The 288358-nt window shown below is 28.1% G+C and overlaps 1 protein-coding gene across 1 annotated transcript; it reads right to left on the minus strand.

Moving 5' to 3' along the window:
* Positions 1-3856: 3856 nt before the first annotated feature.
* LOC136177316 (general transcription factor II-I repeat domain-containing protein 2-like) lies at positions 3857-9270 on the minus strand. Its single transcript, XM_065949990.1, has 2 exons — positions 7408-9270; positions 3857-4031 (listed from the first exon to the last, which is right to left on the minus strand). Exons 1-2 carry the CDS (start codon positions 9036-9038, stop codon positions 3857-3859), a joined length of 1806 nt encoding a protein of 601 aa, XP_065806062.1. The 5' UTR covers positions 9039-9270.
* Positions 9271-288358: the final 279088 nt, after the last annotated feature.

A 288358-nucleotide genomic window follows, 5' to 3' on the forward strand; every position in this document is an offset into this window, starting at 1 on the left:
TGTGTGTGTGTCTTGTGTGTGTCTCTGTTTGTGCATGTGTCTGTTTGTGTGTGTGTCTGTGTGCGTCTGTCTGTGTGTGTGTGTGTTGTGCCTCTGCATGTGTGTGCGCGTGTGTGTGTCTGTGTGTCTCTGTGTGTGTGTCTCTGTGTTTGTGTGTGTGTGTGTTGTGTGTTGTGTGTCTGTTTGTGTCTGTGTTTGTGTGTGTGTGTCTCCGTGTGCGTCTGTGTTGTGTGTGTGTGTTTCTGTGTGCGTCTGAGTTGTGTGTGTGTGTTTCTGTGTGCGTCTGTGTGTGTGTGTCTCTTTGTTTGTGTGTGTGTGTGTGTGTGTTGTGCCTGTGCATGTGTGTGTGTTGTGTGTCTATTTGTGTTGTGTTTGTGCGTGTGTCTCTTTGTGTGTGTGTCTGTTTGGGTGTGTGTGTGTTGTGCCTGTGTGTGTGTGTTTGTTGTATGTGTGTGTTTCTGTGTTTGTTGTATGTATGTGTGTCTGTGTGTGTGTGTGTGTGTGTGTGTGTGTGTGTGTTGTGTTTCTGTTTGTGTTGTGTTTGTGCGTGTGTCTGTGTGTTGTGTGTGTGTTGTGCCTCTACATGTGTGTGTTGTGTTTGTGTGTGTGTGTTTGTTGTGTGTGTCTGTGTTTGTTGTGTGTGTATTTGTTGTGTGTGTGTGTGTGTGTGTGTTGTGCCTCTGCATGTTTGTGTTGTGTTTGTGTGTGTGTGTTTGTGTGTGTGTGTGTGTGTGTGTGTGTTGTGCCTGTGTGTGTCTCTGTGTGTGTTGTGCTTGTGCATGTGTGTCTGTGTGTTGTGTGTCTGTCTGTGTGTGTGTGTGTTGTGCCTGTGCATGTGTGTCTGTGTGTGTGTGTTTTGTGTCTGTCTGTGTGTGTGTTTTGTGTCTGTCTGTGTGTGTGTGTTGTGTGTCTGTGTTTGTTGTGTGTGTGTATTTGTTGTGTGTTTTGTGTGTGTTTGCGTGTCTGTGTTTGTTGTGTGTTGTCCTTGCACGTGTGTGTGTGTTTGTGTGTGTCTGTGATTGTTGTGTGTGTGTGTCTGTGTATGTGTGTCTGTCTGTCTGTGTTTGTTGTGTGTGACTGTTGTGTGTGTGTGTGTGTGTGTGTGTGTGTGTGTGTCTCTGTGCGTCTGTGACACAGACACCCACAGACACACACGCACACACAGACACAATCAGACACACACAAACAGACAGACAGACAGACACACACACACACAAACAGAAACAAACACAAGCGAATCACAAACGAACACACACACAAACAGACACACACACACATGCAGAGGCACAACACAGACACACACACACACACACACACACACAGGCACAACACACACCCAACACGCACACAACAAACACAGACACACACACACGCAGACACACAACACACGCAGACACACAACACATACAGAGACAAACACAGACACACACACATGCACAAGGACAACACACACGCAAACACACAACACACACACATGCACAGAGACAAACACAGAGACACACACACAGGCACAACACACACACACAAGAAACACAGACACACACGCGCACAACAAACACAACAAACTCAGACACGCGCGCTCACACACACACAGACGCACACACACGCAACACACACACACATTCACAGAGACACACACATGCACAGGCACAACACACAAACACAGAGACACACAACACACACAAAGACAGACACACACAAAGACGCGCACACACACACAGACACAGACACACACACATGCACATATACATTCAACAACCAATCTCATATGATTGGACCGTGTTATTGTAACCGCTATCGGCATCAAAGTAATTTTTCTAACAATTTATAATCCTTCCTAAAATGTAAGGAAGACTAGCAGAAGATTTTAACAGCCTCTATGGTTCTGCAAGAAGATGTTTAAATTGTTCTTCTTTCTGTCTTCAAGGAATTCAGTGCCCAAAGGAAACAGCAGTCCAGACTCTGATTCCAGCTCCGGTGAGGTTCTGCACACAAATTGGCTGTCTGATTATATGAGAATGTTTAACATTAGTTTAATTTATCAGGCTGGCCCATGTGATGACAGTTTAAAATAATCTTCAATAGTGGCAGGAACACTTTTGTCTTAAAACATAAATTCATAAAGCTGATCATATTATTGAATTCATCATGTCTTATTATATATTTTGTGTTTCCTCATAAATAGTTCTCCTGTCATAAAAACAAACTTTAGAAGCCGAAGTTTAGCAGAACCTGAGGACAGATCTGATTTCAGGTCTGAGGCATAAACATCACAGTAAAATTCATTATACTTTACATTTAACTCTGTGATTGTTTTTCTCTATTACAGAAGATGCTCTCAGATTCAGATCCATCAGCAACCCCTGACAACATGGAGGACTCGTCCCCTGAGCGTTTCCTGTCCTCTCTCGATGGTCTTCTCTTCAGTTATTAACTCTTGAAAACAGCAGCACAAAATGCCAGACTGTTTGACAAGTCTGTGATTGAATAAATGGAAATGGAATCTCATACATATCTTGCTATGCTTATTGACTTTAAATGTTTAATATTAAATAAGTTTGAAGGCCATTTATCTCAGACAAGACCAGCTGAGCTCGTCTGTTAGCTTTGCTGTTGTCTTAGCTGTTGTTGGTCAAGAAGAAATGAATGTCAGTTCAAGGCCTTTTCAAATGTGAACTATAAACTTAACTGCTAAATTATTTTACTGTGACCAACACGTTGTTGTACTCCAGTTAATCAGAAACAGTCATGTCAGATTTTTTAAAATTTTATTTAAAAATTTTATGAAAAGAAATCTTCAATAAACAACCCCTGGCTTAACCATGTGGAAAATAAGTAAGGGAGACCATCAGGTTGAATTGCTGGAACATAGGAGAAAGTATAAAAAATAATATAACAAAGAAATCCCAACAAAAATCAAATAAAGTATAGAGATCCTGGATGATTGTTTGACTGTTGAAATATGATGGGAAAGCAAATCCAACACAACCCTCCAGCATCTGGCCTTTCAAACACAGGGCAACATCATGTTAAGAAAAATAAATTAAATATTGACCTGGATCTCTGTGTTTTATCTGAGGATGACTATGGTAGCCTTCTCACTGTTCACTGTCACAAAGCACCAGACTCTGTCCACCTTCTTCAGACGTCGATCAGCTCCTCTGGGTGATGGCAGAGAGGACGCTTCATCTGGGAGAGCTGCTGGTGTAAGGTCATTTCTACCACAGTGGATGAGCAGGGCATCTGGCACAGGTGAAAAAAGGAGGAGGTTCCTTCAAACTATGTGACCCCAGCCTGACCTCTGTAACAGGTGTGCAGACGAAGGTTGAAATTAGTCATTTTTAGGTTCTGTTGACTGTAAAATGGCTGTATGACTGTATGACTTTTTATTTTTAGAAGACTGTATTGTTAACAATAGCGTGTTTTGACAATCCTCTTATGAAACTCAGACCAGCTGCTTTTATCTCTTCTTTGCCTAATTGAAGATACAAAAAACAATTGATTTACTGTTCATTTAATATATTAGAAAAGCAGACATGAATCACATTGCAGACTATCAGTTTCTAACAATACAACATATCTTACCACCTGTAGCCTACGGTCTGTGGTGCTAACCTACCTTAAATATAGCTTAAATATAGAACGATTTCGGCAAAAACAGAGGACCCAGCAGCCCACGTATTTTCAGTAATGATCAAAATAGAGGGATTTTTTAAAACACTGTGTTTAAATATTAGACTTTGAATACGGTGGTTTGTTATACTTACACATTTCTTCATCGTAGACCGGCAGAGCGCTTTCGGCGTAGCTGAGCTGCGTAAGTCATCAGGGCAGTATGTTAAGTGGGCGGGGTGTGTTACCAGGGCTCCTGCCCCCGGATCCTACTGCGCAGACTCTGGCTCCAAATGACGTCAAAATTGCAAGATGGAAGCGCCCCTAAGCGGCGTATTTTGGCTTCAAGAACGTTGAGTGGGAACAGCTGCAGTGTGCGCCCACTGCCCCCGAGCAGCCGGGAGGCAGTGGCTGGGTTACTGTCCGAGGAAAGCATAGTCGAAAATCGAAGCACACGGTTCCCCACCAACCACTTCACATTTGATGATGAATCATCAGGATGATTTCCACTTTTAGAAAAAATGACTGTGAACCTGAGAGCTTAACACCTTGCAACTACTAACCTTTGTGTTACACTAAGCATCCCCTGGGGACAAAGTTTGACCTCTTACCTCACAGGAGCTTTAAGAAAACAATTGCTGCAGAAAATAACCATCAACAAAGTCAACCAACCAAACATCACAAACAAATCAAGGCATCACAACCAAATCAAGACACCACAAATAATCAAGACACCACAAATAATCAAAACATCACAACCAAATCAAGACACAATAACTACATCAAGACATCACAACCAAATAAAGACATCACAACCAAATCAAAACATCACAACCAAATCAAGACAACACAACCAAATCAAGACACCACAACCAAATCAAGACACCATAACCAGATCAAGACAACACAACCAAATCAAGACACCACAACTAAATCATAACACCATAACTAGATCATCTGTAGAAAAGACTGCAGATGGCAAAACCTTACGCAGGCATCAAAATCAATTGTACACCCACTGGCTTTAGTCTGATGAGCATTTAGCGTCTGATCAACATTGCCTTGCCTCCAAAGATAATAGCCCCCTTTGGATTCTCCATTCATGTAATCTATTCTAAGAAAAATTACAACATATAACCAAACTCACAACTTTTTTGTTTAAAAATACATTTAGCTATGTTCTATTGTCTGTGGCTGGATTGCCTGTAGATGGTAATGCCTTTTCCTTGCATTTTGATGTATTGGCTGCATGTGGTTATTGTGTCAGTATTGTCTACTTTTTATTGCCTTGCCTTTATTTTGCTGTATTTGATTGTGTTGAATGCATTTCTACAGTTCTACAATTTATATAGCAAACACTTTTATCCAAAGCAACGTACATCAGAGAGTAAGTAAAACAAAAGCGAGGATCTAGAGAGGAGGAAAACAATGTCAGTAAGTGCAAATGAACAGCTTTAAGTCAGATCAGACACTAATGCTGACAGGCAGTGCACAGAGGCAAAGCACAACATTGACAGCAGTTCTTGGGAGCTCAATCAGTATAGAAACTATCTTATAAGTCATCATTATCAAACAAAAAACATTGTCATTACCATCATCATCAATAATAATTAGGTTATGTTGTCTTTGGTTGTAGTGTCTTGATTTGGTTGTGGTGTCTTGATTCGGTTGTAGTGTCTTGATTTGGTTGTGGTGTCTTGATTTGGTTATGTTGTCTTGATTTGGTTGTGTTGTCTTTGGTTGTGGTGTCTTGATTTGGTTGTGTTGTCTTGATTTGGTTCTGTTGTGTTGTCTTGATTTGGTTATGTTGTCTTGATTTGGTTGTGTTGTCTTTGGTTGTGGTGTCTTGATTTGGTTGTGTTGTCTTAATTTGGTTATGTTGTCTTGATTCGGTTGTGTTGTCTTTGGTTGTGTTGTCTTGATTTGGTTATGTTGTCTTGATTTGGTTGTGGTGTCTTGATTTAGTTATGTTGTCTTGATTTGGTTGTGTTGTCTTTGGTTATGGTGTCTTGATTTGGTTGTGGTGTCTTGATTTAGTTATGGTGTCTTGATTTGGTTATGTTGTGTTGATTTGGTTGTGTTGTCTTGATTTGGTTGTGTTGTCTTTGGTTATGGTGTCTTGATTTGGTTGTGGTGTCTTGATTTGGTTATGTTGTGTTGATTTGGTTATGTTGTCTTGATTTGGTTGTGTTGTGTTTGGTTATGGTGTCTTGATTTAGTTATGGTGTCTTGATTTGGTTATGTTGTCTTGATTTGGTTGTGTTGTCTTGATTTGGTTGTGTTGTCTTTGGTTATGGTGTCTTGATTTGGTTGTGGTGTCTTGATTTGGTTATGTTGTCTTGATTTGGTTATGTTGTCTTGATTTGGTTGTGTTGTCTTTGGTTGTGTCGTCTTTGGTTATGGTGTCTTGATTTGGTTGTGGTGTCTTGATTTAGTTATGGTGTCTTGATTTGGTTATGTTGTCTTGATTTGGTTATGTTGTCTTGATTTGGTTGTGTTGTCTTTGGTTGTGGTGTCTTGATTTAGTTATGTTGTCTTGATTTGGTTATGTTGTCTTGATTTGGTTATGTTGTCTTGATTTGGTTGTGTTGTCTTTGGTTGTGGTGTCTTGATTTAGTTATGTTGTCTTGATTTGGTTATGTTGTCTTGATTTGGTTATGTTGTCTTCGGTTGTGGTGTCTTGATTTGGTTGTGGTGTCTTAATTTAGTTGTGGTGTCTTGATTTGTTTATGTTGTCCTTATTTGGTTATGTTATCTTTGTTTGGTTGGTTGACTTTGTTGATGGCTATTTTCTGCAGCAGTTGTTTCTTCAAGCTCCTGGGAGGATTGTTTTGGTTCGTTATGGAGCTCACTTAAACTTATACTGATACCGTGAAATGGTTTACAAAAGCAAACAAGACCTTAAGATATAATATATTTTCTTCTGTGAAGGTATTCTTATTCGTTACTGCTTTCAGCGGGTTGGTGTCATTTTCTACAGCCAAGATTCAGAGTTAGGGATATATTTGACGGTTCAAACATTTAGTTGTGTTTACTGATTTTTCATCAGTAAACACAACTTACACAAGTACAGGACAAGATCAGCGAAGAGATAAGAGGTCAAACTTTGTCTCCAGGGGATGCTTAGTGTGACACAAAGATTTTTAGTTGTACGGTGTTAAGCTCTCAGGTTCACAGCCATATTGTCTTAAGTGGAAATCATCCTTTGTAATTAGCATTTAAAACTCAAATGTCATTATATATAATGAGGTAAAAGAAGTGTATAAATACGTTTTTTATAAATATGTTTGCATGATTGTTACCCTAATTTACCTTACACACATTTACGCCATCATAAGAATTGTTTTGTATCCCAGCTCCATTGGTCGCCTGATAAATCATTCAACAAAAATAGCTATTGTAGTTTTTTTTTAACACTTTATCATACTTAGGGTATTATAAAAACGATCCCTTCATCCAGTGTATCCTCTACAGCAGGGGTGTCCAAAGTTTTTTTAGTGAGGGCCAAATACAAAAAAATTTATTTGGGGCCGGGCCACACACTAGAGGTGACATATTAACACATGAATACTGTGTGTATTTCTAACTCACTTATAATCTGAAGAACATTGCACTCAGTGGGAGCAGTGATGCTGTCCTTTGGATTGAAGGATGGCTGACATGTCTGGAGTAAGTTTGGTGGTTGAGACACGAAGGACTTCACAGAGATGGCTATCAGTCATTCTGGTTCTCAGTCTGCTTTTGTTATGATTTAACAGAGAAAATGTTTGTTCACATATGTATGTTGAGCCGAACAGGCTCATCATTCTTTTTGCGTGGCGTCTCATCAGAGGAAACTTGGCATTATCCAAACTCTGATAGAAGTCAGGGAGGGAGAGAAGCTGATGTTGACTCTTCAGAGAATCATCACATTGCATTTCAATCAGTTCTAACTGCAGACTCTCTTCCACTTCTTCTGCATCCACCAGAAAGGGGGTCGAGAACAGCTTGATTTCTCTTTCAATGACAGAAAAATCTTGGAAACGCTGGTTGAATTCTGTCAGGAGAGATGTAATCACAGACACATATTTCTCCTTTTTAGCAGAAAGGTCGGCCTTTGGAATAGCAGACTTGATTTCAGACAGCGCAGGGAAGTGTGCAGCATTAAAGCTTCGTAGTTGTGTCTCAAACAGACGGAGCTTTACACAGAAGGCTTTCATGTGCGCATACAGGTGAGGCACCAGCTGTTCTTTGCCTTGTAGGTTCTTGTTCAGTGTATTCAGATGATGAGTAAGATCAACTAAAAAAGCCAGGTCTGACAGCCACAGAGGGTCACTCAGTTCATGAAGAGGTCGGCCCTTTTCTTTCAAAAACTGGTTGATTTCTGATCTCAGCGAGTAAAACCGCTGCAGCACAGAGCCACGGCTGAGCCAGCGCACATCAGAGTGGTAGAGTACATCCCCGTATTCCGCATCCACGTCAGATAGGAAAGCTTGAAATTCTCTGTGGTACAGTCCTCTAGCGCGAATTATGTTGACAGTTTTCACAACAGTGTTCATCACATCGCCCAGCTGGACAGTCTTGGCACACAGTGCTTCTTGGTGGATTATACAGTGCATCCTAACAGCCTCACCTCCGCTCTCTTTTACCTTGGCGCACACCATCGATGCCATTCCTTTGCGCTCGCCGGTCATGGCCGGAGCTCCATCCGTTGTTACTCCACAGAGCTTTTCCCATTTAAGCCCCATCTTTTCAACGGCCTCCGACACAGCTTCAAAAATGTCTTTACCCGTCGTTGTGCCTTTTAGGCTCATCATATCAAGCAGCGCCTCCGTACAGGAAAAATTATCATCCACTCCCCGCAAAAAAATTAACAGCTGCGCGATGTCTGTGGCATCTGTGCTCTCATCGCATGCTATCGAGTAAAAATCAAAAGCACAAGCTTTGTCTTTCAGCTGAAGTTTCAAGTTAGCTGACAAGTCCTCGATTCTCCGCACCACTGTATTTCTGGACAAGCTCACGTTTTTGAAATCCTGCACTTTTTCCGGGCACATTATTTCTGTGACTTTGATGAGGCACTGCTTTATGAAATCGCCGTCTGAGAACGGTTTGCCGTGCTGGGCAAAAAGTTTAGCCACTTCATAGCTTGCTGTTGTGGCGTTTTCCTGTATTTTGTTTGTACGAAAAAAAAACTGTTGTTGAGCTTGCAGGCTAGCTGCCATTTGCTTGACTTTCTGTGTTCGTTCGGCACCGGTGTACGATGTGTAGCTCTGATGTTTGGTCTCATAGTGCCGATGGACATTATACTCTTTCATCACAGCAACATCTTCCTTGCAAATCAAACAGACACACTTCCCGTTGACTTCTTTGAAGAAATATTCATTTTCCCACCGTGTTTGAAATCTCCTACACTCACTAGCTATTTTGCGCTTCTTCGGTGCTGCCATTTCTGGTGACTACTTTCGCGGTATAAGTTTTTCTTTGCTTAATTTTGTTTAGTGGAGAAGCACCGTTTCTGTGGCTGGCTCCATCTAGTGTTGAAACTGAGAAGTGCAACAGAGTTGAGCTCAAGCTTCTTGTACGGGCCATATTCAATTATATTTTCAGAATTTGCTGCGGGCCAATAAAAACTGGACCGCGGGCCGCAGTTGGCCCGCGGGCCGTAGTTTGGACACCCCTGCTCTACAGTAACTGGGTTCTTCTTAAAAGCAGGAGATATGGTGACTACACACCATCTTTATATGACTGAAATACATAAAAAAAAACTACAACAGGCTGTATAGCCGATATACAAATAGACTATATGAAGTATATTTAATTTCTAAGAATTTAAGATTATATATATCAATACTGTTTTTTAGTTCATTAATATTTCACAACTGATGTCAAGACAATGCTTTAAAATTTTTAGAATGAAATAGAAACAATGTCATAGGTGACAATATTGTTGAAAGCAGCGGGTTGACTCTGAGTGTCATCATATAAATCATATGTAAGATAGAAAATATGAGACAAAATGTTTTAGGAAAAACTATAAAATGTTTAATTGTATATATATATTACAGAAAACAATTATATTGTGTCTTGTTGTTAAGTCCTAATCTATTGTTTGTGGCCACCTCCTCCCACATACACATCCATAGGGCCCCATTGTACCAGGTCGCCCTGAAATCCTGGCTGCACTAGTTTCCTGTTAGGAGCTGGTGACAGCATAGGGTCAAGTGAAAAGTCAAATAACTTGCTTTTATGTTGAGATAACAGTCTAAAGAAGATACAAATGACATGTTTTAATGTTTGGTGTCCTTACTTAAAAAATGACAGACTTTGATATACATACCTTTTGAATTTTTGTTTCAATTTTCAATTTCCGCCTAAACTACGTGTGTTTAAGTGTGAAAAATTCAAAAAATGGTATTGATAAAAACTTTGCATAATTGTAACTAATAACTATCTGTGAACATCCTGTCCAAATTTGGTGAAATTCTGATTCCGATTCCCAGAGATACATATGATAAGGCTAGAGCTAATTTGACCTATTTTCGTTTTTTGGTAAGATGCATAAAACATCCAAAAAAAATAATTTTGCAGTAAAATATTTTTATACAACAATCCGTTTCATAAACTAGACATGTTCAAGTTATGAAAAAATATGGTCGTGCTTTGTTCTACCTCGGGTAGGGGTATCTCGAAAACTAAAGCCTTTTTTGGGGGTTTGTTCCTCTACTATTAATGTGGAGTCAGTGTGTACTTTTGCTAAGACGATGTCGGACTCCATAGTGTTCTCTGGACCCCTCCCAAATCAGACCAGTGATGACATGTATAGCCACATGTCATCACTCAACTGCTGGCTGTCGAGGTGGTGTCCAGCACACGATGTGGGCTTCATAGATAACTGGCAGTCTTTTTGGGGAAAACCTGGTCTGCTAGCTAGAGACGGCATCCATCCCACTTTGGACGGTGCAGCTCTATTATCTAGAAACATAGCAGAGGTTATTAGTCCAAAACCTTGACAACAAAACAGAGTTCAGACCAGGAGGGAGAGCTGCAGTCTTACACGCTTCTCTGCACCTCCCTTAGATCTGTCTCCCAATCACTATAGCTGTAATTCTGAATCGAACTGTAGTTATACTATAGGTACTGTGTCTGTCCCCCGGCCCAGACCCGTTTTTATAAGTCATCCAAATGGCGTAAATCGTCAAAATCTCATCAGAATCAAGACTACGAATACGATTTTGCTAAAAAATCAGAAGATTCACTGCGGACTTTTGAACATTAGGTTCTTAGCATCCAAATCTCTTTTAATGAATGATCTGATGTCAGATTAGCATATTGATTTACTTTTTTTGACTGAAACCTGGCTGTGTCAAGATGAATATGTTAGTTTCAATGAATCCACTCCTCCCAGTCATTTTTGTACTCATATACCTCGAGACACCGGACGAGGTGATGGAGTAGCAGCTATTTTTAATTCTGGACTTCCAGTTAACCCTCGACCAAAGCTGAATTTTTCTTCTTTTGAAAGCTTTGTTCTTAGTCTTTCACATCCAGTCTCAAGAACCTTTCAGCCAGTTCTAGTTGTTGTAGTTTACCGTCCTCCTGGCCCATATTCTGAGTTTCTATCTGAATTTGCAGAATTTTTATCAGATTTAGTCCTTAGCAGTGATAGAATAATTGTTTTAGGTGACTTTAATATCCATGTGGATGTTGATAATGATAGCCTGAGCACAGCTTTCATGTCACTATTAGACTCTATTGGTTTCACCCAGGGTGTAAACGAACCTACTCATCGTTTCAACCACACCCTGGATCTTGTTTTAGCTTATGGCATTGAAATCCATAACCTTACAGTTTTCCTAGAAAATCCTCTTCTATCAGACCATTTTTTTTTATTACATTCGACTTTGTCCTACCAGAATTATCTCTGCTTGGAAGAGGTGTGCTCTCTAGAAGTTTGTCGGATAGTGCTGTGGCTAGATTTAAGGAAGCTATTTCAGCTGATTTTGATTCAGTACCGTGTTTCAACCCAGTTGGAAACTTTTATGATAGCTTTAGTCCCTCTCAGCTAGATCAGTTTGTTGATAGTGCAGTGGATTGCTGAGAGTTACTCTGGATTTGATTGCTCCCCTGAAACAGAAGGTTGTCAAGCCTTCCAAGAGAGTGGCTCCATGGTTCAACTCAGAAACCCGTACTCTAAAACAATCGCCGCGGAATTTTGAAAGAATATGGCGCTCGACCAAACGGTAGAATCTCATTTTTTCTGGCAAGATAGTCATAGAAGATATATGAAGGCTCTACGTCACGCCTACTACTCCTCTCTAATCGAGGAAAACAAAGGCAATCCTCGATAGAGAGAGTCATGGCTCCATTGAGCCTTGTAATCCTCTAGCCCTCAGCAGTAATGACTTCCTGAGCTTTTTCAACAGCAAATTTCTAGACATCAGAGACAAAATTGGTAACCTCCTGCCCTTACCTGGTGCGGATACGTCTGATACGGCAGAGACAGTTCCAGGACCAGATATTAGTCTTGACTGTTTTTCTCCAATCGACCAGAGCTAAATTCCATTTTTTCTGCGTCGAAACCGTCAACCTGTATTTTGGACCCAATCCCAACCAAGCTGTTTAAGGAAGTTTTTCCCTTAGTTAGCAACTCTATATTAGTTATGATCAATTCGTCTTTACTGGCAGGCTATGTACCCCAGGCATTTAAAGTAGCGGTAATCAAACCTCTACTTAAAAAGCCTACTCTGGATTCAGAAACTCTGGCTAACTACAGGCCTATATCCAACCTTCCTTTTTTCTCGAAGATCCTGGAGAAGGTGGTAGCTAAACAGCTGTGTGACTTTCTCCATGACAACAGTTTATTTGAGGAGTTTCAGTCAGGATTTAGAGTCCACCATAGCACTGAGACTGCACTAGTTAGAGTTACAAACGATCTACTTCTAGCTTCAGACAGGGGACTTCTGTCTGTGCTCGTCTTGTTAGATCTTAGTGCTGCCTTTGACACCACATCACTCCTGTCTTGGCTTCTCTGCACTGGCTCCCCATACAGTCTAGAATAGAATTCAAGATCCTTCTTCTCACCAACAAAGCTCTAAATGGCCAGGCACCATCTTATCTTAAGGAACTACTAGTGCCGTACTGTCCCTCAAGAGCTCTGCGGTCCCGGAGTGCAGGCCTGCTGGTGGTACCTACAGTCTCTAAGTGTACTATGGGGGGTAAAGCCTTCAGTTATCGGGCTCCTCTCCTGTGGAACCGCCTTCCAGCCGGGGTCCAGGAGGCAGACACAGTCTGTATTTTAAGAATAGACTTAAAACTTTCCTTTTTGATAAATCTTATAGTTAGTGCTGGTATAGACCAGCTCTTAGTTATGCTGCTATATGCTTAGACTGCCGGGGGAACTGGCACCTTGAGCTCCTCTCTCTCTCTCTCTCTCTCTCTCTCTGTCTCTGTGCATATACAGTACATCATATTACTGCATGTATCTATCTGTAAATATCAGTTACTAACCGCCTACTTTCCTGAGAGCTCTTGAGCTCTCTTAGGCTCCTCAAGATCATTGGTTGATGGCCTGCCAGATGGACGGTCTGCCTCCCTCCACCCCCTTGCCCCCTATCCCTCTTCCTGCATCTTATCCCATCTCTCCCCCTATCCCTTTCCAACCCCGGTGCAGTCTAGGCCTGTGAAGGCTGTTTCGTCATGAGCAGGGGATCCGGCCGAAGATTTCTGCCTTTTAATAAGGCAGTTTTTTCTTACCACTGTAACTTTTGCTGCTTTGCTAAAGTGCTCATGATGGATAGGGCTGATAGGTCTTTGTAATATAGCAATAAGTAAGGTCTTTTACCTGCTTTTTGTAACATAACAATGAGTAAGGTCTTTTTACCTGCTCTTTTGTAATGTTAACAGACAAAGAGTAAGGTATTTTACCTGCTTTTTGTAAAGTGTCTTGAGATAACACTTGTTATGAGTTGACGCTACACAAATAAATTGAATTGAATTGAACACACACACACACACATCCACAGAGACACACACAATACACACACACAGACGCACACACACACACACACACACAGACACACACAGATGCACAAGGACAACACACACACACACACAGGCACAATACAGCTCATAGAGACACAGACACAGTACAGCTCATAGAGACACAGTACAGCTCATAGAGCCACAAACACAGTACAGCTCATAGAGACACAGTACAGCTCATAGAGCCACAAACACAGTACAGCTCATAGAGACACAAACACAGTACGGCTCATACAGCCACAGACACAGTACAGCTCATAGAGACACAGTACAGCTCAAAGAGCCACAGACACAGTACAGCTCATAGAGCCCGAGGCACAGTACAGCTGATAGAGACACAGACACAGTACAGCTCATAGAGACACAGTACAGCTCATAGACCCTCAGGCACAGTACAGCTCATAGAGCCTCAGGCACAGCTCATAGAGACACAGACACAGTACAGCTCATAGAGACACAGACACAGCTCATAGAGACACAGACACAGTTCAGCTCATAGAGACACAGTACAGCTCATACAGCCACAAACACAGTACAGCTCATAGAGACACAGTACAGCTCATAGAGCCTCAGGCACAGTACAGCTCATCGAGACACAGACACAGTACAGCTCATAGAGACACAGTACAGCTCATAGGGCCACAAACACAGTACAGCTCATGGAGACACAGTACAGCTCATAGAGACACAGTACAGCTCATAGAGCCACAAACACAGTACAGCTCATGGAGACACAGTACAGCTCATAGAGCCACAAACACAGTACAGCTCATAGAGACACAGTACAGCTCATAGGGCCACAAACACAGTACAGCTCATGGAGACACAGTACAGCTCATAGAGACACAGTACAGCTCATAGAGCCACAAACACAGTACAGCTCATAGAGACACAGTACAGCTCATAGAGCCACAAACACAGTACAGCTCATGGAGACACAGTACAGCTCATAGAGCCACAAACACAGTACAGCTCATAGAGACACAGTACAGCTCATAGGGCCACAAACACAGTACAGCTCATGGAGACACAGTACAGCTCATAGAGACACAGTACAGCTCATAGAGCCACAAACACAGTACAGCTCATGGAGACACAGTACAGCTCATAGAGCCACAAACACAGTACAGCTCATAGAGACACAGTACAGCTGATAGAGCCTCAGGCACAGTACAGCTGATAGAGACACAGTACAGCTCATAGAGCCTCAGGCACAGTACAGCTCATGGAGACACAGACACAGTACAGGTCATAGAGACACAGTACAGCTCATAGAGCCTCAGGCACAGTACAGCTCATAGAGACACAAACACAGTATGGCTCATAGAGACACAGTACAGCTCATAGAGACACAGACACAGTACAGCTCATAGTATGGAAGTATGTTTATTTAAAAATTCTGAATACCCTTACCCTAACCCTTACACTTGGAAACCACTTCCGTCTGCCATAATTCGGCCACTCTGAACACGCAGGACTTGTCCCCAAGTCTCTACGACCTTGGGTTCCCAAGATGTGACCAAAACAAAGTCCGACCGATCAAGTTTGAGCACTTACCGATGTCATAGAGACTCGACAGTGGTACAAATGGATAGGCCGTGTCTAACCCCCTAACCCTAACCCTACCCTTTTCTTTGTGTCTGTGTTGTTGTGTTTTTGTCTCTTTGTGTCTTTGTGTTGTTGTTGTTGTGTATCTGTGTTGTTGTTGTCTTTGTGTTTTTGTGTCGTTGTTGTCTTTGTGTCTCTGTGTCGTTGCGTTGTTTTGTTGTGTCTTTGTGTTGTTGTGTCTTTGTGTTGTTTTGTTGTTGTGTCTTTGTGTCTTTGTGTCATTGTGTTGTTTTGTCTTTGTTGTGTATCTGTTTCATTTTGTTGTGTCGTTGTGTTGTTTCTTTTTGTCTGTGTCATTGTGTTGTTGTCTCTTTGTCTTTATGTTGTTGTGTCTTTGTGTTGTTGTTGTTGTGTATCTGTGTTGTTGTTGTCTTTGTGTTTTTGTGTCGTTGTTGTCTTTGTGTCTCTGTGTCGTTGCGTTGTTTTGTTGTGTCTTTGTGTTTTTGGTCTCTGTGTCTTTGTGTTGTTGTGTCTTTGTGTCGTTGTGTCATTGTGTTGTTTTGTCTTTGTTGTGTATCTGTTTCATTTTGTTGTGTCGTTGTGTTGTTTCTTTTTGTCTGTGTCATTGTGTTGTTGTCTCTTTGTCTTTATGTTGTTGTGTATCTGTATTGTGTTGTTGTGTCTTTGTTGTTGTTGTGTCTTTGTTGTTGTTGTGTATCTGTGTTGTGTTGTTTTGTCTTTGTTGTTGTTGTGTCTCTGTTTTGTTGTGTCCTTGTGTCTGTGTCGTTGTGTTGTTTTCTTGTGTCTTTGTGTCGTTGTGTATCTGTGTTGTGTTGTTGTGTCTTTGTGTCTCTGTGTCTTTATGTTGTTGTGTTATTGTGTCATTGTATCGTTGTGTATCTGTGTTGTTGTGTTATTGTGTCTTTGTGTCTCTGTGTCGTTGTGTTGTGTTGTTTTGTTGTGTCTTTGTGTTGATGTGTCTTTGTTTCTGTGTTGTTGTGTCTTTGTGACTTTCTGTCCTTCAGTTTTTGTGTCTTTGTGTTGTTGTGTCTTTGTGTCTCTGTGTTAATGTGTCTTTATGTCGTTGTGTTGTTGTGTCTTTGTGTCATTGTGTATCTGTGTTGTTGTGTTGTTGTGTCTTTTTGTCGTTGTGTTTTTTTGTTGTGTCTTTGTGTCTCTGTGTCATTGTGTCCTTGTGTTGATGTCTCTTTGTTTCTTTGTGTTGTGTCTTTGTTCTTGTTGTGTAACTGTGTTGTGTTGTTGTGTCTTTGTGTCTCTGTGTTGATGTGTCTTCGTGTCGTTGTGTTGTTGTGTCTTTGTGTCTTTGTGTCTTTGTGTCTTTGTGTCTTTGTTCTTGTTGTGTAACTGTGTTGTGTTGTTGTGTCCTTGTGTTGGTGTGTCTTTGTTTCTTTGTGTTGTTGTGTCTTTGTGTTGTTGTGTCTTTGTGTCTTTGTGTCTTTGTGTCTTTGTGTCTTGTTGTGTCTTTGTTCTTGTTGTGTAACTGTGTTGTGTAACTGTGTTGTGTAACTGTGTTGTTGTGTCTTTGTTTCTCTGTGTCTTTGTGTCGTTTTGTTGTGTCTTTTTGTCTTTGTGTTGTTGTGTCTTTGTCTTTTTGTTGTTGTGTCTTTGTGTCGTTGTGTTTTGTCTTTCTGTCTTTGTGTCATTGTGTTGTTTTGTCTTTGTTGTATATCTGTGTCGTTTTGTTGTGTCGTTGTGTTGTTTCTTTGTGTCTGTGTCATTGTGTTGTTGTCTCTTTGTCTTGTTGTGTTGTTGTGTCTTTGTTGTTGTTGTGTATCTGTGTTGTGTTATTTTGTCTTTGTTGTTGTTGTGTCTCTATTTTGTTGTGTCTTTGTGTCTGTGTCGTTGTGTTGTTTTCTTGTGTCTTGGTGTTGTTGTGTATCTGTGTTGTGTTGTTGTCTCTTTGTGTCTTTGTGTCTTTATGTTGTTGTGTTATTGTGTCATTGTGTCATTGTGTCTTTGTGTTGTTGTGTCTTTGTGTCATTGTGTCATTGTGTCATTGTGTCATTGTGTCCTTGTGTTGATGTGTCGTTGTTTCTTTGTGTTGTGTCTTTGTGTCTTTGTGTCTTTGTGTCTTGTTGTGTCTTTGTGTCTTGTTGTGTCTTTGTTCTTGTTGTGTAACTGTGTTGTGTTGTTGTGTCTTTGTGTCTCTGTGTCTCTGTGTTGTTGTGTCTTTTTGTCTCTGTGTTGATGTGTCTTTGTGTCGTTGTGTTGTTGTGTCTTTGTGTCTTTGTGTCTTGTTGTTTCTTTGTTCTTGTTGTGTAACTGTGTTGTGTTGTTGTGTGTTTGTGTCTCTGTGTCTCTGTGTTGTTGTGTCTTTTTGTCTCTGTGTTGTTGTGTCTTTGTGTCTTTTTGTTGTGTCGTTGTGCCTTTTTGTTGTTGTGTCTTTGTGTCGTTGTGTTGTGTCTTTGTGTTGTTGTGTCTTTGTGTCGATGTGTTGTTTTGTTGTGTCTTTGTGTCTTTGTTTCTTTGTGTTGTTGTGCCTATGTTGTTGTGTCTTTTGTGTCCTTGTGTCACTGTGTCGATGTGTTGTTTTGTTGTGTCTTTGTGTCTTTTGTGTCCTTGTGTCTCTGTGTCGATGTGTTGTTTTGTTGTGTCTTTGTGTTGTTGTGTATCTGTGTTGTGTTGTTGTGTCTTTGTGTCTCTGTGTCTTTATGTTGTTGTGTTATTGTGTCATTGTGTCGTTGTGTATCTGTGTTGTTGTGTTATTGTGTCTTTGTGTCTCTGTGTCATTGTGTTGTTTTGTTGTGTCTTTGTGTTGATGTGTCTTTGTTTCTGTGTTGTTGTGTCTTTGTGACTTTCTATCCTTCAGTTTTTGTGTCTTTGTGTTGTTGTGTCTTTGTGTCTCTGTGTTAATGTGTCTTTATGTCGTTGTGTTGTTGTGTCTTTGTGTCGTTGTGTATCTGTGGTATTGTGTTGTTGTGTCTTTTTGTCGTTGTGTTTTTTTGTTGTGTCTTTGTGTCTTTGTGTTGTTGTGTCATTGTGTCCTTGTGTTGATGTGTCTTTGTTTCTTTGTGTTGTGTCTTTGTGTCTTTGTGTCTTGTTGTGTCTTTGTTCTTGTTGTGTAACTGTGTTGTGTTGTTGTGTCTTTGTGTCTCTGTGTCTCTGTGTTGTTGTGTCTTTTTGTCTCTGTGTTGATGTGTCTTTGTGTCGTTGTGTTGTTGTGTCTTTGTGTCTTTGTGTCTTTGTGTCTTGTTGTTTCTTTGTTCTTGTTGTGTAACTGTGTTGTGTTGTTGTGTGTTTGTGTCTCTGTGTCTCTGTGTTGTTGTGTCTTTGTGTCTTTTTGTTGTGTCGTTGTGTCTTTTTGTTGTTGTGTCTTTGTGTCGATGTGTTGTTTTGTTGTGTCTTTGTGTCTTTGTTTCTTTGTGTTGTTGTGACTGTGTTGTTGTGTCTTTTGTGTCCTTGTGTCACTGTGTCGATGTGTTGTTTTGTTGTGTCTTTGTGTCTTTTGTGTCCTTGTGTCTCTGTGTCGATGTGTTGTTTTGTTGTGTCTTTGTGTTGTTGTGACTGTGTTGTTGTGTCTTTTGTGTCTCTGTGTCAATGTGTTGTCTTCTTGTGTCTTTGTGTCGTTGTGTTGTTGTTGTTGTTGTGTATCTGTGTCTCTGTGTCTTTATGTTGTTGTGTTATTGTGTCTTTTTGTCGTTGTGTCGTGTATCTGTGTTGTTGTGTTATTTTGTCTTTGTGTCTCTGTGTTGTTGTGTCATTGTGTTGTTTTGTTGTGTCTTTGTGTTGATGTGTCTTTGTGTTGTTGTGTCTTTGTGTCTTTCTGTCCTTGAGTTTTTGTGTTGCTGTGTCTTTGTGTCTGTGTTGTTGTGTATTTGTGTTAATGTGTCTTTGTGTCGTTGTGTTTTTTTTTGTGTCTCTGTGTTGTTGTGTCTTTGTGTTGTGTGTTTGTGTCGTGTTGTTTTCTTGTGTCTTTGTGTCCTTGTGTTGATGTGTCTTTGTTTCTTTGTGTTGTTGTGAGTTTGTGTCGTTGTGTCTTTGTTCTTGTTGTGTAACTGTGTTGTGTCTTTGTGTCCTTGTGTTTATGTGTCTTTGTTTCTTTGTGTTGCTGTGTCTTTGTGTCGTTGTGTCTTTGTTTCTCTGTGTCGTTGTGTCGTTTTCTTGTGTCTTTTTGTCTTTGTGTTGTTGTCTCTGTGTCTTTTTGTCTTTGTGTTGTTGTGACACTGTTGTTGTGTCTTTGTGTCATCGTTTTGTTTTGTTGTGTCTTTGTGTCTCTTTGTCGTTGTGTTGTTTTGTTGTGTCTTAGTGTTCTTGTTTCTTTGTGTCTTTGTGTTGTTGTGTCTTGGTGTCTTTGTGTTGTTGTGTCTTGGTGTTGTTGTTCCTTTGTGTTTCTTGTGTTGTGGTGTCTTGGTGTCTCTGTGTTGTTTTGTTGTGTATTTGTTGTGGTTGTGTATCTGTGTTGTGTCGTTGTGTTGTGTCTTTGTGTCTGTTGTTGTGTCTTTGTGTCTTGGTGTTGTTGTGTCATTGTGTCTTTGTGTCTGTGTTGTTGTGTCTTTGTGTCTCTGTGTCGTTGTTTTGTTGTGTCATTGTGTCTGTGACTCTGTGTTGTTGTGTCGTTTTTGTCTTTGTGTCTCTGTGTTGTTGTGTCTTTGTGTCATTGTGTCGTTGTGTTGTTGTGTCTTTGTGTTGTTGTGTCTGTGTTGTTGTCTCTGTGTCTTTTTGTCTTTGTGTTGTTGTGACTCTGTGTTGTTGTGTCTTTGTGTCATTGTTTTGTTGTGTCTTTGTGTCTCTTTGTCGTTGTGTTGTTTTGTTGTGTCTTTGTGTTCTTGTTTCTTTGTGTCTTTGTGTTGTTGTGTCTTGGTGTCTTTGTGTTGTTGTGTCTTGGTGTTGTTGTTTCTTTGTGTTTCTTGTGTTGTGGTGTCTTTGTGTGGTTTTGTTGTGTCTTTGTCTCGTTGTATCTTTGTTTCTTTGTGTCATTGTGTTGTTGTGTCTTTGTGTTGTTGTGACTCTGTGTTGTTGGGTCTTTTGTGTCTTTGTCTGTGTTGTTGTCTCTTTGTGTTGTTGTGTCTTTCTGTCTCTGTGTTGTTTTGTTGTGTATTTGTTGTGGTTGTGTATCTGTGTTGTGTTGTTGTGTCTTTGTTGTTGTTGTGTGTCTGTGTTGTGTTGTGTCTTTGTGTCTGTTGTTGTGTCTTTGTGTCTTGGTTTTGTTGTGTCATTGTGTCTTTGTGACTCTGTGTTGTTGTGTCTTTGTGTCTTTGTGTTGTTGTGTCTTGGTGTTGTTGTTCCTTTGTGTTTCTTGTGTTGTGGTGTCTTGGTGTCTCTGTGTTGTTTTGTTGTGTATTTGTTGTGGTTGTGTATCTGTGTTGTGTCGTTGTGTTGTGCCTTTGTGTCTGTTGTTGTGTCTTTGTGTCTTGGTGTTGTTGTGTCATTGTGACTCTGTGTTGTTGTGTCTTTGTGTCTCTGTATCGTTGTTTTGTTGTGTCATTGTGTCTGTGACTCTGTGTTGTTGTGTCGTTTATATGTCTTTGTGTCTCTGTGTTGTTGTGTCTTTGTGTCATTGTGTTGTTGTGTTGTTGTGTCTTTGTGTTGTTGTCTCTGTGTCTTTTTGTCTTTGTGTTGTTGTGACTCTGTGTTGTTGTGTCTTTGTGTCATTGTCATTGTTTTGTTGTGTCTTTGTGTCTCTTTGTCGTTGTGTTGTTTTGTTGTGTCTTAGTGTTCTTGTTTCTTTGTGTCTTTGTGTTGTTGTGTCTTGGTGTCTTTGTGTTGTTGTGTCTTGGTGTTGTTGTTTCTTTGTGTTTCTTGTGTTGTGGTGTCTTTGTGTGGTTTTGTTGTGTCTTTGTGTCGTTGTGTCTGTGTCTTTTTGTCTTTGTGTTGTTGTGACTCTGTGTTGTTGTGTCTTTGTGTCATTGTTTTGTTTTGTTGTGTCTTTGTGTCTCTTTGTCGTTGTGTTGTTTTGTTGTGTCTTAGTGTTCTTGTTTCTTTGTGTCTTTGTGTTGTTGTGTCTTTGTGTCTTTGTGTTGTTGTGTCTTGGTGTTGTTGTTTCTTTGTGTTTCTTGTGTTGTGGTGTCTTTGTGTGGTTTTGTTGTGTCTTTGTGTCGTTGTGTCTTTGTTTCTTTGTGTCGTTGTGTTGTTGTGTCTTTGTGTTGTTGTGACTCTGTGTTGTTGGGTCTTTTGTGTCTTTGTGTCTTTGTCTGTGTTGTTGTCTCTTTGTGTTGTTGTGTCTTTCTGTCTCTGTGTTGTTTTGTTGTGGTTGTGTATCTGTGTTGTGTTGTTGTGTCTTTGTTGTTGTTGTGTATCTGTGTTGTGTCGTTGTGTTGTGTCTTTGTGTCTGTTGTTGTGTCTTTGTGTCTTGGTTTTGTTGTGTCATTGTGTCTTTGTGACTCTGTGTTGTTGTGTCTTTGTGTTGTTGTTTTGTTGTGTCATTGTGTCTTTGTGTCTGTGTTGTTGTGTCTTTGTGTTGTTGTGTCTTTGTGTCTCTGTGTCGTTGTTTTGTTGTGTCATTGTGTCTGTGACTGTGTGTTGTTGTGTCGTTTATGTCTTCGTGTCTCTGTGTTGTTGTGTCTTTGTGTTGCTGTGTCGTTGTGTTGTTGTGTCTTTGTGTTGTTGTGTCTGTGTTGTTGTCTCTGTGTCTTTTTGTCTTTGTGTTGTTGTGACACTGTGTTGTTGTGTCTTTGTGTCATCGTTTTGTTTTGTTGTGTCTTAGTGTTCTTGTTTCTTTGTGTCTTTGTGTTGTTGTGTCTTGGTGTCTTTGTGTTGTTGTGTCTTGGTGTTGTTGTTCCTTTGTGTTTCTTGTGTTGTGGTGTCTTGGTGTCTCTGTGTTGTTTTGTTGTGTATTTGTTGTGGTTGTGTATCTGTGTTGTGTCGTTATGTTGTGTCTTTGTGTCTGTTGTTGTGTCTTTGTGTCTTGGTGTTGTTGTGTCATTGTGTCTTTGTGACTCTGTGTTGTTGTGTCTTTGTGTCTTTGTGTCTCTGTATCGTTGTTTTGTTGTGTCATTGTGTCTGTGACTCTGTGTTGTTGTGTCGTTTATGTCTTTGTGTCTCTGTGTTGTTGTGTCTTTGTGTCATTGTGTCGTTGTGTTGTTGTGTCTTTGTGTTGTTGTCTCTGTGTCTTTTTGTCTTTGTGTTGTTGTGACTCTGTGTTGTTGTGTCTTTGTGTCATTGTTTTGTTTTGTTGTGTCTTTGTGTCTATTTGTCGTTGTGTTGTTTTGTTGTGTCTTAGTGTTCTTGTTTCTTTGTGTCTTTGTGTTGTTGTGTCTTGGTGTCTTTGTGTTGTTGTGTCTTGGTGTTGTTGTTTCTTTGTGTTTCTTGTGTTGTGGTGTCTTTGTGTGGTTTTGTTGTGTCTTTGTGTCGTTGTGTCTTTGTGAATTTGTGTTGTTGTCACTTTGTGTTGTTGTGTCTTTGTTTCTTTGTTTCTTTGTGTCGTTGTGTTGTTGTGTCTTTGTGTTGATGTGACTCTGTGTTGTTGGGTCTTTTGTGTCTTTGTGTCTTTGTCTGTGTTGTTGTCTCTTTGTGTTGTTGTGTCTTTGTGTCTCTGTGTTGTTTTGTTGTGTATTTGTTGTGGTTGTGTCTCTGTGTTGTTTTGTTGTGTATTTGTTGTGGTTGTGTATCTGTGTTGTGTTGTTGTGTCTTTGTTGTTGTTGTGTATCTGTGTTGTGTCGTTGTGTTGTGTCTTTGTGTCTGTTGTTGTGTCTTTGTGTCTTGGTGTTGTTGTGTCATTGTGTCTTTGTGTCTGTGTTGTTGTGTCTTTGTGTCTGTGACTCTGTGTTGTTGTGTCGTTTATGTCTTTGTGTCTCTGTGTTGTTGTGTCTTTGTGTCATTGTGTCTTTGTGTCTGTGTTGTTGTGTCTTTGTGTTGTTGTGTCTTTGTGTCTCTGTGTCGTTGTTTTGTTGTGTCATTGTGTCTGTGACTCTGTGTTGTTGTGTCATTTACGTCTTTGTGTCTTTGTGTTGTTGTGTCTTTGTATCATTGTGTCTTTGTGTTGTTGTCTGTGTCTTTTTGTCTTTGTGTTGTTGTGACTCTGTGTCTTTGTGTCGTTTTGTTGTGTCTTTGTGTCTTAGTGTTGTTGTTTCTTTGTGTCTTTGTGTTGTTGTGTCTTTTTGTTGTTGTTTCTTGTGTTGTTGTGTCTTTGTGTGGTTTTGTTGTGTCTTTGTGTCTTTGTGAATTTGTGTTGTTGTGTCTTTGTGTCTTTGTTTCTTTGTGTCGTTGGGTTGTTGTGTCTTTGTGTTGTTGTGACTCTGTGTTGTTGAGTCTTTTGTGTCTTTGTCTGTGTTGTTGTCTCTTTGTGTTGTTGTGTCTCTGTGTTGTTGTGTTGTTGTGTCTCTGTGTCGTTGTTTTGTTGTGTCTTTGTTGTGGTTGTGTATCTGTGTTGTGTTGTGTCTTCGTGTTGTTGTGTCTCTGTGACGTTGTGTTGTTTTGTTGTGTCGTTGTGTTGTGTCATTGTGTCGTCGTGTTGTTGGTGTGTATCTGTGTTGTGTTGTTGTGTCGTTGTGTCTTTGTGACTCTGAGTTGTTGTGTCTTTTGTGTCGTTGTGTCTTTGTGTCTTTGTGTTGTTGTGACTCTGAGTTGTTGTGTCTTTGTGTCTCTGTGTCATTGTGTCTTTGTGTCTTTATGTCGATGTGTTGTTGTGACTCTGAGTTGTGTCTTTTGTATCTTTGTGTTGTTGTGTCTTTGTGTCTCTGTGTCTTTGTGTCTTTGTGTCTCTGTGTCGTTGTGTTGTTTTGTTGTGTCATTGTGTCTTTGTGTTGTGACTCTGAGTTGTTGTGTCTTTTGTGTCTTTGTGTTGTGTTGTTGTGTCTGTGTTGTCTCTTTGTGTCTCTGTGTCTTTGTGTCTCTGTGTCTCTGTGTCTCTGTGTCTCTGAGTCTTTGTGTCTCTGAGTCTTTGTGTCTCTGTGTCTTTGTTGTGTAACTGTGTTGTGTTGTTGTGTCTTTGTGTTGTTGTGTCTTTGTGTTGTTTTGTTGTGTTTCTGTGTTGTTGTGTCTCTGTGTCGTTGTGTCGTTGTGTTGTTTTGTTGTGTCTTTGTGTTGTTGTGTCTTTGTGTTGTTTTATTGTGTCATTGTGTCGTTGTGTCTGTGTGTCTCTGTGTTGTTGTGTCTTTGTGTCATTGTGTCGTTGTGTTGTTGTGTCGTCGTGTCTTTGTGTCCTTGTGTCTTTGTGTCCTTGTGTCCTTGTGTTGTTTTGTTGTGTCCTTGTGTCATTGTGTTTTTGCCTCTTTGTGTCTTTGTGCCTGTGTCGTTGTGTTGTTGTGTCTTTGTGTCGATGTGTCTTTGTGTCTCTGTGTCATTGTGTTGTTTTGTCATTGTGTTGTTGTGTCTTTGTGTCCTTGTGTTGTGTCTTTGTGTCTCTGTCGTTGTGTTGTTGTGTCTTTGTGTCTTTGTCTCTTTGTGTCTCTGTGTCGTTGTGTTGTGTTGTTGTGTGTTAGTGTCGCTGTGTTTTTGTCTCTGTGTTGATGTGCCTTTGTGTCGTTTTGTTGTGTCTTTGTCTCTTTGTCTCTGAGTCTGTGTCGTTGTGCTGTATCTCTGTGTCTTTGTATCTGTCTTGATGTGTCTTTGTGTCTCTGTGTCGTTGTGTTGTGTTGTTTTGTTGTGTCTTTGTGTTGTTGTGTCTTTGTTGTTGGTGTGTATCTGTGTTGTTGTGTCTCTGTGTCATGTTGTTTTGCTGTGTTGTTGTGACTCTGTGTTGTTGTGTCTTTTGTGTCTTTGTGTTGTTGTGTTGTGCCTTTGTCGTTGTGTCTTTGTTGTTGTCTCTTTGTGTCTTTGTGTCTTTGTGTTGTTGTGACTCTGAGTTGTTGTGTCTTTCGTGTCTTTGTGTTGTTGTGTCTCTGTGTCATTGTGTCTTTGTGTCTTTATGTCGATGTGTTGTTGTGACTCTGAGTTGTGTCTTTTGTATCTTTGTGTTGTTGTGTCTTTGTGTCTCTGTGTCGTTGTGTTGTTTTGTTGTGTCATTGTGTCTTTGTGTTGTGACTCTGAGTTGTTGTGTCTTTTGTGTCTTTGTGTTGTGTTGTTGTGTCTGTGTTGTCTCTTTGTGTCTCTGTGTCTTTGTGTCTCTGTGTCTCTGAGTCTTTGTGTCTCTGAGTCTTTGTGTCCTTGTGTCTTTGTGTCCTTGTGTTGTTTTGTTGTGTCCTTGTGTCATTGTGTTTTTGCCTCTTTGTGTCTTTGTGCCTGTGTCCTTGTGTTGTGTCTTTGTGTTGTTGTGTCTTTGTGTCGATGTGTCTTTGTGTCTCTGTGTCATTGTGTTGTTTTGTCATTGTGTTGTTGTGTCTTTGTGTCCTTGTGTTGTGTCTTTGTGTCTCTGTCGTTGTGTTGTTGTGTCTTTGTGTCTTTGTGTCTTTGTGTTGTTGTGTCTTTGTCTCTTTGTGTCTCTGTGTCGTTGTGTTGTGTTGTTGTGTGTTAGTGTCGCTGTGTTTTTGTCTCTGTGTCTTTGTGTCTCTGTGTTGATGTGCCTTTGTGTCGTTTTGTTGTGTCTTTGTCTCTTTGTCTCTGAGTCTGTGTCGTTGTGCTGTATCTCTGTGTCTTTGTATCTGTCTTGATGTGTCTTTGTGTCTCTGTGTCGTTGTGTTGTGTTGTTTTGTTGTGTCTTTGTGTTGTTGTGTCTTTGTTGTTGGTGTGTATCTGTGTTGTTGTGTCTCTGTGTCATGTTGTTTTGCTGTGTTGTTGTGACTCTGTGTTGTTGTGTCTTTTGTGTCTTTGTGTTGTTGTGTTGTGCCTTTGTCGTTGTGTCTTTGCTGTTGTCTCTTTGTGTCTTTGTGTTGTTGTGTCTTTGTCTCTGTGTCGTCGTGCTGTTTTGTTGTGTCTTTGTGTCTCTGTGTCTTTGTGTTGTTGTGTATCTGTGTTGTGTCGTTGTGTTGTTTTGTTGTATCTTTGTGTTGTTGTCTTTGTGTTGTTGTGTCTTTGTGTCGTTGTCTCTGTGTCTGTGTTGTTGTGTCTTTGTGTCTCTGCGTTGTTGTGTCTTTGTGTCTCTGTGTTGTGTTGTTGTGTCTCTGTGTATCTGTGTTGTGTTGTTGTGTCTTTGTGTCTCTGTGTTGTGTTGATGTGTCTCTGTGTTGTTTTGTTGTGTCTTTGTTGTTGTTGTGTATCTGTGTTGTGTTGTTGTGTCTTTGTGTCTTTTGTGTCGTTGTGTTGTTTTGTTGTGTCTTTGTGTCTCTGTGTCGTTGTATTGTTTTGTTGTGTCTTTGTGCCTCTGTGTCTTTGTGTTGTTGTGTCTTTGTGTCATTGTGTCTTTGTGTTGTTGTTGTTGTGTATCTGTGTTGTGTTGTCGTGTCTTTTTGTCTCTGTGTCTTTGTGTCTTTGTGTATCTGTGTTGTGTTGTTGTGTTGTTGTTGTTGTGTCTTTGTGTTGTTGTGTATGTGTGTTGTGTTGTTGTGTCTTTGTGTGACACTGAGCTCAAAATTGACATTAAACATGTTTTTGAGACATAAAGTGACAACATTTTGTAACTCAAAGTGTTGTTTCAAAGTCAAAAAAATGTTAGTAGGAGTAAATCAGACAAAATCTGTTGAAACAGCTGTTCTGGTAAAACATGAGCACAGTTACATGAAATAACATCAAAATCAACATTCCCTGAGCAACACAACGCTATTAACAGCGTTAGTAATTAAATTAAGCGTATCTTGTGAAGCTGAGCTCAAAATTGACATAAAACATGTTTTTGAGACATAAAGTGATACTTACAGTGAATACCTGTCGTAGCGTTCCCAACTCCTGAACAGTGATAGTTATTGACCTGAATTTTTGTGTTAGTGTTTCAGACCTACCTGCAGTGAATCCGGCGGGTCTAGGAGGAGGTGTAAGTGTTTTGGTGAAATGGTTAGGTTTAGTAGAAAGGTCAGGCTTATGAAGAAAGGTAAGTATGGGGACAGAAAGGTAAGTATGGGGACTCTTTGGTTTTGTCTCTTGGATCCTTGGGATTCTCCAGAATAGCTCTACCCAGTAGTGCTTACTCCTGTGGTAAGGCAGGAGTAAGCACTACTAGGTAGAGCTATTCTGGAGAATCCCAAGGATCCAGGAGGCACTCAAGCCCTCATGCCACGTCAAGGCAGAGTCCATGTGAGGGTTTTTTCTTTGTTTTTTTAGGGTTAGGGTTCGGTAGGGTTACCTAACCACAAAAGTTGTGCCGTCTTTAGGGTAAGGGAAAGGGGGTAATAACCTGACTTGAGCGATCGCTCAAGTGGTTCAAGTTGAATAACTCTTGATAGGAAGGTGGTACAGACTTGGAACCAAGATGGAACCTCCCATAAAGGGGCACGGCCTATCCAACGGTACCACTCTCGAGAGTTTATGATGTCGGGAAGTGCTTGAACCTGATTGGTCGGACATCATCTTGGCCATATCTTTTGACCGGAAGGTCCTATAGACTCCAGGAGACCACCAGCGTGTTCAGCGTGGGCGAATTATGTCAGACAGAGGTGGTTTTGGAGTCTGTAGGACCTGTAGTCTGTAGGTCTGTTGGTTCCGGAGTTATAGGCAGAAACGTCTGCCCATGTGTAATGATAGTAAGTGAAAATTGACTGTGTTTTTTGAAAAAAGTGCCCCCAGAAAGTGCCTAGGAGCACGTTTCAGGCCATTTTGACTCGATTGGTACCAAAGCCGGAGTCCACTTTTTGTCAACATGACTAAGTGAAAAAAATTTGAAAATTGACGAAGTGTTTTGTTCCAAAAGTGTCCCCAGAAAGGGTCTCTCCCCACGTTTCAGGCCATTTGGAGTGGACTGGACTCGTCCCCGGAAGAGCAGGAGGGGACTTGCAACACGGGGGACTTGCAAGACACCCTGTGACTGGTTAGGTTTAGTAAAAGGGTGTGGAAGAGGTTAGAATAGTGTACTAAGCCAAGTATTCTAACCTCTCCCACACCCTGAACCTAAACCTAACCAGTCGGGGTGTGTTGCAAGTGTGAGCAAGTACACTCCTAAGCCTAACCGTTATAGGCGGAAACGTCCGCCCATGTGAAATAATAGTAAGTGAAAATTGATTGATTGATTGAAAGTGTCTTTTGAAAAAAAGACACTTTCAAAAAGGGTAAGGGGTTAGGAAAGGGGGTTTTAACCAAGATGAGTGCCCCACTCACATTTGAAACATTTTTCATTAAAATTTTTAGGAATTTTTTAACGTTTTTGAAGAGGAAAATTTTTCATGAAAATTTTCAACTTTTTGGAATCTACAGTTTTTTCAGTAAAATTTTCACGAATTTTTCAACTTTTTTGAAGTCTAAATTTTTTCATGAAAATTTTAAACTTTTTTGAAGACGACATTTTTTTCATTAAAACTTTACAGTTTTTGAAGCCAACATTTTTTCATGAATATTTTTGAAGAAATCTTTCAACTTTTTTGAATTCAACACTTTTTCAAGAAATCTTTCAACTTTTGAAGCCAAATTTTTTTCATCAAAATTTTCAACTTTTTTGAAGCCAAAATTTTCGTCTTTTTCAAACCCTAATTTTTTTAATTGAAATTTACACAAATTTTTTTAACTTTTTTGAAGCTGACAAGTTTTCATGAAATTTTTTAACTTTTTGAAGCCAAACATTTTTCATAAAACTTTCCACAAAATCTTCAACTTTTGAAGCCCAAATTTTTTTGTGAAAATTTTCAACTTTATTGAAGCCGAAAATGTTTCATGAAAATTTTCAACTTCTGAAGCCGAAATTTTTCATGAACATTTTATACTTTTTAGAAGCTGAAAATTTTTCATGAAAATGTTCTACTTTTTAGAAGCCGAAAAGTTTTCATTAAAATTTTCATGACATTTTCTACTTTTTTGAAGCCGCACATTTTTCATGAATTTTTTTTACTTTTTTAAAGCCGAAATTCTGTCATGAACATTTTCAACTTTTTTGAAGCCGAAATCTTTTCATGAAAATTTTCAAATTTTTCATGAAAATTGCTTCAAAGCTTCAAAGAAGTTTAAAATTTCGTAAAATTTTTAACTTTTTTGAAGCCGAATATTTTCAAGAAATGTTTAACTTTTTTGAAGCCGCACATTTTCACAAAATTTTAAATTATTTTTAACTTGAAATTTTTTCAAGAAAATTTTCAACTTTTTTGAAGACGAAAATGTTTCATTAAAATATTCAACTTTTTTGAAGTCGAAATTTTTTCATGAAACTTTTGATGAAATCTTTCAACTTTTGAAGCCAACATTTTTTCATTAAAATTTTCAACTTTTTTGAAGCCAAAATTTTCGCCTTTTTAAAAGCCGAATTTTTTTTATTGAAATTTACACAAATTTTTTTAATTTTTTTGAAGCTGATAAGTTTTCATGAAATGTTTCAACTTTTTTAAAGCCAAACATTTTTCATAAAAATTTCCACAAAATCTTCAACTTTTGAAGCCGAAATTTTTTCATGAAGTTTTCAACTTTTGAAGCCGAAGTTTTTCATGAAAATTTTCTACTTTTTAGAAGCCGAAAAATTTTCATTAAAATTTTCATGACATTTTCAACTTTTATGAAGCCGTAAATTTTTCATGAATTTTTTTTACTTTTTAAAGCCGAAATCCTGTCATGAGCATTTTCAACTTTTTTGAAGCCGAAATAGTTTCATAAAAAAATTTGTAGCAAAATTTTTTGGCTTCAAAAAAGTTAAAAATTTTACAAAATTTTCAACTTTTTTGAAGCCGCACATTTTTCACGAAATTTTAAACTATTTTTAAGCCGAAATTTTTTCATGAAAGTTTTCAACTTTTTTGAAGCCGAAATACTTCATGAAAAAGTTTGACTTTTTTGAAGACAAAATTTATTCAGAATCATTTTACACTTTTTTAAAACTGACATTTTTTCATGGGGTTAGGGTTAGGTCAATACCTGTTCTAACTAAATTTTCTAACTCAAAGAAACGTAAAAAAGTAAAGTAAAAAATACCGTTACAATGAGTGATTCAGACAAAATTAGAAGAAAAAAAAAAAAGTTTGACTTTTTTAAAGCCGAAAACTTTTCATGAAATTTTTAAACTTTTTTTGAAGCCGAAAAACTTTATGAAAATATTTGACTTTTTTAAAGCCGAAATCCTGTCATGAAAATTTTCAACTTTTTTGAAGCCTAAATTTTTTCATGAAAATTTTCAACTTTTTTAAAGCTGAAATCCTGTCATGAAAATTTTGAACTTTTTTGAATCCGAATTCCTGTCATGAAAATTATCTACTTTTTTACAGCCAAAATCCTGTCATGAAAATTTTACAATTTTTTCAAGCCAAAATCCTGTATTAAAAATTGTCAACTTTTTTGAATTAAAATACTTCATGCAAGTTTTTAACTTTTTTAAAGCAAAAATCTTGTCATGAAAATTTTCAACTTTTTTGAAGCCTAAATATTTTTATGACAATTTTCAACTTTTTTGAATCCGAAAAACTCCTTGAAGATTTTTGACTTTTTTAAAGCCGAAATCCTGTCATGAAAATTTTCAACTTTTTTGAAGCCGAAATCCTTGATGAAAATTTTCAACTTTTTTGAAGCCGAAGTCCTTCAAGAAAATATTGAACCTTTTTGAATCCGACATACTTCATTAACATTTTCAACTTTTTTGAAGCCGAAATACTTCATGAAAATGTTCGACTTTTTTGAAGCCGATATCTTTTTTATCGAAAATTTTCAGCTTTCCTGAAGCCAAAATCTTTATACAAAAATGTTTCTAATTTTTTGAAGCCGAAATAATTCACGACAATTTTCAACTTTTTTGAAGCCGAAATCTTTTTTAATGAAAATTTTAAGCTTTCTTGAAGCCGGAAATACTTGATGAAAATTTTCAACTTTTTTAAAGCCAAAATCCTGTATTAAAAATTGTCAACTTTTTTGAATTAAAATACTTCATGCAAGTTTTTAACTTTTTTAAAGCAAAAATCTTTTCATGAAAATATTCGACTATTTTAAAGCCGAAATCCTGTCATGAAAATTTTCAATTTCTTTGAAGCCGAAATCTTTTCATGAAAATTTTCAAATTTTTTGAAGCTGAAATCTTTTCATGAAAATTTTCTAATTTTTAAAAAGCCTAAAATTGTGAACTTTTTTGAATCTGAAAGCTTTTCATGAAAATTTTCAAGTTTTTGAAGCAGAAATACTTCATGAAAATTTTCAACTTTTTTGAAGCTGAAATCTTTTCATGAAAATTTTCAACTTTTTTGAAGCTGAAATCTTTTCATGAAAATTTTAAACTTTTTTGAAGCATAAATCTTTTCATCAAAATTTTAAACTTTTTTGAAGCCGATATCGTTTCCTGAAAATTTTCAACTTTTTTGAAGCCGAAATCTTTTCATGAAAATTTTCAACTTTTTTGAAGCTGAAATCTTTTCATGTAAATTTTCAACTTTTTTGAAGCCGAAATACTTCATGAAAGTTTTCAACTTTTTAAAGCCGAAATACTTCATAAAGATTTTCAAATTTTTTTAAAGCTGAAATTTTCAACTTTTTTGAAGCTGAAATACTTCATGACAGTTTTAAACATTTTTGAAGCCGAAATACTTCATGAAAATTTTCAACTTTTTTAAAGGCGAAAATTGTCAACTGTTTTGAAGCTGAAATCTTTTCATTAAAATTTTCAAATCTTTTGAAGCCGAAATCTTTTCATCGAAATTTTCAAATTTTTTGAAGCAGAAATACTTCATGAACATTTTCAACTTTTTAAAAAGCCTGAAATTTTCAACTTTTTTAAAGCCAAAATACTTCATGAAAATTTTCAACTTTCTTGAAGCAGAAATCTTTTCATGAAAATCTTCAACTTTTTTAAAGCAGAAATCTTTTCATGAAAATCTTCAACTTTTTTAAAGCCGAAATACTTCATGAAAATTTTCAACTTTTTTGAAGCAGAAATCTTTTCATGAAGATCTTCGACTTTTTTGAAGCCGAAATACTTCATGAAAGTTTTCAACATTTTTGAAGCCGAAATACTTAATGAAAATTTTTACCTTTTTTAAAGCCAAAATCCTGTCATGAAAATGTTCAACTTTTTTGAAGCCGAAATCTTTTCATGAAAATCTTCGACTTTTGTGAAGCCGAAATACTTAATGAAAATTTTCAACTTTTTTAAGGCCAAAATCTTGTCTTGAAAATTTTCAACTTTTTTGAAGCAGAAATCTTTTCATGAAAATTTTCAACTTTTTTGAAGCCGAAATACTTTATGAAAATTTTCAACTTTTTTGAAGCCGAAATACTTGATGAAAATTTTCGACTTTTTTGAAGCCGAAATCTTTTCATGAAAATTTTCAACTTTTTTGAAGCAGAAATCTTTTCATGAAAATTTTCAACTTTTTTTGAAGCAGAAATCTTTTCATGAAAATTTTCAACTTTTTTGAAACCGAAATACTTCATGAAAGTTTTCAACCTTTTTGAAGCAGAAATCTTTTCATGAAAATTTTCAACTTTTTTTGAAGCAGAAATCTTTTCATGAAAATGTTCAACTTTTTTGAAGCCGAAATCTTTTCATGAAAATTTTCAACTTTTTTGAAGCCGAAATACTTCATGAAAGTTTTCAACCTTTTTGAAGCAGAAATCTTTTCATGAAAATTTTCAACTTTTTTTGAAGCAGAAATCTTTTCATGAAAATGTTCAACTTTTTTGAAGCCGAAATACTTCATGAAAGTTTTCAACCTTTTTGAAGCAGAAATCTTTTCATGAAAATTTTCAACTTTTTTGAAACCGAAATACTTCATGAAAGTTTTCAACCTTTTTGAAGCCGAAATCTTTTCATGAAAATTTTCAACTTTTTTGAAGCCGAAATACTTCATGAAAGTTTTCAACCTTTTTGAAGCAGAAATCTTTTCATGAAAATTTTCAACTTTTTTTGTAGCAGAAATCTTTTCATGAAAATGTTCAACTTTTTTGAAGCCGAAATACTTCATGAAAGTTTTCAACCTTTTTGAAGCAGAAATCTTTTCATGAAAATTTTCAACTTTTTTTGAAGCAGAAATCTTTTCATGAAAATGTTCAACTTTTTTGAAGCCGAAAAACTTCATAAAAATTTTCAACTTTTTTAAAGGCGAAAATGTTCAACTTTTTTGAAGCTGAAATCTTTTCATGAAAATTTTCAACTTTTTTGAAGCCGAAATACTTCATAATTTTTTTTATCTTTTTTTAAAGCCAAAATCCTGTCATGAAAATTTTCAACTTTTTTGAAGCAGAAATCTTTTCATGAAAATCTTCGACTTTTTTGAAGCCGAAATACTTCATGAAAGTTTTCAACTTTTTTGATGCCGAAATAGTTCATGAAAATTTTCAACTTTTTTGAAGCCGAAATCTTTTCATGGAAATTTTCAATTTTTTTGAAGCAGAAATCTTTTCATGAAAATCTTCGACTTTATTGTAGCTGAAAGACTTTATTAAAATTTGTAACTTTTGTAAAGCCAAAATCCTGTCATGAAAATTTTCAACTTTTTTGAAGCAGAAATCTCTTCATGAAAGTTTTCAACTTTTTTGATGCCGAAATACTTCATGAAAATGTGCAACTTTTTTGAAGCAGAAATCTTTTTATGAAAATGTTCAACTTTTTTGAAGCCGAAATACTTCATGAAAATCTTCGACTTTTTTGAAGCCGAAATACTTCATGAATGTTTTCAACCTTTTTGAAGCCGAAATACTTCATAAATTTTTTTACCTTTTTCAAAGCCAAAATCCTGTCATGAAAATTTTCAACTTTTTTGAAGCAGAAATCTTTTCATGTAAATCTTCAACTTTTTTGAAGCAGAAATCTTTTCATGAAAATCTTCAACTTTTTTAAAGCCTAAAGTTTTCAACTTTAATAAAGCTGAAATCATTTAATGAAAATTTTCAACTTTTTTGAAGCCGAAATGTTTTCATGAAAACTTTCAACTTTTTAAAATCCGAAATCTTTTCATGAAAATTTTCAACTTTTTTGAAGCCGAAATACTTCATGAAAATCTTCGACTTTTGTAAAGCAGAAAAACGTCATGAAAGTTTTCAACTTTTTTGAAGCCGAAATACTTCATGAAAGTTTTCAACCTTTTTGAAGCCGAAATACTTCATGAAAATTTTTACCTTTTTTAAAGCCAAAATCCTGTCATGAAAATGTTCAACTTTTTTGAAGTCGAAATTGTCTCATGAAAATTTTCAACTTTTTGAAGCCGAAATCTTTTTATGAAAATTTTCAACTTTTTTGAAGCAGAAATCTTGTCATGAAAATCTTAGAATTTTTTGAAGTCAAAAAACTTCATGAAAATTTTCAACTTTTTTGAAGCCTAAATCTTTTCATGAAAATTTTTAACTTTTTTGAAGCTGAAATCTTTTCATGAAAATGTTCAACTTTTTTGAAGCCGAAATCTTTTCATTTAAATTTTCAACTTTTTTGAAGCCGAAATCTTTTCATGAAAATGTTCAACTTTTTTGAAGCCGAAATACTTCATGAAAGTTTTCAACTTTTTTGAAGCCGAAATACTTCATGAAAATCTTCAACTTTTTTGAAGCCGAAATCTTTTCATGTAAATTTTCAACTTTTTTGAAGCCGAAATACTTCATGAAAATGTTTACCTCTTTTAAAGCCAAAATCCTGTCATGAAAATTTTACACTTTTTTGAAGCAGAAATCTTTTCATGAAAATCTTTAACTTTTTTGAAGCAGAAATCTTTTCATGAATATCTTCGACTATTTTGAAGCCGAAATACTTCATGAAAGTTTTCAATTTTTTTTTCATGCCGAAATAGTTCATGAAAATTTTCAACTTTTTTGAAGCCGAAATCTTTTTATCGAAATTTTCAACTTTTTTGAATCAGAAATCTTTTCATGAAAATCTTCGACTTTTTTGAAGCCGAAATACTTGATGAAATTTTTTTACTTTTTTGAAGCCTAAATCTTTTCTTGAAAATTTTCAACTTTTTTGAAGCAGAAATCTTTTCATGAAAATCTTCGACTTTTTTGAAGCCGAAATACTTCATGAAAGTTTTCAACCTTTTTGAAGCCGAAATACTTCATGAAAATTTTTACCTTTTTTAAAGCCAAAATCCTGTCATGAAAATGTTCAACTTTTTTGAAGCCGAAATTGTCTCATGAAAATTTTCAACTTTTTGAAGCCGAAATTTTTTTATGAAAATTTTCAACTTTTTTGAAGCAGAAATCTTGTCATGAAAATCTTAGAATTTTTTGAAGTCAAAAAACTTCATGAAAATTTTCAACTTTTTTGAAGCCTAAATCTTTTCATGAAAATTTTTAACTTTTTTGAAGCTGAAATCTTTTCATGAAAATTTTCAACTTTTTTGAAGCCGAAATCTTTTCATTTAAATTTTCAACTTTTTTGAAGCCGAAATCTTTTCATGAAAATGTTCAACTTTTTTGAAGCCGAAATACTTCATGAAAGTTTTCAACTTTTTTGAAGCCGAAATACTTCATGAAAATCTTCGACTTTTTTGAAGCCGAAATCTTTTCATGTAAATTTTCAACTTTTTTGAAGCCGAAATACTTCATGAAAATGTTTACCTCTTTTAAAGCCAAAATCCTGTCATGAAAATTTTACACTTTTTTGAAGCAGAAATCTTTTCATGAAAATCTTTAACTTTTTTGAAGCAGAAATCTTTTCATGAATATCTTCGACTATTTTGAAGCCGAAATACTTGATTAAAATTTTCAACTTTTTTGAAGCCGAAATCTTTTTATTTAAATTTTCAACTTTTTTTTATCCGAAATACTTAATGAAAATCTTCGACTTTTTTGAAGCTGAAATCTTTTCATGTAAATTTTCAACTTTTTTGAAGCCGAAATGTTTTCATGAAAAATTTCAACTTTTTAAAATCCGAAATCTTTTCATGAAAATCTTTAACTTTTTTGAAGCAGAAATCTTTTCATGAATATCTTCGACTATTTTGAAGCCGAAATACTTGATTAAAATTTTCAACTTTTTTGAAGCCGAAATCTTTTTATTTAAATTTTCAACTTTTTTGAAGCCGAAATACTTCATGAAAGTTTTCAACCTTTTTGAAACCGAAATCTTTTTATGAAAATTTTCAACTTTTTTGAAGCAGAAATCTTGTCATGAAAATCTTAGAATTTTTTGAAGTCAAAAAACTTCATGACAATTTTCTACTTTTTTGAAGCCTAAATCTTTTCATGAAAATTTTTAACTTTTTTGAAGCTGAAATCTTTTCATGAAAATGTTCAACTTTTTTGAAGCCGAAATCTTTTCATTTAAATTTTCAACTTTTTTGAAGCCGAAATCTTTTCATGAAAATGTTCAACTTTTTTGAAGCCGAAATACTTCATGAAAGTTTTCAACTTTTTTGAAGCCGAAATACTTCATGAAAATCTTCAACTTTTTTGAAGCCGAAATCTTTTCATGTAAATTTTCAACTTTTTTGAAGCCGAAATACTTCATGAAAATGTTTACCTCTTTTAAAGCCAAAATCCTGTCATGAAAATTTTACACTTTTTTGAAGCAGAAATCTTTTCATGAAAATCTTTAACTTTTTTGAAGCAGAAATCTTTTCATGAATATCTTCGACTATTTTGAAGCCGAAATACTTGATTAAAATTTTCAACTTTTTTGAAGCCGAAATCTTTTTATTTAAATTTTCAACTTTTTTTTATCCGAAATACTTAATGAAAATCTTCGACTTTTTTGAAGCTGAAATCTTTTCATGTAAATTTTCAACTTTTTTGAAGCCGAAATGTTTTCATGAAAAATTTCAACTTTTTAAAATCCGAAATCTTTTCATGAAAATCTTTAACTTTTTTGAAGCAGAAATCTTTTCATGAATATCTTCGACTATTTTGAAGCCGAAATACTTGATTAAAATTTTCAACTTTTTTGAAGCCGAAATCTTTTTATTTAAATTTTCAACTTTTTTTTATCCGAAATACTTAATGAAAATCTTCGACTTTTTTGAAGCTGAAATCTTTTCATGTAAATTTTCAACTTTTTTGAAGCAGAAATCTTTTCATGAAAATCTTCGACTTTTGTAAAGCAGAACAACGTTATGAAAGTTTTCAACTTTTTTGAAGCCGAAATACTTCATGAAAGTTTTCAACCTTTTTGAAACCGAAATCTTTTTATGAAAATTTTCAACTTTTTTGAAGCAGAAATCTTGTCATGAAAATCTTAGAATTTTTTGAAGTCAAAAAACTTCATGAAAATTTTCAACTTTTTTGAAGCCTAAATCTTTTCATGAAAATTTTTAACTTTTTTGAAGCTGAAATCTTTTCATGAAAATGTTCAACTTTTTTGAAGCCGAAATCTTTTCATTTAAATTTTCAACTTTTTTGAAGCCGAAATCTTTTCATGAAAATGTTCAACTTTTTTGAAGCCGAAATACTTCATGAAAGTTTTCAACTTTTTTGAAGCCGAAATACTTCATGAAAATCTTCAACTTTTTTGAAGCCGAAATCTTTTCATGTAAATTTTCAACTTTTTTGAAGCCGAAATACTTCATGAAAATGTTTACCTCTTTTAAAGCCAAAATCCTGTCATGAAAATTTTACACTTTTTTGAAGCAGAAATCTTTTCATGAAAATCTTTAACTTTTTTGAAGCAGAAATCTTTTCATGAATATCTTCGACTATTTTGAAGCCGAAATACTTCATGAAAGTTTTCAATTTTTTTTTCATGCCGAAATAGTTCATGAAAATTTTCAACTTTTTTGAAGCCGAAATCTTTTTATCGAAATTTTCAACTTTTTTGAATCAGAAATCTTTTCATGAAAATCTTCGACTTTTTTGAAGCCGAAATACTTGATGAAATTTTTTTACTTTTTTGAAGCCTAAATCTTTTCTTGAAAATTTTCAACTTTTTTGAAGCAGAAATCTTTTCATGAAAATCTTCGACTTTTTTGAAGCCGAAATACTTCATGAAAGTTTTCAACCTTTTTGAAGCCGAAATACTTCATGAAAATTTTTACCTTTTTTAAAGCCAAAATCCTGTCATGAAAATGTTCAACTTTTTTGAAGCCGAAATTGTCTCATGAAAATTTTCAACTTTTTGAAGCCGAAATTTTTTTATGAAAATTTTCAACTTTTTTGAAGCAGAAATCTTGTCATGAAAATCTTAGAATTTTTTGAAGTCAAAAAACTTCATGAAAATTTTCAACTTTTTTGAAGCCTAAATCTTTTCATGAAAATTTTTAACTTTTTTGAAGCTGAAATCTTTTCATTTAAATTTTCAACTTTTTTGAAGCCGAAATCTTTTCATGAAAATGTTCAACTTTTTTGAAGCCGAAATACTTCATGAAAGTTTTCAACTTTTTTGAAGCCGAAATACTTCATGAAAATCTTCGACTTTTTTGAAGCCGAAATCTTTTCATGTAAATTTTCAACTTTTTTGAAGCCGAAATACTTCATGAAAATGTTTACCTCTTTTAAAGCCAAAATCCTGTCATGAAAATTTTACACTTTTTTGAAGCAGAAATCTTTTCATGAAAATCTTTAACTTTTTTGAAGCAGAAATCTTTTCATGAATATCTTCGACTATTTTGAAGCCGAAATACTTGATTAAAATTTTCAACTTTTTTGAAGCCGAAATCTTTTTATTTAAATTTTCAACTTTTTTTTATCCGAAATACTTAATGAAAATCTTCGACTTTTTTGAAGCTGAAATCTTTTCATGTAAATTTTCAACTTTTTTGAAGCCGAAATGTTTTCATGAAAAATTTCAACTTTTTAAAATCCGAAATCTTTTCATGAAAATCTTTAACTTTTTTGAAGCAGAAATCTTTTCATGAATATCTTCGACTATTTTGAAGCCGAAATACTTGATTAAAATTTTCAACTTTTTTGAAGCCGAAATCTTTTTATTTAAATTTTCAACTTTTTTTTATCCGAAATACTTAATGAAAATCTTCGACTTTTTTGAAGCTGAAATCTTTTCATGAAAATTTTCAACTTTTTTGAAGCAGAAATCTTTTCATGAAAATCTTCGACTTTTGTAAAGCAGAACAACGTTATGAAAGTTTTCAACTTTTTTGAAGCCGAAATACTTCATGAAAGTTTTCAACCTTTTTGAAACCGAAATACTTCATGAAAATTTTTACCTTTTTTAAAGCCAAAATCCTGTCATGAAAATGTTCAACTTTTTTGAAGCTGAAATCTTTTCATGAAAATCTTCGACTTTTGAAAAGCAGAAAAATGTTATGAAAGTTTTCCACTTTTTTGAAGCCGAAATCTCTTCATGAAAATGTTTACCTTTTTTAAAGCCAGAATCCTGTCATGTAAATTTTACACTTTTTTTATGCAGAAATCTTTTCATGAAAATCTTCAACTTTTTTGAAGCAGAAATATTTTCATGAAAGTCTTCGACTTTTTTGAAGCCAAAATACTTCATGAAAGTTTTCAACTTTTTTGATGCAGAAATACTTCATGAAAATTTTCAACTTTTTAAAAAGCCTGAAATTTTCAACTTTTTTGAAGCCGAAATACTTCATGAAAGTTTTCAACTTTTTTGATGCCAAAATACTTCATGAAAATTTTCAACTTTTTGAAGCCGAAATTTTTTATTGAAAGTTTTCAATTTTTTGAAGCAGAAATCTTATCATGAAAATCTTAGACTTTTTTGAAGTCGAAATCTTTTCATGAAAATTTTCAACTTTTTTGAATCAGAAATCTTTTCATGAAAATCTTCAACTTTTTTGAAGCTGAAATACTTCATGAAAATGTTCAACTTTTTGAAGCTGAAATTTTTTTATGAAAATTTTCAACTTTTTTGAAGCCGAAATCTTTTAATTTAAATTTTCAACTTTTTTGATGCCAAATTCTTTTCATGAAAATTTTCAACTTTTTTGATGCAGAAATCTTTTCATGAAAATTTTCAACTTTTTTGAAGTCGAAATACTTCATGAAAATGTTTACCTCTTTTAAAGCCAAAATCCTGTCATGAAAATTTTACACTTTTTTGAAGCAGAAATCTTTTCATGAAAATTTTCAACTTTTTTGAAGCCGAAATCTTTTCATGTAAATTTTCAACTTTTTTGAATCCGAAATACTTCATGAAAATTTTTGACTTTCTTGAGAAGAAATCTTTTCATGTAAATTTTCAACTTTTTTGAAGCCGAAATACTTCATGAAAATTTTCAACTTTTTTGAAGCCGAAAGCTTTTCATGAAAATTTTCAACATTTTTGAAGCAGAAATCTTTTCATGAAAATCTTTAACTTTTTTGAAGCCGAAATACTTCGTGAAAGTTTTCAACTTTTTTGATACCGAAATCTTTTCATGAAAATCTTCGACTTTTTTGAAGGCGAAATCTTTTCATGTAAATGTTTAACTTTTTTCAATCCGAAATTCTTCATGAACATTTTCGACTTTTTTGAAGCCGAAATCTTTTCATGAAAATTTTCAACTTTTTTGAAGCAGAAATACTTCATGAAAATCTTCGACTTTTGTAAAGCAGAAAAACGTCATGAAAGTTTTCAACTTTTTTGAAGCTGAAATCTTTATATGTAAATTTTCAACTTTATTCAAACTGATATTCTACATTTTCTAACTCAATGTGTCGTTTCAAAGTAAAAATACTGTTAGATGGAGTGATTCAGACAAAATTAGATGAAACAGCTGTACTGGTAACAAATGAGCGCAGTTACATGAAATGACATAAAAATCAACATTCCCTGAGCCAGACAACGCTATTAACAGCTTTAGTGATCAAATTGAGCGTATCTTGCGAAGCTGAGCTCGAAAGTGACATGAAACATGTTTTTGAGACATAAAGTGACACTTACTGTTCAGACTACATTTTCTAACTCAAAGTGTCGTTTCAAAGTCAAAATACTGTTAGAAGGAGTGATCAGACAAAATTAGATGAAACAGCTGTACTGGTAACAAACAACGCTATTAACAGCTTTAGTGATCAAATTGAGCGTATCTTGCGAAGCTGAGCTCGAAAGTGACATGAAACATGTTTTTGAGACATAAAGTGACGCTTTACTGTTCAGACTACATTTTCTAACTCAGAGTGTCGTTTCAAAGTAAAAATACTGTTAGAAGGAGTGATTCAGACAAAATTAGATGAAACAGCTGTACTGGTAACAAATGAGCGCAGTTACATGAAATGACATAAAAATCAACATTCCCTGAGCCAGACAACGCTATTAACAGCTTTAGTGATCAACTTGAGCGTATCTTGCGAAGCTGAGCTCGAAAGTGACATGAAACATGTTTTTGAGACATAAAGTGACACTTACTGTTCAAAACATGTTTCATGTCAATTTCGAGCACAACTTGGCAAGATACGCTCAATTTGATCACTAAAGCTGTTAATATCGTTGTTTGTTACCAGTACAGCTGTTTCATCTAATTTTGTCTGAATCACTCCTTCTAACAGTATTTTTACTTTGAAACGACACTTTGAGTTAGAAAATGTAGTCTAAACAGTAAGTGTCACTTTATGTCTCAAAAACATGTTTCATGTCACTTTCGAGCTCAGCGTCGCAAGATTTCAGCTTCAAAGAAGTTGAAAACATTCGCTTTTAAAAAAGTTGAAAATTTACATGAAAAGATTTCGGCTTTAAAAGATTTGAAGATTTTCATGAAGTATTTCGGCTTCAAAAAAGTTGAAAATTTTCATGAAAAGATTTCGGCTTCAAAAAAGTTGAAAATTTTCATGAAAAGATTTAGGCTTCAAAACAGTTGAAAATTTTCATGACAGTATTTTGGCTTTAAAAAAGTTAAAAATTTTCATAAAGTATTTCGGCTTCAAAAAGGTTGAAAACTTTCATGAACTATTTCGGCTTCAAAAAAGTCGAAGATTTTCATGAAAAGATTTCTGCTTCAAAAAAGTTGAACATTTTCATGACAGGATTATGGCTTCAAAAAAGTTGAAAATTTTCATGAAAAGATTTCGGCTTCAAAAAAGTCGACGATTTTCATGAAAAGATTTAGGCTTCAAAAAAGTTGAAAATTTTCATGAAGTATTTCGGCTTCAAAAAAGTCAACGATTTTCATGAAAAGATTTCTGCTTCAAAAAAGTTGAAAATTTTCATGAAGTTTTTCGGCTCCAAAAAAGTTGAAAACTTTCATGAAGTTTTTCGGCTCCAAAAAAGTTGAAAATTTTCATGAAAATATTTAGGCTTCAAAAAAGTTGAAAATTTTCATGAAATATTTCAGCTTCAAAAAAGTCTAAGATTTTCATGAAGTCTTTTGGCTTCAAAAAAGTTGAAAATTTACATGAAAAGATTTCGGCTTCAAAAGATTTGAAGATTTTCATGAAGTATTTCGGCTTCAAAAAAGTTGAAAATTTTCATTAAGTATTTCGGCTTCAAAAAAGTTGAAAATTTTCATGAAAAGATTTCAGCTTCAAAAAAGTTGAAAATTTTCATGAACTATTTCTGCTTCAAAAAAGTTGAAAATTTTCATGAAAAGATTTAGGCTTCAAAAAAGTTGAAAATTTTCATGAAGTATTTAGGCTTCAAAAAAGTCGAAGATTTTCATGAAGTCTTTAGGCTTCAAAAAAGTTGAAAATTTTCATGAAAAGATTTCGGCTTCAAAAAAGTTCAAAATTTTCATGAAAAGATTTCAGCTTCAAAAAAGTTGAAAATTTTCATGAAAAGATTTAGGCTTCAAAAAAGTTGAAAATTTTCATGAAAAGATTTCAGCTTCAAAAAAGTTGAAAATTTTCATGAAAAGATTTCGGCTTCAAAAAGTTGAAAATTTTCAAGAAAAGATTTCGGCTTCAAAAAAGTTCAAAATTTTCATGAACTATTTCTGCTTTAAAAAAGTTGAAAATTTTCATGAAAAGATTTTGGCTTCAAAAAAGTTCAAAATTTTCATGAACTATTTCTGCTTCAAAAAAGTTTTAAATTTTCATGAAAAGATTTCTGCTTCAATAAAGTTGAACATTTTCATGAAAAGATTTCGGCTTCAAAAAGTTGAAAATTTTCATGAAAAGATTTCGGCTTCAAAAGATTTGAAGATTTTCATGAAGTATTTCTGCTTCAAAAAAGTTGAAAACTTTCATGAAGTTTTTCTGCTTCAAAAAAGTTGAAAATTTTCATGAAAAGATTTCGGCTTCAAAAAAGTTGAAAATTTTCATGAAAAGATTTCGGCTTCAAAACAGTTCAAAATTTTCATGAACTATTTCTACTTCGAAAAAGTTGAAAATTTTCATGAAAAGATTTCGGCTTCAAAAAAGTTGAAGATTTTCATGAAAAGATTTCAGCTTCAAAAAAGTTGAAAATTTTCATGAAAAGATTTCGGCTTCAAAAAGTTGAAAATTTTCAAGAAAAGATTTCGGCTTCAAAAAAGTTCAAAATTTTCATGAACTATTTCTGCTTTAAAAAAGTTGAAAATTTTCATGAAAAGATTTTGGCTTCAAAAAAGTTCAAAATTTTCATGAACTATTTCTGCTTCAAAAAAGTTTTAAATTTTCATGAAAAGATTTCTGCTTCAATAAAGTTGAACATTTTCATGAAAAGATTTCGGCTTCAAAAAGTTGAAAATTTTCATGAAAAGATTTCGGCTTCAAAAGATTTGAAGATTTTCATGAAGTATTTCGGCTTCAAAAAAGTTGAAAACTTTCATGAAGTTTTTCTGCTTCAAAAAAGTTGAAAATTTTCATGAAAAGATTTCGGCTTCAAAAAAGTTGAAAATTTTCATGAAAAGATTTCGGCTTCAAAACAGTTCAAAATTTTTCATGAACTATTTCTACTTCGAAAAAGTTGAAAATTTTCATGAAAAGATTTAGGCTTCAAAAAAGTTGAAAATTTTCATGAAAAGATTTCAGCTTCAAAAAAGTTGAAAATTTTCATGAACTATTTCTGCTTCAAAAAAGTTTTAAATTTTCATGAAAAGATTTCTGCTTCAATAAAGTTGAACATTTTCATGAAAAGATTTCGGCTTCAAAAAAGTTGAAAATTTTCATGAAAAGATTTCGGCTTCAAAACAGTTCAAAATTTTCATGAACTATTTCTACTTCGAAAAAGTTGAAAATTTTCATGAAAAGATTTCGGCTTCAAAAAAGTTGAAAATTTTCATGAAAAGATTTCTGCTTCAAAAAAGTTGAAAATTTTCATGAAAAGATTTCAGCTTCAAAAAAGTTGAAAATTTTCATGAAAAGATTTCGGCTTCAAAAGATTTGAAGATTTTCATGAAGTATTTCGGCTTCAAAAAAATTGAAAACTTTCATGAAGTTTTTCGGCTTCAAAAAAGTTGAAAATTTTCATGAAAAGATTTCTGCTTCAAAAAAGTTGAAAATTTTCATGAAAAGATTTCTGCTTCAAAAAAGTTGAAAATTTTCATGAAAAGATTTAGGCTTCAAAAAATTGAAAGTTTTCATAAAGTATTTAGGCTTCAAAAAAGTCGAAGATTTTCATGAAGTCTTTAGGCTTCAAAAAAGTTGAAAATTTACATGAAAAGATTTCGGCTTTAAAACATTTGAAGATTTTCATGAAGTATTTCGGCTTCAAAAAAGTTGAAAATTTTCATGAAAAGATTTCTGCTTCAAAAAAGTTCAAAATTTTCATGAACTATTTCTGCTTTAAAAAAGTTGAAAATTTTCATGAAAAGATTTCGGCTTCAAAAAAGTTCAAAATTTTCATGAACTATTTCTGCTTCAAAAAAGTTTTAAATTTTCATGAAAAGATTTCTGCTTCAATAAAGTTGAACATTTTCATGAAAAGATTTCGGCTTCAAAAAGTTGAAAATTTTCATGAAAAGATTTCGGCTTCAAAAGATTTGAAGATTTTCATGAAAAGATTTCGGCTTCAAAAAAGTTGAAAACTTTCATGAAGTTTTTCTGCTTCAAAAAAGTTGAAAATTTTCATGAAAAGATTTCGGCTTCAAAAAAGTTGAAAATTTTCATGAAAAGATTTCGGCTTCAACACAGTTCAAAATTTTCATGAACTATTTCTACTTCGAAAAAGTTGAAAATTTTCATGAAAAGATTTAGGCTTCAAAAAAGTTGAAGATTTTCATGAAGTATTTCGGCTTCAAAAAAGTTGAAAACTTTCATGAAAAGATTTCGGCTTCAAAAAAGTTCAAAATTTTCATTAAAAGATTTCAGCTTCAAAAAAGTTGAAAATTTTCATGAAAAGATTTAGGCTTCAAAAAAGTTGAAAATTTTCATGAAAAGATTTAGGCTTCAAAAAATTGAAAATTTTCATAAAGTATTTAGGCTTCAAAAAAGTCGAAGATTTTCATGAAGTCTTTAGGCTTCAAAAAAGTTGAAAATTTACATGAAAAGATTTCGGCTTTAAAACATTTGAAGATTTTCATGAAGTATTTCGGCTTCAAAAAGTTGAAAATTTTCAAGAAAAGATTTCGGCTTCAAAAAAGTTCAAAATTTTCATGAACTATTTCTGCTTTAAAAAAGTTGAAAATTTTCATGAAAAGATTTTGGCTTCAAAAAAGTTCAAAATTTTCATGAACTATTTCTGCTTCAAAAAAGTTTTAAATTTTCATGAAAAGATTTCTGCTTCAATAAAGTTGAACATTTTCATGAAAAGATTTCGGCTTCAAAAAGTTGAAAATTTTCATGAAAAGATTTCGGCTTCAAAAGATTTGAAGATTTTCATGAAGTATTTCGGCTTCAAAAAAGTTGAAAACTTTCATGAAGTTTTTCTGCTTCAAAAAAGTTGAAAATTTTCATGAAAAGATTTCGGCTTCAAAAAAGTTGAAAATTTTCATGAAAAGATTTCGGCTTCAAAACAGTTCAAAATTTTTCATGAACTATTTCTACTTCGAAAAAGTTGAAAATTTTCATGAAAAGATTTAGGCTTCAAAAAAGTTGAAAATTTTCATGAAAAGATTTCAGCTTCAAAAAAGTTGAAAATTTTCATGAACTATTTCTGCTTCAAAAAAGTTTTAAATTTTCATGAAAAGATTTCTGCTTCAATAAAGTTGAACATTTTCATGAAAAGATTTCGGCTTCAAAAAAGTTGAAAATTTTCATGAAAAGATTTCGGCTTCAAAACAGTTCAAAATTTTCATGAACTATTTCTACTTCGAAAAAGTTGAAAATTTTCATGAAAAGATTTCGGCTTCAAAAAAGTTGAAAATTTTCATGAAAAGATTTCTGCTTCAAAAAAGTTGAAAATTTTCATGAAAAGATTTCAGCTTCAAAAAAGTTGAAAATTTTCATGAAAAGATTTCGGCTTCAAAAGATTTGAAGATTTTCATGAAGTATTTCGGCTTCAAAAAAATTGAAAACTTTCATGAAGTTTTTCGGCTTCAAAAAAGTTGAAAATTTTCATGAAAAGATTTCTGCTTCAAAAAAGTTGAAAATTTTCATGAAAAGATTTCTGCTTCAAAAAAGTTGAAAATTTTCATGAAAAGATTTAGGCTTCAAAAAATTGAAAGTTTTCATAAAGTATTTAGGCTTCAAAAAAGTCGAAGATTTTCATGAAGTCTTTAGGCTTCAAAAAAGTTGAAAATTTACATGAAAAGATTTCGGCTTTAAAACATTTGAAGATTTTCATGAAGTATTTCGGCTTCAAAAAAGTTGAAAATTTTCATGAAAAGATTTCTGCTTCAAAAAAGTTCAAAATTTTCATGAACTATTTCTGCTTTAAAAAAGTTGAAAATTTTCATGAAAAGATTTCGGCTTCAAAAAAGTTCAAAATTTTCATGAACTATTTCTGCTTCAAAAAAGTTTTAAATTTTCATGAAAAGATTTCTGCTTCAATAAAGTTGAACATTTTCATGAAAAGATTTCGGCTTCAAAAAGTTGAAAATTTTCATGAAAAGATTTCGGCTTCAAAAGATTTGAAGATTTTCATGAAAAGATTTCGGCTTCAAAAAAGTTGAAAACTTTCATGAAGTTTTTCTGCTTCAAAAAAGTTGAAAATTTTCATGAAAAGATTTCGGCTTCAAAAAAGTTGAAAATTTTCATGAAAAGATTTCGGCTTCAACACAGTTCAAAATTTTCATGAACTATTTCTACTTCGAAAAAGTTGAAAATTTTCATGAAAAGATTTAGGCTTCAAAAAAGTTGAAGATTTTCATGAAGTATTTCGGCTTCAAAAAAGTTGAAAACTTTCATGAAAAGATTTCGGCTTCAAAAAAGTTCAAAATTTTCATTAAAAGATTTCAGCTTCAAAAAAGTTGAAAATTTTCATGAAAAGATTTAGGCTTCAAAAAAGTTGAAAATTTTCATGAAAAGATTTAGGCTTCAAAAAATTGAAAATTTTCATAAAGTATTTAGGCTTCAAAAAAGTCGAAGATTTTCATGAAGTCTTTAGGCTTCAAAAAAGTTGAAAATTTACATGAAAAGATTTCGGCTTTAAAACATTTGAAGATTTTCATGAAGTATTTCGGCTTCAAAAAAGTTGAAAATTTTCATGAAAAGATTTCTGCTTCAAAAAAGTTCAAAATTTTCATGAACTATTTCTGCTTTAAAAAAGTTGAAAATTTTCATGAAAAGATTTCGGCTTCAAAAAAGTTCAAAATTTTCATGAACTATTTCTGCTTCAAAAAAGTTGAAAATTTTCATGAAAAGATTTCTGCTTCAATAAAGTTGAACATTTTCATGAAAAGATTTCGGCTTCAAAAAGTTGAAAATTTTCATGAAAAGATTTCGGCTTCAAAAGATTTGAAGATTTTCATGAAAAGATTTCGGCTTCAAAAAAGTTGAAAACTTTCATGAAGTTTTTCTGCTTCAAAAAAGTTGAAAATTTTCATGAAAAGATTTCGGCTTCAAAAAAGTTGAAAATTTTCATGAAAAGATTTCGGCTTCAACACAGTTCAAAATTTTCATGAACTATTTCTACTTCGAAAAAGTTGAAAATTTTCATGAAAAGATTTAGGCTTCAAAAAAGTTGAAAATTTTCATGAAAAGATTTCAGCTTCAAAAAAGTTGAAAATTTTCATGAAAAGATTTAGGCTTCAAAAAAGTTGAAAGTTTTCATGAAGTATTTAGGATTCAAAAAAGTTGAAAATTTTCATGAAGTCTTTAGGCTTCAAAAAAGTTGAAAATTTACATGAAAAGATTTCGGCTTTAAAAGATTTGAAGATTTTCATGAAGTATTTCGGCTTCAAAAAAGTTGAAAACTTTCATGAAAAGATTTCGGCTTCAAAAAAGTTCAAAATTTTCATTAAAAGATTTCAGCTTCAAAAAAGTTGAAAATTTTCATGAAAAGATTTAGGCTTCAAAAAAGTTGAAAATTTTCATGAAAAGATTTCAGCTTCAAAAAAGTTGAAAATTTTCATGAAAAGATTTCGGCTTCAAAAAAGTTCAAAATTTTAATGAACTATTTCTGCTTCAAAAAAGTTTTAAATTTTCATGAAAAGATTTATGCTTCAATAAAGTTGAAAATTTTCATGAAAAGATTTCGGCTTCAAAAAGTTGAAAATTTTCAAGAAAAGATTTCAGCTTCAAAAAAGTTCAAAATTTTCATGAACTATTTCTGCTTCAAAAAAGTTTTAAATTTTCATGAAAAGATTTCTGCTTCAATAAAGTTGAACATTTTCATGAAAAGATTTCGGCTTCAAAAAAGTTGAAAATTTTCATGAACTATTTCTGCTTCAAAAAAGTTTTAAATTTTCATGAAAAGATTTCTGCTTCAATAAAGTTGAACATTTTCATGAAAAGATTTCGGCTTCAAAAAGTTGAAAATTTTCAAGAAAAGATTTCGGCTTCAAAAAAGTTCAAAATTTTCATGAACTATTTCTGCTTTAAAAAAGTTTAACATTTTCATGAAAAGATTTCGGCTTCAAAAAAGTTCAAAATTTTCATGAAAAGATTTCGGCTTCAAAAGATTTGAAGATTTTCATGAAGTATTTCGGCTTCAAAAAAGTTGAAAACTTTCATGAAGTTTTTCTACTTCGAAAAAGTTGAAAATTTTCATGAAAAGATTTAGGCTTCAAAAAAGTTGAAAATTTTCATGAAAAGATTTCATCTTCAAAAAAGTTGAAAATTTTCATGAACTATTTCTGCTTCAAAAAAGTTTTAAATTTTCATGAAAAGATTTCTGCTTCAATAAAGTTGAACATTTTCATGAAAAGATTTCGGCTTCAAAAAGTTGAAAATTTTCATGAAAAGATTTCGGCTTCAAAAAAGTTGAAAATTTTCATGAACTATTTCTACTTCGAAAAAGTTGAAAATTTTCATGAAAAGATTTCGGCTTCAAAAAAGTTGAAGATTTTCATGAAGTCTTTAGGCTTCAAAAAAGTTGAAAACTTTCATGAAGTTTTTCGGCTTCAAAAAAGTTGAAAATTTTCATGAAAAGATTTCTGCTTCAAAAAAGTTGAAAATTTTCATGAAAAGATTTCAGCTTCAAAAAAGTTGAAAATTTTCATGAAAAGATTTCGGCTTCAAAAGATTTGAAGATTTTCATGAAGTATTTCAGCTTCAAAAAAGTTGAAAATTTTCATGAAAAGATTTAGGCTTCAAAAAAGTTGAAAGTTTTCATGAAGTATTTAGGCTTCAAAAAAGTCGAAGATTTTCATGAAGTCTTTAGGCTTCAAAAAAGTTGAAAATTTACATGAAAAGATTTAGGCTTCAAAACAGTTGAAAATTTTCATGACAGTATTTTGGCTTTAAAAAAGTTAAAAATTTTCATAAAGTATTTCGGCTTCAAAAAGGTTGAAAACTTTCATGAACTATTTCGGCTTCAAAAAAGTCGAAGATTTTCATGAAAAGATTTCTGCTTCAAAAAAGTTGAACATTTTCATGACAGGATTATGGCTTCAAAAAAGTTGAAAATTTTCATGAAAAGATTTCGGCTTCAAAAAAGTCGACGATTTTCATGAAAAGATTTAGGCTTCAAAAAAGTTGAAAATTTTCATGAAGTATTTCGGCTTCAAAAAAGTCAACGATTTTCATGAAAAGATTTCTGCTTCAAAAAAGTTGAAAATTTTCATGAAAAGATTTCGGCTTCAAAAGATTTGAAGATTTTCATGAAGTATTTCGGCTTCAAAAAAGTTGAAAACTTTCATGAAGTTTTTCGGCTCCAAAAAAGTTGAAAATTTTCATGAAAATATTTAGGCTTCAAAAAAGTTGAAAATTTTCATGAAGTATTTCAGCTTCAAAAAAGTCTAAGATTTTCATGAAGTCTTTTGGCTTCAAAAAAGTTGAAAATTTACATGAAAAGATTTCGGCTTCAAAAAAGTTGAAAATTTTCATGAAGTATTTCGGCTTCAAAAAAGTTGAAAACTTTCATGAAGTTTTTCGGCTTTAAAAAAGTCGAAAATTTTCATGAAAAGATTTCTGCTTCAAAAAAGTTGAACATTTTCATGAAAAGATTTCGGCTTCAAAAAAGTTGAAAATTTTCATGAACTATTTCTGCTTCAAAATAGTTGAACATTTTCATGAAAAGATTTTGGCTTCAAAAAAGTTGAAAATTTTCATGAACTATTTCTGCTTCAAAAAAGTTGAAAATTTTCATGAAAAGATTTTGGCTTCAAAAAAGTTGAAGATTTTCATGAAAAGATTTCGGCTTCAAAAAATTTCAAAATTTTTATGAACTATTTCTACTTCATAAAAGTTGAAAATTTTCATGAAAAGATTTCTGCTTCAAAAAAGTTGAAAATTTTCATGAACTATTTCTGCTTCAAAAAAGTTGAAAATTTTCATGAAAAGATTTCGGCTTCAAAAGATTTGAAGATTTTCATGAAGTATTTCGGCTTCAAAAAAGTTGAAAACTTTCATGAAGTTTGTCGGCTTCAAAAAAGTCGAAGATTTTCATGAAAAGATTTCTGCTTCAAAAAAGTTGAAAATTTTCATGAAAAGATTTCGGCATCAAAAAAGTTGAAAATTTTCATGAACTATTTCTGCTTCAAAATAGTTGAACATTTTCATGAAAAGATTTTGGCTTCAAAAAAGTTGAAAATTTTCATGAAGTATTTCAGCTTCAAAAAAGTTAAAAAAAACTTTCATGAAGTATTTCGGCTTCAAAAAAGTCTATGATTTTCATGAAAAGATTTCTGCTTCAAAAAAGTTGAAAATTTTCATGAAAAGATTTCGGCTTCAAAAGATTTGAAAATTTTCATGAAGTATTTCGGCTTCAAAAAAGTTGAAAATTTACATGAAAAGATTTAGGCTTCAAAAAAGTTGAAAATTTTCATTAAGTATTTCGGCTTCAAAAAAGTTGAAAATTTTCATGAAAAGATTTCAGCTTCAAAAAAGTTGAAAATTTTCATGAACTATTTCTGCTTCAAAAAAGTTGAAAGTTTTCATGAAAAGATTTAGGCTTCAAAAAAGTTGAAAGTTTTCATGAAGTATTTAGGCTTCAAAAAAGTCGAAGATTTTCATGAAGTCTTTAGGCTTCAAAAAAGTTGAAAATTTACATGAAAAGATTTCGGCTTTAAAAGATTTGAAGATTTTCATGAAGTATTTCGGCTTCAAAAAAGTTGAAAATTTTCATGAAAAGATTTCGGCTTCAAAAAAGTTCAAAATTTTCATGAAAAGATTTCAGCTTCAAAAAAGTTGAAAATTTTCATGAAAAGATTTAGGCTTCAAAAAAGTTGAAAATTTTCATGAAAAGATTTCAGCTTCAAAAAAGTTGAAAATTTTCATGAAAAGATTTCGGCTTCAAAAAGTTGAAAATTTTCAAGAAAAGATTTCGGCTTCAAAAAAGTTCAAAATTTTCATGAACTATTTCTGCTTTAAAAAAGTTGAAAATTTTCATGAAAAGATTTAGGCTTCAAAAAAGTTGAAAATTTTCATGAAAAGATTTCTGCTTCAATAAAGTTGAACATTTTCATGAAAAGATTTCGGCTTCAAAAAGTTGAAAATTTTCATGAAAAGATTTCGGCTTCAAAAGATTTGAAGATTTTCATGAAGTATTTCGGCTTCAAAAAAGTTGAAAACTTTCATGAAGTTTATCTGCTTCAAAAAAGTTGAAAATTTTCATGAAAAGATTTCGGCTTCAAAAAAGTTGAAAATTTTCATGAAAAGATTTCGGCTTCAAAACAGTTCAAAATTTTTCATGAACTATTTCTACTTCGAAAAAGTTGAAAATTTTCATGAAAAGATTTAGGCTTCAAAAAAGTTGAAAATTTTCATGAAAAGATTTCAGCTTCAAAAAAGTTGAAAATTTTCATGAACTATTTCTGCTTCAAAAAAGTTTTAAATTTTCATGAAAAGATTTCTGCTTCAATAAAGTTGAACATTTTCATGAAAAGATTTCGGCTTCAAAAAGTTGAAAATTTTCATGAAAAGATTTCGGCTTCAAAAGATTTGAAGATTTTCATGAAGTATTTCGGCTTCAAAAAAGTTGAAAACTTTCATGAAGTTTTTCTGCTTCAAAAAAGTTGAAAATTTTCATGAAAAGATTTCGGCTTCAAAAAAGTTGAAAATTTTCATGAAAAGATTTCGGCTTCAAAACAGTTCAAAATTTTCATGAACTATTTCTACTTCGAAAAAGTTGAAAATTTTCATGAAAAGATTTCGGCTTCAAAAAAGTTGAAGATTTTCATGAAAAGATTTAGGCTTCAAAAAGTTGAAAATTTTCAAGAAAAGATTTCGGCTTCAAAAAAGTTCAAAATTTTCATGAACTATTTCTGCTTTAAAAAAGTTGAAAATTTTCATGAAAAGATTTTGGCTTCAAAAAAGTTCAAAATTTTCATGAACTATTTCTGCTTCAAAAAAGTTTTAAATTTTCATGAAAAGATTTCTGCTTCAATAAAGTTGAACATTTTCATGAAAAGATTTCGGCTTCAAAAAGTTGAAAATTTTCATGAAAAGATTTCGGCTTCAAAAGATTTGAAGATTTTCATGAAGTATTTCGGCTTCAAAAAAGTTGAAAACTTTCATGAAGTTTTTCTGCTTCAAAAAAGTTGAAAATTTTCATGAAAAGATTTCGGCTTCAAAAAAGTTGGAAATTTTCATGAAAAGATTTCGGCTTCAAAACAGTTCAAAATTTTTCATGAACTATTTCTACTTCGAAAAAGTTTTAAATTTTCATGAAAAGATTTCTGCTTGAATAAAGTTGAACATTTTCATGAAAAGATTTCGGCTTCAAAAAAGTTGAAAATTTTCATGAAAAGATTTCGGCTTCAAAACAGTTCAAAATTTTCATGAACTATTTCTACTTCGAAAAAGTTGAAAATTTTCATGAAAAGATTTCGGCTTCAAAAAAGTTGAAGATTTTCATGAAGTCTTTAGGCTTCAAAAAAGTTGAAAACTTTCATGAAGTTTTTCGGCTTCAAAAAAGTTGAAAATTTTCATGAAAAGATTTCTGCTTCAAAAAAGTTGAAAATTTTCATGAAAAGATTTCAGCTTCAAAAAAGTTCAAAATTTTCATGAAAAGATTTCGGCTTCAAAAGATTTGAAGATTTTCATGAAGTATTTCGGCTTCAAAAAAATTGAAAACTTTCATGAAGTTTTTCGGCTTCAAAAAAGTTGAAAATTTTCATGAAAAGATTTCTGCTTCAAAAAAGTTGAAAATTTTCATGAAAAGATTTCTGCTTCAAAAAAGTTGAAAATTTTCATGAAAAGATTTAGGCTTCAAAAAATTGAAAGTTTTCATAAAGTATTTAGGCTTCAAAAAAGTCGAAGATTTTCATGAAGTCTTTAGGCTTCAAAAAAGTTGAAAATTTACATGAAAAGATTTCGGCTTTAAAACATTTGAAGATTTTCATGAAGTATTTCGGCTTCAAAAAAGTTGAAAATTTTCATGAAAAGATTTAGGCTTCAAAAAAGTTCAAAATTTTCATGAACTATTTCTGCTTTAAAAAAGTTGAAAATTTTCATGAAAAGATTTCGGCTTCAAAAAAGTTCAAAATTTTCATGAACTATTTCTGCTTCAAAAAAGTTTTAAATTTTCATGAAAAGATTTCTGCTTCAATAAAGTTGAACATTTTCATGAAAAGATTTCGGCTTCAAAAAGTTGAAAATTTTCATGAAAAGATTTCGGCTTCAAAAGATTTGAAGATTTTCATGAAAAGATTTCGGCTTCAAAAAAGTTGAAAACTTTCATGAAGTTTTTCTGCTTCAAAAAAGTTGAAAATTTTCATGAAAAGATTTCGGCTTCAAAAAAGTTGAAAATTTTCATGAAAAGATTTCGGCTTCAACACAGTTCAAAATTTTCATGAACTATTTCTACTTCGAAAAAGTTGAAAATTTTCATGAAAAGATTTGGGCTTCAAAAAAGTTGAAGATTTTCATGAAAAGATTTCAGCTTCAAAAAAGTTGAAAATTTTCATGAAAAGATTTAGGCTTCAAAAAAGTTGAAAGTTTTCATGAAGTATTTAGGCTTCAAAAAAGTTGAAAATTTTCATGAAGTCTTTAGGCTTCAAAAAAGTTGAAAATTTACATGAAAAGATTTCGGCTTTAAAAGATTTGAAGATTTTCATGAAGTATTTCGGCTTCAAAAAAGTTGAAAATTTTCATGAAAAGATTTCGGCTTCAAAAAAGTTCAAAATTTTCATTAAAAGATTTCAGCTTCAAAAAAGTTGAAAATTTTCATGAAAAGATTTAGGCTTCAAAAAAGTTGAAAATTTTCATGAAAAGATTTCAGCTTCAAAAAAGTTGAAAATTTTCATGAAAAGATTTCGGCTTCAAAAAAGTTCAAAATTTTCATGAACTATTTCTGCTTCAAAAAAGTTTTAAATTTTCATGAAAAGATTTCTGCTTCAATAAAGTTGAACATTTTCATGAAAAGATTTCGGCTTCAAAAAGTTGAAAATTTTCAAGAAAAGATTTCGGCTTCAAAAAAGTTCAAAATTTTCATGAACTATTTCTGCTTCAAAAAAGTTTTAAATTTTCATGAAAAGATTTCTGCTTCAATAAAGTTGAACATTTTCATGAAAAGATTTCGGCTTCAAAAAAGTTCAAAATTTTCATGAACTATTTCTGCTTCAAAAAAGTTTTAAATTTTCATGAAAAGATTTCTGCTTCAATAAAGTTGAACATTTTCATGAAAAGATTTCGGCTTCAAAAAAGTTCAAAATTTTCATGAACTATTTCTGCTTCAAAAAAGTTTTAAATTTTCATGAAAAGATTTCTGCTTCAATAAAGTTGAACATTTTCATGAAAAGATTTCGGCTTCAAAAAGTTGAAAATTTTCAAGAAAAGATTTCGGCTTCAAAAAAGTTCAAAATTTTCATGAACTATTTCTGCTTTAAAAAAGTTTAACATTTTCATGAAAAGATTTCGGCTTCAAAAAAGTTCAAAATTTTCATGAAAAGATTTCGGCTTCAAGACATTTGAAGATTTTCATGAAGTATTTCGGCTTCAAAAAAGTTGAAAACTTTCATGAAGTTTTTCTACTTCGAAAAAGTTGAAAATTTTCATGAAAAGATTTAGGCTTCAAAAAAGTTGAAAATTTTCATGAAAAGATTTCAGCTTCAAAAAAGTTGAAAATTTTCATGAACTATTTCTGCTTCAAAAAAGTTTTAAATTTTCATGAAAAGATTTCTGCTTCAATAAAGTTGAACATTTTCATGAAAAGATTTCGGCTTCAAAAAGTTGAAAATTTTCATGAAAAGATTTCGGCTTCAAAAGATTTGAAGATTTTCATGAAGTATTTCGGCTTCAAAAAAGTTGAAAACTTTCATGAAGTTTTTCTGCTTCAAAAAAGTTGAAAATTTTCATGAAAAGATTTCGGCTTCAAAACAGTTCAAAATTTTCATGAACTATTTCTACTTCGAAAAAGTTGAAGATTTTCATGAAGTCTTTAGGCTTCAAAAAAGTTGAAAACTTTCATGAAGTTTTTCGGCTTCAAAAAAGTTGAAAATTTTCATGAAAAGATTTCTGCTTCAAAAAAGTTGAAAATTTTCATGAAAAGATTTCAGCTTCAAAAAAGTTGAAAATTTTCATGAAAAGATTTCGGCTTCAAAAGATTTGAAGATTTTCATGAAGTATTTCGGCTTCAAAAAAGTTGAAAACTTTCATGAAGTTTTTCGGCTTCAAAAAAGTTGAAAATTTTCATGAAAAGATTTCTGCTTCAAAAAAGTTGAAAATTTTCATGAAAAGATTTCAGCTTCAAAAAAGTTGAAAATTTTCATGAAAAGATTTCGGCTTCAAAAGATTTGAAGATTTTCATGAAGTATTTCAGCTTCAAAAAAGTTGAAAATTTTCATGAAAAGATTTAGGCTTCAAAAAAGTTGAAAGTTTTCATGAAGTATTTAGGCTTCAAAAAAGTCGAAGATTTTCATGAAGTCTTTAGGCTTCAAAAAAGTTCAAAATTTACATGAAAAGATTTCGGCTTTAAAAGATTTGAAGATTTTCATGAACTATTTCGGCTTCAAAAAAGTCGAAGATTTTCATGAAAAGATTTCTGCTTCAAAAAAGTTGAACATTTTCATGAAAAGATTTCGGCTTCAAAAAAGTCGACGATTTTCATGAAAAGATTTAGGCTTCAAAAAAGTTGAACATTTTCATGAAGTATTTCGGCTTCAAAAAAGTTTAAAATTTTCATGAAAAGATTTCTGCTTCAAAAAAGTTCAAAATTTTCATGAACTATTTCTGCTTTAAAAAAGTTTAACATTTTCATGAAAAGATTTCGGCTTCAAAAAAGTTCAAAATTTTCATGAAAAGATTTCGGCTTCAAAAGATTTGAAGATTTTCATGAAGTATTTCGGCTTCAAAAAAGTTGAAAACTTTCATGAAGTTTTTCTACTTCGAAAAAGTTGAAAATTTTCATGAAAAGATTTAGGCTTCAAAGAAGTTGAAAATTTTCATGAAAAGATTTCAGCTTCAAAAAAGTTGAAAATTTACATGAAAAGATTTCAGCTTCAAAAAAGTTGAAAATTTTCATGAAAAGATTTCTGCTTCAAAAAAGTTCAAAATTTTCATGAACTATTTCTGCTTTAAAAAAGTTTAAAATTTTCATGAAAAGATTTCGGCTTCAAAAAAGTTCAAAATTTTCATGAACTATTTCTGCTTTAAAAAAGTTTAACATTTTCATGAAAAGATTTCGGCTTCAAAAAAGTTCAAAATTTTCATGAAAAGATTTCGGCTTCAAAAGATTTGAAGATTTTCATGAAGTATTTCGGCTTCAAAAAAGTTGAAAACTTTCATGAAGTTTTTCTACTTCGAAAAAGTTGAAAATTTTCATGAAAAGATTTAGGCTTCAAAAAAGTTGAAAATTTTCATGAAAAGATTTCAGCTTCAAAAAAGTTGAAAATTTTCATGAAGTATTTCAGCTTCAAAAAAGTTTTAAATTTTCATGAAAAGATTTCTGCTTCAATAAAGTTGAACATTTTCATGAAAAGATTTCGGCTTCAAAAAGTTGAAAATTTTCATGAAGTCTTTAGGCTTCAAAAAAGTTCAAAATTTACATGAAAAGATTTCGGCTTTAAAAGATTTGAAGATTTTCATGAAGTATTTCGGCTTCAAAAAAGTTGAAAATTTTCATGAAAAGATTTCGGCTTCAAAAAAGTTGAAAATTTTCATGAAAAGATTTAGGCTTCAAAACAGTTGAAAATTTTCATGACAGTATTTTGGCTTTAAAAAAGTTAAAAATTTTCATAAAGTATTTCGGCTTCAAAAAGGTTGAAAACTTTCATGAACTATTTCGGCTTCAAAAAAGTCGAAGATTTTCATGAAAAGATTTCTGCTTCAAAAAAGTTGAACATTTTCATGACAGGATTATGGCTTCAAAAAAGTTGAAAATTTTCATGAAAAGATTTCGGCTTCAAAAAAGTCGACGATTTTCATGAAAAGATTTAGGCTTCAAAAAAGTTGAAAATTTTCATGAAGTATTTCGGCTTCAAAAAAGTCAACGATTTTCATGAAAAGATTTCTGCTTCAAAAAAGTTTAAATTTTTCATGAAAAGATTTCGGCTTCAAAAAAGTTGAAAATTTACATGAAAAAAATTCGGCTTCAAAAAAGTTGAAAATTTTCATGAACTATTTCGGCATCAAAAAAGTTGAAAATTTTCATGAAAAGATTTCGGCATCAAAAAAGTTGAAAATTTTCATGAAAAGATTTAGGTTTCAAAAAAGTTGAAAATTTTCATGAAAAGATTTAGGCTTCAAAACAGTTGAAAATTTTCATGACAGTATTTTGGCTTTACAAAAGTTAAAAATTTTCATAAAGTTTTTCGGCTTCAAAAAAGTTTAAAATTTTCATGAAAAGATTTCGGCTTCAAAAAAGTTGAAAATTTTCATGAAAAGATTTCGGCTTCAAAAGATTTGAAGATTTTCATGAAGTATTTCGGCTTCAAAAAAGTTGAAAACTTTCATGAAGTTTTTCGGCTTCAAAAAAGTTGAAAATTTTCATGAAAAGATTTCTGCTTCAAAAAAGTTGAAAATTTTCATGAAAAGATTTAGGCTTCAAAAAAGTTGAAAGTTTTCATGAAGTATTTAGGCTTCAAAAAAGTCGAAGATTTTCATGAAGTCTTTAGGCTTCAAAAAAGTTGAAAATTTACATGAAAAGATTTCGGCTTTAAAAGATTTGAAGATTTTCATGAAGTATTTCGGCTTCAAAAAAGTTGAAAATTTTCATGAAAAGATTTCGGCTTCAAAAAAGTTGAAAATTTTCATGAAAAGATTTAGGCTTCAAAACAGTTGAAAATTTTCATGACAGTATTTTGGCTTTAAAAAAGTTAAAAATTTTCATAAAGTATTTCGGCTTCAAAAAGGTTGAAAACTTTCATGAACTATTTCGGCTTCAAAAAAGTCGAAGATTTTCATGAAAAGATTTCTGCTTCAAAAAAGTTGAACATTTTCATGACAGGATTATGGCTTCAAAAAAGTTGAAAATTTTCATGAAAAGATTTCGGCTTCAAAAAAGTCGACGATTTTCATGAAAAGATTTAGGCTTCAAAAAAGTTGAAAATTTTCATGAAGTATTTCGGCTTCAAAAAAGTCAACGATTTTCATGAAAAGATTTCTGCTTCAAAAAAGTTGAAAATTTTCATGAAAAGATTTCGGCTTCAAAAAAGTTGAAAATTTTCATGAAAAGATTTCGGCTTCAAAAGATTTGAAGATTTTCATGAAGTATTTCGGCTTCAAAAAAGTTGAACATTTTCATGAAAAGATTTCTGCTTCAAAAAAGTTGAAAATTTTCATGAAAAGATTTCTGCTTCAAAAAAGTTGAAAATTTTCATGAAAAGATTTAGGCTTCAAAAAAGTTGAAAGTTTTCATGAAGTATTTAGGCTTCAAAAAAGTCGAAGATTTTCATGAAGTCTTTAGGCTTCAAAAAAGTTGAAAATTTACATGAAAAGATTTCGGCTTTAAAAGATTTGAAGATTTTCATGAAGTATTTCGGCTTCAAAAAAGTTGAAAATTTTCATGAAAAGATTTCGGCTTCAAAAAAGTTGAAAATTTTCATGAAAAGATTTAGGCTTCAAAACAGTTGAAAATTTTCATGACAGTATTTTGGCTTTAAAAAAGTTAAAAATTTTCATAAAGTATTTCGGCTTCAAAAAGGTTGAAAACTTTCATGAACTATTTCGGCTTCAAAAAAGTCGAAGATTTTCATGAAAAGATTTCTGCTTCAAAAAAGTTGAACATTTTCATGACAGGATTATGGCTTCAAAAAAGTTGAAAATTTTCATGAAAAGATTTCGGCTTCAAAAAAGTCGACGATTTTCATGAAAAGATTTAGGCTTCAAAAAAGTTGAAAATTTTCATGAAGTATTTCGGCTTCAAAAAAGTCAACGATTTTCATGAAAAGATTTCTGCTTCAAAAAAGTTGAAAATTTTCATGAAAAGATTTCGGCTTCAAAAAAGTTGAAAATTTTCATGAAAAGATTTCGGCTTCAAAAGATTTGAAGATTTTCATGAAGTATTTCGGCTTCAAAAAAGTTGAACATTTTCATGAAAAGATTTCTGCTTCAAAAAAGTTGAAAATTTTCATGAAAAGATTTCTGCTTCAAAAAAGTTCAAAATTTTCATGAACTATTTCTGCTTTAAAAAAGTTTAAAATTTTCATGAAAAGATTTCGGCTTCAAAAAAGTTCAAAATTTTCATGAACTATTTCTGCTTTAAAAAAGTTTAACATTTTCATGAAAAGATTTCGGCTTCAAAAAAGTTCAAAATTTTCATGAAAAGATTTCGGCTTCAAAAGATTTGAAGATTTTCATGAAGTATTTCGGCTTCAAAAAAGTTGAAAATTTTCATGAACTATTTCTGCTTCAAAAAAGTTGAAAATTTTCATGAAAAGATTTAGGCTTCAAAACAGTTGAAAATTTTCATGAAAAGATTTAGGCTTCAAAACAGTTGAAAATTTTCATGACAGTATTTTGGCTTTACAAAAGTTAAAAATTTTCATGAAGTTTTTCAGGTTCAAAAAAGTTTAAAATTTTCATGAAAAGATTTCTGCTTCAAAAAAGTTGAAAATTTTCATGAAAAGATTTCTGCTTCAAAAAAGTTGAAAATTTTCATGAAAAGATTTCGGCTTCAAAAGATTTGAAGATTTTCATGAAGTATTTCGGCTTCAAAAAAGTTGAAAATTTTCATGAAAAGATTTCTGCTTCAAAAAAGTTGAAAATTTTCATGAAAAGATTTAGGCTTCAAAAAAGTTGAAAGTTTTCATGAAGTATTTCGGCTTCAAAAAAGTCGAAGATTTTCATGAAGTATTTCGGCTTAAAAAAAGTTGAAAATTTTCATGAAAAGATTTCGGCTTCAAAAAAGTTGAAAATTTTCATGAAAAGATTTAGGCTTCAAAACAGTTGAAAATTTTCATGACAGTATTTTGGCTTTAAAAAAGTTAAAAATTTTCATAAAGTATTTCGGCTTCAAAAAGGTTGAAAACTTTCATGAACTATTTCGGCTTCAAAAAAGTCGAAGATTTTCATGAAAAGATTTCTGCTTCAAAAAAGTTGAACATTTTCATGACAGGATTATGGCTTCAAAAAAGTTGAACATTTTCATGAAAAGATTTCGGCTTCAAAAAAGTCGACGATTTTCATGAAAAGATTTAGGCTTCAAAAAAGTTGAAAATTTTCATGAAGTATTTCGGCTTCAAAAAAGTCAACGATTTTCATGAAAAGATTTCTGCTTCAAAAAAGTTCAAAATTTTCATGAACTATTTCTGCTTTAAAAAAGTTGAAAATTTTCATGAAAAGATTTCGGCTTCAAAAAAGTTCAAAATTTTCATGAACTATTTCTGCTTTAAAAAAGTTTAACATTTTCATGAAAAGATTTCGGCTTCAAAAAAGTTCAAAATTTTCATGAAAAGATTTCGGCTTCAAAAGATTTGAAGATTTTCATGAAGTATTTCGGCTTCAAAAAAGTTGAAAATTTTCATGAACTATTTCTGCTTCAAAAAAGTTTTAAATTTTCATGAAAAGATTTCTGCTTCAATAAAGTTGAACATTTTCATGAAAAGATTTCGGCTTCAAAAAGTTGAAAATTTTCATGAAAAGATTTCGGCTTCAAAAGATTTGAAGATTTTCATGAAGTATTTCGGCTTCAAAAAAGTTGAAAACTTTCATGAAGTTTTTCTGCTTCAAAAAAGTTGAAAATTTTCATGAAAAGATTTCGGCTTCAAAAACGTTGAAAATTTTCATGAAAAGATTTCGGCTTCAAAAAAGTTGAAAATTTTCATGAAGTATTTCGGCTTCAAAAAAGTTGAAGATTTTCATGAAGTCTTTAGGCTTCAAAAAAGTTGAAAACTTTCATGAAGTTTTTCGGCTTCAAAAAAGTTGAAAATTTTCATGAAAAGATTTCTGCTTCAAAAAAGTTGAAAATTTTCATGAAAAGATTTCAGCTTCAAAAAAGTTGAAAATTTTCATGAAAAGATTTCGGCTTCAAAAGATTTGAAGATTTTCATGAAGTATTTCGGCTTCAAAAAAGTTGAAAACTTTCATGAAGTTTTTCGGCTTCAAAAAAGTTGAAAATTTTCATGAAAAGATTTCTGCTTCAAAAAAGTTGAAAGTTTTCATGAAAAGATTTAGGCTTCAAAAAAGTTGAAAGTTTTCATGAAGTATTTAGGCTTCAAAAAAGTCGAAGATTTTCATGAAGTCTTTAGGCTTCAAAAAAGTTGAAAATTTACATGAAAAGATTTCGGCTTTAAAAGATTTGAAGATTTTCATGAAGTATTTCGGCTTCAAAAAAGTTGAAAATTTTCATGAAAAGATTTCGGCTTCAAAAAAGTTGAAAATTTTCATGAAAAGATTTAGGCTTCAAAACAGTTGAAAATTTTCATGACAGTATTTTGGCTTTAAAAAAGTTAAAAATTTTCATAACGTATTTCGGCTTCAAAAAGGTTGAAAACTTTCATGAACTATTTCGGCTTCAAAAAAGTCGAAGATTTTCATGAAAAGATTTCTGCTTCAAAAAAGTTGAACATTTTCATGACAGGATTATGGCTTCAAAAAAGTTGAAAATTTTCATGAAAAGATTTCGGCTTCAAAAAAGTCGACGATTTTCATGAAAAGATTTAGGCTTCAAAAAAGTTGAAAATTTTCATGAAGTATTTCGGCTTCAAAAAAGTCAACGATTTTCATGAAAAGATTTCTGCTTCAAAAAAGTTGAAAATTTTCATGAAAAGATTTCGGCTTCAAAAAAGTTGAAAATTTACATGAAAAAAATTCGGCTTCAAAAAAGTTGAAAATTTTCATGAACTATTTCGGCATCAAAAAAGTTTAAAATTTTCATGAAAAGATTTCGGCATCAAAAAAGTTGAAAATTTTCATGAAAAGATTTAGGTTTCAAAAAAGTTGAAAATTTTCATGAAAAGATTTAGGCTTCAAAACAGTTGAAAATTTTCATGACAGTATTTTGGCTTTACAAAAGTTAAAAATTTTCATGAAGTTTTTCGGCTTCAAAAAAGTTTAAAATTTTCATGAAAAGATTTCTGCTTCAAAAAAGTTGAAAATTTTCATGAAAAGATTTCGGCTTCAAAAAAGTTGAAAATTTTCATGAAAAGATTTCGGCTTCAAAAGACTTGAAGATTTTCATGAAGTATTTCGGCTTCAAAAAAGTTGAAAACTTTCATGAAGTTTTTCGGCGTCAAAAAAGTTGAAAATTTTCATGAAAAGATTTCTGCTTCAAAAAAGTTGAAAATTTTCATGAAAAGATTTAGGCTTCAAAAAAGTTGAAAGTTTTCATGAAGTATTTAGGCTTTAAAAAAGTCGAAGATTTTCATGAAGTCTTTAGGCTTCAAAAAAGTTGAAAATTTACATGAAAAGATTTTGGCTTTAAAAGATTTGAAGATTTTCATGAAGTATTTCGGCTTCAAAAAAGTTGAAAATTTTCATGAAAAGATTTCGGCTTCAAAAAAGTTGAAAATTTTCATGAAAAGATTTAGGCTTCAAAACAGTTGAAAATTTTCATGACAGTATTTTGGCTTTAAAAAAGTTAAAAATTTTCATAAAGTATTTCGGCTTCAAAAAGGTTGAAAACTTTCATGAACTATTTCGGCTTCAAAAAAGTCGAAGATTTTCATGAAAAGATTTCTGCTTCAAAAAAGTTGAACATTTTCATGACAGGATTATGGCTTCAAAAAAGTTGAAAATTTTCATGAAAAGATTTCGGCTTCAAAAAAGTCGACGATTTTCATGAAAAGATTTAGGCTTCAAAAAAGTTGAACATTTTCATGAAGTATTTCGGCTTCAAAAAAGTCAACGATTTTCATGAAAAGATTTCTGCTTCAAAAAAGTTCAAAATTTTCATGAACTATTTCTGCTTTAAAAAAGTTTAAAATTTTCATGAAAAGATTTCGGCTTCAAAAAAGTTCAAAATTTTCATGAACTGTTTCTGCTTTAAAAAAGTTTAACATTTTCATGAAAAGATTTCGGCTTCAAAAAAGTTCAAGATTTTCATGAAGTATTTCGGCTTCAAAAAAGTTGAAAACTTTCATGAAGTTTTTCTACTTCGAAAAAGTTGAAAATTTTCATGAAAAGATTTAGGCTTCAAAAAAGTTGAAAATTTTCATGAAAAGATTTCAGCTTCAAAAAAGTTGAAAATTTTCATGAACTATTTCTGCTTCAAAAAAGTTTTAAATTTTCATGAAAAGATTTCTGCTTCAATAAAGTTGAACATTTTCATGAAAAGATTTCGGCTTCAAAAAGTTGAAAATTTTCATGAAAAGATTTCGGCTTCAAAAGATTTGAAGATTTTCATGAAGTATTTCGGCTTCAAAAAAGTTGAAAACTTTCATGAAGTTTTTCTGCTTCAAAAAAGTTGAAAATTTTCATGAAAAGATTTAGGCTTCAAAAAAGTTGAAAATTTTCATGAAAAGATTTCGGCTTCAAAACAGTTCAAAATTTTCATGAACTATTTCTACTTCGAAAAAGTTGAAAATTTTCATGAAAAGATTTCGGCTTCAAAAAAGTTGAAAATTTTCATGAAGTATTTCGGCTTCAAAAAAGTTGAAAATTTTCATGAAGTCTTTAGGCTTCAAAAAAGTTGAAAACTTTCATGAAGTTTTTCGGCTTCAAAAAAGTTGAAAATTTTCATGAAAAGATTTCTGCTTCAAAAAAGTTGAAAATTTTCATGAAAAGATTTCAGCTTCAAAAAAGTTGAAAATTTTCATGAAAAGATTTCGGCTTCAAAAGATTTGAAGATTTTCATGAAGTATTTCGGCTTCAAAAAAGTTGAAAACTTTCATGAAGTTTTTCGGCTTCAAAAAAGTTGAAAATTTTCATGAAAAGATTTCTGCTTCAAAAAAGTTGAAAATTTTCATGAAAAGATTTAGGCTTCAAAAAAGTTGAAAGTTTTCATGAAGTATTTCAGCTTCAAAAAAGTCGAAGATTTTCATGAAGTCTTTAGGCTTCAAAAAAGTTCAAAATTTACATGAAAAGATTTCGGCTTTAAAAGATTTGAAGATTTTCATGAAGTATTTCGGCTTCAAAAAAGTTGAAAATTTTCATGAAAAGATTTCGGCTTCAAAAAAGTTGAAAATTTTCATGAAAAGATTTCGGCTTCAAAAAAGTTGAAAATTTTCATGACAGTATTTTGGCTTTAAAAAAGTTAAAAATTTTCATAAAGTATTTCGGCTTCAAAAAGGTTGAAAACTTTCATGAACTATTTCGGCTTCAAAAAAGTCGAAGATTTTCATGAAAAGATTTCTGCTTCAAAAAAGTTGAACATTTTCATGACAGGATTATGGCTTCAAAAAAGTTGAAAATTTTCATGAAAAGATTTCGGCTTCAAAAAAGTCGACGATTTTCATGAAAAGATTTCTGCTTCAAAAAAGTTGAAAATTTTCATGAAGTATTTCGGCTTCAAAAAAGTCAACGATTTTCATGAAAAGATTTCTGCTTCAAAAAAGTTGAAAATTTTCATGAAAAGATTTCGGCTTCAAAAAAGTTGAAAATTTACATGAAAAAAATTCGGCTTCAAAAAAGTTGAAAATTTTCATGAAATATTTCGGCATCAAAAAAGTTGAAAATTTTCATGAAAAGATTTCGGCATCAAAAAAGTTGAAAATTTTCATGAAAAGATTTAGGTTTCAAAAAAGTTGAAAATTTTCATGAAAAGATTTCTGCTTCAAAAAAGTTGAACATTTTCATGAAAAGATTTCGGCTTCAAAAAAGTTGAAAATTTTCATGAAAAGATTTAGGCTTCAAAAAAGTTGAAAGTTTTCATGAAGTATTTAGGCTTCAAAAAAGTCGAAGATTTTCATGAAGTCTTTAGGCTTCAAAAAAGTTGAAAATTTACATGAAAAGATTTTGGCTTTAAAAGATTTGAAGATTTTCATGAAGTATTTCGGCTTCAAAAAAGTTGAAAATTTTCATGAAAAGATTTCGGCTTCAAAAAAGTTGAAAATTTTCATGAAAAGATTTAGGCTTCAAAACAGTTGAAAATTTTCATGACAGTATTTTGGCTTTAAAAAAGTTAAAAATTTTCATAAAGTATTTCGGCTTCAAAAAGGTTGAAAACTTTCATGAACTATTTCGGCTTCAAAAAAGTCGAAGATTTTCATGAAAAGATTTCTGCTTCAAAAAAGTTGAACATTTTCATGACAGGATTATGGCTTCAAAAAAGTTGAAAATTTTCATGAAAAGATTTCGGCTTCAAAAAAGTTGAAAATTTTCATGAAGTATTTCGGCTTCAAAAAAGTCAACGATTTTCATGAAAAGATTTCTGCTTCAAAAAAGTTCAAAATTTTCATGAACTATTTCTGCTTTAAAAAAGTTTAAAATTTTCATGAAAAGATTTCGGCTTCAAAAAAGTTCAAAATTTTCATGAACTATTTCTGCTTTAAAAAAGTTTAACATTTTCATGAAAAGATTTCGGCTTCGAAAAAGTTGAATACTTTCACGAAGTTTTTCTACTTCGAAAAAGTTGAAAATTTTCATGAAAAGATTTAGGCTTCAAAAAAGTTGAAAATTTTCATGAAAAGATTTCAGCTTCAAAAAAGTTGAAAATTTTCATGAACTATTTCTGCTTCAAAAAAGTTTTAAATTTTCATGAAAAGATTTCTGCTTCAATAAAGTTGAACATTTTCATGAAAAGATTTCGGCTTCAAAAAGTTGAAAATTTTCATGAAAAGATTTCGGCTTCAAAAGATTTGAAGATTTTCATGAAGTATTTCGGCTTCAAAAAAGTTGAAAACTTTCATGAAGTTTTTCTGCTTCAAAAAAGTTGAAAATTTTCATGAAAAGATTTCTGCTTCAAAAAAGTTGAAAATTTTCATGAAAAGATTTCGGCTTCAAAACAGTTCAAAATTTTCATGAACTATTTCTACTTCGAAAAAGTTGAAAATTTTCATGATGTCTTTAGGCTTCAAAAAAGTTGAAAACTTTCATGAAGTTTTTCGGCTTCAAAAAAGTTGAAAATTTTCATGAAAAGATTTCTGCTTCAAAAAAGTTGAAAATTTTCATGAAAAGATTTCAGCTTCAAAAAAGTTGAAAATTTTCATGAAAAGATTTCGGCTTCAAAAGATTTAAAGATTTTCATGAAGTATTTCGGCTTCAAAAAAGTTGAAAACTTTCATGAAGTTTTTCGGCTTCAAAAAAGTTTAAAATTTTCATGAAAAGATTTCTGCTTCAAAAAAGTTGAAAATTTTCATGAAAAGATTTCAGCTTCAAAAAAGTTGAAAATTTTCATGAAAAGATTTCGGCTTCAAAAAGTTGAAAATTTTCATGAAAAGATTTCGGCTTCAAAAGATTTGAAGATTTTCATGAAAAGATTTCGGCTTCAAAAAAGTTGAAAACTTTCATGAAGTTTTTCTGCTTCAAAAAAGTTGAAAATTTTCATGAAAAGATTTCGGCTTCAAAAGATTTAAAGATTTTCATGAAGTATTTCGGCTTCAAAAAAGTTGAAAACTTTCATGAAGTTTTTCTGCTTCAAAAAAGTTGAAAATTTTCATGAAAAGATTTCAGCTTCAAAAAAGTTGAACATTTTCATGAAAAGATTTCGGCTTCAAAAAGTTGAAAATTTTCATGAAAAGATTTCGGCTTCAAAAGATTTGAAGATTTTCATGAAAAGATTTCGGCTTCAAAAAAGTTGAAAACTTTCATGAAGTTTTTCTGCTTCAAAAAAGTTGAAAATTTTCATGAAAAGATTTCGGCTTCAAAAAAGTTGAAAATTTTCATGAAAAGATTTCGGCTTCAACACAGTTCAAAATTTTCATGAACTATTTCTACTTCGAAAAAGTTGAAAATTTTCATGAAAATATTTAGGCTTCAAAAAAGGTGAAAATTTTCATGAAAAGATTTCAGCTTCAAAAAAGTTGAAAATTTTCATGAAAAGATTTAGGCTTCAAAAAAGTTGAAAGTTTTCATGAAGTATTTAGGCTTCAAAAAAGTTGAAAATTTTCATGAAGTCTTTAGGCTTCAAAAAAGTTGAAAATTTACATGAAAAGATTTCGGCTTTAAAAGATTTGAAGATTTTCATGAAGTATTTCGGCTTCAAAAAAGTTGAAAATTTTCATGAAAAGATTTCGGCTTCAAAAAAGTTGAAAATTTTCATGAAAAGATTTCAGCTTCAAAAAAGTTGAAAATTTTCATGAAAAGATTTTGGCTTCAAAAAAGTTGAAAATTTTCATGAAAAGATTTAGGCTTCAAAAAAGTTGAAAGTTTTCATGAAGTATTTAGGCTTCAAAAAAGTCGAAGATTTTCATGAAGTCTTTAGGCTTCAAAAAAGTTGAAAATTTACATGAAAAGATTTTGGCTTTAAAAGATTTGAAGATTTTCATGAAGTATTTCGGCTTCAAAAAAGTTGAAAATTTTCATGAAAAGATTTCGGCTTCAAAAAAGTTGAAAATTTTCATGAAAAGATTTAGGCTTCAAAACAGTTGAAAATTTTCATGACAGTATTTTGGCTTTAAAAAAGTTAAAAATTTTCATAAAGTATTTCGGCTTCAAAAAGGTTGAAAACTTTCATGAACTATTTCGGCTTCAAAAAAGTCGAAGATTTTCATGAAAAGATTTCTGCTTCAAAAAAGTTGAACATTTTCATGACAGGATTATGGCTTCAAAAAAGTTGAAAATTTTCATGAAAAGATTTCGGCTTCAAAAAAGTTGAAAATTTTCATGAAGTATTTCGGCTTCAAAAAAGTCAACGATTTTCATGAAAAGATTTCTGCTTCAAAAAAGTTCAAAATTTTCATGAACTATTTCTGCTTTAAAAAAGTTTAAAATTTTCATGAAAAGATTTCGGCTTCAAAAAAGTTCAAAATTTTCATGAACTATTTCTGCTTTAAAAAAGTTTAACATTTTCATGAAAAGATTTCGGCTTCGAAAAAGTTGAAAACTTTCACGAAGTTTTTCTACTTCGAAAAAGTTGAAAATTTTCATGAAAAGATTTAGGCTTCAAAAAAGTTGAAAATTTTCATGAAAAGATTTCAGCTTCAAAAAAGTTGAAAATTTTCATGAACTATTTCTGCTTCAAAAAAGTTTTAAATTTTCATGAAAAGATTTCTGCTTCAATAAAGTTGAACATTTTCATGAAAAGATTTCGGCTTCAAAAAGTTGAAAATTTTCATGAAAAGATTTCGGCTTCAAAAGATTTGAAGATTTTCATGAAGTATTTCGGCTTCAAAAAAGTTGAAAACTTTCATGAAGTTTTTCTGCTTCAAAAAAGTTGAAAATTTTCATGAAAAGATTTCTGCTTCAAAAAAGTTGAAAATTTTCATGAAAAGATTTCGGCTTCAAAACAGTTCAAAATTTTCATGAACTATTTCTACTTCGAAAAAGTTGAAAATTTTCATGAAGTCTTTAGGCTTCAAAAAAGTTGAAAACTTTCATGAAGTTTTTCGGCTTCAAAAAAGTTGAAAATTTTCATGAAAAGATTTCTGCTTCAAAAAAGTTGAAAATTTTCATGAAAAGATTTCAGCTTCAAAAAAGTTGAAAATTTTCATGAAAAGATTTCGGCTTCAAAAGATTTAAAGATTTTCATGAAGTATTTCGGCTTCAAAAAAGTTGAAAACTTTCATGAAGTTTTTCGGCTTCAAAAAAGTTTAAAATTTTCATGAAAAGATTTCTGCTTCAAAAAAGTTGAAAATTTTCATGAAAAGATTTCAGCTTCAAAAAAGTTGAACATTTTCATGAAAAGATTTCGGCTTCAAAAAGTTGAAAATTTTCATGAAAAGATTTCGGCTTCAAAAGATTTGAAGATTTTCATGAAAAGATTTCGGCTTCAAAAAAGTTGAAAACTTTCATGAAGTTTTTCTGCTTCAAAAAAGTTGAAAATTTTCATGAAAAGATTTCGGCTTCAAAAGATTTGAAGATTTTCATGAAGTATTTCGGCTTCAAAAAAGTTGAAAACTTTCATGAAGTTTTTCTGCTTCAAAAAAGTTGAAAATTTTCATGAAAAGATTTCTGCTTCAAAAAAGTTGAAAATTTTCATGAAAAGATTTCGGCTTCAAAACAGTTCAAAATTTTCATGAACTATTTCTACTTCGAAAAAGTTGAAAATTTTCATGAAGTCTTTAGGCTTCAAAAAAGTTGAAAACTTTCATGAAGTTTTTCGGCTTCAAAAAAGTTGAAAATTTTCATGAAAAGATTTCTGCTTCAAAAAAGTTGAAAATTTTCATGAAAAGATTTCAGCTTCAAAAAAGTTGAAAATTTTCATGAAAAGATTTCGGCTTCAAAAGATTTAAAGATTTTCATGAAGTATTTCGGCTTCAAAAAAGTTGAAAACTTTCATGAAGTTTTTCGGCTTCAAAAAAGTTTAAAATTTTCATGAAAAGATTTCTGCTTCAAAAAAGTTGAAAATTTTCATGAAAAGATTTCAGCTTCAAAAAAGTTGAACATTTTCATGAAAAGATTTCGGCTTCAAAAAGTTGAAAATTTTCATGAAAAGATTTCGGCTTCAAAAGATTTGAAGATTTTCATGAAAAGATTTCGGCTTCAAAAAAGTTGAAAACTTTCATGAAGTTTTTCTGCTTCAAAAAAGTTGAAAATTTTCATGAAAAGATTTCGGCTTCAAAAGATTTAAAGATTTTCATGAAGTATTTCGGCTTCAAAAAAGTTGAAAACTTTCATGAAGTTTTTCGGCTTCAAAAAAGTTTAAAATTTTCATGAAAAGATTTCTGCTTCAAAAAAGTTGAAAACTTTCATGAAGTTTTTCTGCTTCAAAAAAGTTGAAAATTTTCATGAAAAGATTTCGGCTTCAAAAAAGTTGAAAATTTTCATGAAAAGATTTCGGCTTCAACACAGTTCAAAATTTTCATGAACTATTTCTACTTCGAAAAAGTTGAAAATTTTCATGAAAAGATTTAGGCTTCAAAAAAGGTGAAAATTTTCATGAAAAGATTTCAGCTTCAAAAAAGTTGAAAATTTTCATGAAAAGATTTAGGCTTCAAAAAAGTTGAAAGTTTTCATGAAGTCTTTAGGCTTCAAAAAAGTTGAAAATTTACATGAAGTCTTTAGGCTTCAAAAAAGTTGAAAATTTACATGAAAAGATTTCGGCTTTAAAAGATTTGAAGATTTTCATGAAGTATTTCGGCTTCAAAAAAGTTGAAAATTTTCATGAAAAGATTTCGGCTTCAAAAAAGTTGAAAATTTTCATGAAAAGATTTCAGCTTCAAAAAAGTTGAAAATTTTCATGAAAAGATTTTGGCTTCAAAAAAGTTCAAAATTTTCATGAAAAGATTTCGGCTTCAAAAAAGTTCAAAATTTTCATGAACTATTTCTGCTTCAAAAAAGTTTCAAATTTTCATGAAAAGATTTCTGCTTCAATAAAGTTGAACATTTTCATGAAAAGATTTCGGCTTCAAAAAGTTGAAAATTTTCAAGAAAAGATTTCTGCTTCAAAAAAGTTCAAAATTTTCATGAACTATTTCTGCTTTAAAAAAGTTCAAAATTTTCATGAAAAGATTTCGGCTTCAAAAAAGTTCAAAATTTTCATGAACTATTTCTGCTTCAAAAAAGTTTAAAATTTTCATGAAAAGATTTCTGCTTCAATAAAGTTGAACATTTTCATGAAAAGATTTCGGCTTCAAAAAAGTTCAAAATTTTCATGAACTATTTCTGCTTCAAAAAAGTTTTAAATTTTCATGAAAACATTTCTGCTTCAATAAAGTTGAACATTTTCATGAAAAGATTTCGGCTTCAAAAAGTTTAAAATTTTCAAGAAAAGATTTCGGCTTCAAAAAAGTTCAAAATTTTCATGAGCTATTTCTGCTTTAAAAAAGTTTAACATTTTCATGAAAAGATTTCGGCTTCAAAAAAGTTCAAAATTTTCATGAAAAGATTTCGGCTTCAAAAGATTTGAAGATTTTCATGAAGTATTTCGGCTTCAAAAAAGTTGAAAACTTTCATGAAGTTTTTCTACTTCGAAAAAGTTGAAAATTTTCATGAAAAGATTTAGGCTTCAAAAAAGTTGAAAATTTTCATGAACTATTTCTGCTTCAAAAAAGTTTTAAATTTTCATGAAAAGATTTCTGCTTCAATAAAGTTGAACATTTTCATGAAAAGATTTCGGCTTCAAAAAGTTGAAAATTTTCATGAAAAGATTTCGGCTTCAAAAGATTTGAAGATTTTCATGAAGTATTTCGGCTTCAAAAAAGTTGAAAACTTTCATGAAGTTTTTCTGCTTCAAAAAAGTTGAAAATTTTCATGAAAAGATTTCGGCTTCAAAAAAGTTAAAAATTTTCATGAAAAGATTTCGGCTTCAAAACAGTTCAAAATTTTCATGAACTATTTCTACTTCGAAAAAGTTGAAAATTTTCATGAAAAGATTTCGGCTTCAAAAAAGTTGAAAATTTTCATGAACAATTTCTACTTCGAAAAAGTTGAAAATTTTCATGAAAAGATTTCGGCTTCAAAAAAGTTGAAAATTTTCATGAAGTATTTCGGCTTCAAAAAAGTTGAAGATTTTCATGAAGTCTTTAGGCTTCAAAAAAGTTGAAAACGTTCATGAAGTTTTTCGGCTTCAAAAAAGTTGAAAATTTTCATGAAAAGATTTAGGCTTCAAAAAAGTTGAAAATTTTCATGAAAAGATTTCAGCTTCAAAAAAGTTGAAAATTTTCATGAACTATTTCTGCTTCAAAAAAGTTTTAAATTTTCATGAAAAGATTTCTGCTTCAATAAAGTTGAACATTTTCATGAAAAGATTTCGGCTTCAAAAAGTTGAAAATTTTCATGAAAAGATTTCGGCTTCAAAAGATTTGAAGATTTTCATGAAGTATTTCGGCTTCAAAAAAGTTGAAAACTTTCATGAAGTTTTTCTGCTTCAAAAAAGTTGAAAATTTTCATGAAAAGATTTCGGCTTCAAAAAAGTTAAAAATTTTCATGAAAAGATTTCGGCTTCAAAACAGTTCAAAATTTTCATGAACTATTTCTACTTCGAAAAAGTTGAAAATTTTCATGAAAAGATTTCGGCTTCAAAAAAGTTGAAAATTTTCATGAACTATTTCTACTTCGAAAAAGTTGAAAATTTTCATGAAAAGATTTCGGCTTCAAAAAAGTTGAAAATTTTCATGAAGTATTTCGGCTTCAAAAAAGTTGAAGATTTTCATGAAGTCTTTAGGCTTCAAAAAAGTTGAAAACGTTCATGAAGTTTTTCGGCTTCAAAAAAGTTGAAAATTTTCATGAAAAGATTTCTGCTTCAAAAAAGTTGAAAATTTTCATGAAAAGATTTAGGCTTCAAAAAAGTTGAAAGTTTTCATGAAGTATTTAGGCTTCAAAAAAGTCGAAGATTTTCATGAAGTCTTTAGGCTTCAAAAAAGTTGAAAATTTACATGAAAAGATTTCGGCTTTAAAAGATTTGAAGATTTTCATGAAGTATTTCGGCTTCAAAAAAGTTGAAAATTTTCATGAAAAGATTTCGGCTTCAAAAAAGTTGAAAATTTTCATGAAAAGATTTAGGCTTCAAAACAGTTGAAAATTTTCATGACAGTATTTTGGCTTTAAAAAAGTTAAAAATTTTCATAAAGTATTTCGGCTTCAAAAAGGTTGAAAACTTTCATGAACTATTTCGGCTTCAAAAAAGTCGAAGATTTTCATGAAAAGATTTCTGCTTCAAAAAAGTTGAACATTTTCATGACAGGATTATGGCTTCAAAAAAGTTGAAAATTTTCATGAAAAGATTTCGGCTTCAAAAAAGTCGACGATTTTCATGAAAAGATTTAGGCTTCAAAAAAGTTGAAAATTTTCATGAAGTATTTCGGCTTCAAAAAAGTCAACGATTTTCATGAAAAGATTTCTGCTTCAAAAAAGTTGAAAATTTTAATGAAAAGATTTCGGCTTCAAAAAAGTTGAAAATTTTCATGAACTATTTCGGCATCAAAAAAGTTGAAAATTTTCATGAAAAGATTTCGGCATCAAAAAAGTTGAAAATTTTCATGAAAAGATTTAGGTTTCAAAAAAGTTGAAAATTTTCATGAAAAGATTTAGGCTTCAAAACAGTTGAAAATTTTCATGACAGTATTTTGGCTTTACAAAAGTTAAAAATTTTCATAAAGTATTTCGGCTTCAAAAATTTTGAAAACTTTCATGAACTATTTCGGCTTCAAAAAAGTTGAAAATTTTCATGAAAAGATTTCGGCTTCAAAAAGTTGAAAATTTTCATGAAAAGATTTCGGCTTCAAAAAAGTTGAAAATTTTCATGAAAAGATTTCGGCTTCAAAAAGTTGAAAATTTTCATGAAATAATTTCATCTTCAAAAAAGTTGAAAATTTTCATGACTGGATTATGGCTTTAAAAAAGGTAAGAATTTTCATGAAGTATTTCGGTTTCAAAAAAGTTGAAAATGTTCATGAAGTATTTCGGCTTCAAAAAAGTTGACGATTTTCATGAAAAGATTTAGGCTTCAAAAAAGTTGAAAACTTTCATGAAGTATTTCAGCTTCAAAAAAGTTGAAAATTTACCTTAAAAGATTTCGGCTTCAAAAAAGTTGAAAATTTTCATGAAGTATTTCGGCTTCAAAAAAGTTGAAAATTTTCATGAAGTATTTCGGCTTCAAAAAAGTTGAAAATTTTCATGAAAAGATTTCGGCTTCAAAAAAGTCGACGATTTTCATGAAAAGATTCAGGCTTCAAAAAAGTTGAAAATTTTCATGAAGTATTTCGGCTTCAAAAAAGTCAACGATTTTCATGAAAAGATTTCTGCTTCAAAAAAGTTGAAAATTTTCATGAAAAGATTTCGGCTTCAAAAAAGTTGAAAATTTTCATGAACTATTTCGGCATCAAAAAAGTTGAAAATTTTCATGAAAAGATTTCGGCATCAAAAAAGTTGAAAATTTTCATGAAAAGATTTAGGTTTCAAAAAAGTTGAAAATTTTCATGAAAAGATTTAGGCTTCAAAACAGTTGAAAATTTTCATGACAGTATTTTGGCTTTACAAAAGTTAAAAATTTTCATAAAGTATTTCGGCTTCAAAAAAGTTGAAAACTTTCATGAACTATTTCGGCTTCAAAAAAGTTGAAAATTTTCATGAAAAGATTTCGGCTTCAAAAAGTTGAAAATTTTCATGAAAAGATTTCGGCTTCAAAAAAGTTTCAAATTTACATGAAAAGATTTCGGCTTCAAAAAGTTGAAAATTTTCATGAAATAATTTCATCTTCAAAAAAGTTGAAAATTTTCATGACAGGATTATGGCTTTAAAAAAGGTAAGAATTTTCATGAAGTATTTCGGTTTCAAAAAAGTTGAAAATGTTCATGAAGTATTTCGGCTTCAAAAAAGTTGACGATTTTCATGAAAAGATTTAGGCTTCAAAAAAGTTGAAAACTTTCATGAAGTATTTCAGCTTCAAAAAAGTTGAAAATTTACATTAAAAGATTTCGGCTTCAAAAAAGTTGAAAATTTTCATGAAGTATTTCGGCTTCAAAAAAGTTGAAAATTTTCATGAAGTATTTCGGCTTCAAAAAAGTTGAAAATTTTCATGAAAAGATTTCTGCTTCAAAGAAGTTGAAAATTTTCATGACAGGATTTTGGCTTCAAAAAAAGTAAAAATTTTCAAAAAGTATTTCGGCTTCAAAAAGGTTGAAAACTTTCATGAACTATTTCGGCTTCAAAAAAGTCGAAAATTTACATTAAAAGATTTCGGCTTCAAAAAAGTCAAAATTTTCATGAATAGATTTAGGCTTCAAAAAAGTTGAAGATTTCCATGAAGTATTTCGGCTTCAAAAAAGTTGAAAATTTTCATGAAAAGATTTAGGTTTCAAAAAAGTTGAAAATTTTCATGAAGTATTTCGGCTTCAAAAAAGTCAACGATTTTCATGAAAAGATTTCTGCTTCAAAAAAGTTGAAAATTTTCATGAAAAGATTTCGGCTTCAAAAAAGTTGAAAATTTTAATGAAAAGATTTAAGTTTCAAAAAAGTTGAAAATTTTCATGAAGTTTTTCAGCTTCAAAAAAGACGAAGATTTTCATGAAAAGATTTTGGCTTCGAAAAAGTTGAAAATTTTCATGAAGTATTTCGGCTTCAAAAAAGTTGAAAATTTTCATGAAAAGATTTCGGCTTCAAAAAAGTTGAAAATTTACATTAAAAGATTTCGGCTTCAAAAAAGTCAAAGATTTTCATGAAGTATTTCGGCTTCAAAAAGTTGAAAATTTTCATGAAGTATTTCGGCTTCAAAAAAGTTGAAAACTTTCATGAAAAGATTTCTGCTTCAAAAAAGTTGAAAATTTTCATGACAGGATTTTGGCTTCAAAAAAAGTAAAAATTTTCAAAAAGTATTTCGGCTTCAAAAAGGTTGAAAACTTTCATGAACTATTTCGGCTTCAAAAAAGTCGAAGATTTTCATGAAAAGATTTCTGCTTCAAAAAAGTTGAAAATTTTCATGAAGTATTTCGGCTTCAAAAAAGTCGAAGATTTTCATGAACTACTTCGGCATCAAAAAAGTTGAAAATTTTAATGAAATGATTTAGGTTTCAAAATAGTTGAAAATTTTCATGAAGTATTTCAGCTTCAAAAAAGTTGAAAATTTACATTAAAAGATTTCGGCTTCAAAAAAGTCAAAAATTTTCATGAAGTATTTCGGCTTCAAAAAAGTCAACGATTTTCATGAAAAGATTTCGGCTTCAAAAAAGTTGAAGATTTCCATGAAGTATTTCGGCTTCAAAAAAGTTGAAAATTTACATGAAAAAACGTCGGCTTCAAAAAAGTCGAAAATTTTCATGAAGTATTTCGGCTTCAAAAAAGTCAACGATTTTCATGAAAAGATTTAGGCTTCAAAAAAGTTGAAAATTTTCATGAAAAGATTTCGGCTTCAAAAAAGTTGAAAGTTTTCATGAAAAGATTTCGGTTTCAAAAAAGTTGAAAATTTTCATGAAAAGATTTAGGCTTCAAAAAAGTTGAAAATTTACATGAAAAGATTTCGGCTTCAAAAAGTTGAAAATTTTCATGAAATAATTTCATCTTCAAAAAAGTTGAAAATTTTCATGACAGGATTATGGCTTTAAAAAAGTTAAGAATTTTCATGAAGTATTTCGGTTTCAAAAAAGCTGAAAATGTTCATGAAGTATTTCGGCTTCAAAAAAGTTGAAAATTTTCATGAAAAGATTTCGGTTTCAAAAAAGTTGAAAGTGTTCATGAAGTTTTTCGGCTTCAAAAAAGTTGAAAATTTTCATGAACTATTTCGGCATCAAAAAAGTTGAAAATTTTCATGAAAAGATTTCGGCATCAAAAAGTTGAAAATTTACATGAAAAAATTTCGGCTTCAAAAAAGTTGAAAATTTTCATGAACTATTTCGGCATCAAAAAAGTCAAAAATTTTCATGAAAAGATTTCTGCTTCAAAAAAGTTGAAAATTTTCATGAAGTATTTCGGCTTCAAAAAAGTTGAACATTTTCATGAAAAGATTTCTGCTTCAAAAAAGTTGAAAATTTTCATGACAGGATTTTGGCTTCAAAAAAAGTAAAATTTTTCAAAAAGTATTTCGGCTTCAAAAAAGTTGAACATTTTCATGAAAAGATTTCGGCTTCAAAAAGTTGAAAATTTTCATGAAAAGATTTCGGCTTCAAAAGATTTGAAGATTTTCATGAAGTATTTCGGCTTCAAAAAAGTTGAAAACTTTCATGAAGTTTTTCTGCTTCAAAAAAGTTGAAAATTTTCATGAAAAGATTTAGGCTTCAAAAAAGTTGAAAATTTTCATGAAGTATTTCGGCTTCAAAAAAGTCGAAGATTTTCATGAAGTATTTCGGCTTCAAAAAAGTTGAAAATTTTTCATGAAAAGATTTCAGCTTCAAAAAAGTTGAAAATTTTCATGAAAAGATTTCGGCTTCAAAAAAGTTGAAAATTTTCATGAAAAGATTTAGGCTTCAAAAAAGTTGAAAATTTTCATGAAAAGATTTCAGCTTCAAAAAAGTTGAAAATTTTCATGAAAAGATTTAGGCTTCAAAAAAGTTGAAAATTTTCATGAAGTATTTCGGCTTCAAAAAAGTTGAAAATTTTCTTGAAGTTTTTCGGCTTCAAAAAAGTTGAAAATTTTCATGAAAAGATTTCTGTTTCAAAAAAGTTGAAAATTTTCATGAAAAGATTTAGGCTTCAAAAAAGTTGAATATTTTCATGAAAAGATTTAGGCTTCAAAAAGTTGAAAATTTTCATGAAAAGATTTCAGCTTCAAAAAAGTTGAAAATTTTCATGAAAAGATTTCGGCTTCAAAAAAGTTGAAAATTTTCATGAAAAGATTTCGGCTTCAAAAAAGTTGAAAATTTTCATGAAAAGATTTAGGCTTCAAAAAAGTTGAAAGTTTTCATGAAGTATTTAGGCTTCAAAAAAGTCGAAGATTTTCATGAAGTCTTTAGGCTTCAAAAAAGTTGAAAATTTACATGAAAAGATTTCGACTTTAAAAGATTTGAAGATTTTCATGAAGTATTCAGGCTTCAAAAAAGTTGAAAATTTTCATGAAAAGATTTCGGCTTCAAAAAAGTTCAAAATTTTCATGAACTATTTCTGCTTTAAAAAAGTTGAAAATTTTCATTAAAAGATTTCGGCTTCAAAAAAGTTCAAAATTTTCATGAACTATTTCTGCTTTAAAAAAGTTGAAAATTTTCATGAAAAGATTTCTGCTTCAAAAAAGTTCAAAATTTTCATGAACTATTTCTGCTTCAAAAAAGTTTTAAATTTTCATGAAAAGATTTCTGCTTCAATAAAGTTGAACATTTTCATGAAAAGATTTCGGCTTCAAAAAGTTGAAAATTTTCATGAAAAGATTTCGGCTTTAAAAAAGTCGAAGATTTTCATGAAAAGATTTCGGCTTCAAAAAAGTTCAAAATTTTCATGAACTATTTCTGCTTTAAAAAAGTTGAAAATTTTCATGAAAAGATTTAGGCTTCAAAAAAGTTCAAAATTTTCATGAACTATTTCTGCTTCAAAAAAGTTGAAAATTTTCATGAAAAGATTTCGGCTTCAAAAGATTTGAAGATTTTCATAAAGTATTTCGGCTTCAAAAAAGTTGAAAATTTTCATGAAAAGATTTCTGCTTCAAAAAAGTTGAAAATTTTCATGAAAAGATTTCAGCTTCAAAAAAGTTGAAAATTTTCATGAAAAGATTTAGGCTTCAAAAAAGTTGAAAGTTTTCATGAAGTATTCAGGCTTCAAAAAAGTCGAAGATTTTCATGAAGTCTTTAGGCTTCAAAAAAGTTGAAAATTTACATGAAAAGATTTCGGCTTTAAAAGATTTGAAGATTTTCATGAAGTATTTCGGCTTCAAAAAAGTTGAAAATTTTCATGAAAAGATTTCAGCTTCAAAAAAGTTGAAAATTTTCATGAAAAGATTTAGGCTTCAAAAAAGTTGAATGTTTTCATGAAGTATTCAGGCTTCAAAAAAGTCGAAGATTTTCATGGAGTCTTTAGGCTTCAAAAAAGTTGAAAATTTACATGAAAAGATTTCGGCTTTAAAAGATTTGAAGATTTTCATGAAGTATTTCGGCTTCAAAAAAGTTGAAAATTTTCATGAAAAGATTTCGGCTTCAAAAAGTTGAAAATTTTCATGAAAAGATTTCGGCTTCAAAAGATTTGAAGATTTTCATGAAGTATTTCGGCTTCAAAAAAGTTGAAAACTTTCATGAAGTTTTTCTGCTTCAAAAAAGTTGAAAATTTTCATGAAAAGATTTCGGCTTCAAAAAAGTCGAAGATTTTCATGAAAAGATTTCGGCTTCAAAAAAGTTTAAAATTTTCAGGAACTATTTCTGCTTCAAAAAAGTTGAAAATTTTCATGAAAAGATTTCTGCTTCAAAAAAGTTGAAAATTTTCATGAAAAGATTTCTGCTTCAAAAAAGTTGAAAATTTTCATGAAGTATTTCGGCTTCAAAAAAGTCGAAGATTTTCATGAAGTCTTTAGGCTTCAAAAAAGTTGAAAATTTACATGAAAAGATTTCGGATTTAAAAGATTTGAAGATTTTCATGAAGTATTTCGGCTTCAAAAAAGTTGAAAATTTTCATGAAAAGATTTCTGCTTCAAAAAAGTCGAAGATTTTCATGAAAAGATTTCGGCTTCAAAAAAGTTGAAAATTTTCATGAAAAGATTTCAGCTTCAAAAAAGTTGAAAATTTTCATGAAAAGATTTCAGCTTCAAAAAAGTTGAACATTTTCATGAAAAGATTTCGGCTTCAAAAAAGTTCAAAATTTTCATGAACTATTTCTGCTTTAAAAAAGTTGAAAATTTTCATGAAAAGATTTCGGCTTCAAAAAAGTTCAAAATTTTCATGAACTATTTCTGCTTCAAAAAAGTTGAAAATTTTCATGAAAAGATTTCTGCTTCAATAAAGTTGAACATTTTCATGAAAAGATTTCGGCTTCAAAAAGTTGAAAATTTTCATGAAAAGATTTCGGCTTCAAAAGATTTGAAGATTTTCATGAAGTATTTCGGCTTGAAAAATGTTGAAAATTTTCATGAAAAGATTTCGGCTTCAACAAAGTCGAAGATTTTCATGAAAAGATTTCGGCTTCAAAAAAGTTCAAAATTTTCATGAACTATTTCTGCTTTAAAAAAGTTGAAAATTTTCATGAAAAGATTTCGGCTTCAAAAAAGTTGAAAATTTTCATGAAAAGATTTCGGCTTCAAAAAAGTTGAAAATTTTCATGAAAAGATTTAGGCTTCAAAAAAGTTGAAAGTTTTCATGAAGTATTTAGGCTTCAAAAAAGTCGAAGATTTTCATGAAGTCTTTAGGCTTCAAAAAAGTTGAAAATTTACATGAAAAGATTTCGACTTTAAAAGATTTGAAGATTTTCATGAAGTATTTCGGCTTCAAAAAAGTTGAAAATTTTCATGAAAAGATTTCGGCTTCAAAAAAGTTCAAAATTTTCATGAACTATTTCTGCTTTAAAAAAGTTGAAAATTTTCATTAAAAGATTTCAGCTTCAAAAAAGTTCAAAATTTTCATGAACTATTTCTGCTTTAAAAAAGTTGAAAATTTTCATGAAAAGATTTCGGCTTCAAAAAAGTTCAAAATTTTCATGAACTATTTCTGCTTCAAAAAAGTTTTAAATTTTCATGAAAAGATTTCTGCTTCAATAAAGTTGAACATTTTCATGAAAAGATTTCGGCTTCAAAAAGTTGAAAATTTTCATGAAAAGATTTCGGCTTCAAAAGATTTGAAGATTTTCATGAAGTATTTCGGCTTGAAAAATGTTGAAAATTTTCATGAAAAGATTTCGGCTTCAACAAAGTCGAAGATTTTCATGAAAAGATTTCGGCTTCAAAAAAGTTCAAAATTTTCATGAACTATTTCTGCTTTAAAAAAGTTGAAAATTTTCATGAAAAGATTTCGGCTTCAAAAAAGTTGAAAATTTTCATGAAAAGATTTCGGCTTCAAAAAAGTTGAAAATTTTCATGAAAAGATTTAGGCTTCAAAAAAGTTGAAAGTTTTCATGAAGTATTTAGGCTTCAAAAAAGTCGAAGATTTTCATGAAGTCTTTAGGCTTCAAAAAAGTTGAAAATTTACATGAAAAGATTTCGACTTTAAAAGATTTGAAGATTTTCATGAAGTATTTCGGCTTCAAAAAAGTTGAAAATTTTCATGAAAAGATTTCGGCTTCAAAAAAGTTCAAAATTTTCATGAACTATTTCTGCTTTAAAAAAGTTGAAAATTTTCATTAAAAGATTTCAGCTTCAAAAAAGTTCAAAATTTTCATGAACTATTTCTGCTTTAAAAAAGTTGAAAATTTTCATGAAAAGATTTCGGCTTCAAAAAAGTTCAAAATTTTCATGAACTATTTCTGCTTCAAAAAAGTTTTAAATTTTCATGAAAAGATTTCTGCTTCAATAAAGTTGAACATTTTCATGAAAAGATTTCGGCTTCAAAAAGTTGAAAATTTTCATGAAAAGATTTCGGCTTCAAAACAGTTCAACATTTTCATGAACTATTTCTACTTCGAAAAAGTTGAAAATTTTCATGAAAAGATTTCTGCTTCAAAAAAGTTGAAAATTTTCATGAAGTATTTCGGCTTCAAAAAAGTCGAAGATTTTCATGAAGTCTTTAGGCTTCAAAAAAGTTGAAAATTTACATGAAAAGATTTCGGATTTAAAAGATTTGAAGATTTTCATGAAGTATTTCGGCTTCAAAAAAGTTGAAAATTTTCATGAAAAGATTTCTGCTTCAAAAAAGTCGAAGATTTTCATGAAAAGATTTCGGCTTCAAAAAAGTTGAAAATTTTCATGAAAAGATTTCAGCTTCAAAAAAGTTGAAAATTTTCATGAAAAGATTTCAGCTTCAAAAAAGTTGAACATTTTCATGAAAAGATTTCGGCTTCAAAAAAGTTCAAAATTTTCATGAACTATTTCTGCTTTAAAAAAGTTGAAAATTTTCATGAAAAGATTTCGGCTTCAAAAAAGTTCAAAATTTTCATGAACATTTCTGCTTCAAAAAAGTTGAAAATTTTCATGAAAAGATTTCTGCTTCAATAAAGTTGAACATTTTCATGAAAAGATTTCGGCTTCAAAAAGTTGAAAATTTTCATGAAAAGATTTCGGCTTCAAAAGATTTGAAGATTTTCATGAAGTATTTCGGCTTGAAAAATGTTGAAAATTTTCATGAAAAGATTTCGGCTTCAACAAAGTCGAAGATTTTCATGAAAAGATTTCGGCTTCAAAAAAGTTCAAAATTTTCATGAACTATTTCTGCTTTAAAAAAGTTGAAAATTTTCATGAAAAGATTTCGGCTTCAAAAAAGTTGAAAATTTTCATGAAAAGATTTCGGCTTCAAAAAAGTTGAAAATTTTCATGAAAAGATTTAGGCTTCAAAAAAGTTGAAAGTTTTCATGAAGTATTTAGGCTTCAAAAAAGTCGAAGATTTTCATGAAGTCTTTAGGCTTCAAAAAAGTTGAAAATTTACATGAAAAGATTTCGACTTTAAAAGATTTGAAGATTTTCATGAAGTATTTCGGCTTCAAAAAAGTTGAAAATTTTCATGAAAAGATTTCGGCTTCAAAAAAGTTCAAAATTTTCATGAACTATTTCTGCTTTAAAAAAGTTGAAAATTTTCATTAAAAGATTTCAGCTTCAAAAAAGTTCAAAATTTTCATGAACTATTTCTGCTTTAAAAAAGTTGAAAATTTTCATGAAAAGATTTCGGCTTCAAAAAAGTTCAAAATTTTCATGAACTATTTCGGCTTCAAAAAAGTTGAAAATTTTCATGAAAAGATTTCGGCTTCAAAAAAGTTCAAAATTTTCATGAACTATTTCTGCTTTAAAAAAGTTGAAAATTTTCATTAAAAGATTTCAGCTTCAAAAAAGTTCAAAATTTTCATGAACTATTTCTGCTTTAAAAAAGTTGAAAATTTTCATGAAAAGATTTCGGCTTCAAAAAAGTTCAAAATTTTCATGAACTATTTCTGCTTCAAAAAAGTTTTAAATTTTCATGAAAAGATTTCTGCTTCAATAAAGTTGAACATTTTCATGAAAAGATTTCGGCTTCAAAAAGTTGAAAATTTTCATGAAAAGATTTCGGCTTCAAAACAGTTCAACATTTTCATGAACTATTTCTACTTCGAAAAAGTTGAAAATTTTCATGAAAAGATTTCTGCTTCAAAAAAGTTGAAAATTTTCATGAAGTATTTCGGCTTCAAAAAAGTCGAAGATTTTCATGAAGTCTTTAGGCTTCAAAAAAGTTGAAAATTTACATGAAAAGATTTCGGATTTAAAAGATTTGAAGATTTTCATGAAGTATTTCGGCTTCAAAAAAGTTGAAAATTTTCATGAAAAGATTTCTGCTTCAAAAAAGTCGAAGATTTTCATGAAAAGATTTCGGCTTCAAAAAAGTTGAAAATTTTCATGAAAAGATTTCAGCTTCAAAAAAGTTGAAAATTTTCATGAAAAGATTTCAGCTTCAAAAAAGTTGAACATTTTCATGAAAAGATTTCGGCTTCAAAAAAGTTCAAAATTTTCATGAACTATTTCTGCTTTAAAAAAGTTGAAAATTTTCATGAAAAGATTTCGGCTTCAAAAAAGTTCAAAATTTTCATGAACATTTCTGCTTCAAAAAAGTTGAACATTTTCATGAAAAGATTTCGGCTTGAAAAATGTTGAAAATTTTCATGAAAAGATTTCGGCTTCAACAAAGTCGAAGATTTTCATGAAAAGATTTCGGCTTCAAAAAAGTTCAAAATTTTCATGAACTATTTCTGCTTTAAAAAAGTTGAAAATTTTCATGAAAAGATTTCGGCTTCAAAAAAGTTGAAAATTTTCATGAAAAGATTTCGGCTTCAAAAAAGTTGAAAATTTTCATGAAAAGATTTAGGCTTCAAAAAAGTTGAAAGTTTTCATGAAGTATTTAGGCTTCAAAAAAGTCGAAGATTTTCATGAAGTCTTTAGGCTTCAAAAAAGTTGAAAATTTACATGAAAAGATTTCGACTTTAAAAGATTTGAAGATTTTCATGAAGTATTTCGGCTTCAAAAAAGTTGAAAATTTTCATGAAAAGATTTCGGCTTCAAAAAAGTTCAAAATTTTCATGAACTATTTCTGCTTTAAAAAAGTTGAAAATTTTCATTAAAAGATTTCAGCTTCAAAAAAGTTCAAAATTTTCATGAACTATTTCTGCTTTAAAAAAGTTGAAAATTTTCATGAAAAGATTTCGGCTTCAAAAAAGTTCAAAATTTTCATGAACTATTTCGGCTTCAAAAAAGTTGAAAATTTTCATGAAAAGATTTCGGCTTCAAAAAAGTTCAAAATTTTCATGAACTATTTCTGCTTTAAAAAAGTTGAAAATTTTCATTAAAAGATTTCAGCTTCAAAAAAGTTCAAAATTTTCATGAACTATTTCTGCTTTAAAAAAGTTGAAAATTTTCATGAAAAGATTTCGGCTTCAAAAAAGTTCAAAATTTTCATGAACTATTTCTGCTTCAAAAAAGTTTTAAATTTTCATGAAAAGATTTCTGCTTCAATAAAGTTGAACATTTTCATGAAAAGATTTCGGCTTCAAAAAGTTGAAAATTTTCATGAAAAGATTTCGGCTTCAAAACAGTTCAACATTTTCATGAACTATTTCTACTTCGAAAAAGTTGAAAATTTTCATGAAAAGATTTCTGCTTCAAAAAAGTTGAAAATTTTCATGAAGTATTTCGGCTTCAAAAAAGTCGAAGATTTTCATGAAGTCTTTAGGCTTCAAAAAAGTTGAAAATTTACATGAAAAGATTTCGGATTTAAAAGATTTGAAGATTTTCATGAAGTATTTCGGCTTCAAAAAAGTTGAAAATTTTCATGAAAAGATTTCTGCTTCAAAAAAGTCGAAGATTTTCATGAAAAGATTTCGGCTTCAAAAAAGTTGAAAATTTTCATGAAAAGATTTCAGCTTCAAAAAAGTTGAAAATTTTCATGAAAAGATTTCAGCTTCAAAAAAGTTGAACATTTTCATGAAAAGATTTCGGCTTCAAAAAAGTTCAAAATTTTCATGAACTATTTCTGCTTTAAAAAAGTTGAAAATTTTCATGAAAAGATTTCGGCTTCAAAAAAGTTCAAAATTTTCATGAACATTTCTGCTTCAAAAAAGTTGAAAATTTTCATGAAAAGATTTCTGCTTCAATAAAGTTGAACATTTTCATGAAAAGATTTCGGCTTCAAAAAGTTGAAAATTTTCATGAAAAGATTTCGGCTTCAAAAGATTTGAAGATTTTCATGAAGTATTTCGGCTTGAAAAATGTTGAAAATTTTCATGAAAAGATTTCGGCTTCAACAAAGTCGAAGATTTTCATGAAAAGATTTCGGCTTCAAAAAAGTTCAAAATTTTCATGAACTATTTCTGCTTTAAAAAAGTTGAAAATTTTCATGAAAAGATTTCGGCTTCAAAAAAGTTGAAAATTTTCATGAAAAGATTTCGGCTTCAAAAAAGTTGAAAATTTTCATGAAAAGATTTAGGCTTCAAAAAAGTTGAAAGTTTTCATGAAGTATTTAGGCTTCAAAAAAGTCGAAGATTTTCATGAAGTCTTTAGGCTTCAAAAAAGTTGAAAATTTACATGAAAAGATTTCGACTTTAAAAGATTTGAAGATTTTCATGAAGTATTTCGGCTTCAAAAAAGTTGAAAATTTTCATGAAAAGATTTCGGCTTCAAAAAAGTTCAAAATTTTCATGAACTATTTCTGCTTTAAAAAAGTTGAAAATTTTCATTAAAAGATTTCAGCTTCAAAAAAGTTCAAAATTTTCATGAACTATTTCTGCTTTAAAAAAGTTGAAAATTTTCATGAAAAGATTTCGGCTTCAAAAAAGTTCAAAATTTTCATGAACTATTTCTGCTTCAAAAAAGTTTTAAATTTTCATGAAAAGATTTCTGCTTCAATAAAGTTGAACATTTTCATGAAAAGATTTCGGCTTCAAAAAGTTGAAAATTTTCATGAAAAGATTTCGGCTTTAAAAGATTTGAAGATTTTCATGAAAAGATTTCGGCTTCAAAAAAGTTGAAAATTTTCATGAACTATTTCTGCTTCAAAAAAGTTGAAAATTTTCATGAAAAGATTTAGGCTTCAAAAAAGTTGAAAATTTTCATGAACTATTTCTGCTTCAAAAAAGTTCAAAATTTTCATGAAAAGATTTCGGCTTCAAAAAAGTTGAAAATTTTCATGAAAAGATTTCGGCTTCAAAAGATTTGAAGATTTTCATAAAGTATTTCGGCTTCAAAAAAGTTGAACATTTTCATGAACTATTTCTGCTTTAAAAAAGTTGAAAATTTTCATGAAAAGATTTAGGCTTCAAAAAAGTTCAAAATTTTCATGAACTATTTCTGCTTTAAAAAAGTTGAAAATTTTCATTAAAAGATTTCAGCTTCAAAAAAGTTCAAAATTTTCATGAACTATTTCTGCTTTAAAAAAGTTGAAAATTTTCATGAAAAGATTTCGGCTTCAAAAAAGTTCAAAATTTTCATGAACTATTTCTGCTTCAAAAAAGTTTTAAATTTTCATGAAAAGATTTCTGCTTCAATAAAGTTGAACATTTTCATGAAAAGATTTCGGCTTCAAAAAGTTGAAAATTTTCATGAAAAGATTTCGGCTTTAAAAGATTTGAAGATTTTCATGAAAAGATTTCGGCTTCAAAAAAGTTGAAAATTTTCATGAACTATTTCTGCTTTAAAAAAGTTGAAAATTTTCATGAAAAGATTTCTGCTTCAAAAAAGTTGAAAATTTTCATGAAAAGATTTCGGCTTCAAAAGATTTGAAGATTTTCATAAAGTATTTCGGCTTCAAAAAAGTTGAAAACTTTCATGAAGTTTTTCGGCTTCAAAAAAGTTGAAAATTTTCATGAAAAGATTTCGGCTTTAAAAGATTTGAAGATTTTCATGAAGTATTTCGGCTTCAAAAAAGTTGAAAATTTTCATGAAAAGATTTCAGCTTCAAAAAAGTTGAAAATTTTCATGAAAAGATTTAGGCTTCAAAAAAGTTGAATGTTTTCATGAAGTATTCAGGCTTCAAAAAAGTCGAAGATTTTCATGAAGTCTTTAGGCTTCAAAAAAGTTGAAAATTTTCATGAAAAGATTTCAGCTTCAAAAATTTGAAAATTTTCATGAAAAGATTTCGGCTTCAAAAGATTTGAAGATTTTAATGAAGTATTTCGGCTTCAAAAAAGTTGAAAATTTTCATGAAAAGATTTCGGCTTCAATAAAGTTGAACATTTTCATGAAAAGATTTCGGCTTCAAAAAGTTGAAAATTTTCATGAAAAGATTTCGGCTTCAAAAGATTTGAAGATTTTCATGAAGTATTTCGGCTTCAAAAAAGTTGAAAACTTTCATGAAGTTTTTCGGCTTCAAAAAAGTTGAAAATTTTCATGAAAAGATTTCTGCTTCAAAAAAGTTGAAAATTTTCATGAAAAGATTTCAGCTTCAAAAAAGTTCAAAATTTTCATGAAAAGATTTAGGCTTCAAAAAAGTTGAAAATTTTCATGAAGTCTTTAGGCTTCAAAAAAGTTGAAAATTTACATGAAAAGATTTCGGCTTTAAAAGATTTGAAGATTTTCATGAAGTATTTCGGCTTCAAAAAAGTTGAAAATTTTCATGAAAAGATTTCAGCTTCAAAAAAGTTGAAAATTTTTATGAAAAGATTTAGGCTTCAAAAAAGTTGAAAGTTTTCATGAAGTATTCAGGCTTCAAAAAAGACGAAGATTTTCATGAAGTTTTTCGGCTTCAAAAAAGTTGAAAATTTTCATGAAAAGATTTCTGCTTCAAAAAAGTTGAAAATTTTCATGAAAAGATTTCTGCTTCAAAAAAGTTGAAAATTTTCATGAAAAGATTTCGGCTTCAAAAGATTTGAAGATTTTCATGAAGTATTTCGGCTTCAAAAAAGTTGAAAACTTTCATGAAGTTTTTCGGCTTCAAAAAAGTTGAAAATTTTCATGAAAAGATTTCGGCTTCAAAAAAGTTCAAAATTTTCATGAACTATTTCTGCTTCAAAAAAGTTGAAAATTTTCATGAAAAGATTTCTGCTTCAATAAAGTTGAACATTTTCATGAAAAGATTTCGGCTTCAAAAAGTTGAAAATTTTCATGAAAAGATTTCGGCTTCAAAAGATTTGAAGATTTTCATGAAGTATTTCGGCTTCAAAAAAGTTGAAAACTTTCATGAAGTTTTTCGGCTTCAAAAAAGTTGAAAACTTTCATGAAGTTTTTCGGCTTCAAAAAAGTTGAAAATTTTCATGAAAAGATTTCTGCTTCAAAAAAGTTGAAAATTTTCATGAAAAGATTTCAGCTTCAAAAAAGTTGAAAATTTTCATGAAAAGATTTAGGCTTCAAAAAAGTTGAAAATTTTCATGAAAAGATTTAGGCTTCAAAAAAGTTGAAAATTTTCATGAAAAGATTTCTGCTTCAATAAAGTTGAACATTTTCATGAAAAGATTTCTGCTTCAAAAAGTTGAAAATTTTCATGAAAAGATTTCAGCTTCAAAAAAGTTGAAAATTTTCATGAAAAGATTTAGGCTTCAAAAAAGTTGAAAATTTTCATGAAAAGATTTAGGCTTCAAAAAAGTTGAAAATTTTCATGAAAAGATTTCAGCTTCAAAAAAGTTGAAAATTTTCATGAAAAGATTTCTGCTTCAAAAAAGTTGAAAATTTTCATGAAAAGATTTAGGCTTCAAAAAAGTTGAATATTTTCATGAAAAGATTTAGGCTTCAAAAAAGTTGAAAATTTTCATGAAAAGATTTCAGCTTCAAAAAAGTTGAAAATTTTCATGAAAAGATTTCGGCTTCAAAAAAGTTGAAAATTTTCATGAAAAGATTTAGGCTTCAAAAAAGTTGAAAGTTTTCATGAAGTATTTAGGCTTCAAAAAAGTCGAAGATTTTCATGAAGTCTTTAGGCTTCAAAAAAGTTGAAAATTTACATGAAAAGATTTCGACTTTAAAAGATTTGAAGATTTTCATGAAGTATTTCGGCTTCAAAAAAGTTGAAAATTTTCATGAAAAGATTTCGGCTTCAAAAAAGTTCAAAATTTTCATGAACTATTTCTGCTTTAAAAAAGTTGAAAATTTTTATTAAAAGATTTCGGCTTCAAAAAAGTTCAAAATTTTCATGAACTATTTCTGCTTTAAAAAAGGTCAAAATTTTCATGAAAAGATTTCGGCTTCAAAAAAGTTCAAAATTTTCATGAACTATTTCTGCTTCAAAAAAGTTGAAAATTTTCATGAAAAGATTTCGGCTTCAAAAAAGTCGACGATTTTCATGAAAAGATTTAGGCTTCAAAAAAGTTGAAAATTTTCATGAAGTATTTCGGCTTCAAAAAAGTCAACGATTTTCATGAAAAGATTTCTGCTTCAAAAAAGTTGAAAATTTTCATGAAAAGATTTCGGCTTCAAAAGATTTGAAGATTTTCATGAAGTATTTCGGCTTCAAAAAAGTTGAAAACTTTCATGAAGTTTTTCTGCTTCAAAAAAGTTGAAAATTTTCATGAAAAGATTTCGGCTTCAAAAAAGTTGAAAATTTTCATGAAGTATTTCGGCTTCAAAAAAGTTGAAGATTTTCATGAAGTCTTTAGGCTTCAAAAAAGTTGAAAACTTTCATGAAGTTTTTCGGCTTCAAAAAAGTTGAAAATTTTCATGAAAAGATTTCTGCTTCAAAAAAGTTGAAAATTTTCATGAAAAGATTTAGGCTTCAAAAAAGTTGAAAGTTTTCATGAAGTATTTAGGCTTCAAAAAAGTCGAAGATTTTCATGAAGTCTTTAGGCTTCAAAAAAGTTGAAAATTTACATGAAAAGATTTCGGCTTTAAAAGATTTGAAGATTTTCATGAAGTATTTCGGCTTCAAAAAAGTTGAAAATTTTCATGAAAAGATTTCGGCTTAAAAAAGTTCAAAATTTTCATGAACTATTTCTGCTTTAAAAAAGTTGAAAATTTTCATGAAAAGATTTCGGCTTCAAAAAAGTTCAAAATTTTCATGAACTATTTCTGCTTCAAAAAAGTTGAAAATTTTCATGAAAAGATTTCTGCTTCAATAAAGTTGAACATTTTCATGAAAAGATTTCGGCTTCAAAAAGTTGAAAATTTTCATGAAAAGATTTCGGCTTCAAAAGATTTGAAGATTTTCATGAAGTATTTCGGCTTCAAAAAAGTTGAAAACTTTCATGAAGTTTTTCGGCTTCAAAAAAGTTGAAAACTTTCATGAAGTTTTTCGGCTTCAAAAAAGTTGAAAATTTTCATGAAAAGATTTCTGCTTCAAAAAAGTTGAAAATTTTCATGAAAAGATTTCAGCTTCAAAAAAGTTGAAAATTTTCATGAAAAGATTTAGGCTTCAAAAAAGTTGAAAATTTTCATGAAAAGATTTAGGCTTCAAAAAAGTTGAAAATTTTCATGAAAAGATTTCAGCTTCAAAAAAGTTGAAAATTTTCATGAAAAGATTTCTGCTTCAAAAAAGTTGAAAATTTTCATGAAAAGATTTAGGCTTCAAAAAAGTTGAATATTTTCATGAAAAGATTTAGGCTTCAAAAAAGTTGAAAATTTTCATGAAAAGATTTCAGCTTCAAAAAAGTTGAAAATTTTCATGAAAAGATTTCGGCTTCAAAAAAGTTGAAAATTTTCATGAAAAGATTTAGGCTTCAAAAAAGTTGAAAGTTTTCATGAAGTATTTAGGCTTCAAAAAAGTCGAAGATTTTCATGAAGTATTTCGGCTTCAAAAAAGTCAACGTTTTTCATGAAAAGATTTCTGCTTCAAAAAAGTTGAAAATTTTCATGAAAAGATTTCGGCTTCAAAAGATTTGAAGATTTTCATGAAGTATTTCGGCTTCAAAAAAGTTGAAAATTTACATGAAAAGATTTCGGCTTTTAAAGATTTGAAGATTTTCATGAAGTATTTCGGCTTCAAAAAAGCTGAAAATTTTCATGAAAAGATTTCTGCTTCAAAAAAGTCGAAGATTTTCATGAAAAGATTTCGGCTTCAAAAAAGTTGAAAATTTTCATGAACTATTTCTGCTTCAAAAAAGTTGAAAATTTTCATGAAAAGATTTCTGCTTCAATAAAGTTGAACATTTTCATGAAAAGATTTCGGCTTCAAAAAGTTGAAAATTTTCATGAAAAGATTTCGGCTTCAAAAGATTTGAAGATTTTCATGAAGTATTTCGGCTTCAAAAAAGTTGAAAACTTTCATGAAGTTTTTCGGCTTCAAAAAAGTTGAAAACTTTCATGAAGTTTTTCGGCTTCAAAAAAGTTGAAAATTTTCATGAAAAGATTTCAGCTTCAAAAAAGTTGAAAATTTTCATGAAAAGATTTAGGCTTCAAAAAAGTTGAAAATTTTCATGAAAAGATTTAGGCTTCAAAAAAGTTGAAAATTTTCATGAAAAGATTTCAGCTTCAAAAAAGTTGAAAATTTTCATGAAAAGATTTCTGCTTCAAAAAAGTTGAAAATTTTCATGAAAAGATTTAGGCTTCAAAAAAGTTGAATATTTTCATGAAAAGATTTAGGCTTCAAAAAAGTTGAAAATTTTCATGAAAAGATTTCAGCTTCAAAAAAGTTGAAAATTTTCATGAAAAGATTTCGGCTTCAAAAAAGTTGAAAATTTTCATGAAAAGATTTAGGCTTCAAAAAAGTTGAAAGTTTACATGAAAAGATTTCGACTTTAAAAGATTTGAAGATTTTCATGAAGTATTTCGGCTTCAAAAAAGTTGAAAATTTTCATGAAAAGATTTCGGCTTCAAAAAAGTTCAAAATTTTCATGAACTATTTCTGCTTCAAAAAAGTTGAAAATTTTCATGAAAAGATTTCGGCTTCAAAAAAGTCGACGATTTTCATGAAAAGATTTAGGCTTCAAAAAAGTTGAAAATTTTCATGAAGTATTTCGGCTTCAAAAAAGTCAACGATTTTCATGAAAAGATTTCTGCTTCAAAAAAGTTGAAAATTTTCATGAAAAGATTTCGGCTTCAAAAGATTTGAAGATTTTCATGAAGTATTTCGGCTTCAAAAAAGTTGAAAATTTACATGAAAAGATTTCGGCTTTTAAAGATTTGAAGATTTTCATGAAGTATTTCGGCTTCAAAAAAGCTGAAAATTTTCATGAAAAGATTTCAGCTTCAAAAAAGTCGAAGATTTTCATGAAAAGATTTCGGCTTCAAAAAAGTTGAAAATTTTCATGAACTGTTTCTGCTTTAAAAAAGTTGAAAATTTTCATGAAAAGATTTAGGCTTCAAAAAAGTTCAAAATTTTCATGAACTTTTTCGGCTTCAAAAAAGTTGAAAATTTTCATGAAAAGATTTCTGCTTCAAAAAAGTTGAAAATTTTCATGAAAAGATTTCTGCTTCAAAAAAGTCGAAGATTTTCATGAAGTCTTTAGGCTTCAAAAAATTTGAAAATTTACATGAAAAGATTTCGGATTTAAAAGATTTGAAGATTTTCATGAAGTATTTCGGCTTCAAAAAAGTTGAAAATTTTCATGAAAAGATTTCGGCTTCAAAAAAGTTGAACATTTTCATGAAAAGATTTCGGCTTCAAAACAGTTCAAAATTTTCATGAACTATTTCTACTTCGAAAAAGTTGAAAATTTTCATGAATTATTTCGGCTTCAAAAAAGTCGAAGATTTTCATGAAGTCTTTAGGCTTCAAAAAAGTTGAAAATTTACATGAAAAGATTTCGGATTTAAAAGATTTGAAGATTTTCATGAAGTATTTCGGCTTCAAAAATGTTGAAAATTTTCATGAAAAGATTTCTGCTTCAAAAAAGTCGAAGATTTTCATGAAAAGATTTCGGCTTCAAAACAGTTCAAAATTTTCATGAACTATTTCTACTTCGAAAAAGTTGAAAATTTTCATGAAAAGATTTCGGCTTCAAAAAAGTTCAAAATTTTCATGAACTATTTCTGCTTCAAAAAAGTTGAAAATTTTCATGAAAAGATTTCTGCTTCAATAAAGTTAAACATTTTCATGAAAAGATTTCGGCTTCAAAAAGTTGAAAATTTTCATGAAAAGATTTCGGCTTCAAAAGATTTGAAGATTTTCATGAAGTATTTCGGCTTCAAAAATGTTGAAAATTTTCATGAAAAGATTTCGGCTTCAAAAAGTTGAAAACTTTCATGAAGTTTTTCGGCTTCAAAAAAGTTGAAAATTTTCATGAAAAGATTTCTGCTTCAAAAGATTTGACGATTTTCATGAAGTTTTTCGGTTTCAAAAAAGTTGAAAATTTTCATGAAAAGATTTCTGCTTCAAAAAAGTTGAAAATTTTCATGAAAAGATTTCGGCTTCAAAAGATTTGAAGATTTTCATGAAAAGATTTCGGCTTCAAAAAAGTTGAAAACTTTCATGAAGTTTTTCGGCTTCAAAAAAGTTGAAAATTTTCATGAAAAGATTTCTGCTTCAAAAGATTTGACGATTTTCATGAAGTATTTCGGCTTCAAAAAAGTTGAAAACTTTCATGAAAAGATTTCGGCTTCAAAAAAGTCGAAGATTTTCATGAAAAGATTTCGGCTTCAAAAAAGTTCAAAATTTTCATGAACTATTTCTGCGTTAAAAAAGTTGAAAATTTTCATGAAAAGATTTCTGCTTCAATAAAGTTGAACATTTTCATGAAAAGATTTCGGCTTCAAAAAGTTGAAAATTTTCATGAAAAGATTTCTGCTTCAAAAAGTTGAAGATTTTCATGAAGTATTTCGGCTTCAAAAAAGTTGAAAATTTTCATGAAAAGATTTCGGCTTCAAAAAAGTTGAATATTTTCATGAAAAGATTTAGGCTTCAAAAAAGTTGAAAATTTTCATGAAAAGATTTCAGCTTCAAAAAAGTTGAAAGTTTTCATGAAGTATTTAGGCTTCAAAAAAGTCGAAGATTTTCATGAAGTCTTTAGGCTTCAAAAAAGTTGAAAATTTACATGAAAAGATTTCGGCTTTAAAAGATTTGAAGATTTTCATGAACTATTTCTGCTTTAAAAAAGTTGAAAATTTTCATGAAAAGATTTCGGCTTCAAAAAAGTTCAAAATTTTCATGAACTATTTCTGCTTCAAAAAAGTTGAAAATTTTCATGAAAAGATTTCGGCTTCAAAAAAGTTCAAAATTTTCATGAACTATTTCTGCTTTAAAAAAGTTGAAAATTTTCATGAAAAGATTTCGGCTTCAAAAAAGTTCAAAATTTTCATGAACTATTTCTGCTTCAAAAAAGTTTTAAATTTTCATGAAAAGATTTCTGCTTCAATAAAGTTGAACATTTTCATGAAAAGATTTCGGCTTCAAAAAGTTGAAAATTTTCATGAAAAGATTTCGGCTTCAAAAGATTTGAAGATTTTCATGATGTATTTCGGCTTCAAAAAAGTTGAAAACTTTCATGAAGTTTTTCGGCTTCAAAAAAGTTGAAAATTTTCATGAAAAGATTTCTGCTTCAAAAAAGTTGAAAATTTTCATGAAAAGATTTCGGCTTCAAAAGATTTGAAGATTTTCATGAAAAGATTTCGGCTTCAAAAAAGTTGAAAACTTTCATGAAGTTTTTCGGCTTCAAAAAAGTTGAAAATTTTCATGAAAAGATTTCTGCTTCAAAAGATTTGACGATTTTCATGAAGTATTTCGGCTTCAAAAAAGTTGAAAATTTTCATGAAAAGATTTCGGCTTCAAAAAAGTTGAAAATTTTCATGAAAAGATTTCAGCTTCAAAAAAGTTGAAAATTTTCATGAAAAGATTTAGGTTTCAAAAAAGTTGAAAATTTTCATGAAAAGATTTAGGCTTCAAAAAAGTTGAAAATTTTCATGAAAAGATTTCGGCTTCAAAAAAGTTCAAAATTTTCATGAACTATTTCTGCTTTAAAAAAGTTGAAAATTTTCATGAAAAGATTTCGGCTTCAAAAAAGTTGAAAATTTTCATGAACTATTTCTGCTTCAAAAAAGTTTTAAATTTTACATGAAAAGATTTCTGCTTCAATAAAGTTGAACATTTTCATGAAAAGATTTCGGCTTCAAAAAGTTGAAAATTTTCATGAAAAGATTTCGGCTTCAAAAGATTTGAAGATTTTCATGAAGTATTTCGGCTTCAAAAAAGTTGAAAACTTTCATGAAGTTTTTCGGCTTCAAAAAAGTCGAAAATTTTCATGAAAAGATTTCTGCTTCAAAAAAGTTGAAAATTTTCATGAAAAGATTTCAGCTTCAAAAAAGTTGAAAATTTTCATGAAAAGATTTAGGCTTCAAAAAAGTTGAATATTTTCATGAAAAGATTTAGGCTTCAAAAAAGTTGAAAATTTTCATGAAAAGATTTCGGCTTCAAAAGATTTGAAGATTTTCATGAAGTATTTCGGCTTCAAAAATGCTGAAAACTTTCATGAAGTTTTTCAGCTTCAAAAAAGTTGAAAATTTTCATGAAAAGATTTCAGCTTCAAAAAAGTTGAAAATTTTCATGAAAAGATTTAGGCTTCAAAAAAGTTGAAAATTTTCATGAAAAGATTTCAGCTTCAAAAAAGTTGAAAATTTTCATGAAAAGATTTCGGCTTCAAAAAAGTTGAAAATTTTCATGAAAAGATTTAGGCTTCAAAAAAGTTGAAAGTTTTCATGAAGTATTTCGGCTTCAAAAAAGTCGAAGATTTTCATGAAGTCTTTAGGCTTAAAAAAAGTTGAAAATTTTCATGAAAAGATTTCTGCTTCAAAAAAGTTGAAAATTTTCATGAAAAGATTTAGGCTTCAAAAAAGTTGAATATTTTCATGAAAAGATTTAGGCTTCAAAAAAGTTTTAAATTTTCATGAAAAGATTTCGGCTTCAAAAGATTTGAAGATTTTCATGAAGTATTTCGGCTTCAAAAATGCTGAAAACTTTCCTGAAGTTTTTCAGCTTCAAAAAAGTTGAAAATTTTCATGAAAAGATTTCAGCTTCAAAAAAGTTGAAAATTTTCATGAAAAGATTTAGGCTTCAAAAAAGTTGAAAATTTTCATGAAAAGATTTCAGCTTCAAAAAAGTTGAAAATTTTCATGAAAAGATTTCGGCTTCAAAAAAGTTGAAAATTTTCATGAAAAGATTTAGGCTTCAAAAAAGTTGAAAGTTTTCATGAAGTATTTCGGCTTCAAAAAAGTCGAAGATTTTCATGAAGTCTTTAGGCTTAAAAAAAGTTGAAAATTTTCATGAAAAGATTTCTGCTTCAAAAAAATTGAAAATTTTCATGAAAAGATTTCTGCTTCAATAAAGTTGAACATTTTCATGAAGTATTTCGGCTTCAAAAAAGTTGAAAATTTACATGAAAAGATTTCGGATTTAAAAGATTTGAAGATTTTCATGAAGTATTTCGGCTTCAAAAAAGTTGAAAATTTTCATGAAAAGATTTCTGCTTCAAAAAAGTCGAAGATTTTCATGAAAAGATTTCGGCTTCAAAAAAGTTAAAAATTTTCATGAACTATTTCTGCTTTAAAAAAGTTGAAAATTTTCATGAAAAGATTTCAGCTTCAAAAAAGTTGAAAATTTTCATGAAAAGATTTAGGCTTCAAAAAAGTTGAATATTTTCATGAAAAGATTTAGGCTTCAAAAAAGTTGAAAATTTTCATGAAAAGATTTCGGCTTCAAAAGATTTGAAGATTTTCATGAAGTATTTCGGCTTCAAAAATGCTGAAAACTTTCATGAAGTTTTTCAGCTTCAAAAAAGTTGAAAATTTTCATGAAAAGATTTCAGCTTCAAAAAAGTTGAAAATTTTCATGAAAAGATTTAGGCTTCAAAAAAGTTGAAAATTTTCATGAAAAGATTTCAGCTTCAAAAAAGTTGAAAATTTTCATGAAAAGATTTCGGCTTCAAAAAAGTTGAAAATTTTCATGAAAAGATTTCAGCTTCAAAAAAGTTGAAAATTTTCATGAAAAGATTTCAGCTTCAAAAAAGTTGAAAATTTTCATGAAAAGATTTCGGCTTCAAAAAAGTTGAAAATTTTCATGAAAAGATTTAGGCTTCAAAAAAGTTGAAAGTTTTCATGAAGTATTTCGGCTTCAAAAAAGTCCAAGATTTTCATGAAGTCTTTAGGCTTAAAAAAAGTTGAAAATTTTCATGAAAAGATTTCTGCTTCAAAAAAATTGAAAATTTTCATGAAAAGATTTCTGCTTCAATAAAGTTGAACATTTTCATGAAAAGATTTCGGCTTCAAAAAGTTGAAAATTTTCATGAAAAGATTTCGGCTTCAAAAGATTTGAAGATTTTCATGAAGTATTTCGGCTTCAAAAATGCTGAAAACTTTCATGAAGTTTTTCAGCTTCAAAAAAGTTGAAAATTTTCATGAAAAGATTTCAGCTTCAAAAAAGTTGAAAATTTTAATGAAAAGATTTAGGCTTCAAAAAAGTTGAAAATTTTCATGAAAAGATTTCAGCTTCAAAAAAGTTGAAAATTTTCATGAAAAGATTTCGGCTTCAAAAAAGTTGAAAATTTTCATGAAAAGATTTAGGCTTCAAAAAAGTTGAAAGTTTTCATGAAGTATTTCGGCTTCAAAAAAGTCGAATATTTTCATGAAGTCTTTAGGCTTAAAAAAAGTTGAAAATTTACATCAAAAGATTTCGGCTTTAAAAGATTTGAAGATTTTCATGAACTATTTCTGCTTTAAAAAAGTTGAAAATTTTCATGAAGTATTTCGGCTTCAAAAAAGTCGAAGATTTTCATGAAGTCTTTAGGCTTCAAAAAAGTTGAAAATTTACATGAAAAGATTTCGGCTTTAAAAGATTTGAAGATTTTCATGAACTATTTCTGCTTTAAAAAAGTTGAAAATTTTCATGAAAAGATTTCGGCTTCAAAAAAGTTCAAAATTTTCATGAACTATTTCTGCTTTAAAAAAGTTGAAAATTTTCATGAAAAGATTTCGGCTTCAAAAAAGTTCAAAATTTTCATGAACTATTTCTGCTTCAAAAAAGTTTTAAATTTTCATGAAAAGATTTCTGCTTCAATAAAGTTGAACATTTTCATGAAAAGATTTCGGCTTCAAAAAGTTGAAAATTTTCATGAAAAGATTTCGGCTTCAAAAGATTTGAAGATTTTCATGAAGTATTTCGGCTTCAAAAAAGTTGAAAACTTTCATGAAGTTTTTCGGCTTCAAAAAAGTTGAAAATTTTCATGAAAAGATTTCTGCTTCAAAAAAGTTGAAAATTTTCATGAAAAGATTTCGGCTTCAAAAGATTTGAAGATTTTCATGAAAAGATTTCGGCTTCAAAAAAGTTGAAAATTTTCATGAAAAGATTTCGGCTTCAAAAAAGTTGAAAATTTTCATGAAAAGATTTAGGCTTCAAAAAAGTTGAAAGTTTTCATGAAGTATTTCGGCTTCAAAAAAGTCGAATATTTTCATGAAGTCTTTAGGCTTAAAAAAAGTTGAAAATTTACATCAAAAGATTTCGGCTTTAAAAGATTTGAAGATTTTCATGAACTATTTCTGCTTTAAAAAAGTTGAAAATTTTCATGAAGTATTTCGGCTTCAAAAAAGTCGAAGATTTTCATGAAGTCTTTAGGCTTCAAAAAAGTTGAAAATTTACATGAAAAGATTTCGGCTTTAAAAGATTTGAAGATTTTCATGAACTATTTCTGCTTTAAAAAAGTTGAAAATTTTCATGAAAAGATTTCGGCTTCAAAAAAGTTCAAAATTTTCATGAACTATTTCTGCTTTAAAAAAGTTGAAAATTTTCATGAAAAGATTTCGGCTTCAAAAAAGTTCAAAATTTTCATGAACTATTTCTGCTTCAAAAAAGTTTTAAATTTTCATGAAAAGATTTCTGCTTCAATAAAGTTGAACATTTTCATGAAAAGATTTCGGCTTCAAAAAGTTGAAAATTTTCATGAAAAGATTTCGGCTTCAAAAGATTTGAAGATTTTCATGAAGTATTTCGGCTTCAAAAAAGTTGAAAACTTTCATGAAGTTTTTCGGCTTCAAAAAAGTTGAAAATTTTCATGAAAAGATTTCTGCTTCAAAAAAGTTGAAAATTTTCATGAAAAGATTTCGGCTTCAAAAGATTTGAAGATTTTCATGAAAAGATTTCGGCTTCAAAAAAGTTGAAAATTTTCATGAAAAGATTTAGGCTTCAAAAAAGTTGAAAATTTTCATGAAAAGATTTAGGCTTCAAAAAAGTTGAAAATTTTCATGAAAAGATTTCGGCTTCAAAAAAGTTGAAAATTTTCATGAAAAGATTTAGGCTTCAAAAAAGTTGAAAATTTTCATGAAATATTTCTGCTTCAAAAAAGTTGAAAATTTTCATGAAGTATTTCGGCTTCAAAAAAGTTGAAGATTTTCATGAAAAGATTTCTGCTTCAAAAAAGTTGAAAATTTTCATGAAAAGATTTAGTCTTCAAAAAAGTTGAAAATTTTCATGAAAAGATTTCAGCTTCAAAAAAGTTGAAAATTTTCATGAAAAGATTTCGGCTTCAAAAAAGTTCAACATTTTCATGAACTATTTCTGCTTTAAAAAAGTTGAAAATTTTCATGAAAAGATTTCGGCTTCAAAAAAGTTCAAAATTTTCATGAACTATTTCTGCTTCAAAAAAGTTTTACATTTTCATGAAAAGATTTCTGCTTCAATAAAGTTGAACATTTTCATGAAAAGATTTCGGCTTCAAAAAGTTGAAAATTTTCATGAAAAGATTTCGGCTTCAAAAGATTTGAAGATTTTCATGAATTATTTTGGCTTCAAAAAAGTTGAAAACTTTCATGAAGTTTTTCGGCTTCAAAAAAGTTGAAAATTTTCATGAAAAGATTTCTGCTTCAAAAAAGTTGAAAATTTTCATGAAGTATTTCTGCTTCAAAAAAGTTGAAAATTTTCATGAAGTATTTCGGCTTCAAAAAAGTCGAAAATTTTCATGAAAAGATTTCTGCTTCAAAAAAGTTGAAGATTTTCATGAAAAGATTTCGGCTTCAAAAAGTTGAAAATTTTCATGAAAAGATTTCGGCTTAAAAAGATTTGAAGATTTTCATGAAATATGTCGGCTTCAAAAAAGTTGAAAACTTTCATGAATTTTTTCGGCTTTAAAAAAGTTGAAAATTTTCATGAGAAGATTTCAGCTTCAAAAAAGTTGAACATTTTCATGAAAAGATTTAGGCTTCAAAAAAGTTGAAAATTTTCATGAAAAGATTTCGGCTTCAAAAAAGTTGAAAATTTTCATGAAAAGATTTCGGCTTCAAAAAAGTTGAAAATTTTCATGAAAAGATTTAGGCTTCAACTAAGTTGAAAATTTTCATGAAATATTTCTGCTTCAAAAAAGTTGAAAATTTTCATGAAGTTTTTCGGCTTCAAAAAAGTTGAAGATTTTCATGAAAAGATTTCTGCTTCAAAAAAGTTTAAAATTTTCATGAAAAGATTTAGGCTTCAAAAAAGTTGAAAATTTTCATGAAAAGATTTCGGCTTCAAAAAAGTTGAAAATTTTCATGAAAAGATTTCGGCTTCAAAAGATTTGAAAATTTTCATGAATATTTCGGCTTCAAAAATGTTGAAAACTTTCATGAAAAGATTTCGGCTTCAAAAAATTGGAACATTTTCATGAAAAGATTTAGGCTTCAAAAATGTTGAAAATTTTCATGAAAAGATTTAGGCTTCAAAAAAGTTGAAAATTTTCATGAACTATTTCTGCTTCAAAAAAGTTGAAAATTTTCATGAAGTATTTCGGCTTCAAAAAAGTCGAAGATTTTCATGAAAAGATTTCTGCTTCAAAAAAGTCGAAGATTTTCATGAAAAGATTTCGGCTTCAAAAAAGTTGAAAGTTTTCATGAACTATTTCTGCTTTAAAAAAGTTGAAAATTTTCATGAAAAGATTTCGGCTTTAAAAAAGTTCAAAATTTTCATGAACTATTTCTGCTTCAAAACAGTTTTAAATTTTCATGAAAAGATTTCTGCTTCAAAAAAGTTGAACATTTTCATGAAAAGATTTCGGCTTCAAAAAGTTGAAAATTTTCATGAAAAGATTTAGGCTTCAAAAAAGTTGAAAATTTTCATGAAGTATTTCGGCTTCAAAAAAGTCGAAGATTTTCATGAAAAGATTTCTGCTTCAAAAACGTTGAAAATCTTCATGAAAAGATTTAGGTTTCAAAAAAGTTGAAAGTTTTCATGAAAAGATTTCAGCTTCAAAAAAGTTGAAAATTTTCATGAAAAGATTTCGGCTTCAAAAGATTTGACAATTTTCATGAAGTATTTCGGCTTCAAAAATGCTGAAAACTTTCATGAAGTTTTTCTGCTTCAAAAGAGTTGAAAATTTTCATGAAAAGATTTCGGCTTCAAAAAAGTTGAAAATTTTCATGAAAAGATTTCGGCTTCAAAACAGTTCAAAATTTTCATGAACTATTTCTGCTTCAAAAAAGTTGAAAATTTTCATGGAAAGATTTCTGCTTCAATAAAGTTGAACATTTTCATGAAAAGATTTCGGCTTCAAAAAGTTGAAAACTTTCATGAAAAGATTTCTGCTTCAAAAAAGTTGAAAATTTTCATGAAAAGATTTCGGCTTCAAAAGATTTGAAGATTTTCATGAAAAGATTTCGGCTTCAAAAAAGTTGAAAATTTTCATGAAAAGATTTAGGCTTCAAAAAAGTTGAAAATTTTCATGAAAAGATTTAGGCTTCAAAAAAGTTGAAAATTTTCATGAAAAGATTTCGGCTTCAAAAAAGTTGAAAATTTTCATGAAAAGATTTAGGCTTCAAAAAAGTTGAAAATTTTCATGAAATATTTCTGCTTCAAAAAAGTTGAAAATTTTCATGAAGTATTTCGGCTTCAAAAAAGTTGAAGATTTTCATGAAAAGATTTCTGCTTAAAAAAAGTTGAAAATTTTCATGAAAAGATTTAGTCTTCAAAAAAGTTGAAAATTTTCATGAAAAGATTTCAGCTTCAAAAAAGTTGAAAATTTTCATGAAAAGATTTCGGCTTCAAAAAAGTTCAACATTTTCATGAACTATTTCTGCTTTAAAAAAGTTGAAAATTTTCATGAAAAGATTTCGGCTTCAAAAAAGTTCAAAATTTTCATGAACTATTTCTGCTTCAAAAAAGTTTTACATTTTCATGAAAAGATTTCTGCTTCAATAAAGTTGAACATTTTCATGAAAAGATTTCGGCTTCAAAAAGTTGAAAATTTTCATGAAAAGATTTCGGCTTCAAAAGATTTGAAGATTTTCATGAATTATTTTGGCTTCAAAAAAGTTGAAAACTTTCATGAAGTTTTTCGGCTTCAAAAAAGTTGAAAATTTTCATGAAAAGATTTCTGCTTCAAAAAAGTTGAAAATTTTCATGAAGTATTTCTGCTTCAAAAAAGTTGAAAATTTTCATGAAGTTTTTCGGCTTCAAAAAAGTTGAAAATTTTCATGAAAAGATTTCGGCTTCAAAAAAGTTGAAGATTTTCATGAAAAGATTTCTGCTTCAAAAAAGTTGAAAATTTTCATGAAAAGATTTAGTCTTCAAAAAAGTTGAAAATTTTCATGAAAAGATTTCAGCTTCAAAAAAGTTGAAAATTTTCATGAAAAGATTTCGGCTTCAAAAAAGTTCAACATTTTCATGAACTATTTCTGCTTTAAAAAAGTTGAAAATTTTCATGAAAAGATTTCGGCTTCAAAAAAGTTCAAAATTTTCATGAACTATTTCTGCTTCAAAAAAGTTTTACATTTTCATGAAAAGATTTCTGCTTCAATAAAGTTGAACATTTTCATGAAAAGATTTCGGCTTCAAAAAGTTGAAAATTTTCATGAAAATATTTCGGCTTCAAAAGATTTGAAGATTTTCATGAATTATTTTGGCTTCAAAAAAGTTGAAAACTTTCATGAAGTTTTTCGGCTTCAAAAAAGTTGAAAATTTTCATGAAAAGATTTCTGCTTCAAAAAAGTTGAAAATTTTCATGAAGTATTTCTGCTTCAAAAAAGTTGAAAATTTTCATGAAGTATTTCGGCTTCAAAAAAGTCGAAAATTTTCATGAAAAGATTTCTGCTTCAAAAAAGTTGAAGATTTTCATGAAAAGATTTCGGCTTCAAAAAGTTGAAAATTTTCATGAAAAGATTTCGGCTTAAAAAGATTTGAAGATTTTCATGAAATATGTCGGCTTCAAAAAAGTTGAAAACTTTCATGAATTTTTTCGGCTTTAAAAAAGTTGAAAATTTTCATGAGAAGATTTCAGCTTCAAAAAAGTTGAACATTTTCATGAAAAGATTTAGGCTTCAAAAAAGTTGAAAATTTTCATGAAAAGATTTCGGCTTCAAAAAAGTTGAAAATTTTCATGAAAAGATTTCGGCTTCAAAAAAGTTGAAAATTTTCATGAAAAGATTTAGGCTTCAACTAAGTTGAAAATTTTCATGAAATATTTCTGCTTCAAAAAAGTTGAAAATTTTCATGAAGTATTTCGGCTTCAAAAAAGTTGAAGATTTTCATGAAAAGATTTCTGCTTCAAAAAAGTTTAAAATTTTCATGAAAAGATTTAGGCTTCAAAAAAGTTGAAAATTTTCATGAAAAGATTTCGGCTTCAAAAAAGTTGAAAATTTTCATGAAAAGATTTCGGCTTCAAAAGATTTGAAAATTTTCATGAATATTTCGGCTTCAAAAATGTTGAAAACTTTCATGAAAAGATTTCGGCTTCAAAAAATTGGAACATTTTCATGAAAAGATTTAGGCTTCAAAAATGTTGAAAATTTTCATGAAAAGATTTAGGCTTCAAAAAAGTTGAAAATTTTCATGAACTATTTCTGCTTCAAAAAAGTTGAAAATTTTCATGAAGTATTTCGGCTTCAAAAAAGTCGAAGATTTTCATGAAAAGATTTCTGCTTCAAAAAAGTCGAAGATTTTCATGAAAAGATTTCGGCTTCAAAAAAGTTGAAAGTTTTCATGAACTATTTCTGCTTTAAAAAAGTTGAAAATTTTCATGAAAAGATTTCGGCTTTAAAAAAGTTCAAAATTTTCATGAACTATTTCTGCTTCAAAACAGTTTTAAATTTTCATGAAAAGATTTCTGCTTCAAAAAAGTTGAACATTTTCATGAAAAGATTTCGGCTTCAAAAAGTTGAAAATTTTCATGAAAAGATTTAGGCTTCAAAAAAGTTGAAAATTTTCATGAAGTATTTCGGCTTCAAAAAAGTCGAAGATTTTCATGAAAAGATTTCTGCTTCAAAAAAGTTGAAAATCTTCATGAAAAGATTTAGGTTTCAAAAAAGTTGAAAGTTTTCATGAAAAGATTTCAGCTTCAAAAAAGTTGAAAATTTTCATGAAAAGATTTCGGCTTCAAAAGATTTGACAATTTTCATGAAGTATTTCGGCTTCAAAAATGCTGAAAACTTTCATGAAGTTTTTCTGCTTCAAAAGAGTTGAAAATTTTCATGAAAAGATTTCGGCTTCAAAAAAGTTGAAAATTTTCATGAAAAGATTTCGGCTTCAAAACAGTTCAAAATATTCATGAACTATTTCTACTTCGAAAAAGTTGAAAATTTTCATGAAAAGATTTCGGCTTCAAAAAAGTTCAAAATTTTCATGAACTATTTCTGCTTCAAAAAAGTTGAAAATTTTCATGGAAAGATTTCTGCTTCAATAAAGTTGAACATTTTCATGAAAAGATTTCGGCTTCAAAAAGTTGAAAATTTTCATGAAAAGATTTCGGCTTCAAAAGATTTGAAGATTTTCATGAAGTATTTCGGCTTCAAAAAAGTTGAAAACTTTCATGAAGTTTTTCGGCTTCAAAAAAGTTGAAAATTTTCATGAAAAGATTTCTGCTTCAAAAAAGTTGAAAATTTTCATGAAAAGATTTCAGCTTCAAAAAAGTTGAAAATTTTCATGAAAAGATTTCGGCTTCAAAAGATTTGAAGATTTTCATGAAGTATTTCGGCTTCAAAAAAGTTGAAAACTTTCATGAAGTTTTTCGGCTTCAAAAAAGTTGAAAATTTTCATGAAAAGATTTCTGCTTCAAAAAAGTTGAAAATTTTCATGAAAAGATTTCAACTTCAAAAAAGTTGAAAATTTTCATGAAAAGATTTAGGCTTCAAAAAAGTTGAAAATTTTCATGAAAAGATTTCGGCTTCAAAAAATTTGAAAATTTTCATGAAAAGATTTCAGCTTCAAAAAAGTTGAAAATTTTCATGAAAAGATTTCGGCTTCAAAAAAGTTGAAAATTTTAATGAAGTATTTCGTCTTCAAAAAAGTTGACCATTTTCATGAAAAGATTTCTGCTTCAAAAAAGTCGAAGATTTTCATGAAAAGATTTCTGCTTCAAAAAAGTCGAAGATTTTCATGAAAAGATTTCGGCTTCAAAAAAGTTGAAAATTTTCATGAACTATTTCTGCTTTAAAAAAGTTGAAAATTTTCATGAAAAGATTTCGGCTTTAAAAAAGTTCAAAATTTTCATGAACTATTTCTGCTTCAAAAAAGTTTTAAATTTTCATGAAAAGATTTCGGCTTCAAAACAGTTCAAAATTTTCATGAACTATTTCTACTTCGAAAAAGTTGAAAATTTTCATGAAAAGATTTCGGCTTCAAAAAAGTTGAAAATTTTCATGAAGTATTTCGGCTTCAAAAAAGTCGAAGATTTTCATGAAGTCTTTAGGCTTCAAAAAAGTTGAAAATTTACATGAAAAGATTTCGGATTTAAAAGATTTGAAGATTTTCATGAAGTATTTCGGCTTCAAAAAAGTTGAAAATTTTCATGAAAAGATTTCTGCTTCAAAAAAGTCGAACATTTTCATGAAAAGATTTCGGCTTCAAAAAAGTTCAAAATTTTCATGAACTATTTCTGCTTTAAAAAAGTTGAAAATTTTCATGAAAAGATTTCGGCTTCAAAAAAGTTCAAAATTTTCATGAACTATTTCTGCTTCAAAAAAGTTTTAAATTTTCATGAAGAGATTTCTGCTTCAATAAAGTTGAACATTTTCATGAAAAGATTTCGGCTTCAAAAAGTTGAAAATTTTCATGAAAAGATTTCGGCTTCAAAAGATTTGAAGATTTTCATGAAGTATTTCGGCTTCAAAAAAGTTGAAAACTTTCATGAAGTTTTTCGGCTTCAAAAAAGTTGAAAATTTTCATGAAAAGATTTCTGCTTCAAAAAAGTTGAAAATTTTTATGAAAAGATTTCGGCTTCAAAAAAGTTGAAAATTTTCATGAAAAGATTTAGGCTTCAAAAGATTTGAAGATTTTCATGAAGTATTTCGGCTTCAAAAAAGTTGAAAATTTTCATGAAAAGATTTCTGCTTCAAAAAAGTTGAAAATTTTCATGAAAAGATTTCAGCTTCAAAAAAGTTGAAAATTTTCATGAAAAGATTTCAGCTTCAAAAAAGTTGAAAATTTTCATGAAAAGATTTAGGCTTCAAAAAAGTTGAAAGTTTTCATGAATTATTTCGGCTTCAAAAAAGTCGAAGATTTTCATGAAGTCTTTAGGCTTAAAAAAAGTTGAAAATTTACATGAAAAGATTTCGGCTTTAAAAGATTTGAAGATTTTGATGAAGTATTTCGGCTTCAAAAAAGTTGAAAATTTTCATGAAAAGATTTCGGCTTCAAAAAAGTTGAAAATTTTCATGAAGTATTTCGGCTTCAAAAAAGTCGAAGATTTTCATGAAGTCTTTAGGCTTCAAAAAAGTTGAAAATTTACATGAAAAGATTTCGGCTTTAAAAGATTTGAAGATTTTCATGAACTATTTCTGCTTTAAAAAAGTTGAAAATTTTCATGAAAAGATTTCGGCTTCAAAAAAGTTCAAAATTTTCATGAACTATTTCTGCTTCAAAAAAGTTTTACATTTTCATGAAAAGATTTCTGCTTCAATAAAGTTGAACATTTTCATGAAAAGATTTCGGCTTCAAAAAGTTGAAAATTTTCATGAAAAGATTTCGGCTTCAAAAGATTTGAAGATTTTCATGAAGTATTTCGGCTTCAAAAAAGTTGAAAACTTTCATGAAGTTTTTCGGCTTCAAAATAGTTGAAAATTTTCATGAAAAGATTTCTGCTTCAAAAAAGTTGAAAATTTTCATGAAAAGATTTCGGCTTCAAAAGATTTGAAGATTTTCATGAAAAGATTTCGGCTTCAAAAAAGTTGAAAACTTTCATGAAGTTTTTCGGCTTCAAAAAAGTTGAAAATTTTCATGAAAAGATTTCTGCTTCAAAAGAATTGACGATTTTTATGAAGTATTTCGGCTTCAAAAAAGTTGAAAACTTTCATGAAGTTTTTCGGCTTCAAAAAAGTTGAAAATTTTCATGAAAAGATTTCTGCTTCAAAAAAGTTGAAAATTTTCATGAAAAGATTTCAGCTTCAAAAAAGTTGAAAATTTTCATGAAAAGATTTAGGTTTCAAAAAAGTTGAAAATTTTCATGAAAAGATTTAGGCTTCAAAAAAGTTGAAAATTTTCATGAAACGATTTCGGCTTCAAAAAAGTTGAAAATTTTCATGAACTATTTCTACTTCGAAAAAGTTGAAAATTTTCATGAAAAGATTTCGGCTTCAAAAAAGTTGAACATTTTCATGAAGTATTTCGGCTTCAAAAAAGTTGAAAATTTACATGAAAAGATTTCGGATTTAAAAGATTTGAAGATTTTCATGAAGTATTTCGGCTTCAAAAAAGTTGAAAATTTTCATGAAAAGATTTCTGCTTCAAAAAAGTCGAAGATTTTCATGAAAAGATTTCGGCTTCAAAAAAGTTCAAAATTTTCATGAACTATTTCTGCTTTAAAAAAGTTGAAAATTTTCATGAAAAGATTTCGGCTTCAAAAAAGTTCAAAATTTTCATGAACTATTTCTGCTTCAAAAAAGTTGAAAATTTTCATGAAAAGATTTCGGCTTCAAAAAAGTTCAAAATTTTCATGAACTATTTCTGCTTTAAAAAAGTTGAAAATTTTCATGAAAAGATTTCGGCTTCAAAAAAGTTCAAAATTTTCATGAACTATTTCTGCTTCAAAAAAGTTTTACATTTTCATGATAAGATTTCTGCTTCAATAAAGTTGAACATTTTCATGAAAAGATTTCGGCTTCAAAAAGTTGAAAACTTTCATGAAGTTTTTCGGCTTCAAAAAGTTGAAAATTTTCATGAAAAGATTTCTGCTTCAAAAAAGTTGAAAATTTTCATGAACTATTTCTGCTTCAAAAAAGTTGAAAATTTTCATGAATTATTTCGGCTTCAAAAAAGTCGAAGATTTTCATGAAAAGATTTCTGCTTCAAAAAAGTTGAAGATTTTCATGAAAAGATTTCAGCTTCAAAAAGTTGAAAATTTTCATGAAAAGATTTCGGCTTCAAAAGATTTGAAGATTTTCATGAAGTATTTCGGCTTAAAAAAAGTTGAAAACTTTCATGAAGTTTTTCGGCTTCAAAAAAGTTGAAAATTTTCATGAAAAGATTTCTGCTTCAAAAAAGTTGAAAATTTTCATGAAAAGATTTCAGCTTCAAAAAAGTTGAAAATTTTCATGAAAAGATTTAGGCTTCAAAAAAGTTGAAAATTTTCATGAACTATTTCTGCTTCAAAAAAGTTGAAAATTTTCATGAAATATTTCGGCTTCAAAAAAGTTGAAAATTTTCATGAAGTATTTCGGCTTCAAAAAAGTCGAAGATTTTCATGAAGTCTTTAGGATTCAAAAAAGTTGAAAATTTACATGAAAAGATTTCGGATTTAAAAGATTTGAAGATTTTCATGAAGTATTTCGGCTTCAAAAAAGTTGAAAATTTTCATGAAAAGATTTCTGCTTCAAAAAAGTCGAAGATTTTCATGAAAAGATTTCGGCTTCAAAAGATTTGAAGATTTTCATGAAAAGATTTCGGCTTCAAAAAAGTTGAAAACTTTCATGAAGTTTTTCTGCTTCAATAAAGTTGAACATTTTCATGAAAAGATTTCGGCTTCAAAAAGTTGAAAATTTTCATGAAAAGATTTCGGCTTCAAAAGATTTGAAGATTTTCATGAAGTATTTCGGCTTCAAAAAAGTTCAAAATTTTCATGAACTATTTCTGCTTCAAAAAAGTTGAAAATTTTCATGAACTATTTCTGCTTCAAAAAAGTTGAAAATTTTCATGAAGTATTTCGGCTTCAAAAAAGTCGAAGATTTTCATGAAAAGATTTCTGCTTCAAAAAAGTCTAAGATTTTCATGAAAAGATTTCGGCTTCAAAAATGCTGAAAACTTTCATGAAGTTTTTCTGCTTCAAAAGAGTTGAAAATTTTCATGAAAAGATTTCGGCTTCAAAACAGTTCAAAATTTTCATGAACTATTTCTACTTCGAAAAAGTTGAAAATTTTCATGAAAAGATTTCGGCTTCAAAAAAGTTGAAAATTTTCATGAAGTATTTCGGCTTCAAAAAAGTCGAAGATTTTCATGAAGTCTTTAGGCTTCAAAAAAGTTGAAAATTTACATGAAAAGATTTCGGATTTAAAAGATTTGAAGATTTTCATGAAGTATTTCGGCTTCAAAAAAGTTGAAAACTTTCATGAAGTTTTTCGGCTTCAAAAAAGTTGAAAATTTTCATGAAAAGATTTCTGCTTCAAAAAAGTTGAAAATTTTCATGAAAAGATTTCAGCTTCAAAAAAGTTGAAAATTTTCATGAAAAGATTTAGGTTTCAAAAAAGTTGAAAATTTTCATGAAAAGATTTAGGCTTCAAAAAAGTTGAAAATTTTCATGAAACGATTTCGGCTTCAAAAAAGTTGAAAATTTTCATGAACTATTTCTACTTCGAAAAAGTTGAAAATTTTCATGAAAAGATTTCGGCTTCAAAAAAGTTGAACATTTTCATGAAGTATTTCGGCTTCAAAAAAGTTGAAAATTTACATGAAAAGATTTCGGATTTAAAAGATTTGAAGATTTTCATGAAGTATTTCGGCTTCAAAAAAGTTGAAAATTTTCATGAAAAGATTTCTGCTTCAAAAAAGTCGAAGATTTTCATGAAAAGATTTCGGCTTCAAAAAAGTTCAAAATTTTCATGAACTATTTCTGCTTTAAAAAAGTTGAAAATTTTCATGAAAAGATTTCGGCTTCAAAAAAGTTCAAAATTTTCATGAACTATTTCTGCTTCAAAAAAGTTGAAAATTTTCATGAAGTCTTTAGGCTTCAAAAAAGTTGAAAATTTACATGAAAAGATTTCGGATTTAAAAGATTTGAAGATTTTCATGAAGTATTTCGGCTTCAAAAAAGTTGAAAACTTTCATGAAGTTTTTCGGCTTCAAAAAAGTTGAAAATTTTCATGAAAAGATTTCTGCTTCAAAAAAGTTGAAAATTTTCATGAAAAGATTTCAGCTTCAAAAAAGTTGAAAATTTTCATGAAAAGATTTAGGTTTCAAAAAAGTTGAAAATTTTCATGAAAAGATTTAGGCTTCAAAAAAGTTGAAAATTTTCATGAAACGATTTCGGCTTCAAAAAAGTTGAAAATTTTCATGAACTATTTCTACTTCGAAAAAGTTGAAAATTTTCATGAAAAGATTTCGGCTTCAAAAAAGTTGAACATTTTCATGAAGTATTTCGGCTTCAAAAAAGTTGAAAATTTACATGAAAAGATTTCGGATTTAAAAGATTTGAAGATTTTCATGAAGTATTTCGGCTTCAAAAAAGTTGAAAATTTTCATGAAAAGATTTCTGCTTCAAAAAAGTCGAAGATTTTCATGAAAAGATTTCGGCTTCAAAAAAGTTCAAAATTTTCATGAACTATTTCTGCTTCAAAAAAGTTGAAAATTTTCATGAAAAGATTTCGGCTTCAAAAAAGTTCAAAATTTTCATGAACTATTTCTGCTTTAAAAAAGTTGAAAATTTTCATGAAAAGATTTCGGCTTCAAAAAAGTTCAAAATTTTCATGAACTATTTCTGCTTCAAAAAAGTTTTACATTTTCATGATAAGATTTCTGCTTCAATAAAGTTGAACATTTTCATGAAAAGATTTCGGCTTCAAAAAGTTGAAAACTTTCATGAAGTTTTTCGGCTTCAAAAAGTTGAAAATTTTCATGAAAAGATTTCTGCTTCAAAAAAGTTGAAAATTTTCATGAACTATTTCTGCTTCAAAAAAGTTGAAAATTTTCATGAATTATTTCGGCTTCAAAAAAGTCGAAGATTTTCATGAAAAGATTTCTGCTTCAAAAAAGTTGAAGATTTTCATGAAAAGATTTCGGCTTCAAAAAGTTGAAAATTTTCATGAAAAGATTTCGGCTTCAAAAGATTTGAAGATTTTCATGAAGTATTTCGGCTTCAAAAAAGTTGAAAACTTTCATGAAGTTTTTCGGCTTCAAAAAAGTTGAAAATTTTCATGAAAAGATTTCTGCTTCAAAAAAGTTGAAAATTTTCATGAAAAGATTTCAGCTTCAAAAAAGTTGAAAATTTTCATGAAAAGATTTAGGCTTCAAAAAAGTTGAAAATTTTCATGAACTATTTCTGCTTCAAAAAAGTTGAAAATTTTCATGAAATATTTCGGCTTCAAAAAAGTTGAAAATTTTCATGAAGTATTTCGGCTTCAAAAAAGTCGAAGATTTTCATGAAGTCTTTAGGCTTCAAAAAAGTTGAAAATTTACATGAAAAGATTTCGGATTTAAAAGATTTGAAGATTTTCATGAAGTATTTCGGCTTCAAAAAAGTTGAAAATTTTCATGAAAAGATTTCTGCTTCAAAAAAGTCGAAGATTTTCATGAAAAGATTTCGGCTTCAAAAAAGTTCAAAATTTTCATGAACTATTTCTGCTTCAAAAAAGTTTTAAATTTTCATGAAAAGATTTCTGCTTCAATAAAGTTGAACATTTTCATGAAAAGATTTCGGCTTCAAAAAGTTGAAAATTTTCATGAAAAGATTTCGGCTTCAAAAGAGTTGAAGATTTTCATGAAGTATTTCGGCTTCAAAAAAGTTCAAAATTTTCATGAACTATTTCTGCTTCAAAAAAGTTGAAAATTTTCATGAACTATTTCTGCTTCAAAAAAGTTGAAAATTTTCATGAAGTATTTCGGCTTCAAAAAAGTCGAAGATTTTCATGAAAAGATTTCGGCTTCAAAAATGCTGAAAACTTTCATGAAGTTTTTCTGCTTCAAAAGAGTTGAAAATTTTCATGAAAAGATTTCGGCTTCAAAACAGTTCAAAATTTTCATGAACTATTTCTACTTCGAAAAAGTTGAAAATTTTCATGAAAAGATTTCGGCTTCAAAAAAGTTGAAAATTTTCATGAAGTATTTCGGCTTCAAAAAAGTCGAAGATTTTCATGAAGTCTTTAGGCTTCAAAAAAGTTGAAAATTTACATGAAAAGATTTCGGATTTAAAAGATTTGAAGATTTTCATGAAGTATTTCGGCTTCAAAAAAGTTGAAAATTTTCATGAAGTATTTCGGCTTCAAAAAAGTCGAAGATTTTCATGAAAAGATTTCTGCTTCAAAAAAGTTGAAAATTTTCATGAAGTATTTCTGCTTCAAAAAAGTTGAAAATTTTCATGAAGTATTTCTGCTTCAAAAAAGTTGAAAATTTTCATGAAGTATTTCGGCTTCAAAAAAGTCGAAGAATTTCATGAAAAGATTTCGGCTTCAAAAATGCTGAAAATTTTCATGAACTATTTCTGCTTCAAAAAGTTGAAAATTTTCATGAAGTATTTCGGCTTCAAAAAAGTCGAAGATTTTCATGAAAAGATTTCTGCTTCAAAAAAGTCGAAGATTTTCATGAAAAGATTTCGGCTTCAAAAAAGTTCAAAATTTTCATGAACTATTTCTGCTTTAAAAAAGTTGAAAATTTTCATGAAAAGATTTCGGCTTTAAAAAAGTTCAAAATTTTCATGAACTATTTCTGCTTCAAAAAAGTTTTAAATTTTCATGAAAAGATTTCTGCTTCAAAAAAGTTGAACATTTTCATGAAAAGATTTCGGCTTCAAAAAGTTGAAAATTTTCATGAAAAGATTTAGGCTTCAAAAAAGTTGAAAATTTTCATGAAGTATTTCGGCTTCAAAAAAGTCGAAGATTTTCATGAAAAGATTTCTGCTTCAAAAAAGTTGAAAATTTTCATGAAGTATTTCTGCTTCAAAAAAGTTGAAAATTTTCATGAAGTATTTCGTCTTCAAAAAAGTTGACCATTTTCATGAAAAGATTTCGGCTTCAAAAAAGTCGAAGATTTTCATGAAAAGATTTCGGCTTCAAAAATGCTGAAAACTTTCATGAAGTTTTTCTGCTTCAAAAGAGTTGAAAATTTTCATGAAAAGATTTCGGCTTCAAAAAAGTTGAAAATTTTCATGAAAAGATTTCTGCTTCAATAAAGTTGAACATTTTCATGAAAAGAATTCGGCTTCAAAAAGTTGAAAATTTTCATGAAAAGATTTCGGCTTCAAAAGATTTGAAGATTTTCATGAAGTATTTCGGCTTCAAAAAAGTTGAAAATTTTCATGAAGTATTTCGGCTTCAAAAAAGTCGAAGATTTTCATGAAAAGATTTCTGCTTCAAAAAAGTCGAAGATTTTCATGAAAAGATTTCGGCTTCAAAAATGCTGAAAATTTTCATGAAAAGATTTAGGCTTCAAAAATGTTGAAAATTTTCATGAAAAGATTTAGGCTTCAAAAAAGTTGAAAATTTTCATGAACTATTTCTGCTTCAAAAAAGTTGAAAATTTTCATGAACTATTTCTGCTTCAAAAAGTTGAAAATTTTCATGAAGTATTTCGGCTTCAAAAAAGTCGAAGATTTTCATGAAAAGATTTCTGCTTCAAAAAAGTCGAAGATTTTCATGAAAAGATTTCGGCTTCAAAAAAGTTCAAAATTTTCATGAACTATTTCTGCTTTAAAAAAGTTGAAAATTTTCATGAAAAGATTTCGGCTTTAAAAAAGTTCAAAATTTTCATGAACTATTTCTGCTTCAAAAAAGTTTTAAATTTTCATGAAAAGATTTCTGCTTCAAAAAAGTTGAACATTTTCATGAAAAGATTTCGGCTTCAAAAAGTTGAAAATTTTCATGAAAAGATTTAGGCTTCAAAAAAGTTGAAAATTTTCATGAAGTATTTCTGCTTCAAAAAAGTTGAAAATTTTCATGAAGTATTTCGGCTTCAAAAAAGTCGAAGATTTTCATGAAAAGATTTCTGCTTCAAAAAAGTTGAAAATTTTCATGAAGTATTTCTGCTTCAAAAAAGTTGAAAATTTTCATGAAGTATTTCGGCTTCAAAAAAGTTGACCATTTTCATGAAAAGATTTCTGCTTCAAAAAAGTCGAAGATTTTCATGAAAAGATTTCGGCTTCAAAAATGCTGAAAACTTTCATGAAGTTTTTCTGCTTCAAAAGAGTTGAAAATTTTCATGAAAAGATTTCTACTTCGAAAAAGTTGAAAATTTTCATGAAAAGATTTCGGCTTCAAAAAAGTTGAAAATTTTCATGAAGTATTTCGGCTTCAAAAAAGTCGAAGATTTTCATGAAGTCTTTAGGCTTCAAAAAAGTTGAAAATTTTCATGAAAAGATTTCTGCTTCAAAAAAGTCGAAGATTTTCATGAAAAGATTTCGGCTTCAAAAGATTTGAAGATTTTCATGAAGTATTTCGGCTTCAAAAAAGTTGAAAATTTTCATGAAGTATTTCGGCTTCAAAAAAGTCGAAGATTTTCATGAAAAGATTTCTGCTTCAAAAAAGTTGAAAATTTTCATGAAGTATTTCTGCTTCAAAAAAGTTGAAAATTTTCATGAAGTATTTCGGCTTCAAAAAAGTTGACCATTTTCATGAAAAGATTTCTGCTTCAAAAAAGTCGAAGATTTTCATGAAAAGATTTCGGCTTCAAAAATGCTGAAAATTTTCATGAAAAGATTTAGGCTTCAAAAATGTTGAAAATTTTCATGAAAAGATTTCGGCTTCAAAAAAGTTGAAAATTTTCATGAACTATTTCTGCTTCAAAAAAGTTGAAAATTTTCATGAACTATTTCTGCTTCAAAAAGTTGAAAATTTTCATGAAGTATTTCGGCTTCAAAAAAGTCGAAGATTTTCATGAAAAGATTTCTGCTTCAAAAAAGTCGAAGATTTTCATGAAAAGATTTCGGCTTCAAAAAAGTTCAAAATTTTCATGAACTATTTCTGCTTTAAAAAAGTTGAAAATTTTCATGAAAAGATTTCGGCTTTAAAAAAGTTCAAAATTTTCATGAACTATTTCTGCTTCAAAAAAGTTTTAAATTTTCATGAAAAGATTTCTGCTTCAAAAAAGTCGAAGATTTTCATGAAAAGATTTCGGCTTCAAAAAAGTTCAAAATTTTCATGAACTATTTCTGCTTTAAAAAAGTTGAAAATTTTCATGAAAAGATTTCGGCTTTAAAAAAGTTCAAAATTTTCATGAACTATTTCTGCTTCAAAAAAGTTTTAAATTTTCATGAAAAGATTTCTGCTTCAAAAAAGTTGAACATTTTCATGAAAAGATTTAGGCTTCAAAAAGTTGAAAATTTTCATGAAAAGATTTAGGCTTCAAAAAAGTTGAAAATTTTCATGAAGTATTTCGGCTTCAAAAAAGTCGAAGATTTTCATGAAAAGATTTCTGCTTCAAAAAAGTTGAAAATTTTCATGAAGTATTTCTGCTTCAAAAAAGTTGAAAATTTTCATGAAGTATTTCGGCTTCAAAAAAGTCGAAGATTTTCATGAAAAGATTTCTGCTTCAAAAAAGTTGAAAATTTTCATGAAGTATTTCTGCTTCAAAAAAGTTGAAAATTTTCATGAAGTATTTCGGCTTCAAAAAAGTTGACCATTTTCATGAAAAGATTTCTGCTTCAAAAAAGTCGAAGATTTTCATGAAAAGATTTCGGCTTCAAAAATGCTGAAAACTTTCATGAAGTTTTTCTGCTTCAAAAGAGTTGAAAATTTTCATGAAAAGATTTCTACTTCGAAAAAGTTGAAAATTTTCATGAAAAGATTTCGGCTTCAAAAAAGTTGAAAATTTTCATGAAGTATTTCGGCTTCAAAAAAGTCGAAGATTTTCATGAAGTCTTTAGGCTTCAAAAAAGTTGAAAATTTTCATGAAAAGATTTCTGCTTCAAAAAAGTCGAAGATTTTCATGAAAAGATTTCGGCTTCAAAAAAGTTCAAAATTTTCATGAACTATTTCTGCTTTAAAAAAGTTTTAAATTTTCATGAAAAGATTTCTGCTTCAATAAAGTTGAACATTTTCATGAAAAGATTTCGGCTTCAAAAGATTTGAAGATTTTCATGAAGTATTTCGGCTTCAAAAAAGTTGAAAACTTTCATGAAGTTTTTCGGCTTCAAAAAAGTTGAAAATTTTCATGAAAAGATTTCGGCTTCAAAAAAGTCGAAGATTTTCATGAAAAGATTTCTGCTTCAAAAAAGTTGAAAATTTTCATGAAAAGATTTAGGCTTCAAAAAATTTGAAAATTTTCATGAAAAGATTTCAGCTTTAAAAAAGTTGAAAATTTTCATAAAAAGATTTAGGCTTCAAAAAAGTTGAAAATTTTCATGAACTATTTCTGCTTCAAAAAAGTTGAAAATTTTCATGAAGTATTTCTGCTTCAAAAAAGTTGAAAATTTTCATGAAGTATTTCGTCTTCAAAAAAGTTGACCATTTTCATGAAAAGATTTCGGCTTCAAAAAAGGCTTCAAAAAAGTTCATGAACTATTTCTGCTTTAAAACAGTTCAAAATTTTCATGAAAAGATTTCGGCTTAAAAAAGTTCAAAATTTTCATGAACTATTTCTGCTTCAAAAAAGTTTTAAATTTTCATGAAAAGATTTCTGCTTCAAAAAAGTTGAACATTTTCATGAAAAGATTTCGGCTTCAAAAAGTTGAAAATTTTCATGAAAAGATTTAGGCTTCAAAAAAGTTGAAAATTTTCATGAAGTATTTCGGCTTCAAAAAAGTCGAAGATTTTCATGAAAAGATTTCTGCTTCAAAAAAGTTTAAAATCTTCATGAAAAGATTTAGGCTTCAAAAAAGTTGAAAATTTTCATGAAAAGATTTCAGCTTCAAAAAAGTTGAAAATTTTCATGAAAAGATTTCGGCTTCAAAAGATTTGAAAATTTTCATGAAGTATTTCGGCTTCAAAAATGCTGAAAACTTTCATGAAGTTTTTCTGCTTCAAAAGAGTTGAAAATTTTCATGAAAAGATTTCGGCTTCAAAAAAGTTGAAAATTTTCATGAAAAGATTTCGGCTTCAAAACAGTTCAAAATTTTCATGAACTATTTCTACTTCGAAAAAGTTGAAAATTTTCATGAAAAGATTTCGGCTTCAAAAAAGTCGAAGATTTTCATGAAGTCTTTAGGCTTCAAAAAAGTTGTAAATTTACATGAAAAGATTTCGGATTTAAAAGATTTGAAGATTTAATTGAAGTATTTCGGCTACAAAAAAGTTGAAAATTTTCATGAAAAGATTTCGGCTTCAAAAGATTTGAAGATTTTCATGAAGTATTTCGGCTTCAAAAAAGTTGAAAACTTTCATGAACTATTTCTGCTTTAAAAAAGTTGAAAATTTTCATGAAAAGATTTCGGCTTCAAAAAAGTTCAAAATTTTCATGAACTATTTCTGCTTCAAAAAAGTTGAAAATTTTCATGAAAAGATTTCGGCTTCAAAAAAGTTCAAAATTTTCATGAACTATTTCTGCTTTAAAAAAGTTTAAAATTTTCATGAAAAGATTTCGGCTTCAAAAAAGTTCAAAATTTTCATGAACTATTTCTGCTTCAAAAAAGTTGAAAATTTTCATGAAGTATTTCTGCTTCAAAAAAGTTGAAAATTTTCATGAAGTATTTCGGCTTCAAAAAAGTTGACCATTTTCATGAAAAGATTTCTGCTTCAAAAAAGTCGAAGATTTTCATGAAAAGATTTCGGCTTCAAAAAAGTTCAAAATTTTCATGAACTATTTCTGCTTCAAAAAAGTTGAAAACTTTCATGAAGTTTTTCGGCTTCAAAAAAGTTGAAAATTTTCATGAAAAGATTTCTGCTTCAATAAAGTTGAACATTTTCATGAAAAGAATTCGGCTTCAAAAAGTTGAAAATTTTCATGAAAAGATTTCGGCTTCAAAAGATTTGAAGATTTTCATGAAGTATTTCGGCTTCAAAAAAGTTGAAAACTTTCATGAAAAGATTTAGGCTTCAAAAAAGTTGAAAATTTTCATGAAAAGATTTAGGCTTCAAAAAAGTTGAAAATTTACATGAAAAGATTTCGGTTTCAAAAAAGTTGAAAATTTTCATGAAAATATTTCGGCTGCAAAAAAGTTGAAGATTTTCATGAAAAGATTTCTGCTTCAAAAAACTGTAAAATTTTCATGAAAAGATTATGGCTTCAAAAAAGTTGAACATTTTCATGAAGTTTTTCGGCTTCAAGTCGAAATACTTTATGAAAGTTTTCAACTTTTTTGAAGCCGAAAATCTTTTCATGTAAATTTTCAATTTTTTTAAAGCAGAAATCTTTTCATGAAAATTTTCAACTTTTTTGAAGCAGAAATCTTTTCATGAAATACTTCGACTTTTTTAAGGCCGAAATAGTTGATGAAAATTCTTACCTTTTTTAAAGCCATAATTCTGTCATGAAAATTTTCAACTTTTTTGAAGCTGAAATCTTTTCATGAAAATTTTCAACTTTTTTGAAGGCGAAATCTTTTCATGTAAATTTTCAACTTTTTGAAGCATAAATCTTTTCATGAAAATGTTTGACTTTTTTAAAGCAGAAATGTTTTCATGAAAATTTTCAACTTTTTTGAAGCCGAAATAGTTCATGAAAATTTTCAACTTTTTTGAAGCATAAATCTTTTCATGAAAATTTTCAACTTTTTTGAAAACAAAATAGTTCATGAAAATCTTCAACTTTTTTGATGCCGAAATCTTTTCATGAAAATTTTCAACTTTTTTGATGCCGAAATAGTAAATGAAAATTTTCAACATTTTTGAAGCCGAAATACTTCATGAAAATTTTAAACTTTTTTGAAGAAGAAATCTTTTCATGAAAATTTTTAACTTTTTTGAAGCCGAAATCTTTTCATGAAAATGTTCAACTTTTTTGAAGCAGAAATCTTTTCATGAAAATGTTTAACTTTTTTGAAGCCGAAGTCTTTTCATGAAAATTTTCAAATTTTTGAAGCAGAAATCTTTTCATGAAAATTTTCAACTTTTTTGATGCCGAAATATTTCATGAAATTTTTCAACTTTTTTGAAGCCGAAATTCTTCATGAAAATTTTTACCTTTTTTAAAGCCAAAATCCTGTCATGAAAAATTTACACTTTTTTGAAGCAGAAATCTTTTCATGAAAATTTTCAACTTTTTTGAAACCTAAATAGTTCATGAAAATTTTCAACTTTTTTGAAGCCGAAATCTTTTCATGAAAATTTTCAACTTTTTTGATGCCGAAATAGTAAATGAATATTTTCAACTTTCTTGAAGCCGAAATCTTTTCATGAAAATTTTAAACTTTCTTGAAGCCGAAATCTTTTCATGAAAATTTTCAACTTTTTGAAGCCGAAATCTTTTCATGAAAATTTTAGACTTTTTTGAAGTCGAAAAAATTCATGGACATTTTCAACTTTTTTGAAGTCTAAATCTTTTCATGAAAATTTTCAACTTTTTTGAAGCCGAAATCTTTTCATGAAAATCTTCGACTTTTTTGAAGCCGAAATACTTCATGAAAATGTTTACCTTTTTTAAAGCCAAAATCCTGTCATAAAATTTTTTGACTTTTTTGAAGCCGAAATCTTTCAATGTAAATTTTCAACTTTTTTGATGCCGAAATACTTCATGAAATTTTTTGACTTTTTTGAAGCCGAAATCTTTTAATGTAAATTTTCAACTTTTTTGATGCCGAAATAGTTCATGAAAATTTTCAACTTTTTTGAAGCCGAAATCTTTTCATGAAAATTTTCGACTTTTTTGAAGCTGACATTTTTTCATGTAAATCTTCAATTTTTTGAAGCACAAATCTTTTCATGAAAATTGTTGACTTTTTTGAAACCAAAATCTATTAATGTAAATTTTCAAATTTTTTTGAAGCCTAAATCTTTTCATGAAAATCGTTGACTTTTTTGAAGCCGAAATACTTCATGAAAATTTTCGACTTTTTTGAAGCCGACATTTTTTCATGTAAATTTTCAACTTTTTTGAAGCCGAAATACTTCATGGAAATCTTCAACTTTTTTGAAGCCTAAATCTTTTCATGAAAGTTTTCAACCTTTTTGAAGCCGAAATACTTCTTGAAAATTTTTACTTTTTTTGAAGCCAAAATCCTGTCATGAAAGTTTTCAACTTTTTTGAAGCCGAAATCTTTTAATGTAAATTTTCAACTTTTTTGAAACTGAAATACTTCATGAAAATTTTCAACTTTTTTGAAGCCGAAATACTTCATGAAAATTTTTGACTTTTTTGAAGCCGAAATCATTTAATGTAAATTTTAAACTTTTTTGATGCCGAAATAGTTCATGAAAATTTTCAACTTTTTTGAAGCCGAAATACTTCATGGAAATTTTCAACTTTTTTGAAGCCGAAATCTTTTAATGTAAATTTTCAACTTTTTTGATGCCGAAATAGTTCATGAAAATTTTCAACTTTTTTGAAGCCGAAATACTTCATGAAAATTTTCGACTTTTTTGAAGCCGAAATCTTTTAATGTAAATTTTCAACTTTTTTGATGCCGAAATAGTTCATGAAAATTTTCAACTTTTTTGAAACCTCAATCTTTTCATGAAAATTTTCAACTTTTTTGAAGCAGAAATCTTTTCATGAAAATTTTCAACTTTTTTGAAGCAGAAATCTTTTCATGAAAATCGTTGACTTTTTTGAAGCCGAAATCTTTTCATGAAAATTTTTGACTTTTTTGAAGCCGAAATCTTTTAATGTAAATTTTCAACTTTTTTGAAGCCGAAATCTTTTCATGAAAATGGTCAACTTTTTTGAAGCCGAAATCTTTTCATGAAAATGTTCAACTTTTTTGAAGCCGAAATCTTTTCATGAAAATGTTCAATTTCTTTGAAGCCGAAATACTTCATGAAAACTTTCAACTTTTTTGAAGCAATAATCTTTTCATGAAAATCTTAGACTTTTTTGAAGCCGAAATCTTTTCATGAAAATGTTCAACTTTTTTGAAGCCGAAATCTTTTCATGAAAATGTTCAACTTTTTTGAAGCCGAAATCTTTTCATGAAAATGTTCAACTTTTTTGAAGCCGAAATCTTTTCATGAAAATTTTCAACTTTTTTGAAGCCGAAATCTTTTCATGAAAATTTTCATCTTTTTTGAAGCAGAAATCTTTTCATGAAAATTTTAGACTTTTTTGAAGCCGAAATCATTTCATGAAAATCGTTGACTTTTTTGAAGCCGAAATACTTCATGAAAATTTTCGACTTTTTTGAAGCCGACATTTTTTCATGTAAATTTTCAACTTTTTTGAAGCCGAAATCTTTTCATGAAAGTTTTCAACCTTTTTGAAGCCAAAATACTTTTTGAAAATTTTTACTTTTTTTGAAGCCAAAATCCTGTCATGAAAGTTTTCAACTTTTTTGAAGCCGAAATCTTTTAATGTAAATTTTCAACTTTTTTGAAACTGAAATACTTCATGAAAATTTTCAACTTTTTTGAAACCTCAATCTTTTCATGAAAATTTTCAACTTTTTTGAAGCAGAAATCTTTTCATGAAAATTTTCAACTTTTTTGAAGCAGAAATCTTTTCATGAAAATCGTTGACTTTTTTGAAGCCGAAATACTTCATGAAAATTTTTGACTTTTTTGAAGCCGAAATCTTTTCATGTAAATTTTCAACTTTTTTGAAGCCTAAATCTTTTCATGAAAATTTTCAACTTTTTTGAAGCTGAAATCTTTTCATGAAAATTTTCAACTTTTTTGAAGCCGAAATACTTCATGAAAATTTTTGACTTTTTTGAAGCCGAAATCATTCAATGTAAATTTTCAACTTTTTTGATGCCGAAATAGTTCATGAAAATTTTCAACTTTTTGAAACCAAAATCTTTTCATGAAAATTTTCAACTTTTTTGAAGCCGAAATCTTTTCATGAAAATGTTCAACTTTTTTGAAGCCGAGATCTTTTCATGAAAATTTTCAACTTTTTGAAACCGAATTCTTTTCATGAAAATTTTCAACTTTTTTGAAACCGAAATCTTTTCATGAAAATGGTCAACTTTTTTGAAGCCGAAATCTTTTCATGAAAATTTTCAACTTTTTTGAAGCAGAAATCTTTTCATGAAAATCTTAGACTTTTTTGGAGTCGAAATCTTTTCATGTAAATTTTCAACTTTTTTGAAGCCGAAATCTTTTCATGAAAATGTTCAACTTTTTTGAAGCCGAAATCTTTTCATGAAAATGTTCCATTTTTTTGAAGCCGAAATACTTGATGAAAATTTTCAACTTTTTTGAAGCCGAAATCTTTTCATGAAAATGTTCAACTTTTTTGAAGCCGAAATCTTTTCATGAAAATGTTCAACTTTTTTGAAGCCGAAATCTTTTCATGAAAATGTTCAACTTTTTTGAAGCCGAAATCTTTTCATGAAAATTTTCAACTTTTTTGATGCCGAAATAGTTCATGAAAATTTTCAACTTTTTTGAAACCTCAATCTTTTCATGAAAATTTTAAACTTTTTTGAAGCAGAAATCTTTTCATGAAAATTTTCAACTTTTTTGAAGCAGAAATCTTTTCATGAAAATCGTTGACTTTTTTGAAGCCGAAATCTTTTCATGAAAATTTTTGACTTTTTTGAAGCCGAAATCTTTTAATGTAAATTTTCAACTTTTTTGAAGCCGAAATCTTTTCATGAAAATGGTCAACTTTTTTGAAGCCGAAATCTTTTCATGAAAATGTTCAACTTTTTTGAAGCCGAAATCTTTTCATGAAAATGTTCAATTTCTTTGAAGCCGAAATACTTCATGAAAACTTTCAACTTTTTTGAAGCAATAATCTTTTCATGAAAATCTTAGACTTTTTTGAAGCCGAAATCTTTTCATGAAAATGTTCAACTTTTTTGAAGCCGAAATCTTTTCATGAAAATGTTCAACTTTTTTGAAGCCGAAATCTTTTCATGAAAATGTTCAACTTTTTTGAAGCCGAAATCTTTTCATGAAAATGTTCAACTTTTTTGAAGCCGAAATCTTTTCATGAAAATTTTCAACTTTTTTGAAGCCGAAATCTTTTCATGAAAATTTTCATCTTTTTTGAAGCAGAAATCTTTTCATGAAAATTTTAGACTTTTTTGAAGCCGAAATCATTTCATGAAAATCGTTGACTTTTTTGAAGCCGAAATACTTCATGAAAATTTTCGACTTTTTTGAAGCCGACATTTTTTCATGTAAATTTTCAACTTTTTTGAAGCCGAAATCTTTTCATGAAAGTTTTCAACCTTTTTGAAGCCAAAATACTTTTTGAAAATTTTTACTTTTTTTGAAGCCAAAATCCTGTCATGAAAGTTTTCAACTTTTTTGAAGCCGAAATCTTTTAATGTAAATTTTCAACTTTTTTGAAACTGAAATACTTCATGAAAATTTTCAACTTTTTTGAAACCTCAATCTTTTCATGAAAATTTTCAACTTTTTTGAAGCAGAAATCTTTTCATGAAAATTTTCAACTTTTTTGAAGCAGAAATCTTTTCATGAAAATCGTTGACTTTTTTGAAGCCGAAATACTTCATGAAAATTTTTGACTTTTTTGAAGCCGAAATCTTTTCATGTAAATTTTCAACTTTTTTGAAGCCTAAATCTTTTCATGAAAATTTTCAACTTTTTTGAAGCTGAAATCTTTTCATGAAAATTTTCAACTTTTTTGAAGCCGAAATACTTCATGAAAATTTTTGACTTTTTTGAAGCCGAAATCATTCAATGTAAATTTTCAACTTTTTTGATGCCGAAATAGTTCATGAAAATTTTCAACTTTTTGAAACCAAAATCTTTTCATGAAAATTTTCAACTTTTTTGAAGCCGAAATCTTTTCATGAAAATGTTCAACTTTTTTGAAGCCGAGATCTTTTCATGAAAATTTTCAACTTTTTTGAAGCCGAAATTTTTTCATGAAAATTTTCATCTTTTTTGAAGCAGAAATCTTTTCATGAAAATTTTAGACTTTTTTGAAGCCTAAATCTTTTCATGAAAATCGTTGACTTTTTTGAAGCCGAAATACTTCATGAAAATTTTCGACTTTTTTGAAGCCGACATTTTTTCATGTAAATTTTCAACTTTTTTGAAGCCGAAATCTTTTCATGAAAGTTTTCAACCTTTTTGAAGCCAAAATACTTTTTGAAAATTTTTACTTTTTTTGAAGCCAAAATCCTGTCATGAAAGTTTTCAACTTTTTTGAAGCCGAAATCTTTTAATGTAAATTTTCAACTTTTTTGAAACTGAAATACTTCATGAAAATTTTCAACTTTTTTGAAACCTCAATCTTTTCATGAAAATTTTCAACTTTTTTGAAGCAGAAATCTTTTCATGAAAATTTTCAACTTTTTTGAAGCAGAAATCTTTTCATGAAAATCGTTGACTTTTTTGAAGCCGAAATACTTCATGAAAATTTTTGACTTTTTTGAAGCCGAAATCTTTTCATGTAAATTTACAACTTTTTTGAATCCTAAATCTTTTCATGAAAATTTTCAACTTTTTTGAAGCTGAAATCTTTTCATGAAAATTTTCAACTTTTTTGAAGCCGAAATACTTCATGAAAATTTTTGACTTTTTTGAAGCCGAAATCATTTAATGAAAATTTTCAACTTTTTTGATGCCGAAATAGTTCATGAAAATTTTCAACTTTTTTGAAGCCGAAATACTTCATGAAAATTTTCGACTTTTTTGAAGCCGAAATCTTTTAATGTAAATTTTCAACTTTTTTGATGCCGAAATAGTTCATGAAAATTTTCAACTTTTTTGAAACCTCAATCTTTTCATGTAAATTTTCAACTTTTTTGAAGCCGAAATCTTTTCATGTAAATTTTCAACTTTTTTGAAGCCTAAATCTTTTCATGAAAATTTTCAACTTTTTTGAAGCTGAAATCTTTTCATGAAAATTTTCAACTTTTTTGAAGCCGAAATACTTCATGAAAATTTTCGACTTTTTTGAAGCAGAAATCTTTTCATGTAAATTTTCAACTTTTTTGATGCCGAAATAGTGCATGAAAATTTTCGACTTTTTGAAACCAAAATCTTTTCATGAAAATTTTCAACTTTTTTGAAGCCGAAATCTTTTCATGAAAATGTTCAACTTTTTTGAAGCCGAAATCTTTTCATGAAAATTTTCAACTTTTTTGAAGCCGAAATACTTCATGAAAATTTTTGACTTTTTTGAAGCAGAAATCTTTTCATGTAAATTTTAAACTTTTTTGATGCCGAAATAGTCCATGAAAATTTTCGACTTTTTTGAAGCCGAAATCTTTTAATGAAAATTTTCAACTTTTTTGATGCCGAAATCTTTTCATGAAAATTTTCAACTTTTTTGAAACCTCAATCTTTTCATGAAAATTTTCAACTTTTTTGAAGCAGAAATCTTTTCATGAAAATTTTCAACTTTTTTGAAGCAGAAATCTTTTAATGTAAATTTTCAACTTTTTTGAAACTGAAATACTTCATGAAAATTTTCAACTTTTTTGAAACCTCAATCTTTTCATGAAAATTTTCACCTTTTTTGAAGCAGAAATCTTTTCATGAAATTTTCCAACTTTTTTGAAGCAGAAATCTTTTCATGAAAATCGTTGACTTTTTTGAAGCAGAAATACTTCATGAAAATTTTTGACTTTTTTGAAGCCGAAATCTTTTAATGTAAATTTTCAACTTTTTTGAAGCCGAAATCTTTTCATGAAAATTTTCAACTTTTTTGAAGCCGAAATCTTTTCATGAAAATTTTCAACTTTTTTGAAGCCGAAATACTTCATGAAAATTTTTGACTTTTTTGAAGCCGAAATCTTTTAATGTAAATTTTCAACTTTTTTGATGCCGAAATACTTCATGAAAATTTTCAACTTTTTTGAAGCCGAAATACTTCATGAAAATTTTCGACTTTTTTGATGCCGAAATAGTTCATGAAAATTTTCAACTTTTTTGAAACCTCAATATTTTCATGAAAGCTTTCAACCTTTTTGAAGCTGAAATACTTTATGAAAATTTTTACTTTTTGTAAAGCCAAAATCCTGTGATGAAAATTTTCAACTTTTTTGAAGCAGAAATCTTTTCATGAAAATCTTAGACTTTTTTGAAGCTGAAATCTTTTCATGAAAATTTTCAACTTTTTTGATGCCGAAATAGTTCATGAAAATTTTCAACTTTTTGAAACCAAAATCTTTTCATGAAAATTTTCAACTTTTTTGAAGCCGAAATCTTTTCATGAAAATGTTCAACTTTTTTGAAGCCGAGATCTTTTCATGAAATTTTTCAACTTTTTGAAACCGAATTCTTTTCATGAAAATTTTCAACTTTTTTGAAACCTCAATCTTTTCATGAAAATTTTCACCTTTTTTGAAGCAGAAATCTTTTCATGAAATTTTCCAACTTTTTTGAAGCAGAAATCTTTTCATGAAAATCGTTGACTTTTTTGAAGCAGAAATACTTCATGAAAATTTTTGACTTTTTTGAAGCCGAAATCTTTTAATGTAAATTTTCAACTTTTTTGAAGCCGAAATCTTTTCATGAAAATTTTCAACTTTTTTGAAGCCGAAATCTTTTCATGAAAATTTTCAACTTTTTTGAAGCCGAAATACTTCATGAAAATTTTTGACTTTTTTGAAGCCGAAATCTTTTAATGTAAATTTTCAACTTTTTTGATGCCGAAATACTTCATGAAAATTTTCAACTTTTTTGAAGCCGAAATACTTCATGAAAATTTTCGACTTTTTTGATGCCGAAATAGTTCATGAAAATTTTCAACTTTTTTGAAACCTCAATATTTTCATGAAAGCTTTCAACCTTTTTGAAGCTGAAATACTTTATGAAAATTTTTACTTTTTGTAAAGCCAAAATCCTGTGATGAAAATTTTCAACTTTTTTGAAGCAGAAATCTTTTCATGAAAATCTTAGACTTTTTTGAAGCTGAAATCTTTTCATGAAAATTTTCAACTTTTTTGATGCCGAAATAGTTCATGAAAATTTTCAACTTTTTGAAACCAAAATCTTTTCATGAAAATTTTCAACTTTTTTGAAGCCGAAATCTTTTCATGAAAATGTTCAACTTTTTTGAAGCCGAGATCTTTTCATGAAATTTTTCAACTTTTTGAAACCGAATTCTTTTCATGAAAATTTTCAACTTTTTTGAAACCGAAATCTTTTCATGAAAATCTTAGACTTTTTTGAAGTCGAAATCTTTTCATGTAAATTTTCAACTTTTTTGAAGCCGAAATCTTTTCATGAAAATGTTCAACTTTTTTGAAGCCGAAATCTTTTCATGAAAATGTTCAACTTTTTTGAAGCCGAAATCTTTTCATGAAAATGTTCAATTTCTTTGAAGCCGAAATACTTCATGAAAACTTTCAACTTTTTTGAAGCCGAAATCTTTTCATGAAAATCTTAGACTTTTTTGAAGCCGAAATCTTTTCATGAAAATGTTCCATTTTTTTGAAGCCGAAATACTTGATGAAAATTTTCAACTTTTTTGAAGCCGAAATCTTTTCATGAAAATGTTCAACTTTTTTGAAGCCGAAATCTTTTCATGAAAATGTTCAACTTTTTTGAAGCCGAAATCTTTTCATGAAAATGTTCAACTTTTTTGAAGCCGAAATCTTTTCATGAAAATTTTCAACTTTTTTGAAGCCGAAATCTTTTCATGAAAATTTTCAACTTTTTTGAAGCCGAAATCATTTAATGTAAATTTTCAACTTTTTTGATGCCGAAATAGTTCATGAAAATTTTCGACTTTTTGAAACCAAAATCTTTTCATGAAAATTTTCAACTTTTTTGAAGCCGAAATCTTTTCATGAAAATGTTCAACTTTTTTGAAGCCGAAATCTTTTCATGAAAATTTTCAACTTTTTTGAAGCCGAAATACTTCATGAAAATTTTTGACTTTTTTGAAGCAGAAATCTTTTCATGTAAATTTTAAACTTTTTTGATGCCGAAATAGTTCATGAAAATTTTCGACTTTTTTGAAGCCGAAATCTTTTAATGAAAATTTTCAACTTTTTTGATGCCGAAATCTTTTCATGAAAATTTTCAACTTTTTTGAAACCTCAATCTTTTCATGAAAATTTTCAACTTTTTTGAAGCAGAAATCTTTTCATGAAAATTTTCAACTTTTTTGAAGCAGAAATCTTTTAATGTAAATTTTCAACTTTTTTGAAACTGAAATACTTCATGAAAATTTTCAACTTTTTTGAAACCTCAATCTTTTCATGAAAATTTTCACCTTTTTTGAAGCAGAAATCTTTTCATGAAATTTTCCAACTTTTTTGAAGCAGAAATCTTTTCATGAAAATCGTTGACTTTTTTGAAGCAGAAATACTTCATGAAAATTTTTGACTTTTTTTTAGCCGAAATCTTTTAATGTAAATTTTCAACTTTTTTGAAGCCGAAATCTTTTCATGAAAATTTTCAACTTTTTTGAAGCCGAAATCTTTTCATGAAAATTTTCAACTTTTTTGAAGCCGAAATACTTCATGAAAATTTTTGACTTTTTTGAAGCCGAAATCTTTTAATGTAAATTTTCAACTTTTTTGATGCCGAAATACTTCATGAAAATTTTCAACTTTTTTGAAGCCGAAATACTTCATGAAAATTTTCGACTTTTTTGATGCCGAAATAGTTCATGAAAATTTTCAACTTTTTTGAAACCTCAATATTTTCATGAAAGCTTTCAACCTTTTTGAAGCTGAAATACTTTATGAAAATTTTTACTTTTTGTAAAGCCAAAATCCTGTGATGAAAATTTTCAACTTTTTTGAAGCAGAAATCTTTTCATGAAAATCTTAGACTTTTTTGAAGTCGAAATCTTTTCATGAAAATTTTCAACTTTTTTGAAGCCGAAATCTTTTCATGAAAATGTTCAACTTTTTTGAAGCCGAAATTTTTTCCTGAAAATTTTCTACTTTTTTGAAGCCAAAATCCTGTCATGAAAATTTTCAACTTTTTTGAAGCCGAAATCTTTTCATGAAAATGTTCCTTTTTTTTGCAGCCGAAATGTTTTCATGAAAATTTTCAACTTTTTGAAACCAAAATCTTTTCATGAAAATGTTCAACTTTTTTGAAGCCGAAATCTTTTCATGAAAATGTTCAACTTTTTTGAAGCCGAAATCTTTTCATGAAAATGTTCAATTTCTTTGAAGCCGAAATACTTCATGAAAACTTTCAACTTTTTTGAAGCCGAAATCTTTTCATGAAAATCTTAGACTTTTTTGAAGCCGAAATCTTTTCATGAAAATGTTCCATTTTTTTGAAGCCGAAATACTTGATGAAAATTTTCAACTTTTTTGAAGCCGAAATCTTTTCATGAAAATGTTCAACTTTTTTGAAGCCGAAATCTTTTCATGAAAATGTTCAACTTTTTTGAAGCCGAAATCTTTTCATGAAAATGTTCAACTTTTTTGAAGCCGAAATCTTTTCATGAAAATTTTCAACTTTTTTGAAGCCGAAATCTTTTCATGAAAATTTTCAACTTTTTTGAAGCCGAAATCATTTAATGTAAATTTTCAACTTTTTTGATGCCGAAATAGTTCATGAAAATTTTCGACTTTTTGAAACCAAAATCTTTTCATGAAAATTTTCAACTTTTTTGAAGCCGAAATCTTTTCATGAAAATGTTCAACTTTTTTGAAGCCGAAATCTTTTCATGAAAATTTTCAACTTTTTTGAAGCCGAAATACTTCATGAAAATTTTTGACTTTTTTGAAGCAGAAATCTTTTCATGTAAATTTTAAACTTTTTTGATGCCGAAATAGTTCATGAAAATTTTCGACTTTTTTGAAGCCGAAATCTTTTAATGAAAATTTTCAACTTTTTTGATGCCGAAATCTTTTCATGAAAATTTTCAACTTTTTTGAAACCTCAATCTTTTCATGAAAATTTTCAACTTTTTTGAAGCAGAAATCTTTTCATGAAAATTTTCAACTTTTTTGAAGCAGAAATCTTTTAATGTAAATTTTCAACTTTTTTGAAACCTCAATCTTTTCATGAAAATTTTCACCTTTTTTGAAGCAGAAATCTTTTCATGAAATTTTCCAACTTTTTTGAAGCAGAAATACTTCATGAAAATTTTTGACTTTTTTTTAGCCGAAATCTTTTAATGTAAATTTTCAACTTTTTTGAAGCCGAAATCTTTTCATGAAAATTTTCAACTTTTTTGAAGCCGAAATCTTTTCATGAAAATTTTCAACTTTTTTGAAGCCGAAATACTTCATGAAAATTTTTGACTTTTTTGAAGCCGAAATCTTTTAATGTAAATTTTCAACTTTTTTGATGCCGAAATACTTCATGAAAATTTTCAACTTTTTTGAAGCCGAAATACTTCATGAAAATTTTCGACTTTTTTGATGCCGAAATAGTTCATGAAAATTTTCAACTTTTTTGAAACCTCAATATTTTCATGAAAGCTTTCAACCTTTTTGAAGCTGAAATACTTTATGAAAATTTTTACTTTTTGTAAAGCCAAAATCCTGTGATGAAAATTTTCAACTTTTTTGAAGCAGAAATCTTTTCATGAAAATCTTAGACTTTTTTGAAGTCGAAATCTTTTCATGAAAATTTTCAACTTTTTTGAAGCCGAAATCTTTTCATGAAAATGTTCAACTTTTTTGAAGCCGAAATTTTTTCCTGAAAATTTTCTACTTTTTTGAAGCCAAAATCCTGTCATGAAAATTTTCAACTTTTTTGAAGCCGAAATCTTTTCATGAAAATGTTCCTTTTTTTTGCAGCCGAAATGTTTTCATGAAAATTTTCAACTTTTTTGAAGCCGAAATCTTTTCATGAAAATGTTCAACTTTTTTGAAGCCGAAATCTTTTCATGAAAATGTTCAACTTTTTTGAAGCCGAAATCTTTTCATGAAAATGTTCAATTTCTTTGAAGCCGAAATACTTCATGAAAACTTTCAACTTTTTTGAAGCCGAAATCTTTTCATGAAAATCTTAGACTTTTTTGAAGCCGAAATCTTTTCATGAAAATGTTCCATTTTTTTGAAGCCGAAATACTTGATGAAAATTTTCAACTTTTTTGAAGCCGAAATCTTTTCATGAAAATGTTCAACTTTTTTGAAGCCGAAATCTTTTCATGAAAATGTTCAACTTTTTTGAAGCCGAAATCTTTTCATGAAAATGTTCAACTTTTTTGAAGCCGAAATCTTTTCATGAAAATTTTCAACTTTTTTGAAGCCGAAATCTTTTCATGAAAATTTTCAACTTTTTTGAAGCCGAAATCATTTAATGTAAATTTTCAACTTTTTTGATGCCGAAATAGTTCATGAAAATTTTCGACTTTTTGAAACCAAAATCTTTTCATGAAAATTTTCAACTTTTTTGAAGCCGAAATCTTTTCATGAAAATGTTCAACTTTTTTGAAGCCGAAATCTTTTCATGAAAATTTTCAACTTTTTTGAAGCCGAAATACTTCATGAAAATTTTTGACTTTTTTGAAGCAGAAATCTTTTCATGTAAATTTTAAACTTTTTTGATGCCGAAATAGTTCATGAAAATTTTCGACTTTTTTGAAGCCGAAATCTTTTAATGAAAATTTTCAACTTTTTTGATGCCGAAATCTTTTCATGAAAATTTTCAACTTTTTTGAAACCTCAATCTTTTCATGAAAATTTTCAACTTTTTTGAAGCAGAAATCTTTTCATGAAAATTTTCAACTTTTTTGAAGCAGAAATCTTTTAATGTAAATTTTCAACTTTTTTGAAACTGAAATACTTCATGAAAATTTTCAACTTTTTTGAAACCTCAATCTTTTCATGAAAATTTTCACCTTTTTTGAAGCAGAAATCTTTTCATGAAATTTTCCAACTTTTTTGAAGCAGAAATCTTTTCATGAAAATCGTTGACTTTTTTGAAGCAGAAATACTTCATGAAAATTTTTGACTTTTTTTTAGCCGAAATCTTTTAATGTAAATTTTCAACTTTTTTGAAGCCGAAATCTTTTCATGAAAATTTTCAACTTTTTTGAAGCCGAAATCTTTTCATGAAAATTTTCAACTTTTTTGAAGCCGAAATACTTCATGAAAATTTTTGACTTTTTTGAAGCCGAAATCTTTTAATGTAAATTTTCAACTTTTTTGATGCCGAAATACTTCATGAAAATTTTCAACTTTTTTGAAGCCGAAATACTTCATGAAAATTTTCGACTTTTTTGATGCCGAAATAGTTCATGAAAATTTTCAACTTTTTTGAAACCTCAATATTTTCATGAAAGCTTTCAACCTTTTTGAAGCTGAAATACTTTATGAAAATTTTTACTTTTTGTAAAGCCAAAATCCTGTGATGAAAATTTTCAACTTTTTTGAAGCAGAAATCTTTTCATGAAAATCTTAGACTTTTTTGAAGTCGAAATCTTTTCATGAAAATTTTCAACTTTTTTGAAGCCGAAATCTTTTCATGAAAATGTTCAACTTTTTTGAAGCCGAAATTTTTTCCTGAAAATTTTCTACTTTTTTGAAGCCAAAATCCTGTCATGAAAATTTTCAACTTTTTTGAAGCCGAAATCTTTTCATGAAAATGTTCCTTTTTTTTGCAGCCGAAATGTTTTCATGAAAATTTTCAACTTTTTGAAACCAAAATCTTTTCATGAAAATGTTCAACTTTTTTGAAGCCGAAATCTTTTCATGAAAATGTTCAACTTTTTTGAAGCCGAAATCTTTTCATGAAAATGTTCAATTTCTTTGAAGCCGAAATACTTCATGAAAACTTTCAACTTTTTTGAAGCCGAAATCTTTTCATGAAAATCTTAGACTTTTTTGAAGCCGAAATCTTTTCATGAAAATGTTCCATTTTTTTGAAGCCGAAATACTTGATGAAAATTTTCAACTTTTTTGAAGCCGAAATCTTTTCATGAAAATGTTCAACTTTTTTGAAGCAGAAATCTTTTCATGAAAATCTTAGACTTTTTTGAAGTCGAAATCTTTTCATGTAAATTTTCAACTTTTTTGAAGCCGAAATCTTTTCATGAAAATGTTCAACTTTTTTGAAGCCGAAATCTTTTCATGAAAATGTTCAACTTTTTTGAAGCCGAAATCTTTTCATGAAAATGTTCAATTTCTTTGAAGCCGAAATACTTCATGAAAACTTTCAACTTTTTTGAAGCAATAATCTTTTCATGAAAATCTTAGACTTTTTTGAAGCCGAAATCTTTTCATGAAAATGTTCCATTTTTTTGAAGCCGAAATACTTCATGAAAATTTTCAACTTTTTTGGAGCCGAAATCTTTTCATGAAAATTTTCAACTTTTTTGAAGCCGAAATCTTTTCATGAAAATGTTCAACTTTTTTGAAGCCGAAATCTTTTCATGAAAATGTTCAACTTTTTTGAAGCCGAAATCTTTTCATGAAAATTTTCAACTTTTTTGAAGCCGAAATCTTTTCATGAAAATTTTCATCTTTTTTGAAGCCGAAATACTTCATGAAAATTTTCGACTTTTTTGAAGCCGACATTTTTTCATGTAAATTTTCAACTTTTTTGAAGCCGAAATCTTTTCATGAAAGTTTTCAACCTTTTTGAAGCCAAAATACTTTTTGAAAATTTTTACTTTTTTTGAAGCCAAAATCCTGTCATGAAAGTTTTCAACTTTTTTGAAGCCGAAATCTTTTAATGTAAATTTTCAACTTTTTTGAAACTGAAATACTTCATGAAAATTTTCAACTTTTTTGAAACCTCAATCTTTTCATGAAAATTTTCAACTTTTTTGAAGCAGAAATCTTTTCATGAAAATTTTCAACTTTTTTGAAGCAGAAATCTTTTCATGTAAATTTTCAACTTTTTTGAAACTGAAATACTTCATGAAAATTTTCAACTTTTTTGAAACCTCAATCTTTTCATGAAAATTTTCAACTTTTTTGAAGCAGAAATCTTTTCATGAAAATTTTCAACTTTTTTGAAGCCGAAATCTTTTCATGAAAATCGTTGACTTTTTTGAAGCCGAAATCTTTTCATGTAAATTTTCAACTTTTTTGAAGCCTAAATCTTTTCATGAAAATTTTCAACTTTTTTGAAGCTGAAATCTTTTCATGAAAATTTTCAACTTTTTTGAAGCAGAAATCTTTTCATGAAAATCGTTGACTTTTTTGAAGCCGAAATCTTTTCATGTAAATTTTCAACTTTTTTGAAGCCTAAATCTTTTCATGAAAATTTTCAACTTTTTTGAAGCTGAAATCATTTAATGTAAATTTTCAACTTTTTTGATGCCGAAATAGTTCATGAAAATTTTCAACTTTTTTGAAGCCGAAATACTTCATGAAAATTTTCGACTTTTTTGAAGCCGAAATACTTCATGAAAATCTTCAAATCTTTTGAAGCCGAAATCTTTTCATGAAAATTTTCAACTTTTTTGAAACCTCAATCTTTTCATGTAAATTTTCAACTTTTTTGAAGCCGAAATCTTTTCATGAAAATTTTCAACTTTTTTGAAGCCGAAATCTTTTCATGAAAATTTTCAACTTTTTTGAAGCCGAAATACTTCATGAAAATTTTTGACTTTTTTGAAGCCGAAATCATTTAATGTAAATTTTCAACTTTTTTGATGCCGAAATAGTTCATGAAAATTTTCGACTTTTTGAAACCAAAATCTTTTCATGAAAATGTTCAACTTTTTTGAAGCCGAAATCTTTTCATGAAAATGTTCAACTTTTTTGAAGCCGAGATCTTTTCATGAAAATTTTCAACTTTTTGAAACCAAATTCTTTTCATGAAAATTTTCAACTTTTTTGAAACCGAAATCTTTTCATGAAAATGGTCAACTTTTTTGAAGCCGAAATCTTTTCATGAAAATTTTCAACTTTTTTGAAGCAGAAATCTTTTCATGAAAATCTTAGACTTTTTTGAAGTCGAAATCTTTTCATGTAAATTTTCAACTTTTTTGAAGCCGAAATCTTTTCATGAAAATGTTCAACTTTTTTGAAGCCGAAATCTTTTCATGAAAATGTTCTACTTTTTTGAAGCCGAAATCTTTTCATGAAAATGTTCAATTTCTTTGAAGCCGAAATACTTCATGAAAACTTTCAACTTTTTTGAAGCCGAAATCTTTTCATGAAAATCTTAGACTTTTTTGAAGCCGAAATCTTTTCATGAAAATGTTCCATTTTTTTGAAGCCGAAATACTTCATGAAAATTTTCAACTTTTTTGAAGCCGAAATCTTTTCATGAAAATGTTCAACTTTTTTGAAGCCGAAATCTTTTCATGAAAATGTTCAACTTTTTTGAAGCCGAAATACTTCATGAAAATTTTCGACTTTTTTGAAGCCGAGATTTTTTCATGTAAATTTTCAACTTTTTTGAAGCCGAAATCTTTTCATGAAAGTTTTCAACCTTTTTGAAGCCAAAATACTTTTTGAAAATTTTTACTTTTTTTGAAGCCAAAATCCTGTCATGAAAGTTTTCAACTTTTTTGAAGCCGAAATCTTTTAATGTAAATTTTCAACTTTTTTGAAACTGAAATACTTCATGAAAATTTTCAACTTTTTTGAAACCTCAATCTTTTCATGAAAATTTTCAACTTTTTTGAAGCAGAAATCTTTTCATGAAAATTTTCAACTTTTTTGAAGCAGAAATCTTTTCATGAAAATCGTTGACTTTTTTGAAGCCGAAATACTTCATGAAAATTTTTGACTTTTTTGAAGCCGAAATCTTTTCATGTAAATTTTCAACTTTTTTGAAGCCTAAATCTTTTCATGAAAATTTTCAACTTTTTTGAAGCTGAAATCTTTTCATGAAAATTTTCAACTTTTTTGAAGCCGAAATACTTCATGAAAATTTTTGACTTTTTTGAAGCCGAAATCATTTAATGTAAATTTTCAACTTTTTTGATGCCGAAATAGTTCATGAAAATTTTCAACTTTTTTGAAACCTCAATCTTTTCATGTAAATTTTCAACTTTTTTGAAGCCGAAATCTTTTCATGAAAATTTTCAACTTTTTTGAAGCCGAAATCTTTTCATGAAAATTTTCAACTTTTTTGAAGCCGAAATACTTCATGAAAATGTTTGACTTTTTTGAAGCCGAAATCATTTAATGTAAATTTTCAACTTTTTTGATGCCGAAATAGTTCATGAAAATTTTCGACTTTTTTGATGCCGAAATCTTTTAATGTAAATTTTCAACTGTTTTGATGCCGAAATAGTTCATGAAAATTTTCAACTTTTTTGAAACCTCAATCTTTTCATGAAAATTTTCAACTTTTTTGAAGCAGAAATCTTTTCATGAAAATTTTCAACTTTTTTGAAGCAGAAATCTTTTAATGTAAATTTTCAACTTTTTTGAAGCCGAAATACTTCATGAAAATTTTTGACTTTTTTGAAGCCGAAATCATTTAATGTAAATTTTCAACTTTTTTGATGCCGAAATAGTTCATGAAAATTTTCGACTTTTTGAAACCTCAATCTTTTCATGAAAATTTTCAACTTTTTTGAAACCTCAATCTTTTCATGTAAATTTTCAACTTTTTTGAAGCCGAAATCTTTTCATGAAAATTTTCAACTTTTTTGAAGCCGAAATCTTTTCATGAAAATGTTCAACTTTTTTGAAGCCGAAATACTTCATGAAAATTTTCAACTTTTTTGAAGCCGAAATCTTTTCATGAAAATGTTCAATTTCTTTGAAGCCGAAATACTTCATGAAAATGTTCAACTTTTTTGAAGCCGAAATCTTTTCATGAAAATCTTAGACTTTTTTGAAGCCGAAATCTTTTCATGAAAATGTTCCATTTTTTTGAAGCCGAAATACTTCATGAAAATTTTCAACTTTTTTGAAGCCGAAATCTTTTCATGAAAATGTTCAACTTTTTTGAAGCCGAAATCTTTTCATGAAAATGTTCAACTTTTTTGAAGCCGAAATCTTTTCATGAAAATGTTCAACTTTTTTGAAGCCGAAATCTTTTCATGAAAATTTTCAACTTTTTTGAAGCCGAAATCTTTTCATGAAAATTTTCATCTTTTTTGAAGCAGAAATCTTTTCATGAAAATTTTAGACTTTTTTGAAGCCTAAATCTTTTCATGAAAATCGTTGACTTTTTTGAAGCCGAAATACTTCATGAAAATTTTCGACTTTTTTGAAGCCGACATTTTTTCATGTAAATTTTCAACTTTTTTGAAGCCAAAATCTTTTCATGAAAGTTTTCAACCTTTTTGAAGCCAAAATACTTTTTGAAAATTTTTACTTTTTTTGAAGCCAAAATCCTGTCATGAAAGTTTTCAACTTTTTTGAAGCCGAAATCTTTTAATGTAAATTTTCAACTTTTTTGAAACTGAAATACTTCATGAAAATTTTCAACTTTTTTGAAACCTCAATCTTTTCATGAAAATTTTCAACTTTTTTGAAGCAGAAATCTTTTCATGAAAATTTTCAACTTTTTTGAAGCAGAAATCTTTTCATGAAAATCGTTGACTTTTTTGAAGCCGAAATACTTCATGAAAATTTTTGACTTTTTTGAAGCCGAAATCTTTTCATGTAAATTTTCAACTTTTTTGAAGCCTAAATCTTTTCATGAAAATTTTCAACTTTTTTGAAGCTGAAATCTTTTCATGAAAATTTTCAACTTTTTTGAAGCCGAAATACTTCATGAAAATTTTTGACTTTTTTGAAGCCGAAATCATTTAATGTAAATTTTCAACTTTTTTGATGCCGAAATAGTTCATGAAAATTTTCAACTTTTTTGAAGCCGAAATACTTCATGAAAATTTTCGACTTTTTTGAAGCCGAAATCTTTTAATGTAAATTTTCAACTTTTTTGATGCCGAAATAGTTCATGAAAATTTTCAACTTTTTTGAAACCTCAATCTTTTCATGAAAATTTTCAACTTTTTTGAAGCAGAAATCTTTTCATGAAAATTTTCAACTTTTTTGAAGCAGAAATCTTTTCATGAAAATCTTAGACTTTTTTGCAGTCGAAATCTTTTCATGTAAATTTTCAACTTTTTTGAAGCCGAAATCTTTTCATGAAAATTTTCAACTTTTTTGAAGCCAAAATCCTGTCATGAAAATTTTCAACTTTTTTGAAGCAGAAATCTTTTCATGAAAATCTTCGACTTTTTTGAAGCCGAAATACTTGATGAAAATATTCAACTTTTTTGAAGTCTAAATCTTTTCATGAAAATGTTCAACTTTTTTGAAGCCAAAATCTGTTCATGAAAATTTTCAACTTTTTTGAAGTCGAAATAGTTCATGAAAATTTTCAACTTTTTGAAACCGAAATCTTTTCATGAAAATTTTCAACTTTTTTGAAGCCGAAATCTTTTCATGAAAATGGTCAACTTTTTTGAAGCCGAAATCTTTTCATGAAAATTTTCACCTTTTTGAAGCCGAAATCTTTTCATGAAAATTTTCAACTTTTTTGAAGCCGAAATCTTTTCATGAAAATTTTCAACTTTTTTGAAGCCAAAATCCTGTCATGAAAATTTTCAACTTTTTTGAACCCGAAATAGATCATGAAAATGTTCAACTTTTTTGAAGCTGAAATCTTTTCATGAAAATTTTAAACTTTTTGAAAAAGAAATCTTTTCATGAAAATTTTCAACTTTTTTGAAGCCGAAATCTTTTCATGAAAATGGTCAACTTTTTTGAAGCCGAAATCTTTTCATGAAAATTTTCCACTTTTTGAAGCCGAAATCTTTTCATGAAAATTTTCAACTTTTTTGAAGCAGAAATCTTTTCATGAAAATCTTCGACTTTTTTGAAGTCGAAATCTTTTCATGTAAATTTTCAACTTTTTTGAAGCAGAAATCTTTTCATGAAAATGTTCCATTTTTTTGAAGCCGAAATCTTTTCATGAAAATGTTCAAATTTTTTGAAGCCGAAATCTTTTCATGAAAATGTTCCATTTTTTTGAAGCCGAAATACTTCATGAAAATTTTCAACTTTTTTGAAGCCGAAATCTTTTCATGAAAATTTTCATCTTTTTTGAAGCATAAATCTTTTCATGAAAATTTTAGACTTTTTTGCATCCGAAATCTTTTCATGAAAATCTTCGACTTTTTTGAAGTCGAAATACTTGATGAAAATTCTTAACTTTTTTAAAGCCATAATCCTGTCATGTAAATTTTCAACTTTTTGAAGTAGAAATCTTTTCATGAAAATTTTCAACTTTTTGAAGCCGAAATCTTTTCATGAAAATTTTCAACTTTTTTGAAGCAGAAATCTTTTCATGAAAATCTTCGACTTTTTTGAAGTCGAAATCCTGTCATGAAAATTTTCAACTTTTTTGAAGCAGAAATCTTTTCATGAAAATCTTAGACTTTTTTGAAGTCGAAATCTTTTCATGTAAATTTTCAACTTTTTTGAAGCAGAAATCTTTTCATGAAAATGTTCAACTTTTTTGAAGCCGAAATCTTTTCATGAAAATTTTCAACTTTTTTGAAGTCGAAATAGTTCATGAAAGTTTTGAACCTTTTTGAAGCTGAAATCTTTTCATGAAAATTTTCAACTTTTTGAAACCAAAATCTTTTCATGAAAATTTTCAACTTTTTTGAAGCCGAAATCTTTTCATGAAAATTTTCAACTTTTTGAAACCGAAATCTTTTCATGAAAATTTTCAACTTTTTTGAAGCCGAAATCTTTTCATGAAAATGGTCAACTTTTTTGAAGCCGAAATCTTTTCATGAAAATTTTCAACTTTTTGAAGCCGAAATCTTTTCATGAAAATTTTCAACTTTTTTGAAGCAGAAATCTTTTCATGAAAATCTTCGACTTTTTTGCAGTCGAAATCTTTTCATGAAAATTTTCAACTCTTTTGAAGCCGAAATCTTTTCATGAAAATTTTCAACTTTTTTGAAGTCGAAATAGTTCATGAAAGTTTTGAACCTTTTTGAAGCTGAAATCTTTTCATGAAAATTTTCAACTTTTTGAAACCAAAATCTTTTCATGAAAATTTTCAACTTTTTTGAAGCCGAAATCTTTTCATGAAAATGGTCAACTTTTTTGAAGCCGAAATCTTTTCATGAAAATTTTCAACTTTTTGAAGCCGAAATCTTTTCATGAAAATTTTCAACTTTTTTGAAGCAGAAATCTTTTCATGAAAATCTTCGACTTTTTTGCAGTCGAAATCTTTTCATGAAAATTTTCAACTTTTTTGAAGCAGAAATCTTTTCATGAAAATCTTCGACTTTTTTGCAGTCGAAATCTTTTCATGAAAATTTTCAACTCTTTTGAAGCCGAAATCTTTTCATGAAAATTTTCAACTTTTTTGAAGCCAAAATCCTGTCATGAAAATTTTCAACTTTTTTGAAGCAGAAATCTTTTCATGAAAATCTTCGACTTTTTTGAAGCCGAAATACTTGATGAAAATATTCAACTTTTTTGAAGTCTAAATCTTTTCATGAAAATCTTCGACTTTTTTGAAGCCAAAATCTGTTCATGAAAATTTTCAACTTTTTTGAAGCCGAAATAGTTCATGAAAATGTTCAACTTTTTTGAAGCTGAAATCTTTTCATGAAAATTTTCAACTTTTTTAAAAAGAAATCTTTTCATGAAAATTTTCAACTTTTTTGAAGACGAAATCTTTTCATGAAAATGGTCAACTTTTTTGAAGCCGAAATCTTTTCATGAAAATTTTCCACTTTTTGAAGCCGAAATCTTTTCATGAAAATTTTCAACTTTTTTGAAGCAGAAATCTTTTCATGAAAATTTTAGACTTTTTTGAAGTCGAAATCTTTTCATTTAAATTTTCAACTTTTTTGAAGCAGAAATCTTTTCATGAAAATGTTCGATTTTTTTGAAGCCGAAATCTTTTCATGAAAATTTTCAACTTTTTTGAAGCAGAAATCTTTTCATGTAAATTTTCAACTTTTTTGAAGCCGAAATCTTTTCATGAAAATGGTCAACTTTTTTGAAGCCGAAATCTTTTCATGAAAATGTTCAACTTTTTGAAGCCGAAATCTTTTCATGAAAATTTTCAACTTTTTTGAAACAGAAATCTTTTCATGAAAATCTTCGACTTTTTTGCAGTCGAAATCTTTTCATGTAAATTTTCAACTTTTTTGAAGCCGAAATCTTTTCATGAAAATGGTCAACTTTTTTGAAGCCGAAATCTTTTCATGAAAATTTTCCACTTTTTGAAGCCGAAATCTTTTCATGAAAATTTTCAACTTTTTTGAAGCAGAAATCTTTTCATGAAAATCTTCGACTTTTTTGAAGTCGAAATCTTTTCATGTAAATTTTCAACTTTTTTGAAGCAGAAATCTTTTCATGAAAATGTTCCATTTTTTTGAAGCCGAAATCTTTTCATGAAAATGTTCAACTTTTTTGAAGCCGAAATCTTTTAATGAAAATGTTCCATTTTTTTGAAGCCGAAATACTTCATGAAAATTTTCAACTTTTTTGAAGCCGAAATCTTTTCATGAACATTTTCATCTTTTTTGAAGCATAAATCTTTTCATGAAAATTTTAGACTTTTTTGCAGCCGAAATCTTTTCATGAAAATCTTCGACTTTTTTGAAGTCGAAATAGTTCATGAAAGTTTTCAACCTTTTTGAAGCTGAAATCTATTCATGAAAATTTTCAACTTTTTGAAGCCAAAATCTTTTCATGTAAATTTTCAACTTTTTTGAAGCCGAAATCTTTTCATGAAAATTTTCAACTTTTTGAAACCAAAATCTTTTCATGAAAATTTTGAACTTTCTTGAAGCCGAAATCTTTTCATGAAAATGGTCAACTTTTTTGAAGCCGAAATCTTTTCATGAAAATTTTCAACTTTTTTGAAGCCGAAATCTTTTCATGAAAATGGTCAACTTTTTTGAAGCCGAAATCTTTTCATGAAAATTTTCCACTTTTTGAAGCCGAAATCTTTTCATGAAAATTTTCAACTTTTTTGAAGCAGAAATCTTTTCATGAAAATCTTAGACTTTTTTGAAGTCGAAATCTTTTCATGTAAATTTTCAACTTTTTTGAAGCAGAAATCTTTTCATGAAAATGTTCCATTTTTTTGAAGCCGAAATCTTTTCATGAAAATGTTCAACTTTTTTGAAGCCGAAATCTTTTCATGAAAATGGTCAACTTTTTTGAAGCCGAAATCTTTTCATGAAAATGTTCAACTTTTTTGAAGCCGAAATCTTTTCATGAAAATATTCAACTTTTTTGAGGTCTAAATCTTTTCATGAAAATGTTCAACTTTTTTGAAGCCAAAATCTTTTCATGAAAATTTTCAACTTTTTTGAAGCAGAAATCTTTTCATGAAATACTTCGACTTTTTTGAAGCCGAAATACTTGATGAAAATTCTTAACTTTTTTAAAGCCATAATCCTGTCATGTAAATTTTCAACTTTTTTGAAGCCGAAATCTTTTCATGAAATACTTCGACTTTTTTGAAGCCGAAATCTTTTCATGAAAATGTTCAACTTTTTTGAAGCCGAAATCTTTTCATGAAAATATTCAACTTTTTTGAGGTCTAAATCTTTTCATGAAAATGTTCAACTTTTTTGAAGCCAAAATCTTTTCATGAAAATTTTCAACTTTTTTGAAGCAGAAATCTTTTCATGAAATACTTCGACTTTTTTGAAGCCGAAATACTTGATGAAAATTCTTAACTTTTTTAAAGCCATAATCCTGTCATGTAAATTTTCAACTTTTTTGAAGCCGAAATCTTTTCATGAAATACTTCGACTTTTTTGAAGCCGAAATACTTGATGAAAATTCTTAACTTTTTTAAAGCCATAATCCTGTCATGTAAATTTTCAACTTTTTTGAAGCCGAAATCTTTTCATGAAAATTTTCAACTTTTTTGAAGCAGAAATCTTTTCATGAAATACTTCGACTTTTTTGAAGCCGAAATACTTGATGAAAATTTTCAACCTTTTTGAAGCCGAAATACTTTATGAAAATCTTAGACTTTTTTTAAAACCAAAATCCTGTCATGAAAATTTTCCACTTTTTTGAAGCAGAAATCCTGTCATGAAAATTTTCAACTTTTTTGAAGCAGAAATCTTTTCATGAAAATCTTCAACTTTTTTGAAGCCGAAATCTTTTCATGAAAATCTTCAACTTTTTGAAGTAGAAATCTTTTCATGAAAATTTTCAACTTTTTGAAGCCGAAATCTTTTCATGAAAATTTTCAACTTTTTTGAAGCAGAAATCTTTTCATGAAAATCTTCGACTTTTTTGAAGTCGAAATCCTGTCATGAAAATTTTCAACTTTTTTGAAGCAGAAATCTTTTCATGAAAATTTTCAACTTTTTTGAAGCAGAAATCTTTTCATGAAAATCTTAGACTTTTTTGAAGTCGAAATCTTTTCATGTAAATTTTCAACTTTTTTGAAGCAGAAATCTTTTCATGAAAATGTTCAACTTTTTTGAAGCAGAAATCTTTTCATGAAAATGTTCAACTTTTTTGAAGCCGAAATCTTTTCATGAAAATTTTCAACTTTTTTGAAGTCGAAATAGTTCATGAAAGTTTTGAACCTTTTTGAAGCTGAAATCTTTTCATGAAAATTTTCAACTTTTTGAAACCAAAATCTTTTCATGAAAATTTTCAACTTTTTTGAAGCCGAAATCTTTTCATGAAAATTTTCAACTTTTTGAAACCGAAATCTTTTCATGAAAATTTTCAACTTTTTTGAAGCCGAAATCTTTTCATGAAAATGGTCAACTTTTTTGAAGCCGAAATCTTTTCATGAAAATTTTCAACTTTTTGAAGCCGAAATCTTTTCATGAAAATTTTCAACTTTTTTGAAGCAGAAATCTTTTCATGAAAATCTTCGACTTTTTTGCAGTCGAAATCTTTTCATGAAAATTTTCAACTCTTTTGAAGCCGAAATCTTTTCATGAAAATTTTCAACTTTTTTGAAGTCGAAATAGTTCATGAAAGTTTTGAACCTTTTTGAAGCTGAAATCTTTTCATGAAAATTTTCAACTTTTTGAAGCCGAAATCTTTTAATGTAAATTTTCAACTTTTTTGATGCCGAAATAGTTCATGAAAATTTTCAACTTTTTTGAAACCTCAATCTTTTCATGAAAATTTTCAACTTTTTTGAAGCAGAAATCTTTTCATGAAAATTTTCAACTTTTTTGAAGCAGAAATCTTTTCATGAAAATCTTAGACTTTTTTGCAGTCGAAATCTTTTCATGTAAATTTTCAACTTTTTTGAAGCCGAAATCTTTTCATGAAAATTTTCAACTTTTTTGAAGCCAAAATCCTGTCATGAAAATTTTCAACTTTTTTGAAGCAGAAATCTTTTCATGAAAATCTTCGACTTTTTTGAAGCCGAAATACTTGATGAAAATATTCAACTTTTTTGAAGTCTAAATCTTTTCATGAAAATGTTCAACTTTTTTGAAGCCAAAATCTGTTCATGAAAATTTTCAACTTTTTTGAAGTCGAAATAGTTCATGAAAATTTTCAACTTTTTGAAACCGAAATCTTTTCATGAAAATTTTCAACTTTTTTGAAGCCGAAATCTTTTCATGAAAATGGTCAACTTTTTTGAAGCCGAAATCTTTTCATGAAAATTTTCACCTTTTTGAAGCCGAAATCTTTTCATGAAAATTTTCAACTTTTTTGAAGCCGAAATCTTTTCATGAAAATTTTCAACTTTTTTGAAGCCAAAATCCTGTCATGAAAATTTTCAACTTTTTTGAACCCGAAATAGATCATGAAAATGTTCAACTTTTTTGAAGCTGAAATCTTTTCATGAAAATTTTAAACTTTTTGAAAAAGAAATCTTTTCATGAAAATTTTCAACTTTTTTGAAGCCGAAATCTTTTCATGAAAATGGTCAACTTTTTTGAAGCCGAAATCTTTTCATGAAAATTTTCCACTTTTTGAAGCCGAAATCTTTTCATGAAAATTTTCAACTTTTTTGAAGCAGAAATCTTTTCATGAAAATCTTCGACTTTTTTGAAGTCGAAATCTTTTCATGTAAATTTTCAACTTTTTTGAAGCAGAAATCTTTTCATGAAAATGTTCCATTTTTTTGAAGCCGAAATCTTTTCATGAAAATGTTCAAATTTTTTGAAGCCGAAATCTTTTCATGAAAATGTTCCATTTTTTTGAAGCCGAAATACTTCATGAAAATTTTCAACTTTTTTGAAGCCGAAATCTTTTCATGAAAATTTTCATCTTTTTTGAAGCATAAATCTTTTCATGAAAATTTTAGACTTTTTTGCATCCGAAATCTTTTCATGAAAATCTTCGACTTTTTTGAAGTCGAAATACTTGATGAAAATTCTTAACTTTTTTAAAGCCATAATCCTGTCATGTAAATTTTCAACTTTTTGAAGTAGAAATCTTTTCATGAAAATTTTCAACTTTTTGAAGCCGAAATCTTTTCATGAAAATTTTCAACTTTTTTGAAGCAGAAATCTTTTCATGAAAATCTTCGACTTTTTTGAAGTCGAAATCCTGTCATGAAAATTTTCAACTTTTTTGAAGCAGAAATCTTTTCATGAAAATCTTAGACTTTTTTGAAGTCGAAATCTTTTCATGTAAATTTTCAACTTTTTTGAAGCAGAAATCTTTTCATGAAAATGTTCAACTTTTTTGAAGCCGAAATCTTTTCATGAAAATTTTCAACTTTTTTGAAGTCGAAATAGTTCATGAAAGTTTTGAACCTTTTTGAAGCTGAAATCTTTTCATGAAAATTTTCAACTTTTTGAAACCAAAATCTTTTCATGAAAATTTTCAACTTTTTTGAAGCCGAAATCTTTTCATGAAAATTTTCAACTTTTTGAAACCGAAATCTTTTCATGAAAATTTTCAACTTTTTTGAAGCCGAAATCTTTTCATGAAAATGGTCAACTTTTTTGAAGCCGAAATCTTTTCATGAAAATTTTCAACTTTTTGAAGCCGAAATCTTTTCATGAAAATTTTCAACTTTTTTGAAGCAGAAATCTTTTCATGAAAATCTTCGACTTTTTTGCAGTCGAAATCTTTTCATGAAAATTTTCAACTCTTTTGAAGCCGAAATCTTTTCATGAAAATTTTCAACTTTTTTGAAGTCGAAATAGTTCATGAAAGTTTTGAACCTTTTTGAAGCTGAAATCTTTTCATGAAAATTTTCAACTTTTTGAAACCAAAATCTTTTCATGAAAATTTTCAACTTTTTTGAAGCCGAAATCTTTTCATGAAAATGGTCAACTTTTTTGAAGCCGAAATCTTTTCATGAAAATTTTCAACTTTTTGAAGCCGAAATCTTTTCATGAAAATTTTCAACTTTTTTGAAGCAGAAATCTTTTCATGAAAATCTTCGACTTTTTTGCAGTCGAAATCTTTTCATGAAAATTTTCAACTTTTTTGAAGCAGAAATCTTTTCATGAAAATCTTCGACTTTTTTGCAGTCGAAATCTTTTCATGAAAATTTTCAACTCTTTTGAAGCCGAAATCTTTTCATGAAAATTTTCAACTTTTTTGAAGCCAAAATCCTGTCATGAAAATTTTCAACTTTTTTGAAGCAGAAATCTTTTCATGAAAATCTTCGACTTTTTTGAAGCCGAAATACTTGATGAAAATATTCAACTTTTTTGAAGTCTAAATCTTTTCATGAAAATCTTCGACTTTTTTGAAGCCAAAATCTGTTCATGAAAATTTTCAACTTTTTTGAAGCCGAAATAGTTCATGAAAATGTTCAACTTTTTTGAAGCTGAAATCTTTTCATGAAAATTTTCAACTTTTTTAAAAAGAAATCTTTTCATGAAAATTTTCAACTTTTTTGAAGACGAAATCTTTTCATGAAAATGGTCAACTTTTTTGAAGCCGAAATCTTTTCATGAAAATTTTCCACTTTTTGAAGCCGAAATCTTTTCATGAAAATTTTCAACTTTTTTGAAGCAGAAATCTTTTCATGAAAATTTTAGACTTTTTTGAAGTCGAAATCTTTTCATTTAAATTTTCAACTTTTTTGAAGCAGAAATCTTTTCATGAAAATGTTCGATTTTTTTGAAGCCGAAATCTTTTCATGAAAATTTTCAACTTTTTTGAAGCAGAAATCTTTTCATGTAAATTTTCAACTTTTTTGAAGCCGAAATCTTTTCATGAAAATGGTCAACTTTTTTGAAGCCGAAATCTTTTCATGAAAATGTTCAACTTTTTGAAGCCGAAATCTTTTCATGAAAATTTTCAACTTTTTTGAAACAGAAATCTTTTCATGAAAATCTTCGACTTTTTTGCAGTCGAAATCTTTTCATGTAAATTTTCAACTTTTTTGAAGCCGAAATCTTTTCATGAAAATGGTCAACTTTTTTGAAGCCGAAATCTTTTCATGAAAATTTTCCACTTTTTGAAGCCGAAATCTTTTCATGAAAATTTTCAACTTTTTTGAAGCAGAAATCTTTTCATGAAAATCTTCGACTTTTTTGAAGTCGAAATCTTTTCATGTAAATTTTCAACTTTTTTGAAGCAGAAATCTTTTCATGAAAATGTTCCATTTTTTTGAAGCCGAAATCTTTTCATGAAAATTTTCAACTCTTTTGAAGCCGAAATCTTTTCATGAAAATTTTCAACTTTTTTGAAGTCGAAATAGTTCATGAAAGTTTTGAACCTTTTTGAAGCTGAAATCTTTTCATGAAAATTTTCAACTTTTTGAAACCAAAATCTTTTCATGAAAATTTTCAACTTTTTTGAAGCCGAAATCTTTTCATGAAAATGGTCAACTTTTTTGAAGCCGAAATCTTTTCATGAAAATTTTCAACTTTTTGAAGCCGAAATCTTTTCATGAAAATTTTCAACTTTTTTGAAGCAGAAATCTTTTCATGAAAATCTTCGACTTTTTTGCAGTCGAAATCTTTTCATGAAAATTTTCAACTTTTTTGAAGCAGAAATCTTTTCATGAAAATCTTCGACTTTTTTGCAGTCGAAATCTTTTCATGAAAATTTTCAACTCTTTTGAAGCCGAAATCTTTTCATGAAAATTTTCAACTTTTTTGAAGCCAAAATCCTGTCATGAAAATTTTCAACTTTTTTGAAGCAGAAATCTTTTCATGAAAATCTTCGACTTTTTTGAAGCCGAAATACTTGATGAAAATATTCAACTTTTTTGAAGTCTAAATCTTTTCATGAAAATCTTCGACTTTTTTGAAGCCAAAATCTGTTCATGAAAATTTTCAACTTTTTTGAAGCCGAAATAGTTCATGAAAATGTTCAACTTTTTTGAAGCTGAAATCTTTTCATGAAAATTTTCAACTTTTTTAAAAAGAAATCTTTTCATGAAAATTTTCAACTTTTTTGAAGACGAAATCTTTTCATGAAAATGGTCAACTTTTTTGAAGCCGAAATCTTTTCATGAAAATTTTCCACTTTTTGAAGCCGAAATCTTTTCATGAAAATTTTCAACTTTTTTGAAGCAGAAATCTTTTCATGAAAATTTTAGACTTTTTTGAAGTCGAAATCTTTTCATTTAAATTTTCAACTTTTTTGAAGCAGAAATCTTTTCATGAAAATGTTCGATTTTTTTGAAGCCGAAATCTTTTCATGAAAATTTTCAACTTTTTTGAAGCAGAAATCTTTTCATGTAAATTTTCAACTTTTTTGAAGCCGAAATCTTTTCATGAAAATGGTCAACTTTTTTGAAGCCGAAATCTTTTCATGAAAATGTTCAACTTTTTGAAGCCGAAATCTTTTCATGAAAATTTTCAACTTTTTTGAAACAGAAATCTTTTCATGAAAATCTTCGACTTTTTTGCAGTCGAAATCTTTTCATGTAAATTTTCAACTTTTTTGAAGCCGAAATCTTTTCATGAAAATGGTCAACTTTTTTGAAGCCGAAATCTTTTCATGAAAATTTTCCACTTTTTGAAGCCGAAATCTTTTCATGAAAATTTTCAACTTTTTTGAAGCAGAAATCTTTTCATGAAAATCTTCGACTTTTTTGAAGTCGAAATCTTTTCATGTAAATTTTCAACTTTTTTGAAGCAGAAATCTTTTCATGAAAATGTTCCATTTTTTTGAAGCCGAAATCTTTTCATGAAAATGTTCAACTTTTTTGAAGCCGAAATCTTTTAATGAAAATGTTCCATTTTTTTGAAGCCGAAATACTTCATGAAAATTTTCAACTTTTTTGAAGCCGAAATCTTTTCATGAACATTTTCATCTTTTTTGAAGCATAAATCTTTTCATGAAAATTTTAGACTTTTTTGCAGCCGAAATCTTTTCATGAAAATCTTCGACTTTTTTGAAGTCGAAATAGTTCATGAAAGTTTTCAACCTTTTTGAAGCTGAAATCTATTCATGAAAATTTTCAACTTTTTGAAGCCAAAATCTTTTCATGTAAATTTTCAACTTTTTTGAAGCCGAAATCTTTTCATGAAAATTTTCAACTTTTTGAAACCAAAATCTTTTCATGAAAATTTTGAACTTTCTTGAAGCCGAAATCTTTTCATGAAAATGGTCAACTTTTTTGAAGCCGAAATCTTTTCATGAAAATTTTCAACTTTTTTGAAGCCGAAATCTTTTCATGAAAATGGTCAACTTTTTTGAAGCCGAAATCTTTTCATGAAAATTTTCCACTTTTTGAAGCCGAAATCTTTTCATGAAAATTTTCAACTTTTTTGAAGCAGAAATCTTTTCATGAAAATCTTAGACTTTTTTGAAGTCGAAATCTTTTCATGTAAATTTTCAACTTTTTTGAAGCAGAAATCTTTTCATGAAAATGTTCCATTTTTTTGAAGCCGAAATCTTTTCATGAAAATGTTCAACTTTTTTGAAGCCGAAATCTTTTCATGAAAATGGTCAACTTTTTTGAAGCCGAAATCTTTTCATGAAAATGTTCAACTTTTTTGAAGCCGAAATCTTTTCATGAAAATATTCAACTTTTTTGAGGTCTAAATCTTTTCATGAAAATGTTCAACTTTTTTGAAGCCAAAATCTTTTCATGAAAATTTTCAACTTTTTTGAAGCAGAAATCTTTTCATGAAATACTTCGACTTTTTTGAAGCCGAAATACTTGATGAAAATTCTTAACTTTTTTAAAGCCATAATCCTGTCATGTAAATTTTCAACTTTTTTGAAGCCGAAATCTTTTCATGAAATACTTCGACTTTTTTGAAGCCGAAATCTTTTCATGAAAATGTTCAACTTTTTTGAAGCCGAAATCTTTTCATGAAAATATTCAACTTTTTTGAGGTCTAAATCTTTTCATGAAAATGTTCAACTTTTTTGAAGCCAAAATCTTTTCATGAAAATTTTCAACTTTTTTGAAGCAGAAATCTTTTCATGAAATACTTCGACTTTTTTGAAGCCGAAATACTTGATGAAAATTCTTAACTTTTTTAAAGCCATAATCCTGTCATGTAAATTTTCAACTTTTTTGAAGCCGAAATCTTTTCATGAAATACTTCGACTTTTTTGAAGCCGAAATACTTGATGAAAATTCTTAACTTTTTTAAAGCCATAATCCTGTCATGTAAATTTTCAACTTTTTTGAAGCCGAAATCTTTTCATGAAAATTTTCAACTTTTTTGAAGCAGAAATCTTTTCATGAAATACTTCGACTTTTTTGAAGCCGAAATACTTGATGAAAATTTTCAACCTTTTTGAAGCCGAAATACTTTATGAAAATCTTAGACTTTTTTTAAAACCAAAATCCTGTCATGAAAATTTTCCACTTTTTTGAAGCAGAAATCCTGTCATGAAAATTTTCAACTTTTTTGAAGCAGAAATCTTTTCATGAAAATCTTCAACTTTTTTGAAGCCGAAATCTTTTCATGAAAATCTTCAACTTTTTGAAGTAGAAATCTTTTCATGAAAATTTTCAACTTTTTGAAGCCGAAATCTTTTCATGAAAATTTTCAACTTTTTTGAAGCAGAAATCTTTTCATGAAAATCTTCGACTTTTTTGAAGTCGAAATCCTGTCATGAAAATTTTCAACTTTTTTGAAGCAGAAATCTTTTCATGAAAATTTTCAACTTTTTTGAAGCAGAAATCTTTTCATGAAAATCTTAGACTTTTTTGAAGTCGAAATCTTTTCATGTAAATTTTCAACTTTTTTGAAGCAGAAATCTTTTCATGAAAATGTTCAACTTTTTTGAAGCAGAAATCTTTTCATGAAAATGTTCAACTTTTTTGAAGCCGAAATCTTTTCATGAAAATTTTCAACTTTTTTGAAGTCGAAATAGTTCATGAAAGTTTTGAACCTTTTTGAAGCTGAAATCTTTTCATGAAAATTTTCAACTTTTTGAAACCAAAATCTTTTCATGAAAATTTTCAACTTTTTTGAAGCCGAAATCTTTTCATGAAAATTTTCAACTTTTTGAAACCGAAATCTTTTCATGAAAATTTTCAACTTTTTTGAAGCCGAAATCTTTTCATGAAAATGGTCAACTTTTTTGAAGCCGAAATCTTTTCATGAAAATTTTCAACTTTTTGAAGCCGAAATCTTTTCATGAAAATTTTCAACTTTTTTGAAGCAGAAATCTTTTCATGAAAATCTTCGACTTTTTTGCAGTCGAAATCTTTTCATGAAAATTTTCAACTCTTTTGAAGCCGAAATCTTTTCATGAAAATTTTCAACTTTTTTGAAGTCGAAATAGTTCATGAAAGTTTTGAACCTTTTTGAAGCTGAAATCTTTTCATGAAAATTTTCAACTTTTTGAAACCAAAATCTTTTCATGAAAATTTTCAACTTTTTTGAAGCCGAAATCTTTTCATGAAAATGGTCAACTTTTTTGAAGCCGAAATCTTTTCATGAAAATTTTCAACTTTTTGAAGCCGAAATCTTTTCATGAAAATTTTCAACTTTTTTGAAGCAGAAATCTTTTCATGAAAATCTTCGACTTTTTTGCAGTCGAAATCTTTTCATGAAAATTTTCAACTTTTTTGAAGCAGAAATCTTTTCATGAAAATCTTCGACTTTTTTGCAGTCGAAATCTTTTCATGAAAATTTTCAACTCTTTTGAAGCCGAAATCTTTTCATGAAAATTTTCAACTTTTTTGAAGCCAAAATCCTGTCATGAAAATTTTCAACTTTTTTGAAGCAGAAATCTTTTCATGAAAATCTTCGACTTTTTTGAAGCCGAAATACTTGATGAAAATATTCAACTTTTTTGAAGTCTAAATCTTTTCATGAAAATCTTCGACTTTTTTGAAGCCAAAATCTGTTCATGAAAATTTTCAACTTTTTTGAAGCCGAAATAGTTCATGAAAATGTTCAACTTTTTTGAAGCTGAAATCTTTTCATGAAAATTTTCAACTTTTTTAAAAAGAAATCTTTTCATGAAAATTTTCAACTTTTTTGAAGACGAAATCTTTTCATGAAAATGGTCAACTTTTTTGAAGCCGAAATCTTTTCATGAAAATTTTCCACTTTTTGAAGCCGAAATCTTTTCATGAAAATTTTCAACTTTTTTGAAGCAGAAATCTTTTCATGAAAATTTTAGACTTTTTTGAAGTCGAAATCTTTTCATTTAAATTTTCAACTTTTTTGAAGCAGAAATCTTTTCATGAAAATGTTCGATTTTTTTGAAGCCGAAATCTTTTCATGAAAATTTTCAACTTTTTTGAAGCAGAAATCTTTTCATGTAAATTTTCAACTTTTTTGAAGCCGAAATCTTTTCATGAAAATGGTCAACTTTTTTGAAGCCGAAATCTTTTCATGAAAATGTTCAACTTTTTGAAGCCGAAATCTTTTCATGAAAATTTTCAACTTTTTTGAAACAGAAATCTTTTCATGAAAATCTTCGACTTTTTTGCAGCCGAAATCTTTTCATGTAAATTTTCAACTTTTTTGAAGCCGAAATCTTTTCATGAAAATGGTCAATTTTTTTGAAGCCGAAATCTTTTCATGAAAATTTTCCACTTTTTGAAGCCGAAATCTTTTCATGAAAATTTTCAACTTTTTTGAAGCAGAAATCTTTTCATGAAAATCTTCGACTTTTTTGAAGTCGAAATCTTTTCATGTAAATTTTCAACTTTTTTGAAGCAGAAATCTTTTCATGAAAATGTTCCATTTTTTTGAAGCCGAAATCTTTTCATGAAAATGTTCAACTTTTTTGAAGCCGAAATCTTTTAATGAAAATGTTCCATTTTTTTGAAGCCGAAATACTTCATGAAAATTTTCAACTTTTTTGAAGCCGAAATCTTTTCATGAACATTTTCATCTTTTTTGAAGCATAAATCTTTTCATGAAAATTTTAGACTTTTTTGCAGCCGAAATCTTTTCATGAAAATCTTCGACTTTTTTGAAGTCGAAATAGTTCATGAAAGTTTTCAACCTTTTTGAAGCTGAAATCTATTCATGAAAATTTTCAACTTTTTGAAGCCAAAATCTTTTCATGTAAATTTTCAACTTTTTTGAAGCCGAAATCTTTTCATGAAAATTTTCAACTTTTTGAAACCAAAATCTTTTCATGAAAATTTTGAACTTTCTTGAAGCCGAAATCTTTTCATGAAAATGGTCAACTTTTTTGAAGCCGAAATCTTTTCATGAAAATTTTCAACTTTTTTGAAGCCGAAATCTTTTCATGAAAATGGTCAACTTTTTTGAAGCCGAAATCTTTTCATGAAAATTTTCCACTTTTTGAAGCCGAAATCTTTTCATGAAAATTTTCAACTTTTTTGAAGCAGAAATCTTTTCATGAAAATCTTAGACTTTTTTGAAGTCGAAATCTTTTCATGTAAATTTTCAACTTTTTTGAAGCAGAAATCTTTTCATGAAAATGTTCCATTTTTTTGAAGCCGAAATCTTTTCATGAAAATGTTCAACTTTTTTGAAGCCGAAATCTTTTCATGAAAATGGTCAACTTTTTTGAAGCCGAAATCTTTTCATGAAAATGTTCAACTTTTTTGAAGCCGAAATCTTTTCATGAAAATATTCAACTTTTTTGAGGTCTAAATCTTTTCATGAAAATGTTCAACTTTTTTGAAGCCAAAATCTTTTCATGAAAATTTTCAACTTTTTTGAAGCAGAAATCTTTTCATGAAATACTTCGACTTTTTTGAAGCCGAAATACTTGATGAAAATTCTTAACTTTTTTAAAGCCATAATCCTGTCATGTAAATTTTCAACTTTTTTGAAGCCGAAATCTTTTCATGAAATACTTCGACTTTTTTGAAGCCGAAATCTTTTCATGAAAATGTTCAACTTTTTTGAAGCCAAAATCTTTTCATGAAAATTTTCAACTTTTTTGAAGCAGAAATCTTTTCATGAAATACTTCGACTTTTTTGAAGCCGAAATACTTGATGAAAATTCTTAACTTTTTTAAAGCCATAATCCTGTCATGTAAATTTTCAACTTTTTTGAAGCCGAAATCTTTTCATGAAATACTTCGACTTTTTTGAAGCCGAAATACTTGATGAAAATTCTTAACTTTTTTAAAGCCATAATCCTGTCATGTAAATTTTCAACTTTTTTGAAGCCGAAATCTTTTCATGAAAATTTTCAACTTTTTTGAAGCCGAAATCTTTTCATGAAAATGGTCAACTTTTTTGAAGCCGAAATCTTTTCATGAAAATTTTCCACTTTTTGAAGCCGAAATCTTTTCATGAAAATTTTCAACTTTTTTGAAGCAGAAATCTTTTCATGAAAATCTTAGACTTTTTTGAAGTCGAAATCTTTTCATGTAAATTTTCAACTTTTTTGAAGCAGAAATCTTTTCATGAAAATGTTCCATTTTTTTGAAGCCGAAATCTTTTCATGAAAATTTTCAACTTTTTTGAAGCAGAAATCTTTTCATGTAAATTTTCAACTTTTTTGAAGCCGAAATCTTTTCATGAAAATGGTCAACTTTTTTGAAGCCGAAATCTTTTCATGAAAATTTTCAACTTTTTGAAGCCGAAATCTTTTCATGAAAATTTTCAACTTTTTTGAAACAGAAATCTTTTCATGAAAATCTTCGACTTTTTTGCAATCGAAATCTTTTCATGTAAATTTTCAACTCTTTTGAAGCCGAAATCTTTTCATGAAAATTTTCAACTTTTTTGAAGCAAAAATCTTTTCATGAAAATTTTCAACTTTTTGAAGCCGAAATCTTTTCATGAAAATTTTCAACTTTTTTGAAGCAGAAATCTTTTCATGAAAATCTTCGACTTTTTTGCAGTCGAAATCTTTTCATGTAAATTTTCAACTCTTTTGAAGCCGAAATCTTTTCATGAAAATTTTCAACTTTTTTGAAGCCAAAATCCTGTCATGAAAATTTTCAACTTTTTTGAAGCAGAAATCTTTTCATGAAAATCTTCGACTTTTTTGAAGCTGAAATCTTTTCATGAAAATTTTCAACTTTTTGAAACCAAAATCTTTTCATAAAAATTTTGAACTTTCTTGAAGCCGAAATCTTTTCATGAAAATGGTCAACTTTTTTGAAGCCGAAATCTTTTCATGAAAATTTTCAACTTTTTTGAAGCCGAAATCTTTTCATGAAAATGGTCAACTTTTTTGAAGCCGAAATCTTTTCATGAAAATTTTCCACTTTTTGAAGCCGAAATCTTTTCATGAAAATTTTCAACTTTTTTGAAGCAGAAATCTTTTCATGAAAATCTTAGACTTTTTTGAAGTCGAAATCTTTTCATGTAAATTTTCAACTTTTTTGAAGCAGAAATCTTTTCATGAAAATGTTCCATTTTTTTGAAGCCGAAATCTTTTCATGAAAATGTTAAACTTTTTTGAAGCCGAAATCTTTTCATGAAAATGGTCAACTTTTTTGAAGCCGAAATCTTTTCATGAAAATGTTCAACTTTTTTGAAGCCGAAATCTTTTCATGAAAATGGTCAACTTTTTTGAAGCCGAAATCTTTTCATGAAAATTTTCAACTTTTTGAAGCCGAAATCTTTTCATGAAAATTTTCAACTTTTTTGAAGCCGAAATAGTTCATGAAAATGTTCAATTTTTTTGAAGCCGAAATCTTTTCATGAAAATTTTCAACTTTTTTGAAGCCGAAATCTTTTCATGAAAATTTTCAACTTTTTTGAAGTCGAAATAGTTCATGAAAGTTTTCAACCTTTTTGAAGCTGAAATCTTTTCATGAAAATTTTCAACTTTTTGAAACCAAAATCTTTTCATGAAAATTTTCAACTTTTTTGAAGCCGAAATCTTTTCATGAAAATTTTCAACTTTTTGAAACCGAAATCTTTTCATGAAAATTTTCAACTTTTTTGAAGCCGAAATCTTTTCATGAAAATTTTCAACTTTTTTGAAGTCGAAATAGTTCATGAAAGTTTTCAACCTTTTTGAAGCTGAAATGTTTTCATGGAAATTTTCAACTTTTTGAAACCAAAATCTTTTCATGAAAATTTTCAACTTTTTTGAAGCCGAAATCTTTTCATGAAAATTTTCAACTTTTTGAAACCGAAATCTTTTCATGAAAATTTTCAACTTTTTTGAAGCCGAAATCTTTTCATGAAAATTTTCAACTTTTTGAAACCGAAATCTTTTCATGAAAATTTTCAACTTTTTTGAAGCAGAAATCTTTTCATGAAAATCTTAGACTTTTTTGCAGTCGAAATCTTTTCATGTAAATTTTCAACTTTTTTGAAGCCGAAATCTTTTCATGAAAATTTTCAACTTTTTTGAAGCCAAAATCCTGTCATGAAAATTTTCAACTTTTTTGAAGCAGAAATCTTTTCATGAAAATCTTCGACTTTTTTGAAGCCGAAATCTGTTCATGAAAATTTTCAACTTTTTTGAAGCCGAAATAGTTCATGAAAATGTTCAACTTTTTTGAATCTGAAATCTTTTCATGAAAATTTTCAACTTTTTGAAAAAGAAATCTTTTCATGAAAATTTTCAACTTTTTTGAAGCCGAAATCTTTTCATGAAAATCTTAGACTTTTTTGCAGTCGAAATCTTTTCATGAAAATTTTCAACTTTTTGAAGCCGAAATCTTTTCATGAAAATTTTCAACTTTTTTGAAACAGAAATCTTTTCATGAAAATCTTCGACTTTTTTGCAGTCGAAATCTTTTCATGTAAATTTTCAACTCTTTTGAAGCCGAAATCTTTTCATGAAAATTTTCAACTTTTTTGAAGCCGAAATCTTTTCATGAAAATTTTCAACTTTTTGAAGCCGAAATCTTTTCATGAAAATTTTCAACTTTTTTGAAGCAGAAATCTTTTCATGAAAATCTTCGACTTTTTTGCAGTCGAAATCTTTTCATGTAAATTTTCAACTCTTTTGAAGCCGAAATCTTTTCATGAAAATTTTCAACTTTTTTGAAGCCAAAATCCTGTCATGAAAATTTTCAACTTTTTTGAAGCAGAAATCTTTTCATGAAAATCTTCGACTTTTTTGAAGCCGAAATACTTGATGAAAATATTCAACTTTTTTGAAGTCTAAATCTTTTCATGAAAATCTTCGACTTTTTTGAAGCTGAAATCTTTTCATGAAAATTTTCAACTTTTTGAAACCAAAATCTTTTCATGAAAATTTTGAACTTTCTTGAAGCCGAAATCTTTTCATGAAAATGGTCAACTTTTTTGAAGCCGAAATCTTTTCATGAAAATTTTCAACTTTTTTGAAGCCGAAATCTTTTCATGAAAATGGTCAATTTTTTTGAAGCCGAAATCTTTTCATGAAAATTTTCCACTTTTTGAAGCCGAAATCTTTTCATGAAAATTTTCAACTTTTTTGAAGTCTAAATCTTTTCATGAAAATGTTCCATTTTTTTGCAGCCGAAATACTTCATGAAAATTTTCAACTTTTTTGCAGCCGAAATCTTTTCATGAAAATCTTCGACTTTTTTGAAGTCGAAATATTTCATGAAAGTTTTCAACCTTTTTGAAGCTGAAATCTTTTCATGAAAATTTTCAACTTTTTGAAACCAAAATCTTTTCATGAAAATGTTCCATTTTTTTGAAGTCGAAATCTTTTCATGTAAATTTTCAACTTTTTTGAAGCCGAAATTTTTTCCTGAAAATTTTCAACTTTTTTGAAGCCAAAATCCTGTCATGAAAATTTTCAACTTTTTTGAAGCCGAAATCTTTTCATGAAAATCTTCCATTTTTTTGCAGCCGAAATACTTCATGAAAATTTTAAACTTTTTTGAAGCCGAAATCTTTTCATGAAAATGTTCAACTTTTTTGAAGCCGAAATCTTTTCATGAAAATTTTAAACTTTTTGAAACCAAAATCTTTTCATAAAAATTTTCAACTTTTTTGAAGCAGAAATCTTTTCATGAAAATGTTCAACTTTTTTGAAGCCAAGATCTTTTCATGAAAATGTTTAACTTTTTTGAAGCCGAAATCTTTTCATGAAAATGTTCAACTTTTTTGAAGCCGAGATCTTTTCATGAAAATTTTCAACTTTTTGAAACCGAAATCTTTTCATGAAAATTTTCAACTTTTTTGAAGCAGAAATCTTTTCATGAAAATCTTAGACTTTTTTGAAGTCGAAATCTTTTCATGTAAATTTTCAACTTTTTTGAAGCCGAAATCTTTTCATGAAAATGTTCAACTTTTTTGAAGCAGAAATCTTTTCATGAAAATGTTCAACTTTTTTGAAGCAGAAATCTTTTCATGAAAATTTTCAACTTTTTTGAAGTCTAAATTTTTTCATGAAAATGTTCAACTTTTTTGAAGCCGAAATCTTTTCATGAAAATTTTCAACTTTTTTGAAGCAGAAATCTTTTCATGAAAATCTTCGACTTTTTTGAAGCCGAAATACTTGATGAAAATATTCAACTTTTTTGAAGTCTAAATCTTTTCTTGATAATTTTTAACTTTTTTGAAGCCGAAATCTTTTCATGAAAATTTTCAACTTTTTTGAAGCAGAAATAGTTCATGAAAATTTTCAACTTTTTTGAAACCTAAATCTTTTCATGAAAATGTTCAACTTTTTTGATGCCGAAATAGTTCATGAAACTTTTCAACTTTTTTGAACCCGAAATCTTTTCATGAAAATGTTCGACTTTTTTGAAGTCGAATTAGTTCATGAAAGTTTTCAACCTTTTTGAAGCTGAAATCTTTTCATGAAAATTTTCAACTTTTTTGAAGCCGAAATCTTTTCATGAAAATGTTCAACTTTTTTGAAGCCGAAATCTTTTCATGAAAATTTTCAACTTTTTTGAAGCCAAAATCCTGTCATGAAAATTTTCAACTTTTTTGAAGCAGAAATACTTGATGAAAATTTTCAATTTTTTTGAAGCAGAAATCTTTTCATGAAAATTTTCAACTTTTTTGAAGCCGAAATCTTTTCATGAATATGGTCAACTTTTTTGAAGCCGAAATCTTTTCATGAAAATTTTCAACTTTTTGAAGCTGAAATCTTTTCATGAAAATCTTAGACTTTTTTGAAGTCGAAATCTTTTCATGTAAATTTTCAACTTTTTTGAAGCAGAAATCTTTTCATGAAAATGTTCCATTTTTTTGAAGCCAAAAACTTTTAATGAAAATTTTCAACTTTTTTGAAGCAGAAATCTTTTCATGAAAATGTTCCATTTTTTTGAAGCCAAAAACTTTTAATGAAAATTTTCAACTTTTTTGAAGCCGAAATCTTTTCATGAAAATTTTCACTTTTTTTAAAGCCAAAATCCTGTCATGAAAATGTTCAAGTTTTTTGAAGCCGAAATCTTTTCATGAAAATGTTCCATTTTTTTGAAGCCGAAATACTTAATGAAAATTTTCAACTTTTTTGAAGCCGAAATCTTCTCATGAAAATGTTCAACTTTTTTGAAGCCGAAATCTTTTCATGAAAATGTTCAACTTTTTGAAACCAAAATCTTTTCATGAAAATTTTCAACTTTTTTGAAGCCGAAATCTTTTCATGAAAATGTTCAACTTTTTTGAAGCCGAGATCTTTTCATGAAAATTTTCAACTTTTTGAAGCTGAAATCTTTTCATGAAAATTTTCAACTTTTTTGAAGCCGAAATCTTTTCATGAAAATTTTCAACTTTTTTGAAGCCAAAATCCTGTCATGAAAATTTTCAACTTTTTTGAAGCCGAAATACTTGATGAAAATTTTCAATTTTTTTGAAGTCTAAATCTTTTCATGAAAATTTTCAACTTTTTTGAAGCCGAAATCTTTTCATGAAAATTTTCAACTTTTTTGAAGCCGAAATCTTTTCATGAAAATTTTCCACTTTTTGAAGTTGAAATCTTTTCATGAAAATCTTAGACTTTTTTGAAGTCGAAATCTTTTCATGTAAATTTTCAACTTTTTTGAAGCAGAAATCTTTTCATGAAAATGTTCCATTTTTTTGAAGCTAAAATCTTTTAATGAAAATTTTCAACTTTTTTGAAGCCGAAATCTTTTCATGAAAATGTTCCAATTTTTTGAAGCCGAAAAACTTCATGAAAATTTTCAACTTTTTTGAAGCCGAAATCTTTTAATGAAAATTTTCAACTTTTTTGAAGCTGAAATCTTTTCATGAAAATTTTCACCTTTTTTGAAGCCGAAATCTTTTCATGAAAATGTTCCATTTTTTTGAAGCCGAAATACTTCATGAAAATTTTCAACTTTTTTGAAGCCGAAATCTTTTCATGAAAATGTTCAACTTTTTTGAAGCCGAAATCTTTTCATGAAAATGTTCCATTTTTTTGAAGCCGAAAAACTTCATGAAAATTTTCAACTTTTTTGAAGCAGAAATCTTTTAATGAAAGTTTTCAACTTTTTTGAAGCCGAAATCTTTTCATGAAAGTTTTCAACTTTTTTGAAGCCGATATCTTTTCATGAAAATTTTCAACTTTTTGAAGCAGAAATCTTTTCATGAAAATTTTCAACTTTTTTGAAGCCGAAATCTTTTCATGAAAATGGTCAACTTTTTTGAAGCAGAAATCTTTTCATGAAAATGATCAACTTTTTTGAAGCAGAAATCTTTTCATGAAAATCTTAGACTTTTTTGAAGTCGAAATCTTTTCATGAAAATTTTCAACTTTTTTGAAGCCGAAATCTTTTCATGAAAATGTTCCATTTTTTTGCAGCCGAAATACTTCATGAAAATTTTCAACTTTTTTGAAGCCGAAATCTTTTCATGAAAACCTCCAACTTTTTGAAGTCGAAATAGTTCATGAAAGTTTTCAACCTTTTTGAAGCTGAAATACATTATGAAAATTTTTACTTTTTGTAAAGCCAACATCCTGTCATGAAAATGATCAACTTTTTTGAAGCCGAAATCTTTTCATGAAAATTTTCAACTTTTTTGAAGCCGAAATCTTTTCATGAAAATCTTAGACTTCTTTGAAGTCGAAATCTTTTCATGTAAACTTTCAACTTTTTGAAACCAAAATCTTTTCATGAAAATTTTCAACTTTTTTGAAGCCAAAATCCTGTCATAAAAATTTTCAACTTTTTTGAAGGAGAAATCTTTTCATGAAAATCTTCGACTTTTTTGAAGCCGAAATACTTGATGAAAATTTTCAACTTTTTTGAAGCCGAAATCTTCTCATGAAAATGTTCAACTTTTTTGAAGCAGAAATCTTTTCATGAAAATTTTCAACTTTTTGAAACCAAAATCTTTTGATGAAAATTTTCAACTTTTTTGAAGCCAAAATCCTGTCATGAAAATTTTCAACTTTTTTGAAGCAGAAATACTTGATGAAAATTTTCAATTTTTTTGAAGCAGAAATCTTTTCATGAAAATTTTCAACTTTTTTGAAGCCGAAATCTTTTCATGAATATGGTCAACTTTTTTGAAGCCGAAATCTTTTCATGAAAATTTTCAACTTTTTGAAGCTGAAATCTTTTCATGAAAATCTTCGACTTTTTTGAAGTCGAAATCTTTTCATGAAAATTTTGAACTTTTTTGAAGCAGAAATCTTTTCATGAAAATGTTCCATTTTTTTGAAGCCAAAAACTTTTAATGAAAATTTTCAACTTTTTTGAAGCCGAAATCTTCTCATGAAAATGTTCAACTTTTTTGAAGCAGAAATCTTTTCATGAAAATTTTCAACTTTTTGAAACCAAAATCTTTTCATGAAAATTTTCAACTTTTTTGAAGCCAAAATCCTGTCATGAAAATTTTCAACTTTTTTGAAGCAGAAATACTTGATGAAAATTTTCAATTTTTTTGAAGCAGAAATCTTTTCATGAAAATTTTCAACTTTTTTGAAGCCGAAATCTTTTCATGAATATGGTCAACTTTTTTGAAGCCGAAATCTTTTCATGAAAATTTTCAACTTTTTGAAGCATAAATCTTTTCATGAAAATCTTAGACTTTTTTGAAGTCGAAAAAATTCATGAACATTTTCAACCTTTTTGAAGTCTAAATCTTTTCATGAAAATTTTCAACTTTTTTGAAGCCGAAATCTTTTCATGTAAATTTTCAACGTTTTTGAAGTCGAAAACTTTTCATGAAAATGTTCCATTTTTTTGAAGCCGAAATACTTCATGAAAATTTTCAACTTTTTTGAAGCCGAAATCTTTTCATGAAAATGTTCAACTTTTTGAAACCGAAAACTTTTCATGAAAATTTTCAACTTTTTTGAAGCCGAAATCTTTTCATGAAAATGTTCAACTTTTTGAAACCGAAATCTTTTCATGAAAATTTTCAACTTTTTGAAACCAAAATCTTTTCATGAAAATTTTCAACTTTTTTGAAGCCAAAATCCTGTCATAAAAATTTTCAACTTTTTTGAAGGAGAAATCTTTTCATGAAAATCTTCGACTTTTTTGAAGCCGAAATACTTCATGGAAATCTTCAACTTTTTTGAAGCCGAAATAGTTCATGAAAATGTTCAACTTTTTTGAAGCAGAAATCTTTTCATGAAAATTTTCAACTTTTTGAAACCGAAATCTTTTCATGAAAATTTTCAAGTTTTTTGAAGCCGAAATCTTTTCATGAAAATTTTCAACTTTTTTGAAGCCTAAATCTTTTCATGAAAATCGTTGACTTTTTTGAAGCCGAAATACTTCATGAAAATTTTCGACTTTTTTGAAGCCGACGTTTTTTCATGTAAATTTTCAACTTTTTTGAAGCCGAAATACTTCATGGAAATCTTCAACTTTTTTGAAGCCTAAATCTTTTCATGAAAATCGTTGACTTTTTTGAAGCCGAAATCTTTTCATGAAAATTTTCAACTTTTTTGAAGTCTAAATCTTTTCATGAAAATTTTCAACTTTTTTGAAGCCGAAATAGTTCATGAAAATGTTCAACTTTTTTGAAGCCGAAATCTTTTCATGAAAATTTTCAACTTTTTGAAACCGAAATCTTTTCATGAAAATTTTCAACTTTTTTGAAGCCGACGTTTTTTCATGTAAATTTTCAACTTTTTTGAAGCCGAAATACTTCATGGAAATCTTCAACTTTTTTGAAGCCTAAATCTTTTCATGAAAATCGTTGACTTTTTTGAAGCCGAAATCTTTTCATGAAAATTTTCAACTTTTTTGAAGCCGAGATCTTTTCATGAAAATTTTCAACTTTTTTGAAGCCGAAATCTTTTCATGAAAATGTTCAACTTTTTTGAAGCCAAAATCTTTTCATGAAAATTTTCAACTTTTTGAAACCGAAATCTTTTCATGAAAATTTTCAACTTTTTTGAAGTCGAAATCTTTTCATGTAAATTTTCAACTTTTTTGAAGCAGAAATCTTTTCATGAAAATGTTCAACTTTTTTGAAGCCGAAATCTTTTCATGAAAATGTTCCATTTTTTTGAAGCCGAAATCTTTTCATGAAAATTTTCAACTTTTTTGAAGCCGAAATCTTTTCATGAAAATTTTCACCTTTTTTAAAGCCAAAATCCTGTCATGAAAATGTTCAAGATTTTTGAAGCCGAAATCTTTTCATGAAAATTTTAGACTTTTTTGAAGCCGAAATCTTTTCATGAAAATTTTCAACTTTTTTGAAGCCGAAATCTTTTCATGAAAATGATCAACTTTTTTGAAGCCGAAATCTTTTCATGAAAATTTTCAACTTTTTTGAAGCCGAAATCTTTTCATGAAAATGTTCCATTTTTTTGCAGCCGAAATACTTCATGAAAATTTTCAACTTTTTTGAAGCCGAAATCTTTTCATGAAAACCTCCAACTTTTTGAAGTCGAAATAGTTCATGAAAGTTTTCAACCTTTTTGAAGCTGAAATACATTATGAAAATTTTTACTTTTTGTAAAGCCAACATCCTGTCATGAAAATGATCAACTTTTTTGAAGCCGAAATCTTTTCATGAAAATTTTCAACTTTTTTGAAGCCGAAATCTTTTCATGAAAATCTTAGACTTCTTTGAAGTCGAAATCTTTTCATGTAAACTTTCAACTTTTTGAAACCAAAATCTTTTCATGAAAATTTTCAACTTTTTTGAAGCCAAAATCCTGTCATAAAAATTTTCAACTTTTTTGAAGGAGAAATCTTTTCATGAAAATCTTCGACTTTTTTGAAGCCGAAATACTTGATGAAAATTTTCAACTTTTTTGAAGCCGAAATCTTCTCATGAAAATGTTCAACTTTTTTGAAGCAGAAATCTTTTCATGAAAATTTTCAACTTTTTGAAACCAAAATCTTTTGATGAAAATTTTCAACTTTTTTGAAGCCAAAATCCTGTCATGAAAATTTTCAACTTTTTTGAAGCAGAAATACTTGATGAAAATTTTCAATTTTTTTGAAGCAGAAATCTTTTCATGAAAATTTTCAACTTTTTTGAAGCCGAAATCTTTTCATGAATATGGTCAACTTTTTTGAAGCCGAAATCTTTTCATGAAAATTTTCAACTTTTTGAAGCTGAAATCTTTTCATGAAAATCTTCGACTTTTTTGAAGTCGAAATCTTTTCATGAAAATTTTGAACTTTTTTGAAGCAGAAATCTTTTCATGAAAATGTTCCATTTTTTTGAAGCCAAAAACTTTTAATGAAAATTTTCAACTTTTTTGAAGCCGAAATCTTCTCATGAAAATGTTCAACTTTTTTGAAGCAGAAATCTTTTCATGAAAATTTTCAACTTTTTGAAACCAAAATCTTTTCATGAAAATTTTCAACTTTTTTGAAGCCAAAATCCTGTCATGAAAATTTTCAACTTTTTTGAAGCAGAAATACTTGATGAAAATTTTCAATTTTTTTGAAGCAGAAATCTTTTCATGAAAATTTTCAACTTTTTTGAAGCCGAAATCTTTTCATGAATATGGTCAACTTTTTTGAAGCCGAAATCTTTTCATGAAAATTTTCAACTTTTTGAAGCATAAATCTTTTCATGAAAATCTTAGACTTTTTTGAAGTCGAAAAAATTCATGAACATTTTCAACCTTTTTGAAGTCTAAATCTTTTCATGAAAATTTTCAACTTTTTTGAAGCCGAAATCTTTTCATGTAAATTTTCAACGTTTTTGAAGTCGAAAACTTTTCATGAAAATGTTCCATTTTTTTGAAGCCGAAATACTTCATGAAAATTTTCAACTTTTTTGAAGCCGAAATCTTTTCATGAAAATGTTCAACTTTTTGAAACCGAAAACTTTTCATGAAAATTTTCAACTTTTTTGAAGCCGAAATCTTTTCATGAAAATGTTCAACTTTTTGAAACCGAAATCTTTTCATGAAAATTTTCAACTTTTTGAAACCAAAATCTTTTCATGAAAATTTTCAACTTTTTTGAAGCCAAAATCCTGTCATAAAAATTTTCAACTTTTTTGAAGGAGAAATCTTTTCATGAAAATCTTCGACTTTTTTGAAGCCGAAATACTTCATGGAAATCTTCAACTTTTTTGAAGCCGAAATAGTTCATGAAAATGTTCAACTTTTTTGAAGCAGAAATCTTTTCATGAAAATTTTCAACTTTTTGAAACCGAAATCTTTTCATGAAAATTTTCAAGTTTTTTGAAGCCGAAATCTTTTCATGAAAATTTTCAACTTTTTTGAAGCCTAAATCTTTTCATGAAAATCGTTGACTTTTTTGAAGCCGAAATACTTCATGAAAATTTTCGACTTTTTTGAAGCCGACGTTTTTTCATGTAAATTTTCAACTTTTTTGAAGCCGAAATACTTCATGGAAATCTTCAACTTTTTTGAAGCCTAAATCTTTTCATGAAAATCGTTGACTTTTTTGAAGCCGAAATCTTTTCATGAAAATTTTCAACTTTTTTGAAGTCTAAATCTTTTCATGAAAATTTTCAACTTTTTTGAAGCCGAAATAGTTCATGAAAATGTTCAACTTTTTTGAAGCCGAAATCTTTTCATGAAAATTTTCAACTTTTTGAAACCGAAATCTTTTCATGAAAATTTTCAACTTTTTTGAAGCCGACGTTTTTTCATGTAAATTTTCAACTTTTTTGAAGCCGAAATACTTCATGGAAATCTTCAACTTTTTTGAAGCCTAAATCTTTTCATGAAAATCGTTGACTTTTTTGAAGCCGAAATCTTTTCATGAAAATTTTCAACTTTTTTGAAGCCGAGATCTTTTCATGAAAATTTTCAACTTTTTTGAAGCCGAAATCTTTTCATGAAAATGTTCAACTTTTTTGAAGCCAAAATCTTTTCATGAAAATTTTCAACTTTTTGAAACCGAAATCTTTTCATGAAAATTTTCAACTTTTTTGAAGTCGAAATCTTTTCATGTAAATTTTCAACTTTTTTGAAGCAGAAATCTTTTCATGAAAATGTTCAACTTTTTTGAAGCCGAAATCTTTTCATGAAAATGTTCCATTTTTTTGAAGCCGAAATCTTTTCATGAAAATTTTCAACTTTTTTGAAGCCGAAATCTTTTCATGAAAATTTTCACCTTTTTTAAAGCCAAAATCCTGTCATGAAAATGTTCAAGATTTTTGAAGCCGAAATCTTTTCATGAAAATTTTAGACTTTTTTGAAGCCGAAATCTTTTCATGAAAATTTTCAACTTTTTTGAAGCCGAAATCTTTTCATGAAAATGATCAACTTTTTTGAAGCCGAAATCTTTTCATGAAAATTTTCAACTTTTTTGAAGCAGAAATCTTTTCATGAAAATCTTAGACTTTTTTGAAGTCGAAATCTTTTCATGTAAATTTTCAACTTTTTTGAAGCAGAAATCTTTTCATGACAATCTTCGACTTTTTTGAAGCCGAAATAACTTCATGAAAATATTCAACTTTTTTGAAGTCTAAATCTTTTCATGAAAATTTTCAACTTTTTTGAAGCCGAAATAGTTCATGAAAATGTTCAACTTTTTTGAAGCCGAAATCTTTTCATGAAAATTTTCAACTTTTTGAAACCGAAATCTTTTCATGAAAATTTTCAACTTTTTTGAAGCCGAAATCTTTTCATGAAAATTTTCAACTTTTTGAAGCCTAAATCTTTTCATGAAAATCGTTGACTTTTTTGAAGCCGAAATACTTCATGAAAATTTTCGACTTTTTTGAAGCCGAGGTTTTTTCATGTAAATTTTCAACTTTTTTGAAGCCTTAATACTTCATGGAAATTTTCAACTTCTTTGAAGCCTAAATCTTTTCATGAAAATCGTTGACTTTTTTGAAGCCGAAATACTTCATGAAAATTTTCGACTTTTTTGAAGCCGACGTTTTTTCATGTAAATTTTCAACTTTTTTGAAGCCGACGTTTTTTCATGTAAATCTTCAACTTTTTTGAAGCCTAAATCTTTTCATGAAAATCGTTGACTTTTTTGAAGCCGAAATCTTTTCATGAAAATTTTCAACTTTTTTGAAGCCGAGATCTTTTCATGAAAATTTTCAACTTTTTTGAAGCCGAAATCTTTTCATGAAAATGTTCAACTTTTTTGAAGCCAAAATCTTTTCATGAAAATTTTCAACTTTTTGAAACCGAAATCTTTTCATGAAAATTTTCAACTTTTTTGAAGTCGAAATCTTTTCATGTAAATTTTCAACTTTTTTGAAGCAGAAATCTTTTCATGAAAATGTTCAACTTTTTTGAAGCCGAAATCTTTTCATGAAAATGTTCCATTTTTTTGAAGCCGAAATCTTTTCATGAAAATTTTCAACTTTTTTGAAGCCGAAATCTTTTCATGAAAATTTTCACCTTTTTTAAAGCCAAAATCCTGTCATGAAAATGTTCAAGATTTTTGAAGCCGAAATCTTTTCATGAAAATGTTCAACTTTTTTGAAGCCGAAATCTTTTCATGAAAATTTTCAACTTTTTTGAAGCCGAAATCTTTTCATGAAAATATTCAACTTTTTTGAAGCCGAGATCTTTTCATGAAAATTTTCAACTTTTTTGAAGCCGAAATCTTTTCATGAAAATGATCAACTTTTTTGAAGCCGAAATCTTTTCATGAAAATTTTCAACTTTTTTGAAGCAGAAATCTTTTCATGAAAATCTTAGACTTTTTTGAAGTCGAAATCTTTTCATGTAAATTTTCAACTTTTTTGAAGCAGAAATCTTTTCATGACAATCTTTGACTTTTTTGAAGCCGAAATAACTTCATGAAAATATTCAACTTTTTTGAAGTCTAAATCTTTTCATGAAAATTTTCAACTTTTTTGAAGCCGAAATAGTTCATGAAAATGTTCAACTTTTTTGAAGCCGAAATCTTTTCATGAAAATTTTCAACTTTTTGAAATCGAAATCTTTTCATGAAAATTTTCAACTTTTTTGAAGCCGCAATCTTTTCATGAAAATTTTCAACTTTTTGAAGCCTAAATCTTTTCATGAAAATCGTTGACTTTTTTGAAGCCGAAATACTTCATGAAAATTTTCGACTTTTTTGAAGCCGAGGTTTTTTCATGTAAATTTTCAACTTTTTTGAAGCCGAAATACTTCATGGAAATTTTCAACTTCTTTGAAGCCTAAATCTTTTCATGAAAATCGTTGACTTTTTTGAAGCCGAAATACTTCATGAAAATTTTCGACTTTTTTGAAGCCGACGTTTTTTCATGTAAATTTTCAACTTTTTTGAAGCCGAAATACTTCATGAAAATCTTCGACTTTTTTGAAGCCGAAATAGTTCATGAAAGTTTTCAACCTTTTTGAAGCCGAAAAACTTTGTGAAAATTTTTACTTTTTTTGAAGCCAAAATCCTGTCATGAAAATTTTCAACTTTTTTGAAGCAGAAATCTTTTCATGAAAATGTTCAACTTTTTTGAAGCCGAAATACTTCATGAAAATTTTCAACTTTTTTGAAGCAGAAATCTTTTTATGAAAATTTTCGACTTTTTTGAAGCCGAAATAGTTCATGAAAATTTTCAACTTTTTTGAAGCAGAAATTTTTTCATGTAAATTTTCAACTTTTTTGATGCCGAAATCTTTTCATGAAAATTTTCAACTTTTTTGATGCCGAAATAGTTCATGAAAATTTTCAACTTTTTTGAAGCCGAAATTTTTTCATGTAAATTTTCAACTTTTTTGAAGCCGAAATCTTTTCATGAAAATTTTCAACTTTTTTGAAGCAGAAATCTTTTCATGAAAATCGTTGACTTTTTTGAAGCCGAAATACTTCATGAAAATTTTCAACTTTTTTGAAGCCGAAATCTTTTCATGAAAATCGTCGACTTTTTTGAAGCCGAAATACTTTATGAAAATTTTCAACTTTTTTGAAACCTAAATCTTTTCATGAAAATTTTCAACTTTTTTGATGCCGAAATAGTTCATGAAAATTTTCAACTTTTTTGAAGCCGAAATCTTTTCATGAAAATTTTCAACTTTTGAAGCCGAAATCTTTTCATTAAAATTTTCATCTTTTTTGAAGCATAAATCTTTTCATGAAAATCTTTAACTTTTTTGAAGCAGAAATCTTTTCATGAAAATCTTCGACTTTTTTGAAGCCGAAATAGTTCATGAAAGTTTTCAACTTTTTTGAAGCCGAAATACTTCAGGAAAATTTTCAACTTTTTTGAAGCAGAAATCTTTTCATGAAAATTTTTGACTTTTTTGAAGCCGATATCTTTTAATGTAAATTTTCAACTTTTTTGAAGCTGAAATACTTCATGAAAATTTTCAACTTTTTTGAAACCTAAATCTTTTCATGAAAATTTTCAACTTTTTTGATGCCGAAATCTTTTCATGAAAATTTTCAACTTTTTTGATGCCGAAATAGTTCATGAAAATTTTCAACTGTTTTGAAGCCGAAATTTTTTCATGTAAATTTTCAACTTTTTTGAAGCCGAAATCTTTTCATGAAAATTTTCAACTTTTTTGAAGCAGAAATCTTTTCATGAAAATGTTCAACTTTTTGAAACCGAAATCTTTTCATGAAAATTTTCAACTTTTTGAAACCAAAATCTTTTCATGAAAATTTTCAACTTTTTTGAAGCCAAAATCCTGTCATAAAAATTTTCAACTTTTTTGAAGGAGAAATCTTTTCATGAAAATCTTCGACTTTTTTGAAGCCGAAATACTTCATGGAAATCTTCAACTTTTTTGAAGCCGAAATAGTTCATGAAAATGTTCAACTTTTTTGAAGCAGAAATCTTTTCATGAAAATTTTCAACTTTTTGAAACCGAAATCTTTTCATGAAAATTTTCAAGTTTTTTGAAGCCGAAATCTTTTCATGAAAATTTTCAACTTTTTTGAAGCCTAAATCTTTTCATGAAAATCGTTGACTTTTTTGAAGCCGAAATACTTCATGAAAATTTTCGACTTTTTTGAAGCCGACGTTTTTTCATGTAAATTTTCAACTTTTTTGAAGCCGAAATACTTCATGGAAATCTTCAACTTTTTTGAAGCCTAAATCTTTTCATGAAAATCGTTGACTTTTTTGAAGCCGAAATCTTTTCATGAAAATTTTCAACTTTTTTGAAGTCTAAATCTTTTCATGAAAATTTTCAACTTTTTTGAAGCCGAAATAGTTCATGAAAATGTTCAACTTTTTTGAAGCCGAAATCTTTTCATGAAAATTTTCAACTTTTTGAAACCGAAATCTTTTCATGAAAATTTTCAACTTTTTTGAAGCCGACGTTTTTTCATGTAAATTTTCAACTTTTTTGAAGCCGAAATACTTCATGGAAATCTTCAACTTTTTTGAAGCCTAAATCTTTTCATGAAAATCGTTGACTTTTTTGAAGCCGAAATCTTTTCATGAAAATTTTCAACTTTTTTGAAGCCGAGATCTTTTCATGAAAATTTTCAACTTTTTTGAAGCCGAAATCTTTTCATGAAAATGTTCAACTTTTTTGAAGCCAAAATCTTTTCATGAAAATTTTCAACTTTTTGAAACCGAAATCTTTTCATGAAAATTTTCAACTTTTTTGAAGTCGAAATCTTTTCATGTAAATTTTCAACTTTTTTGAAGCAGAAATCTTTTCATGAAAATGTTCAACTTTTTTGAAGCCGAAATCTTTTCATGAAAATGTTCCATTTTTTTGAAGCCGAAATCTTTTCATGAAAATTTTCAACTTTTTTGAAGCCGAAATCTTTTCATGAAAATTTTCACCTTTTTTAAAGCCAAAATCCTGTCATGAAAATGTTCAAGATTTTTGAAGCCGAAATCTTTTCATGAAAATTTTAGACTTTTTTGAAGCCGAAATCTTTTCATGAAAATTTTCAACTTTTTTGAAGCCGAAATCTTTTCATGAAAATGATCAACTTTTTTGAAGCCGAAATCTTTTCATGAAAATTTTCAACTTTTTTGAAGCAGAAATCTTTTCATGAAAATCTTAGACTTTTTTGAAGTCGAAATCTTTTCATGTAAATTTTCAACTTTTTTGAAGCAGAAATCTTTTCATGACAATCTTCGACTTTTTTGAAGCCGAAATAACTTCATGAAAATATTCAACTTTTTTTTTCATGAAAATTTTCAACTTTTTTGAAGCCGAAATAGTTCATGAAAATGTTCAACTTTTTTGAAGCCGAAATCTTTTCATGAAAATTTTCAACTTTTTGAAACCGAAATCTTTTCATGAAAATTTTCAACTTTTTTGAAGCCGAAATCTTTTCATGAAAATTTTCAACTTTTTGAAGCCTAAATCTTTTCATGAAAATCGTTGACTTTTTTGAAGCCGAAATACTTCATGAAAATTTTCGACTTTTTTGAAGCCGAGGTTTTTTCATGTAAATTTTCAACTTTTTTGAAGCCTTAATACTTCATGGAAATTTTCAACTTCTTTGAAGCCTAAATCTTTTCATGAAAATCGTTGACTTTTTTGAAGCCGAAATACTTCATGAAAATTTTCGACTTTTTTGAAGCCGACGTTTTTTCATGTAAATTTTCAACTTTTTTGAAGCCGACGTTTTTTCATGTAAATCTTCAACTTTTTTGAAGCCTAAATCTTTTCATGAAAATCGTTGACTTTTTTGAAGCCGAAATCTTTTCATGAAAATTTTCAACTTTTTTGAAGCCGAGATCTTTTCATGAAAATTTTCAACTTTTTTGAAGCCGAAATCTTTTCATGAAAATGTTCAACTTTTTTGAAGCCAAAATCTTTTCATGAAAATTTTCAACTTTTTGAAACCGAAATCTTTTCATGAAAATTTTCAACTTTTTTGAAGTCGAAATCTTTTCATGTAAATTTTCAACTTTTTTGAAGCAGAAATCTTTTCATGAAAATGTTCAACTTTTTTGAAGCCGAAATCTTTTCATGAAAATGTTCCATTTTTTTGAAGCCGAAATCTTTTCATGAAAATTTTCAACTTTTTTGAAGCCGAAATCTTTTCATGAAAATTTTCACCTTTTTTAAAGCCAAAATCCTGTCATGAAAATGTTCAAGATTTTTGAAGCCGAAATCTTTTCATGAAAATGTTCAACTTTTTTGAAGCCGAAATCTTTTCATGAAAATTTTCAACTTTTTTGAAGCCGAAATCTTTTCATGAAAATATTCAACTTTTTTGAAGCCGAGATCTTTTCATGAAAATTTTCAACTTTTTTGAAGCCGAAATCTTTTCATGAAAATGATCAACTTTTTTGAAGCCGAAATCTTTTCATGAAAATTTTCAACTTTTTTGAAGCAGAAATCTTTTCATGAAAATCTTAGACTTTTTTGAAGTCGAAATCTTTTCATGTAAATTTTCAACTTTTTTGAAGCAGAAATCTTTTCATGACAATCTTTGACTTTTTTGAAGCCGAAATAACTTCATGAAAATATTCAACTTTTTTGAAGTCTAAATCTTTTCATGAAAATTTTCAACTTTTTTGAAGCCGAAATAGTTCATGAAAATGTTCAACTTTTTTGAAGCCGAAATCTTTTCATGAAAATTTTCAACTTTTTGAAATCGAAATCTTTTCATGAAAATTTTCAACTTTTTTGAAGCCGCAATCTTTTCATGAAAATTTTCAACTTTTTGAAGCCTAAATCTTTTCATGAAAATCGTTGACTTTTTTGAAGCCGAAATACTTCATGAAAATTTTCGACTTTTTTGAAGCCGAGGTTTTTTCATGTAAATTTTCAACTTTTTTGAAGCCGAAATACTTCATGGAAATTTTCAACTTCTTTGAAGCCTAAATCTTTTCATGAAAATCGTTGACTTTTTTGAAGCCGAAATACTTCATGAAAATTTTCGACTTTTTTGAAGCCGACGTTTTTTCATGTAAATTTTCAACTTTTTTGAAGCCGAAATACTTCATGAAAATCTTCGACTTTTTTGAAGCCGAAATAGTTCATGAAAGTTTTCAACCTTTTTGAAGCCGAAAAACTTTGTGAAAATTTTTACTTTTTTTGAAGCCAAAATCCTGTCATGAAAATTTTCAACTTTTTTGAAGCAGAAATCTTTTCATGAAAATGTTCAACTTTTTTGAAGCCGAAATACTTCATGAAAATTTTCAACTTTTTTGAAGCAGAAATCTTTTTATGAAAATTTTTGACTTTTTTGATGCCGAAATAGTTCATGAAAATTTTCAACTTTTTTGAAGCAGAAATTTTTTCATGTAAATTTTCAACTTTTTTGATGCCGAAATCTTTTCATGAAAATTTTCAACTTTTTTGATGCCGAAATAGTTCATGAAAATTTTCAACTTTTTTGAAGCCGAAATTTTTTCATGTAAATTTTCAACTTTTTTGAAGCCGAAATCTTTTCATGAAAATTTTCAACTTTTTTGAAGCAGAAATCTTTTCATGAAAATCGTTGACTTTTTTGAAGCCGAAATACTTCATGAAAATTTTCAACTTTTTTGAAGCCGAAATCTTTTCATGAAAATCGTCGACTTTTTTGAAGCCGAAATACTTTATGAAAATTTTCAACTTTTTTGAAACCTAAATCTTTTCATGAAAATTTTCAACTTTTTTGATGCCGAAATAGTTCATGAAAATTTTCAACTTTTTTGAAGCCGAAATCTTTTCATGAAAATTTTCAACTTTTGAAGCCGAAATCTTTTCATTAAAATTTTCATCTTTTTTGAAGCATAAATCTTTTCATGAAAATCTTTAACTTTTTTGAAGCAGAAATCTTTTCATGAAAATCTTCGACTTTTTTGAAGCCGAAATAGTTCATGAAAGTTTTCAACTTTTTTGAAGCCGAAATACTTCAGGAAAATTTTCAACTTTTTTGAAGCAGAAATCTTTTCATGAAAATTTTTGACTTTTTTGAAGCCGATATCTTTTAATGTAAATTTTCAACTTTTTTGAAGCTGAAATACTTCATGAAAATTTTCAACTTTTTTGAAACCTAAATCTTTTCATGAAAATTTTCAACTTTTTTGATGCCGAAATCTTTTCATGAAAATTTTCAACTTTTTTGATGCCGAAATAGTTCATGAAAATTTTCAACTGTTTTGAAGCCGAAATTTTTTCATGTAAATTTTCAACTTTTTTGAAGCCGAAATCTTTTCATGAAAATTTTCAACTTTTTTGAAGCAGAAATCTTTTCATGAAAATCGTTGACTTTTTTGAAGCCGGAATACTTCATGAAAATTTTCAACTTTTTTGAAGCCGAAATCTTTTCATGAAAATCGTCGACTTTTTTGAAGCCGAAATACTTCATGAAAATTTTCAACTTTTTTGAAACCTAAATCTTTTCATGAAAATTTTCACCTTTTTTAATGCCGAAATAGTTCATGAAAATTTTCAACTTTTTTGAAGCCGAAATCTTTTCATGAAAATTTTCAACTTTTTGAAGCCGAAATCTTTTCATTAAAATTTTCATCTTTTTTGAAGCATAAATCCTTTCATGAAAATCTTTAACTTTTTTGAAGCAGAAATCTTTTCATGAAAATTTTCAACTGTTTTGAAGCCGAAATACTTCATGAAAATGTTCAACTTTTTTGAAGCCGCAATCTTTTCATGAAAATTTTCAACTTTTTGAAGCCTAAATCTTTTCATGAAAATCGTTGACTTTTTTGAAGCCGAAATACTTCATGAAAATTTTCGACTTTTTTGAAGCCGAGGTTTTTTCATGTAAATTTTCAACTTTTTTGAAGCCGAAATACTTCATGGAAATTTTCAACTTCTTTGAACCCTAAATCTTTTCATGAAAATCGTTGACTTTTTTGAAGCCGAAATACTTCATGAAAATTTTCGACTTTTTTGAAGCCGACGTTTTTTCATGTAAATTTTCAACTTTTTTGAAGCCGAAATACTTCATGAAAATCTTCGACTTTTTTGAAGCCGAAATAGTTCATGAAAGTTTTCAACCTTTTTGAAGCCGAAAAACTTTGTGAAAATTTTTACTTTTTTTGAAGCCAAAATCCTGTCATGAAAATTTTCAACTTTTTTGAAGCAGAAATCTTTTCATGAAAATGTTCAACTTTTTTGAAGCCGAAATACTTCATGAAAATTTTCAACTTTTTTGAAGCAGAAATCTTTTTATGAAAATTTTTGACTTTTTTGATGCCGAAATAGTTCATGAAAATTTTCAACTTTTTTGAAGCAGAAATTTTTTCATGTAAATTTTCAACTTTTTTGATGCCGAAATCTTTTCATGAAAATTTTCAACTTTTTTGATGCCGAAATAGTTCATGAAAATTTTCAACTTTTTTGAAGCCGAAATTTTTTCATGTAAATTTTCAACTTTTTTGAAGCCGAAATCTTTTCATGAAAATTTTCAACTTTTTTGAAGCAGAAATCTTTTCATGAAAATCGTTGACTTTTTTGAAGCCGAAATACTTCATGAAAATTTTCAACTTTTTTGAAGCCGAAATCTTTTCATGAAAATCGTCGACTTTTTTGAAGCCGAAATACTTTATGAAAATTTTCAACTTTTTTGAAACCTAAATCTTTTCATGAAAATTTTCAACTTTTTGATGCCGAAATAGTTCATGAAAATTTTCAACTTTTTTGAAGCCGAAATCTTTTCATGAAAATTTTCAACTTTTGAAGCCGAAATCTTTTCATTAAAATTTTCATCTTTTTTGAAGCATAAATCTTTTCATGAAAATCTTTAACTTTTTTGAAGCAGAAATCTTTTCATGAAAATCTTCGACTTTTTTGAAGCCGAAATAGTTCATGAAAGTTTTCAACTTTTTTGAAGCCGAAATACTTCAGGAAAATTTTCAACTTTTTTGAAGCAGAAATCTTTTCATGAAAATTTTTGACTTTTTTGAAGCCGATATCTTTTAATGTAAATTTTCAACTTTTTTGAAGCTGAAATACTTCATGAAAATTTTCAACTTTTTTGAAACCTAAATCTTTTCATGAAAATTTTCAACTTTTTTGATGCCGAAATCTTTTCATGAAAATTTTCAACTTTTTTGATGCCGAAATAGTTCATGAAAATTTTCAACTGTTTTGAAGCCGAAATTTTTTCATGTAAATTTTCAACTTTTTTGAAGCCGAAATCTTTTCATGAAAATTTTCAACTTTTTTGAAGCAGAAATCTTTTCATGAAAATCGTTGACTTTTTTGAAGCCGAAATACTTCATGAAAATTTTCAACTTTTTTGAAGCCGAAATCTTTTCATGAAAATCGTCGACTTTTTTGAAGCCGAAATACTTCATGAAAATTTTCAACTTTTTTGAAACCTAAATCTTTTCATGAAAATTTTCACCTTTTTTAATGCCGAAATAGTTCATGAAAATTTTCAACTTTTTTGAAGCCGAAATCTTTTCATGAAAATTTTCAACTTTTTGAAGCCGAAATCTTTTCATTAAAATTTTCATCTTTTTTGAAGCATAAATCCTTTCATGAAAATCTTTAACTTTTTTGAAGCAGAAATCTTTTCATGAAAATTTTCAACTGTTTTGAAGCCGAAATACTTCATGAAAATGTTCAACTTTTTTGAACCCGAAATCTTTTCATGAAAATCTTCAACATTTTTGAAGCCGAAAAACTTCATGAACACTTTCAACTTTTTTGAAACCGAAATCTTTTCATGTAAATTTTGAACTTTTTTGAAAATGAAATCTTTTCATGAAAATTTTCAACTTTTTTGAAGCCGAAATACTTATTGAAAATTTTCAACTTTTTTGAAGTCGAAATACTTCATAAAAGTTTTCAACTTTTTTGAAGATGAAATCTTTTCATGTAAATTTTCAACTTTTTTGAAGCCTAAATCTTTTCATGAAAATCGTTGACTTTTTTGAAGCCGAAATACTTCATGAAAATTTTCGACTTTTTTGAAGCCGACGTTTTTTCATGTAAATTTTCAACTTTTTTGAAGCCGAAATACTTCATGGAAATTTTCAACTTTTTTGAAGCCGAAATACTTCATGGAAATCTTCAACTTTTTTGAAGCCGAAATCTTTTCATGAAAATCGTTGACTTTTTTGAAGCCGAAATACTTCATGAAAATTTTCAACTTTTTTGAAGCCTAAATCTTTTCATGAAAATCGTCGACTTTTTTGAAGCCGAAATCTTTTCATGAAAATTTTCAACTTTTTTGAAGCCATAATCCTGTCATGAAAATGTTCAACTTTTTTGAAGCAGAAATCTTTTCATGAAAATCTTCGACTTTTTTGAAGCCGAAATAGTTCATGAAAGTTTTCAACCTTTTTGAAGCCGAAATACTTTATGAAAATTTTTAACTTTTTTAAAGCCAAAATACTGTCATGAAAATTTTCAACTGTTTTGAAGCCTAAATCTTTTCATGAATATTTTCAACTTTTTTGAAACCTAAATCTTTTCATGAAAATTTTCAACTTTTTTGATGCCGAAATCTTTTCATGAAAATTTTCAACTTTTTTGATGCCGAAATAGTTCATGAAAATTTTCAACTTTTTTGAAGCAGAAATCTTTTCATGAAAATCGTTGACTTTTTTGAAGCCGAAATACTTCATGAAAATTTTCAACTTTTTTGAAACAGAAATCTTTTCATGAAAATCGTTGACTTTTTTGAAGCCGAAATACTTCATGAAAATTTTCAACTTTTTTGAAGCCAAAATACTGTCATGAAAATTTTCAACTGTTTTGAAGCCTAAATCTTTTCATGAATATTTTCAACTTTTTTGAAACCTAAATCTTTTCATGAAAATTTTCAACTTTTTTGATGCCGAAATCTTTTCATGAAAATTTTCAACTTTTTTGATGCCGAAATAGTTCATGAAAATTTTCAACTTTTTTGAAGCAGAAATCTTTTTATGAAAATCGTTGACTTTTTTGAAGCCGAAATACTTCATGAAAATTTTCAACTTTTTTGAAGCCGAAATCTTTTAATGTAAATTTTCAACTTTTTTGAAGCTGAAATACTTCATGGAAAATTTTCAACTTTTTTGAAACCTAAATCTTTTCATGAAAATTTTCAACTTTTTTGATGCCGAAATCTTTTCATGAAAATTTTCAACTTTTTTGAAGCCGAAATAGTTCATGAAAATGTTAAACTTTTTGAACCCAAAATCTTTTCATGAAAATCTTCAACCTTTTTGAAGCTGAAATTCTTAATGACCTTTTTTAACTTTTTTGAAACCGAAATCTTTTCATGAACATTTTCAACTTTTTTGAAACCGAAATACTTCATGAAAATTCTTACCTTTTTTAAAGCCATAATCCTGTCATGAAAATTTTCAACTTTTTTGAAGATGAAATTATTTCATGAAAATTTTCAACTTTTTTGAAGCCGAAATCTTTTCATGAAAATTTTCAACTTTTTTGAAGTCGAAATCTTTTCATGAAAATCGTTGACTTTTTTGAAGCCGAAATACTTCATGAAAATTTTCGACTTTTTTGAAGCCGACATTTTTTCAAGTAAATTTTCAACTTTTTTGAAGCCGAAATACTTCATGAAAATCTTAGACTTTTTTGAAGCCGAAATACTTCATGGAAATCTTCAACTTTTTTGAAGCCTAAATCTTTTCATGAAAATCTTCAACTTTTTTGAAGCAGAAATCTTTTCATGAAAATCTTCGACTTTTTTGAAGCCAAAATCTGTTCATGAAAGTTTTCAACCTTTTTGAAGCCGAAATACTTTTTGAAAATTTTTACTTGTTTTAAAGCCAAAATCCTGTCATGAAAATTTTCAACTTTTTTGAAGCAGAAATCTTTTCATGAAAATTTTCAACTTTTTTGATGCCAAAATAGTTCATGAAAATTTTCAACTTTTTTGAAGCAGAAATCTTTTCATGAAAATCGTTGACTTTTTTGAAGCCGAAATACTTCATGAAAATTTTCAACTTTTTTGAAACAGAAATCTTTTCATGAAAATCGTTGACTTTTTTGAAGCCGAAATACTTCATGAAAATTTTCAACTTTTTTGAAGCCTAAATCTTTTCATGAAACTCGTCGACTTTTTTGAAGCCGAAATCTTTTCATGAAAATTTTCAACTTTTTTGAAGCAGAAATCTTTTCATGAAAATCGTTGACTTTTTTGAAGCCGAAATACTTCATGAAAATTTTCAACCTTTTTGAAGCAGAAAACTTTTCATGAAAATCGTCGACTTTTTTGAAGCCGAAATACTTCATGAAAATGTTTGACTTTTTTGAAGCCGAAATCTTTTAATGTAAATTTTCAACTTTTTTGAAGCTGAAATACTTCATGAAAATTTTCAACTTTTTTGAAACCTAAATCTTTTCATGAAAATTTTCAACTTTTTTGATGCCGAAATAGTTCATGAAAATTTTCAACTTTTTTGAAGCCGAAATCTTTTCATGAAAATTTTCATCTTTTTTGAAGCAAAAATCTTTTCATGAAAATCTTAGACTTTTTTGAAGACGAAAAAATTCATGAACATTTTCAATTTTTTTGAAGTCTAAATCCTTTCATGAAAATGTTCAACTTTTTTGAAGCTGAAATCTTTTCATGAAAATTTTCAACTTTTTTGAAGCAGAAATCTTTTCATGAAAATTTTCAACTTTTTTGAAGTCGAAATCTTTTCATGAAAATCGTTGACTTTTTTGAAGCCGAAATACTTCATGAAAATTTTCGACTTTTTTGAAGCCGACATTTTTTCAAGTAAATTTTCAACTTTTTTGAAGCCGAAATACTTCATGAAAATCTTAGACTTTTTTGAAGCCGAAATACTTCATGGAAATCTTCAACTTTTTTGAAGCCTAAATCTTTTCATGAAAATCTTCAACTTTTTTGAAGCAGAAATCTTTTCATGAAAATCTTCGACTTTTTTGAAGCCAAAATCTGTTCATGAAAGTTTTCAACCTTTTTTAAGCCGAAATACTTTTTGAAAATTTTTACTTTTTTTAAAGCCAAAATCCGTTCATGAAAATTTTCAACTTTTTTGAAGCAGAAATCTTTTCATGAAAATTTTCAACTTTTTTGATGCAGAAATAGTTCATGAAAATTTTCAACTTTTTTGAAGCCGAAATCTTTTCATGAAAATCGTTGACTTTTTTGAAGCCGAAATACTTCATGAAAATTTTCAACTTTTTTGAAACAGAAATCTTTTCATGAAAATCGTTGACTTTTTTGAAGCCGAAATACTTCATGAAAATTTTCAACTTTTTTGAAGCCTAAATCTTTTCATGAAACTCGTCGACTTTTTTGAAGCCGAAATCTTTTCATGAAAATTTTCAACTTTTTTGAAGCAGAAATCTTTTCATGAAAATCGTTGACTTTTTTGAAGCCGAAATACTTCATGAAAATTTTCAACCTTTTTGAAGCAGAAAACTTTTCATGAAAATCGTCGACTTTTTTGAAGCCGAAATACTTCATGAAAATGTTTGACTTTTTTGAAGCCGAAATCTTTTAATGTAAATTTTCAACTTTTTTGAAGCTGAAATACTTCATGAAAATTTTCAACTTTTTTGAAACCTAAATCTTTTCATGAAAATTTTCAACTTTTTTGATGCCGAAATAGTTCATGAAAATTTTCAACTTTTTTGAAGCCGAAATCTTTTCATGAAAATTTTCATCTTTTTTGAAGCAAAAATCTTTTCATGAAAATCTTAGACTTTTTTGAAGACGAAAAAATTCATGAACATTTTCAATTTTTTTGAAGTCTAAATCCTTTCATGAAAATGTTCAACTTTTTTGAAGCTGAAATCTTTTCATGAAAATTTTCAACTTTTTTGAAGCAGAAATCTTTTCATGAAAATCTTCGACTTTTTTGAAGCCGAAATACTTCATGAAAGTTTTCAACCTTTTTGAAGCCGAAATACTTTTTGAAAATTTTTACTTTTTTTGAAGCCAAAATCCTGTCATGAAAATTTTCAACTTTTTTGAAGCAGAAATCTTTTCATGAAAATTTTCAACTTTTTTGAAGCCGAAATACTTCATGAAAATTTTCAACTTTTTTGAAGCCGAAATCTTTTCATGAAAATTTTCAACTTTTTTGAAGCCGAAATCTTTTAATGTAAATTTTCAACTTTTTTGAAGCTGAAATACTTCATGAAAATTTTCAACTTTTTTGAAACCTAAATCTTTTCATGAAAATTTTCAACTTTTTTGATGCCGAAATCTTTTCATGAAAATTTTCAACTTTTTTGAAGCCGAAATAGTTCATGAAAATTTTAAAATTTTTTGAAGCCGAAATTTTTTCATGTAAATTTTTAACTTTTTTGATGACAAAAGACTTCATGAAAATGTTCAACTTTTTTGAACCCAAAATCTTTTCATGAAAATCTTCAACCTTTTTGAAGTCGAAATACTTAATGACCTTTTTTAACTTTTTTGAAGCCGAAATCTTTTCATGAACATTTTCAACTTTTTTGAAACCGAAATACTTCATGAAAATTCTTACCTTTTTTAAAGCCATAATCCTGTCATGAAAATTTTCAACTTTTTTGAAGATGAAATTATTTCATGAAAATTTTCAACTTTTTTGAAGCCGAAATCTTTTCATGAAAATTTTCAACTTTTTTGAAGTCGAAATCTTTTCATGAAAATCGTTGACTTTTTTGAAGCCGAAATACTTCATGAAAATTTTCGACTTTTTTGAAGCCGACATTTTTTCATGTAAATTTTCAACTTTTTTGAAGCCGAAATACTTCATGAAAATCTTAGACTTTTTTGAAGCCGAAATACTTCATGGAAATCTTCAACTTTTTTGAAGCCTAAATCTTTTCATGAAAATCTTCAACTTTTTTGAAGCAGAAATCTTTTCATGAAAATCTTCGACTTTTTTGAAGCCGAAATAGTTCATGAAAGTTTTCAACTTTTTTGAAGCCGAAATCTTTTCATGAAAATTTTCAACTTTTTTGAAGCCTAAATCTTTTCATGAAAATCGTTGACTTTTTTGAAGCCGAAATACTTCATGAAAATTTTCAACTTTTTTGAAGCCGACTTTTTTTAATGTAAATTTTCAACTTTTTTGAAGCCGAAATACTTCATGGAAATCTTCAACTTTTTTGAAGCCTAAATCTTTTCATGAAAATCTTCGACTTTTTTGAAGCCGAAATACTTCATGAAAGTTTTCAACTTTTTTGAAGCCGAAAAACTTCATGAAAATTTTAAACTTTTTTCAAAGCGAAAATTTTAAACTTTTTTGAAGCTGAAATCTCTTCATAAAAATCTTCGACTTTTTCGAAGCCGAAATACTTCATGAAAGTTTTCAACTTTTTTGAAGCCGAAATACTTCATGAAAATTTTCAACTTTTTTAAAGCCGAAATTTTTTCATGAAAATTTTCAACTTTTTTGAAGCTGAAATCTTTTCATGAAAATTTTCAACTTTTTTGAAGCCGAAAACTTTTCATGTAAATTTTTACCGTTTTTAAAGCCAAAATCCTGTCATGAAAATTTTAGACTTTTTTGAAGCAGAAATCTTTTCATGAAAATCAACTTTATTGAAGCAGAAATCTTTTCATGAAAATTTTCAACTTTTTTGATGCCGAAATGCTTCATGAATGTTTTCAACTTTTTTGATGCCGAAATAGTTCATGAAAATTTTCAACTTTTTTGAAGCCGAAATCTTTTCATGAAAATTTTACACTTTTTTGAAGCAGAAATCTTTTCATGAAAATCTTCGACTTTTTTGAAGCCGAAATCTCTTCATGAAAGTATTCAACTTTTTTGAAGCCGAAAACTTTTCATTTAAATTTTCAACTTTTTTGAAGCTGAAATCTTTTCATGAAAATCTGCGACTTTTTTTTCATGACATGTTTTTGGCTTTAAAAAAGTTAAACATTTTCATGAACTATTTTGGCTTCAAAAAAGTGTAAAATTTTCATGACAGGATTTTGGCTTTAAAAGAGGTAAAAATTTTCATGAAGTATTTCTGCTTCAAAAAAGTTGAAAAGGTCCATGAAGTATTTCTGCTTCAAAAAGTTGAAAATTTTCATGAAAAGATTTCGGCTTCAAAAAAGTTGAAGATTTTCATGAAGTATTTGGGCTTCAAAACAGTTTAAAATTTACATGAAAAGATTTCGGCCCCAAAAAAGTTGAAAATTTTCATGAAAATCTTTGACTTTTTTGAAGCCGAAATCTTTTCATGAAAATCGTCAACTTTTTTGAAGCCGGAATACTTCATGAAATTTTTCAACTTTTTTGAAGCAGAAATCTTTTCATGAAAATTTTCAACTTTTTTGAAGCAGAAATCTTTTCATGAAAATGTTCAACTTTTTTGAAGCCGAAATCTTTTCATGAAAATTTTCAACTTTTTGAAGTCGAAATCTTTTCATGAAAATTTTCAACTTTTTTGATGCCGAAACCGTTTCATGAAAATTTTCACCTTTTTTGATGCCGAAATAGTTCAAGAAAATTTTCAACTTTTTTGAAACCTAAATCTTTTCATGAAAATTTTCAACTTTTTTGATGCCGAAAAAGTTCATGAAAATTTTCAACTTTTTTGAAGCCGAAATCTTTTCATGAAAATTTTAAACTTTTTGAAGCCGAAATCTTTTCATGAAAATTTTCATCTTTTTTGAAGCAAAAATCTTTTCATGAAAATCTTAGACTTTTTTGAAGTCGAAAAAATTCATGAACATTTTCAACTTTTTTGAAGTCTAAATCTTTTCATGAAAATTTTCAACTTTTTTGAAGCCAAAATCTTTTCATGAAAATTTTCAACTTGTTTGAAGCAGAAGTCTTTTCATGAAAATTGTTGACTTTTTTGAAGCCGAAATACTTCATGAAAATGTTCAACTTTTTTGAAGCAGAAATCTTTTCATGAAAATTTTCAACTTTTTTGAAGCCGAAATCTTTTCATGAAAATCGTCGACTTTTTTGAAGCCGAAATACTTCATGAAAATGTTCAACTTTTTTGAAGCAGAAATCTTTTCATGAAAATTTTCAACTTTTTTGAAGCCGAAATCTTTTCATGAAAATCGTCGACTTTTTTGAAGCCGAAATACTTCAAGAAAATTTTCAACTTTTTTGAAACCTAAATCTTTTCATGAAAATTTTCAACTTTTTTGATGCCGAAAAAGTTCATGAAAATTTTCAACTTTTTTGAAACCTAAATCTTTTCATGAAAATTTTCAACTTTTTTGATGCCGAAAAAGTTCATGAAAATTTTCATCTTTTTTGAAGCAAAAATCTTTTCATGAAAATCTTAGACTTTTTTGAAGTCGAAAAAATTCATGAACATTTTCAACTTTTTTGAAGCCAAAATCTTTTCATGAAAATTTTCAACTTGTTTGAAGCAGAAGTCTTTTCATGAAAATTGTTGACTTTTTTGAAGCCGAAATACTTCATGAAAATTTTCAACTTTTTTGAAGCAGAAATCTTTTCATGAAAATCGTCGACTTTTTTGAAGCCGAAATACTTCATGAAAATTTTCAACTTTTTTGATGCCGAAATTTTTTCATGTAAATTTTCAACTTTTTTGATGCCGAAAAACTTCATGAAAATTTTCAACTTTTTTGAAGCAGAAATCTTTTCACGAAAATCTTAGACTTTTTTGAAGTCGAATAAATTCATAAACATTTTCAACTTTTTTGAAGTCTACATCTTTTTATGAAAATTTTCAACTTTTTTGAAGCAGAAATCTTTTCATGAATGTTTTCAACTTTTTTGAAGCAGAAATCTTTTCATGAAAATCTTCGACTTTTTTGAAGCCGAAAAAATTCATGAACATTTTCAATTTTTTTGAATTCTAAATCCTTTCATGAAAATTTTCAACTTTTTTGAAGCCAAAATCTTTTCATGAAATTTTTCATCTTTTTTGAAGCAGAAATCTTTTCATGAAAATCGTTGACTTTTTTGAAGTCGAAATCTTTTCATGAAAATTTTCAACTTTTTTGATGCCGAAACCGTTTCATGAAAATTTTCAACTTTTTTGATGCCGAAATAGTTCAAGAAAATTTTCAACTTTTTTGAAGCCGAAATCTTTTCATGAAAATGTTCAACTTTTTTGAAGATGAAATCTTTTCATGAAAATTTTCAAGTTCTTGCAGTCGAAATCTTTTCATGAAAATTTTCAACTTTTTTGATGCCGAAATCTTTTCATGAAAATGTTCAACTTTTTGAAGCCGAAATCTTTTAATGAAAATTTTCAACTTTTTTGAAGCAGAAATCTTTTCATGAAAATCTTCGACTTTTTTGAAGCCAGAAAACTTCATGAAATTTTTCAACTTTTTTGAAGCCGAAATCTTTTCATGAAAATTTTCAACTTTTTTGAAGCCTAAATCTTTTCATGAAAATCGTCGACTTTTTTGAAGTCGAAATACTTCATGAAAATGTTCAACTTTTTTGAAGCAGAAATCTTTTCATGAAAATTTTCAACTTTTTTGAAGCCGAAATCTTTTCATGAAAATCGTCGACTTTTTTGAAGCCGAAATACTTCAAGAAAATTTTCAACTTTTTTGAAACCTAAATCTTTTCATGAAAATTTTCAACTTTTTTGATGCCGAAAAAGTTCATGAAAATTTTCAACTTTTTTGAAGCCGAAATCTTTTCATGAAAATTTTAAACTTTTTGAAGCCGAAATCTTTTCATGAAAATTTTCATCTTTTTTGAAGCAAAAATCTTTTCATGAAAATCTTAGACTTTTTTGAAGTCGAAAAAATTCATGAACATTTTCAACTTTTTTGAAGTCTAAATCTTTTCATGAAAATTTTCAACTTTTTTGAAGCCAAAATCTTTTCATGAAAATTTTCAACTTGTTTGAAGCAGAAGTCTTTTCATGAAAATTGTTGACTTTTTTGAAGCCGAAATACTTCATGAAAATTTTCAACTATTTTGAAGCCTAAATCTTTTCATGAAAATCGTCGACTTTTTTGAAGCCGAAATACTTCATGAAAATTTTCAACTTTTTTGATGCCGAAATTTTTTCATGTAAATTTTCAACTTTTTTGATGCCGAAAAACTTCATGAAAATTTTCAACTTTTTTGAACCAGAAATCTTTTCACGAAAATCTTAGACTTTTTTGAAGTCGAAAAAATTCATAAACATTTTCAACTTTTATGAAGTCTACATCTTTTTATGAAAATTTTCAACTTTTTTGAAGCCGAAATCTTTTCATGAATGTTTTCAACTTTTTTGAAGCAGAAATCTTTTCATGAAAATCTTCGACTTTTTTGAAGCCGAAAAAATTCATGAACATTTTCAATTTTTTTTGAATTCTAAATCCTTTCATGAAAATTTTCAACTTTTTTGAAGCCGAAATCTTTTCATGAAATTTTTCATCTTTTTTGAAGCAGAAATCTTTTCATGAAAATCGTTGACTTTTTTGAAGCCGAAATACTTCATGAAAATTTTCAACTTTTTTGAAGCCTAAATCTTTTCATGAAAATCGTCGACTTTTTTGAAGCCGAAATACTTCATGAAAAATTTCGACTTTTTTGAAGCCGAAATTTTTTCATGTAAATTTTCAACTTTTTTGATGCCGAAAAACTTCATGAAAATTTTCAACTTTTTTGAACCAGAAATCTTTTCATGAAAATTTTCAACTTTTTTGAAGCCGAAAAAATTCATGAACATTTTCAACTTTTTTGAAGTCTAAATCTTTTCATGAAAATTTTCAAATTTTTGAAGCCGAAATCTTTTCATGAAAATCGTTGACTTTTTTGAAGCCGAAATACTTCATGAAAATTTTCAACCTTTTTGAAGCAGAAAACTTTTCATGAAAATCGTCGACTTTTTTGAAGCCGAAATACTTCATGAAAATGTTTGACTTTTTTGAAGCCGAAATCTTTTAATGTAAATTTTCAACTTTTTTGAAGCTGAAATACTTCATGGAAATCTTCAACTTTTTTGAAGCATAAATCTTTTCATGAAAATTTTCAACTTTTTTGAAGCAGAAATCTTTTCATGAAAATCTTCGACTTTTTTGAAGCCGAAATAGTTCATGAAAGTTTTCAACCTTTTTGAAGCCGAAATACTTTTTGAAAATTTTTACTTTTATTGAAGTCAAAATCCTGTCATGAAAATTTTCAACTTTTTTGATGCCGAAATCTTTTCATGAAAATTTTCAACTTTTTTGAAGCCGAAATACTTCATGTTAATTTTCAACTTTTTTGAAACCGAAATCTTTTCATGAAAATTTTTGACTTTTTTGAAGCCGAAATCTTTTAATGTAAATTTTCAACTTTTTTGAAGCCGAAATACTTAATGACCTTTTTTAACTTTTTTGAAACCGAAATCTTTTCATGAACATTTTCAACTTTTTTGAAACCGAAATACTTCATGAAAATTCTTACCTTTTTTAAAGCCATAATCCTGTCATGAAAATTTTCAACTTTTTTGAAGATGAAATCTTTTCATGAAAATCTTCAACTTTTTTGAAACCTAAATCTTTTCATGAAAATTTTCAACTTTTTTGATGCCGAAATCTTTTCATGAAAATTTTCAACTTTTTTGAAGCCGAAATTTTTTCATGTAAATTTTTAACTTTTTTGATGACGAAAAACTTCATGAAAATGTTCAACTTTTTTGAAGCCGAAATCTTTTCATGAAAATCTTCAACCTTTTTGAAGCCGAAATACTTAATGACCTTTTTCAACTTTTTGAAACCGAAATACTTCATGAAAATTCTTAACTTTTTTAAAGCCATAATCCTGTCATGAAAATTTTCAACTGTTTTGAAGATGAAATTATTTCATGAAAATTTTCAACTTTTTTGAAGCCGAAATCTTTTCATGAAAATTTTCAACTTTTTTGAAGCCGAAATCTTTTCATGAAAATTTTCAACTTTTTTGAAGCCTAAATCTTTTCATGAAAATCGTTGACTTTTTTGAAGCCGAAATACTTCATGAAAATTTTCAACTTTTTTGAAGCCGACTTTTTTTCATGTAAATTTTCAACTTTTTTGAAGCCGAAATACTTCATGGAAATCTTCAACTTTTTTGAAGCCTAAATCTTTTCATGAAAATCTTCGACTTTTTTGAAGCCGAAATACTTCATGAAAGTTTTCAACTTTTTTGAAGCCGAAAAACTTCATAAAAATTTTCAACTTTTTTCAAAGCGAAAATTTTCAACTTTTTTGAAGCTGAAATCTCATCATATAAATCTTCGACTTTTTCGAAGCCGAAATACTTCATGAAAATTTTCAACTTTTTTAAAGCCGAAATTTTTTCATGAAAATTTTCAACTTTTTTGAAGCTGAAATCTTTTCATGAAAATTTTCAACTTTTTTGAAGCCGAAAACTTTTCATGTAAATTTTTACCGTTTTTAAAGCCAAAATCCTGTCATGAAAATTTTAGACTTTTTTGAAGAAGAAATCTTTTCATGAAAATCAACTTTATTGAAGCAGAAATCTTTTCATGAAAATCTTCGACTTTTTTGATGCCGAAATACTTCATGAATGTTTTCAACTTTTTTGATGCCGAAATAGTTCATGAAAATTTTCAACTTTTTTGAAGCAGAAATCTTTTCATGAAAATTTTACACTTTTTTGAAGCAGAAATCTTTTCATGAAAATCTTCGACTTTTTTGAAGCCGAAATCTCTTCATGAAAGTTTTCAACTTTTTTGAAGCCGAAAACTTTTCATGTAAATTTTCAACTTTTTTGAAGCCGAAATCTTTTCATGAAAATCTGCGACTTTTTTGAAACAGAAATCTTTTCATGAAAATCTTCGACTTTTTTGAAGCCGAAAACGTTTCATGTAAATTTTCAACTTTTTTGAAGCCGAAATCTTTTCATGAAAATCTACGACTTTTTTGAAGCAGAAATCTTTTCATGAAAATCTTCGACTTTTTTGAAGCCGAAATACTTCATGAAAATCTTCGATTTTTTTGAAGCCGAAATACTTCATGAAAATTTTCAACTTTTTTGAAGCAGAAATCTTTTCATGAAAATCTTAGACTTTTTTGAAGCCGAAATCTTTTCATGTAAATTTTCAACTTTTTTGAAGCCGAAATCTTTTCATGAAAATTTTCAACTTTTTTGAAGCCGAAATCTTTTCATGAAAATCTTCGATTTTTTTGAAGCCGAAATACTTCATGAAAATTTTCAACTTTTTTGAAGCCGAGATCTTTTCATGAAAATTTTCAACTTTTTTGAAGCCGAAATCTTTTCATGTAAATTTTCAACTTTTTTGAAGCCGAAAAACTTCATGAAAATGTTCAACTTTTTTGAAGCCAAAATCTTTTCATGTAAATTTTCAACTTTTTTGAAGCCGAAATCTTTTCATGAAAATTTTCAACTTTTTTGAAGCCGAAATCTTTTCATGAAAATTTTCGATTTTTTTGAAGCCGAAATACTTCATGAAAATCTTCGGTTTTTTTAAAGCCGAAATACTTCATGAAAATTTTCGATTTTTTTGAAGCCGAAATCTTTTCATGTAAATTTTCAACTTTTTTGAAGCCGAAAAAATTCATGAAAATGTTCAACTTTTTTGAAGCCGAAATCTTTTCATGTAAATTTTCAACTTTTTTGATGCCGAAATAGTTCATGAAAATTTTCAACTTTTTGAAGATGAAATCTTTTCATGAAAATCTTCGACTTTTTTGAAGCCGAAATACTTCATGAACATTTTCAACTTTTTTGAAGCCGAAATCTTTTCATGAAAATCTTCAACTTTTTTGAAGCCGAAATACTTCATGAAAATTTTCAACTTTTTTGAAGCAGAAATCTTTTCATGAAAATCTTAGACTTTTTTGAAGCCGAAATCTTTTCATGTAAATTTTCAACTTTTTTGAAGCCGAAATCTTTTCATGAAAATTTTCAACTTTTTTGAAGCCGAAATCTTTTCATGAAAATCTTCGATTTTTTTGAAGCCGAAATACTTCATGAAAATTTTCAACTTTTTTGAAGCCGAGATCTTTTCATGAAAATTTTCAACTTTTTTGAAGCCGAAATCTTTTCATGTAAATTTTCAACTTTTTTGAAGCCGAAAAACTTCATGAAAATGTTCAACTTTTTTGAAGCCAAAATCTTTTCATGTAAATTTTCAACTTTTTTGAAGCCGAAATCTTTTCATGAAAATTTTCGACTTTTTTGAAGCCGAAATCTTTTCATGAAAATTTTCGATTTTTTTGAAGCCGAAATACTTCATGAAAATCTTCGGTTTTTTTAAAGCCGAAATACTTCATGAAAATTTTCGATTTTTTTGAAGCCGAAATCTTTTCATGTAAATTTTCAACTTTTTTGAAGCCGAAAAACTTCATGAAAATTTTCAACTTTTTTGAAGCCGAAATCTTTTCATGTAAATTTTCAACTTTTTTGATGCCGAAATAGTTCATGAAAATTTTCAACTTTTTTGAAGCTGAAATCTTTTCATGAAAATCTTCGACTTTTTTGAAGCCGAAATACTTCATGAACATTTTCAACTTTTTTGAAGCAGAAATCTTTTCAAGAAAATCTTAGACTTTTTTGAAGCCGAAATCTTTTCATGTAAATTTTCAACTTTTTTGAAGCCGAAATCTTTTCATGAAAATTTTCAACTTTTTTGAAGCCGAAATCTTTTCATGAAAATCTTCGATTTTTTTGAAGCCGAAATACTTCATGAAAATTTTCGACTTTTTTGAAGCCTAAATCTTTTCATGAAAATTTTCAACTTTTTTGATGCCGAAATAGTTCATGAAAATTTTCAACTTTTTTGAAGCCGAAATCTTTTCATGAAAATTTTCAACTTTTTTGAAGCCGAAATCTTTTCATGTAAATTTTCAACTTTTTTGAAGCAGAAATCTTTTCATGAAAATTTTCAACTTTTTTGAAGCCAAAATCTTTACAAGTAAATTTTCAACTTTTTTGATGCCGAAATCTTTTCATGAAAATTTTCAACTCTTTTGAAGCCGAAATACTTCATGAAAATCTTCATATCTTTTGAAGCCGAAATCTTTTGATGTAAATTTTCAAATTTTTTGAAGCCTAAATACTTCATGAACATTTTCAACTTTTTTGAAGCCGAAATCTTTTCATGTAAATTTTCAACTTTTTTGAAGCCGAAATCTTTTCATGAAAATTTTCAACTTTTTTGAAGCCGAAATCTTTTCATGAAAATTTTCAACTTTTTTGAAGCAGAAATCTTTTCATGAAAATCTTCGACTTTTTTGAAGCCGAAATACTTCATGAACATTTTAAACTTTTTTGAAGCAGAAAACTTTTCATGTAAATTTTCAACTTTTTTGAAGCCGAAATCTTTTCATGAAAATCTGCGACTTTTTTGAAGCAGAAATCTTTTCATGTAAATTTTCAACTTTTTTGAAGCCGAAATAGTTCATGAAAATTTTCAACGTTTTTGAAGCCGAAATCTTTTCATGTAAATTTTCAACTTTTTTGAAGCCAAAATCTTTTCATGTAAATTTTCAACTTTTTTGAAGCCGAAATACTTCATGAAAATTTTCAACTTTTTTGAAGCCGAAATGTTTTCATGTAAATTTTCAACTTTTTTGAAGCCGAAATCTTTTCATGTAAATTTTCAACTTTTTTGAAGCCGAAATCTTTTCATGAAAATTTTCAACTTTTTTGAAGCCGAAATCTTTTCATGAAAATCTTCGATTTTTTTGAAGCCGAAATACTTCATGAAAATTTTCAACTTTTTTGAAGCCGAAAAACTTCATGAAAATTTTCAACTTTTTTGAAGCCGAAATCTTTTCATGAAAATTTTCAACTTTTTTGAAACAGAAATCTTTTCATGAAAATCTTCGACTTTTTTGAAGCCGAAATACTTCATGAACATTTTAAACTTTTTTGAAGCAGAAAACTTTTCATGTAAATTTTCAACTTTTTTGAAGCCGAAATCTTTTCATGAAAATCTGCGACTTTTTTGAAGCAGAAATCTTTTCATGTAAATTTTCAACTTTTTTGAAGCCGAAATAGTTCATGAAAATTTTCAACGTTTTTGAAGCCGAAATCTTTTCATGTAAATTTTCAACTTTTTTGAAGCCGAAATCTTTTCATGTAAATTTTCAACTTTTTTGATGCCGAAATACCTCATGAAAGTTTTCAACTTTTTTAAAGCCGAAATACTTCACGAATGTTTTCAACTTTTTTGATGCCGAAATAGTTCATGAAAATTTTCAACTTTTTTGAAGCCGAAATCTTTTCATGAAAATTTTCAACTTTTTTGAAGCCGAAATCTTTTCATGAAAATTTTACACTTTTTTGAAGCCAAAATCCTGTCATAAAAATCTTCGACTTTTTTGAAGCCGAAATACTTCATGAACATTTTCAACTTTTTTGAAGCCGAAAACTTTTCATGTAAATTTTCAACTTTTTTGAAGCCGAAATCTTTTCATGAAAATCTGAGACTTTTTTGAAGCAGAAATCTTTTCATGAAAATTTTCAACTTTTTTGAAGCCGAAATAGTTCATGAAAATTTTCAACGTTTTTGAAGCCGAAATCTTTTCATGTAAATTTTCAACTTTTTTGAAGCCGAAATCTTTTCATGTAAATTTTCAACTTTTTTGAAGCCGAAATACCTCATGAAAGTTTTCAACTTTTTTAAAGCCGAAATACTTCACGAATGTTTTCAACTTTTTTGATGCCGAAATAGTTCATGAAAATTTTCAACTTTTTTGAAGCCGAAATCTTTTCATGAAAATTTTCAACTTTTTTGAAGCCGAAATCTTTTCATGAAAATTTTACACTTTTTTGAAGCCAAAATCCTGTCATAAAAATCTTCGACTTTTTTGAAGTCGAAATACTTCATGAACATTTTCAACTTTTTTGAAGCCGAAAACTTTTCATGTAAATTTTCAACTTTTTTGAAGCCGAAATCTTTTCATGAAAATCTGAGACTTTTTTGAAGCAGAAATCTTTTCATGAAAATCTTCGACTTTTTTGAAGCCGAAATACTTCATGAAAATCTTCGATTTTTTTGAAGCCGAAATACTTCATGAAAATTTTCAACTTTTTTGAAGCCTAAATCTTTTCATGAAAATTTTCAACTTTTTTGAAGCCGAAATCTTTTCATGTAAATTCTCAACTTTTTTGATGCCGAAATCTTTTCATGAAAATCTGCAACTTTTTTGAAGCAGAAATCTTTTCATGAAAATCTTCGACTTTTTTGAAGCCGAAAAACTTCATGAACATTTTCAACTTTTTTGAAGCCGAAATCTTTTCATGAAAATCTTCAACTTTTTTGAAGCCGAAATACTTCATGAAAATCTTCGATTTTTTTTAAGCCGAAATACTTCATGAAAATTTTCAATTTTTTTGAAGCAGAAATCTTTTCAAGAAAATCTTAGACTTTTTTGAAGCCGAAATCTTTTCATGTAAATTTTCAACTTTTTTGAAGCCGAAATCTTTTCATGAAAATTTTCAACTTTTTTGAAGCCGAAATCTTTTCATGAAAATCTTAAACTTTTTTGAAGCCGAAATACTTCATGAAAATTTTCAACTTTTTTGAAGCCTAAATCTTTTCATGAAAATTTTCAACTTTTTTGATGCCGAAATAGTTCATGAAAATTTTCAACTTTTTTGAAGCCGAAATCTTTTCATGAAAATTTTCAACTTTTTTGAAGCCGAAATCTTTTCATGTAAATTTTCAACTTTTTTGAAGCAGAAATCTTTTGATGTAAATTTTCAACTTTTTTGAAGCCGAAATACTTCATGAACATTTTCAACTTTTTTGAAGCCGAAAACTTTTCATGAAAATTTTCAACTTTTTTGAAGCCGATATCTTTTCATGAAAATTTTCAACTTTTTTGAAGCCGAAATGTTTTCATGTAAATTTTCAACTTTTTTGAAGCCGAAATCTTTTCATGAAAATTTTCAACTTTTTTGAAGCCGAAATCTTTTCATGAAAATCTTCAACTTTTTTGAAGCCGAAATACTTCATGAAAATTTTCAACTTTTTTGAAGCCGAAAAACTTCATGAAAATTTTCAACTTTTTTGAAGCCGAAATCTTTTCATGAAAATTTTCAACTTTTTTGAAGCAGAAATCTTTTCATGAAAATCTTCGACTTTTTTGAAGCCGAAATACTTCATGAACATTTTAAACTTTTTTGAAGCAGAAAACTTTTCATGTAAATTTTCAACTTTTTTGAAGCCGAAATCTTTTCATGAAAATCTGCGACTTTTTTGAAGCCAAAATCTTTTCATGTAAATTTTCAACTTTTTTGAAGCCGAAATAGTTCATGAAAATTTTCAACGTTTTTGAAGCCGAAATCTTTTCATGTAAATTTTCAACTTTTTTGAAGCCGAAATCTTTTCATGTAAATTTTCAACTTTTTTGAAGCCGAAATACCTCATGAAAGTTTTCAACTTTTTTAAAGCCGAAATACTTCACGAATGTTTTCAACTTTTTTGATGCCGAAATAGTTCATGAAAATTTTCAACTTTTTTGAAGCCGAAATCTTTTCATGAAAATTTTCAACTTTTTTGAAGCCGAAATCTTTTCATGAAAATCTTCGATTTTTTTGAAGCCGAAATACTTCATGAAAATTTTCAACTTTTTTGAAGCCTAAATCTTTTCATGAAAATTTTCAACGTTTTTGAAGCCGAAATCTTTTCATGAAAATCTTCGACTTTTTTGAAGCCGAAATACTTCATGAACATTTTCAACTTTTTTGAAGCCGAAATCTTTTCATGAAAATCTTCAACTTTTTTGAAGCCGAAATACTTCATGAAAATCTTCGATTTTTTTGAAGCCGAAATACTTCATGAAAATGTTCAACTTTTTTGAAGCAGAAATCTTTTCAAGAAAATCTTAGACTTTTTTGAAGCCGAAATCTTTTCATGTAAATTTTCAACTTTTTTGAAGCCGAGATCTTTTCATGAAAATTTTCAACTTTTTTGAAGCCGAAATGTTTTCATGTAAATTTTCAACTTTTTTGAAGCCGAAATCTTTTCATGAAAATTTTCAACTTTTTTGAAGCCGAAATCTTTTCATGAAAATTTTCAACTTTTTTGAAGCCGAAATCTTTTCATGAAAATCTGCGACTTTTTTGAAGCCAAAATCTTTTCATGTAAATTTTCAACTTTTTTGAAGCCGAAATAGTTCATGAAAATTTTCAACGTTTTTGAAGCCGAAATCTTTTCATGTAAATTTTCAACTTTTTTGAAGCCGAAATCTTTTCATGTAAATTTTCAACTTTTTTGAAGCCGAAATACCTCATGAAAGTTTTCAACTTTTTTGATGCCGAAATACTTCACGAATGTTTTCAACTTTTTTGATGCCGAAATAGTTCATGAAAATTTTCAACTTTTTTGAAGCCGAAATCTTTTCATGAAAATTTTCAACTTTTTTGAAGCCGAAATCTTTTCATGAAAATCTTCGATTTTTTTGAAGCCGAAATACTTCATGAAAATTTTCAACTTTTTTGAAGCCTAAATCTTTTCATGAAAATTTTCAACGTTTTTGAAGCCGAAATCTTTTCATGAAAATCTTCGACTTTTTTGAAGCCGAAATACTTCATGAACATTTTCAACTTTTTTGAAGCCGAAATCTTTTCATGAAAATCTTCAACTTTTTTGAAGCCGAAATACTTCATGAAAATTTTCGATTTTTTTGAAGCCGAAATACTTCATGAAAATTTTCAACTTTTTTGAAGCCTAAATCTTTTCATGAAAATTTTCAACTTTTTTGAAGCCGAAATCTTTTCATGTAAATTTTCAACTTTTATGAAGCCGAAAAACTTCATGAAAATTTTCAACTTTTTTGAAGCCGAAATCTTTTCATGTAAATTTTCAACTTTTTTGAAGCCGAAAAACTTCATGAAAATTTTCAACTTTTTTGAAGCCAAAATCTTTTCATGAAAATTTTACACTTTTTTGATGCCGAAATACTTCATGAAAATTTTCAACTTTTTTGAAGCCGAAATCTTTTCATGAAAATTTTACACTTTTTTGAAGCCAAAATCCTGTCATAAAAATCTTCAACTTTTTTGAAGCCGAAATACTTCATGAACATTTTCAACTTTTTTGAAGCCGAAAACTTTTCATGTAAATTTTCAACTTTTTTGAAGCCGAAATCTTTTCATGAAAATCTGCGACTTTTTTGAAGCAGAAATCTTTTCATGAAAATCTTCAACTTTTTTGAAGCCGAAATCTTTTCATGAAAATCTTCAACTTTTTTGAAGCCGAAATCTTTTCATGAAAATTTTCAACTTTTTTGAAGCCGAAATCTTTTCATGAAAATCTTCGATTTTTTTGAAGCCGAAATACTTCATGAAAATTTTCAACTTTTTTGAAGCCTAAATCTTTTCATGAAAATTTTCAACTTTTTTGATGCCGAAATAGTTCATGAAAATTTTCAACTTTTTTGAAGCCGAAATCTTTTCATGAAAATTTTCAACTTTTTTGAAGCCGAAATCTTTTCATGTAAATTTTCAACTTTTTTGAAGCAGAAATCTTTTCATGAAAATTTTCAACTTTTTTGAAGCCAAAATCTTTTCAAGTAAATTTTCAACTTTTTTGATGCCGAAATCTTTTCATGAAAATTTTCAACTCTTTTGAAGCCGAAATACTTCATGAAAATCTTCATATCTTTTGAAGCCGAAATCTTTTGATGTAAATTTTCAACTTTTTTGAAGCCGAAATACTTCATGAACATTTTCAACTTTTTTGATGCCGAAAACTTTTCATGAAAATTTTCAACTTTTTTGAAGCCGAGATCTTTTCATGAAAATTTTCAACTTTTTTGAAGCCGAAATCTTTTCATGAAAATTTTCAACTTTTTTGAAGCCGAAATCTTTTCATGTAAATTTTCAACTTTTTTGAAGCCGAAATCTTTTCATGAAAATTTTCAACTTTTTTGAAGCCGAAATCTTTTCATGAAAATCTTCGATTTTTTTGAAGCCGAAATACTTCATGAAAATTTTCAACTTTTTTGAAGCCGAAAAACTTCATGAAAATTTTCAACTTTTTTGAAGCAGAAATCTTTTCATGAAAATCTTCGACTTTTTTGAATCCGAAATACTTCATGAACATTTTAAACTTTTTTGAAGCAGAAAACTTTTCATGTAAATTTTCAACTTTTTTGAAGCCGAAATCTTTTCATGAAAATCTGCGACTTTTTTGAAGCAGAAATCTTTTCATGTAAATTTTCAACTTTTTTGAAGCCGAAATAGTTCATGAAAATTTTCAACGTTTTTGAAGCCGAAATCTTTTCATGTAAATTTTCAACTTTTTTGAAGCCAAAATCTTTTCATGTAAATTTTCAACTTTTTTGAAGCCGAAATACTTCATGAAAGTTTTCAACTTTTTTAAAGCCGAAATACTTCACGAATGTTTTCAACTTTTTTGATGCCGAAATAGTTCATGAAAATTTTCAACTTTTTTGAAGCCGAAATCTTTTCATGAAAATTTTCAACTTTTTTGAAGCCGAAATCTTTTCATGAAAATCTTCGATTTTTTTGAAGCCGAAATACTTCAGGAAAATTTTCAACTTTTTTGAAGCCGAAAAACTTCATAAAAATTTTCAACTTTTTTGAAGCTGAAATCTTTTCATGAAAATTTTCAACTTTTTTGAAGCCGAAATCTTTTCATGTAAATTTTCAACTTTTTTGAAGCCGAAATACCTCATGAAAGTTTTCAACTTTTTTAAAGCCGAAATACTTCACGAATGTTTTCAACTTTTTTGATGCCGAAATAGTTCATGAAAATTTTCAACTTTTTTGAAGCCGAAATCTTAACATGAAAATTTTCAACTTTTTTGAAGCCGAAATCTTTTCATGAAAATCTTCGATTTTTTTGAAGCCGAAATACTTCATGAAAATTTTCAACTTTTTTGAAGCCTAAATCTTTTCATGAAAATTTTCAACGTTTTTGAAGCCGAAATCTTTTCAAGAAAATCTTCGATTTTTTTGAAGCCGAAATACTTCATGAAAATTTTCAACTTTTTTGAAGCCTAAATCTTTTCATGAAAATTTTCAACTTTTTTGAAGCCGAAATCTTTTCATGTAAATTTTCAACTTTTTTGAAGCCGAAAAACTTCATGAAAATTTTCAACGTTTTTGAAGCCGAAATCTTTTCATGTAAATTTTCAACTTTTTTGAAGCCGAAATCTTTTCATGTAAATTTTCAACTTTTTTGAAGCCGAAATACCTCATGAAAGTTTTCAACTTTTTTAAAGCCGAAATACTTCACGAATGTTTTCAACTTTTTTGATGCCGAAATAGTTCATGAAAATTTTCAACTTTTTTGAAGCCGAAATACTTCATGAAAATTTTCAACGTTTTTGAAGCCGAAATCTTTTCATGAAAATCTTGAACTTTTTTGAAGCCGAAATACTTCATGAAAATTTTCAACTTTTTTGAAGCCTAAATCTTTTCATGAAAATTTTCAACTTTTTTGAAGCCGAAATCTTTTCATGTAAATTTTCAACTTTTTTGAAGCCGAAAAACTTCATGAAAATTTTCAACTTTTTTGAAGCAGAAATCTTTTCATGAAAATTTTCAACTTTTTTGATGCCGAAATACTTCATGAAAATTTTCAACTTTTTTGAAGCCGAAATCTTTTCATGTAAATTTTCAACTTTTTTGAAGCCGAAAAACTTCATGAAAATTTTCAACTTTTTTGAAGCCAAAATCTTTTCATGAAAATTTTCAACTTTTTTGATGCCGAAATACTTCATGAAAATTTTCAACTTTTTTGAAGCCGAAATCTTTTCATGAAAATTTTACACTTTTTTGAAGCCAAAATCCTGTCATAAAAATCTTCAACTTTTTTGAAGCCGAAATACTTCATGAACATTTTCAACTTTTTTGAAGCCGAAAACTTTTCATGTAAATTTTCAACTTTTTTGAAGCCGAAATCTTTTCATGAAAATCTGCGACTTTTTTGAAGCAGAAATCTTTTCATGAAAATCTTCGACTTTTTTGAAGCCGAAATACTTCATGAAAATCTTCGATTTTTTTGAAGCCGAAATACTTCATGAAAATTTTCAACTTTTTTGAAGCCTAAATCTTTTCATGAAAATTTTCAACTTTTTTGAAGCCGAAATCTTTTCATGTAAATTCTCAACTTTTTTGAAGCCGAAATCTTTTCATGAAAATCTGCAACTTTTTTGAAGCAGAAATCTTTTCATGAAAATCTTCGACTTTTTTGAAGCCGAAATACTTCATGAACATTTTCAACTTTTTTGAAGCCGAAATCTTTTCATGAAAATCTTCAACTTTTTTGAAGCCGAAATACTTCATGAAAATCTTCGATTTTTTTGAAGCCGAAATACTTCATGAAAATTTTCAACTTTTTTGAAGCAGAAATCTTTTCAAGAAAATCTTAGACTTTTTTGAAGCCGAAATCTTTTCATGTAAATTTTCAACTTTTTTGAAGCCGAAATCTTTTCATGAAAATTTTCAACTTTTTTGATGCCGAAATACTTCATGAAAATTTTCAACTTTTTTGAAGCCGAAATCTTTTCATGAAAATTTTACACTTTTTTGAAGCCAAAATCCTGTCAAAAAAATCTTCAACTTTTTTGAAGCCGAAATACTTCATGAACATTTTCAACTTTTTTGAAGCCGAAAACTTTTCATGTAAATTTTCAACTTTTTTGAAGCCGAAATCTTTTCATGAAAATCTGCGACTTTTTTGAAGCAGAAATCTTTTCATGAAAATCTTCGACTTTTTTGAAGCCGAAATACTTCATGAAAATCTTCGATTTTTTTGAAGCCGAAATACTTCATGAAAATTTTCAACTTTTTTGAAGCCTAAATCTTTTCATGAAAATTTTCAACTTTTTTGAAGCCGAAATCTTTTCATGTAAATTCTCAACTTTTTTGATGCCGAAATACTTCATGAAAATTTTCAACTTTTTTGAAGCCGAAATCTTTTCATGAAAATTTTACACTTTTTTGAAGCCAAAATCCTGTCATAAAAATCTTCAACTTTTTTGAAGCCGAAATACTTCATGAACATTTTCAACTTTTTTGAAGCCGAAAACTTTTCATGTAAATTTTCAACTTTTTTGAAGCCGAAATCTTTTCATGAAAATCTGCGACTTTTTTGAAGCAGAAATCTTTTCATGAAAATCTTCGACTTTTTTGAAGCCGAAATACTTCATGAAAATCTTCGATTTTTTTGAAGCCGAAATACTTCATGAAAATTTTCAACTTTTTTGAAGCCGAAAAACTTCATGAAAATTTTCAACTTTTTTGAAGCAGAAATCTTTTCATGAAAATCTTCGACTTTTTTGAATCCGAAATACTTCATGAACATTTTAAACTTTTTTGAAGCAGAAAACTTTTCATGTAAATTTTCAACTTTTTTGAAGCCGAAATCTTTTCATGAAAATCTGCGACTTTTTTGAAGCAGAAATCTTTTCATGTAAATTTTCAACTTTTTTGAAGCCGAAATACTTCATGAAAATTTTCAACGTTTTTGAAGCCGAAATCTTTTCATGTAAATTTTCAACTTTTTTGAAGCCAAAATCTTTTCATGTAAATTTTCAACTTTTTTGAAGCCGAAATACTTCATGAAAGTTTTCAACTTTTTTAAAGCCGAAATACTTCACGAATGTTTTCAACTTTTTTGATGCCGAAATAGTTCATGAAAATTTTCAACTTTTTTGAAGCCGAAATCTTTTCATGAAAATTTTCAACTTTTTTGAAGCCGAAATCTTTTCATGAAAATCTTCGATTTTTTTGAAGCCGAAATACTTCAGGAAAATTTTCAACTTTTTTGAAGCCGAAAAACTTCATAAAAATTTTCAACTTTTTTGAAGCTGAAATCTTTTCATGAAAATTTTCAACTTTTTTGAAGCAGAAATCTTTTCATGAAAATCTTCGACTTTTTTGAAGCCGAAATACTTCATGAACATTTTAAACTTTTTTGAAGCAGAAAACTTTTCATGTAAATTTTCAACTTTTTTGAAGCCGAAATCTTTTCATGAAAATCTGCGACTTTTTTGAAGCAGAAATCTTTTCATGTAAATTTTCAACTTTTTTGAAGCCGAAATAGTTCATGAAAATTTTCAACGTTTTTGAAGCCGAAATCTTTTCATGTAAATTTTCAACTTTTTTGAAGCCGAAATCTTTTCATGTAAATTTTCAACTTTTTTGAAGCCGAAATACCTCATGAAAGTTTTCAACTTTTTTAAAGCCGAAATACTTCACGAATGTTTTCAACTTTTTTGATGCCGAAATAGTTCATGAAAATTTTCAACTTTTTTGAAGCCGAAATCTTAACATGAAAATTTTCAACTTTTTTGAAGCCGAAATCTTTTCATGAAAATCTTCGATTTTTTTGAAGCCGAAATACTTCATGAAAATTTTCAACTTTTTTGAAGCCTAAATCTTTTCATGAAAATTTTCAACGTTTTTGAAGCCGAAATCTTTTCAAGAAAATCTTCGATTTTTTTGAAGCCGAAATACTTCATGAAAATTTTCAACTTTTTTGAAGCCTAAATCTTTTCATGAAAATTTTCAACTTTTTTGAAGCCGAAATCTTTTCATGTAAATTTTCAACTTTTTTGAAGCCGAAAAACTTCATGAAAATTTTCAACGTTTTTGAAGCCGAAATCTTTTCATGTAAATTTTCAACTTTTTTGAAGCCGAAATCTTTTCATGTAAATTTTCAACTTTTTTGAAGCCGAAATACCTCATGAAAGTTTTCAACTTTTTTAAAGCCGAAATACTTCACGAATGTTTTCAACTTTTTTGATGCCGAAATAGTTCATGAAAATTTTCAACTTTTTTGAAGCCGAAATACTTCATGAAAATTTTCAACGTTTTTGAAGCCGAAATCTTTTCATGAAAATCTTGAACTTTTTTGAAGCCGAAATACTTCATGAAAATTTTCAACTTTTTTGAAGCCTAAATCTTTTCATGAAAATTTTCAACTTTTTTGAAGCCGAAATCTTTTCATGTAAATTTTCAACTTTTTTGAAGCCGAAAAACTTCATGAAAATTTTCAACTTTTTTGAAGCAGAAATCTTTTCATGAAAATTTTCAACTTTTTTGATGCCGAAATACTTCATGAAAATTTTCAACTTTTTTGAAGCCGAAATCTTTTCATGTAAATTTTCAACTTTTTTGAAGCCGAAAAACTTCATGAAAATTTTCAACTTTTTTGAAGCCAAAATCTTTTCATGAAAATTTTCAACTTTTTTGATGCCGAAATACTTCATGAAAATTTTCAACTTTTTTGAAGCCGAAATCTTTTCATGAAAATTTTACACTTTTTTGAAGCCAAAATCCTGTCATAAAAATCTTCAACTTTTTTGAAGCCGAAATACTTCATGAACATTTTCAACTTTTTTGAAGCCGAAAACTTTTCATGTAAATTTTCAACTTTTTTGAAGCCGAAATCTTTTCATGAAAATCTGCGACTTTTTTGAAGCAGAAATCTTTTCATGAAAATCTTCGACTTTTTTGAAGCCGAAATACTTCATGAAAATCTTCGATTTTTTTGAAGCCGAAATACTTCATGAAAATTTTCAACTTTTTTGAAGCCTAAATCTTTTCATGAAAATTTTCAACTTTTTTGAAGCCGAAATCTTTTCATGTAAATTCTCAACTTTTTTGATGCCGAAATACTTCATGAAAATTTTCAACTTTTTTGAAGCCGAAATCTTTTCATGAAAATTTTACACTTTTTTGAAGCCAAAATCCTGTCATAAAAATCTTCAACTTTTTTGAAGCCGAAATACTTCATGAACATTTTCAACTTTTTTGAAGCCGAAAACTTTTCATGTAAATTTTCAACTTTTTTGAAGCCGAAATCTTTTCATGAAAATCTGCGACTTTTTTGAAGCAGAAATCTTTTCATGAAAATCTTCGACTTTTTTGAAGCCGAAATACTTCATGAAAATCTTCGATTTTTTTGAAGCCGAAATACTTCATGAAAATTTTCAACTTTTTTGAAGCCTAAATCTTTTCATGAAAATTTTCAACTTTTTTGAAGCCGAAATCTTTTCATGTAAATTCTCAACTTTTTTGAAGCCGAAATCTTTTCATGAAAATCTGCAACTTTTTTGAAGCAGAAATCTTTTCATGAAAATCTTCGACTTTTTTGAAGCCGAAATACTTCATGAACATTTTCAACTTTTTTGAAGCCGAAATCTTTTCATGAAAATCTTCAACTTTTTTGAAGCCGAAATACTTCATGAAAATCTTCGATTTTTTTGAAGCCGAAATACTTCATGAAAATTTTCAACTTTTTTGAAGCAGAAATCTTTTCAAGAAAATCTTAGACTTTTTTGAAGCCGAAATCTTTTCATGTAAATTTTCAACTTTTTTGAAGCCGAAATCTTTTCATGAAAATTTTCAACTTTTTTGAAGCCGAAATCTTTTCATGAAAATCTTCGATTTTTTTGAAGCCGAAATACTTCATGAAAATTTTCAACTTTTTTGAAGCCTAAATCTTTTCATGAAAATTTTCAACTTTTTTGATGCCGAAATAGTTCATGAAAATTTTCAACTTTTTTGAAGCCGAAATCTTTTCATGAAAATTTTCAACTTTTTTGAAGCCGAAATCTTTTCATGTAAATTTTCAACTTTTTTGAAGCCGAAATCTTTTCATGAAAATTTTCAACTTTTTTGAAGCCGAAATCTTTTCATGAAAATCTTCGATTTTTTTGAAGCCGAAATCTTTTCATGAAAATCTGCGACTTTTTTGAAGCAGAAATCTTTTCATGAAAATCTTCGACTTTTTTGAAGCCGAAATACTTCATGAAAATCTTCGATTTTTTTGAAGCCGAAATACTTCATGAAAATTTTCAACTTTTTTGAAGCCTAAATCTTTTCATGAAAATTTTCAACTTTTTTGAAGCCGAAATCTTTTCATGTAAATTCTCAACTTTTTTGAAGCCGAAATCTTTTCATGAAAATCTGCAACTTTTTTGAAGCAGAAATCTTTTCATGAAAATCTTCGACTTTTTTGAAGCCGAAATACTTCATGAACATTTTCAACTTTTTTGAAGCCGAAATCTTTTCATGAAAATCTTCAACTTTTTTGAAGCCGAAATACTTCATGAAAATCTTCGATTTTTTTGAAGCCGAAATACTTCATGAAAATTTTCAACTTTTTTGAAGCAGAAATCTTTTCAAGAAAATCTTAGACTTTTTTGAAGCCGAAATCTTTTCATGTAAATTTTCAACTTTTTTGAAGCCGAAATCTTTTCATGAAAATTTTCAACTTTTTTGAAGCCGAAATCTTTTCATGAAAATCTTCGATTTTTTTGAAGCCGAAATACTTCATGAAAATTTTCAACTTTCTTGAAGCCTAAATCTTTTCATGAAAATTTTCAACTTTTTTGATGCCGAAATAGTTCATGAAAATTTTCAACTTTTTTGAAGCCGAAATCTTTTCATGAAAATTTTCAACTTTTTTGAAGCCGAGATCTTTTCATGAAAATTTTCAACTTTTTTGAAGCCGAAATCTTTTCATGAAAATTTTCAACTTTTTTGAAGCCGAAATCTTTTCATGAAAATCTTCGATTTTTTTGAAGCCGAAATACTTCATGAAAATTTTCAACTTTTTTGAAGCCTAAATCTTTTCATGAAAATTTTCAACTTTTTTGATGCCGAAATAGTTCATGAAAATTTTCAACTTTTTTGAAGCCGAAAACTTTTCATGAAAATTTTCAACTTTTTTGAAGCCGAGATCTTTTCATGAAAATTTTCAACTTTTTTGAAGCCGAAATCTTTTCATGAAAATTTTCAACTTTTTTGAAGCCGAAATCTTTTCATGAAAATCTTCGATTTTTTTGAAGCCGAAGTAATTCATGAAAATTTTCAACTTTTTTGAAGCCGAAAAACTTCATGAAAATTTTCAACTTTTTTGAAGCCGAAATCTTTTCATGAAAATTTTCAACTTTTTTGAAGCAGAAATCTTTTCATGAAAATCTTCGACTTTTTTGAAGCCGAAATACTTCATGAACATTTTAAACTTTTTTGAAGCAGAAAACTTTTCATGTAAATTTTCAACTTTTTTGAAGCCGAAATCTTTTCATGAAAATCTGCGACTTTTTTGAAGCAGAAATCTTTTCATGTAAATTTTCAACTTTTTTGAAGCAGAAATCTTTTCATGTAAATTTTCAACTTTTTTGAAGCCGAAATAGTTCATGAAAATTTTCAACGTTTTTGAAGCCGAAATCTTTTCATGTAAATTTTCAACTTTTTTGAAGCCAAAATCTTTTCATGTAAATTTTCAACTTTTTTGAAGCCGAAATACCTCATGAAAGTTTTCAACTTTTTTAAAGCCGAAATACTTCACGAATGTTTTCAACTTTTTTGATGCCGAAATAGTTCATGAAAATTTTCAACTTTTTTGAAGCCGAAATCTTTTCATGAAAATTTTCAACTTTTTTGAAGCCGAAATCTTTTCATGAAAATCTTCGATTTTTTTGAAGCCGAAATACTTCATGAAAATTTTCAACTTTTTTGAAGCCGAAATCTTTTCATGAAAATTTTACACTTTTTTGAAGCCAAAATCCTGTCATAAAAATCTTCAACTTTTTTGAAGCCGAAATACTTCATGAACATTTTCAACTTTTTTGAAGCCGAAAACTTTTCATGTAAATTTTCAACTTTTTTGAAGCCGAAATCTTTTCATGAAAATCTGCGACTTTTTTGAAGCAGAAATCTTTTCATGAAAATCTTCAACTTTTTTGAAGCCGAAATCTTTTCATGAAAATTTTACACTTTTTTGAAGCCAAAATCCTGTCATAAAAATCTTCAACTTTTTTGAAGCCGAAATACTTCATGAACATTTTCAACTTTTTTGAAGCCGAAAACTTTTCATGTAAATTTTCAACTTTTTTGAAGCCGAAATCTTTTCATGAAAATCTGCGACTTTTTTGAAGCAGAAATCTTTTCATGAAAATCTTCGACTTTTTTGAAGCCGAAATACTTCATGAAAATCTTCGATTTTTTTGAAGCCTAAATCTTTTCATGAAAATTTTCAACTTTTTTGAAGCCGAAATCTTTTCATGTAAATTCTCAACTTTTTTGAAGCCGAAATCTTTTCATGAAAATCTGCAACTTTTTTGAAGCAGAAATCTTTTCATGAAAATCTTCAACTTTTTTGAAGCCGAAATACTTCATGAACATTTTCAACTTTTTTGAAGCCGAAATCTTTTCATGAAAATCTTCAACTTTTTTGAAGCCGAAATACTTCATGAAAATCTTCGATTTTTTTGAAGCCGAAATCTTTTCATGTAAATTATCAACTTTTTTGAAGCAGAAATCTTTTCATGAAAAAGTTCAAGTTTTTTGAAGCCGAAATCTTTTCATAAAAATGTTCAAGTTTTTTGAAGCTGAAATACTTCATGAAAATTTTCAACTTTTTTGAAGCCGAGATCTTTTCATGAAAATTTTCAACTTTTTTGAAGCCGAAATGTTTTCATGTAAATTTTCAACTTTTTTGAAGCCGAAATCTTTTCATGTAAATTTTCAACTTTTTTGAAGCCGAAATCTTTTCATGAAAATTTTCAACTTTTTTGAAGCCGAAATCTTTTCATGAAAATCTTCGATTTTTTTGAAGCCGAAATACTTCATGAAAATTTTCAACTTTTTTGAAGCCGAAAAACTTCATGAAAATTTTCAACTTTTTTGAAGCCGAAATCTTTTCATGAAAATTTTCAACTTTTTTGAAGCAGAAATCTTTTCATGAAAATCTTCGACTTTTTTGAAGCCGAAATACTTCATGAACATTTTCAACTTTTTTGAAGCAGAAAACTTTTCATGTAAATTTTCAACTTTTTTGAAGCCGAAATCTTTTCATGAAAATCTGCGACTTTTTTGAAGCCGAAATCTTTTCATGTAAATTTTCAACTTTTTTGAAGCCGAAATAGTTCATGAAAATTTTCAACTTTTTTGAAGCCTAAATCTTTTCATGAAAATTTTCAACTTTTTTGAAGCCGAAATCTTTTCATGTAAATTTTCAACTTTTTTGAAGCCGAAAAACTTCATGAAAATTTTCAACTTTTTTGAAGCCAAAATCTTTTCATGAAAATTTTCAACTTTTTTGATGTCGAAATACTTCATGAAAATTTTCAACTTTTTTGAAGCCGAAATCTTTTCATGTAAATTTTCAACTTTTTTGAAGCCGAAAAACTTCATGAAAATTTTCAACTTTTTTGAAGCCAAAATCTTTTCATGAAAATTTTCAACTTTTTTGATGCCGAAATACTTCATGAAAATTTTCAACTTTTTTGAAGCCGAAATCTTTTCATGAAAATTTTACACTTTTTTGAAGCCAAAATCCTGTCATAAAAATCTTCAACTTTTTTGAAGCCGAAATACTTCATGAACACTTTCAACTTTTTTGAAGCCGAAAACTTTTCATGTAAATTTTCAACTTTTTTGAAGCCGAAATCTTTTCATGAAAATCTGCGACTTTTTTGAAGCAGAAATCTTTTCATGAAAATCTTCGACCTTTTTGAAGCCGAAATACTTCATGAAAATCTTCGATTTTTTTGAAGCCGAAATACTTCATGAAAATTTTCAACTTTTTTGAAGCCTAAATCTTTTCATGAAAATTTTCAACTTTTTTGAAGCCGAAATCTTTTCATGTAAATTCTCAACTTTTTTGAAGCCGAAATCTTTTCATGAAAATCTGCAACTTTTTTGAAGCAGAAATCTTTTCATGAAAATCTTCGACTTTTTTGAAGCCGAAATCTTTTCATGAAAATCTTCGATTTTTTTGAAGCCGAAATACTTCATGAAAATTTTCAACTTTTTTGAAGCCTAAATCTTTTCATGAAAATTTTCAACTTTTTTGATGCCGAAATAGTTCATGAAAATTTTCAACTTTTTTGAAGCCGAAATCTTTTCATGAAAATTTTCAACTTTTTTGAAGCCGAAATCTTTTTCATGTAAATTTTCAACTTTTTTGAAGCCGAAATCTTTTCATGAAAATTTTCAACTTTTTTGAAGCCGAAATCTTTTCATGAAAATCTTCGATTTTTTTGAAGCCGAAATACTTCATGAAAATCTTCATATCTTTTGAAGCCGAAATCTTTTGATTTAAATTTTCAACTTTTTTGAAGCCGAAATACTTCATGAACATTTTCAACTTTTTTGAAGCCGAAAACTTTTCATGAAAATTTTCAACTTTTTTGAAGCCGAGATCTTTTCATGAAAATTTTCAACTTTTTTGAAGCCGAAATGTTTTCATGTAAATTTTCAACTTTTTTGAAGCCGAAATGTTTTCATGTAAATTTTCAACTTTTTTGAAGCCGAAATCTTTTCATGAAAATTTTCAACTTTTTTGAAGCCGAAATCTTTTCATGAAAATCTTCGATTTTTTTGAAGCCGAAGTACTTCATGAAAATTTTCAACTTTTTTGAAGCCGAAAAACTTCATGAAAATTTTCAACTTTTTTGAAGCCGAAATCTTTTCATGAAAATTTTCAACTTTTTTGAAGCAGAAATCTTTTCATGAAAATCTTCGACTTTTTTGAAGCCGAAATACTTCATGAACATTTTAAACTTTTTTGAAGCAGAAAACTTTTCATGTAAATTTTCAACTTTTTTGAAGCCGAAATCTTTTCATGAAAATCTGCGACTTTTTTGAAGCAGAAATCTTTTCATGTAAATTTTCAACTTTTTTGAAGCAGAAATCTTTTCATGTAAATTTTCAACTTTTTTGAAGCCGAAATAGTTCATGAAAATTTTCAACGTTTTTGAAGCCGAAATCTTTTCATGTAAATTTTCAACTTTTTTGAAGCCAAAATCTTTTCATGTAAATTTTCAACTTTTTTGAAGCCGAAATACCTCATGAAAGTTTTCAACTTTTTTAAAGCCGAAATACTTCACGAATGTTTTCAACTTTTTTGATGCCGAAATAGTTCATGAAAATTTTCAACTTTTTTGAAGCCGAAATCTTTTCATGAAAATTTTCAACTTTTTTGAAGCCGAAATCTTTTCATGAAAATCTTCGATTTTTTTGAAGCCGAAATACTTCATGAAAATTTTCAACTTTTTTGAAGCCGAAATCTTTTCATGAAAATTTTACACTTTTTTGAAGCCAAAATCCTGTCATAAAAATCTTCAACTTTTTTGAAGCCGAAATACTTCATGAACATTTTCAACTTTTTTGAAGCCGAAAACTTTTCATGTAAATTTTCAACTTTTTTGAAGCCGAAATCTTTTCATGAAAATCTGCGACTTTTTTGAAGCAGAAATCTTTTCATGAAAATCTTCAACTTTTTTGAAGCCGAAATCTTTTCATGAAAATTTTACACTTTTTTGAAGCCAAAATCCTGTCATAAAAATCTTCAACTTTTTTGAAGCCGAAATACTTCATGAACATTTTCAACTTTTTTGAAGCCGAAAACTTTTCATGTAAATTTTCAACTTTTTTGAAGCCGAAATCTTTTCATGAAAATCTGCGACTTTTTTGAAGCAGAAATCTTTTCATGAAAATCTTCGACTTTTTTGAAGCCGAAATACTTCATGAAAATCTTCGATTTTTTTGAAGCCTAAATCTTTTCATGAAAATTTTCAACTTTTTTGAAGCCGAAATCTTTTCATGTAAATTCTCAACTTTTTTGAAGCCGAAATCTTTTCATGAAAATCTGCAACTTTTTTGAAGCAGAAATCTTTTCATGAAAATCTTCAACTTTTTTGAAGCCGAAATACTTCATGAACATTTTCAACTTTTTTGAAGCCGAAATCTTTTCATGAAAATCTTCAACTTTTTTGAAGCCGAAATACTTCATGAAAATCTTCGATTTTTTTGAAGCCGAAATCTTTTCATGTAAATTATCAACTTTTTTGAAGCAGAAATCTTTTCATGAAAAAGTTCAAGTTTTTTGAAGCCGAAATCTTTTCATAAAAATGTTCAAGTTTTTTGAAGCTGAAATACTTCATGAAAATTTTCAACTTTTTTGAAGCCGAGATCTTTTCATGAAAATTTTCAACTTTTTTGAAGCCGAAATGTTTTCATGTAAATTTTCAACTTTTTTGAAGCCGAAATCTTTTCATGTAAATTTTCAACTTTTTTGAAGCCGAAATCTTTTCATGAAAATTTTCAACTTTTTTGAAGCCGAAATCTTTTCATGAAAATCTTCGACTTTTTTGAAGCCGAAATACTTCATGAAAATTTTCAACTTTTTTGAAGCCGAAAAACTTCATGAAAATTTTCAACTTTTTTGAAGCCGAAATCTTTTCATGAAAATTTTCAACTTTTTTGAAGCAGAAATCTTTTCATGAAAATCTTCGACTTTTTTGAAGCCGAAATACTTCATGAACATTTTAAACTTTTTTGAAGCAGAAAACTTTTCATGTAAATTTTCAACTTTTTTGAAGCCGAAATCTTTTCATGAAAATCTGCGACTTTTTTGAAGCCGAAATCTTTTCATGTAAATTTTCAACTTTTTTGAAGCCGAAATAGTTCATGAAAATTTTCAACGTTTTTGAAGCCGAAATCTTTTCATGTAAATTTTCAACTTTTTTGAAGCCAAAATCTTTTCATGTAAATTTTCAACTTTTTTGAAGCCGAAATTCTTCATGAAAGTTTTCAACTTTTTTAAAGCCGAAATACTTCACGAATGTTTTCAACTTTTTTGATGCCGAAATAGTTCATGAAAATTTTCAACTTTTTTGAAGCCGAAATCTTTTCATGAAAATTTTCAACTTTTTTGAAGCCGAAATCTTTTCATGAAAATCTTCGATTTTTTTGAAGCCGAAATACTTCATGAAAATTTTCAACTTTTTTGAAGCCGAAAAACTTCATAAAAATTTTCAACTTTTTTGAAGCTGAAATCTTTTCATGAAAATTTTCAACTTTTTTGAAGCAGAAATCTATTCATGAAAATCTTCGACTTTTTTGAAGCCGAAATACTTCATGAACATTTTAAACTTTTTTGAAGCAGAAAACTTTTCATGTAAATTTTCAACTTTTTTGAAGCCGAAATCTTTTCATGAAAATCTGCGACTTTTTTGAAGCAGAAATCTTTTCATGTAAATTTTCAACTTTTTTGAAGCCGAAATAGTTCATGAAAATTTTCAACGTTTTTGAAGCCGAAATCTTTTCATGTAAATTTTCAACTTTTTTGAAGCCGAAATCTTTTCATGTAAATTTTCAACTTTTTTGAAGCCGAAATACCTCATGAAAGTTTTCAACTTTTTTAAAGCCGAAATACTTCACGAATGTTTTCAACTTTTTTGATGCCGAAATAGTTCATGAAAATTTTCAACTTTTTTGAAGCCTAAATCTTTTCATGAAAATTTTCAACGTTTTTGAAGCCGAAATCTTTTCATGAAAATCTTCGATTTTTTTGAAGCCGAAATACTTCATGAAAATTTTCAACTTTTTTGAAGCCTAAATCTTTTCATGAAAATTTTCAACTTTTTTGAAGCCGAAATCTTTTCATGTAAATTTTCAACTTTTTTGAAGCCGAAAAACTTCATGAAAGTTTTCAACTTTTTTAAAGCCGAAATACTTCACGAATGTTTTCAACTTTTTTGATGCCGAAATAGTTCATGAAAATTTTCAACTTTTTTGAAGCCGAAATCTTTTCATGAAAATTTTCAACTTTTTTGAAGCCGAAATCTTTTCATGAAAATCTTCGATTTTTTTGAAGCCGAAATACTTCATGAAAATTTTCAACTTTTTTGAAGCCGAAAAACTTCATAAAAATTTTCAACTTTTTTGAAGCTGAAATCTTTTCATGAAAATTTTCAACTTTTTTGAAGCAGAAATCTTTTCATGAAAATCTTCGACTTTTTTGAAGCCGAAATACTTCATGAACATTTTAAACTTTTTTGAAGCAGAAAACTTTTCATGTAAATTTTCAACTTTTTTGAAGCCGAAATCTTTTCATGAAAATCTGCGACTTTTTTGAAGCAGAAATCTTTTCATGTAAATTTTCAACTTTTTTGAAGCCGAAATAGTTCATGAAAATTTTCAACGTTTTTGAAGCCGAAATCTTTTCATGTAAATTTTCAACTTTTTTGAAGCCGAAATCTTTTCATGTAAATTTTCAACTTTTTTGAAGCCGAAATACCTCATGAAAGTTTTCAACTTTTTTAAAGCCGAAATACTTCACGAATGTTTTCAACTTTTTTGATGCCGAAATAGTTCATGAAAATTTTCAACTTTTTTGAAGCCTAAATCTTTTCATGAAAATTTTCAACGTTTTTGAAGCCGAAATCTTTTCATGAAAATCTTCGATTTTTTTGAAGCCGAAATACTTCATGAAAATTTTCAACTTTTTTGAAGCCTAAATCTTTTCATGAAAATTTTCAACTTTTTTGAAGCCGAAATCTTTTCATGTAAATTTTCAACTTTTTTGAAGCCGAAAAACTTCATGAAAATTTTCAACTTTTTTGAAGCCAAAATCTTTTCATGAAAATTTTCAACTTTTTTGATGTCGAAATACTTCATGAAAATTTTCAACTTTTTTGAAGCCGAAATCTTTTCATGTAAATTTTCAACTTTTTTGAAGCCGAAAAACTTCATGAAAATTTTCAACTTTTTTGAAGCCAAAATCTTTTCATGAAAATTTTCAACTTTTTTGATGCCGAAATACTTCATGAAAATTTTCAACTTTTTTGAAGCCGAAATCTTTTCATGAAAATTTTACACTTTTTTGAAGCCAAAATCCTGTCATAAAAATCTTCAACTTTTTTGAAGCCGAAATACTTCATGAACACTTTCAACTTTTTTGAAGCCGAAAACTTTTCATGTAAATTTTCAACTTTTTTGAAGCCGAAATCTTTTCATGAAAATCTGCGACTTTTTTGAAGCAGAAATCTTTTCATGAAAATCTTCGACTTTTTTGAAGCCGAAATACTTCATGAAAATCTTCGATTTTTTTGAAGCCGAAATACTTCATGAAAATTTTCAACTTTTTTGAAGCCTAAATCTTTTCATGAAAATTTTCAACTTTTTTGAAGCCGAAATCTTTTCATGTAAATTCTCAACTTTTTTGAAGCCGAAATCTTTTCATGAAAATCTGCAACTTTTTTGAAGCAGAAATCTTTTCATGAAAATCTTCAACTTTTTTGAAACCGAAATACTTCATGAACATTTTCAACTTTTTTGAAGCCGAAATCTTTTCATGAAAATCTTCAACTTTTTTGAAGCCGAAATACTTCATGAAAATCTTCGATTTTTTTGAAGCCGAAATACTTCATGAAAATTTTCAACTTTTTTGAAGCAGAAATCTTTTCAAGAAAATCTTAGACTTTTTTGAAGCCGAAATCTTTTCATGTAAATTTTCAACTTTTTTGAAGCCGAAATCTTTTCATGAAAATTTTCAACTTTTTTGAAGCCGAAATCTTTTCATGAAAATCTTCAACTTTTTTGAAGCCGAAATCTTTTCATGTAAATTTTCAACTTTTTTGAAGCCGAAATCTTTTCATGAAAATTTTCAACTTTTTTGAAGCCGAAATCTTTTCATGAAAATCTTCGATTTTTTTGAAGCCGAAATACTTCATGAAAATTTTCAACTTTTTTGAAGCCTAAATCTTTTCATGAAAATTTTCAACTTTTTTGATGCCGAAATAGTTCATGAAAATTTTCAACTTTTTTGAAGCCGATATCTTTTCATGAAAATTTTCAACTTTTTTGAAGCCGAAATCTTTTCATGTAAATTTTCAACTTTTTTGAAGCAGAAATCTTTTCATGAAAATTTTCAACTTTTTTGAAGCCAAAATCTTTTCAAGTAAATTTTCAACTTTTTTGATGCCGAAATCTTTTCATGAAAATTTTCAACTCTTTTGAAGCCGAAATACTTCATGAAAATCTTCATATCTTTTGAAGCCGAAATCTTTTGATTTAAATTTTCAACTTTTTTGAAGCCGAAATACTTCATGAACATTTTCAACTTTTTTGAAGCCGAAAACTTTTCATGAAAATTTTCAACTTTTTTGAAGCCGAGATCTTTTCATGAAAATTTTCAACTTTTTTGAAGCCGAAATGTTTTCATGAAAATTTTCAACTTTTTTGAAGCCGAAATCTTTTCATGTAAATTTTCAACTTTTTTGAAGCCGAAATCTTTTCATGAAAATTTTCAACTTTTTTGAAGCCGAAATCTTTTCATGAAAATCTTCGATTTTTTTGAAGCCGAAGTACTTCATGAAAATTTTCAACTTTTTTGAAGCCGAAAAACTTCATGAAAATTTTCAACTTTTTTGAAGCCGAAATCTTTTCATGAAAATTTTCAACTTTTTTGAAGCAGAAATCTTTTCATGAAAATCTTCGACTTTTTTGAAGCCGAAATACTTCATGAACATTTTAAACTTTTTTGAAGCAGAAAACTTTTCATGTAAATTTTCAACTTTTTTGAAGCCGAAATCTTTTCATGAAAATCTGCGACTTTTTTGAAGCCGAAATCTTTTCATGTAAATTTTCAACTTTTTTGAAGCCGAAATAGTTCATGAAAATTTTCAACGTTTTTGAAGCCGAAATCTTTTCATGTAAATTTTCAACTTTTTTGAAGCCAAAATCTTTTCATGTAAATTTTCAACTTTTTTGAAGCCGAAATACTTCATGAAAGTTTTTAACTTTTTTAAAGCCGAAATACTTCACGAATGTTTTCAACTTTTTTGAAGCCAAAATCTTTTCATGAAAATTTTCAACTTTTTTGAAGCCGAAATCTTTTCATGAAAATCTTCGATTTTTTTGAAGCTGAAATACTTCATGAAAATTTTCAACTTTTTTGAAGCCTAAATCTTTTCATGAAAATTTTCAACGTTTTTGAAGCCGAAATCTTTTCATGAAAATCTTCGATTTTTTTGAAGCAGAAATAGTTCATGAAAATTTTCAACTTTTTTGAATCCTAAATCTTTTCATGAAAATTTTCAACTTTTTTGAAGCCGAAGTCTTTTCATGTAAATTTTCAACTTTTTTGAAGCCGAAAAACTTCATGAAAATTTTCAACTTTTTTGAAGCCAAAATCTTTTCATGAAAATTTTCAACTTTTTTGATGCCGAAATACTTCATGAAAATTTTCAACTTTTTTGAAGCCGAAATCTTTTCATGAAAATTTTACTTTTTTTTGAAGCCAAAATCCTGTCATAAAAATCTTCGACTTTTTTGAAGCCGAAATACTTCATGAAAATCTTAGACTTTTTTGAAGCCGAAATACTTCATGAACATTTTCAACTTTTTTGAAGCCGAAATCTTTTCATGAAAATCTTCAACTTTTTTGAAGCCGAAATACTTCATGAAAATCTTCGATTTTTTTGAAGCCGAAATCTTTTCATGTAAATGTTCAACATTTTTGAAGCCGAGATCTTTTCATGAAAATTTTCAACTTTTTTGAAGCCGAAATCTTTTCATGAAAATTTTCAACTTTTTTGAAGCAGAAATCTTTTCATGAAAACCTTAGACTTTTTTGAAGTCGAAATCTTTTCATGTAAATTTTAAACTTTTTTGAAGCCGAAATCTTTTCATGAAAATGTTCCATTTTTTTGAAGCCGAAATCTTTTCATGAAAATTTTCAACTTTTTGAAACCAAAATCTTTTCATGAAAATTTTCAACTTTTTTGAAGCAGAAATCTTTTCATGAAAAAGTTCAAGTTTTTTGAAGACGAAATCTTTTCATGAAAATGTTCAACTTTTTTGAAGCCGAAATCTTTTCATGAAAATGTTCCATTTTTTTGAAGCCGAAATCTTTTCATGAAAATTTTCAACTTTTTGAAACCAAAATCTTTTCATGAAAATTTTCAACTTTTTTGAAGCCGAAATCTTTTCATGAAAATTTTCAACTTTTTTGAAGCCGAAATCTTTTCATGAAAATGTTCAACATTTTTGAAGCCGAGATCTTTTCATGAAAATTTTCAACTTTTTTGAAGCCGAAATCTTTTCATGAAAATGGTCAACTTTTTTGAAGCCGAAATCTTTTAATGAAAATTTTCAACTTTTTGAAGCCGAAATCTTTTCATGAAAATCTTCAACTTTTTTGAAGCCGAAATACTTCATGAAAATCTTCGATTTTTTTGAAGCCGAAATCTTTTCATGTAAATTATCAACTTTTTTGAAGCAGAAATCTTTTCATGAAAAAGTTCAAGTTTTTTGAAGCCGAAATCTTTTCATAAAAATGTTCAAGTTTTTTGAAGCTGAAATACTTCATGAAAATTTTCAACTTTTTTGAAGCCGAGATCTTTTCATGAAAATTTTCAACTTTTTTGAAGCCGAAATGTTTTCATGTAAATTTTCAACTTTTTTGAAGCCGAAATCTTTTCATGTAAATTTTCAACTTTTTTGAAGCCGAAATCTTTTCATGAAAATTTTCAACTTTTTTGAAGCCGAAATCTTTTCATGAAAATCTTCAACTTTTTTGAAGCCGAAATACTTCATGAAAATTTTCAACTTTTTTGAAGCCGAAAAACTTCATGAAAATTTTCAACTTTTTTGAAGCCGAAATCTTTTCATGAACATTTTCAACTTTTTTGAAGCAGAAATCTTTTCATGAAAATCTTCGACTTTTTTGAAGCCGAAATACTTCATGAACATTTTAAACTTTTTTGAAGCAGAAAACTTTTCATGTAAATTTTCAACTTTTTTGAAGCCGAAATACTTCACGAATGTTTTCAACTTTTTTGAAGCCGAAATCTTTTCATGAAAATCTGCGACTTTTTTGAAGCAGAAATCTTTTCATGTAAATTTTCAACTTTTTTGAAGCCGAAATAGTTCATGAAAATGTTCAACGTTTTTGAAGCCGAAATCTTTTCATGTAAATTTTCAACTTTTTTGAAGCCAAAATCTTTTCATGTAAATTTTCAACTTTTTTGAAGCCGAAATACTTCATGAAAGTTTTCAACTTTTTTAAAGCCGAAATACTTCACGAATGTTTTCAACTTTTTTGATGCCGAAATAGTTCATGAAAATTTTCAACTTTTTTGAAGCCGAAATCTTTTCATGAAAATTTTCAACTTTTTTGAAGCCGAAATCTTTTCATGAAAATCTTCGATTTTTTTGAAGCCGAAATACTTCATGAAAATTTTCAACTTTTTTGAAGCCGAAAAACTTCATAAAAATTTTCAACTTTTTTGAAGCTGAAATCTTTTCATGAAAATTTTCAACTTTTTTGAAGCAGAAATCTTTTCATGAAAATCTTCGACTTTTTTGAAGCCGAAATACTTCATGAACATTTTAAACTTTTTTGAAGCAGAAAACTTTTCATGTAAATTTTCAACTTTTTTGAAGCCGAAATCTTTTCATGAAAATCTGCGACTTTTTTGAAGCAGAAATCTTTTCATGTAAATTTTCAACTTTTTTGAAGCCGAAATAGTTCATGAAAATTTTCAACGTTTTTGAAGCCGAAATCTTTTCATGTAAATTTTCAACTTTTTTGAAGCCGAAATCTTTTCATGTAAATTTTCAACTTTTTTGAAGCCGAAATACCTCATGAAAGTTTTCAACTTTTTTAAAGCCGAAATACTTCACGAATGTTTTCAACTTTTTTGATGCCGAAATAGTTCATGAAAATTTTCAACTTTTTTGAAGCCGAAATCTTAACATGAAAATTTTCAACTTTTTTGAAGCCAAAATCTTTTCATGAAAATCTTCGATTTTTTTGAAGCCGAAATACTTCATGAAAATTTTCAACTTTTTTGAAGCCTAAATCTTTTCATGAAAATTTTCAACGTTTTTGAAGCCGAAATCTTTTCATGAAAATCTTCGATTTTTTTGAAGCCGAAATACTTCATGAAAATTTTCAACTTTTTTGAAGCCTAAATCTTTTCATGAAAATTTTCAACTTTTTTGAAGCCGAAATCTTTTCATGTAAATTTTCAACTTTTTTGAAGCCGAAAAACTTCATGAAAATTTTCAACTTTTTTGAAGCCAAAATCTTTTCATGAAAATTTTCAACTTTTTTGATGCCGAAATACTTCATGAAAATTTTCAACTTTTTTGAAGCCGAAATCTTTTCATGTAAATTTTCAACTTTTTTGAAGCCGAAAAACTTCATGAAAATTTTCAACTTTTTTGAAGCCAAAATCTTTTCATGAAAATTTTCAACTTTTTTGATGCCGAAATACTTCATGAAAATTTTCAACTTTTTTGAAGCCGAAATCTTTTCATGAAAATTTTACACTTTTTTGAAGCCAAAATCCTGTCATAAAAATCTTCAACTTTTTTGAAGCCGAAATACTTCATGAACATTTTCAACTTTTTTGAAGCCGAAAACTTTTCATGTAAATTTTCAACTTTTTTGAAGCCGAAATCTTTTCATGAAAATCTGCGACTTTTTTGAAGCAGAAATCTTTTCATGAAAATCTTCGACTTTTTTGAAGCCGAAATACTTCATGAAAATCTTCGATTTTTTTGAAGCCGAAATACTTCATGAAAATTTTCAACTTTTTTGAAGCCTAAATCTTTTCATGAAAATTTTCAACTTTTTTGAAGCCGAAATCTTTTCATGTAAATTTTCAACTTTTTTGAAGCCGAAATCTTTTCATGAAAATCTGCGACTTTTTTGAAGCAGAAATCTTTTCATGTAAATTTTCAACTTTTTTGAAGCCGAAATAGTTCATGAAAATTTTCAACGTTTTTGAAGCCGAAATCTTTTCATGTAAATTTTCAACTTTTTTGAAGCCAAAATCTTTTCATGTAAATTTTCAACTTTTTTGAACCCGAAATACCTCATGAAAGTTTTCAACTTTTTTAAAGCCGAAATACTTCACGAATGTTTTCAACTTTTTTGATGCCGAAATAGTTCATGAAAATTTTCAACTTTTTTGAAGCCGAAATCTTTTCATGAAAATTTTCAACTTTTTTGAAGCCGAAATCTTTTCATGAAAATCTTCGATTTTTTTGAAGCCGAAATACTTCATGAAAATTTTCAACTTTTTTGAAGCCTAAATCTTTTCATGAAAATTTTCAACGTTTTTGAAGCCGAAATCTTTTCATGAAAATCTTCGATTTTTTTGAAGCCGAAATACTTCATGAAAATTTTCAACTTTTTTGAAGCCTAAATCTTTTTATGAAAATTTTCAACTTTTTTGAAGCCGAAATCTTTTCATGTAAATTTTCAACTTTTTTGAAGCCGAAAAACTTCATGAAAATTTTCAACTTTTTTGAAGCCAAAATCTTTTCATGAAAATTTTCAACTTTTTTGATGCCGAAATACTTCATGAAAATTTTCAACTTTTTTGAAGCCGAAATCTTTTCATGAAAATTTTACACTTTTTTGAAGCCAAAATCCTGTCATAAAAATCTTCAACTTTTTTGAAGCCGAAATACTTCATGAACATTTTCAACTTTTTTGAAGCCGAAAACTTTTCATGTAAATTTTCAACTTTTTTGAAGCCGAAATCTTTTCATGAAAATCTGCGACTTTTTTGAAGCAGAAATCTTTACATGAAAATCTTCGACTTTTTTGAAGCCGAAATACTTCATGAAAATCTTCGATTTTTTTGAAGCCGAAATACTTCATGAAAATTTTCAACTTTTTTGAAGCCTAAATCTTTTCATGAAAATTTTCAACTTTTTTGAAGCCGAAATCTTTTCATGTAAATTCTCAACTTTTTTGAAGCCGAAATCTTTTCATGAAAATCTGCAACTTTTTTGAAGCAGAAATCTTTTCATGAAAATCTTCGACTTTTTTGAAGCCGAAATACTTCATGAGCATTTTCAACTTTTTTGAAGCCGAAATCTTTTCATGAAAATCTTCAACTTTTTTGAAGCCGAAATACTTCATGAAAATCTTCGATTTTTTTGAAGCCGAAATCTTTTCATGTAAATGTTCAACATTTTTGAAGCCGAGATCTTTTCATGAAAATTTTCAACTTTTTTGAAGCCGAAATCTTTTCATGAAAATTTTCAACTTTTTTGAAGCAGAAATCTTTTCATGAAAACCTTAGACTTTTTTGAAGTCGAAATCTTTTCATGTAAATTTTAAACTTTTTTGAAGCCGAAATCTTTTCATGAAAATGTTCCATTTTTTTGAAGCCGAAATACTTCATGAAAATTTTCAACTTTTTTGAAGCCGAAATCTTTTCATGAAAATGTTCAACTTTTTTGAAGCCGAAATCTTTTCATGAAAATTTTCAACTTTTTTGAAGCAGAAATCTTTTCATGAAAATCTTCGACTTTTTTGAAGCCGAAATACTTCATGAACATTTTAAACTTTTTTGAAGCAGAAAACTTTTCATGTAAAATTCAACTTTTTTGAAGCCGAAATCTTTTCATGAAAATCTGCGACTTTTTTGAAGCAGAAATCTTTTCATGTAAATTTTCAACTTTTTTGAAGCCGAAATAGTTCATGAAAATTTTCAACGTTTTTGAAGCCGAAATCTTTTCATGTAAATTTTCAACTTTTTTGAAGCCAAAATCTTTTCATGTAAATTTTCAACTTTTTTGAAGCCGAAATACCTCATGAAAGTTTTCAACTTTTTTAAAGCCGAAATACTTCACGAATGTTTTCAACTTTTTTGATGCCGAAATAGTTCATGAAAATTTTCAACTTTTTTGAAGCCGAAATCTTTTCATGAAAATTTTCAACTTTTTTGAAGCCGAAATCTTTTCATGAAAATCTTCGATTTTTTTGAAGCCGAAATACTTCATGAAAATTTTCAACTTTTTTGAAGCCTAAATCTTTTCATGAAAATTTTCAACGTTTTTGAAGCCGAAATCTTTTCATGAAAATCTTCGATTTTTTTGAAGCCGAAATACTTCATGAAAATTTTCAACTTTTTTGAAGCCTAAATCTTTTAGGCTTCAATTTTACACTTTTTTGAAGCCAAAATCCTGTCATAAAAATCTTCAACTTTTTTGAAGCCGAAATACTTCATGAACATTTTCAACTTTTTTGAAGCCGAAAACTTTTCATGTAAATTTTCAACTTTTTTGAAGCCGAAATCTTTTCATGAAAATCTGCGACTTTTTTGAAGCAGAAATCTTTTCATGAAAATCTTCGACTTTTTTGAAGCCGAAATACTTCATGAAAATCTTCGATTTTTTTGAAGCCGAAATACTTCATGAAAATTTTCAACTTTTTTGAAGCCTAAATCTTTTCATGAAAATTTTCAACTTTTTTGAAGCCGAAATCTTTTCATGTAAATTCTCAACTTTTTTGAAGCCGAAATCTTTTCATGAAAATCTGCAACTTTTTTGAAGCAGAAATCTTTTCATGAAAATCTTCGACTTTTTTGAAGCCGAAATACTTCATGAGCATTTTCAACTTTTTTGAAGCCGAAATCTTTTCATGAAAATCTTCAACTTTTTTGAAGCCGAAATACTTCATGAAAATCTTCGATTTTTTTGAAGCCGAAATCTTTTCATGTAAATGTTCAACATTTTTGAAGCCGAGATCTTTTCATGAAAATTTTCAACTTTTTTGAAGCCGAAATCTTTTCATGAAAATTTTCAACTTTTTTGAAGCAGAAATCTTTTCATGAAAACCTTAGACTTTTTTGAAGTCGAAATCTTTTCATGTAAATTTTAAACTTTTTTGAAGCCGAAATCTTTTCATGAAAATGTTCCATTTTTTTGAAGCCGAAATACTTCATGAAAATTTTCAACTTTTTTGAAGCCGAAATCTTTTCATGAAAATGTTCAACTTTTTTGAAGCAGAAATCTTTTCATGAAAATTTTCAACTTTTTTGAAGCAGAAATCTTTTCATGAAAATCTTCGACTTTTTTGAAGCCGAAATACTTCATGAACATTTTAAACTTTTTTGAAGCAGAAAACTTTTCATGTAAAATTCAACTTTTTTGAAGCCGAAATCTTTTCATGAAAATCTGCGACTTTTTTGAAGCAGAAATCTTTTCATGTAAATTTTCAACTTTTTTGAAGCCGAAATAGTTCATGAAAATTTTCAACGTTTTTGAAGCCGAAATCTTTTCATGTAAATTTTCAACTTTTTTGAAGCCAAAATCTTTTCATGTAAATTTTCAACTTTTTTGAAGCCGAAATACCTCATGAAAGTTTTCAACTTTTTTAAAGCCGAAATACTTCACGAATGTTTTCAACTTTTTTGATGCCGAAATAGTTCATGAAAATTTTCAACTTTTTTGAAGCCGAAATCTTTTCATGAAAATTTTCAACTTTTTTGAAGCCGAAATCTTTTCATGAAAATCTTCGATTTTTTTGAAGCCGAAATACTTCATGAAAATTTTCAACTTTTTTGAAGCCTAAATCTTTTCATGAAAATTTTCAACGTTTTTGAAGCCGAAATCTTTTCATGAAAATCTTCGATTTTTTTGAAGCCGAAATACTTCATGAAAATTTTCAACTTTTTTGAAGCCTAAATCTTTTCATGAAAATTTTCAACTTTTTTGAAGCCGAAATCTTTTCATGTAAATTTTCAACTTTTTTGAAGCCGAAAAACTTCATGAAAATTTTCAACTTTTTTGAAGCCAAAATCTTTTCATGAAAATTTTCAACTTTTTTGATGCCGAAATACTTCATGAAAATTTTCAACTTTTTTGAAGCCGAAATCTTTTCATGAAAATTTTACACTTTTTTGAAGCCAAAATCCTGTCATAAAAATCTTCCACTTTTTTGAAGCCGAAATACTTCATGAACATTTTCAACTTTTTTGAAGCCGAAAACTTTTCATGTAAATTTTCAACTTTTTTGAAGCCGAAATCTTTTCATGAAAATCTGCGACTTTTTTGAAGCAGAAATCTTTTCATGAAAATCTTCGACTTTTTTGAAGCCGAAATACTTCATGAACATTTTCAACTTTTTTGAAGCCAAAATCTTTTCATGAAAATCTTCAACTTTTTTGAAGCCGAAATACTTCATGAAAATCTTCGATTTTTTTGAAGCCGAAATCTTTTCATGTAAATGTTCAACATTTTTGAAGCCGAGATCTTTTCATGAAAATTTTCAACTTTTTTGAAGCCGAAATCTTTTCATGAAAATTTTCAACTTTTTTGAAGCAGAAATCTTTTCATGAAAACCTTAGACTTTTTTGAAGTCGAAATCTTTTCATGTAAATTTTAAACTTTTTTGAAGCCGAAATCTTTTCATGAAAATGTTCCATTTTTTTGAAGCCGAAATACTTCATGAAAATTTTCAACTTTTTTGAAGCCGAAATCTTTTCATGAAAATGTTCAACTTTTTTGAAGCCGAAATCTTTTCATGAAAATGTTCCATTTTTTTGAAGCCGAAATCTTTTCATGAAAATTTTCAACTTTTTGAAACCAAAATCTTTTCATGAAAATTTTCAACTTTTTTGAAGCAGAAATCTTTTCATGAAAAAGTTCAAGTTTTTTGAAGACGAAATCTTTTCATGAAAATGTTCAACTTTTTTGAAGCCGAAATCTTTTCATGAAAATGTTCCATTTTTTTGAAGCCGAAATCTTTTCATGAAAATTTTCAACTTTTTGAAACCAAAATCTTTTCATGAAAATTTTCAACTTTTTTGAAGCCGAGATCTTTTCATGAAAATTTTCAACTTTTTTGAAGCCGAAATCTTTTCATGAAAATGGTCAACTTTTTTGAAGCCGAAATCTTTTAATGAAAATTTTCAACTTTTTGAAGCTGAAATCTTTTCATGAAAATTTTCAACTTTTTTGAAGCAGAAATCTTTTCATGAAAACCTTAGACTTTTTTGAAGTCGAAATCTTTTCATGTAAATTTTAAACTTTTTTGAAGCCGAAATCTTTTCATGAAAATGTTCCATTTTTTTGAAGCCGAAATCTTTTCATGAAAATGTTCAACTTTTTTGAAGCCGAAATCTTTTCATGAAAATGTTCCATTTTTTTGAAGCCGAAATCTTTTCATGAAAATTTTCAACTTTTTTGAAGCCGAAATCTTTTCATGAAAATGTTCCATTTTTTTGAAGCCGAAATCTTTTCATGAAAATTTTCAACTTTTTTGAAGCCGAAATCTTTTCATGAAAATGTTCAACTTTTTTGAAGCCGAAATCTTTTCATGAAAATGTTCCATTTTTTTGAAGCCGAAATCTTTTCATGAAAATTTTCAACTTTTTTGAAGCAGAAATCTTTTCATGAAAAAGTTCAAGTTTTTTGAAGCCGAAATCTTTTCATGAAAATGTTCAACTTTTTTGAAGCCGAAATCTTTTCATGAAAATGTTCCATTTTTTTGAAGCCGAAATCTTTTCATGAAAATTTTCAACTTTTTGAAACCAAAATCTTTTCATGAAAATTTTCAACTTTTTTGAAGCAGAAATCTTTTCATGAAAAAGTTCAAGTTTTTTGAAACCAAAATCTTTTCATGAAAATTTTCAACTTTTTTGAAGCCGAAATCTTTTCATGAAAATATTCAACTTTTTTGAAGCCGAGATCTTTTCATGAAAATTTTCAACTTTTTGAAAACGAAATCTTTTCATGAAAATTTTCAACTTTTTTGAAGCCGAAATCTTTTCATGAAAATGGTCAACTTTTTTGAAGCCGAAATCTTTTCATGAAAATTTTCAACTTTTTTGAAGCCGAAATCTTTTCATGAAAATTTTCAACTTTTTGAAGTAGAAATCTTTTCATGAAAATTTTCAACTTTTTTGAAGCCGAAATACTTCATGAAAGTTTTTGACTTTTTTGAAGCCGAAATCTTTTAATGTAAATTTTCAACTTTTTTCAAGCCGAAATACTTCATGAAAATGTTCAACTTTTTTGAAGCCGAAATCTTTTCATGAAAATGGTCAACTTTTTTGAAGCCGAAATCTTTTCATGAAAATGTTCAACTTTTTTGAAGCCGAAATCTTTTCATGAAAATGTTCCATTTTTTTGAAGCCGAAATACTTCATGAAAATTTTCAACTTTTTTGAAGCCGAAATCTTTTCATGAAAATGTTCAACTTTTTTGAAGCCGAAATCTTTTCATGAAAATTTTCAACTTTTTGAAACCAAAATCTTTTCATGAAAATTTTCAAATTTTTTGAAGCAGAAATCTTTTCATGAAAAAGTTCAAGTTTTTTGAAGCCGAAATCTTTTCATGAAAATGTTCAAGTTTTTTGAAGCTGAAATACTTCATGAAAATTTTCAACTTTTTTGAAGCCGAAATCTTTTCATGAAAATGGTCAACTTTTTTGAAACCAAAATCTTTTCATGAAAATTTTCAACTTTTTTGAAGCCGAAATCTTTTCATGAAAATTTTCAACTTTTTGAAGTAGAAATCTTTTCACGAAAATTTTCAACTTTTTTGAAGCCGAAATCTTTTAATGTAAATTTTCAACTTTTTTCAAGCCGAAATACTTCATGAAAATGTTCAACTTTTTTGAAGCATAAATCTTTTCATGAAAATTTTAAACTTTTTTGAAGCAGAAATCTTTTCATGAAAATGTTCAACTTTTTGAAACCAAAATCTTTTCATGAAAATTTTCAACTTTTTTGAAGCAGAAATCTTTTCATGAAAAAGTTCAAGTTTTTTGAAGCCGAAATCTTTTCATGAAAATGTTCAAGTTTTTTGAAGCTGAAATACTTCATGAAAATTTTCAACTTTTTTGAAGCCGAAATCTTTTCATGAAAATGGTCAACTTTTTTGAAACCAAAATCTTTTCATGAAAATTTTCAACTTTTTTGAAGCAGAAATCTTTTCATGAAAAAGTTCAAGTTTTTTGAAGCCGAAATCTTTTCATGAAAATGTTCAAGTTTTTTGAAGCTGAAATACTTCATGAAAATTTTCAACTTTTTTGAAGCCGAAATCTTTTCATGAAAATGGTCAACTTTTTTGAAACCAAAATCTTTTCATGAAAATTTTCAACTTTTTTGAAGCCGAAATCTTTTCATGAAAATGGTCAACTTTTTTGAAGCCGAAATCTTTTCATGAAAATTTTCAACTTTTTGAAACCAATATCTTTTCATGAAAATTTTCAACTTTTTTGAAGCAGAAATCTTTTCATGAAAAACTTCAAGTTTTTTGAAGCCGAAATCTTTTCATAAAAATGTTCAAGTTTTTTGAAGCTGAAATACTTCATGAAAATTTTCAACTTTTTTGAAGCCGAAATCTTTTCATGAAAATTTTCAACTTTTTTGAAGCCGAAATCTTTTCATGAAAATGTTCAACATTTTTGAAGCCGAGATCTTTTCATGAAAATTTTCAACTTTTTTGAAGCCGAAATCTTTTCATGAAAATGGTCAACTTTTTTGAAGCCGAAATCTTTTAATTAAAATTTTCTACTTTTTGAAGCCGAAATCTTTTCATGAAAATTTTCAACTTTTTTGAAGCAGAAATCTTTTCATGAAAACCTTAGACTTTTTTGAAGTCGAAATCTTTTCATGTAAATTTTCAACTTTTTTGAAGCCGAAATCTTTTCATGAAAATGTTCCATTTTTTTGAAGCCGAAATACTTCATGAAAATTTTCAACTTTTTTGAAGCCGAAGTCTTTTCATGAAAATGTTCCATTTTTTTGAAGCCGAAATACTTCATGAAAATTTTCAACTTTTTTGAAGCCGAAATCTTTTCATGAAAATGTTCCATTTTTTTGAAGCCGAAATCTTTTCATGAAAATTTTCAACTTTTTGAAACCAAAATCTTTTCATGAAAATTTTCAACTTTTTTGAAGCAGAAATCTTTTCATGAAAAAGTTCAAGTTTTTTGAAACCAAAATCTTTTCATGAAAATTTTCAACTTTTTTGAAGCCGAAATCTTTTCATGAAAATTTTCAACTTTTTTGAAGCCGAAATCTTTTCATGAAAATGTTCAACATTTTTGAAGCCGAGATCTTTTCATGAAAATTTTCAACTTTTTTGAAGCCGAAATCTTTTCATGAAAATGGTCAACTTTTTTGAAGCCGAAATCTTTTAATTAAAATTTTCTACTTTTTGAAGCCGAAATCTTTTCATGAAAATTTTCAACTTTTTTGAAGCAGAAATCTTTTCATGAAAACCTTAGACTTTTTTGAAGTCGAAATCTTTTCATGTAAATTTTCAACTTTTTTGAAGCCGAAATCTTTTCATGAAAATGTTCCATTTTTTTGAAGCCGAAATACTTCATGAAAATTTTCAACTTTTTTGAAGCCGAAGTCTTTTCATGAAAATGTTCCATTTTTTTGAAGCCGAAATACTTCATGAAAATTTTCAACTTTTTTGAAGCCGAAATCTTTTCATGAAAATGTTCCATTTTTTTGAAGCCGAAATCTTTTCATGAAAATTTTCAACTTTTTGAAACCAAAATCTTTTCATGAAAATTTTCAACTTTTTTGAAGCAGAAATCTTTTCATGAAAAAGTTCAAGTTTTTTGAAACCAAAATCTTTTCATGAAAATTTTCAACTTTTTTGAAGCCGAAATCTTTTCATGAAAATATTCAACTTTTTTGAAGCCGAGATCTTTTCATGAAAATTTTCAACTTTTTGAAAACGAAATCTTTTCATGAAAATTTTCAACTTTTTTGAAGCCAAAATCTTTTCATGAAAATGGTCAACTTTTTTGAAGCCGAAATCTTTTCATGAAAATTTTCAACTTTTTTGAAGCCGAAATCTTTTCATGAAAATGTTCAACATTTTTGAAGCCGAGATCTTTTCATGAAAATTTTCAACTTTTTTGAAGCCGAAATACTTCACGAATGTTTTCAACTTTTTTGATGCCGAAATAGTTCATGAAAATTTTCAACTTTTTTGAAGCCGAAATCTTTTCATGAAAATTTTCAACTTTTTTGAAGCCGAAATCTTTTCATGAAAATCTTCGATTTTTTTGAAGCCGAAATACTTCATGAAAATTTTCAACTTTTTTGAAGCCTAAATCTTTTCATGAAATTTTTCAACGTTTTTGAAGCCGAAATCTTTTCATGAAAATCTTCGATTTTTTTGAAGCCGAAATACTTCATGAAAATTTTCAACTTTTTTGAAGCCTAAATCTTTTCATGAAAATTTTCAACTTTTTTGAAGCCGAAATCTTTTCATGTAAATTTTCAACTTTTTTGAAGCCGAAATCTTTTCATGAAAATGTTCAACATTTTTGAAGCCGAGATCTTTTCATGAAAATTTTCAACTTTTTTGAAGCCGAAATACTTCACGAATGTTTTCAACTTTTTTGAAGCAGAAATCTTTTCATGAAAAACTTCAAGTTTTTTGAAGCCGAAATCTTTTCATAAAAATGTTCAAGTTTTTTGAAGCTGAAATACTTCATGAAAATTTTCAACTTTTTTGAAGCCGAAATCTTTTCATGAAAATTTTCAACTTTTTTGAAGCCGAAATCTTTTCATGAAAATGTTCAACATTTTTGAAGCCGAGATCTTTTCATGAAAATTTTCAACTTTTTTGAAGCCGAAATCTTTTCATGAAAATGGTCAACTTTTTTGAAGCCGAAATCTTTTAATTAAAATTTTCTACTTTTTGAAGCCGAAATCTTTTCATGAAAATTTTCAACTTTTTTGAAGCAGAAATCTTTTCATGAAAACCTTAGACTTTTTTGAAGTCGAAATCTTTTCATGTAAATTTTCAACTTTTTTGAAGCCGAAATCTTTTCATGAAAATGTTCCATTTTTTTGAAGCCGAAATACTTCATGAAAATTTTCAACTTTTTTGAAGCCGAAGTCTTTTCATGAAAATGTTCCATTTTTTTGAAGCCGAAATACTTCATGAAAATTTTCAACTTTTTTGAAGCCGAAATCTTTTCATGAAAATGTTCCATTTTTTTGAAGCCGAAATCTTTTCATGAAAATTTTCAACTTTTTGAAACCAAAATCTTTTCATGAAAATTTTCAACTTTTTTGAAGCAGAAATCTTTTCATGAAAAAGTTCAAGTTTTTTGAAACCAAAATCTTTTCATGAAAATTTTCAACTTTTTTGAAGCCGAAATCTTTTCATGAAAATTTTCAACTTTTTTGAAGCCGAAATCTTTTCATGAAAATGTTCAACATTTTTGAAGCCGAGATCTTTTCATGAAAATTTTCAACTTTTTTGAAGCCGAAATCTTTTCATGAAAATGGTCAACTTTTTTGAAGCCGAAATCTTTTAATTAAAATTTTCTACTTTTTGAAGCCGAAATCTTTTCATGAAAATTTTCAACTTTTTTGAAGCAGAAATCTTTTCATGAAAACCTTAGACTTTTTTGAAGTCGAAATCTTTTCATGTAAATTTTCAACTTTTTTGAAGCCGAAATCTTTTCATGAAAATGTTCCATTTTTTTGAAGCCGAAATACTTCATGAAAATTTTCAACTTTTTTGAAGCCGAAGTCTTTTCATGAAAATGTTCCATTTTTTTGAAGCCGAAATACTTCATGAAAATTTTCAACTTTTTTGAAGCCGAAATCTTTTCATGAAAATGTTCCATTTTTTTGAAGCCGAAATCTTTTCATGAAAATTTTCAACTTTTTGAAACCAAAATCTTTTCATGAAAATTTTCAACTTTTTTGAAGCAGAAATCTTTTCATGAAAAAGTTCAAGTTTTTTGAAACCAAAATCTTTTCATGAAAATTTTCAACTTTTTTGAAGCCGAAATCTTTTCATGAAAATATTCAACTTTTTTGAAGCCGAGATCTTTTCATGAAAATTTTCAACTTTTTGAAAACGAAATCTTTTCATGAAAATTTTCAACTTTTTTGAAGCCAAAATCTTTTCATGAAAATGGTCAACTTTTTTGAAGCCGAAATCTTTTCATGAAAATTTTCAACTTTTTTGAAGCCGAAATCTTTTCATGAAAATGTTCAACATTTTTGAAGCCGAGATCTTTTCATGAAAATTTTCAACTTTTTTGAAGCCGAAATACTTCACGAATGTTTTCAACTTTTTTGATGCCGAAATAGTTCATGAAAATTTTCAACTTTTTTGAAGCCGAAATCTTTTCATGAAAATTTTCAACTTTTTTGAAGCCGAAATCTTTTCATGAAAATCTTCGATTTTTTTGAAGCCGAAATACTTCATGAAAATTTTCAACTTTTTTGAAGCCTAAATCTTTTCATGAAATTTTTCAACGTTTTTGAAGCCGAAATCTTTTCATGAAAATCTTCGATTTTTTTGAAGCCGAAATACTTCATGAAAATTTTCAACTTTTTTGAAGCCTAAATCTTTTCATGAAAATTTTCAACTTTTTTGAAGCCGAAATCTTTTCATGTAAATTTTCAACTTTTTTGAAGCCGAAATCTTTTCATGAAAATGTTCAACATTTTTGAAGCCGAGATCTTTTCATGAAAATTTTCAACTTTTTTGAAGCCGAAATACTTCACGAATGTTTTCAACTTTTTTGATGCCGAAATAGTTCATGAAAATTTTCAACTTTTTTGAAGCCGAAATCTTTTCATGAAAATTTTCAACTTTTTTGAAGCCGAAATCTTTTCATGAAAATGTTCAACATTTTTGAAGCCGAGATCTTTTCATGAAAATTTTCAACTTTTTTGAAGCCGAAATACTTCACGAATGTTTTCAACTTTTTTGATGCCGAAATAGTTCATGAAAATTTTCAACTTTTTTGAAGCCGAAATCTTTTCATGAAAATTTTCAACTTTTTTGAAGCCGAAATCTTTTCATGAAAATCTTCGATTTTTTTGAAGCCGAAATACTTCATGAAAATTTTCAACTTTTTTGAAGCCTAAATCTTTTCATGAAATTTTTCAACGTTTTTGAAGCCGAAATCTTTTCATGAAAATCTTTGATTTTTTTGAAGCCGAAATACTTCATGAAAATTTTCAACTTTTTTGAAGCCTAAATCTTTTCATGAAAATTTTCAAGTTTTTTGAAGCCGAAATCTTTTCATGTAAATTTTCAACTTTTTTGAAGCCGAAAAACTTCATGAAAATTTTCAACTTTTTTGAAGCCAAAATCTTTTCATGAAAATTTTCAACTTTTTTGATGCCGAAATACTTCATGAAAATTTTCAACTTTTTTGAAGCCGAAATCTTTTCATGAAAATTTTACACTTTTTTGAAGCCAAAATCCTGTCATAAAAATCTTCAACTTTTTTGAAGCCGAAATACTTCATGAACATTTTCAACTTTTTTGAAGCCGAAAACTTTTCATGTAAATTTTCAACTTTTTTGAAGCCGAAATCTTTTCATGAAAATCTGCGACTTTTTTGAAGCAGAAATCTTTTCATGAAAATCTTCGACTTTTTTGAAGCCGAAATACTTCATGAAAATCTTCGATTTTTTTGAAGCCGAAATACTTCATGAAAATTTTCAACTTTTTTGAAGCCTAAATCTTTTCATGAAAATTTTCAACTTTTTTGAAGCCGAAATCTTTTAATGAAAATTTTCAACTTTTTGAAGCCGAAAGCTTTTCATGAAAATTTTCAACTTTTTTGAAGCAGAAATCTTTTCATGAAAACCTTAGACTTTTTTGAAGTCGAAATCTTTTCATGAAAATGTTCAACTTTTTTGAAGCCGAAATCTTTTCATGAAAATGTTCCATTTTTTTGAAGCCGAAATCTTTTCATGAAAATTTTCAACTTTTTTGAAGCAGAAATCTTTTCATGAAAAAGTTCAAGTTTTTTGAAGCCGAAATCTTTTCATGAAAATGTTCAACTTTTTTGAAGCCGAAATCTTTTCATGAAAATGTTCCATTTTTTTGAAGCCGAAATCTTTTCATGAAAATTTTCAACTTTTTGAAACCAAAATCTTTTCATGAAAATTTTCAACTTTTTTGATGCCGAAATCTTTTCATGAAAAAGTTCAAGTTTTTTGAAACCAAAATCTTTTCATGAAAATTTTCAACTTTTTTGAAGCCGAAATCTTTTCATGAAAATATTCAACTTTTTTGAAGCCGAGATCTTTTCATGAAAATTTTCAACTTTTTGAAAACGAAATCTTTTCATGAAAATTTTCAACTTTTTTGAAGCCGAAATCTTTTCATGAAAATGGTCAACTTTTTTGAAGCCGAAATCTTTTCATTAAAATGTTCCATTTTTTTGAAGCCGAAATCTTTTCATGAAAATGTTCAACTTTTTTGAAGCCGAAATCTTTTCATTAAAATGTTCCATTTTTTTGAAGCCGAAATCTTTTCATGAAAATTTTCAACTTTTTGAAACCAAAATCTTTTCATGAAAATTTTCAACTTTTTTGAAGCAGAAATCTTTTCATGAAAAAGTTCAAGTTTTTTGAAACCAAAATCTTTTCATGAAAATTTTCAACTTTTTTGAAGCCGAAATCTTTTCATGAAAATGGTCAACTTTTTTGAAACCAAAATCTTTTCATGAAAATTTTCAACTTTTTTGAAGCCGAAATCTTTTCATGAAAATTTTCAACTTTTTTGAAGCCGAGATCTTTTCATGAAAATTTTCAACTTTTTGAAAACGAAATCTTTTCATGAAAATTTTCAACTTTTTTGAAGCCGAAATCTTTTCATGAAAATGGTCAACTTTTTTGAAGCCGAAATCTTTTCATGAAAATTTTAAACTTTTTTGAAGCAGAAATCTTTTCATGAAAATTTTCAACTTTTTTGAAGCCGAAATCTTTTCATGAAAATTTTCAACTTTTTTGAAGCCGAGATCTTTTCATGAAAATTTTCAACTTTTTGAAAACGAAATCTTTTCATGAAAATTTTCAACTTTTTTGAAGCAGAAATCTTTTCATGAAAAAGTTCAAGTTTTTTGAAGCCGAAATCTTTTCATAAAAATGTTCAAGTTTTTTGAAGCCGAAATCTTTTCATGAAAATGTTCAACTTTTTGAAACCAAAATCTTTTCATGAAAATTTTCAACTTTTTTGAAGCAGAAATCTTTTCATGAAAAAGTTCAAGTTTTTTGAAGCCGAAATCTTTTCATGAAAATTTTCACCTTTTTGAAACCAAAATCTTTTCATGAAAATTTTCAACTTTTTTGAAGCAGAAATCTTTTCATGAAAAAGTTCAAGTTTTTTGAAACCAAAATCTTTTCATGAAAATTTTCAACTTTTTTGAAGCCGAAATCTTTTCATGAAAATGTTCCATTTTTTTGAAGCCGAAATCTTTTCATGAAAATTTTCACCTTTTTGAAACCAAAATCTTTTCATGAAAATTTTCAACTTTTTTGAAGCAGAAATCTTTTCATGAAAAAGTTCAAGTTTTTTGAAACCAAAATCTTTTCATGAAAATTTTCAACTTTTTTGAAGCCGAAATCTTTTCATGAAAATATTCAACTTTTTTGAAGCCGAGATCTTTTCATGAAAATTTTCTATTTTTTGAAAACGAAATCTTTTCATGAAAATTTTCAACTTTTTTGAAGCCGAAATCTTTTCATGAAAATGGTCAACTTTTTTGAAGCAGAAATCTTTTCATGAAAATCTTCAACTTTTTTGAAGCCGAAATCTTTTCATGAAAATTTTCAACTTTTTGAAGTAGAAATCTTTTCATGAAAATTTTCAACTTTTTTGAAGCCGAAATACTTCATGAAAGTTTTTGTCTTTTTTGAAGCCGAAATCTTTTAATGTAAATTTTCAACTTTTTTCAAGCCGAAATACTTCATGAAAATGTTCAACTTTTTTGAAGCCGAAATCTTTTCATGAAAATGGTCAACTTTTTTGAAGCCGAAATCTTTTCATGAAAATCTTAGACTTTTTTGAAGTCGAAATCTTTTCATGTAAATTATCAACTTTTTTGAAGCAGAAATCTTTTCATGAAAATGTTCAACTTTTTTGAAGCCGAAATCTTTTCATGAAAATGTTGAACTTTTCTGAAGCAGAAATCTTTTCATGAAAATTTTCAACTTTTTGAAACCGAAATCTTTTCATGAAAATTTTCAACTTTTTTGAAGCTGAAATCTTTTCATGAAAATGGTCAACTTTTTTGAAGCCGAAATCTTTTCATGAAAATTTTCAACTTTTTGAAGCCGAAATCTTTTCATGAAAATTTTCATCTTTTTTGAAGCATAAATCTTTTCATGAAAATTTTAGACTTTTTTGCAGCCGAAATACTTCATGAAAATTTTCAACTTTTTTGAAGCCGAAATCTTTTCATGAAAATCTTCGACTTTTTTGAAGTCGAAATAGTTCATGAAAGTTTTCAACCTTTTTGAAGCCGAAATCTTTTCATGAAAATTTTCAACTTTTTTGAAGCAGAAATCTTTTCATGAAAAAGTTCAAGTTTTTTGAAGCCGAAATCTTTTCATGAAAATGTTCAAGTTTTTTGAAGCTGAAATACTTCATGAAAATTTTCAACTTTTTTGAAGCCGAAATCTTTTCATGAAAATGGTCAACTTTTTTGAAACCAAAATCTTTTCATGAAAATTTTCAACTTTTTTGAAGCAGAAATCTTTTCATGAAAAAGTTCAAGTTTTTTGAAGCCGAAATCTTTTCATGAAAAAGTTCAAGTTTTTTGAAGCCGAGATCTTTTCATGAAAATTTTCAACTTTTTGAAAACGAAATCGTTTCATGAAAATTTTCAACTTTTTTGAAGCCGAAATCTTTTCATGAAAATGGTCAACTTTTTTGAAGCCGAAATCTTTTCATGAAAATCTTCAACTTTTTTGAAGCCGAAATCTTTTCATGAAAATTTTCAACTTTTTGAAGTAGAAATCTTTTCATGAAAATTTTCAACTTTTTTGAAGCCGAAATCTTTTAATGTAAATTTTCAACTTTTTTCAAGCCGAAATACTTCATGAAAATGTTCAACTTTTTGAAGCCGAAATCTTTTCATGAAAATTTTAAACTTTTTTGAAGCCGAAATACTTCACGAATGTTTTCAACTTTTTTGATGCCGAAATAGTTCATGAAAATTTTCAACTTTTTTGAAGCCGAAATCTTTTCATGAAAATTTTCAACTTTTTTGAAGCCGAAATCTTTTCATGAAAATGTTCAACATTTTTGAAGCCGAGATCTTTTCATGAAAATTTTCAACTTTTTTGAAGCCGAAATACTTCACGAATGTTTTCAACTTTTTTGATGCCGAAATAGTTCATGAAAATTTTCAACTTTTTTGAAGCCGAAATCTTTTCATGAAAATTTTCAACTTTTTTGAAACCGAAATCTTTTCATGAAAATCTTCGATTTTTTTGAAGCCGAAATACTTCATGAAAATTTTCAACTTTTTTGAAGCCTAAATCTTTTCATGAAATTTTTCAACGTTTTTGAAGCCGAAATCTTTTCATGAAAATCTTCGATTTTTTTGAAGCCGAAATACTTCATGAAAATTTTCAACTTTTTTGAAGCCTAAATCTTTTCATGAAAATTTTCAACTTTTTTGAAGCCGAAATCTTTTCATGTAAATTTTCAACTTTTTTGAAGCCGAAAAACTTCATGAAAATTTTCAACTTTTTTGAAGCCAAAATCTTTTCATGAAAATTTTCAACTTTTTTGATGCCGAAATACTTCATGAAAATTTTCAACTTTTTTGAAGCCGAAATCTTTTCATGAAAATTTTACACTTTTTTGAAGCCAAAATCCTGTCATAAAAATCTTCAACTTTTTTGAAGCCGAAATACTTCATGAACATTTTCAACTTTTTTGAAGCCGAAAACTTTTCATGTAAATTTTCAACTTTTTTGAAGCCGAAATCTTTTCATGAAAATCTGCGACTTTTTTGAAGCAGAAATCTTTTCATGAAAATCTTCGACTTTTTTGAAGCCGAAATCTTTTCATGAAAATGTTCAACATTTTTGAAGCCGAGATCTTTTCATGAAAATTTTCAACTTTTTTGAAGCCGAAATACTTCACGAATGTTTTCAACTTTTTTGATGCCGAAATAGTTCATGAAAATTTTCAACTTTTTTGAAGCCGAAATCTTTTCATGAAAATTTTCAACTTTTTTGAAGCCGAAATCTTTTCATGAAAATCTTCGATTTTTTTGAAGCCGAAATACTTCATGAAAATTTTCAACTTTTTTGAAGCCTAAATCTTTTCATGAAATTTTTCAACGTTTTTGAAGCCGAAATCTTTTCATGAAAATCTTCGATTTTTTTGAAGCCGAAATACTTCATGAAAATTTTCAACTTTTTTGAAGCCTAAATCTTTTCATGAAAATTTTCAACTTTTTTGAAGCCGAAATCTTTTCATGTAAATTTTCAACTTTTTTGATGCCGAAAAACTTCATGAAAATTTTCAACTTTTTTGAAGCCAAAATCTTTTCATGAAAATTTTCAACTTTTTTGATGCCGAAATACTTCATGAAAATTTTCAACTTTTTTGAAGCCGAAATCTTTTCATGAAAATTTTACACTTTTTTGAAGCCAAAATCCTGTCATAAAAATCTTCAACTTTTTTGAAGCCGAAATACTTCATGAACATTTTCAACTTTTTTGAAGCCGAAAACTTTTCATGTAAATTTTCAACTTTTTTGAAGCCGAAATCTTTTCATGAAAATCTGCGACTTTTTTGAAGCAGAAATCTTTTCATGAAAATCTTCGACTTTTTTGAAGCCGAAATACTTCATGAAAATCTTCGATTTTTTTGAAGCCGAAATACTTCATGAAAATTTTCAACTTTTTTGAAGCCTAAATCTTTTCATGAAAATTTTCAACTTTTTTGAAGCCGAAATCTTTTCATGTAAATTCTCAACTTTTTTGAAGCCGAAATCTTTTCATGAAAATCTGCAACTTTTTTGAAGCAGAAATCTTTTCATGAAAATCTTCGACTTTTTTGAAGCCGAAATCTTTTCATGAAAATCTTCAACTTTTTTGAAGCCGAAATACTTCATGAAAATCTTCGATTTTTTTGAAGCCGAAATCTTTTCATGTAAATGTTCAACATTTTTGAAGCCGAGATCTTTTCATGAAAATTTTCAACTTTTTTGAAGCCGAAATCTTTTCATGAAAATTTTCAACTTTTTTGAAGCAGAAATCTTTTCATGAAAACCTTAGACTTTTTTGAAGTCTAAATCTTTTCATGTAAATTTTAAACTTTTTTGAAGCCGAAATCTTTTCATGAAAATGTTCCATTTTTTTGAAGCCGAAATACTTCATGAAAATTTTCAACTTTTTTGAAGCCGAAATCTTTTCATGAAAATGGTCAACTTTTTTGAAGCCGAAATCTTTTAATGAAAATTTTCAACTTTTTGAAGCCGAAAGCTTTTCATGAAAATTTTCAACTTTTTTGAAGCAGAAATCTTTTCATGAAAACCTTAGACTTTTTTGAAGTCGAAATCTTTTCATGTAAATTTTAAACTTTTTTGAAGCATAAATCTTTTCATGAAAATGTTCCATTTTTTTGAAGCCGAAATACTTCATGAAAATTTTCAACTTTTTTGAAGCCATAATCTTTTCATGAAAATGTTCAACTTTTTTGAAGCCGAAATCTTTTCATGAAAATGTTCCATTTTTTTGAAGCCGAAATCTTTTCATGAAAATTTTCAACTTTTTGAAACCAAAATCTTTTCATGAAAATTTTCAACTTTTTTGAAGCAGAAATCTTTTCATGAAAAAGTTCAAGTTTTTTGAAACCAAAATCTTTTCATGAAAATTTTCAACTTTTTTGAAGCCGAAATCTTTTCATTAAAATGTTCCATTTTTTTGAAGCCGAAATCTTTTCATGAAAATTTTCAACTTTTTGAAACCAAAATCTTTTCATGAAAATTTTCAACTTTTTTGAAGCCGAAATCTTTTCATGTAAATTCTCAACTTTTTTGAAGCCGAAATCTTTTCATGAAAATCTGCAACTTTTTTGAAGCAGAAATCTTTTCATGAAAATCTTCGACTTTTTTGAAGCCGAAATACTTCATGAACATTTTCAACTTTTTTGAAGCCGAAATCTTTTCATGAAAATCTTCAACTTTTTTGAAGCCGAAATACTTCATGAAAATCTTCGATTTTTTTGAAGCCGAAATCTTTTCATGTAAATGTTCAACATTTTTGAAGCCGAGATCTTTTCATGAAAATTTTCAACTTTTTTGAAGCCGAAATCTTTTCATGAAAATTTTCAACTTTTTTGAAGCAGAAATCTTTTCATGAAAACCTTAGACTTTTTTGAAGTCTAAATCTTTTCATGTAAATTTTAAACTTTTTTGAAGCCGAAATCTTTTCATGAAAATGTTCCATTTTTTTGAAGCCGAAATACTTCATGAAAATTTTCAACTTTTTTGAAGCCGAAATCTTTTCATGAAAATGGTCAACTTTTTTGAAGCCGAAATCTTTTAATGAAAATTTTCAACTTTTTGAAGCCGAAAGCTTTTCATGAAAATTTTCAACTTTTTTGAAGCAGAAATCTTTTCATGAAAACCTTAGACTTTTTTGAAGTCGAAATCTTTTCATGTAAATTTTAAACTTTTTTGAAGCATAAATCTTTTCATGAAAATGTTCCATTTTTTTGAAGCCGAAATACTTCATGAAAATTTTCAACTTTTTTGAAGCCATAATCTTTTCATGAAAATGTTCAACTTTTTTGAAGCCGAAATCTTTTCATGAAAATGTTCCATTTTTTTGAAGCCGAAATCTTTTCATGAAAATTTTCAACTTTTTGAAACCAAAATCTTTTCATGAAAATTTTCAACTTTTTTGAAGCAGAAATCTTTTCATGAAAAAGTTCAAGTTTTTTGAAACCAAAATCTTTTCATGAAAATTTTCAACTTTTTTGAAGCCGAAATCTTTTCATTAAAATGTTCCATTTTTTTGAAGCCGAAATCTTTTCATGAAAATTTTCAACTTTTTGAAACCAAAATCTTTTCATGAAAATTTTCAACTTTTTTGAAGCCGAAATCTTTTCATGTAAATTCTCAACTTTTTTGAAGCCGAAATCTTTTCATGAAAATCTGCAACTTTTTTGAAGCAGAAATCTTTTCATGAAAATCTTCGACTTTTTTGAAGCCGAAATACTTCATGAACATTTTCAACTTTTTTGAAGCCGAAATCTTTTCATGAAAATCTTCAACTTTTTTGAAGCCGAAATACTTCATGAAAATCTTCGATTTTTTTGAAGCCGAAATCTTTTCATGTAAATGTTCAACATTTTTGAAGCCGAGATCTTTTCATGAAAATTTTCAACTTTTTTGAAGCCGAAATCTTTTCATGAAAATTTTCAACTTTTTTGAAGCAGAAATCTTTTCATGAAAACCTTAGACTTTTTTGAAGTCTAAATCTTTTCATGTAAATTTTAAACTTTTTTGAAGCCGAAATCTTTTCATGAAAATGTTCCATTTTTTTGAAGCCGAAATACTTCATGAAAATTTTCAACTTTTTTGAAGCCGAAATCTTTTCATGAAAATGGTCAACTTTTTTGAAGCCGAAATCTTTTAATGAAAATTTTCAACTTTTTGAAGCCGAAAGCTTTTCATGAAAATTTTCAACTTTTTTGAAGCAGAAATCTTTTCATGAAAACCTTAGACTTTTTTGAAGTCGAAATCTTTTCATGTAAATTTTAAACTTTTTTGAAGCATAAATCTTTTCATGAAAATGTTCCATTTTTTTGAAGCCGAAATACTTCATGAAAATTTTCAACTTTTTTGAAGCCATAATCTTTTCATGAAAATGTTCAACTTTTTTGAAGCCGAAATCTTTTCATGAAAATGTTCCATTTTTTTGAAGCCGAAATCTTTTCATGAAAATTTTCAACTTTTTTGAAGCAGAAATCTTTTCATGAAAAAGTTCAAGTTTTTTGAAGCCGAAATCTTTTCATGAAAATGTTCAACTTTTTTGAAGCCGAAATCTTTTCATGAAAATGTTCCATTTTTTTGAAGCCGAAATCTTTTCATGAAAATTTTCAACTTTTTTGAAGCCGAAATCTTTTCATGAAAATGGTCAACTTTTTTGAAACCGAAATCTTTTCATGAAAATTTTCAACTTTTTTGAAGCCGAAATCTTTTCATGAAAATTTTCAACTTTTTTGAAGCCGAGATCTTTTCATGAAAATTTTCAACTTTTTGAAAACGAAATCTTTTCATGAAAATTTTCAACTTTTTTGAAGCCGAAATCTTTTCATGAAAATGGTCAACTTTTTTGAAGCCGAAATCTTTTCATGAAAATTTTAAACTTTTTTGAAGCAGAAATCTTTTCATGAAAATTTTCAACTTTTTTGAAGCCGAAATCTTTTCATGAAAATTTTCAACTTTTTTGAAGCCGAGATCTTTTCATGAAAATTTTCAACTTTTTGAAAACGAAATCTTTTCATGAAAATTTTCAACTTTTTTGAAGCAGAAATCTTTTCATGAAAAAGTTCAAGTTTTTTGAAGCCGAAATCTTTTCATAAAAATGTTCAAGTTTTTTGAAGCCGAAATCTTTTCATGAAAATTTTCAACTTTTTTGAAACCAAAATCTTTTCATGAAAATTTTCAACTTTTTTGAAGCAGAAATCTTTTCATGAAAAAGTTCAAGTTTTTTGAAACCAAAATCTTTTCATGAAAATTTTCAACTTTTTTGAAGCCGAAATCTTTTCATGAAAATATTCAACTTTTTTGAAGCCGAGATCTTTTCATGAAAATTTTCAACTTTTTGAAAACGAAATCTTTTCATGAAAATTTTCAACTTTTTTGAAGCCGAAATCTTTTCATGAAAATGGTCAACTTTTTTGAAGCCGAAATCTTTTCATGAAAATTTTCAACTTTTTTGAAGCCGAAATCTTTTCATGAAAATGTTCAACATTTTTGAAGCCGAGATCTTTTCATGAAAATTTTCAACTTTTTTGAAGCCGAAATCTTTTCATGAAAATGGTCAACTTTTTTGAAGCCGAAATCTTTTAATGAAAATTTTCAACTTTTTGAAGCCGAAATCTTTTCATGAAAATTTTCAACTTTTTTGAAGCAGAAATCTTTTCATGAAAACCTTAGACTTTTTTGAAGTCGAAATCTTTTCATGTAAATTTTAAACTTTTTTGAAGCCGAAATCTTTTCATGAAAATGTTCCATTTTTTTGAAGCCGAAATACTTCATGAAAATTTTCAACTTTTTTGAAGCCGAAATCTTTTCATGAAAATGTTCAACTTTTTTGAAGCCGAAATCTTTTCATGAAAATGTTCCATTTTTTTGAAGCCGAAATCTTTTCATGAAAATTTTCACCTTTTTGAAACCAAAATCTTTTCATGAAAATTTTCAACTTTTTTGAAGCAGAAATCTTTTCATGAAAAAGTTCAAGTTTTTTGAAACCAAAATCTTTTCATGAAAATTTTCAACTTTTTTGAAGCCGAAATCTTTTCATGAAAATATTCAACTTTTTTGAAGCCGAGATCTTTTCATGAAAATTTTCAACTTTTTGAAAACGAAATCTTTTCATGAAAATTTTCAACTTTTTTGAAGCCGAAATCTTTTCATGAAAATGGTCAACTTTTTTGAAGCCGAAATCTTTTCATGAAAATCTTCAACTTTTTTGAAGCCGAAATCTTTTAATGAAAATTTTCAACTTTTTGAAGCCGAAATCTTTTCATGAAAATTTTCAACTTTTTTGAAGCAGAAATCTTTTCATGAAAACCTTAGACTTTTTTGAAGTCGAAATCTTTTCATGTAAATTTTAAACTTTTTTGAAGCCGAAATCTTTTCATGAAAATGTTCCATTTTTTTGAAGCCGAAATACTTCATGAAAATTTTCAACTTTTTTGAAGCCGAAATCTTTTCATGAAAATGTTCAACTTTTTTGAAGCCGAAATCTTTTCATGAAAATGTTCCATTTTTTTGAAGCCGAAATCTTTTCATGAAAATTTTCACCTTTTTGAAACCAAAATCTTTTCATGAAAATTTTCAACTTTTTTGAAGCAGAAATCTTTTCATGAAAAAGTTCAAGTTTTTTGAAACCAAAATCTTTTCATGAAAATTTTCAACTTTTTTGAAGCCGAAATCTTTTCATGAAAATATTCAACTTTTTTGAAGCCGAGATCTTTTCATGAAAATTTTCAACTTTTTGAAAACGAAATCTTTTCATGAAAATTTTCAACTTTTTTGAAGCCGAAATCTTTTCATGAAAATGGTCAACTTTTTTGAAGCCGAAATCTTTTCATGAAAATCTTCAACTTTTTTGAAGCCGAAATCTTTTCATGAAAATTTTCAACTTTTTGAAGTAGAAATCTTTTCATGAAAATTTTCAACTTTTTTGAAGCCGAAATACTTCATGAAAGTTTTTGTCTTTTTTGAAGCCGAAATCTTTTAATGTAAATTTTCAACTTTTTTCAAGCCGAAATACTTCATGAAAATGTTCAACTTTTTTGAAGCCGAAATCTTTTCATGAAAATGGTCAACTTTTTTGAAGCCGAAATCTTTTCATGAAAATCTTAGACTTTTTTGAAGTCGAAATCTTTTCATGTAAATTATCAACTTTTTTGAAGCAGAAATCTTTTCATGAAAATGTTCAACTTTTTTGAAGCCGAAATCTTTTCATGAAAATGTTGAACTTTTTTGAAGCAGAAATCTTTTCATGAAAATTTTCAACTTTTTGAAACCGAAATCTTTTCATGAAAATTTTCAACTTTTTTGAAGCTGAAATCTTTTCATGAAAATGGTCAACTTTTTTGAAGCCGAAATCTTTTCATGAAAATTTTCAACTTTTTGAAGCCGAAATCTTTTCATGAAAATTTTCATCTTTTTTGAAGCATAAATCTTTTCATGAAAATTTTAGACTTTTTTGCAGCCGAAATACTTCATGAAAATTTTCAACTTTTTTGAAGCCGAAATCTTTTCATGAAAATCTTCGACTTTTTTGAAGTCGAAATAGTTCATGAAAGTTTTCAACCTTTTTGAAGCCGAAATCTTTTCATGAAAATTTTCAACTTTTTTGAAGCAGAAATCTTTTCATGAAAAAGTTCAAGTTTTTTGAAGCCGAAATCTTTTCATGAAAATGTTCAAGTTTTTTGAAGCCGAGATCTTTTCATGAAAATTTTCAACTTTTTGAAAACGAAATCGTTTCATGAAAATTTTCAACTTTTTTGAAGCCGAAATCTTTTCATGAAAATCTTCAACTTTTTTGAAGCCGAAATCTTTTCATGAAAATTTTCAACTTTTTGAAGTAGAAATCTTTTCATGAAAATTTTCAACTTTTTTGAAGCCGAAATCTTTTAATGTAAATTTTCAACTTTTTTCAAGCCGAAATACTTCATGAAAATGTTCAACTTTTTGAAGCCGAAATCTTTTCATGAAAATTTTAAACTTTTTTGAAGCAGAAATCTTTTCATGAAAATGTTCAACTTTTTTGAAGCTGAAATCTTTTCATGAAAATGTTCCATTTTTTTGAAGCCGAAATCTTTTCATGAAAATTTTCAACTTTTTGAAACCAAAATCTTTTCATGAAAATTTTCAACTTTTTTGAAGCAGAAATCTTTTCATGAAAAAGTTCAAGTTTTTTGAAGCCGAAATCTTTTCATGAAAATGTTCAAGTTTTTTGAAGCTGAAATCTTTTCATGAAAATTTTCAACTTTTTTGAATCCGAAATCTTTTCATGAAAATGTTCAACTTTTTTGAAGCCGAGATCTTTTCATGAAAATTTTCAACTTTTTGAAAACGAAATCTTTTCATGAAAATTTTCAACTTTTTTGAAGCCGAAATCTTTTCATGAAAATGGTCAACTTTTTTGAAGCAGAAATCTTTTCATGAAAAAGTTCAAGTTTTTTGAAGCCGAAATCTTTTCATGAAAATGTTCAAGTTTTTTGAAGCCGAAATCTTTTCATGAAAATTTTCAACTTTTTTGAATCCGAAATCTTTTCATGAAAATGTTCAACTTTTTTGAAGCCGAGATCTTTTCATGAAAATTTTCAACTTTTTGAAAACGAAATCTTTTCATGAAAATTTTCAACTTTTTTGAAGCCGAAATCTTTTCATGAAAATGGTCAACTTTTTTGAAGCCGAAATATTTTCATGAAAATCTTCAACTTTTTTGAAGCCGAAATCTTTTCATGAAAATTTTCAACTTTTTGAAGTAGAAATCTTGTCATGAAAATTTTCAACTTTTTTGAAGCCGAAATCTTTTCATGAAAATGGTCAACTTTTTTGAAACCAAAATCTTTTCATGAAAATTTTCAACTTTTTTGAAGCAGAAATCTTTTCATGAAAAAGTTCAAGTTTTTTGAAGCTGAAATACTTCATGAAAATCTTCAACTTTTTTGAAGCCGAAATCTTTTCATGAAAATTTTCAACTTTTTTGAAGCCGAGATCTTTTCATGAAAATTTTCAACTTTTTGAAAACGAAATCTTTTCATGAAAATTTTCAACTTTTTTGAAGCAGAAATCTTTTCATGAAAAAGTTCAAGTTTTTTGAAGCCGAAATCTTTTCATAAAAATGTTCAAGTTTTTTGAAGCCGAAATCTTTTCATGAAAATGTTCAACTTTTTGAAACCAAAATCTTTTCATGAAAATTTTCAACTTTTTTGAAGCCGAAATCTTTTCATGAAAATATTGAACTTTTTTGAAGCCGAGATCTTTTCATGAAAATTTTCAACTTTTTGAAAACGAAATCTTTTCATGAAAATTTTCAACTTTTTTGAAGCCGAAATCTTTTCATGAAAATGGTCAACTTTTTTGAAGCCGAAATCTTTTCATGAAAATTTTCAACTTTTTTGAAGCCGAAATCTTTTCATGAAAATGTTCAACATTTTTGAAGCCGAGATCTTTTCATGAAAATTTTCAACTTTTTTGAAGCCGAAATCTTTTCATGAAAATGGTCAACTTTTTTGAAGCCGAAATCTTTTAATGAAAATTTTCAACTTTTTGAAGCCGAAATCTTTTCATGAAAATTTTCAACTTTTTTGAAGCAGAAATCTTTTCATGAAAACCTTAGACTTTTTTGAAGTCGAAATCTTTTCATGTAAATTTTAAACTTTTTTGAAGCCGAAATCTTTTCATGAAAATGTTCCATTTTTTTGAAGCCGAAATACTTCATGAAAATTTTCAACTTTTTTGAAGCCGAAATCTTTTCATGAAAATGTTCAACTTTTTTGAAGCCGAAATCTTTTCATGAAAATGTTCCATTTTTTTGAAGCCGAAATCTTTTCATGAAAATTTTCACCTTTTTGAAACCAAAATCTTTTCATGAAAATTTTCAACTTTTTTGAAGCAGAAATCTTTTCATGAAAAAGTTCAAGTTTTTTGAAGCCGAAATCTTTTCATGAAAATATTCAACTTTTTTGAAGCCGAGATCTTTTCATGAAAATTTTCAACTTTTTGAAAACGAAATCTTTTCATGAAAATTTTCAACTTTTTTGAAGCCGAAATCTTTTCATGAAAATGGTCAACTTTTTTGAAGCCGAAATACTTCATGAAAGTTTTTGTCTTTTTTGAAGCCGAAATCTTTTAATGTAAATTTTCAACTTTTTTCAAGCCGAAATACTTCATGAAAATGTTCAACTTTTTTGAAGCCGAAATCTTTTCATGAAAATGGTCAACTTTTTTGAAGCCGAAATCTTTTCATGAAAATCTTAGACTTTTTTGAAGTCGAAATCTTTTCATGTAAATTATCAACTTTTTTGAAGCAGAAATCTTTTCATGAAAATGTTCAACTTTTTTGAAGCCGAAATCTTTTCATGAAAATGTTGAACTTTTTTGAAGCAGAAATCTTTTCATGAAAATTTTCAACTTTTTGAAACCGAAATCTTTTCATGAAAATTTTCAACTTTTTTGAAGCTGAAATCTTTTCATGAAAATGGTCAACTTTTTTGAAGCCGAAATCTTTTCATGAAAATTTTCAACTTTTTGAAGCCGAAATCTTTTCATGAAAATTTTCATCTTTTTTGAAGCATAAATCTTTTCATGAAAATTTTAGACTTTTTTGCAGCCGAAATACTTCATGAAAATTTTCAACTTTTTTGAAGCCGAAATCTTTTCATGAAAATCTTCGACTTTTTTGAAGTCGAAATAGTTCATGAAAGTTTTCAACCTTTTTGAAGCCGAAATCTTTTCATGAAAATTTTCAACTTTTTTGAAGCAGAAATCTTTTCATGAAAAAGTTCAAGTTTTTTGAAGCCGAAATCTTTTCATGAAAATGTTCAAGTTTTTTGAAGCCGAGATCTTTTCATGAAAATTTTCAACTTTTTGAAAACGAAATCGTTTCATGAAAATTTTCAACTTTTTTGAAGCCGAAATCTTTTCATGAAAATCTTCAACTTTTTTGAAGCCGAAATCTTTTCATGAAAATTTTCAACTTTTTGAAGTAGAAATCTTTTCATGAAAATTTTCAACTTTTTTGAAGCCGAAATCTTTTAATGTAAATTTTCAACTTTTTTCAAGCCGAAATACTTCATGAAAATGTTCAACTTTTTGAAGCCGAAATCTTTTCATGAAAATTTTAAACTTTTTTGAAGCAGAAATCTTTTCATGAAAATGTTCAACTTTTTTGAAGCTGAAATCTTTTCATGAAAATGTTCCATTTTTTTGAAGCCGAAATCTTTTCATGAAAATTTTCAACTTTTTGAAACCAAAATCTTTTCATGAAAATTTTCAACTTTTTTGAAGCAGAAATCTTTTCATGAAAAAGTTCAAGTTTTTTGAAGCCGAAATCTTTTCATGAAAATGTTCAAGTTTTTTGAAGCTGAAATCTTTTCATGAAAATTTTCAACTTTTTTGAATCCGAAATCTTTTCATGAAAATGTTCAACTTTTTTGAAGCCGAGATCTTTTCATGAAAATTTTCAACTTTTTGAAAACGAAATCTTTTCATGAAAATTTTCAACTTTTTTGAAGCCGAAATCTTTTCATGAAAATGGTCAACTTTTTTGAAGCAGAAATCTTTTCATGAAAAAGTTCAAGTTTTTTGAAGCCGAAATCTTTTCATGAAAATGTTCAAGTTTTTTGAAGCCGAAATCTTTTCATGAAAATTTTCAACTTTTTTGAATCCGAAATCTTTTCATGAAAATGTTCAACTTTTTTGAAGCCGAGATCTTTTCATGAAAATTTTCAACTTTTTGAAAACGAAATCTTTTCATGAAAATTTTCAACTTTTTTGAAGCCGAAATCTTTTCATGAAAATGGTCAACTTTTTTGAAGCCGAAATATTTTCATGAAAATCTTCAACTTTTTTGAAGCCGAAATCTTTTCATGAAAATTTTCAACTTTTTGAAGTAGAAATCTTTTCATGAAAATTTTCAACTTTTTTGAAGCCGAAATCTTTTCATGAAAATGGTCAACTTTTTTGAAACCAAAATCTTTTCATGAAAATTTTCAACTTTTTTGAAGCAGAAATCTTTTCATGAAAAAGTTCAAGTTTTTTGAAGCTGAAATACTTCATGAAAATCTTCAACTTTTTTGAAGCCGAAATCTTTTCATGAAAATTTTCAACTTTTTTGAAGCCGAGATCTTTTCATGAAAATTTTCAACTTTTTGAAAACGAAATCTTTTCATGAAAATTTTCAACTTTTTTGAAGCAGAAATCTTTTCATGAAAAAGTTCAAGTTTTTTGAAGCCGAAATCTTTTCATAAAAATGTTCAAGTTTTTTGAAGCTGAAATACTTCATGAAAATTTTCAACTTTTGTGAAGCCGAAATCTTTTCATGAAAATTTTCAACTTTTTTGAAGCCGAAATCTTTTCATGAAAATGTTGAACATTTTTGAAGCCGAGATCTTTTCATGAAAATTTTCAACTTTTTTGAAGCCGAAATCTTTTCATGAAAATGGTCAACTTTTTTGAAGCCGAAATCTTGTAATGAAAATTTTCAACTTTTTGAAGCCGAAATCTTTTCATGAAAATTTTCAACTTTTTTGAAGCAGAAATCTTTTCATGAAAACCTTAGACTTTTTTGAAGTCGAAATCTTTTCATGTAAATTTTAAACTTTTTTGAAGCCGAAATCTTTTCATGAAAATGTTCCATTTTTTTGAAGCCGAAATACTTCATGAAAATTTTCAACTTTTTTGAAGCCGAAATCTTTTCATGAAAATGTTCAACTTTTTTGAAGCCGAAATCTTTTCATGAAAATGTTCCATTTTTTTGAAGCCGAAATCTTTTCATGAAAATTTTCAACTTTTTGAAACCAAAATCTTTTCATGAAAATTTTCAACTTTTTTGAAGCCGAGATCTTTTCATGAAAATTTTCAACTTTTTTGAAGCCGAAATCTTTTCATGAAAATGGTCAACTTTTTTGAAGCCGAAATCTTTTCATGAAAATTTTCAACTTTTTTGAAGCCGAAATCTTTTCATGAAAATGTTCAACATTTTTGAAGCCGAGATCTTTTCATGAAAATTTTCAACTTTTTTGAAGCCAAAATCTTTTCATGAAAATGGTCAACTTTTTTGAAGCCGAAATCTTTTAATGAAAATTTTCAACTTTTTGAAGCCGAAATCTTTTCATGAAAATTTTCAACTTTTTTGAATCCGAAATCTTTTCATGAAAATGTTCAACTTTTTTGAAGCCGAGATCTTTTCATGAAAATTTTCAACTTTTTGAAAACGAAATCTTTTCATGAAAATTTTCAACTTTTTTGAAGCCGAAATCTTTTCATGAAAATGGTCAACTTTTTTGAAGCCGAAATATTTTCATGAAAATCTTCAACTTTTTTGAAGCCGAAATCTTTTCATGAAAATTTTCAACTTTTTGAAGTAGAAATCTTTTCATGAAAATTTTCAACTTTTTTGAAGCCGAAATCTTTTCATGAAAATGGTCAACTTTTTTGAAACCAAAATCTTTTCATGAAAATTTTCAACTTTTTTGAAGCAGAAATCTTTTCATGAAAAAGTTCAAGTTTTTTGAAGCTGAAATACTTCATGAAAATCTTCAACTTTTTTGAAGCCGAAATCTTTTCATGAAAATTTTCAACTTTTTTGAAGCCGAGATCTTTTCATGAAAATTTTCAACTTTTTGAAAACGAAATCTTTTCATGAAAATTTTCAACTTTTTTGAAGCAGAAATCTTTTCATGAAAAAGTTCAAGTTTTTTGAAGCCGAAATCTTTTCATAAAAATGTTCAAGTTTTTTGAAGCTGAAATACTTCATGAAAATTTTCAACTTTTGTGAAGCCGAAATCTTTTCATGAAAATTTTCAACTTTTTTGAAGCCGAAATCTTTTCATGAAAATGTTGAACATTTTTGAAGCCGAGATCTTTTCATGAAAATTTTCAACTTTTTTGAAGCCGAAATCTTTTCATGAAAATGGTCAACTTTTTTGAAGCCGAAATCTTGTAATGAAAATTTTCAACTTTTTGAAGCCGAAATCTTTTCATGAAAATTTTCAACTTTTTTGAAGCAGAAATCTTTTCATGAAAACCTTAGACTTTTTTGAAGTCGAAATCTTTTCATGTAAATTTTAAACTTTTTTGAAGCCGAAATCTTTTCATGAAAATGTTCCATTTTTTTGAAGCCGAAATACTTCATGAAAATTTTCAACTTTTTTGAAGCCGAAATCTTTTCATGAAAATGTTCAACTTTTTTGAAGCCGAAATCTTTTCATGAAAATGTTCCATTTTTTTGAAGCCGAAATCTTTTCATGAAAATTTTCAACTTTTTGAAACCAAAATCTTTTCATGAAAATTTTCAACTTTTTTGAAGCCGAGATCTTTTCATGAAAATTTTCAACTTTTTTGAAGCCGAAATCTTTTCATGAAAATGGTCAACTTTTTTGAAGCCGAAATCTTTTCATGAAAATTTTCAACTTTTTTGAAGCCGAAATCTTTTCATGAAAATGTTCAACATTTTTGAAGCCGAGATCTTTTCATGAAAATTTTCAACTTTTTTGAAGCCAAAATCTTTTCATGAAAATGGTCAACTTTTTTGAAGCCGAAATCTTTTAATGAAAATTTTCAACTTTTTGAAGCCGAAATCTTTTCATGAAAATTTTCAACTTTTTTGAAGCAGAAATCTTTTCATGAAAACCTTAGATTTTTTTGAAGTCGAAATCTTTTCATGTAAATTTTAAACTTTTTTGAAGCCGAAATCTTTTCATGAAAATGGTCAACTTTTTTGAAGCCGAAATCTTTTCATGAAAATCTTCAACTTTTTTGAAGCCGAAATCTTTTCATGAAAATTTTCAACTTTTTGAAGTAGAAATCTTTTCATGAAAATCTTAGACTTTTTTGAAGTCGAAATATTTTCATGTAAATTATCAACTTTTTTGAAGCAGAAATCTTTTCATGAAAATTTTCAACTTTTTTGAAGCCGAAATCTTTTCATGAAAATGTTGAACTTTTTTGAAGCAGAAATCTTTTCATGAAAATTTTCAACTTTTTTGAAGCCGAAATCTTTTCATGAAAATGGTCAACTTTTTTGAAGCCGAAATCTTTTCATGAAAATTTTCAACTTTTTTGAAGCCGAAATCTTTTCATGAAAATGTTCAACATTTTTGAAGCCGAGATCTTTTCATGAAAATTTTCAACTTTTTTGAAGCCAAAATCTTTTCATGAAAATGGTCAACTTTTTTGAAGCCGAAATCTTTTAATGAAAATTTTCAACTTTTTGAAGCCGAAATCTTTTCATGAAAATTTTCAACTTTTTTGAAGCAGAAATCTTTTCATGAAAACCTTAGATTTTTTTGAAGTCGAAATCTTTTCATGTAAATTTTAAACTTTTTTGAAGCCGAAATACTTCATGAAAATTTTCAAATCTTTTGAAGCCGAGATCTTTTCATGAAAATTTTCAACTTTTTTGAAGCCAAAATCTTTTCATGAAAATGGTCAACTTTTTTGAAGCCGAAATCTTTTAATGAAAATTTTCAACTTTTTGAAGCCGAAATCTTTTCATGAAAATTTTCAACTTTTTTGAAGCAGAAATCTTTTCATGAAAACCTTAGATTTTTTTGAAGTCGAAATCTTTTCATGTAAATTTTAAACTTTTTTGAAGCCGAAATCTTTTCATGAAAATGTTCCATTTTTTTGAAGCCGAAATACTTCATGAAAATTTTCAACTTTTTTGAAGCCGAAATCTTTTCATGAAAATGTTCAACTTTTTTGAAGCCGAAATCTTTTCATGAAAATGTTCCATTTTTTTGAAGCCGAAATCTTTTCATGAAAATTTTCAACTTTTTGAAACCAAAATCTTTTCATGAAAATTTTCAACTTTTTTGAAGCCGAGATCTTTTCATGAAAATTTTCAACTTTTTTGAAGCCGAAATCTTTTCATGAAAATGGTCAACTTTTTTGAAGCCGAAATCTTTTCATGAAAATTTTCAACTTTTTTGAAGCCGAAATCTTTTCATGAAAATGTTCAACATTTTTGAAGCCGAGATCTTTTCATGAAAATTTTCAACTTTTTTGAAGCCAAAATCTTTTCATGAAAATGGTCAACTTTTTTGAAGCCGAAATCTTTTAATGAAAATTTTCAACTTTTTGAAGCCGAAATCTTTTCATGAAAATTTTCAACTTTTTTGAAGCAGAAATCTTTTCATGAAAACCTTAGATTTTTTTGAAGTCGAAATCTTTTCATGTAAATTTTAAACTTTTTTGAAGCCGAAATCTTTTCATGAAAATGGTCAACTTTTTTGAAGCCGAAATCTTTTCATGAAAATCTTCAACTTTTTTGAAGCCGAAATCTTTTCATGAAAATTTTCAACTTTTTGAAGTAGAAATCTTTTCATGAAAATCTTAGACTTTTTTGAAGTCGAAATATTTTCATGTAAATTATCAACTTTTTTGAAGCAGAAATCTTTTCATGAAAATTTTCAACTTTTTTGAAGCCGAAATCTTTTCATGAAAATGTTGAACTTTTTTGAAGCAGAAATCTTTTCATGAAAATTTTCAACTTTTTTGAAGCCGAAATCTTTTCATGAAAATGGTCAACTTTTTTGAAGCCGAAATCTTTTCATGAAAATTTTCAACTTTTTTGAAGCCGAAATCTTTTCATGAAAATGTTCAACATTTTTGAAGCCGAGATCTTTTCATGAAAATTTTCAACTTTTTTGAAGCCAAAATCTTTTCATGAAAATGGTCAACTTTTTTGAAGCCGAAATCTTTTAATGAAAATTTTCAACTTTTTTGAAGCCGAAATCTTTTCATGAAAATGGTCAACTTTTTTGAAGCCGAAATCTTTTCATGAAAATTTTCAACTTTTTTGAAGCCGAAATCTTTTCATGAAAATGTTCAACATTTTTGAAGCCGAGATCTTTTCATGAAAATTTTCAACTTTTTTGAAGCCAAAATCTTTTCATGAAAATGGTCAACTTTTTTGAAGCCGAAATCTTTTAATGAAAATTTTCAACTTTTTGAAGCCGAAATCTTTTCATGAAAATTTTCAACTTTTTTGAAGCAGAAATCTTTTCATGAAAACCTTAGATTTTTTTGAAGTCGAAATCTTTTCATGTAAATTTTAAACTTTTTTGAAGCCGAAATACTTCATGAAAATTTTCAAATCTTTTGAAGCCGAGATCTTTTCATGAAAATTTTCAACTTTTTTGAAGCCAAAATCTTTTCATGAAAATGGTCAACTTTTTTGAAGCCGAAATCTTTTAATGAAAATTTTCAACTTTTTGAAGCCGAAATCTTTTCATGAAAATTTTCAACTTTTTTGAAGCAGAAATCTTTTCATGAAAACCTTAGATTTTTTTGAAGTCGAAATCTTTTCATGTAAATTTTAAACTTTTTTGAAGCCGAAATCTTTTCATGAAAATGTTCCATTTTTTTGAAGCCGAAATACTTCATGAAAATTTTCAACTTTTTTGAAGCCGAAATCTTTTCATGAAAATGTTCAACTTTTTTGAAGCCGAAATCTTTTCATGAAAATGTTCCATTTTTTTGAAGCCGAAATCTTTTCATGAAAATTTTCAACTTTTTGAAACCAAAATCTTTTCATGAAAATTTTCAACTTTTTTGAAGCCGAGATCTTTTCATGAAAATTTTCAACTTTTTTGAAGCCGAAATCTTTTCATGAAAATGGTCAACTTTTTTGAAGCCGAAATCTTTTCATGAAAATTTTCAACTTTTTTGAAGCCGAAATCTTTTCATGAAAATGTTCAACATTTTTGAAGCCGAGATCTTTTCATGAAAATTTTCAACTTTTTTGAAGCCAAAATCTTTTCATGAAAATGGTCAACTTTTTTGAAGCCGAAATCTTTTAATGAAAATTTTCAACTTTTTGAAGCCGAAATCTTTTCATGAAAATTTTCAACTTTTTTGAAGCAGAAATCTTTTCATGAAAACCTTAGATTTTTTTGAAGTCGAAATCTTTTCATGTAAATTTTAAACTTTTTTGAAGCCGAAATCTTTTCATGAAAATGGTCAACTTTTTTGAAGCCGAAATCTTTTCATGAAAATCTTCAACTTTTTTGAAGCCGAAATCTTTTCATGAAAATTTTCAACTTTTTGAAGTAGAAATCTTTTCATGAAAATCTTAGACTTTTTTGAAGTCGAAATATTTTCATGTAAATTATCAACTTTTTTGAAGCAGAAATCTTTTCATGAAAATTTTCAACTTTTTTGAAGCCGAAATCTTTTCATGAAAATGTTGAACTTTTTTGAAGCAGAAATCTTTTCATGAAAATTTTCAACTTTTTTGAAGCCGAAATCTTTTCATGAAAATGGTCAACTTTTTTGAAGCCGAAATCTTTTCATGAAAATTTTCAACTTTTTTGAAGCCGAAATCTTTTCATGAAAATGTTCAACATTTTTGAAGCCGAGATCTTTTCATGAAAATTTTCAACTTTTTTGAAGCCAAAATCTTTTCATGAAAATGGTCAACTTTTTTGAAGCCGAAATCTTTTAATGAAAATTTTCAACTTTTTGAAGCCGAAATCTTTTCATGAAAATTTTCAACTTTTTTGAAGCAGAAATCTTTTCATGAAAACCTTAGATTTTTTTGAAGTCGAAATCTTTTCATGTAAATTTTAAACTTTTTTGAAGCCGAAATACTTCATGAAAATTTTCAAATCTTTTGAAGCCGAAATCTTTTCATGAAAATTTTCAACTTTTTGAAGCCGAAATCTTTTCATGAAAATTTTCATCTTTTTTGAAGCATAAATCTTTTCATGAAAATTTTAGACTTTTTTGCAGCCGAAATACTTCATGAAAATTTTCAACTTTTTTGAAGCCGAAATCTTTTCATGAAAATCTTCGACTTTTTTGAAGTCGAAATAGTTCATGAAAGTTTTCAACCTTTTTGAAGCCGAAATCTTTTCATGAAAATTTTCAACTTTTTTGAAGCAGAAATCTTTTCATGAAAACCTTAGACTTTTTTGAAGTCGAAATCTTTTCATGTAAATTTTCAACTTTTTTGAAGCCGAAATCTTTTCATGAAAATGTTCCATTTTTTTGAAGCCGAAATACTTCATGAAAATTTTCAACTTTTTTGAAGCCGAAATCTTTTCATGAAAATGTTCAATTTTTTTGAAGCCGAAATCTTTTCATGAAAATGTTCAACTTTTTTGAAGCCGAAATCTTTTCATGAAAATGTTCCATTTTTTTGAAGCCGAAATACTTCATGAAAATTTTCAACTTTTTTGAAGCCAAAATCTTTTCATGAAAATGTTCAACTTTTTTGAAGCAGAAATCTTTTCATGAAAAAGTTCAAGTTTTTTGAAGCCGAAATCTTTTCATGAAAATGTTCAAGTTTTTTGAAGCTGAAATACTTCATGAAAATTTTCAACTTTTTTGAACCCGAAATCTTTTCATGAAAATGGTCAACTTTTTTGAAACCAAAATCTTTTCATGAAAATTTTCAACTTTTTTGAAGCCGAAATCTTTTCATGAAAATTTTCAACTTTTTTGAAGCCGAAATCTTTTCATGAAAATTTTCAACTTTTTTGAATCCGAAATCTTTTCATGAAAATGTTCAACTTTTTTGAAGCCGAGATCTTTTCATGAAAATTTTCAACTTTTTGAAAACGAAATCTTTTCATGAAAATTTTCAACTTTTTTGAAGCCGAAATCTTTTCATGAAAATGGTCAACTTTTTTGAAGCCGAAATATTTTCATGAAAATCTTCAACTTTTTTGAAGCCGAAATCTTTTCATGAAAATTTTCAACTTTTTGAAGTAGAAATCTTTTCATGAAAATTTTCAACTTTTTTGAAGCCGAAATCTTTTCATGAAAATGGTCAACTTTTTTGAAACCAAAATCTTTTCATGAAAATTTTCAACTTTTTTGAAGCAGAAATCTTTTCATGAAAAAGTTCAAGTTTTTTGAAGCTGAAATACTTCATGAAAATCTTCAACTTTTTTGAAGCCGAAATCTTTTCATGAAAATTTTCAACTTTTTTGAAGCCGAGATCTTTTCATGAAAATTTTCAACTTTTTGAAAACGAAATCTTTTCATGAAAATTTTCAACTTTTTTGAAGCAGAAATCTTTTCATGAAAAAGTTCAAGTTTTTTGAAGCCGAAATCTTTTCATAAAAATGTTCAAGTTTTTTGAAGCTGAAATACTTCATGAAAATTTTCAACTTTTGTGAAGCCGAAATCTTTTCATGAAAATTTTCAACTTTTTTGAAGCCGAAATCTTTTCATGAAAATGTTGAACATTTTTGAAGCCGAGATCTTTTCATGAAAATTTTCAACTTTTTTGAAGCCGAAATCTTTTCATGAAAATGGTCAACTTTTTTGAAGCCGAAATCTTGTAATGAAAATTTTCAACTTTTTGAAGCCGAAATCTTTTCATGAAAATTTTCAACTTTTTTGAAGCAGAAATCTTTTCATGAAAACCTTAGACTTTTTTGAAGTCGAAATCTTTTCATGTAAATTTTAAACTTTTTTGAAGCCGAAATCTTTTCATGAAAATGTTCCATTTTTTTGAAGCCGAAATACTTCATGAAAATTTTCAACTTTTTTGAAGCCGAAATCTTTTCATGAAAATGTTCAACTTTTTTGAAGCCGAAATCTTTTCATGAAAATGTTCCATTTTTTTGAAGCCGAAATCTTTTCATGAAAATTTTCAACTTTTTGAAACCAAAATCTTTTCATGAAAATTTTCAACTTTTTTGAAGCCGAGATCTTTTCATGAAAATTTTCAACTTTTTTGAAGCCGAAATCTTTTCATGAAAATGGTCAACTTTTTTGAAGCCGAAATCTTTTCATGAAAATTTTCAACTTTTTTGAAGCCGAAATCTTTTCATGAAAATGTTCAACATTTTTGAAGCCGAGATCTTTTCATGAAAATTTTCAACTTTTTTGAAGCCAAAATCTTTTCATGAAAATGGTCAACTTTTTTGAAGCCGAAATCTTTTAATGAAAATTTTCAACTTTTTGAAGCCGAAATCTTTTCATGAAAATTTTCAACTTTTTTGAAGCAGAAATCTTTTCATGAAAACCTTAGATTTTTTTGAAGTCGAAATCTTTTCATGTAAATTTTAAACTTTTTTGAAGCCGAAATCTTTTCATGAAAATGGTCAACTTTTTTGAAGCCGAAATCTTTTCATGAAAATCTTCAACTTTTTTGAAGCCGAAATCTTTTCATGAAAATTTTCAACTTTTTGAAGTAGAAATCTTTTCATGAAAATCTTAGACTTTTTTGAAGTCGAAATATTTTCATGTAAATTATCAACTTTTTTGAAGCAGAAATCTTTTCATGAAAATTTTCAACTTTTTTGAAGCCGAAATCTTTTCATGAAAATGTTGAACTTTTTTGAAGCAGAAATCTTTTCATGAAAATTTTCAACTTTTTTGAAGCCGAAATCTTTTCATGAAAATGGTCAACTTTTTTGAAGCCGAAATCTTTTCATGAAAATTTTCAACTTTTTTGAAGCCGAAATCTTTTCATGAAAATGTTCAACATTTTTGAAGCCGAGATCTTTTCATGAAAATTTTCAACTTTTTTGAAGCCAAAATCTTTTCATGAAAATGGTCAACTTTTTTGAAGCCGAAATCTTTTAATGAAAATTTTCAACTTTTTGAAGCCGAAATCTTTTCATGAAAATTTTCAACTTTTTTGAAGCAGAAATCTTTTCATGAAAACCTTAGATTTTTTTGAAGTCGAAATCTTTTCATGTAAATTTTAAACTTTTTTGAAGCCGAAATACTTCATGAAAATTTTCAAATCTTTTGAAGCCGAGATCTTTTCATGAAAATTTTCAACTTTTTTGAAGCCAAAATCTTTTCATGAAAATGGTCAACTTTTTTGAAGCCGAAATCTTTTAATGAAAATTTTCAACTTTTTGAAGCCGAAATCTTTTCATGAAAATTTTCAACTTTTTTGAAGCAGAAATCTTTTCATGAAAACCTTAGATTTTTTTGAAGTCGAAATCTTTTCATGTAAATTTTAAACTTTTTTGAAGCCGAAATCTTTTCATGAAAATGTTCCATTTTTTTGAAGCCGAAATACTTCATGAAAATTTTCAACTTTTTTGAAGCCGAAATCTTTTCATGAAAATGTTCAACTTTTTTGAAGCCGAAATCTTTTCATGAAAATGTTCCATTTTTTTGAAGCCGAAATCTTTTCATGAAAATTTTCAACTTTTTGAAACCAAAATCTTTTCATGAAAATTTTCAACTTTTTTGAAGCCGAGATCTTTTCATGAAAATTTTCAACTTTTTTGAAGCCGAAATCTTTTCATGAAAATGGTCAACTTTTTTGAAGCCGAAATCTTTTCATGAAAATTTTCAACTTTTTTGAAGCCGAAATCTTTTCATGAAAATGTTCAACATTTTTGAAGCCGAGATCTTTTCATGAAAATTTTCAACTTTTTTGAAGCCAAAATCTTTTCATGAAAATGGTCAACTTTTTTGAAGCCGAAATCTTTTAATGAAAATTTTCAACTTTTTGAAGCCGAAATCTTTTCATGAAAATTTTCAACTTTTTTGAAGCAGAAATCTTTTCATGAAAACCTTAGATTTTTTTGAAGTCGAAATCTTTTCATGTAAATTTTAAACTTTTTTGAAGCCGAAATCTTTTCATGAAAATGGTCAACTTTTTTGAAGCCGAAATCTTTTCATGAAAATCTTCAACTTTTTTGAAGCCGAAATCTTTTCATGAAAATTTTCAACTTTTTGAAGTAGAAATCTTTTCATGAAAATCTTAGACTTTTTTGAAGTCGAAATATTTTCATGTAAATTATCAACTTTTTTGAAGCAGAAATCTTTTCATGAAAATTTTCAACTTTTTTGAAGCCGAAATCTTTTCATGAAAATGTTGAACTTTTTTGAAGCAGAAATCTTTTCATGAAAATTTTCAACTTTTTTGAAGCCGAAATCTTTTCATGAAAATGGTCAACTTTTTTGAAGCCGAAATCTTTTCATGAAAATTTTCAACTTTTTTGAAGCCGAAATCTTTTCATGAAAATGTTCAACATTTTTGAAGCCGAGATCTTTTCATGAAAATTTTCAACTTTTTTGAAGCCAAAATCTTTTCATGAAAATGGTCAACTTTTTTGAAGCCGAAATCTTTTAATGAAAATTTTCAACTTTTTGAAGCCGAAATCTTTTCATGAAAATTTTCAACTTTTTTGAAGCAGAAATCTTTTCATGAAAACCTTAGATTTTTTTGAAGTCGAAATCTTTTCATGTAAATTTTAAACTTTTTTGAAGCCGAAATACTTCATGAAAATTTTCAAATCTTTTGAAGCCGAAATCTTTTCATGAAAATTTTCAACTTTTTGAAGCCGAAATCTTTTCATGAAAATTTTCATCTTTTTTGAAGCATAAATCTTTTCATGAAAATTTTAGACTTTTTTGCAGCCGAAATACTTCATGAAAATTTTCAACTTTTTTGAAGCCGAAATCTTTTCATGAAAATCTTCGACTTTTTTGAAGTCGAAATAGTTCATGAAAGTTTTCAACCTTTTTGAAGCCGAAATCTTTTCATGAAAATTTTCAACTTTTTTGAAGCAGAAATCTTTTCATGAAAACCTTAGACTTTTTTGAAGTCGAAATCTTTTCATGTAAATTTTCAACTTTTTTGAAGCCGAAATCTTTTCATGAAAATGTTCCATTTTTTTGAAGCCGAAATACTTCATGAAAATTTTCAACTTTTTTGAAGCCGAAATCTTTTCATGAAAATGTTCAATTTTTTTGAAGCCGAAATCTTTTCATGAAAATGTTCAACTTTTTTGAAGCCGAAATCTTTTCATGAAAATGTTCCATTTTTTTGAAGCCGAAATACTTCATGAAAATTTTCAACTTTTTTGAAGCCAAAATCTTTTCATGAAAATGTTCAACTTTTTTGAAGCAGAAATCTTTTCATGAAAAAGTTCAAGTTTTTTGAAGCCGAAATCTTTTCATGAAAATGTTCAAGTTTTTTGAAGCTGAAATACTTCATGAAAATTTTCAACTTTTTTGAACCCGAAATCTTTTCATGAAAATTTTCAACTTTTTTGAAACCAAAATCTTTTCATGAAAATTTTCAACTTTTTTGAAGCCGAAATCTTTTCATGAAAATTTTCAACTTTTTTGAAGCCGAAATCTTTTCATGAAAATTTTCAACTTTTTTGAAGCCGAGATCTTTTCATGAAAATTTTCAACTTTTTGAAAACGAAATCTTTTCATGAAAATTTTCAACTTTTTTCAAGCCGAAATACTTCATGAAAATGTTCAACTTTTTTGAAGCCGAAATCTTTTCATGAAAATTTTCAACTTTTTAAAACCAAAATCTTTTCATGAAAATTTTCAACTTTTTTGAAGCAGAAATCTTTTCATGAAAAAGTTCAAGTTTTTTGAAGCCGAAATCTTTTCATGAAAATGTTCAAGTTTTTTGAAGCTGAAATACTTCATGAAAATTTTCAACTTTTTTGAAGCCGAAATCTTTTCATGAAAATGGTCAACTTTTTTGAAACCAAAATCTTTTCATGAAAATTTTCAACTTTTTTGAAGCAGAAATCTTTTCATGAAAAAGTTCAAGTTTTTTGAAGCCGAAATCTTTTCATGAAAATGTTCAAGTTTTTTGAAGCTGAAATACTTCATGAAAATTTTCAACTTTTTTGAAGCCGAAATCTTTTCATGAAAATGGTCAACTTTTTTGAAACCAAAATCTTTTCATGAAAATTTTCAACTTTTTTGAAGCCGAAATCTTTTCATGAAAATTTTCAACTTTTTTGAAGCCGAAATCTTTTCATGAAAATTTTCAACTTTTTTGAAGCCGAGATCTTTTCATGAAAATTTTCAACTTTTTGAAAACGAAATCTTTTCATGAAAATTTTCAACTTTTTTGAAGCCGAAATCTTTTCATGAAAATGGTCAACTTTTTTGAAGCCGAAATCTTTTCATGAAAATCTTCAACTTTTTTGAAGCCGAAATCTTTTCATGAAAATTTTCAACTTTTTGAATTAGAAATCTTTTCATGAAAATTTTCAACTTTTTTGAAGCCGAAATCTTTTGATGTAAATTTTCAACTTTTTTCAAGCCGAAATACTTCATGAAAATGTTCAACTTTTTTGAAGCCGAAATCTTTTCATGAAAATTTTAAACTTTTTTGAAGCAGAAATCTTTTCATGAAAATGTTCAACTTTTTTGAAGCTGAAATCTTTTCATGAAAATGTTCCATTTTTTTGAAGCCGAAATCTTTTCATGAAAATTTTCAACTTTTTGAAACCAAAATCTTTTCATGAAAATTTTCAACTTTTTTGAAGCAGAAATCTTTTCATGAAAAAGTTCAACTTTTTTGAAGCCGAAATCTTTTCATGAAAATGGTCAACTTTTTTGAAGCCGAAATCTTTTCATGAAAATCTTCAACTTTTTTGAAGCCGAAATCTTTTCATGAAAATTTTCAACTTTTTGAAGTAGAAATCTTTTCATGAAAATTTTCAACTTTTTTGAAGCCGAAATACTTCATGAAAGTTTTTGACTTTTTTGAAGCCAAAATCTTTTCATGAAAATTTTAGACTTTTTTGCAGCCGAAATACTTCATGATAATTTTCATCTTTTTTGAAGCTGAAATCTTTTCATGAAAATTTTAAACTTTTTGAAACCGAAATCTTTTCAGAAAAATTTTAAACTTTTTTGAAGCCGAAATCTTTTCATGAAAATGATCAACTTTTTTGAAGCCGAAATCTTTTCATGAAAATTTTCAACTTTTTGAAGCCGAAATCTTTTCATGAAAATTTTCAACTTTTTTGAAGCAGAAATCTTTTCATGAAAATCTTAGACTTTTTTGAAGTCGAAATCTTTTCATGTAAATTTTCAACTTTTTTGAAGCAGAAATCTTTTAATGAAAATGTTCAAGTTTTTTGAAGCCGAAATCTTTTCATGAAAATGTTCCATTTTTTTTAAGCTAAAATCCTGTCATGAAAATTTTCAACTTTTTTGAAGCAGAAATCTTTTCATGAAAATTTTCAACTTTTTGAAACCGAAATCTTTTCATGAAAATGTTCAACTTTTTTGAAGCCGAAATCTTTTCATGAAAATGGTCAACTTTTTTGAAGCAGAAATCTTTTCATGAAAATTTTCAACTTTTTTGAAGCATAAATCTTTTCATGAAAATTTTAGACTTTTTTGCAGCCGAAATACTTCATGAAAATATTCGACTTTTTTGAAGCCGAAATCTTTTCATGAAAATCTTCGACTTTTTTGAAGCTGAAATCTTTTCATGAAAATGGTCAACTTTTTTGAAGCCGAAATCTTTTCATGAAAATTTTCGACTTTTTTGAAGTCGAAATAGTTCATTAAAGTTTTCAACTTTTTGAAGCTGAAATCTTTTCATGAAAATTTTCAACTTTTTTGAAGCAGAAATCATTTCAGGAAAATCTTCAACTTTTTTGAAGCCGAAATCTTTTCATGAAAATGGTCAACTTTTTTGATACCGAAATCTTTTCATGAAAATCTTCAACTTTTTTGAAGCCGAAATCTTTTCATGAAAATTTTCAACTTTTTTCAAGCCGAAATACTTCATGAAAATGTTCAACTTTTTTGAAGCCGAAATCTTTTCATGAAAATTTTAAACTTTTTTGAAGCAGAAATCTTTTCATGAAAATGTTCAACTTTTTTGAAGCTGAAATCTTTTCATGAAAATGTTCCATTTTTTTGAAGCCGAAATCTTTTCATGAAAATTTTCAACTTTTTGAAGTAGAAATCTTTTCATGAAAATTTTCAACTTTTTTGAAGCCGAAATACTTCATGAAAGTTTTTGACTTTTTTGAAGCCAAAATCTTTTCATGAAAATTTTAGACTTTTTTGCAGCCGAAATACTTCATGATAATTTTCAACTTTTTTGAAGCCGAAATCTTTTCATGAAAATCTTCGACTTTTTTGAAGTCGAAATAGTTCATGAAAGTTTTCAACCTTTTTGAAGCTGAAATCTTTTCATGAAAATTTTCAACTTTTTGAAACCGAAATCTTTTCATGAAAATTTTCAACTTTTTTGAAGCCGAAATCTTTTCATGAAAATGGTCAACTTTTTTGAAGCCGAAATCTTTTCATGAAAATGTTCAACTTTTTTGAAGCCGAGATCTTTTCATGAAAATTTTAAACTTTTCGAAACCGAAATCTTTTCAGGAAAATTTTAAACTTTTTTGAAGCCGAAATCTTTTCATGAAAATGATCAACTTTTTTGAAGCCGAAATCTTTTCATGAAAATGGTCAACTTTTTTGAAGCAGAAATCTTTTCATGAAAATTTTCAACTTTTTTGAAGCATAAATCTTTTCATGAAAATTTTAGACTTTTTTGCAGCCGAAATACTTCATGAAAATATTCGACTTTTTTGAAGCCGAAATCTTTTCATGAAAATCTTCGACTTTTTTGAAGCTGAAATCTTTTCATGAAAATGGTCAACTTTTTTGAAGCCGAAATCTTTTCATGAAAATTTTCGACTTTTTTGAAGTCGAAATAGTTCATTAAAGTTTTCAACTTTTTGAAGCTGAAATCTTTTCATGAAAATTTTCAACTTTTTTGAAGCAGAAATCATTTCAGGAAAATCTTCAACTTTTTTGAAGCCGAAATCTTTTCATGAAAATGGTCAACTTTTTTGATACCGAAATCTTTTCATGAAAATCTTCAACTTTTTTGAAGCCGAAATCTTTTCATGAAAATTTTCAACTTTTTTCAAGCCGAAATACTTCATGAAAATGTTCAACTTTTTTGAAGCCGAAATCTTTTCATGAAAATTTTAAACTTTTTTGAAGCAGAAATCTTTTCATGAAAATGTTCAACTTTTTTGAAGCTGAAATCTTTTCATGAAAATGTTCCATTTTTTTGAAGCCGAAATCTTTTCATGAAAATTTTCAACTTTTTGAAGTAGAAATCTTTTCATGAAAATTTTCAACTTTTTTGAAGCCGAAATACTTCATGAAAGTTTTTGACTTTTTTGAAGCCAAAATCTTTTCATGAAAATTTTAGACTTTTTTGCAGCCGAAATACTTCATGATAATTTTCAACTTTTTTGAAGCCGAAATCTTTTCATGAAAATCTTCGACTTTTTTGAAGTCGAAATAGTTCATGAAAGTTTTCAACCTTTTTGAAGCTGAAATCTTTTCATGAAAATTTTCAACTTTTTGAAACCGAAATCTTTTCATGAAAATTTTCAACTTTTTTGAAGCCGAAATCTTTTCATGAAAATGGTCAACTTTTTTGAAGCCGAAATCTTTTCATGAAAATGTTCAACTTTTTTGAAGCCGAGATCTTTTCATGAAAATTTTAAACTTTTCGAAACCGAAATCTTTTCAGGAAAATTTTAAACTTTTTTGAAGCCGAAATCTTTTCATGAAAATGATCAACTTTTTTGAAGCCGAAATCTTTTCATGAAAATTTTCAACTTTTTGAAGCCGAAATCTTTTCATGAAAATTTTCAACTTTTTTGAAGCAGAAATCTTTTCATGAAAATCTTAGACTTTTTTGAAGTCGAAATCTTTTCATGTAAATTTTCAACTTTTTTGAAGCAGAAATCTTTTAATGAAAATGTTCAAGTTTTTTGAAGCCGAAATCTTTTCATGAAAATGTTCCATTTTTTTTAAGCTAAAATCCTGTCATGAAAATTTTCAACTTTTTTGAAGCAGAAATCTTTTCATGAAAATTTTCAACTTTTTGAAACCGAAATCTTTTCATGAAAATGTTCAACTTTTTTGAAGCCGAAATCTTTTCATGAAAATGGTCAACTTTTTTGAAGCCGAAATCTTTTCTTGAAAATTTTCAACTTTTTTGAAGCATAAATCTTTTCATGAAAATTTTAGACTTTTTTGCAGCCGAAATACTTCATGAAAATATTCGACTTTTTTGAAGCCGAAATCTTTTCATGAAAATCTTCGACTTTTTTGAAGCTGAAATCTTTTCATGAAAATGGTCAACTTTTTTGAAGCCGAAATCTTTTCATGAAAATTTTCGACTTTTTTGAAGTCGAAATAGTTCATTAAAGTTTTCAACTTTTTGAAGCTGAAATCTTTTCATGAAAATTTTCAACTTTTTTGAAGCAGAAATCATTTCATGAAAATCTTAGACTTTTTTGAAGCCGAAATCTTTTCATGAAAATCTTCAACTTTTTTGAAGCCGAAATCTTTTCATGAAAATGGTCAACTTTTTTGAAGCCGAAATCTTTTCATGAAAATGTTCAACTTTTTTGAAGCCGAGATCTTTTCATGAAAATTTTAAACTTTTCGAAACCGAAATCTTTTCAGGAAAATTTTAAACTTTTTTGAAGCCGAAATCTTTTCATGAAAATGATCAACTTTTTTGAAGCCGAAATCTTTTCATGAAAATTTTCAACTTTTTGAAGCCGAAATCTTTTCATGAAAATTTTCAACTTTTTTGAAGCAGAAATCTTTTCATGAAAATCTTAGACTTTTTTGAAGTCGAAATCTTTTCATGTAAATTTTCAACTTTTTTGAAGCAGAAATCTTTTAATGAAAATGTTCAAGTTTTTTGAAGCCGAAATCTTTTCATGAAAATGTTCCATTTTTTTTAAGCTAAAATCCTGTCATGAAAATTTTCAACTTTTTTGAAGCAGAAATCTTTTCATGAAAATTTTCAACTTTTTGAAACCGAAATCTTTTCATGAAAATGTTCAACTTTTTTGAAGCCGAAATCTTTTCATGAAAATGGTCAACTTTTTTGAAGCCGAAATCTTTTCTTGAAAATTTTCAACTTTTTTGAAGCATAAATCTTTTCATGAAAATTTTAGACTTTTTTGCAGCCGAAATACTTCATGAAAATATCCGACTTTTTTGAAGCCGAAATCTTTTCATGAAAATCTTCGACTTTTTTGAAGCTGAAATCTTCTCATGAAAATGGTCAACTTTTTTGAAGTCGAAATAGTTCATTAAAGTTTTCAACTTTTTGAAGCCGAAATCTTTTCATGAAAATCTTCAACTTTTTTGAAGCCGAAATCTTTTCATGAAAATGGTCAACTTTTTTGAAGCCGAAATGTTTTCATGAAAATCTTCAACTTTTTTGAAGCCGAAATCTTTTCATGAAAATTTTAAACTTTTTTGAAGCAGAAATCTTTTCATGAAAATGTTCAACTTTTTTGAAGCTGAAATCTTTTCATGAAAATGTTCCATTTTTTTGAAGCCGAAATCTTTTCATGAAAATGGTCAACTTTTTTGAAGCCGAAATCTTTTCATGAAAATCTTCAACTTTTTTGAAGCCGAAATCTTTTCATGAAAATTTTCAACTTTTTGAAGTAGAAATCTTTTCATGAAAATTTTCAAATTTTTTGAAGCCGAAATACTTCATGAAAGTTTTTGACTTTTTTGAAGCTGAAATCTTTTCATGAAAATTTTAAACTTTTTGAAACCGAAATCTTTTCAGAAAAATTTTAAACTTTTTTGAAGCCGAAATCTTTTCATGAAAATGATCAACTTTTTTGAAGCCGAAATCTTTTCATGAAAATTTTCAACTTTTTGAAGCCGAAATCTTTTCATGAAAATTTTCAACTTTTTTGAAGCAGAAATCTTTTCATGAAAATCTTAGACTTTTTTGAAGTCGAAATCTTTTCATGTAAATTTTCAACTTTTTTGAAGCAGAAATCTTTTAATGAAAATGTTCAATTTTTTTGAAGCCGAAATCTTTTCATGAAAATGTTCCATTTTTTTTAAGCTAAAATCCTGTCATGAAAATTTTCAACTTTTTTGAAGCAGAAATCTTTTCATGAAAATTTTCAACTTTTTGAAACCGAAATCTTTTCATGAAAATGTTCAACTTTTTTGAAGCCGAAATCTTTTCATGAAAATGGTCAACTTTTTTGAAGCCGAAATCTTTTCATGAAAATTTTCAACTTTTTTGAAGCATAAATCTTTTCATGAAAATTTTAGACTTTTTTGCAGCCGAAATACTTCATGAAAATATTCGACTTTTTTGAAGCCGAAATCTTTTCATGAAAATCTTCGACTTTTTTGAAGCTGAAATCTTTTCATGAAAATGGTCAACTTTTTTGAAGCCGAAATCTTTTCATGAAAATTTTCGACTTTTTTGAAGTCGAAATAGTTCATTAAAGTTTTCAACTTTTTGAAGCTGAAATCTTTTCATGAAAATTTTCAACTTTTTTGAAGCAGAAATCATTTCAGGAAAATCTTCAACTTTTTTGAAGCCGAAATCTTTTCATGAAAATGGTCAACTTTTTTGAAACCGAAATCTTTTCATGAAAATCTTCAACTTTTTTGAAGCCGAAATCTTTTCATGAAAATTTTCAACTTTTTGAAGTAGAAATCTTTTCATGAAAATGGTCAACTTTTTTCAAGCCGAAATACTTCATGAAAATGTTCAACTTTTTTGAAGCCGAAATCTTTTCATGAAAATTTTAAACTTTTTTGAAGCAGAAATCTTTTCATGAAAATGTTCAACTTTTTTGAAGCTGAAATCTTTTCATGAAAATGTTCCATTTTGTTGAAGCCGAAATCTTTTCATGAAAATTTTCAACTTTTTGAAGTAGAAATCTTTTCATGAAAATTTTCAACTTTTTTGAAGCCGAAATACTTCATGAAAGTTTTTGACTTTTTTGAAGCCAAAATCTTTTCATGAAAATTTTAGACTTTTTTGCAGCCGAAATACTTCATGATAATTTTCAACTTTTTTGAAGCCGAAATCTTTTCATGAAAATCTTCGACTTTTTTGAAGTCGAAATAGTTCATGAAAGTTTTCAACCTTTTTGAAGCTGAAATCTTTTCATGAAAATTTTCAACTTTTTGAAACCGAAATCTTTTCATGAAAATTTTCAACTTTTTTGAAGCCGAAATCTTTTCATGAAAATGGTCAACTTTTTTGAAGCCGAAATCTTTTCATGAAAATGTTCAACTTTTTTGAAGCCGAGATCTTTTAATGAAAATTTTCAACTTTTTGAAACCGAAATCTTTTCATGAAAATTTTCGACTTTTTTGAAGTCGAAATAGTTCATGAAAGTTTTCAACCTTTTTGAAGCTGAAATCTTTTCATGAAAATATTCAACTTTTTTGAAGCTGAAATCTTTTCATGAAAATGGTCAACTTTTTTGAAGCCGAAATCTTTCATGAAAATTTTCAACTTTTTTGAAGCCGAGATCTTTTCATGAAAATTTTCAACTTTTTTGAAGCCGAGATCTTTTCATGAAAATTTTCAACTTTTTGAAGCCGAAATCTTTTCATGAAAATTTTCAACTTTTTTAAGCCGAAATCTTTTCATGAAAATTTTCAACCTTTTTGAAGCTGAAATCTTTTCATGAAAATTTTCAACTTTTTGAAACCAAAATCTTTTCATGAAAATGTTCAACTTTTTTGAAGCCGAAATCTTGTCATGAAAATTTTAAACTTTTCGAAACCGAAATCTTTTCAGGAAAATTTTAAACTTTTTTGAAGCCGAAATCTTTTCATGAAAATGATCAACTTTTTTGAAGCCGAAATCTTTTCATGAAAATTTTCAACTTTTTGAAGCCGAAATCTTTTCATGAAAATTTTCAACTTTTTTGAAGCAGAAATCTTTTCATGAAAATTTTAGACTTTTTTGCAGCCGAAATACTTCATGAAAATATTCAAATCTTTTGAAGCCGAAATCTTTTCATGAAAATCTTCGAATTTTTTGAAGCTGAAATCTTTTCATGAAAATGGTCAACTTTTTTGAAGCCGAAATCTTTTCATGAAAATTTTCAACTTTTTTAAGCCGAAATCTTTTCATGAAAATTTTCAACCTTTTTGAAGCTGAAATCTTTTCATGAAAATTTTCAACTTTTTGAAACCAAAATCTTTTCATGAAAATGTTCAACTTTTTTGAAGCCGAAATCTTGTCATGAAAATTTTCAACTTTTTGAAACCGAAATCTTTTCATGAAAATTTTCAACTTTTTTGAAGCTGAAATCTTTTCATGAAAATGGTCAACTTTTTTGAAGCCGAAATCTTTTCATGAAAATGTTCAACTTTTTTGAAGCCGAGATCTTTTCATGAAAATTTTAAACTTTTCGAAACCGAAATCTTTTCAGGAAAATTTTAAACTTTTTTGAAGCCGAAATCTTTTCATGAAAATGATCAACTTTTTTGAAGCCGAAATCTTTTCATGAAAATTTTCAACTTTTTGAAGCCGAAATCTTTTCATGAAAATTTTCAACTTTTTTGAAGCAGAAATCTTTTCATGAAAATCTTAGACTTTTTTGAAGTCGAAATCTTTTCATGTAAATTTTCAACTTTTTTGAAGCAGAAATCTTTTAATGAAAATGTTCAAGTTTTTTGAAGCCGAAATCTTTTCATGAAAATGTTCCATTTTTTTTAAGCTAAAATCCTGTCATGAAAATTTTCAACTTTTTTGAAGCAGAAATCTTTTCATGAAAATTTTCAACTTTTTGAAACCGAAATCTTTTCATGAAAATGTTCAACTTTTTTGAAGCCGAAATCTTTTCATGAAAATGGTCAACTTTTTTGAAGCCGAAATCTTTTCTTGAAAATTTTCAACTTTTTTGAAGCATAAATCTTTTCATGAAAATTTTAGACTTTTTTGCAGCCGAAATACTTCATGAAAATATTCGACTTTTTTGAAGCCGAAATCTTTTCATGAAAATCTTCGACTTTTTTGAAGCTGAAATCTTTTCATGAAAATGGTCAACTTTTTTGAAGCCGAAATCTTTTCATGAAAATTTTCGACTTTTTTGAAGTCGAAATAGTTCATTAAAGTTTTCAACTTTTTGAAGCTGAAATCTTTTCATGAAAATTTTCAACTTTTTTGAAGCAGAAATCATTTCATGAAAATCTTAGACTTTTTTGAAGCCGAAATCTTTTCATGAAAATCTTCAACTTTTTTGAAGCCGAAATCTTTTCATGAAAATGGTCAACTTTTTTGAAGCCGAAATCTTTTCATGAAAATGTTCAACTTTTTTGAAGCCGAGATCTTTTCATGAAAATTTTAAACTTTTCGAAACCGAAATCTTTTCAGGAAAATTTTAAACTTTTTTGAAGACGAAATCTTTTCATGAAAATGATCAACTTTTTTGAAGCCGAAATCTTTTCATGAAAATTTTCAACTTTTTGAAGCCGAAATCTTTTCATGAAAATTTTCAACTTTTTTGAAGCAGAAATCTTTTCATGAAAATCTTAGACTTTTTTGAAGTCGAAATCTTTTCATGTAAATTTTCAACTTTTTTGAAGCAGAAATCTTTTAATGAAAATGTTCAAGTTTTTTGAAGCCGAAATCTTTTCATGAAAATGTTCCATTTTTTTTAAGCTAAAATCCTGTCATGAAAATTTTCAACCTTTTTGAAGCAGAAATCTTTTCATGAAAATTTTCAACTTTTTGAAACCGAAATCTTTTCATGAAAATGTTCAACTTTTTTGAAGCCGAAATCTTTTCATGAAAATGGTCAACTTTTTTGAAGCCGAAATCTTTTCTTGAAAATTTTCAACTTTTTTGAAGCATAAATCTTTTCATGAAAATTTTAGACTTTTTTGCAGCCGAAATACTTCATGAAAATATCCGACTTTTTTGAAGCCGAAATCTTTTCATGAAAATCTTCGACTTTTTTGAAGCTGAAATCTTTTCATGAAAATGGTCAACTTTTTTGAAGCCGAAATCTTTTCATGAAAATTTTCGACTTTTTTGAAGTCGAAATAGTTCATTAAAGTTTTCAACTTTTTGAAGCTGAAATCTTTTCATGAAAATTTTCAACTTTTTTGAAGCAGAAATCATTTCATGAAAATCTTAGACTTTTTTGAAGCCGAAATCTTTTCATGAAAATCTTCAACTTTTTTGAAGCCGAAATCTTTTCATGAAAATGGTCAACTTTTTTGAAGTCGAAATGTTTTCATGAAAATCATCAACTTTTTTGAAGCCGAAATCTTTTCATGAAAATTTTAAACTTTTTTGAAGCAGAAATCTTTTCATGAAAATGTTCAACTTTTTTGAAGCTGAAATCTTTTCATGAAAATGTTCCATTTTTTTGAAGCCGAAATCTTTTCATGAAAATTTTCAACTTTTTGAAACCAAAATCTTTTCATGAAAATTTTCAACTTTTTTGAAGCAGAAATCTTTTCATGAAAAAGTTCAAGTTTTTTGAAGCCGAAATCTTTTCATGAAAATGTTCAAGTTTTTTGAAGCTGAAATACTTCATGAAAATTTTCAACTTTTTTGAAGCCGAAATCTTTTCATGAAAATGGTCAACTTTTTTGAAGCCGAAATCTTTTCATGAAAATCTTCAACTTTTTTGAAGCCGAAATCTTTTCATGAAAATTTTCAACTTTTTGAAGTAGAAATCTTTTCATGAAAATTTTCAACTTTTTTGAAGCCGAAATACTTCATGAAAGTTTTTGACTTTTTTGAAGCCAAAATCTTTTCATGAAAATTTTAGACTTTTTTGCAGCCGAAATACTTCATGATAATTTTCATCTTTTTTGAAGCTGAAATCTTTTCATGAAAATTTTAAACTTTTTGAAACCGAAATCTTTTCAGAAAAATTTTAAACTTTTTTGAAGCCGAAATCTTTTCATGAAAATGATCAACTTTTTTGAAGCCGAAATCTTTTCATGAAAATTTTCAACTTTTTGAAGCCGAAATCTTTTCATGAAAATTTTCAACTTTTTTGAAGCAGAAATCTTTTCATGAAAATCTTAGACTTTTTTGAAGTCGAAATCTTTTCATGTAAATTTTCAACTTTTTTGAAGCAGAAATCTTTTAATGAAAATGTTCAAGTTTTTTGAAGCCGAAATCTTTTCATGAAAATGTTCCATTTTTTTTAAGCTAAAATCCTGTCATGAAAATTTTCAACTTTTTTGAAGCAGAAATCTTTTCATGAAAATTTTCAACTTTTTGAAACCGAAATCTTTTCATGAAAATGTTCAACTTTTTTGAAGCCGAAATCTTTTCATGAAAATCTTCGACTTTTTTGAAGCTGAAATCTTTTCATGAAAATGGTCAACTTTTTTGAAGCCGAAATCTTTTCATGAAAATTTTCGACTTTTTTAAAGTCGAAATAGTTCATTAAAGTTTTCAACTTTTTGAAGCTGAAATCTTTTCATGAAAATTTTCAACTTTTTTGAAGCAGAAATCATTTCAGGAAAATCTTAGACTTTTTTGAAGCCGAAATCTTTTCATGAAAATGTTCCATTTTTTTTGCAGCCGAAATACTTCATGAAAATTTTCAACTTTTTTGAAGCCGAAATCTTTTCATGAAAATCTTCGACTTTTTTGAAGTCGAAATAGTTCATGAAAGTTTTCAACCTTTTTGAAGCCAAAATCCTGTCATGAAAATTTTCAACTTTTTTGAAGCCGAAATCTTTTCATGAAAATGTTCCATTTTTTTGAAGCCGAAATCTTTTCATGAAAAATTTAAACTTTTTGAAGCCGAAATCTTTTCATGAAAATCTTAAACTTTTTTGAAGCCGAAATCTTTTCATGAAAATGGTCAACTTTTTTGAAGCCGAAATCTTTTCATGAAAATGTTCAACTTTTTGAAGCCGAAATCTTTTCATGAACATTTTCAACTTTTTTGAAGCAGAAATCTTTTCATGAAAATCTTAGACTTTTTTGAAGTCGAAATCTTTTCATGAAAATTTTCAACTTTTTGAAGCCGAAATCTTTTCATGAAAATTTTCATCTTTTTTGAAGCCGAAATCTTTTCATGAATATTTTAGACTTTTTTGAAGCCGAAATACTTCATGAAAATTTTCAACTTTTTTGAAGCCGAAATCTTTTCATGAAAATGGTCAACTTTTTGAAGCCGAAATCTTTTCATGAAAATTTTCAACTTTTTTGAAGCAGAAATCTTTTCATGAAAATCTGAGACTTTTTTGAAGTCGAAATCTTTTCATGTAAATTTTCAACTTTTTTGAAGCAGAAATCTTTTCATGAAAATGTTCAACTTTTTTGAAGCCGAAATCTTTTCATGAAAATCTTCGACTTTTTTGAAGTCGAAATAGTTCATGAAAGTTTTCAACCTTTTTGAAGCCAAAATCCTGTCATGAAAATTTTCAACTTTTTTGAAGCAGAAATCTTTTCATGAAAATTTTAAACTTTTTGAAACCGAAATCTTTTCATGAAAATTTTCAACTTTTTTGAAGCCGAAATCTTTTCATGAAAATGGTCAACTTTTTTGAAGCCGAAATCTTTTCATGAAAATGGTCAACTTTTTTGAAGCCGAAATCTTTTCATGAAAATTTTCAACTTTTTGAAGCAGAAATCTTTTCATGAAAATTTTCAACTTTTTGAAGCTGAAATCTTTTCATGAAAATTTTCAACTTTTTTGAAGCAGAAATCTTTTCATGAAAATCTTAGACTTTTTTGAAGTCGAAATCTTTTCATGTAAATTTTCAACTTTTTTGAAGCAGAAATCTTTTCATGAAAATGTTCAAGTTTTTTGAAGCCGAAATCTTTTCATGAAAATGTTCCATTTTTTTGAAGCCGAAATCTTTTCATGAAAATTTTCAACTTTTTTGAAGCCGAAATCTTTTCATGAAAATGTTCAACTTTTTTGAAGCCGAGATCTTTTCATGAAAATTTTCAACTTTTTGAAACCGAAATCTGTTCATGAAAATTTTCAACTTTTTTGAAGCCGAAATCTTTTCATGAAAATGGTCAACTTTTTGAAGCCGAAATCTTTTCATGTAAATTTTTTTAACTTTTTTGAAGCAGAAATCCTTTCATGAAAATGTTCAACTTTTTTGAAGCCGAAATCTTTTCATGAAAATGTTCCATTTTTTTGCAGCCGAAATACTTCATGAAAATTTTCAACTTTTTTGAAGCCGAAATCTTTTCATGAAAATCTTCGACTTTTTTGAAGTCGAAATAGTTCATGAAAGTTTTCAACCTTTTTGAAGCCAAAATCCTGTCATGAAAATTTTCAACTTTTTTGAAGCAGAAATCTTTTCATGAAAATTTTCAACTTTTTGAAACCGAAATCTTTTCATGAAAATTTTCAACTTTTTTGAAGCCGAAATCTTTTCATGAAAATATTCAACTTTTTTGAAGCCGAAATCTTTTCATGAAAATGGTCAACTTTTTTGAAGCCGAAATCTTTTCATGAAAATTTTCAACTTTTTGAAGCAGAAATCTTTTCATGAAAATTTTCAACTTTTTGAAGCCGAAATATTTTCATGAAAATTTTCAACTTTTTTGAAGCAGAAATCTTTTCATGAAAATCTTAGACTTTTTTGAAGTCGAAATCTTTTCATGTAAATTTTCAACTTTTTTGAAGCAGAAATCTTTTCATGAAAATGTTCAACTTTTTTGAAGCCGAAATCTTTTCATGAAAATGTTCAAGTTTTTTGAAGCCGAAATCTTTTCATGAAAATGTTCCATTTTTTTGAAGCCGAAATCTTTTCATGAAAATTTTCAACTTTTTTGCAGCAGAAATCTTTTCATGAAAATCTTAGACTTTTTTGAAGTCGAAATCTTTTCATGAAAATTTTCAACTTTTTTGCAGCAGAAATCTTTTCATGAAAATCTTAGACTTTTTTGAAGTCGAAATCTTTTCATGAAAATGTTCAACTTTTTGAAACCGAAATCTTTTCATGAAATTGGTCAACTTTTTTGAAGCCGAAATCTTTTCATGAAAATTTTCAACTTTTTAAGCCGAAATCTTTTCATGAAAATTTTCAACTTTTTTGCAGCAGAAATCTTTTCATGAAAATCTTAGACTTTTTTGAAGTCGAAATCTTTTCATGTAAATTTTCAACTTTTTTGAAGCAGAAATCTTTTCAAGAAAATGTTCAACTTTTTTGAAGCCGAAATCTTTTCATGAAAATGTTCCATTTTTTTGCAGCCGAAATACTTCATGAAAATTTTCAACTTTTTTGAAGCCGAAATCTATTCATGAAAATCTTCGACTTTTTTGAAGTCGAAATAGTTCATGAAAGTTTTCAACCTTTTTGATGCCAAAATCCTGTCATGAAAATTTTCAACTTTTTTGAAGCAGAAATCTTTTCATGAAAATTTTCAACTTTTTGAAACCGGAATCTTTTCATGAAAATTTTCAACTTTTTTGAAGCATAAATCTTTTCATGAAAATGGTCAACTTTTTTGAAGCCGAAATCTTTTCATGAAAATTTTCAACTTTTTGAAGCCGAAATCTTTTCATGAAAATGGTCAACTTTTTGAAGCCAAAATCTTTTCATGAAAATTTTCAACTTTTTTGAAGCCGAAATCTTTTCATGAAAATTTTCAACTTTTTTGAAGCCGAAATCTTTTTATGAAAATGTTCAACTTTTTTGAAGCCGAGATCTTTTCATGAAAATTTTCAACTTTTTTGAAGCCGAAATCTTTTTATGAAAATGTTCAACTTTTTTGAAGCCGAGATCTTTTCATGAAAATTTTCAACTTTTTGAAACCGAAATCTGTTCATGAAAATTTTCAACTTTTTTGAAGCTGAAATCTTTTCATGAAAATGGTCAACTTTTTGAAGCCGAAATCTTTTCATGAAAATTTTCAACTTTTTGAAGCCGAAATCTTTTCATGAAAATCTTAAACTTTTTTGAAGCCGAAATCTTTTCATGAAAATGGTCAACTTTTTTGAAGCCGAAATCTTTTCATGAAAATGTTCAACTTTTTGAAGCCGAAATCTTTTCATGAAAATTTTCAACTTTTTTGAAGCAGAAATCTTTTCATGAAAATCTTAGACTTTTTTGAAGTCGAAATCTTTTCATGAAAATTTTCAACTTTTTGAAGCCGAAATCTTTTCATGAAAGTTTTAAACTTTTTTGAAGCAGAATTCTTTTCATGAAAATTTTAAACTTTTTGAAACCGAAATCTTTTCATGAAATTGGTCAACTTTTTTGAAGCCGAAATCTTTTCATGAAAATTTTCAACTTTTTTGCAGCAGAAATCTTTTCATGAAAATCTTAGACTTTTTTGAAGTCGAAATCTTTTCATGTAAATTTTCAACTTTTTTGAAGCAGAAATCTTTTCATTAAAATGTTCAACTTTTTTGAAGCCGAAATCTTTTCATGAAAATCTTCGACTTTTTTGAAGTCGAAATAGTTCATGAAAGTTTTCAACTTTTTTGAAGCTGAAATCTTTTCATGAAAATGGTCAACTTTTTGAAACCGAAATCTTTTCATGAAAATTTTCAACTTTTTTGAAGCATAAATCTTTTCATGAAATTGGTCAACTTTTTTGAAGCCGAAATCTTTTCATGAAAATTTTCAACTTTTTGAAGCCGAAATCTTTTCATGAAAATGGTCAACTTTTTGAAGCCGAAATCTTTTCATGAAAATTTTCAACTTTTTGACGCCGAAATCTTTTCATGAAAATCTTAAACTTTTTTGAAGCCAAAATCTTTTCATGAAAATTTTCAACTTTTTGAAGCCAAAATCTTTTCATGAAAATCTTAAACTTTTTTGAAGCCGAAATCTTTTCATGAAAATGGTTAACTTTTTTGAAGCCGAAATCTTTTCATGAAAATGTTCAACTTTTTGCAGCCGAAATCTTTTCATGAAAATTTTCAACTTTTTTGAAGCAGAAATCTTTTCATGAAAATCTTAGACTTTTTTGAAGTCGAAATCTTTTCATGTAAATTTTCAACTTTTTTGAAGCAGAAATCTTTTCATTAAAATGTTCAACTTTTTTGAAGCCGAAATCTTTTCATGAAAATGTTCCATTTTTTTACAGCCGAAATCTTTTCATGAAAAATTTCAACTTTTTGAAGCCGAAATCTTTTCATGAAAATCTTAAACTTTTTTGAAGCCGAAATCTTTTCATGAAAATGGTCAACTTTTTTGAAGCCGAAATCTTTTCATGAAAATGTTCAACTTTTTGAAGCCGAAATCTTTTCATGAACATTTTCAACTTTTTTGAAGCAGAAATCTTTTCATGAAAATGTTCAACTTTTTTGAAGCCGAAATCTTTTCATGAAAATGTTCCATTTTTTTGAAGCCGAAATCTTTTCATGAAAATTTTCAACTTTTTTGCAGCAGAAATCTTTTCATGAAAATCTTAGACTTTTTTGAAGTCGAAATCTTTTCATGAAAATTTTCAACTTTTTTGCAGCAGAAATCTTTTCATGAAAATCTTAGACTTTTTTGAAGTCGAAATCTTTTCATGAAAATGTTCAACTTTTTGAAACCGAAATCTTTTCATGAAATTGGTCAACTTTTTTGAAGCCGAAATCTTTTCATGAAAATTTTCAACTTTTTAAGCCGAAATCTTTTCATGAAAATTTTCAACTTTTTTGCAGCAGAAATCTTTTCATGAAAATCTTAGACTTTTTTGAAGTCGAAATCTTTTCATGTAAATTTTCAACTTTTTTGAAGCAGAAATCTTTTCAAGAAAATGTTCAACTTTTTTGAAGCCGAAATCTTTTCATGAAAATGTTCCATTTTTTTGCAGCCGAAATACATCATGAAAATTTTCAACTTTTTTGAAGCCGAAATCTATTCATGAAAATCTTCGACTTTTTTGAAGTCGAAATAGTTCATGAAAGTTTTCAACCTTTTTGATGCCAAAATCCTGTCATGAAAATTTTCAACTTTTTTGAAGCAGAAATCTTTTCATGAAAATTTTCAACTTTTTGAAACCGGAATCTTTTCATGAAAATTTTCAACTTTTTTGAAGCATAAATCTTTTCATGAAAATGGTCAACTTTTTTGAAGCCGAAATCTTTTCATGAAAATTTTCAACTTTTTGAAGCCGAAATCTTTTCATGAAAATGGTCAACTTTTTGAAGCCGAAATCTTTTCATGAAAATTTTCAACTTTTTTGAAGCCGAAATCTTTTCATGAAAATTTTCAACTTTTTTGAAGCCGAAATCTTTTTATGAAAATGTTCAACTTTTTTGAAGCCGAGATCTTTTCATGAAAATTTTCAACTTTTTTGAAGCCGAAATCTTTTTATGAAAATGTTCAACTTTTTTGAAGCCGAGATCTTTTCATGAAAATTTTCAACTTTTTGAAACCGAAATCTGTTCATGAAAATTTTCAACTTTTTTGAAGCTGAAATCTTTTCATGAAAATGGTCAACTTTTTGAAGCCGAAATCTTTTCATGAAAATTTTCAACTTTTTGAAGCCGAAATCTTTTCATGAAAATCTTAAACTTTTTTGAAGCCGAAATCTTTTCATGAAAATGGTCAACTTTTTTGAAGCCGAAATCTTTTCATGAAAATGTTCAACTTTTTGAAGCCGAAATCTTTTCATGAAAATTTTCAACTTTTTTGAAGCAGAAATCTTTTCATGAAAATCTTAGACTTTTTTGAAGTCGAAATCTTTTCATGAAAATTTTCAACTTTTTGAAGCCGAAATCTTTTCATGAAAGTTTTAAACTTTTTTGAAGCAGAATTCTTTTCATGAAAATTTTAAACTTTTTGAAACCGAAATCTTTTCATGAAATTGGTCAACTTTTTTGAAGCCGAAATCTTTTCATGAAAATTTTCAACTTTTTTGCAGCAGAAATCTTTTCATGAAAATCTTAGACTTTTTTGAAGTCGAAATCTTTTCATGTAAATTTTCAACTTTTTTGAAGCAGAAATCTTTTCATTAAAATGTTCAACTTTTTTGAAGCCGAAATCTTTTCATGAAAATCTTCGACTTTTTTGAAGTCGAAATAGTTCATGAAAGTTTTCAACTTTTTTGAAGCTGAAATCTTTTCATGAAAATGGTCAACTTTTTGAAACCGAAATCTTTTCATGAAAATTTTCAACTTTTTTGAAGCATAAATCTTTTCATGAAATTGGTCAACTTTTTTGAAGCCGAAATCTTTTCATGAAAATTTTCAACTTTTTGAAGCCGAAATCTTTTCATGAAAATGGTCAACTTTTTGAAGCCGAAATCTTTTCATGAAAATTTTCAACTTTTTGACGCCGAAATCTTTTCATGAAAATCTTAAACTTTTTTGAAGCCAAAATCTTTTCATGAAAATTTTCAACTTTTTGAAGCCAAAATCTTTTCATGAAAATCTTAAACTTTTTTGAAGCCGAAATCTTTTCATGAAAATGGTTAACTTTTTTGAAGCCGAAATCTTTTCATGAAAATGTTCAACTTTTTGCAGCCGAAATCTTTTCATGAAAATTTTCAACTTTTTTGAAGCAGAAATCTTTTCATGAAAATCTTAGACTTTTTTGAAGTCGAAATCTTTTCATGTAAATTTTCAACTTTTTTGAAGCAGAAATCTTTTCATTAAAATGTTCAACTTTTTTGAAGCCGAAATCTTTTCATGAAAATGTTCCATTTTTTTACAGCCGAAATACTTCATGAAAATTTTCAACTTTTTTGAAGCCGAAATCTTTTCATGAAAATCTTCGACTTTTTTGAAGTCGAAATAGTTCATGAAAGTTTTCAACCTTTTTGAAGCCAAAATCCTGTCATGAAAATTTTCAACTTTTTTGAAGCCGAAATCTTTTCATGAAAATGTTCCATTTTTTTGAAGCCGAAATCTTTTCATGAAAAATTTCAACTTTTTGAAGCCGAAATCTTTTCATGAAAATCTTAAACTTTTTTGAAGCCGAAATCTTTTCATGAAAATGGTCAACTTTTTTGAAGCCGAAATCTTTTCATGAAAATGTTCAACTTTTTGAAGCCGAAATCTTTTCATGAACATTTTCAACTTTTTTGAAGCAGAAATCTTTTCATGAAAATGTTCAACTTTTGTGAAGCCGAAATCTTTTCATGAAAATGTTCAAGTTTTTTGAAGCCGAAATCTTTTCATGAAAATGTTCCATTTTTTTGAAGCCGAAATCTTTTCATGAAAATTTTCAACTTTTTTGCAGCAGAAATCTTTTCATGAAAATCTTAGACTTTTTTGAAGTCGAAATCTTTTCATGAAAATGTTCAACTTTTTGAAACCGAAATCTTTTCATGAAATTGGTCAACTTTTTTGAAGCCGAAATCTTTTCATGAAAATTTTCAACTTTTTAAGCCGAAATCTTTTCATGAAAATTTTCAACTTTTTTGCAGCAGAAATCTTTTCATGAAAATCTTAGACTTTTTTGAAGTCGAAATCTTTTCATGTAAATTTTCAACTTTTTTGAAGCAGAAATCTTTTCAAGAAAATGTTCAACTTTTTTGAAGCCGAAATCTTTTCATGAAAATGTTCCATTTTTTTGCAGCCGAAATACTTCATGAAAATTTTCAACTTTTTTGAAGCCGAAATCTATTCATGAAAATCTTCGACTTTTTTGAAGTCGAAATAGTTCATGAAAGTTTTCAACCTTTTTGATGCCAAAATCCTGTCATGAAAATTTTCAACTTTTTTGAAGCAGAAATCTTTTCATGAAAATTTTCAACTTTTTGAAACCGAAATCTTTTCATGAAAATTTTCAACTTTTTTGAAGCATAAATCTTTTCATGAAAATGGTCAACTTTTTTGAAGCCGAAATCTTTTCATGAAAATTTTCAACTTTTTGAAGCCGAAATCTTTTCATGAAAATGGTCAACTTTTTGAAGCCGAAATCTTTTCATGAAAATTTTCAACTTTTTTGAAGCCGAAATCTTTTCATGAAAATTTTCAACTTTTTTGAAGCCGAAATCTTTTTATGAAAATGTTCAACTTTTTTGAAGCCGAGATCTTTTCATGAAAATTTTCAACTTTTTGAAACCGAAATCTGTTCATGAAAATTTTCAACTTTTTTGAAGCTGAAATCTTTTCATGAAAATGGTCAACTTTTTGAAGCCGAAATCTTTTCATGAAAATCTTAAACTTTTTTGAAGCCGAAATCTTTTCATGAAAATGGTCAACTTTTTTGAAGCCGAAATCTTTTCATGAAAATGTTCAACTTTTTGAAGCCGAAATCTTTTCATGAAAATTTTCAACTTTTTTGAAGCAGAAATCTTTTCATGAAAATCTTAGACTTTTTTGAAGTCGAAATCTTTTCATGAAAATTTTCAACTTTTTGAAGCCGAAATCTTTTCATGAAAGTTTTAAACTTTTTTGAAGCAGAATTCTTTTCATGAAAATTTTAAACTTTTTGAAACCGAAATCTTTTTATGAAATTGGTCAACTTTTTTGAAGCCGAAATCTTTTCATGAAAATTTTCAACTTTTTTGCAGCAGAAATCTTTTCATGAAAATCTTAGACTTTTTTGAAGTCGAAATCTTTTCATGTAAATTTTCAACTTTTTTGAAGCAGAAATCTTTTCATTAAAATGTTCAACTTTTTTGAAGCCGAAATCTTTTCATGAAAATCTTCGACTTTTTTGAAGTCGAAATAGTTCATGAAAGTTTTCAACTTTTTTGAAGCTGAAATCTTTTCATGAAAATGGTCAACTTTTTGAAACCGAAATCTTTTCATGAAAATTTTCAACTTTTTTGAAGCATAAATCTTTTCATGAAATTGGTCAACTTTTTTGAAGCCGAAATCTTTTCATGAAAATTTTCAACTTTTTGAAGCCGAAATCTTTTCATGAAAATGGTCAACTTTTTGAAGCCGAAATCTTTTCATGAAAATTTTCAACTTTTTGACGCCGAAATCTTTTCATGAAAATCTTAAACTTTTTTGAAGCCAAAATCTTTTCATGAAAATTTTCAACTTTTTGAAGCCAAAATCTTTTCATGAAAATCTTAAACTTTTTTGAAGCCGAAATCTTTTCATGAAAATGGTTAACTTTTTTGAAGCCGAAATCTTTTCATGAAAATGTTCAACTTTTTGCAGCCGAAATCTTTTCATGAAAATTTTCAACTTTTTTGAAGCAGAAATCTTTTCATGAAAATCTTAGACTTTTTTGAAGTCGAAATCTTTTCATGTAAATTTTCAACTTTTTTGAAGCAGAAATCTTTTCATTAAAATGTTCAACTTTTTTGAAGCCGAAATCTTTTCATGAAAATGTTCCATTTTTTTACAGCCGAAATACTTCATGAAAATTTTCAACTTTTTTGAAGCCGAAATCTTTTCATGAAAATCTTCGACTTTTTTGAAGTCGAAATAGTTCATGAAAGTTTTCAACCTTTTTGAAGCCAAAATCCTGTCATGAAAATTTTCAACTTTTTTGAAGCCGAAATCTTTTCATGAAAATGTTCCATTTTTTTGAAGCCGAAATCTTTTCATGAAAAATTTCAACTTTTTGAAGCCGAAATCTTTTCATGAAAATCTTAAACTTTTTTGAAGCCGAAATCTTTTCATGAAAATGGTCAACTTTTTTGAAGCCGAAATCTTTTCATGAAAATGTTCAACTTTTTGAAGCCGAAATCTTTTCATGAACATTTTCAACTTTTTTGAAGCAGAAATCTTTTCATGAAAATCTTAGACTTTTTTGAAGCCGAAATACTTCATGAAAATTTTCAACTTTTTTGAAGCCGAAATCTTTTCATGAAAATCTTCGACTTTTTTGAAGTCGAAATAGATCATGAAAGTTTTCAACATTTTTGAAGCTGAAATCTTTTCATGAAAATTTTCAACTTATTGAAACCAAAATCTTTTCTTGAAAATTTTCAACTTTTTTGAAGCCGAAATCTTTTCATGAAAATCTTAGACTTTTTTGAAGTCGAAATCTTTTCATGAAAATTTTCAACTTACTGAAACCAAAATCTTTTCTTGAAAATTTTCATCTTTTTTGAAGCCGAATTCTTTTCATGAAAATTTTAGACTTTTTTGAAGCCGAAATACTTCATGAAAATTTTCAACTTTTTTGAAGCCGAAATCTTTTCATGAAAATCTTAAACTTTTTTGAAGTCGAAATAGTTCATGAAAGTTTTCAACCTTTTTGAAGCTGAAATCTTTTCATGAAAATTTTCCACTTATTGAAACCAAAATCTTTTCTTGAAAATTTTCAACTTTTTTGCAGCAGAAATCTTTTCATGAACATCTAAGACTTTTTGAAACCAAAATCTTCATGAAAATTTTCAACTTTTTTGAAGCAGAAATCTTTTCATGAAAATGTTCAAGTTTTTTGAAGCCGAAATCTTTTCATGAAAATGTTCAATTATTTTGAAGCCAAAATTCTTCATAAAAATTTTCAACTTTTTTGAAGCCGAAATCTTTTCATGAAAATGTTCAACTTTTTGACGCCGAAATCTTTTCATGAAAATCTTAAACTTTTTTGAAGCCAAAATCTTTTCATGAAAATTTTCAACTTTTTGAAGCCAAAATCTTTTCATGAAAATCTTAAACTTTTTTGAAGCCGAAATCTTTTCATGAAAATGGTTAACTTTTTTGAAGCCGAAATCTTTTCATGAAAATGTTCAACTTTTTGCAGCCGAAATCTTTTCATGAAAATTTTCAACTTTTTTGAAGCAGAAATCTTTTCATGAAAATCTTAGACTTTTTTGAAGTCGAAATCTTTTCATGTAAATTTTCAACTTTTTTGAAGCAGAAATCTTTTCAATAAAATGTTCAACTTTTTTGAAGCCGAAATCTTTTCATGAAAATGTTCCATTTTTTTACAGCCGAAATACTTCATGAAAATTTTCAACTTTTTTGAAGCCGAAATCTTTTCATGAAAATCTTCGACTTTTTTGAAGTCGAAATAGTTCATGAAAGTTTTCAACCTTTTTGAAGCCAAAATCCTGTCATGAAAATTTTCAACTTTTTTGAAGCCGAAATCTTTTCATGAAAATGTTCCATTTTTTTGAAGCCGAAATCTTTTCATGAAAAATTTCAACTTTTTGAAGCCGAAATCTTTTCATGAAAATCTTAAACTTTTTTGAAGCCGAAATCTTTTCATGAAAATGGTCAACTTTTTTGAAGCCGAAATCTTTTCATGAACATTTTCAACTTTTTTGAAGCAGAAATCTTTTCATGAAAATCTTAGACTTTTTTGAAGCCGAAATACTTCATGAAAATTTTCAACTTTTTTGAAGCCGAAATCTTTTCATGAAAATCTTCGACTTTTTTGAAGTCGAAATAGATCATGAAAGTTTTCAACATTTTTGAAGCTGAAATCTTTTCATGAAAATTTTCAACTTATTGAAACCAAAATCTTTTCTTGAAAATTTTCAACTTTTTTGAAGCCGAAATCTTTTCATGAAAATCTTAGACTTTTTTGAAGTCGAAATCTTTTCATGAAAATTTTCAACTTACTGAAACCAAAATCTTTTCTTGAAAATTTTCATCTTTTTTGAAGCCGAATTCTTTTCATGAAAATTTTAGACTTTTTTGAAGCCGAAATACTTCATGAAAATTTTCAACTTTTTTGAAGCCGAAATCTTTTCATGAAAATCTTAAACTTTTTTGAAGTCGAAATAGTTCATGAAAGTTTTCAACCTTTTTGAAGCTGAAATCTTTTCATGAAAATTTTCCACTTATTGAAACCAAAATCTTTTCTTGAAAATTTTCAACTTTTTTGCAGCAGAAATCTTTTCATGAACATCTAAGACTTTTTGAAACCAAAATCTTCATGAAAATTTTCAACTTTTTTGAAGCAGAAATCTTTTCATGAAAATGTTCAAGTTTTTTGAAGCCGAAATCTTTTCATGAAAATGTTCAATTATTTTGAAGCCAAAATTCTTCATAAAAATTTTCAACTTTTTTGAAGCCGAAATCTTTTCATGAAAATGTTCAACTTTATTGAAGCCGAAATCTTTTCATGAAAATGTTCAACTTTTTGAAACCAAAATCTTTTCATGAAAATGTTCAACTTTTTTGAAGCCGAAATCTTTTCATGAAAATGTTAAACTTTTTTGAAGCCGAAATCTTTTCATGAAAATCTTCGACTTTTTTGAAGTCGAAATAGTTCATGAAAGTTTTCAACCTTTTTGAAGCCAAAATCCTGTCATGAAAATTTTCAACTTTTTTGAAGCAGAAATCTTTTCATGAAAATTTTCAACTTTTTGAAACCGAAATCTTTTCATGAAAATTTTCAACTTTTTTGAAGCCGAAATCTTTTCATGAAAATTTTCAACTTTTTGAAGCCGAAATCTTTTCATGAAAATTTTCATCTTTTTTGAAGCCGAAATCTTTTCATGAAAATATTCGACTTTTTTGAAGCCGAAATACTTCATGAAAATTTTCAACTTTTTTGAAGCCGAAATCTTTTCATGAAAATCTTCGACTTTTTTGAAGTCGAAATAGTTCATGAAAGTTTTCAACCTTTTTGAAGCTGAAATCTTTTCATGAAAATTTTCAACTTATTGAAACCAAAATCTTTTCTTGAAAATTTTCAACTTTTTTGAAGCCGAAATCTTTTCATGAAAATGGTCAACTTTTTTGAAGCCGAAATCTTTTCATGAAAATTTTCAACTTCTTGAAGCCGAAATCTTTTCATGAAAATTTTCAACTTTTTGAAGCCGAAATCTTTTCATGAAAATGGTCAACTTTTTTGAAGCCGAAATCTTTTCATGAAAATTTTCAACTTTTTGAAACCAAAATCTTTTCATGTAAATTTTCAACTTTTTTGAAGCCAAAATCTTTTCATGAAAATGTTCCATTTTTTTGCAGCCGAAATACTTCAGGAAAATTTTCAACTTTTTTGAAGCCGAAATCTTTTCATGAAAATCTTCGACTTTTTTGAAGTCGAAATAGTTCATGAAAGTTTTCAACCTTTTTGAAGCCAAAATACTGTCATGAAAATTTTCAACTTTTTTGAAGCAGAAATCTTTTCATGAAAATTTTAGACTTTTTTGTAGTCGAAATACTTCATGAAAATGTTCAACTTTTTTAAAGCCGAAATCTTTTCATGAAAATTTTCAACTTTTTTGAAGCATAAATCTTTTCATGAAAATTTTAGACTTTTTTGCAGCCGAAATACTTCATGAAATTTTTCAACTTTTTTTAAGCCGAAATCTTTTCATGAAAATCTTCGACTTTTTTGAAGTCGAAATAGTTCATGAAAGTTTTCAACCTTTTTGAAGCTGAAATCTTTTCATGAAAATGTTCAACTTTTTTGAAACCAAAATCTTTTCATGAAAATTTTCAACTTTTTTGAAGCCGAAATCTTTTCATGAAAATCTTAAACTTTTTTTTAGTCGAAATCTTTTCATGAAAATTTTCAACTTTTTTGAAGCTGAAATCTTTTCATGAAAATTGTCAACTTTTTTGAAGCCGAAATCTTTTCATGAAAATTTTCAACTTTTTGAAGCCAAAATCTTTTCATGAAAATTTTCAACTTTTTTGAAGCAGAAATCTTTTCATGAGAATCTTAGACTTTTTTGAAGTCGAAATCTTTTCATGTAAATTTTCAACTTTTTTGAAGCAGAAATCTTTTCATGAAAATGTTCAACTTTTTTGAAGCCGAAATCTTTTCATGAAAATCTTAGACTTTTTTGAAGTCGAAATCTTTTCATGTAAATTTTCAACTTTTTTGAAGCAGAAATCTTTTCATGAAAATGTTCAACTTTTTTGAAGCCGAAATCTTTTCATGAAAATTTTCAACTTTTTTGAAGCCGAAATCTTTTCATGAAAATCTTAGACTTTTTTGAAGTCGAAATCTTTTCATGTAAATTTTCAACTTTTTTGAAGCAGAAATCTTTTCATGAAAATATTCAACTTTTTTGAAGCCGAAATCTTTTCATGAAAATGTTCAACTTTTTTGAACCCGAAATCTTTTCATGAAAATGTTCAATTTTTTTGCAGCCGAAATACTTCATGAAAATTTTCAACTTTTTTGAAGCCGAAATCTTTTCATGAAAATCTTTGACTTTTTTGAAGTCGAAATAGTTCATGAAAGTTTTCAACCTTTTTGAAGCCAAAATCCTGTCATGAAAATTTTCAACTTTTTTGAAACCTAAATCTTTTCATGAAAATGTTCAACTTTTTTGATGCCGAAACAGTTCATGAAAATTTTCAATTTTTTTGAAGCCGAAATCTTTTCATGAAAATGTTCAACTTTTTTGATGCCGAAATCTTTTCATGAAAATTTTCATCTTTTTTGAAACATAAATCTTTTCATGAAAATCTTAGACTTTTTTGAAGTCGAAATCTTTTCATGAAAATGTTCAACTTTTTGAAACCGAAATCTTTTCATGAAATTGGTCAACTTTTTTGAAGCCGAAATCTTTTCATGAAAATTTTCAACTTTTTAAGCCGAAATCTTTTCATGAAAATTTTCAACTTTTTTGCAGCAGAAATCTTTTCATGAAAATCTTAGACTTTTTTGAAGTCGAAATCTTTTCATGTAAATTTTCAACTTTTTTGAAGCAGAAATCTTTTCAAGAAAATGTTCAACTTTTTTGAAGCCGAAATCTTTTCATGAAAATGTTCCATTTTTTTGCAGCCGAAATACTTCATGAAAATTTTCAACTTTTTTGAAGCCGAAATCTATTCATGAAAATCTTCGACTTTTTTGAAGTCGAAATAGTTCATGAAAGTTTTCAACCTTTTTGATGCCAAAATCCTGTCATGAAAATTTTCAACTTTTTTGAAGCAGAAATCTTTTCATGAAAATTTTCAACTTTTTGAAACCGAAATCTTTTCATGAAAATTTTCAACTTTTTTGAAGCATAAATCTTTTCATGAAAATGGTCAACTTTTTTGAAGCCGAAATCTTTTCATGAAAATTTTCAACTTTTTGAAGCCGAAATCTTTTCATGAAAATGGTCAACTTTTTGAAGCCGAAATCTTTTCATGAAAATTTTCAACTTTTTTGAAGCCGAAATCTTTTCATGAAAATTTTCAACTTTTTTGAAGCCGAAATCTTTTTATGAAAATGTTCAACTTTTTTGAAGCCGAGATCTTTTCATGAAAATTTTCAACTTTTTGAAACCGAAATCTGTTCATGAAAATTTTCAACTTTTTTGAAGCTGAAATCTTTTCATGAAAATGGTCAACTTTTTGAAGCCGAAATCTTTTCATGAAAATCTTAAACTTTTTTGAAGCCGAAATCTTTTCATGAAAATGGTCAACTTTTTTGAAGCCGAAATCTTTTCATGAAAATGTTCAACTTTTTGAAGCCGAAATCTTTTCATGAAAATTTTCAACTTTTTTGAAGCAGAAATCTTTTCATGAAAATCTTAGACTTTTTTGAAGTCGAAATCTTTTCATGAAAATTTTCAACTTTTTGAAGCCGAAATCTTTTCATGAAAGTTTTAAACTTTTTTGAAGCAGAATTCTTTTCATGAAAATTTTAAACTTTTTGAAACCGAAATCTTTTTATGAAATTGGTCAACTTTTTTGAAGCCGAAATCTTTTCATGAAAATTTTCAACTTTTTTGCAGCAGAAATCTTTTCATGAAAATCTTAGACTTTTTTGAAGTCGAAATCTTTTCATGTAAATTTTCAACTTTTTTGAAGCAGAAATCTTTTCATTAAAATGTTCAACTTTTTTGAAGCCGAAATCTTTTCATGAAAATCTTCGACTTTTTTGAAGTCGAAATAGTTCATGAAAGTTTTCAACTTTTTTGAAGCTGAAATCTTTTCATGAAAATGGTCAACTTTTTGAAACCGAAATCTTTTCATGAAAATTTTCAACTTTTTTGAAGCATAAATCTTTTCATGAAATTGGTCAACTTTTTTGAAGCCGAAATCTTTTCATGAAAAATTTCAACTTTTTGAAGCCGAAATCTTTTCATGAAAATCTTAAACTTTTTTGAAGCCGAAATCTTTTCATGAAAATGGTCAACTTTTTTGAAGCCGAAATCTTTTCATGAAAATGTTCAACTTTTTGAAGCCGAAATCTTTTCATGAACATTTTCAACTTTTTTGAAGCAGAAATCTTTTCATGAAAATCTTAGACTTTTTTGAAGCCGAAATACTTCATGAAAATTTTCAACTTTTTTGAAGCCGAAATCTTTTCATGAAAATCTTCGACTTTTTTGAAGTCGAAATAGATCATGAAAGTTTTCAACATTTTTGAAGCTGAAATCTTTTCATGAAAATTTTCAACTTATTGAAACCAAAATCTTTTCTTGAAAATTTTCAACTTTTTTGAAGCCGAAATCTTTTCATGAAAATCTTAGACTTTTTTGAAGTCGAAATCTTTTCATGAAAATTTTCAACTTACTGAAACCAAAATCTTTTCTTGAAAATTTTCATCTTTTTTGAAGCCGAATTCTTTTCATGAAAATTTTAGACTTTTTTGAAGCCGAAATACTTCATGAAAATTTTCAACTTTTTTGAAGCCGAAATCTTTTCATGAAAATCTTAAACTTTTTTGAAGTCGAAATAGTTCATGAAAGTTTTCAACCTTTTTGAAGCTGAAATCTTTTCATGAAAATTTTCCACTTATTGAAACCAAAATCTTTTCTTGAAAATTTTCAACTTTTTTGCAGCAGAAATCTTTTCATGAACATCTAAGACTTTTTGAAACCAAAATCTTCATGAAAATTTTCAACTTTTTTGAAGCAGAAATCTTTTCATGAAAATGTTCAAGTTTTTTGAAGCCGAAATCTTTTCATGAAAATGTTCAATTATTTTGAAGCCAAAATTCTTCATAAAAATTTTCAACTTTTTTGAAGCCGAAATCTTTTCATGAAAATTTTCAACTTTTTGACGCCGAAATCTTTTCATGAAAATCTTAAACTTTTTTGAAGCCAAAATCTTTTCATGAAAATTTTCAACTTTTTGAAGCCAAAATCTTTTCATGAAAATCTTAAACTTTTTTGAAGCCGAAATCTTTTCATGAAAATGGTTAACTTTTTTGAAGCCGAAATCTTTTCATGAAAATGTTCAACTTTTTGCAGCCGAAATCTTTTCATGAAAATTTTCAACTTTTTTGAAGCAGAAATCTTTTCATGAAAATCTTAGACTTTTTTGAAGTCGAAATCTTTTCATGTAAATTTTCAACTTTTTTGAAGCAGAAATCTTTTCAATAAAATGTTCAACTTTTTTGAAGCCGAAATCTTTTCATGAAAATGTTCCATTTTTTTACAGCCGAAATACTT

The sequence above is a fragment of the Labrus bergylta genome, chromosome 21, assembly GCF_963930695.1.
Source record: "Labrus bergylta chromosome 21, fLabBer1.1, whole genome shotgun sequence".
NCBI classification, from domain to species: domain Eukaryota; kingdom Metazoa; phylum Chordata; class Actinopteri; order Labriformes; family Labridae; genus Labrus; species Labrus bergylta.

Excerpts from the sequence above, each read along its gene's own strand:
- LOC136177316 (XM_065949990.1), bottom strand. The coding sequence starts at position 9,038 with ATGGCAGCACCGAAGAAGCGCAAAATAGCTAGTGAGTGTAGGAGATTT. Across the intron at positions 4,032-7,407 it reads GCAAAAAGAATGATGAGCCT|TAACCCAGCCACTGCCTCCC; the intron begins GTTCGGCTCAAC and ends TTCCTCGGACAG.